This window comes from Spea bombifrons, chromosome 2 (assembly GCF_027358695.1).
Source record: "Spea bombifrons isolate aSpeBom1 chromosome 2, aSpeBom1.2.pri, whole genome shotgun sequence".
NCBI lineage: Eukaryota > Metazoa > Chordata > Amphibia > Anura > Pelobatidae > Spea > Spea bombifrons.
Genome location: NC_071088.1, coordinates 80277812 through 80539110, shown reverse-complemented (window position 1 = coordinate 80539110; position 261299 = coordinate 80277812). Strand labels below are relative to the sequence as shown.

Below are 261299 nucleotides of genomic sequence, written 5' to 3'. Positions count from 1 at the left end.
TACTGTGGAACCAGGGCTGCTGCTTCCTAGATCTACCTCTCTAGGGCTAAGGAAGCAATAACATAACATTGATTTACGAATCAAGAAATTCTTTTTTGGCCCTTATTTGTCTTGTCAGTGGGGTACAGTTGTTATCCCTTTTGGTACAGGATAGCACGTAGGTCCACGTCTGGACTCACCTTTACACTTGAGGTGGGCCACAAGAGATTGATTGCCAAAAAGTAAAATATAAAAACCAAATTTGAGACGTTCAGCCAAGAATTTACAGCCACTTCATACCCTGTCCTACGGTGTCCTGTCCCAGCTTGGGAGCTCTTTTGTGCCATTACAGAGGGAAAATCTCTATCATATCCGTCTAATCCTGCCCCATGGGCAGTGCAGAACCAAAATGTGAGGCAAACACTTGGTGTACTATGCCTTTGACATATTGGTCAGTTTAATGAGCGCTTGATACCTGCCAAACAAGTCAGATAATTAAATAATTTTAATCCCATATCTCTTTGTGGCCTTAGGGCTACAACATATTTGATGAAACCATTTGAAAGTCTGGCATAGAAATATTTTATATACTGTGGTTCATATTTAATGACTGCTTAAGCCTAGAGAATATTTAAATGTGTACATTATCAACTTTGTATCTGTTAAATGTGAGTGAAGTCTCAGCCTAGACCTTTAACAGTTCAATTAAAAAGCTTGAAATACTCTGGGGTTTGTTAGTTCCCTTGTTCAGGGGAAATTTGCCTCACATTTCAGTTCTGAACTGTCTTTGGGGCAGGATTAGACTGATGCATTGATTGAGATATTTCGTCTGTAATGGCACAAGAGAGGAAAAACTTGAGATCCTCCGAAGCCGCGACACACTGTAGGACAGGCTTAGTTGAGCATCTCAAATTTGTTTTGTATGATAGTTTACTCCAGTAGTCCTCAGCTTTCCCATCAGTTCAACTTGTAGGCCTCAACATTTTAAGAATCTAGTAGAAAGCGCCTATAGCCTAGACACGATTGCTTACAGTTTGTCTATTTTGGTAGCTGGGCTGCATTTTTCTTCCTTGACCAAAGACTCGCTGTGCTAGAGTAAAAGATAAATGTTTACACAGCTTGTTTGGCATGTCACATACAACGACAGATGTTTGTTAGCTATGCACTCTTGGGGCTCTGACATATTTTCTACTTTTCTATCTGTCTTTTCAATCCATATACCACCTATTAGTCTATTCTTCCACGTTTATGTAAAGGTTTAACACTACTTTGAGTATTTTGTATTTAAGCTATTTTTGTCATACAGTGCAAACCACAGTCATATGATTTTCTGTTTACTGTGCAACGAGTTTGTTGCACCTCAGAGAAATATGCTAAATAATATCCTCAAAGGCATGTTTGCTAGCTAGTGGCACTGGGTAGTGTATAAACGACCAAACAAAACAATATATCTTACCTTTTTCCCTAGTGTTTTTTTAGAATATATAATGAATGACAAACAATTGATAGAACCGACAGAATACATAATAAAATAAGGGCCCTGTCTCAAGTTTACATTCTAGAGTACAATCAACCTTCATTTGACTATTTCACATTGTCTTCTGTGCTACTTATGGCAAACAACTGATGAATCAATTGATTCCTTCCTTAGAACATTTGGGGATTGCTACTCCTTGGCTAGGAACAGTAATGCTGAATATGGATTAAAAAAAGAAACAAATGAACAGGCTACAATCCTTTATAGATTCAAATAATAAATCCAAGCGTAGCTGGGTGCTCCAACTCCAAAAGGACCCGGTCTAGGTTCCAAACTGCGACCGAAAACCAATAATTGTGCCAGCCGACACCAGCATCACACAAGGATATCCATGCATGTATATAATTAATTTAGTAAGCATCCGTGGACTATAAAATCAAAAGGAACAACAGAACGTAAACACGAACAAAAAAAGGCTAAACCGATTGACGCGTTTCGCACAAACTGTGCTAAGCATGGATATTCTTGTGTGATGCTGGTGTCGGCTGGCGCAATTATTGTTTTTTGTGTTGCAGAATATGAATTAGTCAATTTACTCCAAGTATGATATTCAAACTACAAATAAACCCTTTCTAAATAAATATGCCACATGTACAGTCATACAGAGGAAATAAAACTGTAATTCAGTTTCACATATCATTCTCCTGTAAGACCCCTTTACCTCTTGTTATGGCATACCTAAGTATATTAATCATATGATCTATAATCAATATAATCGTATGATTATTATATTTTTATTATTATTATGTTTTATTTATCAAGTGCCAACAAATTTAAATGGGACAGTTAACACATATAACAAATGAGATGAGAACCCTGCCCGTGAGCTTGCCATCTAGCCTTATGGTTCTTTGATTCCAGAACCAGGCAGGAATGGTGAGCTTTTGAGGGCCCTGCTCGAGATTTTACAATCTAAAGTATTGCGTATTACTTGTAGGTATATGCTAAAAAACACCAAAACAGAGGTCTGCGCTGGCTTATCTTATTTTTAATTTGCTTATTAATGATCTCCCATGTTGCATTGGGAGCTTTGTCTCAGTGTTTGCTAATGACTCAAAATCAGGTAGGGTAATATAGTGTAATCTTGATATTGCATTTCTGCAGGAGTGGGGGACTGGAAAGGCAAGTGGCAAATTAAGTTCAATACAGACAAATGTTTATGAATTGTGGGAAACATTATAACAGTTCAATATAGGGGAGGGGCGTCCAACGTGCGTAAGATTTCCCGGTGGGCTAGCCGGTCTGTGGGCTGGGACACACAGATGCTATTGCGGCTGCCTCCGGCCTGCCGCTTAATGATTTTAAAACACAGTGCCTTAATGAGGCTCTTTGTTCCGGTACTTTGAAGATGTGACGTCACGCTCAAGGAGATGGGCTCACACGGAAGAGTTCCTCGTAACGGGGAGAAGAGCATGTCAGAGGAGAGCAGTCTGCAGGGGAAGAAGCCAGCAAAAAAAGTAAGTATTTTAAAAAATACTTGGGCTGATAGGTAGAAGGGAACCCATATTCAAAGGGGGCTGCCTTGGGACAACAATTAAATACAAAAAGGGGGTTAAAAAGGTTATAAGCACACAACAGGGTGGTTGGGGCATCACATATAATATCAATACAAAAAGGGGTGGGTGGCTATTTATAATACACATGAGTATCGGGGGCATTGCATAAAAATCAATACATAAGGGTGTGGGGGCATAAATACACAAAGGTAGCTGGCAGGGGGCAGAAATGCACATGGGGGCAATACACAAGGGTGGGGGGTACATTAATACTAAAGGGGGAGCCAGTTAAAATCTAACTTGTACCCACAGTGTGCTCCAGCCTCGTGCAGTTTTATTTGGCTATTTTAAATGATTTGTGGACTGACTTTGTTTTACTGTTTAAGTAAATTAGTATTGATAGAATGACATATAAAAGTTAATCAAAAAACTTTGTCCACAGCTTTTTTCATTATCGCCAAATTAACCCTGTATTAATATGCATTATAAAGCTAAAAGGCCATATTTTCTCTTGGTGCACACATACATTTCTGATTAAGTGGCCCACTTCAGAAAACAACTTGGACACCCCTGTACTAAGGAAAAGGATTTAGGAGTTATCATAAACAACAGATGTAGCAACAGTGCACAATGCCAGTCAGCAGCTGCAAAAGCTGACAAGGTATTGACATGTATAAAACCAGATATTGATTCACAAGAGGAGAATGTCATATTGCCTCTTTACAAATCAATGACGAGATCTCCCCTTGGATATGTGGTCCAATTCAAGGCACTGTTTCTTACATTTTGAACTTAAAAAGGAGCAATGGAGAGATACAAAATTAATAAGGGAATTGGAAGATCTTCGTTATTAAGAGAGACTTAAAAGGTGTATATTATAACATTGTATAAAATACGTGCAGGGCCAATATAAAGTGCTCTCCAGTGACCTGTTCATTAACAGAAATGTACAAAGAACAAGAGGTAATCCTCTGAGACGGGAAGAGGAAGTGATTCTTTAAGGGCAATAAAGGTATGGAATTCATTGCCAAGAGAGGTGGTGCTATGAAATATAATGGATGTCTTTAAAAAATGTCTGGATATTTTTTTCATTTTAGAAAAGAAACACATTCGGTGATATAAATGATAAACAAGAATTGCAAAAGGATTTCCTTATGTTCTTCATCAGAAAAAAAACATGGAAAAGGAAAGAATAAACATGATTCTTGAATTACGGAGGCATTGTTATGAATCATTATTGAGAAGGACAAACACCTGTATCTGATTCCTGCTGCTATAGTTTTCTAAAGAACGTGGTTAGACCAGAACAGGTGACTCACTAGAAAATTACAGTAATAATGGCGGGACACAATATGATTTGTGTTATATTTATCTGTATTGCCACTGGGAAGAAAAACAAGCTTTAATTCATTATGTTTTGGCAATAGAATTTTAAATTTAAGCAGTAACTACGGCATGATACAATGTGCTTAGCCGTCATACCTGCCTGTTTTGTGTTTATGATAGTTTAACATGTGATTATGTTTAAAATAAGGTCAAGTTAGGCAGGTACAGTTTCCAAGAGCTGTATCATATCATTTATTGCCCTAGATCACCATTAATATCTTGTCCTATATGCATAACACAGTAAGATTTTACAGTGCAGTTTTATCAATACACCTAAAAGGGTGTCATAGCTTTAAGTGTAATGACGTTAATTTATTAAAGCAACCTATAGCATATAGTAAAGAGGGACAGTAACTTAACAATACGTCGCAATAACTGAATATGGAAGAATAATCCCACAGGTCCTGAGAACAAGACGTTAAGATAGCTGCTGTATTGGACTACACATTAGGTAGGTTTCAATATATTCAGATCCAGCCATCATATGCACTTTAATGCACATGATAGCCGTGTAGAACATTTTTCATGGTGTCTGAATTTGCAAATCCTGCACAATCCCCCCAGGTAAATGCTGCACAAGAGATGTGTTCGGCCATACATCTTCATGCACGTGATATACCTCCATTCAGCTCAGAACTGGCTAAGTGAACGCTGGGGCAAGGGATCTGCTCAGAACCTCATGTGCATGGGCGGCATTCGTCTCAAGGAGGGCCGTTGGTGCAGCAGTGCATCAGCTTCTAGGTAAGTGTTTCTTTTAGAAGAATGCATATTAAATGATTCACAGAGAACTTTCCTTAGAATGGGTGTCAGGTATATTAGACCATCCCTTTAAATTTGTAAACACCATCGCATAGCTTAATTTGTCTATTAAACTGCAAAAAGGAATATTTTGGAAAAGTGGCAGATCTCCTATGACACATTTCAAATGACTTACTAGACATCTTCAATGTGTATGTTGGTTTGGACTGGTTAACTTTAAACCATGATATGACCCCCTTGAAAGAACCAAACCAAAGGTAGGTACAGATAAAGCAATCTACAAATATCTACAAATGATTCTGTTAAATTGCTATTCTTCCAAATACTTACTAAAGGTTTGAACAAAGGCAGAAACAAATGACTGATGAGTGATAATTACAGGCTGCTTCAAATACTAAACTGTGTTTTTACAGCAATCATCTTTTGTACTTTAAACTCTATGGTCTTGCAGGAGTAAATTGTCTCAGTTCACCATCCCAGATTCCTTGTCTTTGTATCTAATAATATTTGTTTTCTTTGATTTGTGTAGGTTTTAAGCCACCATGTTAAAATGATTTTATTTTTAAATTTAATGTAATAAATTGGCTACTTTACATTACCTGTTATTATTTAAAGTGACAGTAACCGAGAAAGACAAATAGGGTCTGGTTTGGCTATGAGCAAGAGAGAGGCGCAGATTACATTTTTATTGTACATTACATTTTATAGAGCGCTAGCAAATTCTTGTAGGTCTATTACAAAAGGGGAGAGAGAAAATGAACAACATACAAAATTCTTAATATCCCCTATAACATGAATCTTTTCCACTGAACCATTTAGAATTTGTGCAGGAACATCTCCCAATCCATCACTGAATTCTCGATCCCATAATGAGGTACACATTCTATATATTAAAGGTTTCTCATTTTCATTCTCATTTTAGATGTAAGGGAGATATGTTCTGAGGACAGGAAACATAGTTTCACGACACACATTTCCCCCCAATGACCCTTCGCCATTGTTTTGTAATGCATATTGTAGATGTGGAAAAGATAATGTTTTGTTTAGAAGCACTCTCTGCTTTTGCATCTAAATCTCTTCTTAATTAATCTGTTTTTATTAGTTAATCTTTGTGCTAACATTGGTCATTTGAAGTGTGGTATTAAATAGTACTCCAAAATGTTTTCAAGGTGTTGACTACTACATTTACACAAAAAGCATGTGATTTTTACTGTCCTTCCAATGGGCACATGCCACTATTTTAATTAGGGTGGCGGGGGTTAATGCTGTAAATGGAAGCAGATAGAATAGTGAGGTTCCTAAGCCAGTGGGGAGTAATGACAAACTATTTGGAAGCTCTTGGCATCTGGATGCTTGGTCTATCCATCCTCCGTTCACCAAAGATAATTATTTTTGGCAATATACTGTACGTATCACAATAAAGGATCCAATCCTTGGATCCTAAATTTATGTGAAACTATGCTAAGGTGCTATACCACACCTGTCTTGAGGTATAATTTTCAACTTTCTACTAAAGATGTCTTATTAAGAGTATGTGGACATAAAGCCTTTTATTTTCATACATGGAGGTCATGTCCACCATTTTTGGGAGCAAGTTATATGTTTTGCTCGCCAGGTCCTGCAAATCTTTTCCTTGTACTTTCCTTCTGTCAAAGCCTGATGTTATCCACAACTAACATAAACAACCTACTGTTTATGTCTTTTATAGAAAGATATTTCTGTAAGATGGACTTTGGTCGTTGGCCAGTCCATCAAAGAATCATGATTATGTATAATTGGGTAGACATCATGCAATTCCAGTAACCTGGAAGACCTGGTGGCCTACCTACTATATGCAGTGTTGCTAGTTTAAATCCTTCTGGCTCCTGACAGTCTGGTGCTGCTGTTGTCTTCAGGTAGCTACTGGAGTGACAGCAAAAGTCTAACAGAGTACTTCTAAAGGCTTCATTTGACTGTATGACAAATAGGATTTATTACTATACTATATGCTAATGAGCTTGATGTAGCACCTATTCCATGAATGCAACACACGTTGCATTATAAATCAACAAAATCAGAACATAATCCCTAGATAATCAACAAATACACACAGAACACATCTCGGTCAGATACAGATTATTATGCATATGTCAACCTCCTTGGTTACTGCCCATGGTCCTTGGCCACGTGTGGGCCCTGCTAACAGTTCTAGCACCTACAATCGGCTTCTGAAATTTGTGGTGTGCCCAAATGTAGCAGGTAATCGCATACAAAAGAAACAGAAAACAACATATTTTAAGTGGAAGACCTTGTTTGTGAGTACGGGCCAGCAGGTTGAGGCAGCAGAATGTTCTTGGTTTAGGGCAACATAACAGAAATCACAATCGGGGCTGCCATCAGGGAGGTACAACAATTACAGTTGTAAGGGGTCCAGATGTTCTGAGGGGACCCGCTTGGAGAGACAAAGTCTCCACCCCTTCCTTTTTGGCTCAGTCCCTTCTTCACAAGGAGCTTAGGGTAAGCTGCAGCTCACACCAAGTAAAAAGCCCACTTTGTGTGTGTGTCTGGTAATGGACCACTTGTCTGTGCCATGTTTGACATGAAACAGCTTGTCAGTCACCCAAAATTTGTCTGTGCTTTCTGTGGCCCCAAACGTTATTCTTTGATCATTACTTGTTACAAAAGTGTAACCTTTTCAATGCAACATATTCTTAATTCCTAGCTATTAATAGTCGAACATGAACAATGTCACATACAATTTACAACTTGACGCCAATTTATTTCAAGATTATTAAATATGTTATAGCCTATGGCACTATAATCCAGTATTTGAGGAACTGAAACATTAAGCTTGTCTGTGCCATCTCTACAAACCGCTTGTATGTGCCATCTCTGTCCCCAAACAGCTTGCCCCTTGATTTTCTGTGCCATCTTTTAGCAACAAAGAACTTGTTAGTGCCTCCAAACAGCCTGTCTATTTTATATTTGCCCCAAACAACCTGCCTGAGTAAAAAAGAGAAATCTGGTGGCGTGGAGGGGGGTCATTTGGAGATGGGGCCCAGACTATTTGTTCTGTCCCAAAATGTACAATAATCATGTTTTTACTGTTTAATAATGTTTTGCATTACATGTTATAATGTTACAGAAGCAACATTAATTATAAAACAGCATTTGTTTACTGATGCTACAAGGATACATGTCATGACAGAGCTTATCTAGATGACAAGACCTTTTATACTAAGAGATGCCCACTAAGGGATTTTTTTCCTAACTACAAAATGTAGATATAATGTATTTGACATCTCAAGTAATACTAAGGCAACATTCAAAAGAGAAAAACATTTATATTTAACAAACTGACACAAAGTTTAATAATGCAGAGATTAGTTTACAACTTAAAGATTTCTTTAAAAATAGTTATGATGTCTGTTGATATATTGATATTGATGAAGAAAAATATTGTTTTATTAGTAACAGGCTTCTATCTACGATGAAATACAGGTCCGTTTTAGAAAACACTAAATGTTTTCATCATTGCTGTAATTCCTACTATTCCTAAAGCATATTCGTCTGATTTAATAAAGATGATAAAGCAGTGTCACCATCTGAGATATACTTGTTGTACTACTGTCAAAAGTACGGGGCCTCCCTCATAAATCTTCTGTAGTTATAGATGTATAAGTGACTTCAAAAGGTGCTTCTACTCAACAATCAAAAGTGCTTGAGTAATGTCTCTGTTGTTTGCTATTCAAATAAACAGACTTAACCAAACATTCCAGACAATAGAGGCATTTCTCAAATAATACAATAGAAGAAAAAGAAAACAAAAAACAAATGCAAAAGAAAATCCACAAAGAGCACACAAATTATCAAATGGGCTAAAGGAAGCTTTAGTCAATTCGACACCATAAACATTTGGATGAAAGTAAGAAGAGTATTTAAAAGCACGTCAGGTCATATAACACATTGCTAGTAGGCTTAGCTAATTGAAGAAAACACATTGTTATAGCTATATGCTATTGACCAACTGTCATTGAAGACCTTACAACATTTGATACCTGATTTACTTCCTATCCCCTCTCAGGTTCCATGTTTCCCTAGATGTAAAGTTAATTTCCATGGTATCAATACCTCATAGACCTATGTTGTTTCACAGCTTTGTCAGTTTCCTGACTAGACTAAAGAGGAAAGTATTTAACTGGAAAAGCAGGGCATCTTTAACTTTGTCACAAACAGTCAGCCCAATGAGGTATTTGAGCAGCCTCCGTGTCTGAAGATAATTGGAACAAAGTGAAATAAATGCTTTTTTTCTTCAATGCTATTGAATTTTTATATTTGGCACTGGACTTTATGCCCAAAGCAAAATATTGTTTTGCCAAGGTGAAACACCTCCAAAACAGTCACAAACAGGAGAAGGTAGAAGGTCAGAAGGCTAACTAATGCTAAGCTGCATGGTGCAGACTCTGCAACCTTTCCCTGTTTTGGACCACTCCATCATGTTTGACCTTGGCTAGTCTATTGTACAGTGATTCTGCCTAACACTACACAGCTGATTTTGATACTGGCCCCGCCAGCTCTGTACTTGATATTTGAGTCTGCTTTGGATTGCCTTATTACATATGACCTAGGCATGTCTAGACTACATCACTATGCCTGTCCTGTTTTTTTCTGCTAATCCTGTTTCCTGACCCATTCTGACCCATTCTGTTCCTGAGTGTACTCATGTTCTGCCTACAGCTACTAGGGAAGGGTTATATTCCTAGACCTCACCCTGGTGAGTAGGTTCAGGGCTTTGCTTTTTCATGCACACAATTCTAACTTCTTTGCGGCCTGGATCATTTATATTTAACGATACACATAAGCAGCAATGAAACCTGCAGGAATAATTAAAGTACCGTAATTTCCGCCTTGACTAAGCAGTTCAAGCAGGGTAACTTCCATTAAATCAAGAATTGCAGTGACTTCAGGACCTTCCCTTTTTCATCTACCATGCAAATCCCTCCAGACCACCTTCTTCCACTACAGAAGCAACAGCTTAATTTCCTGAGCCTCAAATCGTGTTACTTGAGAGATTCTGGTCAACATTTTCAGTATAGAGTATCCTTCCAAGTACTTTTTTCATTAAAACTTTGTACTTTGTGGAGGTCAACACAGTTATTTCATTGCTCTCTGATGAACCTCAGGTTTGGGACCATCATCTTTTACTTTATAACAGCCGAGTCCTCAATTAATGAGGATCCATCATTCTTGTTTATCGTTTTGTGCCTCTGGACCTGGCTCTGTGCCACTCCCACTGCTTGTGTGATTTGTGGCTTGTAAAGTTGTGTTTTGCTAGCGTGTGTATTCCCTACACCTGTGCCGTTGCTGGGAAAAACACCTAGCAAAACTACAAGGTCTTTGGACAGGTCAAGTAACCTTAAAAGTGCTTAATCCACACAAATTTATGTTTTTTTTCTCTTGGGTTAATGCTACTTTTTAATTTAACCTGGGCATGGCACCAGTCTAGGGATGGGCCTGGTAAGGAGTTTCATTTAAAATGGTTGAACAAAGCATCATGTTGCAGCTTAACATGTTAATAACTCTGGGTGGTTTTAAAATATTGGGAAATTTGGTACAAAACCATAAATGTTATGGACAGGACCAGACTGGAAATATAAATCAGTCCTGGGACTTTAAGACCAGAGATGGTCACACTCTACAAGTCTCCATCAGCCGATTTTACTAGACATAGAAGTGTAGCATGCTACAGCATGTATACTGTATATAATGTGTCTGATTCAGATTTTAATTGCAGTAAGAGCTTTTTTAAAATGGAAAGAAAGGTTAATTCCGTCTACATTATACTCAGTGCTGGTTTTTCTCACTCTTGTCCTTGTGGACACAAAAACAATAATTCGAACAGCTAATTTTTCGGATGTGCAATATCAGTTCTTTCATTACAAGACATTTTCTAAAATCATAAAACTCTTGGAGACTTATTAATAAAAAGGGGTTGGATATTCCTGCTTCAAATGTTGCTTTAGCCTGTTATTCCTACATTCATGTTTAAATGGGGGTCCTCAAATCACACACAGATCACAGACCTTGGATAGGTTATTAGACACTAACCCACCTTCAGTGACTAATGCAAGCAAATTCACACTGACTTCAAAAGGTACAATAGAGAAACCCTCCCATCAAGCGAAGAAAAAATGGGTGAACAATTACTTCTGACAGCAATTTAGATGATGTGAAAGAAACACAGAGACAAGGGGTCAGATTTTATTGCCACAGATAAAGTTATCCTGGTAATCAAATAACAATTTTCCCATATAATACAATAAACAAATTGAAATTTCTGGATTTGATAACTGCATGAGAATGTGTGGATGAGAAACAATAAGGACGAAGGGGCTGCTAATGAAACACAAACTTTTGACCATGGTTTGTGTCTACAGAAATTCATATCATTTTCTTTTATTGCAAATTAAGTATACATGAAGAGGCTGAAGTCGTTGTCATAATGTACACATTTACTTTTCCAGAGGGGAGTATTTGGCAAACTGGAACCTTGCATGTATGCTCTGATGCAGGGATATGCATCTCATATGAGTATGTATACATTGTGAAAAATAAAGATATAAATGTGTGTAACAATTATATATGGTCATGTAACATATATTCATTGGTGAGTACCATACTATAGTGAATGCACAGCTTCATGCTTATTCAGGTTGTGATGCACTTGACATATCAATATTGAAAAGAGGAACAAAGTACAAAAGAAAATAAAGATACATAAATAACGATATCACCGCATGATTGATGGTAAAATTTCTTGTACAGATGTAGTCCTGTGCATTAACAGACTAAGCAACATGACATTATACATGTGTATAGTCAATTTAATATCTCTCAGAAGGTTGTGTCGGACCTGCAGAAATTGATAGAGGTGTTCCAGAATTCTTCCATGATGTCAAAGACAGACCAGAGATTACAATTTCAAATAATTGGAGAGGGGATTCCCATGGTACCGTGTGTAGGAAGGATAAACTTGGTAAGATATCAGCACCCAGTGGTTTCAAGCACATAAAAGAGGTAACTCCCCATCAAGAGGGGTATGAATTTTTGTTTTTTGGGAATGGTTGGATCTTCATTAGTGTTGTAAGGTTTACAATGATTTACAATAGGTAGTAATCTCTGAGTTTAATCTTGGATCCTGAATTTGTCTATCTTTGATCACTAAAGATATTCACTGTGCTCTCCTGTTTCAATTGATTTGCTAACATGGTATCTGCTTTGTTGCTCTTAGAGTAATAAAGTTCACAAAGAAAAAAAGAGTTTTTGTTGTCTATTGTGTTCACCTCTGGTCTAACCTATTGGATCTGTGATTTATTTAGTAACTCTAATTAATAGAGTCAATTAATGGTCAATTTATGTAAGCCATATGAACTATAAATTAGACCAGTGTACTCTGACTTCTACAGAGATTTTAGAGTTTAGAAACTGCAATCATTCTGAGCTGCCATGTTTGCTTCACATTTAAGTCATGAGATCTCATTTTGTTTGGAAGAAAAGGGGGTTTGATTTCTTTAATCTCTCTAAGTATTCATACTCAGTGTATAGTGTGTGAATTGCTTAAGAGGGCTTTAGATGCATTATGATCCTTATGTCTTGCTTTTGGCAGAGCTATGCATATTCTTTTATTGGTATGCAGGCTCTGGGCTGGAGCCCAAGATAGTGTGTTGGGCTGTAAGTGACCATGACCACAGGTTTGGCCCAGGACCTTGGGTGAGGGTGATAGGAAAGTACTACAAAGTCCAAAGCAATCAACTCAAAATAAGCAGGGAAAATTATTTGGCCAGCTATACAAGTTTAGGTAGTTCAGGCATAAACAATAAATCAGTTCAATGTTCTGGTCACAAGCAATCAAAGTAGCAATGTTCTTGTAGTTAAGCCAGAGTATAGAATACTTTCATCAGGATTTTCCCTTCAAGCCAAGATTAGTGGGGTGATTAGTTAGGTGATCAATCACAGTATAAATGCCGAAAAGCAAGAACAAACCTAGAGTCTAAGCAGTTGGGTCAAATGCAGGTTTAAATACTCTGCGTATCAGCCATCTGGTGACGTGCATTGTGATAATGGGATGCAGGTGCAGGCACAATAGAATGTAGCCAGCAATGAAAATGGCAGAGTTAAAAATCACAAGTTCATCTCATCATACTAAACAGAGAACTTGGCCTGTAACATGAGGTCTACTGTTCAATGCAAATTACATGGCATTGATAAAACAAGAAGATATAAGATGGAACAAGGTTTTGTGTTTCCCATTTTACTAATATTAAATTGTTAACTACTGCTTACCTATTCTACTATTTCCTCCATCTGTGGTCAGGTCATAGATCATAACACTTGCTGATTTCAGGATTGTTTGTCATCAGTGCAGAATACCGTATGTTGTTCTGTGATTGGATCTCTCCTTATTTCATCTAGGTTGCCCCTGTTTGTTTTATTTTAAAGCTTAAGTTTTGACAAAGCTTAAGTTATGATATTGCTCCTTCTTTTATATTTTTCAGGCTGCTCCGTGCGTCTGATACTTTTCAAAAAAGTATTTTTTGTTATTGTATGTACTTTTGTACCTGTTTTGTGTCAGTTGTTGAAGATCCCAGAGTGGACACCTCTTGGTGTTTCTGAAGGAGAAATTTACAACTAGGTTGTAGTTACTAATGAATAAATAAAATGATTAGTATTTGGTTGGGTAAATCAATTACTTGATGAATGTGGTTGCAAATGGTCTGAGAAACAGTTTATAATTAGCCTGTTGGTGCTGCCTCCTAAGATACCTATTCCTTGACAAAGCTCACCCTGCTGGACAACGCATGTTCCTACAGGATCAGCACAGCATAAATCAAACCATAATTTATAGAAACTAATAGAGGGCTAATTAAATAATATTTAACTCATCCCACTCACAATTCACCATAATTTATGGGGACTGGGCATTAGGAAGCGAAAATCATAAATTAATACATTTGTCATTCCTTCCTAGCTTATTTGCATAGTTTAAAAAGAGGACCGCCGTGTGATAGTAGTTTTCATGTTACTGGTCAATTCTGATAGTGTTACTTCTTACTTAATTAAGCTCTGAATTCTGGTGGGTGATTATTACTGACTGGTAAGATTTTTATCATTCATGATCTTCTTTATTATAAAGTGCCGAGGTAAGAATTAAGTTGGTGTCATAGGTTTACTTAGGGCAGTAATAATCTTACTAGAGATGAATAAATTCATGTTGAATTGAGAAGCCAGTTTATTTTTAGCGGCCAAGTATGAATGATTGCAGACATCAATATAACAGCATAAAAGGTTAGGTGCCATCAATAAGTTTTTAGGAGAATCAGATATACAATCAAAACCTAAAATGACATGGATTTTTTTTAACATTATTCTAGAGTTTTGTTTAGAGCTATTGCTTTTTCTAGTCAATAAATTGATGGTAAGAAGTTAAAAGATCTGGCTGCAAACATTGGGCTCAATGACTAAAATAATTTTATTCTGACTTCTTAAAATAACCTTTGATGATGTTTTAACAACATTGACTCGTCCATATGTTCAAAGTATTAATCTAAAAATCCTTCTACATAGGTATCACATAGGATTGGAATCCGTCTGAAGTAGAAACAGAAGAATTCCTCTTCAATATCATCAACATTTTAATGGGCTTCTTGAACAAGACACTGGATTTGGCAAACCCCATATAGTGGATAAGTCTACTAGTATCCTGGATTTAGGTATTCCTAAAGGCATGGGCGTAGGAACTCCTAAAAATCTGGGGGAGGACAGCATTTTCCCCCATCAGATCCCCACTTTCTCCCTATCTCTTACACTATCTACCCCCTCCCCCTTCTCACACTATCTCCCCCCTCTCCCCCTCTCACACTTTCTTACTATCTTCCCTCTCCCTACCCCCTTCTCACTAGCTACCCTCTCCCTACCCCCCTTCTCACTAGCTACCCTCTCCCTACCGCCCCCTTCTCACTAGCTACCCTCTCCCTACCCCCCCTTCTCACCAGCTACCCTCTCCCTACCCCCTCTTCTCACTAGCTACCCTCTCCCTACCCCCTTCTCACTAGCTACCCTCTCCCTAACCCCCCTTTTCACTAGCTACCCTCTCTATACCCCCTTCTCACTAGCTACCCTCTCCCTACCCCCCCTTCTCACTGTCTACCCCAGGGGTGTCTAAGTTTTTTCTGCAGTGGGCCACTTCATCAGAATTGTATACGTGTGCGGGCCGCACTCATTTTTCACTGTGAGAAAATATGGCATTTAATAAAATATGCAGATTAAAATAAAGTAAATGACACAAAACCTTTACTTTTCCTCTCACTGATTTCTGGACCTAGAAAGTTTTGTGACTACAAATTCAGGACTCAGGATAATTAAAAATGAAATAGTTCTATTTATTCAATGGATGCACCAAAATGAAAATTCTGGACCAAAACATTCACGGTTCACTTAGCCAAACCGAAAATGACCCCCCACCTTTAAAAATAATAATAAAAACTCACATTTTTTATAATGCATGTACTGGCTGCCTATCATGCCAAGTCATATTGCTATTTTTTTGTCCAATTGTGGTGTGTTACACACCACAATTGGACAAAAAAATAGCAATATGACTTGGCATGATAGGAGTGTGATTGCTAACAGCAATCACACTCCTATCATACCCAGGCAGCCAGTACATGCTGGTACAGGGTGGCTGTAAGTGATGTGCAGACCCCATACTGCTGGCAGCATCAATAGACAAGGGGGGCAGCTAGCTAGGTTTCAGCATGTAGTGGCTGACTTGGCATGATAGGAGTGTGATTGCTAACAGCCTTGGTTCCAGCACTTACACATCCACGCTATCACACACACACACTCATTCATTCATATACTCATTCATTCACAGATTCATTCCCTCAATCACGCATACTGATTCAAAGACCATCCCCACCCCCTTACCTGCCATGCAGCTCCTCGATGCCGCTCACAGACTTCAGCAGGGGGCGCGGCTTCCCTCTGCGTTCTCTGGTACTGCACAGAGGAAGCAGGATGTGATGTCACTCTGCTGGGTTCCGCTTCCTCTGTGCAGTACAGAAGACCCTCCCACAGGTAAGTAGTAGGGCTCTTGTTGTAGCAGGGCTCGAGGTGCGGACCACATAAGATCGGTTGCCCTGGCTGCCGATCTTACGCGGGCCGCACCTCGAGGTCTCGCGGGCCGCATTTGCGGCGTTTCTATTGGGGGGGGTTTCCTATGGCCCTGGGGGGGGATTTCTTCATTATTGGTCCCCCCCGCATGAGTTACTGGGGGGGATCTGTCCCCCCCGTCCCTCCCGGTTCCTACGCCCATGCCTAAGGGTAAAAGCAGGATGCATTCACTATTGTACCTACTCATATTTACCCATGTTACCAGAACAGGGAATGTGGTTGTTGAGCTACTTGAGTCAGCTTAGTAAAGAGTTCAAACTGCAACTCTCCTACAAACTTTTACATTAATAAGTAGACCAATGATTGAACTAAGTTTGATATATAGTAACAAGTTTAAACAGGGCTCCCCTCACCTTTCATTTCCTAAGCCAAAATTGTTATGTGATGCACTACTTCTCGCTTATGTGTTTGCTCATTGTACAGAGCTGCAGAACAGAATGGCTTTGTAGCAATTAAAAAATAATAATTCTTTATTTTAACAAAAACATTTAATTCAGAGACAGGGAAAAAAACAGAGGTCTGACTTCAATTACAACAAATAACATCAGTCCTTCACTTTAGAATGTCTTTTATTACACATCTTTTTTTCAAACCAGGCACTAATCATTCACTGCAAACTGTATCTACCACAGAGTTAATTAAGGGAGAAGAATTTGCTGAATTTATGGCTTTTGCCAATAGTCAGCCTTTTTTTTTTGCAGAAGACTATATTTAACCTTAGATTTTTATTTCCACACACTTAATCTGGTTGTATGGTTGATTTTCAAGAGGTCACCTTTGTACTATGAGATATGTGTCTGTCCATTTGGCACTTCACTTCTTTGTGTTTTTCCATTCCATCGGTTTGGATGCAGAAAACTACATAATGGAGCAAGATAATTAGGACTCTGTTTTAAACCCTTTGTGTTCCATGTGGAATTAGAAAGTAAGAGGAAAGTTTGCAAAAGTCTTCGTTACGTTAAAGATTTCTTTAACCCCTTTGTGACAATGGCTGATTTTATTTTTTGTACCCTTCGTGACAATGGCTGTTTTAACATTTCTCCGGTGCTTGTGTTTAGCTGTAATTTTCTTCTTTCCCATTTACTGAACTCACACAAGTTATATATTGTTTTTTTCTTTACATGCCATTATTCTGATTGCATCATATCATTTTACTATAAAAAAGTATAAAATACGGTAAAAATTTTAGAAAAAAACAACTTTTTCTGACTTACTTGAAAAATCTTTTACTTAGCTATAAAAGCTAATGAAAAATCCTGCTAAATAGAGTCTACTGTTTGTCCTGAGTTTAGAAATACCCAATGTTTTTATGTTTTTTTGCTTTTTTCTGCACATTATGGGGCAATAAGTATAAGTAGCGTTTTGCGATTTCAAAACCATTTTTTCAAAATCTGGTAATTCTTCCCCCATGTGCTATTTCGGGTATGTTTGAAGCTGGCCAATGCAATTTACCCCATCAAACCATATATTTTTGAAGACTAGACACTCCAAGGTATTTCAAAAGCCAGTATTTTTTCTCTTTCCGTGCACTAATTCTACCACCAGTGTTTGTCAAATTTTGTGGTAGTCACTTTTTGCATTTTTTTCCCCACACACATTTTACTTCAGGTATGAATAAACAGGTCCGGGTATATTTCACTGTCACACAACACCACAATATGTGTTCAACAACATCTCCTGAGTACAGTGATACAACATGCATGGGTTTGTCGGGTTGCTTGGGGGCTAAAAGGCCACATTTGGGACGTGTGCATTTTTCAAATTGGACATGTGGCCATCCTTAATTGGGACATTGTTGAACCCGCCCCGTGGGCATTTAACATGCCAGTATTTTAACTCTTTCCATGTGAAAAAATAAGGTTCTCATTTTAGGACTTGCTCATAAAAATATTTAAATGTGTATATGTATGTGTTTATATGTATGTGTGTATATATATATATGTGTGTGTGTGTATATATATATATATATATATATATATATGTATGTATATATATATATATATATATACATAAGTGTGTGTATATATATATATATACATATATATATATATGTATGTATATATATATACATAAGTGTGTGTGTATATATATATATATACACCGTATTTGCTCGATTATAAGACGACCCTGATCATAAGACGACCCCCCAAATCTTAATATTAATTTAGGAAAAAAAGAAAAAGCCTGAATATAAGACGACCCTATAGGAAAAAAGTTTTACCAGTAAATGTTAATTCATTTAAACACTTTTTTTAATAAAAGCTATGCTTGAGAAAAATATTTTGGTTTTATTTCCTTCTATTTTCCAACCTGCCCCCCAGTTATGCACATCTGCCCCAGAAGTGCCTTATACCCCCTATATGCCACTGTGCCCCATGATATGCCTTTTAACCCTCTAAATGCCACAGTGCCCCATGATATGCCTTTTAACCCTATATGCCTTTTAACCCTATCTGGCACTTAGAGGGTTAAAAGGCATATTATGGGGAAGAGTGGCATATAGGGAGGTTTAAGGCATTTCAGGAGGCAGAGTGGCATTAAAGGGGTTAAAGGGCATTTCACAGAGCACTCTGCCTCCAGAAATGCCTTACACCCCCCATTTAACACTCCCCCTCCCTCCTCCAAACTTACCGGTGCTTCTGAGTTGGGGGGGGCGCATAACACAGGAGGGTCCAGGTCCCCTGCATCTGAACCCCAGGTGCTTAGTCCGGGCAGCATGTAGAACTCCACGCGAATCGCGTAGAGCTCTACACGCTGCCCGGACTAAGCACCGGGGACTCAGAAGCACCGGTAAGTTGGAGGGGGCATAACACAGGAGGATGCAGGTCCCCTGCATCCTCCTGTGTTATGCCCCCCTCCCCTCCAACTTACCGGTGCTTCTGAGTCCCCAGTGCTTAGTCCGGGCAGCGTGTAGAGCTCTACGCGATTGTATCGTGTAGCGCTCTACGCGATTATATCGCGTAGAGCTCTACACGCAGCCCGGACTAAGCACCGGGGACTCAGATGCACCTGTAAGTTGGGTCGGGGGTTAACACAGGAGGATCCAGGTGCCCTGCATCTGGGTCCCCAGTGCTTAGTCCGGGAAGCGTGTAGAGCTCTCCGCGATTGTATCGCGTAGAGCTCTACACGCAGCCTGGACTAAGCACCGGGGACTCAGAAGCACCGGTAAGTTGGGGGGGGGTTTAAAACAGGAGGATCCAGGTCCTCTGCATCTCTGCGGGGGATCTGGATCTAAGTCTCATAATCAGACCTATTTGAGGTCTGATTATAAGACGACCCTGATTATAAGACGAGTGGTATTTTTCAGAGCATTTGCTCTGGAAAAAACCTCGTCTTATAATCGAGCAAATACGGTATATCTGACCTGTGAAGATGGTAACGTGTAGATAATGTGATCTTCACAAAATGCTGCTTACAGAAGACCCTTTAAAGGCTAAATCACACTTCACCCCAATCATACCTCATTCCAATATCACACACAACTCCTATGACACCCAGCCATCAAATCTAATGCCCATTACACTTAGCTACCACACATCACACCTCACTCCTATTACACCTAGTCATCATATATTAGGCCCATAATACCAAGCTAAAGAAGCAGTTTTACTATTTAGAAGAAAAAATCAAAGACAATGAATATGAAAATAAAAAAATGTATTATATAGTCGAACTGTTTCTATTTCATGAACCTTAAAGCAGATCGGAGATAGGGCTACCTCTGTACTAACAAAGAGTCATTCTCCAACACTCAGGAGAGGAAAAACTTTTTGGATGAAACCTCTAAGGGAACCATGGCTGAAAGAATTGCCTTTCCCTCTGGCCTTTTATCGGGGGGAGGGCAAAATAAACTACGATCTAAAGGCTGGTGTTGGATACAAATTTAAAATTAAATGTAAATATATGATCATAAATGTCAATCTGCAGGTTACAATCTTCAGATCTCTGCCGGGAGCCTGACACTGCAAATCTCTTTGCCGGAGAGCCAACACTCCATTTCATGGTTTGGACGTATAAACCTTATTAATGGATACTTTCTCCCAAAAATATTATATCTTTTCCTCTGAGAGTACATCCATATATCCTAAAACAGTTCCAACAAATTATGACCAATTTATCTGGCGTAAAAAAAAACAAGAATAGCGCATAGCATATTAATAAAAAAATCTAATAGAGGGGGTATCTCTTATCCAAATATCAACAACCTCCATGAGGCAACAATGCTGACACATTATCTTGCATGGGACAATGGATCAAATAACCTTCCCAGATGGTTACAAATTGAGAGAGCAGATATCAGGAAATGTGAAGTATACTCCTTATTTTGGGTTGATATATCTCACCTAAATGATGTAATTAAACGGAATCCTATAATCTATGATACACTAAAGACGGTCCATAGACTTAAAAGGAGCGTGAAGATAAATAAATCCCTTTCACCTTCTACTCCTATAGAGGCTATTTATTTCTATATTAGAGAAATTGACTTAACTAAATGGCTCAATAGCGGTATTTTGTGCTTCGAAAACATCCTCAATCAAGGGACTCTGATGTCGCTATTGTGTAACAGCTTCTGAGTTCTTTTCTTACTTGAGGATTAACAATTATATCAATCGGGTAAAAATAGAAACAAATTCAGACATAGAACAATGGTTGGCCTTACATAAAACGCAAAAACAAATTTCAAGTACAAATTAATTATTACAAGGGCTCTATACCGATGAGGAAGACTTACCGATTGTAAAGTGGGAAAGTGATCTGAATATAGAGATAGGGCTAGAACAGTGGCGACAAGCCTTTGTACTGACGAAAAAAACATGTCCACTCGCTTAATCTGATAGAGCTTTATATTAAGATTGTATACCGCTGGTACCTAGTTCCAAGCACACTTAAGAAAATCAGCTGTAGAAATTCAGGTAGGTGCTGGCGATTTTCCACCCATATTGGAACCTTTGCTCACATATGGTGGGAGTGTCCCCAGCTACTTTATCTCAAAAATAATATTTAGCATTTATTCAGATCCTTTTTCCAATCTCAGTTTCAATTGGACTCTCAGACGTTCCTGTTTCATTTGGGTCTAGATAGATTTCAGTTAAAACAAAATATTCTAATTGCTCATGTCCTTCTTGTGGTAAGATATGTATGGCTAGGCAGTGGAGAAACGAAGACATAATTAGTTGGAAGAAAGTCATTAACCAAATTCAAAACCAATACACAATGGAAAGAGGTTACTTTTCCAAAATTAACAATATTGGTAAATTTGATAAAATTTGGGGACCATGGAAATTAGCCCTAGAGGCCAACCTAGAGGAAATTGATAACTAAAAGCGGTTCAAATTATAGGAATGTAAACCTTCCCTTTCCGATCTTGTATTTTTTTTCTTCCCTCCTCTATTCTCTCTTTTTTCTCCCTGGGCGAAATAAGAACATAACAAAGTAGACAGTTAACTTGCCCCCGATAGAAAACCTTAGGCTCCCCCCATGAGGACGATTAATGGATGTTTGGGATAGAATGACAGAGCAATGTTTGTATGTACCGTATATTCCGGCGTATAAGACGACTGGGCGTATAAGACGACCCTCAACTTTTACAGTTCAAATATAGAGTTTGGACTATACTCGCCGTATAAGACTACCCCTCTACCCAGCATACAACAACCAGCCAATCACGGCAAGCAATGTACCTTACCGGTGATTTGCTGGTTGATTTGCTGACATATACATACATGCACTGCCCTTACACACACACACATATATATAATATATATATATATGTGTGTATATATATATGTGTGTATATATATATATGTGTGTATATATATATTTATGTATATATCTACACATATGCCTGTCCATACATACACATTTATACACTGCCCTCACCACACACCCCTGCCTTTACACACACACACACACACACATGTATTTGTATATGTGTATATATATACATATATATATATATATACATATATATATATATATATATATATATATACACACACACACACACGTATGTATATATATATATATACTGCACTCACACCCCTTTCTCCCCATCTCTTACCTTATCTTCTGTCTTCTTTCTTCCATCCAGTTGTGGGAGCGCGAGGTCTGGCACTTCAGACCTCAGCTTCCCTGCTCCCTCATCACTACGCGCCGGCAATTGATGCTGAGCGCTGGGACATGACGTCATCCCTGCGCTCGGCATCAATAGCCGGTGCGTAGTGATTAGAGAGCAGGGAAGCCGAGGTCTGAAGTGCCAGACCTCGAGCTCCCTAATGTCGGGCTAGTTAGAGGGAGGTCGTGATCTCCCCAACCAGCCCTGCTGATCAGGGCTAGTTGGGGAGATCACGATCTTGCACCTACCTCGGCGCGGCCCTGAAGACCGGCCCAGGGGAGGCAGCTTCTCCACTCGCCCCTCCCCTAGAGATTGGTGGCTTCGTGGGAACCTCCGGCTTGATAAGTACCCGGTGGATGCATTTCTTAGGGGTTTCTAAGTTAGTACCTGGCGTATAAGACGACCCCCCACTTTTAAGAAGATTTTCTGGGGTTAAAAAGTCGTCTTATACGCCGGTATATACGGTATATATGTAATAATTTATTAGAAATAATTCATACTCTTTCAGGCCGGTAGAATAATAGCAATTGTTTTATTGCATAATTGTATTGAAACTGCCACTCTACCAAAAAAAGATGACGTATTTGCTCATCTTCTTCATTCCAAATAGGTCTTAATAAAGTTGGGGAGATTTCAATGTCCTCTCTTTCCCCAGTCCTCCAATTCATTTAATATGGGGCTAACCATCATGCCCAGAAAAACAAGAGCTTCCCTTTTTTATAATATGGGTTAGAAGGTACTCAGCCCTTATCCTTAAACATGCACTATGATCATTTTTATATAATACCCAAAGCTCTTGCTAAAAGAGAGTCCATATTCTCATTGGACAGTCTGAACTCCAGTGTATGTAGGGCCTAAAACTACAGCCTTATGTTTTATAGTGGTTAACACAGATTCCGTAGTTTACCTTTTTATAGTATCAACACCGTTTATTGACAAAGCAGATGATAAAATGACAGTGGACATATCAAGTATATCGGTACAAAGCAAGTCAAAGGCAACATGAGTACATAGTTTCAAAGGAGCATATAAGTACGGGTCACATAGCGCCAGAAAATACATCAAAAACTGCGATAGGCAGAGGTAAAATGACCGAGCCATCGTTACCTGTAACCACAGTACGACCCAACAGCAATGCAGCGAGCAGTAAAGTATCAAAATAAACATTATAGCAATACACGTTACAATGTCGTTATTCCAAAATAAACAGTGAGTGGAAAAGAACAAACAAAAGAACATAACCATGCTCCAAGGAAATAACACATCTGAAAACAAAATGTAGATTAGCGCAGACCCAAGGGCCCGAAAGCGGAAGACTAGGAGAGTCCCGAAAGTAGTATCGACCCGCCAGCCACACCGTGAGGCTGCCACAATTAGTGCGAAATATAAAGGTCCACTACACGAGGAGAGGAGACGAAAGTCGACCATGGGAGCCATTTGAGCCCATTGGCATATTTACGGCCCTGAGCAGAGGCCACCAGGTCCTCCATGTGAGACAGAAAGTTAACCCTCGCTACCCAAGCAGATAGTGGGGGGGGCGCGGGTTTTCCAGAATCGGGGGATAATGGCCTTCGCCGCTTGAATCAGGTGTATGGCCAATGATTTTTTATAGGAGGTGAAGGAGGAGTGTGTGTGGTGTAAGAGGAGACCCTGGCGAGAGGCCACACAGTCGGGATCTATAACATCCTGAATGACCTTCACAACAGCCTGCCAAAAGGGACGGATATCAGCGCAGTCCCACCATATGTGTCTTCGACCCCGCATCTCCAACAAAGGGGGGAAATCTGGGGGATAAAACGATGCAATTCAGCCGGAACTTTGTACCAGCGGGACAGGAGCTTCAGTAGTTTACCTTTTTACTTATGTATTATCTAAATAGAAATCCATAGTTTTCTTAGTATCCCGTATGGTTGCAGCATACTCCCTATACTAAAAGATTCACCTTGCATCTCTGTACAAAGCAGAATGGATTTCTGCCACAGGCTAAATTCTACCAACCTTCAGCTCCTTATCTTGTAGCAGGTTTGCCTTATCAGACACATTACAGGCAGGTACTGGTCTAAAGATCTATTCATTGTTCAGAGAGTTATAGTGTTCATTTACCACTTCAGCCTTGATCCACAATCATTTATTCTACAAAAAATGCAGTGTCAAATCAACGTGGTATATCAGTCATTTAAACAGTACATTCATTATATGCCCAAAGTCGGTACTACATTTATTATTCTGATAAATTCAGTGGCATAAATCATCTACTGGTTCCCAAGAAAACAGCTGAATATGGAAATGGAACAAATGCCAGTAAATGCTTACTTTTAGTTTATAATATGTACCGAAACAAGAAAAATATAAGTGAAACGCTGATAAAAATACAATGTCATTTCGAGGCCCCCTAACCCCTTATAAAAAAAAATCTAATTATTTAATAAGATAGGTAAATGTCATAATTACTACTAATACAGTACACAGCTTGGGCTACTCAGTCTCCCAAATTGGGTACTAATCAGGAAACATCATTTATTTCAGCATGTGAGACAAACCTACTGTATCATTTAACTTGTAAGGCCCCAACTAGACTACCTGTTCACTGTGTGAGATAATACTTTATTGACTTTCTATATTCGTGTTTACCTAGCCACCTAGGTAAATACCTGGCATCCTTTGCAAGGTTCTTGGTAATTCGCCTTGCCTGCTAGCTACAACTAGATATTTTAGCTGCTCCTTCCCCCTTATCTGCTAGATTTTCTGCTCTTGCTGACCAGAACCTAGTCACCCTGGCTTTCACAAGTAAATACTCCACAAAGAATCCATGTGTGGGGAGGTTATTACAGTTGGCTTGAAGGAACAGCGCTGTCATTACTGTTTAACAAGCTTTTCTTTATTAGAGTACACCCTACCAACATAGACCTTTATACAGTTTTTGTATTTTGCACGTTCCATCAGAGTTAAAGTTCTGAAAACCATGTTCAAGACGGTATCTCCTTTCCCTATAGGTTACCCCAGTAGTCTTTTTATATGCCATGCTGCTCAAAGTATCACACAGGACAGCTCCCATATGAGGTTCCATGAACAGCCGGGCCTGCATTTTCTCTGTGCTAAGCCCAATTGGCCCGTGGTTTAGCTAATCGTTGGCTGCAATGTCTCTGGCAATCTGGCAAAGGTTGTGCTTCAATACACTGCTAGATTACAGCTCATTCATGTTATGGGACAGGCTAGAAATAACCAGTTTTCAGGTCAGAAGGCTTAACAAAGTGCTTACATATAGATTATACTCTCTAGCTAGGGATGAACATTTGGCCCTACTTTATATGACAACCCTGCAATAAAGGTTCTCCAAATAATGTTCTAGGCCATAAGCCTTAGTTTTGTAAAAATATTCAGAAAACTTGTATGTCACTTTTTCTGACTGCTCTATCTCTGTCACAAGCCTTTCTAGGTATTTAGGGGACAGCCTTGAGCCTTTTGCATTTATCTTATCTAGAGCAGAGGTGTAATTATTTAAATAAAAGTCTTCCCACCTACTTAATCTGACAGGGGCCCTGTAAATCAGTAAATTTGCCTGCCTATAACCACCAGGAAACAAATATCACCAAGCCAATAACCATCAATTAGGAAAATACAATCCAGGCTCCCAAATAGACCACAGCTGTCAAACTTACTTGGCAAAAGATTATCCACTGTAAGCTCATAAAACCCCTACCCAACACATACTTCTCAGAATATAATTTTAGAGTGCTTAATTACACCTCATTGCCACCTACTCAGCTAGCCCCACCTGTTAAGCACAGGGGTGTTTTCAGTCATTGCTGTAGCATGGATTTGCTGCGGTCAAATCTGTTACCACTTCTTGAATTTACATTTTCTCTCCATTGATTAACCATTGCTACAACCGCTTACAAAACTAAATACATTTTTGTAAAACTGGCCTCTTAACATCTGCAAGTGTTTTATTTGTGTTCTATTTTCTTTGAAGACGCTGCTGTATTGCAACAGTATCATGATTGACTTTTGAAGAGCTGAAAATTAGAGGGTCCAGCAGCCATTCTAGATTGATTAATATGCCAGTGTGGGCCTCACCTAATGACTAAAATGTATCTGCAATTGCATTTCTTACACTAGCCAGCTGAAACTTGTTTTATTGATGATGGCATTATACAAATACAGTAAAACGAGAGCAATATTGTTTTTCTTTTAATAGTCACACAACATGTAAACCTCCTGTTTAAGGATATTTATTTATATTCAAAATCATAGGCAGCTTCCAATGACTATAAATATAGGTGTAGGGAATATGGGCGTATGTTATCCATGGGTCTGTTGGCTTCCTACTCCACTAGAAGTTACATTTACAAACGTAGCTTGAACTGCTCGTCTGTGTAGAAATGCATTCTTAAGATCAAGGGTTGCAGTTCTTACTGACTCAAAGCCAAAAACCAGACTAGTGTGTGACACCAGCCCAAGACAGGAGCACCTACTTCCATCATAAACCCATGATATTTAGCCATATGGCAGCATCCTTCTGAGAACAGTATGTTACTATATCCAGTACGAGACATTGTGTTTCTCTTGCAGCGAACATTTAGACAATCAAATACCTTTTGAGACTGTAGACCAACCAATGCTTTTTGTTGCCAGTGTATACATAACTATTTAAAAACAAAACCATGATTAAGGGCACTGCACGGTAGAAGCCCTGACTTGCAATGTAATAAATACACAGATCCTTAGGATACATAGTTTATTAAGTTTTATTTAGGGTAGCTGGAGATACAGGTTAAGGTAGCGTCTTCAGTATGAACCTGCAAGAAAACATTGACACATTAACAATCAAGCTAGCATACAACAGGAAGTCATGTCTCCTCTATAATAGACAATGGTACCCACAGAGTGCCCATTGTATCCTGTAGGGGATTTTGTTTTTGGGTCATAGCGTAAGAACAGCTGGTATTAGAGCCAGACATGCTCTCTTTGAAATGACCTCCAACAAAACAGGGAAGGAAAAGGAGGATGAACTACAGCTTCAGTTACATTTTCATTACAATCAATGCAAGAGCAGAGAAATGCCTTACATCTTATATGCTTTTCCAGGTTGGACTTCAACTTCTTTGCCTCCTTTACATCTGGGGGGAGGGCAGAGAAAATAAAAAATAAGTTAAATGGTCTATGCAGAGATCTGTTAACCATTCATTGTGTGATATTAATTCACCTGCTGATTCTTCCACATGAAGAAAGGCCCTATATACATTTTAGGTGTTACACAACTGTTAAGCAACTAATGCTTAGATGTGGTAATCTACTTTAACTGCACCATTAAAATGGAGCGTGCAAGCTATAATGCAAATTGAGAATCAGCTATTAGAAGTTTACTAAATAGTCTGAGGCCTGACAATAAGTCTAAAACCACATTTGTTTGCCAAAAAAAGCTTAGTTACGTGTTTCCACAGCAACAGGGAAGCCCATTTAGCAGATTACTTTTTGGTCATGTCCACAGCACACTACAAACTACAACTCATAGTAGCTTTGGTAATGACCATTGCAAGAATTTCATATATTTAACTGCTTTTGAGATTCACCTTTGATCTGCTTCTCTTTAACCAACAGTAGAAAGTGCCATCTTCAGATAAATGGTTATCCCTGATCCAAAAATCCACTAAAAGAAGAAAGGTGTTGGGTAAATATTGACTACACATACCTTTTTACTGTCTCAGCTCAAATACCAGGTTTACAAACACAAGAGGCCAGCAAACCAACGATGCCAGTTGCCGAGTTACTATTGCACTGTTTAATGAACACCACAACAGGATAAGGCCATTGAGTGCAGATACCATACAGTGCTTTTTTTTTTTGGGGGGGGGGAGAAACTCACCTACAGGAGATTCTAACACTTTCATCTGACCTCACTGTAGCAGCCATCCATCTAAAAAAATTAAGATAGTTTAGTCAAGACCACACTCAAGCACATTGTTTCATCAAAGCAAAAGTCTAGAGGGAAAGGTTTGCGATTCAGTACTCTACAAAGCCAAACATTAAAATCAGTTCCTGTCAGATTGTTTAAGTTTAGTTCATACTTCCGTCACTCAGCAGTTGAACAAAGAAATCATCACACGAACTGAATGAAACGCAGACACGAGGACTGAACATTCCAGCTTTGGATTGAGCAGATTTTTTCTAATATAAAAGTTAAGTTCAGCTGCCATAGGATCAAAAGCAGAAGCTGAGCAATTGTGTGGCATACACAGCTTCAATATTAAATGAGTGCCAGTAATGTGGGGCCAAATCCCAGAACACCAGCAAGAGGTTTTTAATATTGCAGGCTGCTTGTCTCAATATCTACCTGTGCAGGCAAAATAAAATAATTGCCTCAAAGGTCTCCCGACTTTCCCAATTAACCATTGCGATAATGAAGTGTCAAGTGCAGTGCAAGACTACTCACCAAAATCTGGATTAATTCCTCATTTCCTAGAATGAGAGAGTGCACACTGTAAGCTACATTATTTTTTTAATAATGTAAATGTTATGCAGTAATGTCTGCTATAAATGCATTTATAGCAGGTACCATTAATCTGCAAGCTTAATTTTTGAGGCGTTTCCAACGATATGGCCTTACATCAAAGACCCATCGGGATAGACCTCAATAGACAAGATAGTCACTCATATGCTTACCAGTAAATTACGCCAATATGTTGGATTCACTTTGCAGAAATAAGCATCCGCCTGCGCTTCCATTACATGCAAAAAAGTCACCTAAGAAAAGGTAAAGAGATGTAAACAATGTCTAGGCATATTATTCTACTACTGTTTCTGCATAAAAACCAGGTTTACAAACACGAAAGGCCTGCAAACCAACGATGCCAGTCGCAGAGTTAGTGTTGCACTGTTTAATGAACACCTCAACGGGAAAAGGCCACTGGGTGCAGATACCATACAGTGCATGACAAACACACTGTGTATGTTTAATTCAGCGAACAAATTACCTCAATGTCATTTCCTTGACTGTTTCCTGGAGAAGGGGAAAACAAATGCATAAAGTAAGACAATTACTACAAGAAAATAAGCAAAACAAATGCAAAAACTACTTAAAATGTTCAGAAAGGCTATTTTTCAATCACTTGTTTCAGAGCAGTTGAACATTGCCAATCATCAGAACACATACAGGGTAAGATTCCACAAACAATGCCATAGCTCGGTCTTACTAGAAAGGAAGAGGCACTACTGCAAACAAAATAAAATGTACTACAGTGGTAGTAATCACACCCAGACCCATAAACAGAGCTTTAAAACTACTATACCTTATGGCACGTGCCATATTCCAATGACTGTAACCTAGAAAAATAAAAAGGCTCTGGTTAATAATACTATATGTATTGTAGTAGATATGAAACAAGGTGGGAAGCAAAGTTGTCCCTTCCCGTAAGTAACACAACATATACAAATCAATTTGTTGTGGGTTGCAAGAGAAGGTTTCTATCTTAGCACTTATTTTATGTTTATACCTACACTAAAGTACAACAGCCGATAAGTGCTTTTGAGATCTACCTAGGGCCCTCCCCTCAACACCATAAGGAATAATTGCTTGTAGCTATAAAAGGTAACTCATCAGACTTGATCAGAGAAATAAGCACCCTTACCATCCATGGTGTACAGGTCCTAGCACACACGCTTAGCATTTTTTTCAAGGCCAGGTCTGTGGGGGAGAAATAAAAAAGTGAGTTCTAGTAGAGTCAACACAACTTGTTCCCTTACCGACTATTGTATAAAGCTAGCATGTAACAGGTCTCATTGTCATCATTGCCATAAAAGCACTTAACATGATGGAAGCAAAACCTGTGCAGTTATATTGCCTCGTCACATCAGACACGTTCATAGGAGACCGTGCCTACATATTAAGACAAGGCATTTCTGCTCGCAAACAGAAAGCCGATACCGATCTAATTTCAAATGGAAATGCAGCTGTCAACCAGACGGCTTTTATTAGCACAGAGGATAGCCATAAGGGGTTAAACTACATACAGTCTATCGCTAAACATTGGCATATTTAGCAACAAGATAAAGACACACACACACACACTTAAATCTAAAGATAAGGTTGGGAACATGTGCGCTGGGTAATGGCGGTTCAAGGCGCCTTTTCCATTAGCGTCTCTTCCATGCCCAAAATAAAGCGGCAGCACAGCAAAGGGAACTGGAGGCGCCGTTTGTCAGCTCTAGGAAGCGATTACTTAAATTAGTTAAGGAAATAAACACTCGTTTTACTTCCCGCACATGTAGGCCGCTAACCCCGCGCCCTGCCCAGCTCACTCACCGTCACTGCAGAGAAGCGAGGAACGAGGACCAGAAGACTGCGCGCTTCTCTTTTATACGTCCTTTTTGCAGGCCATGCGTGTCATGTTCTCGCGATGACTTCTGAAGTTATTGAGAGGAACCTTGTCCTTTAAACTACAATTCCCATGACCCACATCGTACCTAAAACGAGCCGGCTGTATGGTTGAGGATCACGGTACTTGTAGTTACGGAAGGCATTGGCAGCCTCCTTAACATGATAGTGATTGCGTTAGTGCCACGCTCGCTAATGCAAGTTTTAGAGCGTACACGAATCTGCTGTTATATAACACACTTCATGAAAGTCTGGTTTAATGCTACAAAACAGTATATCGGTGCAGTATAAATATATTTTGCGACTCCTAGCGTTTGACCTTGTCTTAGTGTGTGTGGATGTTCCCTATTGACTCTCCATTGAACCCAAATCCTTCCATTCCTCTTCCCTGGTCTGATGTCCCCCTTTTCTTGTAGGAATTGAGAATGCTTGCTGCGTATGGTTGTATTAACAGTATTCTGCAACATTGAATACAGGCAACAGACGAAAGTAAAGAAAATAAGCCATTTCTAATAAATGGCTTCTTTAGTGATATAAATAGCTACCCACATGGCGCCATCAGTAAACCAATCCATAGGAACACCTTGTGACCGCACCCGCTAAAACAAAAGTTTGGAAGGTTAGGATTTGTATAAATGGTTAGGTTCAGGGTTACCAGGGGGAAACTATCACGGTCACAAATACCTATCGCTATGGGCAGCCCATGCCCTATACGCTAGTTACAGGTTAATGGAGAATGAGCTCTAAGACTCTCTCCCTATACGCTGCATGATCCAGCATGCAGGAAGTGGCATCACATCCATTTCTTGGCCGTAGACAAGCTGTTTGGGGACGAAGTTGGCAATGAATACAAATGTCAAGAACACTCTCCAGGGGGTAGGTATAGCATTGTCAAAGTCACAAGCAAGAGAACACTACATGAAACCCAACACAGAGGGTTTGGCACAAGGTGCAAACCACTTGTAAGCCTCAAGAATAGGATGACCAGATTAGACTTAGCCAGTGTGAAGGCAACGACCTGTACCCCGACTGGGTACACCTGCCAGACATTGCTACCTTCTGCCCATAGTCACCAGGAATACAGAACTTCCATTGTCAGGTGGAAATAGCTTCAAAGACAACAGGAAACACAGCTCCTCAGGAACCTCGGTGGCACTGTAACATAGCAGTACAGTGCTTTACTGTCCTGACAGTACCGGACAGCACCAAGGCTTACCAAAATAACAGGACAGAACTCGTATTGATGTAAAACAGGAAATGACTTTGTATTCAGACATGTATACGGACGTGTATACAGACAACATAATTGTATCAGGAGTATAATCCCATCAACTACCAGACAGCCCGGCACCTTCATACAGTTCTATGGCCAGAAATGCCCACCCGATAAGAGGTCACTCAGGACCCTGAGCTACAGCGGCGGAAATGTCCGCACAGTAGCCGAGCCAGAGTTCCATAGCCACGGCTGGGTAAACCCCGGGCCAAAAGATGTGTAATAAAACCAGGGCTCCCAAATGAGCTCCCTCTCCGTAACCACCACTGAGTGCTCCCTACCACGAAGATAGCGTAACCCAAAAAGAGTGATGTGGCGGGACAACAGGTGTCCATAGCAACGCAGTTCCAATTCTCGGCAGGCATCTAAGCGGTTGCTGTGCAGGCGTATGGAGCATTTCCGGCCATGTAGAGCCCCCATAGTTGGCTAGTTCATGGGAGTCTGGTTAGGGCAGACCAGACAGGGTTTTCCGCTCACCCTGTGCCCCCCCCAATGAGCACAGGGTGACTTAGACATAAAAGGGGGCTGGGCGGGCGGGCGGACGGACAGGCAGGCAAGGAGTCTCCTCATGAATCCATCAGTGCCCCCTGATCAAAATCAATTCTATCCCCATACAGTATCTCACAAAAGTGTAAATTACACATTTTTGTAAATATTTTATTATACATTTTCATGTGACAACACTAAAGAAATGTCACTCTGCTACAATGTAACAGCCTGTATAAAAGTGTAAATTTGATGTCACACAACACAGCCATTAATGTGTAAACCTTGGCAACAAAAGTGAGTACACCCCTAAGTTGAAATGTCCTAATTGGGCCCAATTAGCTATTTTCCCTCCCCAGGGTCATGTGACTCGTTAGTGTTCCAAGTTCTCAGGTGTGAATGGGGAGCGGGTGTGTTAAATTTGGTGTTATCACTCTCACACTCTCTCATACTGGTCACTGGAAGTTCAACATGGCACCTCATGGCAAAGAACTCTCTGAGGATCTGAAAAAAAGAATTGTTGCTCTACATAAAGATGGCCTAGGCTATAAGAAGATTGCTCAGTTTAGGGTATTGGCAAAGAAATTGAGTGCACGTGCTCAGTGTCATATCCAGAGGTTGTCTTTGGGAAATAGACGTATGAGTGCTGCCAGCATTGCTGCAGAGGTTGAAGGGGTGGGGGGTCAGCCTGTCAGTGCTCAGACCATACGCCACGCACTGCATCAAATTGGTCTGCATGGCTGTCTTCTAAAGATGATGCACAAGAAAGCCTGCAAACAGTTTGCTGACGACAAGCAGATTAAGGACATGGATTTCTGGAACCATGTCCTGTGGTCCGATGAGACCAAGATAAATTTATTTGGTTCAGATTGCGTCAAGTGTGTGTGGCAGCAACCAGGAGTACAAAGACAAGTGTGTCTTACCTACAGTCAAGCAGGGTGGTGGGAGTGTCATGGTCTGGGCCTGCATGAGTGCTGCCGCCACTGGGGAGCTACGGTTCATTGAGGGAACCATGAATGCCAACATGTACGTTGACATACTGAAGCAGAGCATGATCCCCTCCCTTCGTAGACTGGGCCGCAGGGCAGTATTCCAACATGATAACGACCCCAAACACACCTCCAAGATGACCACTGCCTTGCTAAAGAAGCTGAGGGTAAAGGTGATGGACTGGCCAAACATGTCTCCAGACCTAAACCCTATTGAGCATCTGTGGGGCATCCTCAAACAGAATCCACCAGCTCCGGGATGTCATCATGGAGTGGTGGAAGAGGACTCCAGTGGCAACCTGTGAAGCTCTGGTTAACGCCATGCCCAAGAGGGTTAAGGCAGTGCTGGAAAATAATGGTGGCTACACAAAATATTGACATTTTGGGCCCAATTTGGTCATTTCCACTTAGAGGTGTACTCACTTTTTTTGCCAAGGTTTAGACATTAATGGCTGTGTTGTTATTTTGAGGGGGCAGGAAATGTACACTGTTTTACAGGTTGTACACTCACTACTTTTACATTGTAGCAGAGTGACATTTCTTCAGTGTTGTCACATGAAAAGATATAATAACATATTTACTAAAACGTGAGGGGTGTACTCACTTTTGTTTGACGGATTACTTTTAAAACCCTGAAAATTGTCATTTTTTTAAACCATTCCCCAATATGCATATAAATACCCTCAAATGAAAGCTGAAAGTCTGCACTTCAACCACACATTGATTACTTCATTTCAAATCTATTGTGGGGAGTACAGAGCCAAATTATGAGAATAATGTTCAACCTCCCTGACATTACTGTGCATTTCAAGGGCCAACCCCAGTGAGCCTTTGAGCTGGCCCTTTGTAAAGCAAACTAAATTAGGGGCCTTAAAAAACTCCCACATCACCTATGCATTTTACATGGTGAACACACACCTTTTGTGGGAAAAGCTCACTGGGGTTTTCATTTGAAAATGCATATCAATATCAGTGAGTTGTGATATCCAACTATCCTGCACAATCTTTACTGAAAAGATGCTACAACATAACACTTTTCAGATGATTCAATGCAAACATAAAAAGCTTCACGTAGGGAAAAATAAAAACACCCTTTGAATTTTTTCCGCTTGAAAAATACTTGCAGGTTCATAATTACTAATTCTTCAAAATAGCTGAATGATTTTTTCTCTACACTAACTTATTTGTTCCCTATTGTTAAGGAGATAATTGAGATTGACTGGTTTAGGCAGACAGATCTCCAAACAATAATAAAGAAAGAATAAGATAAGAGATTTAGTTCTGGTAGAAGTGATGATGGCGAAAGTTCCCTTTTAATTACCCAGAAGGACATTCAAAGAATTAAGGTTTATTGGGAAAAAAACTTGACTACCATATCAAAACTCTTTGGCATAAGCTTCACCTGCATTTCCTGTCTTCAAGATTGTATGGTTATGAAAAAGGGCATTTCTGGTCCCTACCTCACGTGTATGTGACCACACATAGCCAAGTACAGCTTTTACTGTGGTGATAATAAAGCACTATGGCCCATCTGTAAGGCTACATGCCATCTCAAAGTTTGGGCATAGTTAAATCCATTCATTAAGATGATCTTGTTTGTCGAATCACTAATTGTTTGGAGGCATTTTGGTTTAATAAACCATTTTTCCGTACATAACATATTTGTGGTAAAAGGTGGGAATGACCTGCTTTTACAAAAGGGTTGAAAATAATAATATCCAAACCCAGTGAGCAAGATGGTAAGGTGGCTGCTCCCATTAGAATATACAGTGTGTTGCTAAACAGTTTTAAGTCTGTAAATATCTATAGATTCATTTAAGACAGATAATAGGACACATCTACTTCAAGGATTTTTGTCAATGTTCACCTTAACATTAGCATTCCATTTAATATGCATGAACGCATGGCTCAAAAGCACATAGGCTTACTTTTTCAATCTAATAAAGTGCTGTAGCAGCATATGTAAAACTTTATGAAAATGACAGACAATAAGGATGCTCGTGTCTTGCAGGAATTTTAAGACTATTATCAAGTAGTAATTACAGGTGCAAATGTTAATGGTCATGATGCAACATGCTTTCTGGTGCTAGATGAAGTCTGTCCAAAAGGATATTGTTGCATGATGAAGCACCTTACATTCACACTTTTGAGGACTTCAACAACACAGGAAGAAAACCATATACAAAGTCTATTCATTGGAGATACTAAGCCCGGCAGAGCAAAAAAAGCTGGCTTTCAGATATCAGCTCTGCAGCGTCAGGCCTCTTCGCTTTCTTTTGTGATGCACCAGTCATTATCATTCGGGACCTTGGAGCTCAAAACGAAGCAGTTATTCTCCTAAAAACAGGAATACAGAAAAATATCACAAATAATGTACAACAAGGGATTGTGAAAAAAATACCGTATTTGCTTGATAAGACGCTCTGCAAAATCACAATAGTCTTATAAATCAAGGTCGTCTTCTAATCAGACCCCAAATAGAGGTCTGACTACAAGACTAAGATCCAGATCCCCCGCAGCGCTCCTCCTCTCCGGCAGCCGGTTAAGGTCTGTGCGATGCACGCAGACAACCTCCGCTGCTCCCGGCACTTCCGCCGGGGCTTCTATGACAGAGCCCCGGCATCACATGACCTTCTGGTGCTCATTCATAGAAGGCCCGGCGGAAGTGCCGGCTGCAGCAGCGGAGGTTGTCTGCGCACGTCGCACAGACCTTCACCGGCCGCCCCACTAGACACCAAAGAATCTGAAGCACGGGGAGAAGTCTAGGGAAGCACTGCTAAATCAGGGGAGGGAAAGAATGGCATATGGGGGGGGGGGGTATAAGGGATTTCTGGAGGAAGAGTGGCATATAGGGGGTTAAAAAGAATATCAGGGAAGCAGAGTGGCAAATAGGGGGTCAAGAGGCATATCAGGGAGGCAGAGTGGCATATAGGAGGGTATAAGGCATTTCTGGGGGGCCGATGTGCATAACTGGGGGTAGGTTGGCAAATTAAAGGAAATAAACAAAAAATGCATTTTTCTCAATAATAGTTTTTGTTTAAATATGAAAAAATAGTTTACATGAATTAATATTTACTATTAAAACTTTTTTTCTTATAGTGTAGTCTTATATTCAGGCTGTCTTTTTCCTAAATTAATATTAGAATTTTTTGGGGTCGTCTTATAATCGAAATATACACTGTATATTACAAATAAGCTTGATCACAGTTAAAATAACTTACTTGCTTGCTTGCTTTTTTCACCTCAAACATTACTAGCTACTTAAACGATTATAGTCCTCTCTGATATGCAAGCTAACTGTGAGCTTACCCACTTTTTTTAAGCCAGTGCTGTTTTTCTGTAATTTAATGTTCAAATTATTTCCTATGGGAACTCTTACATTTACAATGAAAGCAACCTATGATACTCAGCTTAGCTTTAAATGCAAATTTTTAAAAATGGTCTTATTACTGTAGCAGTCAAAGGAATGTTCATACCAACTGGACTATTCCATTGGAATCAGATATAAATGCATTGCCCTTGCTACTCTGCAATGAATTCTGTGTTTTCTCAGTGATTCTCACCTTTCTGATGGTGGAATTATGACCATTGAGTCAAGAGATGCCTGTACATACATGGATTTTGTTCAAGGGTTGTTTTGCGACTTACTGGATGTACTATTTTTGGCAAGATGGCCGCTCGTTCTGAACTTTCACTACTGTCCTAAGCGTTCTCTTTTTAGTTATTTTGGCACCCCGGTTGAGAGGGGTCGTTTAACAAATGACTGTGTAGTCCTGTGTAGTAATTTTCAGCAGCTCTTCAGGACCACCACCATGAACATGCCAACACGAGGATTTGGGACATCTTAAACCTTATAGCAAAAGCTCATGCTATTTATTTTGGTCAGGGCTGATAGCAAAATATTCCATATTTGATTATCTAGCACATCAAACAAAACAAGAACCAAAGAACCAAACCGCTGATTTGAATAAAGTCAATGTGAAAACTAAGCAGAAAATCAGACACGGGGGAAATACTTTTTTTGAGACAGCTGAAAATACAAAAGAGGTCTGGGGAAACAATACTCACCACAATTTGTGCATCATATTCTTCAGGCTCTTGATCACAGTTCACATTTTCCCTGTTTCATGGAAATATATTATATTTTTTTTTTACTGTCACCTTATTAATATATACATATAACCGATACTTAATTAGAGGGTGATGTATCAAGTTGCATGGTAAACAAATAATACGACTTGGATGACACAGAGCAAATGAAAAACAGTTTGAGAATAGATATGATTTCAGGGTAATGGTGAAACACATGCTTCCACAGCCACTTCTATGAAACAAACACATGTAAAATAATTTAGTACTATAATTAAGCGAGTAAAGCTCCATCTTACGCTGACTCGGAGATAGGGGAAATAGGCCCATCGTCATCTAGATACTTGTATCTCTGCATTTCAAAGGATTCATTTGATAAATGATCAGATGCATTCATTTTCTTCAGAGATTCTAGTAAATGATTTTCACTCTTGAGGATCTCCAGATAATGCAGAAATGCACCCACAACAAATTTCTTAAAAACAATAAGAAAAGAAATGAGGTTAGAATTTTGGCAGTAGATAACACATACTAAAGAAGGTGTAGATAGTTACTGTTCCACGGTAATTATCTTCTATAAAACTACACGGTGAGAGGCTACTTTTACAAGATTAGTTAAAACTTTGTAAGAGAAAATAGATGCAAACATCCATAACTTTAAAGAAACAGATTCATTTACGTTCACTCAATATTTTTATCCTCGAACATAAAATACTGTTCTGTATATAATAATGTAGGGTAAGCACTGCCAAATCCTGGTTTTATCTCATTTTTGTTCCAAGTCCTCTCTGAAGACATGGGTATTATTGTCAATCATATGATAATTTGAATGGGAAAAAATAATATTTTGGTCCTTTGGCTATGAAAAGTCCCAGGCCTGAAGGGAATACATATAACAAAGGCAGTTAACATAATTTTATTGAAGTGGCACCTTTAAATGTACTACCCGTCAGAAGTAATAAGTTCACTGTACTCAACGATTTCCTAGGCAAACACTCCACAACTGAGCTATAATTACGATGGACCAACATGAGACTCAGCCTATCACCCGTCACAATGAGAGTATATTCCATCTTTTGGCTCTTTTGCTTATATGCTAGTACAAGTAGTTTCAATGTGTTAGGTCAGATTATGTACATTTTGGGGATACACTTCACCATACAACTTTAGTAGATATAATTTAGAAAATAACATTTTTTCTAAACAAGGGTATATTACTCGGACCTGTAATGTAATGTGTTGTAATTTAGGGCTAAAACATTTTTTTTTTTTTTTTAAAGGAAACTTTGTTTTTTTTTTATTAAGATATGCATGATTATTCTTATCTATTGAAATATGCTGCACTTTATTTTTTACTCAGACTGATTAAGGCAACATCAGAAAATTGGGGTTAGAAGAAGGCTAATAATTTCTCAATGAGTGTACTGGTCTTAAATGTTATTTATACAAAGAAATTGGATGTCTACTTAATTACAAAGGTGTCCCTACATGGACAGCAGCAGCCTGCAGAGAAAGTGATAAAGCAAGCCTTAATATGTTTAATGATGCAGAGAATGCTACTGCTTCTAAGTGATTAACATAGAGTTCTGTTTACAAAGTATACTTTCTCAATGTTAAAGGAAAAAAAAACAAAAACAAACCCAAGTGGTTGAGCCTCTAACGTACCTCGTATGTATAATACATTTTAAAAGGCAAAAACTTGGGGTTTCTGAAAGGAAACTCAATCCCTTTATGCCGCAGTCTCCTTTTCCTCTCTTCCAAGGAAATCGGACGTTTTTTGTAAGGGTTCTTTTCTCTTGTTTTTATTGCAGGCTTCCTAGTTTGCTTTTTCTTCTTCTTCTTTCTTTTGCGTTTCTTCTTTTGAAAATAATTTTGCACAATCTCTCGAACAGTGAGTTTTTTGGGAATTGGCTCATAGTCACTTGAGTCGTCCGATGGGGTGAGAGGGCTATAGGACCTTGCTGCTCGTCTCTGGGTTCGCGTAGGTGTGCACGCAATCTGTGTTTCAAACAAGCTGTCACCAGACCCTGAACTATCACTGGTTAACACACTAAGAACAAAAAAAAAAAAACATGATACGACTTAATGTGCTATACATAGCAATATCAAATATATTATATATGCATAAGTCAAGATGCCTACCCATAGAAGCCCATCATATTTAATGAACTATATGGGCTGATATATTAGAAGAGAAACATTTGCTAGGAATCGCTTCCATTTAAGAACCATTACATGTGGGGCATTAAAATAAAAACCCTACAAGGTTTTTTTTTTAATGTGGCTGCATCAGATAACCATACTTTACACATGAACCACTAGTGTGACCACTACCACTGTAACACACTTTAGCAAGACTACCAAGACAGTAAGACAATAAGGTTTAATAATTAGACTTAAAAAAATATATATATTCAGTTCTTACTAAATTACAGACATTTTATCCCTGAAGCAAATCCTTATTGAGTACTATTGAGATTAAGCGGAACCATTTTTAATATAAAATGTTTATGATCCGGACAAGAGCCGATCGGGGTTAACATATAGAAAGCTTTATTCTTCGGTGTGAGCAATAAGCACTGTACCATGCCTTGAATCGTTAAGAAATTGCATGTTTATTAGCAGCCATTACAGAAGTACATACCTGTCCTGGTCTTTAGACAACGTCGCTACATTTTGAGTGCTGGAGGTTTCCCCTTGAAAACTATCATTTGGATCACTAAAGAGTTCTTGACTCTGAGGAAATTCAGGATCAGTATTTTCAGTGGTATTTTCAATCAGATCCATTTGGTGCGCTGAATTGCCAAGAATAATGGTTATTTATTATATATATTCATTATGATATATATACCGAATATATGATCATTTATACACCAGGGTACCATTGCCAGACATGAAAACCAGTTTATATAGAATATTACTACCTATTTCAAAGCGTAGTCTGTATACAATTACACACGCTAGCAGGCACTGGCACACATTATTGTAGCAATGTGAATTACCAACATCTAATTCTGGCATCAGTACTAGCCAACACTTGAGAACTTGACTACTTAGAACAAAGTCATTTCGCTAGCAACAACCCAGAAGGGAAAACAAAATACTTTGTAACGTGGAAAGTTTACTTCTATACTCCAATATAGCACCACTTTACTTCTGAGAGCGAAAGTGGCGACTGTAAAATGACGTCATCCCGTTCCCAAGATGCCATTCGGTGGTGTTTCTGCGCCGCTTGGTAGGCGCTTCCTGATGACGTTACGGTCTGATTCCTTAAGTTTGCGATCGATCAGCTGTTCCTGCAGACGAGAGAAATACTGTGCGGGTGAGCGGCTGGCTGTGTAACTTTAACGCTTAAGGACACATTAATGGTTGTTTTGTCTATGACATTGCGGAAATCTACCGTGACAACCCGGCCCGTGCGTCACCTTTCTTCTTTGTAAATACATTTTAAAGGTTTAATTATGAAGTTTGATGTGTAAGCTGTGGTCATTGCGAAATTTTTTGTAGTCACCCACTCACATTAGAATAGTAACCCGATCGGGTTTAGTAAATATGCATTTATAGCTATGAATTGTCTTCGCTCCTAATAAAGAAATGGGCAGCTTGTAACACGTAGGGTTAACGTGTTTACTTATCTCTGCACAGGTTGTGATCTTGTCATAAGACATCGGGAACATCTGAAACGAGACTCTCAGCTTATTTATTTACCAACTCGGTTTGCCATTACTAAAACAAGTATTTTCATTAATAAATCATTAATTGTATTAATGACATCACTGCCAAGGTTAAACAGGAAAAAAAAGATAACATATGGTGTATGGTGTAAAAAAAGCAAGAGGTGTTTAAGCTTACTTAAGTATCTTTGATAGCAATGATCCAGATGAAGGCAAACAAAAACCTGTTTAAAACTCATGCTACAAAGGCAAAAAAAAACAAACACTTAAATGCTGTCAGAGTATTCTTTGATCCACAGCTATTTACATTGAAAAACATTTTAAATGCCAGAAAGGATATATTGTCAACTTGATTTCCGTAAGTGCGGTACAGAATCTGCTGACGTTATATAAATAAAAATGTAATACATTAAATCAAGTAAGTGTCACGACTGCCGTGACTCCAGGAGCACGCACTACTGAAGTTTTCACCCTGATACACTTAGCATGGGGTTGAGCCTCAAGATGGACAGTGCCATTGATGATTCCATGGTACTGGGTAATAGAAGGCAAAGCACTAGTTGGAGGTGCTGGATACCTGGATAGGTAATGCCATCGGTAGATGCCCAGGATGCCAGGACGGGTAGGCTGGGTTGGGTACACAAAACGGGTAGTCAGACGAAGCCAAGGTCAGGACAGGCAGGTAGGGTACAAGGATAAGGACAGCAAGGTACAAACAATTGTAAGGCGAAGAGCAGCCAGGCAAGCCAGGAGTCAAAACAGAGCTTCCAGGAAGAGATTCAGCAGCAACATATAACAGGACCGGACTAGGAGGCTTCAGAATAACAGCTCTGGGTTTTTAAATCTGGCGCTGAGCTTGCCTGCCGCTTGTTGCGCGTCACCGGCACCCTCCCTCTCCTGTTGCTCTACAGTTTCTTCAGCAGCCCGATAGCTGCTGCTTGGACATGTCTCTACTTTGTGATGAGGTCACCCTTTTAAGGGTGTCATCTCTAGGCTGAATAAATTCAACGTAGCAGGATGCAGAAAATAGACGTCAATACCATATCTAAATTTATCCCATTCTTTATACGCTTTTCAAGTCAGTCACATTTTTGTTATGAATATGTGGCGAAAACTGAATCACATGTTGTAAAAGAATGCTTTGTACAGAGCAGAGGGGTTCCGGTCCAGAAGGGCTGCAACCAGGACACAATTTTCAGCTATTCTTGCTTGAGCTCAGGCACACCAATTAAACATTCATTAAACTGTATATCTTCAGGCAGGACTTCATATAATTCCTAGCTGTTTCCCCGCCCCAGAGGAATAGATAGCAATAGTATGCCCAAAGCCTATAGTATGCCTTATGTATTTTAATTTTACCTCCCCCCAATGCATTGAATGATTTTGTAGAATCCCCCCCATATGCCCTAGCATCTTTCACCATAGCCCATAAGCTAGCAGGAAACGTGTTCTGGTTCCATGTGCACTATACTCACTGCTGGCGAGCACCGGCTATGGCTTACACAAGAGTTCGGGGTACCTAATGAGATTCCCACGTGCATGAGCAGAAAATGATCCCATTGACAGTTGGAGTGGATCACTGCCATTGACTGACTGCTTCAAGTGATACGTAGATTGGGACCACAGAATTGGGGTATTTCACTGAAGCTTCTCCTTAATGTAAATACTTTTTTAAACTTAATAAGTACCCTTTCTGGTGGGGCTGTGTGGGACAATGGTGTGTTTTTTTTTAAATGGGTTATCTTAATTTAAGTAAAACAAATTGCAATAAAAACATACTTTGGACTGAATTTGTTAACATACACATCTCTAGGCATTTGCAAAAAACAAAAACTTGTCATTAGTCTTCTCAGCACCAACCACACCCAGGTTGGACCCAAGAAGTCAACATATATTCCATCTCATCCTCCCATTTCAATTTCTGAAAGCAATCACAAAAAAAATCTTTGCTAGACAGTTCTTGAGCAGATCGGCAGCCATTTCCTTAGCTCAATACAGAACTACTAAAAGCTTGTAAGAAACAAAGTAATGGAAGTAATTAAGGACACCTCATAATAAAACAAATGGCCTGAAAAGGAACAGGTTTAGGGTTAGTGGATAGAGAAGGTGTGGTTGAAGGGCGTTGCTACTTTACCACTTGGGACCATTTAATAGCTGTTTATGTGTGGCACTTCATAGAAGAATAAGCTGTTTGCTTGCAAAGCTTCATTGATACAATTTATGTGGTTTCTCTACGCATCATTGGGACTTTCAGGGCTGTGGATCATACCCAACAAACATTTTGAGCTCCTAGAAAAGGAGTCCCTCCAAAAGCGGGTTGCTTAGGTTTATTGTGGAGTTTGAGATTGATTTAACGAGAGTGAAAGGAACAGTAATATTTAGGTCCAAACTCACTAGACATAGGACAGCAGTCAGGTAGAGGTGAATATATAATGTCCAACACAGTGATGCACTACCTAAAACACAAAACATCAGGGGAACAAAGAAGGGCTGAAATATTTGGGACTCTATATAATAGTAAGATAATTGCCCTAAGAATGACTTTTGGCCTGTTGATAACAAGACCATATAACCATAAAAAAATAGTCCTGCTTGATACTGAATATATTTTTGTTGCATTTTCTTGTAATGCTAAAGCTTTAAAGCTTTTGTCAGTATTTGTTATTTTGTAACCATTATGTTATATTAACAGGGAGACATTTATTCTTTAATCATTAAAGAGTTGTGTTTACAGGTGCTTGGACACCACCTACTGCACTTTGGTCTTGGCAAGAACTTCTCTTAAATCAAGCTCTGGCTTGCATGTTGCTGACGGAAAATGGCTGAAACCGAATCCTGTGCTCTGCATGTGCCACCTCTGGAGGATATCTGTGAAAGTAAGGTCTCATAACTAACAGACTGTTAACTTACCATTATTTTTAATATAAAAACATGATACATATGCACTCTTAGCCGGAAAGCACTCATTTAACCGAGTGGCCCTTGAAATTGCAGTATGCTTGTAGCATCATAGATTGTCCTAATAAAGTGATTCAGTTATACAATGGTTCATAAGAGTACATGTGTTCTAAAATGTGCATTTGTCTTATAGGTTTTAAAAGAGGATTGGAAAAGAATTATGCAGAAGTCCATGTGACGGTTGTGGATTGCCCTGATCTGACACAGAAACCTTATTGTTTTCCTGTGAAAGGTAGCAGTGCTTAAAATGTGGAGTATTGGATAGTTTTAGCTTAGTTTTAGGCCGTTTTAGCTCTGTCTTAGATGATTGTTAAATTAATTTCATCCAGACAAAACCCAGACCCTACAAATGGGGCCATTTTGCACTTAAAAGTTTGGTGGTTATTAATCGTAAGATGGTTGCTAAGGTAGTTTTTACTATATTAAAAACATTAGGTTTCTACGCAGCAGGAAAAAATGTTGTTGCTGGGTGATGTAAAGCATCATACAGAGTTAAGTTTAGATATTCATGAAAGAAGAATATATGATTACTGTTAGTTTATTTTATCTCTACTTAGTGTCATGTGACTATTACATTAATAAAGAGTATTATTAACTTGGCACATTCTGGAAGTCATGGCACAGAAAATAACCAGACTTATGAAATTAGATAATAATAACTCAGCTGAAAAGTGGTTTAAATCCTTATGTGTTTACTTGAGGATTGTCTCTCCCCGATATTTCAGGGCTATGTGGAAAGTCTAGGATCGCAGATGTGGGTGGGGTGCCGTACTTGGTGCCATCTGCACGTCTTGATAAAGTAAGCTTTTTTACACATAGAACTCTATCAGGCTTGAAATGATTATAATTTATATTAAAATATTACTGGTTTGAGTATACAAATATCATATGAGTGGCTGGTTGCATTCACTCCTATTCTATTATTTTGTGACTGATTATTTATCTGACCATACTGTTATGGACCTATTTTACTATTACTATTGAAGGAAAGGCAGCAAAACAGTTAAATTACCACTGTTTTCTTTTTAACAGGTTTACAATATTAACACAGTTGCCAAGAAGATCAACCTTCCTGGAGCCTACATATTGGGGGCTGGTGCAACCTCTCACAAAAGCCTAGGAATGAATGCAGAGGTTGGTGATTATTGTATCTACCCGTAGTCATCAGGGCAAACAGTACCGAATTAAAGTGGCTCTCTTGTGGTTATGTAGGAGATAGGGACCAAAATTCTGAAATGAAACCGAAAATTCAGCATTCACTTGGCCGAAGCCTTAACCGAAAATGACCCTCCAGGTTCTAGCATGTACTGGTTGCCTGGGCATGATAGGAGTGTAATTGCTGTTAACAATCACATATATATTAATATTGTTATCAAATGTTTCTGTCCTATTTTGGTGTGTTACTTACTTTTAATAAAAGTGTGAGGGTTTTTCAATAACAATATTAATATATATATATATATATATATATGATTGTTAACAACACTCACACTTCCATCATGCCCAGGCAACCAGTACATGCTGGAACCTGGGCATGATAGGAGTGTGATTGCGGTTACACCCCCTTACCTGAGCTGCAGATCTCTCGCTCACAGACTTCCGCAGGGGCCCTGCTGCTTTCCTCTGTGTTGCTCGCACAACTTCTCTTGTCCCGCCCAGGGGAAGCAGGAACAGAGCAGGGTCATGTGATGTGAGATAAATTCACGTGACTCCGCTGGGTTCCTGCTTCCACTGGCCAGTACAAGAGACGCTGCTCGCACACTATGCGAGCAACACACAGGTAAGCAGCAGGGCCCCTGCGGACGATTATTTCCGGCCATTTTTTTTTCATTTCGGCATTTTGCAGATAATGCCCTTTTCAGCCGATATGTGAAACATATGTCTTAGTTAACCTTGGAATTTGAAGTAAGATTTAATTGAAGATGAAAGGAAATTCTGTTCTGTAAAGCACCTTCCAGCTGAACATTCACCTGCATAATGGTCCCACTACTGTATAAATGTAATTAATAAAATGTTGGCCAGATGTCTGTGTTTACATTGCATAATGTTTTTTTATTTTTTTATTTTATTTATCTAGATGATCTTCTCTGTGCAGGCTGAGAGTGCCACCACACCTTCTGTAAATGATAATTACGTTGCTAGTGTTAACCCAGCAGACAGCAGTTGCCTTTTAGAGAAATACCGGGATAAGAACAGTGATGATGAATTTGGGCTCCTATCCAATCTCTATGCCAGTGAGGGGAAACCAGGAAAGGTAAATCTAAAAAACCTGAAAAGACATTTTGTTTTCTGTATTTAGAAATGGGTTACCACCAATTTGTACATCCTTAAAACATGTTGATTGCCATAAAATACTGCGTTGTTGACCGTTTGTTTTGTATAAAGCTTGCCTCTGTTTTACAGTTGGCTGGATATTACATTAAATGTCTTGGTTTACTACATTGTGAGAAATGACAGTTCCCTTCTTACCACAGAAAGACAACTGGACTGATGATGGTCTATGAGAGAAACACACAGTAAATAGCATTTCTGTAAAACAATCGGTTATGTTTATTCAAACATCATAAATACCATGTCAATTAAATACAAAATGTACTGCAGTGCAGTGCAAATGCATCATCAGTACAATCTATTGATTTATCAATATCAGACATGCTATAAAATACTGCAACACATTTTACATTAAGCTCAGTCCTCCTTCTCTAGACTGTCCATAAGAGAATAATTTATCAGCAGGCTGTGGATGAGCCTGCAGCAGTCTTTGACTGAAACTTGCTTCTTCCTCAAAGACAGGCAGTTCGATAACATTTTCTTGTTAAAGTCCTTTTTACACAGCACATTAGGCGCCAGGTGTCTTCAAGATGCCCTCTGTGTGTGTGTTCCTGAGAAAAGTTTGTAAAATACAGAGGGGTAAGACAGGTACTTTCAATAGGGTTCTTTAGTTCGAGTGTCAGGGTTCTCAACAAAGACTATGCAAAAGGGCGCTGTCAGAACACGTGAAGTGATGTCTCCTACACAATGCTTTGTGGTTCTATATCCACACTGCTCCTCTAGCATGCATAAATGTCCTTAGGACGAGGCCTTCCTGAATGGCCACCAATGCAATATTCTTGTGCCGGTGGTCAGCCTGCTTTGATGCCACATTAGTCATTAATGTTGTATATTTAAGTTAGTAAAAACCTAATTGACCAAAAGTCCTTTGTTTCTTCTCTCTCTAAAAATCCTTGCTTCCAGGTCATTGAGGTCAAGGTGAAGAGAAGGACGGGACAGGACAATTTTGTTAGCTGCATGAGGAAATCTCTGAAAGAGCATTATGGCGATAACGCTGTGGGGATCGGAGGAACGTTTATTATACAAGAAGGAAAAGCAAAACTTCATGTTATGGTAAGTTACTGCACAGCCTTATGTCAGTTTTATGTTTCTGGTGTAGGAATATAGCGATAAAAAACCCAATTGGTTTGTGTCACATGCTTTGTCATCACCAACCAATAAGCTTTGCCTGGCTCAAGTTAGGCAGAACAAAGAAATAACAACCTCTTATTTTGGCATCATTTTAAAAAAAAATGTATCATAGCAACCAACTGTTGGCAAAGAAGGTTCCATTACTATTCCTAACTATCATCTTTCTATGACACATTAATAGCCTCGAGAATTCTCTGTCTGTCCTTTGAACACTGATGATGATGTTAATCGCTGGTTGAAGTTCTATGAAATGAAGGCTCCTCTGATTTGTCAGTCAGTATTTGTGTCTCATGATCCCGTAAGTAAATTGATTTTCAATAAAACGCTGTCTTATGTTTTTTTATTTATATAAGACGTATGTTATTTTCTTTCATTGAGTGTTATGTACTTTAGAGGAACGAAATCTAATCAGGTTGATAGCATCAATATTTATTTTATGGCTCTGTAGATGTGTCCATGTAAACTTTTTTCTTTTTCTTTTTTAAAAAAAAAATATTTCTCCAAATTTTTCTTTTATTAATTATTAAGATACTAAGCTACGGACCTTTTATTGCGCAGCAGGAAACGCTGAAGAAACAATCCAGATTTTGCTTAAACGTTTCAACTTGCCTCAGCTGACCCACTGTATAGTAATATCAGAAATATATATCTTGTAAAGTACTATTTAAAAGTTCTAGCTAGCCATTATTATTGTATGACTATTCTGATTAAAGTTATAGCCCATTAAAATTGCCAAAAATGTGTCATTTAACAACTGCAACTGGGCATTTCAGGGGTTCGACTTACGCCTGGAGCACACCCACTGCTTCAGTCATCATGGAGAAGGAGGGCATTACCACACTGACACAACTCCAGACACCGTGCAGTACCTTGGATACTTCCATCCTGCAGAATTCCTCTATCGCATTGACAGACCATCTGTCACTCATTTGGTTGGACGAGACTAGGCAGATCCAGCTTCAAGCAAATGTTATAATAAAAAATGCCATGTTTTACAGTTGTGTTTTGATGAATCGGATATATACAAAATACATTGTAGTGGTCATCATGTCGCATTCATTTGTTGATGATTAATACTGCTGCATCCCTAATCAACCAATGTAATTTGGGGCAATGTGATTAAATTTTCTAAAGAATGTATATTGAAAATAGCACGTCATAATTCTTAAGCATTTTCACATTTATAATGCTGTTTGCTATCACAGAAAATAGTGCTATGATAAAAGTGATAACAAATCCAAATGTATGTGACAAATATATATGAATATAAAATATATATCTATGTAATATCCCTTATCTCATCTGTGCATTTATGTATATATATATGTATTCCTCCACATTAACTTATCAATTCTAGAATAATGCAGCAAGGTAGGTTAGCAGAAGAACTATATGATGGTTAAAACCTTTGCTATGTTTAACATAAGGAAACAAAAATCCATGGTTAAGCAACTGTTAAGTACCGTATAAGACGACTCCCAAAATTTGAATATTAATTTAGGAAAAAAGAAAAAGCCTGAACTGGTTGATGCCAGAGGAGGAACCTGCAGGCGACCGATAGGCACGGCCTTTTTAACTCCTGACGGAGAACCTACAGATTTCCGCTCCCGTTAACCCCTGAGATGCTGCGTAGATAAGGGGAGCGGAAATCCGTAGATTCGCCGTCAGGGGTTAACTTGGTGCAACTTGGCCGGCAGAGACCACTGGTCTCCCTGCTCCAACAGTTAAAAGTCCGCACGAATTACCAATAAAGACCTTTAACTGGACCAGGATTGCTTGACCAGGATTTTAAAAGTCTGTACGAGCGACTCTATTGCTCAGGAATGGGTGAATATTCGCGGAATATGATTTTTTCCCCACAAAGACTAACGTGAAGAGTTGGCCGGCGCCCAAGTCTATTAAGAATTCATCATGCTTTCTTCTGTCACATCATCAATAAACACTAGTGACCCAGTGCCATTGGAAGCCATGCATGCCCATACCATCACACTGCCTCCACCATGTATTAAAGATGATGTGGTACACCAATCAGCCATAACATTATGACCACTGACAAGGGCATGTTCCTCCATTGTTTAATGAAAACTAGCTAATGTACTAGTATACGTTTAACACATTGTGTATATATATATGCAGTGTATTATATGCTGTACAGCGGTCCCTTCTGTCTTCCTTGTTGATGTCTCTGTACGGAGGTTTAAAGCGTAGTCTCATGGAAAAGAAAGGTGTAGGATCAGTGGTAATTTTGGATTAGATCTCCTAGGAATGTAAAGTAATGTGTAATGCCTTCTTTAATTATATTTATTGGAAGGGCTGAGCCAGTGTCTTTGATTTAATAGGAGAACCTAGTCGACATCATATCCCAGCACTCAGCATCAATTACCGGCGCATAGTGATAAGGAAGCACGGAAGCCAAGGTTTGAAGTCGCACACTGCCCAGTGTGCCCGTGCTTTGATGGCACTGTGAGCAAATCACATCAGGTGTGAAGGTGGAAGAGTTCAATGGGTCCTTAAAAATGTATAAGGGAGTCTGCCCTTCTACCAAGGATAATGTTGAAAAAGCAGAGGAAGAGTATTGTGAAGATCCTCACAGCATTCGTCATCCGCCAAACCTTTTTCATAGACTAGCCCCGTTTCCCTTATAAAGATTGTGATATATGTGTCAATATGTTTTAAAACAAAGAAAGAAAGAGAGAAACTGTGTCTAAATAAAGGGATTGCAAAAATAGTCTAAACAATAGAACACAGCCTCTATCCTTAAGGGAGTAGACAGGTTGGTTTTTGATGTGACCTATTTTCTAAATAGAAGAACACACCCTTATATGTAATTTGTATAGAGATCTTAATTTATATAGGTGCACCTTACATGGTATGTTTGTTAAAATTTAGTAGTTTTTTTCAGCTCCTTCGTGGGTGAATGATTTTACGTTTTTGTAATGAAAGTTCTGTTCATTTTTTGGTACATCAGACTGCTCACTGCCCATTCCATGGTATTTCCATATGTATTGTGAATGCTGTAGAAAAAGTTAGTTATTTGAGAATTTTGGCTCCGGGGACTACAATTTGTAGGAATATAGAACTGTATTCATCTTTCATTTAGAAATCTCAGTATCGAGGAACATAAGAATTTAACACCAAAACTGGACAATATAGAGCAATTAGACATCCAGTCATTTGATCACCTGAAAATAGAGGACTTTAGTCTTGTTTCATCCCATAGGGACTTTTTCAAAGATTGGCCCCAGTTTCCTAATAAATATTGTGTTATATGTATTAATATTATTTCAAAAGAAAGCCCTGCGCTAAAATAATGTGTATCATGTTTGGGAAACTAAATTACGAAAGAGAGAAACCATGTCTGAACAAGAACAAGAGACAGCAAAATTAAAGGAAATGTCTTTGTCCCTAAGTGTAAAAAATAGAACACAGCCTCCATCCTTAAGGAGTTAAAGGAAAAGACAGGTTGATTTTTATTGAATCATAAGTTAAGTGAAAGAACACACCCTTATCTGTAATTTACATAGCGATTCTAATTTATATAATTGCACCTTGCGTGTTATACTGGTATTTGTTTCTGTCTTTCCTTTGTATTACTTTGGTCTCAAGTTAGCAGTTTCCGGCCGGGCTTTTGTCCACCTTTCAATATCTGCACCTTCTTCGGTGAGTAATTTTGCTTTCTTTTACGGAAAGTTATGTTAACTTTTTTGCTACACCAGACTGCTCACTGCCCATTCTCTGGCATTCTCATATGTATTATAAATGCTGTAGAATTTGCCACCAACACTGAACAATATATTGTGTTGGGACATCTAATCAGTTGATGACCTCAATATAGGTACTGTAGGCACAGAGTTAGTGCTAATTTTCCAAGGTCAATCCAATTCAGGATCATATTATGATGGACCCATTGGGTCTGTTTAAGAGATTGGAAGATCCATCAGCCTTCCCTGTAGTTATTTTTTAATAACTTATTTACTGCTAGATTTCTTTTCAGGCAACAATGCACACCCAGCAAATATACACTGCAAATGCTATTTAAAAACATCTAACCTGCTTTTCAACTTAAGATAGATTTATGTTATTTAAAAATATAAAAATGATGTCACATTATATGCCCATATATTGCTTATGACTACATCAAAGTACCCTGATCTTGGTAGTTCTTATTAAATCCTAAAATGCAAGGCATCAGCACACACAGAGAATCCGGATTTTCCAAGGTTCAATAAAGCCCAATCACTCCATTGGCTCCCTTTACCCAGGGGCGGGCTGGGTTGGGGGGCAACTGCCCCCAGGCCGCCTTGAATCTAAATTAAACGGACGTGCGGCCGCCCAGTAAAGTGGCAGATTTGGCCGCGCCAAGGCCGTCTTTAAAGCGGGGCAAAAGCCCGCAGCACCCGTGGTGGGCAGACCAGTCCGTTGGCCGGCACACCGAGATGCCATTGCAGCTGATGCATCCAAAATAAAGAAGCAGAGGCTCAGCACTCAAATGGTAAGGTGAGTTTATTTCACACAGGCAACGTTTCGACACACAGGTCTTTCTCAAGCCTTAGACACATATGTGCACACGCTCAAATATTTATGCAAAACAAGTAATTAAGAGGTCGGACACACCCGAACCTACATAATTTAAAGGGACAGTGCAAAGATAGCCAGTCAATGTGTATATATAAATAAATATATTATCATTATATTAAAAATCTGAATAAATATGAAAGTGAAGGTATCAATTGTGAAAAATATACTACACATATATATCTGTGTTATCATACCAATAAAGTGTACTCAAGTTTAAAATCAACACTGTACTACAAATACAGACACTATATAATCTAGAAATATTACTATAATAAAATTGTAGCATAATAATATACAATATTAAAGATCGGTCTGATAACGCAGCTGCACCAGTCAAATATTTCTCAAAAAGCTACAAAGAAGCATTAAATAAACTCACCGTGCCAAAAGCCAAAATCATTAAGCGGCCCAGTGCCTCAGTGAGGCTCTTCGTCCCGCCCCATTGACGATGTGATGTGCCGCTCTAGGGAGCGGAGTCACACAGAACAGTTCCTCGTGACAGCTAGCAGAGCTCGTCAGAGGACAGCAGCAGGGAAGGAAGGCAGCAAAAAAGTAAGTATTAAAAAAAAGATTGTTGGGGTAATAGGTGGAAGGCGACCCATATTCAAAGGGGGGGCCCCCTTGGGACAACAATTAAATATAAAAAGTGGTGGCTAGGGGGTATAAGTACACAACAGGGTGGTTGGGGCACCACATAAATCAATACACAAAGGGAGTTGGGTAGCTGGGGGCAATACACATGGGTATCAATACACAAGGGAGGGGGCTGGCTGGGGACATCACATAAATCAATACACAAGGATGTTGGGGCATAATTCACAAAGGGGTCTGGCCGGGGGCACAAATCCACATGGGGCAATACACAAAGGTGTGGGGGGAATACAGTGTGGTAAGCATTTTTAATGCTTTGTTTAGATCAACCCTTACTGATGTGGGTGTCAGTGTGGCAGAGCCTGTCCTGGTGCGTGTGTGTTTCGATGTCGGTATGGCAGAGCCTGTCCTGGTGTGTGTCTGGGTGTCGGTGTGTCAGAGCCTGTCCTGACATCTGTGTGTTTGGGTGTTGGTGTGCCAGAGCCTATCCTGGTGTGTGTGTTTGGGTGTCAGTGTTGCAGAGCCTGTACTGGTGTCAGGGTTGTCTGTTTAAGGACATATTTGGCTCACGCTGGGCTGTTTGGGGACAAAGTTGGGGATAAGTTGTTATCTGGGTGCTGGTCAGGTTCTATGTGGGCAGTATGGACGCCAGGGCTGGCTTTGGGGTGTGCATCCTGTGATCTGTGCCTGTGTGATTTAGGGGCTTTTATCTATACCTTTAATGCAGAGTTGTTATGTGATTTCCAGTTGATCTATGCCTGCAAAGCCGGATTTGTGTGTTATTCTGTTGATCTGTATCTGCTATGCTATGTTTTCATACATTATTTATGTATAACTGCGAATACAGGGTTTGTATGTCTTATTCAGTTGACCTATACATGCACGTGCTGTTTCATGTGTTTTCTATTTGATCTATACCTGAACTACAGCGAAGAAGGAAAAGAGAGGTATAGCTTAGTGAATGAGCGGACAAAAGGACTCCGGGGATGATTACGGGGGAGAGGACCTCTCAATGTCACGGTAGGGTCAGAAGGAGGGAAAACTCCACTGACTCTCACAGTCTTCCCCTAATCTGCAGCCAGTGTGGCAAATATTTTTTTGGTGCAGGAGCGGAGGGAGCGATTGGGGAGAAAAAAGGTGGTATCTGATGGGGAAAAATGCTACCCCCCAGATTTTAGGGGTTCCTACGCCTATGCTGGTGTCTGTGTATTTAGTCATCTGTTTCCTGGCACTTTACATTCTGCAGGAATAAATTGAATTATGTAATTTGTACTTATCCCGAGAGTAAACGCCCTCCTGAATTTGTAGTCACTTCAGTGGACAAAATGTTCTAGGCCCTGAAATCAGTGAGAGGAAAAGTAAAGGTTTCATGTTATTTACTCTATTTGAAGCTGCATATTTTATTAAAAAGGATTAGTGGCACTAAATTGTGGCTTCAGGCAGCCCGTGTATGATGCCTTTTTTTTTATGTACTGAAGTATTCCCAATCCCATCACATTACATCACTATGCGTTAGAAAATCAGGAAAAGATGAGCATGGATGGTTGGCTGATTTGGTGGTGTAATGGGCCACTTGACTAGACTTGTCCCCCAGGCCTTAGTCTGCTAGCCCTCCCCTGCCTATACCCTCCTGAATACATCTCTTATACATCTACATGTCTGGAATTTAAATGAACTGAAACAGATGTAAAAGCTAGTCTAAGCCATCTTTTTTCTAAACTAAATAACCCTAATTCTGATAATCTTTCTGGGTACTGTAGTCCTTCCATTCCCCTTATTACTCTGGTTGCCCGTCTATGAACCCTCTCCAGATCCACTATATCTTTCTTGTACACTGGTGCCCAGTACTGTACACAGTATTCCATGTGTGGTCTGACTAGTGACTTGTACAATGGTAGAATTATTTCCTTGTCGTGGGCATCTATGCCCCTTTTGATGCACCCCATGATTTTATTTGCCTTAGCAGCAGCTGCCTGACACTGGTCGCTACAGGTAAATTTACTGTTAACTAAAACTCCTAAGTCCTTTTCCATGTCAGTCGTCCCCAGTGTTTTCCCATTTAATACATATTCCCAGCCTGGATTTTTCTTCCCCATGTGCATAACCTTACATTTATCTGTGTTGAACCTCATTTGCCACATCCCAGCCCAAGCCTCCAACCTATCCAGATCCATTTGTAACCGTGCACTGTCCTCTATCGTGTTAACCACGTTACAGAGCTTAGTATCGTCTGCAAAGATTGATACTTTCCTATACAATCCCTCTACAAGGTCATTAATAAATATATTAAAAAGAATAGGACCCAAAACTGACCCCTGTGGTACCCCACTAGTAACAGTCACCCACTCAGAGTATTTACCATTAATAACCACCCTCTGTTTCCTATCACTGAGCCAGTTACTTACCCACATACACACATTCTCCCCCAGCCCAAGCATTCTCATTTTATGTACCAGCCTTTTATGTGGCACCGTATCAAATGCTTTGGAAAAATCAAGATCCAGTCTTGAGCTCACCTCCTCATAAAAGCTGATCAGGTTAGTTTGACAGGACCGATCCCTTGTAAACCCATGCTGATATGGAGTCATACATTTATTTTCATTGAGATACTCCAAAATCTCTTAGGAAACCCTCAGTTTACATACAACAGAGGTTAAACTAACAGGCCTATAATTCTCCGGGTCACTTTTTGTTCCCTTTTTGAATATTGGCACAACATTTGCTATGCACCAGTCCTGGGGAACAGACCCTGTCACTATAGAGTCCTTGAATATTAGAAATAGGGGTCTGTCATTACATTACTTAACTCCCTTAGAACGCGGGGGCGAATGCCATCTGGAACTGGTGATTTGTCTATTTTGATTTTTATTAGGCGGCACTGCACTTCTTCCTGGGTTAGACAGGAGACCTGTACTGGGGCATTTATCTCATCCTGCTGTATATTACCTGGCATTTCATTTTCCTCTGTGAATACAGCAGAGAAGAATATATTTAATATATTAGTTTTTTCCTGATCCCCGTCTATAACTTCTCCCTCATTACTTTTTAAGGGGCCAATGCTTTCATTTTTAACCTTTTTACTATTTATATAGTTAAAGAACATTTTGGTGTTTGTTTTACTCTCTTTGGCAATGAGTCTTTCTGTCTCTACATGCCTTTTATTACTGTTCTCATAATGAATGTTTAAGCATTTTATAAACAAAGGAACTATCTTATCATCAAGAACAACATTCACCCAAACTTGCTTCAATAGATTCTATCTTGGTCTTCACCAGTTTTCTCTAAATTAAGTTCTTCTGCTTATATTCCACAGACAGAAAATGACAGAAACAGAACACAGATCACTACATGTTCCTTCTCTAGAGGAGATATGTGAGGGTAAGACTGGTAACATTCAAAAGTAACTGAATTAATGTACTAAAGAATGTAAAAAAATTGACACACTATTATTTTCTCACTAGGTCAGTGGTAGACTGTATGATGGATTCTGCAAAACATTAATTTATTTGTATAATGCCAGCAGATTCAGTAAAGAGGCAGTAAAATAAATAATTTAAAATAACACACACAAAAAGATACTGGTGCAAAAAGAGTAGAGGGCCCCCCCTTCTCACACTATCTACCCCCTCTCCCCCTTCTTAGGCTATCTACCCCTTCTCACTATCTACCCTCTCCCTACCCCCTTGTTCTTACTATCTACCCTTTCCCTACCCCCTTCTCACTATCTACCCTCTCCCTATCCCCCATTCTCACTATCTACCCTCTCCCTATCCCCCATTATCACTATCTACCCTCTCCCTACCCCTCCTTGTCACTATCTACCCTCTTCCTACCCCCTTCCCACTATTTACCACCTCCCTACCCCCTTCTCACTATTTACCCTCTCCCTACCCCCTTCTCACTATCTACCCTCTCCCTACCCCCTTCTCACTATCTAGCCTCTCCCTACCCCCTTCTCACTATCTACCCCTTCTCACTATCTACCCTCTCCCTATCCCCCTTCTCACTATCTACCCTCTCCCTACCCCCTTCTCATTATCTACCCTCTCCCTTCTCACTATCTACCCTCTCCCTTCTCACGATCTACCCTCTCCCTACCCCCTTCTCACTATCTACCCTCTCCCTACCCCCCTTCTCACTATCTACCCCCCTTCTCACTATCTACCCTCACCCTACCCCCCTTTGTAGATCACTCATCGTGCAGTCCTGTGGTGGGGGCGTGAGGCCTCTGTCTCGCTGCTCTGCCGCGGTGCGCACGTCTTCACTGCTGAGCGCCGGCATATGACGTCATATGCCGGCGCTCAGCGTGAAGTGCCGGCACCCGAGACAGACGCCTCACACTCCCACCACTGCAGGCGGGGCAGCGCTGAGGGAGACGGCGGCAGTGGCAAGGGCATGGAGCAGAGGAGACAAAAGGGTGCCGAGCAGTTAATTAAACTGACCGCTCGGCACCCCTTGGGCCCCCATGACTGGCAGAACTCCAGGGCCCGTGACCCTGGTAGTTCTGCCACTGGCAATAGGAGAGGATTGCTTGGATGGGGATGAGTAGCGTGTGCTAGAATGATCTGTAGAGACTTGATAATTCAGATGGCTTCATTAGGATAAGGGTTGAGAGTGTTATGAGCAAAGGCTGTATGCTGAAATTGGGACCACAGGATTGCGGTCTGAATCCCGCTGTCCCTCTGAGCTCTACCTCTGTCCCGCTTTTTGCTTTTGAATTATTTAATAATAAACTACTTGATGCAAGATAAGCTTCTAGAATACACTGATCGGGGAAATAATTCAGCTGAATTTCCTTTCTTCATTAACTCTTCTTCTTTTCTTCTCTTGGTTCCAGTCTTTAAAAGTGGATTACAGAAGAATTATGCAGAAGTCAGTGTCTCAGTTGTGGATTGTCCTGACCTTACACAGAGACCTTATTGCTTTCCAGTGAAAGGTAATACTGTTTTGTCTTTATCATAGCATAAAGCCTTCTGTGGGTTCTGCATAAATCAGCAGTTCAGATGTCAGCGACCCAGCTATGTTGTAAACAGAAATGTCTTAGTGCCATATCTTTTGACATGTCATTTGTAAGAGTTTAGCATACATGTATTACAAGAGAACTGGAGTCACCTTACCAACGAGACAAAAAAATTGTTCTTCCTAATGCATTATGATTTTGTTTGAATACACCATCAAACTACAGTTTTAGTGGAATTATCACAACATTAGTTTAAAATGCTTTATAAGGTTTATTACTCCTCTTTTCAATTTGTCCATGATGTATAACATTTTGGAGTTAATATACTGAGTTTAGTATGGAAAATAGCTGCTAAATGTCCTATGGCCCCTGTTTTATTTTATTAAGGCCAAACATAATCTCTTTTTTTTTCATAGGACTGAGAGGAAAGTCTAGAATAACAGATGTAGGAAGTGGACGAAATGTAAACAATAAACGTCTAGATAAGGTAAGGAAACCAAAACTAAGGGTGTTTTACTAAGCTCAATCAATGCAAATGTATAGCTGCTATCCAAGTATATGCAAGTATAAAACTTAGAAGTCCTCCCTGGCCACTTCAAGCCATTTATTTTGTATTAATTAATAAAAAGGTTTACAAATATGGACCATTTTGGTCCTCATAATAGGTATCATTCATGTACCGTGTTTAACAATACCTATAAAGAATGATGTTGAAAGATTTATAGCTGTTATTCATTTTTGCAGGTTTATAACATCAACACAGTGGCAAATGAGATCAATCTTCCTGGTGCTTACTTCTTAGGTGCTGGAGCAGCTTCACGCAAGAGTTTGGGAATGAATGCTGAGGTTAGCGAATGTTGTTTATAATATACCGGTAATACTGTAAAGTCACAGGTCCAGTTCTACTACAAACATACAATGGTGCAACAACAACATAGTACATCGTTAATAAAAAAATCAAAGCACTGGGAAGGATTACTGGCAAATTGGGGCATTCACTACCTAGGCTAGACTTTTTGCAGCAATAAAGCATCTTCAAGTGGGCTTCAGATCAAATGGATAGAGGTTCATCTCATTACCATGCAGCCTAATCATGTGAACTGTGTGAGATCATTTGTTGCCACAAGCTGCCATATTAACACTAGTTTGAATTGTATAAAAGCTGCTCTGCTTCATACCGTGATGATTTAAGTCACATTTGAGGGCTGTCAGAAGGGAGAAGAAATTTAGGATTGTGGGAAACAAGTGGTGGGCAAACTGGTGATGGGCTGACGAGGATGATGAGGGAGACTTGAGTTGAAAGTTTATTGCAAAGGATGAGAAGTGGGGAATATACAGTATTAGAAGATTTATGGCAGAGGATGGAAGGGAGTGTAAAATGTGCAGGGAGCCACTGGTGGCATAGATCTCTCTTCTTCTGCTGCTCCCTCCATACTCTGTGCTCATAGAGGCAACAACCCATCATCTGAGCACTAGATCTCTAGTGTGACTAGGCTCCATGAGACACAGACAGTAGGGGCATGCCAGCAGACAAGACATGGGGTAACTGCCAGTGAGACAAGAGGCAAAGTAGGGTTGTGGGGGTTAAAGTAGGAAAGGAAAGCAATTGAATAAACTGGGGGAGACAGGAAAAGTGGAGCGAAAATATTGGGGAGAACCAGAGAGGGGTAAAAGTGGAAATGCTCATGCATACGCAGAAACACAAGTGGAGTGGTGAAACTGGACAAGCATAATAGAGTACCTCATACATATGTAAACAACTGCAAAAATATATTACAAAATCCTTCTATGTTGAGACATTGTCATTGCAGATGATCTTCTCTGTGCAAGCCAAGACTGCCAACACACCATCTGTAAACAGAAGTTACATTGCTACGGTGAATCCATCAGATGGTAGCTGTGATATAGACAGATACAGGGACAAAAGCTGTGATGATGACTTCATGTTCCTCTCCAACCTGTATGCTTGTGAGGGAAAACCAGGAAAGGTAAATGTGTCTCAAATGGCTTCCAATCCTCTGTTGAGGTAACTAGTTCTAGGTTGGCTAAAATGTTTTAGATAATCATTTTTAGGAATCATTAAAGGAAGTCATTAAGGAAAAGGGCCAAGTATTAACTATTGCATATTTTTGTAATTTTAATAAAAATAATAAAAAGAATGGGCTTGGGGGGTTTATGAGTTTATCATAACATATCTATGCTAATTAACAGAACATACCACAATCCTGTGGTACTACACAAGCCCTGCTGGGGCTGAGGAAACCCCAAGACCTGGCTTATTAAGCCATGCACTATTTGAGCTGGACTCATCTGCCATGCATTTAATTTACTTTCCTATCCTTTTGCTGAGCTAGGCTTGTCCCAGTTATAATCCCTCAATATTTTTGTAAATAACTGTTTATCAGACATTACTAAATAAATGAGCTGTGTAAAAATCTAATTGACAGGTGAATAATATGGCAAATTAACTTAAATTTTAATTGTCAGCGGTTGAGACATTAGCTGGATTTAATGGTCCTGATAATGCCGGAGGAAGCAGAAGATACACTTTACAGAAAGTGGTGTGAACTATGTGATGGAAGAGATTCTCATAATTTGGGGATGACAACAAAAAACTAAATGCTTGGGATGGTGTGGGATTGAAGGGGACAGGGAATGGTGAAGCCAGGTTTAATGTGGTATGAAGTATAGGAGGAAAAATGTGTGTACAAAATGTGCAAAACGTACACAGGTGTATTGGTCCAAGAGAAGATGGGTTCCTGAGTTGTAGATGATACCTTTTATTAACTTTTAGAACTTCAAATGTCTATTGTTCAAACATAATTTTAAAAAATTCCCGAAAGCTTATGTAATGGTTTTCTTCGTTGGCCCAAAGAAAGATATCACCTATAAATAAAGTGGGGGATAAAGCTTATTTGGTCCATATGGACCAATCTGTGGAGCAACCATTTCAATTCTTGTTTTTAATTTTCAGGTTATTGAGGTTAATGTGAAGAGAAGAACAGGACAGGACAACTTTGTAAGCTGTATGAGAAAATCTCTGACAGACCATTATGGAGAAAAAGCTGTGGGGATAGGAGGGACATTTATCATACAGGAGGGAAAAGCAAAAATCCATCTCATGGTGAGTTAATGCAGTGTCATAACATATACCATTGAATCAGGACTGAGGACAAAGGTACTGGTTAAAGAATTTATTAAAAAATAATAATAGTGAAATAACAATAAGCCAAAACATGGGGCAAGCACGTGATCGTGGAACAAACCAAAGTCAGGAGCTGAAACAGGTGGTCACACAAGCCAAACTGAGGAGTCCAGAAATATGTGTAGCCCACAAGCAGGCAGGAATCAAAACCAGAATGGAATGGTGGAAGGCAGGAAGGAAGGCAGGCAAACCAACAATCAGCAACTGAACCAGCAAGGTAATTATAGGCATAGCCTGAAGGAAGGGGTTTATCTGGGCACAGAAGCTATAAGAGGAAGTGGGTGTGGCCTAACAAACAGAAAGTATCCCTGCATGCGATATAGTGACCTCCAGTCAGCACCAGCGCCTCAACGAATGCTGTGGCTGATGGTTCAATTTGACCAGCGTGTGCATGCTCAGCAATCACTCCCATTGATTTGCTTCAATCAACCAATCAATGGCAGGAAACTTCTGACAACAGAGAAAGGGAACTGCATAATATAGCTCACAGGGCCGGCCCTGCCATGGAGCAGAGTGGGGCAATTGCCCCAGGCGGCACTTTTGAAGAGGCGGCACTTTGCCGCCCCAAGCGTGTTTTTTTTTTTTTAAGCGGAGGAGAGAGAGAAGCGCCGAGTGGTTGTCAGTACCCGCTCGGCGCCTCTCTCTCCTCTGCGAGCCCTCTAGCTCGGTCTCGGTGCCAGCTTCTAATGCTGCGCGTCGGAATATGATGTAATTTCCGGCGCTCAGCAGTGAAGCAGCACGCACCGCAGCAGAGCAGGGAGACTCTTGCCACAGGACTGCTGGAAGGTAAGTGAAGTACAAAGGGGGGGGGATAGGGTAGATAATGAGCAGGGGGGCGGCATTTCAAACTTCGCCCCAGGCGGCACTATGTCTTGGGCCGGCCCTGGTAGCTCAGGTTCTGGCTTTGCACTGGATTAACCAGGTAATCTGCATACTTGCCATAGACCCAGCTCCACTCTCCTAGTGTCAGTGACAGTCCCTTCATCCAAAACTCACAGGTAGCACAGATTATGACAGCAGAGGAGTGGATTTTAGAATGCAACATCTATATCTCTGACATTGCATTGTCTTCATCCTTTTCATTAATTATAATAAGACTATGTTTTTATTTCATATTTTTGATATTAGGATTAAACAATTTCCCTGTGAACATAAATTGCTGCAGTTTATAACCGCCAAACTTAATTCAAATCAACAGCCCAGAGAATTCCCTACCTATCCAATAATCAGAAGTGATGACGCGGACCGCTGGCTGAAGTTCTATGAAATGAATGCACCTCTGATTTGCCAATCAGTATTTGTGTCTCATGATCCCGTAAGTCTGAAATGTTATTGATGAATCAAGAGAAAAAGAGCTATCACAGTGGAAGTCTACACAGTATAAAGTTAAACACAATATCTCTATACCGACTACCACAGATTAAGTAGAGGATTTCTACTAAATGGTTGCCTGATGTAAAAAATGTGCCACTTAAAAACACCTACAAAAATACAAATACCAAAATACGTAGTAGTCTCAACATAGGGAAAACTACATAAAACATACACTAGGCCAAACTGAGTGGAGACACATATGTCAGCTGAGAGGAACAACAAAATAAATGCCAAATGTAAATAAGGCAAAATAAGTAAATCAACAAATGGAAAACAGATAAAAATGATTTAAATAATTAAAATCATTAGAAACCACCTATATGCTCAGTATTATCAGTCCACCCTGATTATGTTGTACATCAGTGCATCAAATCTTAATAGATACAATAAATACTCTTATATTGTACTCTTGTAATCTTGGTTTAGTTTACATGTAAGCTTGCGGGCAGGGCTCTCTCCACCTAATGTATCGATATGCCTTAGTCTGTCAATCGTTATTTTGTCATACACCTTGGATTTATGTATTGTATAAAGCGCTGTGTAAACTGTTGGCGCTATATAAATAAAAGATAATAATAATAATAAAATGACTTAAAATATACCCCAGCCATTTTCAAAATACATTGTCACATTTATTTTCAGGGGCTTGACTTGCGCCTGGAGCACACCCACTGCTTCAGTTACCACCAGGAAGGAGGCCACTACTACACTGATACAACTCCAGAAACAGTACAGTACCTTGGATACTTCCATCCCGCAGAACTTCTCTATCGCATTGACAGACCACCTGTTGGTCCTGTGACTGGAGAACAATCATGAGAACCAACCATCTTGATATTACATAACAGACATCACAATCCTAAACTTCTGCTATTGTACTCAGAATTACAACATGCTTTGCTCTAAATTTATAATCCATAAACAGTGCTGTCCTGGCTAAAGAAGTCATTACGTTTGTGCGCTAGCATATTAGTCAAGGAAACGTACATATTTTCTTTTTATAAGGGGACAACATATTTCCCATAGCTCATTACAATTACCATCTATTCTAGTATAATCATTTTAAAATATGTTCTATTGTTATGAAGGATTATCTAATTGCACCCCTTTTTGTTAAAAAAGATACAATATTGCAATAAAGCTTTCAGCAGTATCTACAAAATAATTTGAAATTGTCTTTGCTTTGGGCACAGTATGTTTTGTAGTACGTATGTTTTTTGACAACATTGTATACATTTCTGTGTTACAAAGTTTATTTTACGTCGCTTCTACAACCACTCTCTTGTCTTCTGTAAACAGTACCATCCATTGCAATAAGGTCATCCTACAATTTTTAAAACTAAATCAAAACATAAAACAAAACCAAGGGACATTTTTAAACAAAATGTTATAAATAACACAATGATCAGCCATCGTTAACACAGCTTTGGTTTTAAAAACAATATAATATATATAATAATATTATAATAATATAATAATAGAATATTTTGGATTAAAAGTCTCAGAAAAATTGAGACATCTGTGGCAAAGGTATCATAGCAGATTTCTATACCTGTTCTCTAACCCTACTCTTTGCAAAGGCTGCCAGAACCACCAGGAGGTGGGGTAGGGGTGGTGGTGTAACTGCATGGGGAGGAATTATCATTGAAATCTGTATAATGGAAAGTTAAGGTGGATATTCCAGTGGTGAGCACATAAGGCAGGTTTCTAATATATATTGCTGGTTTCAACAGCACAGTGTTTATTTACTGCTGAACAGCAACATGCAGATTTGAGGAATGTGAAAGAAAGTCCATGACTTCCTTAACTTAGCCTTTCAGACTCCCCTGGTCAAAGAAAATGAGCAAGTTCTAAGGTCTGACATGGGTGTACCAATATATGGAGGATCTTTATAGGTCTTCACTTTTATTTTGGACAATTCCTTCATGACCATCGATATCGTGGGCCATTCTGTCTGCAATATCCAGTACAAGCTAGCGGACTCAGTAGGCTCACTAACGTTAATCTAAGATAAGGCAAAGAAAGAATGTAAATAGGTAGATCATTGACCCAGATCATCCTTAATAGCCTTATTAAAATCCATTAGTAGGGACACTCTTCTGGTAAAGCAGACATTTTACTACGTCTCCACTCTCAGAAAGCCCAGGCTATTAAAATCAGTGAGACTGCATCTTCCAGTGGGGAGTTGTGGTATCTGGCCTTTCCAACCCTCCATATTCTTTCTCAAGAATTATGACTATTGTGTTTGCCCACCTCTGTCTAAAAAGGATTTCCTGCATAATTTTTCTAGACGATCTCCTAGTTTCCAACCCCTCTAGGGGTGATTATTTCAGAGGATTTAAAGGTAGGTAGACAATCCAACAGAGCAGCAGGAAATGCTAGCAGAATGCTTGGTTGTATAGGGAGAGGTATTAGCAGTAGAAAGAGGGAAGTGCTCATGACGTTGTACAGAGCGCTGGTGAGACCACAATTGGAGTATTGTGTACATTACTGGAGATCTCCAGAAGGATATAGATATGTTGGAGAAAGTTCAGAGAAGGGCTACTAAAATGGTTCATGGATTACAGGATAAAACTTACCAGGAAATGTTAAAGGATATTAGCATATATAGCCTGGAAGAGAGACTATACTGCGGAGGCCTCCGGTTCTTCCTCAACAAATGCATAGGAAGAGGTCTTTCATGGAGCCATCTGGTTTCTCTAGACAGTTGGGCTATAAGGGATCTTGAGTTGTGGTCCAATATCTGATCAGAATCAGTTCTCCCCATCAATCACCTGGAACTGCAAGCAGCCTGTTATGCATTTCCAAGATCTGTAGCCTTCCTTATGGACAACAACACTGCCATTTTCGACATAAATCAAAATATCATGCTCCCAGCAGAGTATGTTTAGGGAGAACAAAACAAGATAGGAGGCAGATCCTCCCTTCCGACAATCTCACTATCCACAATTGCTTTCAGAAAGGATAAGTGTACCTGGTCTGGCCATCAAGTCTGGTATCTGATTTTCCAGAGGCTAATCAAAGGCCTAAAGGTTCCCCTAGGCTTCACCATGGAATGCTTCCTGGGTCCACGGGATCTTCTCCCTTCTCTCCCTTGGTCCATGTGGATTGCAGGCCAAACTAGGGCACTGAGAGTCTCTCCATCTCAGCCCTAAACCTCATCAACTCTTGCTTCAGACCTCATACTCACAGGCTGTATCTGGTTATTGTGCAAATTCACTACCTGGGCATATCTCTCTGGTGATTAAAATTGTACGCTACAGTCCTAGGCTTTTTAGCCCAGAAGTTTGATTCAGGTCTGGCTCCATCCATGTTGAGGACTTCTATCTCTTTATGCCCTAAAGGGCTAGAGTCAGGAATTTCATTGCATCATATTTTGAGAGGACTGCTAACCTCTGTCAGGAACCAGGTCAGCTCTTTATTACCTCTCGCCCCTTACCAGTCTGCTAAAACCAACACTGTAAGGGGCTGGTAACTCATGCCATGCTGGTTACTCAGCTTGTATCTATACATATTCTGCTTCCTTATAATGAGGGTGTCCAGGTGATCCTCAGCTTAAACCTTCATAAAACATTACTGAAGACCTTCCAATCTGGAAGTTTCTGATTTCAGAGGGTTGTAGCTTATTTCTTAACCCTACCCATTCATGTTCCTTAAATAAATTTGATTTGATGCATCAGCCTTTGTCCACAGCAATTTATTATTTATTATCATTTCTTTTCATCAGTTTATAATATATCCTCTTTGTTCTGGGTAAAATTTAGGATTGCTACCAGTCCTTCCAGGCTTCCAAAAATTCTGGAAGAAGCAGGTGTGTGCACATACTAGGCGTGAGCCATGCCACATGACTGTTACCCCTTCAGCCCATCAGGTTAGTACATTCTCACAAGCTCTTTGTATACCAGTTAGCTCTTACAACCCCCAGAAGACTGATACTCAGATATAGAACTTGAATGTTCTTGAAGATAACTATTAAGTTATAGGGTTTTTATTTGAAATGCAACTACAATTATTTAACGTTAACATTAGCATGTGCAAGTGTAAATACAAAATAAAGGATGTTCTAAGCAAGGACAGACAGTTATTTCATGCAGAGGTTGGAATCAACATGAATGTTCACTATATCAATGGCATTATTAATTTTATTGGACTCCAATCCAACTACGTCAATTCTATTTTGTTAAATATAGGAGATAAAAAATAAAATATAATAAGATATACCAGTATATAGACATACAGTACTTATAAACCCGTATAGATTTCTGATGTATTACTATTATTACCTTTTATTTATGGTGTCAGTTGATTTATCAACACTTCACAACATGAATTAAACATAATAATAACCCAAATGGTGCAATCACCATAGCAACTGATGGAAGCAATGTTCCTGTCTATTACAATCTTTAGTGATACCTACAGTACCATCAATGAGTAAAATGTATAATATACATTTCATTAATATATATATATAATATATATTATTTGCAGGATAATAGATCACAGACTACTATACAATTGCATACAACAAGTGGGGAAAACTCTGATCATGGTGGAGAAATGTATTATTAATATTATTATTATTATTTTCTTTTCACACATACTAATAAATTAGTAAATTAGTAATAAATTAGTAAAAAAAATATATGTTTAATAGAATTTATGGAAGGTTCCAAAGACAACTAGAACAGCAGAACAGTGCATTACTATACATTGGATTTATTGTATTTATTTATGGAAATGCAGGTGCTGATTATGTATAACCCACACAGTATATTATGTACTTTGTATAACCCACACAGTATATTATTTATTTTGTATAACCCACATAGTATATTATTTATTTTGTATAACCCACATAGTATATTATTTATTTTGTATAACCCACATAGTATATTATTTATTTTGTCTATTGCCTCATAATATTACATTGATCAGTATTGCAACTTGCAACAGCATTCATTGCTATTAAGTGTAATTGCTTCATCACCATATGTGAAGACAATAAAGTCAATAGATGAAACAAATGAATTCTGATCCCTATCTCCTGATCTGTTCTTTAACAGTAAAGGGTTTCTCAGTGATCAGCCCTGTCCCACCAGCCCTGCCCCTGTCCTCCTCCACCTCCACCTCCAGGCGTTGGTAGCCACATGCAGGTGCCAAGCAACCAGCAGACACAACACTACTACTGTTCATGTCAAGAAGCAGATCTGCCTCCCTGCTTGCCACAAGGAGACTCCTGCAAACTCAGGTAAGCAAATACACTGATACAGGCATCTTAAACAGTTAAGTAACTGAGTCCATAATGGCATGTTGGCAAGTAAAGGTTAAAGTTCTGTCCTCAGAAGGAGTTGTATCTCATAGCATTATCAGCATCAAGAGTTTACAGCACAGAAGCTCTTTTTAGCATACACTCTTGCTTCCTTTTGGCATAGTTTAGATTTTTTTTAACTTGTTATCTCTAAAGCACAGTCATCCATGCTTAATATATTTCGTACATTTTCTTTTGCAATACGAAAGGTGTGCATTGTACCAAATATGTGTTTTTAGTTGATCATTAATAATTATTTCCAAAATAAGTTTGAAAGTGTGCAAAGGAATTTGTGATACTTTTATAAATCTGTTTTAGAATTAATTAAAAAAAAATAATAGATATCATTTTCATGTTATGAGGGTTCTGTAGTGAAATAATAAATAAATAATACATAAAAAATATGGTATAATGTGCATGTTACATTTAAAACTAAATTTAAACTTGAAATTTGCACAACCTTTTGTGCATTATAGGCAAGGCACAATGTATGTTTTCTGTTATACCTTATATGAGCTTATATGTTGGTTTGAACCTTTAACTTTAAACTGATCTTTTTTATTTGCTGTTACATTGTATCATTTATTGTTTTTCTTATTTATACGGTGTTATGAGTGCTGGGTTGAACTATTGGTTTTAGGTTTACAATCATGTGCTTATGTAGCTGTACTAAAATGCACATTGTACAGTGGAGTTATGGAACATTAAACATTAATACAATTTTTGGGAAAAGTTGTGAATGAATGAATATGTCTAGTATTGCCAGTTGATTAATGTATAACTAAAACTATAAATAATGAAGTTATAAATAAAAAATACAGTAGGACAGTATTAAAAAACATAGTGAATATACACACCGTCGCCATAACCAATCACTTGCAAACAGCCCCAAGGTTAAATTGAGAAATAGGAACACTCACTATACCGTTTATCAGTAAAGGAATACTTGATTTGCATTTAGTGATACTATCTGCTCAGGTACTAAAAGCAAACATGAAATTAATGTTTTATTGGCTATGTGGAATAAACTACAGATTATTAGTTATCCAAATTATCCAGAATAAACTACAGATTATTAGTTATCCAAAATTTAACAAAGCCAATGCAGTTAAATGAACTACTTAAAATACAATTTTTATACATGGCTGCTTTTTGTAAGGCACCCCATTAATGTATGTACTACTAATAAAACATGGCATTTAAGAAGCTCCATCAGATCCTTACTGATATATGGTATCCAGCTTGAACAGGACTGTCTTATGCATCAACTTCTTTCCCATAGCTCCATCCAGCAGAGTGTGAGAGAGGTGGAGGTTTGTGTAATTTGTGGGCTCCTTAGATTAAAATTGGTCAATGTATGAAGCTTTTTATGTGTTTTACTATGAGTTTCACATATCACAGCTATAATGTTTACAGCAACAAGGACTTTTAGAAGAATTTACAATATAACTTGATCTTTTCTGTACTTGTTTTATGCATTCTTTTCTATAAATGGGTTCTGCACAGTGTACATTGAGGGTTACACAGTGCCCCCTTGGTATTTTTCCTGTTTTGTTGCATTTTGTTGGAATTAAAATGGATTTGTTGGGGGGGTTGTATCATTTGGTTTCAACAACATGCCTACCACTTTGAAGATGCAATATATTTGTTATTGTGAAAAAACAAGAAATAAGAAAAAAAAGAGCCACCTTTTGCAGCAATTACAGCTGCAAGCTTGGCACATCTGACCACTGGAATTTTCGCCCATTCTTCAGGGCTAAATTGCTCCATCTCCTTTAAGTTGCATGGGTTCCGCTTGGATTGAGGTCTGGGCTTTGACATTTAAATTTGACATTTAAATGTTTCCTCAGGTCATTGTCCTGCTTAAAGGTGAACCTTCGTCCCAGTCTCAAATCTCTGGATGACTGAAATAGGTTTCCCTCAAGAATTTCTCTGTATTTAGCATCATCATTCCTCAAATCCTGGCAAGTTTCCCAGTCCCTGCTGATGTAAAACATCCCCACAGCATGATGCTGCCACCACCATGCTTCACTTTGGGATGGTGTTCTCAGAATGATGAGAGGTGTTGGGTTTGCTCCAAATTTAGTCTGATCTGGCCAGCCTTCATCTTCCTTCATTGTGGAGGCAAGGCAGATTCAGGCCCAGTCTGTACCAGTATGCAACCATGTATCAGCAAGTCTTGTGTATGCATTTTGCTTGACATTTTAGTTTATTTGTTCAGTTTTGTGCTTTAAGTGCTGGTGAAAATGGTGACCATATCCACATAAGACATTTTAATGTAGGCCCATGAAGGATTGTTTACAGGTACTGGAAACTAAGGTGAAAGAAAAAAGAAAGACACTAAACAATTAAAACTTAACTTTGAATCTGAATCCCCTAAGAATTTTGACAAAATATTGTAATTGAAGATTGAACCTGGATAGTTCAATGCTCACTACAGAGTTAAACTACAGACCAAATAGCTATAACAAAATAACCTCTCGGCTGCTACTGCTATCCATGGCTCGATATTCAAAACAGTATTAGGGCAGAGGCGGTCTTGATTTAGTAATTATAAAGGTCTGAGCTGAAAAATCACCCCTATGAACCCAATGCGTGGGAATAAAAAGTGCATATGTCAGGAGGGGAGCTAGAAAACATTGATGACATCAATGTCTAAGAGGCTATTATGTTGCAGGATAGTCTGCACATGCCTGGACCTACAATTCTCTCTTTTTCTATGACAAAATGTATTCTTATACATAATTTTTATTTGTATAGTGAACCTTTTTAAAGTCGCTAACATTTGTTTAACTTATTTCTTGAATCAGATACCACAACAGAATCTTCTTACACCTGCTTCCTATTAAACTGGAAACAAAGAATGGAGGAACTACTGCATTGGTTGGAAATTAGAATCTCATCATCCCTTAGGCCACGGTCAGATGATATTAAAACTTTACTACAGGATTATACTTATAGGTAAGTAGGACTTTACGGAATGCTCACATGTTCCTAAGTAAACCTTTTAGCGATAAATTAACTCGGACTTTTAAACTTTAGAGCCAGTTCATATAATTTGAGTAATTTTGCTAATGTGGATTTTGAGCTAGAGTACCTAATATTTAGATAAGGTTTTATAGCTTGAGTCCCCTTATTCTCATCCCAAAACCTATTGGACCATATAATTTATTAAAGCCAGCTCATGTCAAAGCATAGCTAATTACTGGTTAGGAGTACAAGGCTTGTTGAAAAGATGAGCCTTGCTTTTATTTTGCTGGTACCGTATTCTTAGAATGTCCCTTAACTTTTTTATATATTGTTTTTTAGGAACGATCTGTTAGAGTTCCTGAAGAATGAGGATGTCCATGCTTTGTATATCTACTTCAAGCATACCAAGACTTCGTTGGCAGCCTCGCTCTCTCCCCCTGATAGCCTTCAAAACAAATGCATATGTTTTATTAAACTGGGAACTGCATGCAAACTTTCACTGGAAAACATAGGTAAAAACAGAAAAAACAAAACATCAAGAGCAAAGGACTGATAACACTGACACAGACTTTTGAGGCCACTTTTTATGTAACGTTCAAAAAATATATATGTATATATGACCATATATGACCATATGTACACTAAAGACTCACCCATGTTGCAATAAACACAATGCTCACATCTATTGATCTCTGGCAGCAAATGTGTTTAATTAGACTTAATCCAAACCCGACTGCCTATCATCTCTACAAGATGTTGCCCTGTTGAACTTCTTACATGAGACTGGTGTGCATTGCTATGAGTTGAAAAATGCTGAGGCTTATAGATATCAAAGGTCGTTCCTAGACAAAATGGCACCCAGGCAAGAATACTGTTTTGGTGCCACCCATTATTTTATTTTAGATTTATTCTGTTATGTTTTTACACAATTGTTGTGTATTTAAACAGTTTCATTTATTAATGTATAGTTTGCTTCGTGTTGGCGTTTTATTTAAACATTATTGTGACTTTTATGGCTCTACAACTCCATGATACACTCAACCCAGCAAACATTCTGAGCTGTTAGAAAGGAGAGACGTGAAGGGAGGGAAGAGGCAGCTACCCAAGATGCCTATTGCTAAAACTAACCCTGGAGATCACTTATGTTTAGAATTGGTCTGTATCAATATATGTGCCGCCTGTAACCCTTATTTTTTTCTCCTCAGCTAACAATGTGATATCGGTGGATTGTGCCAAATTCCCCTTGACGTACATTAATATGGTTCTTCACCAAGTTTACTTGCCACTTCTGTGCAATGACAGCGTAATGGCTGGAGCACAGTTCAGTGCTGACAAAATTATTGACATTTTGCATAAGTTTACTGGGAATCTGGAGATAATTGCAGGTCATGCTGAGGTAAGACCAGTCCTCGAAGAACCGTAATCCACCATCCACCAATTAGTCTTGCTAGTTCTAGTTTAGCCATAGCCTTTGAATGAAAATTGCTTTCTCTATATAATTAAAAGATATTATTAATAATTATGATAATAATAATAATAATAATAATGGTATATTTCAAGGTATGGTCATCTAAATAATAATAAAAACAAATAATATTAATAATAATAATATTAATAATAATAATAATAAAAGAAGGGTATGATTCAAGGTATGGCTTATCTAGTTCCCAGAGCTAGATGTTAAATCTGATAATTTAAGAATGCAAAATACTATAGAAGGTACTGTATCATGTAAAAGTCAGTGTTACATGATGGTCTTTCAGTACTAGTTAAATACGTACTGTCAATATAAAAACATGCTGATTTTCTATTAAGGGTTCAATTGTGCTGCCGGTCCCTTCCCTGGAGTTGCTGAAAAACACATCATTAGTCAGTAAACACGGAGCTGTGATCCATATTTTGGAAACAACAATTATTGGCTGGATAAAGCAAATCAAGGTGAGATGCTAGCAGCTGTACATTGGTCTACCATTAATCATAGAAGAACATTCAATACATCTAAGGGAGGCGGGTGGCGATGGCAGCTAATGAAGATTGTAGGGGCAGAAAACACAGGAGTAGTTAATAACTCTTACATATGAATTGTTTAAGGCAAGTATGCAAAAACTGTGTGTAATGTAGCCTCAGAACTCTCCCTGTACATAGACACACACAAAACCCCCATATTCTGGTTCTGGGCTATAACCCACAAGATGATATATAAGAAGACAGAAATATCATTATCATACACAAATAAATAATTATAAATAAGATTACAATTTTTATATTGTTAAACCAATGGAAGTATTTCCCTTATTTCACACATAGGTTGTCCTGAAACATGACCCTCTCACAGAAATTAAAACCAAGGGTCAAAAACCTGGGATTTATGAAGAACAGGACATGTGGAAAATGCATATCCAGACTCTTCAGTCTATAACAGAGCAATTAAGTTCCGTTGAGGCTACAGATATTGTCTCTCTGTTGGAAGAAGCGAAAAGCACATATGGACATTCAATCAAAGCTGTCTCACAGGACGTGAAGAAGGTGAGTCTACAAGTTTTCATAGGGTCAAAACACTGACCTTTAATGGGGTCAGTAGCTATCCCAGGATTACTTACTGAATAAAAACATTAGATAACCCAGGGGTTCTACACAAATCTGGGAACCAACTAAAGAACATCTTGGCAAAAAGTACTTTAAAAACAGGACTAGATAGGCATTACATTTTTTTGTTTCTTTAAGATGTATTTGCTGTGTGCAAGGGTTTCATAAACTTAGATATTGGGGGAGTTAAGAAACTTTGGTGGCCAAATGTGCAGGGGGGATAGCAAAGTTTGGCCAAAGTGTACTATGACTGAGGAATTGTAGTACCGGTTATTGGCTGGCAAGTGTTGTTGATGCTGTGTCAGAATAGCTGACTTGCATTGCTTCTTTTGTAATCTTTTGTAACAATGTTTTTTTATGAAGCTACAAAAATCTTTCATTTACAGGCACTTTGCCAGGCTAAAGAAAACCTGAGTTTTTTGAAAACACTACTTCAGTGGTATGATAAAATGAAATTGGCTTCATCTGAGAAAGAAAAGCAAACATTGTTTCTCCCAATGTTACATAGTTTATTTCTGGTTTGGAAACATTCAAGGTAATATAATGATCTTATTGTATTCCTGTTTATTACTCAATTTGTGCATTATGGAATTTGACAATGATGTTAATAAACAAGAAGACTAGATATTGGACTGTTCTGTTGGTAACTATATTAATAACCCCATTAATTAGTGGGCATATATGCATAAACCATTTTCCGATACACGTTCTCTGACTGGGTGATAAATGAGCAGTGTTCAAGAAGAAAATTACATATGTTTACTATTTGTTCTTACATTATGTATATTACCAGTAAACTAATCGTATTATTTGTACTACACAGCTACTATCATCAAACCAAAGTATTCTTAAATCTTCTCAAACTAATGTCCAATGAGGTGGTACAGATTGCCGGACACCTAATAGGAAGAGATATCTTAGATGCTCCTCAGGTAAGACAGTTAATTTCTCTCCATAAGCAGAATTGTAGGCTGAAGTATCCCAAATGATTTCTTAAACCACAAAAAAATGAAAAAAAACAACCTTTTTGTAGGAGTTGGTCCTAGACATTTCATTAAATTGGATTTGCTGCTCTTCTCAGAAATGACATTTTACGTTTTTACACACTGGATATACAAATGTAAAAGTGTTTAATTATTAAAATAAGCAATACGATATATTTGCAATTCAACCTCACGTGAATACAAATGGGAAAAGCAACGTATTTTTCTTGCCATTGGCCCGACTGTCTCTACCTATTAACTTAGCTCTTCTCTGTTGTTAAGGTTGGTTCCGTGTAGCCTTTTTAATGGTGGGATTAGGACAAGAGAGAGAAGTTCAGGGCAGGACATTAATAAATGCTACTGGCTCTGCCACAGGTTGCTACAGATCACAGGTTCCGTAAGGCAAGATTTTATACCAGTTATATACCACTTATATGCAGAAACATTAGAATTTGACGACAGATACGAACAATTTGGCCCATCTAGTCTGCCTATTAAACCCCTGACCTTCTAGTTTTGGACCATGGTATCTTTTTCTAACATTTCTCCTTCCATGAAATAAACGTCTTTCCTGTACTTTGTTAAAACCTTTTAAACATTTAATCACGTCACAAACTAAAACCACAAGGAATAGATAGCTTTAACGGGGAACTTACACCAAACGTTTTATTGCCAGTATCAGATTAAAATATATTCTTAAACATATGCGCTGTTTTCTTTGTTAAAACACTCTCGTTTTTGCTTAATAAAATGTTTTCTATACAGTTGCATGTTAGCCATTTGGATGTATTCTTTGTTTTATACATTAGCCAAATCTACTAGACAAACAATAGAATGGCTCACCCAGCCAGACTTCATTAGCATTGCCATAAAGAATCAGCTCAGTGTGGTGGTGGGCAGGGAAAATCATCCATAATATGGCATGACTGATAACAATGGCAGCCTCCAGGTCTGCAAATAAAGGAAGTTTATTGGAAAAAAAATTACATCAAACCAGGTTTTTGTCAATGCAAACCTACTTTATTGTATACTAGACTGTATTTTTTGCTCAAGGAGGATATTTTTCTATGGGGCTTTCTCTTTGATGAATGAATTTAGTTATATTAAAACTTGCGACAATGGCAGCTCGCCTTTAAATCTCTGAGATTATCTCAGCCGCAATTCACGCTTTAGGGGAAAAAAACACACATTTATGATACATATCATTGTATCAGCTGGTTCATTTCCTTTTGTACAGACAACATTGCTCTGCACAGATATGTCTGTTTTTATGTTATCTGATGATAATATACTTGTTGTTTATCTTTTCACAGGCATACACTTTATTAAAGGAAGCATTAAAACTGTGCGCAACATTTCGTGGGACTTATCTGGATATAAAAGTGAAGGCTGATGAATATAACACAAAGAACATGGAGGAAAATGATGCACAAATGTATGATCCCATAGTACACATTTCCTTGGTTTGTTTTAGATTGTAGTATGCGCTTGTCTACAGAAAACACCAGGAACATTTTAGACAATTTAGCCTTATCATTAAAATTCTTTTAAAATGAGATTTTTTTTTGTTCTTAACCTTTTTTTTGGGTAACTGCAAATGAATTGTACGCAATTATTGATGTACTCATATTTTTGGGCCACAGATTTAAGAAATCAACAGGAACTGTGGGGAATCTACGCATGTACGAACCCCCACAACCAAAGTTTAACAGAAAAGACTGGTTTGCAACGAATCAAAGGAATCTTAAAGATGACTCCCAGGATCGATGGGTAGATTCGCCGTGGCCACTACATAATGCCACCTGCTTCCAGAATATTAACATGTTTATGGAAAGGTGAGAAACAACAACTGTTACTAAGCATTAGCTGAGTATCTGAATGTCGATGGATTGAGTACTAGTAGTCAACAGACTAACCGCTGGTAATTGATGGTGAATGTCTTCATTACACTTGTCACAAATGTATTGATTGTTCTTTAGCAGGTAAAGGCATTTTTTTAAACAGCGGACTTCTCCTTGTTCACAGTAAAGCCAGAAGTAGTAATTCTTTCAGGTAGATCTAGAGAGCACGGCACACAATGAATAACGGTTTGAGAATATCATGATGATCAATAAAAAAATGTAGCCAGAAGCTTTTTTTTCCCTTGTTTCTCCCTGTGTCTCCTTCGAAGTTTGTCAGAACCAGTCAGGGATAGAAGGGAGCTGTAAAGTAGCCAAATGCTGTTTATTTTTGGAAGAATTGTCTCGATATCAGGATTTGGAAGAAATATTAAGCTAGTTAAAAAGTGTGTATTTTGTTTATGATATAGTCTTTTCTGTTTTACCTTTAAGGTGCAATGATGTGCTTGACTTAGTGGAGACAATGAAGCATTTCCAAATTCTGAAGAACGTGGCGGCTATAGGGGGTGCCGGCTCCTCCAGTTTGGATGCCATGGTGCAAGAAATTTGGGACATGTATTGTGTCGCGAAAAAGACTTTTGTTAACCAAATAGCAGATATTTTGACAACTGACAAAAACAGTCCTTTTGAGAGGGTATTTTTTGACTTCAGAACTACTATAAAGGTAAAATAAATAAAAAAAGATAACTTTATTACATTTTTACATTATTTTTGCAACATTTGATTCTTGACTTCTGTAGTCCGGTCATCCAACGTGCTGCCCCCCACACATATCAACAAAGTTATTCTTTTTTAGCTTGGCATGCAACACCATTAGGTCAGCTGGCTAAACTTTGGTACATATAATAAAGGGCCAAACCCCAGTGAGCTTCTTCTGCAGGAAGAGATTGGTTGGCTCTGTATAATGCATAGTTTGATAAGTCTATTCCACATAGGCTGGCTCTGTCATTCTTACAGAATAAGCTTACTTGTGCTGACCCACAGCTTTCCTGCTAACTCCCTCTTTGGTGAATAAACCCTAATAACATATGGCATTTAGTTTTTTGACCCTGGACCGTAATGATCTAGAGTAGGACAGTCATGATTCATTTTGCTAATTCACATGTAATGCTGTTTTTGGAAATGTAGTTTTTTTTTTTTTACTGTTTTAGTAAACTTTTAACATTTTTCATTATTCACTATGGCAAGTAATTTGCAGTCATGTTAGTCTAAACAATATATATGCATTTCTTCTTTATAAGAAGGAAATCCTGTGGATTGTCACCATCTGTTCAGTTGTTACAGTTGTATTAAAATCCAAAGTGTAGTGAAGAATGCATTTAGAATTACCTACACAGCATGTAAAGTGGATTCCATTTCACTCAGTGCTGCTCAGCTTAGAAACGTTGTCAATATTACTTTATTGCAGAGTCTAGAACACCAGCTTGGGGGTGTTCTGAAAACCAGTTTTCATCAATGTCCTACCATTGCTTCACAGCTGAGGCTTTTAGAAGTGTTTGAAGGAATCAGCAGACGAGATGTTGTGAAGGTAAAATTAATTCCAACACTTATGCGCTTATTGAGCTAAATCCTCATGCAGTTGCATACAGGACACAGAAATATTAAGGTTGTACTATGCCCTACCCTTTGTGATCAAGCTCGACCTAAGCATATCTCACACTTTCTTAGGTGAGAGGTCTTTTTGTCCTGGTTATAAATGCTGATTTTTTTTTGAACTGATTAAAATTATGGCATTTTCACATAGATATTACTTTGGATTGGATTACTTGTGTTATACCTTTAAAGTTGAGTCACTGCCCTGGATAGCCATTATACTAAGCAGAGTCGACAGTTTATCCATCACTATTGTAATAGCAGTTGCAGATAATTTATTTTTCTCTTTTCTCCTCAGGATCATTTGAAGGACAAAGATCAGCATCTTGTTTCTATGTTTATTGAAGAACTCACTCAGGTGAATGACTTGTACCTGGCAATGGCCAACAATCCTCCATTGCATATTAACATGACACCCGCCATGAGCAAGCTGTTGTGGATTAAAGGACTTCATGCACGGATTTCTGTAAGTTGCTGCCTGTTTTTTATTTGTACGTTAGATAAGGATGAAATAGTACATTTTAATGTGGAAGTGAGCTGGTCTTGTTATGCATTATAAAGCTTTCTTCAGCTTACACACATTTTGGCATTTTCTATTACTTTGTTAAGGAGCCCATGGCAAAGCTGAAATTGGTATCACCACTTACCCTTGAAGGAGACTGTGGCTGGAAATTAAGACACTTGTACAAAGAGACAGAAGAAGAACTAGAGAGGTATATATGGTATATATGTGTATTGTAACAAACCCTGTAGCATGAGGGCCATACATGTTACATTTAGGGGTCCTAAGCACAGTCCTCTACGGCAATCAGAGTCGGGAACACCAGCTTGTAACAAAACAGTGCTTTTAACTGCTCAAACCCCAAAACCAAATCATAAAAAGAAATCCTAGCTCCCAATTGGAGCCCTCTCTACCTAAACTATGCTGGTCCAGACTGACCAGCCTAATCACCCACTACCTCAACCTCCCAGCCAGACCCAGCTACGCCAGGCTCTGGAAAACCTCCCCCAGACAGCGCACAAAAGGTCCAGGCTTGGTCCTCACTTGGCTCAGGGATGGTGTTCTTCTTCAGGGCCTCTCCTTGCCCTGGGAGTGCAGGGAACTTCCTCTTCCAACAACAGTCTCTCTGAGTATCAGGCTTATGGGGTTTTTAATGTCCAGCACATGTGCCTGATGCCGGCCTCATAGGAATCTCGGACCGGATCCTGTAGACTTCTTGCCTCCTGGAAAAGTCGGCATGGATTTTTCACAGATTGGGGGGAACGGAGCATTGGCCCACCCTGCTCTCCAATTCCCATGGCACATCAATGGCTAATTCCTGCTGTGGCTGGAATGAAATAAAAAATGACATTGTAGCCAATATGGAGTACCCTTGGATTGTTATTAATCATGCAACACAAATCTAACAACCTATTGTAAAAATATAATTGGATTGCTTATTATGCATATTATTATAATCAGTTGTTTGCAAAGCTTCACGATACTTCTCAATGACATTCAATAAGATAGAGCATACATATATTTTTATTCCTTGTTCTCCAAATACAAGGTTTAGAGACCGTCACATGAAATCTTGGCTCGCAGCTGTGGATATGGAACTCAGTGATGCTTTAAAAGTCCCTCTGTTTGTAAGTATTTTATTTTTTTTTAATTTGGGTTAACTAGACTAGAATAATAATACTGACTTAGGTTAATTTGTAATTTAAAAAAAGGAACAAAATTACTCAAAGATATGTATAAAACCAAAACGAGCCACCTAACCTACAGTACAGTTATATTCTTACTGATTGTTTAAGTGTTTCACAGCCATTATACTTATTATTTGTTTGCCATTTAAAATAATAAGTGAGAATGGGAACTTTGTTTTCCACTAATATGGTGTCACCAGTATAAATAATATAATATAATAATAATCTCTACATTATTCAGCCCTCTCTTGTTAGCCTACTGGAGGTGTATTAGCTGGGCTTTTTATTATAGAGGAGCTATATGTGACCTGTACTTTGAATGTAGTCATTTGAAATCCAAACATTGACCTAGATTCTATTCCTGAATATATAAGCATTACTAAAATCAAGGCCTATGAAAATAATAGATTTTCACCAAATGAATGCATTGTATTTCAGAGATCATCTGGTTTAAAACATGATGACGATGATGAATATCTGGATAAAATTGAACTAAATCTCAATCCAGACCTTCTAGTCTATTTACGAGAAGCTGAATACTTTATGGGACCGCCATTTTGGGTGAAGGTAAAGAAAAGATTAATAAGATATATTATGTAATATTACAAAAATAATTTCCTTCTATGGCTTTGCAACAAATGGTACTCTATGTAGGTCGTTGAGGTTAGTTATGAGAATCCCAGTCTTTTATGAACACAGACAGGAAGGATTGAAGTTTGGGGAAGACCAAGGATTGGAAAGACAAACAGTCATCAACCAAATCACATCGGTGGATGGTTCAGGCTATTGAAATGGCCTTGGGCTGCTTAACCTTGTATTTTCAGTTATAAACACATTTAAAAGCGCTAATGCCTGTTTGATTTTATTCCTAAAATTACAATAAATTTGATAATATACAAAGTTTCTTTTTTTCTTTTTAAATGTTTTAAATATCTGAACATTATCTGTACTCTTGCAAGATAAATACTTGTTCTTACATAAACAACAACATTTCTACCGCTCTTTTCATGCTTTCTAGCTTCCGGAGTCTATTCAATCTTTAATGAAAAGCACGGATATTACTAAGTTCAAAGTGCTGGTGACACGTCTCGAAACGGTAGTATCAAAATACAACGAAGTGATGAAAATGATCACGGACCACCAGATGGCACTGTTCGAGAAGAAATTGTTGAAGTCCTCTGAGGTACAATTTAAAGTCAATATATATACAACGTTGTAGGCAAGGTGACTTTGTGTAATGGGCACAGGGGCTGGAACGGGCTGGATTCCAGATGCAGGGGTAGTGGGTGACTCAAAATCCTGCGCAGAATGAGCACGCTCCATCAGGTTGAGTAGCAGTAATAACAGAAGCGAAGTTGAGGTCTGTGATTGAAAATGGTCAGGAAACAAGTCGGGATAAAAGAACAGGAGAATAGCAGGATGGTCTGTAAACAAGCTGAATTCAGGAACACCACAAGGCAAATCCAAAAATACAAGGCAGCTGGAAAAATGTATCAGCACCGATAACTGGAAGAATGGGGTTTATAATAACCCAAGGGCCCATTAAGCAATAAGTTATAACCAGCACCCGAGCAGTTAAAGAGAGAGGGGAACAGGCAGAGAATTGAGTTCTGCCACAAAAGGCAATAAAAGCTGCAGGTGGCGTTTAGAACAGGAGCATGCGCCAACAAACCCAGATGTCAGGGTTCAAATTCCTGGGGATCATGACACTATGTAAACATAACCATGTATTTAGTTATTTCAGATGCTTGCCAATTACATTATAAAGGTTATCCAATACGATATAATATTATCCTTATGTAATCAAGTGGAAATCAAAGGCAAATTATGATTATTTTTTTAGATTTTATCAACATACACAGCCATTACACCATGAGATAAATACATTTTAGTTGAAAACTCCACCAGAAACAAAGTTGGCTTGATTGCATGCTCTGTGGTTCTCGTTCTTGTCCCAATATAGTATTGGAAATAATTCTGCCATGGTGGCTTGTCTGTTTGGCGTATTCATGGAATTTCTCAAACTCTCTTGTTTTTGTTATTACTTAAATGTGTACATTTTATGCAAACTTATGTAACAGGGAGAAAGTGATGAAATCAGTGATGTAAATTTGCCCACATTGGGCATATTGGTTTTGGTTATATTATGACAGCCGCTTTTTTCCTTTATAAAGTCATCATCAAGATGTTAATTTAGGCATGACCTTTTCCAGATGAAAACCTGTTATACCACTTCTATAAGCAGATCAATTTCACAGGTTTTTCTTTTTTCGAACAGATTCTGAAGGCTGGAATGACCTTTTTCACATGGAGCATGGATGAAAGTGCAGATTACATTGAGCTGGCCATGTCGCATATTTGCACAGACCTCTATACCAATTTCTTCATTGTTACAAACAATTACAAGGTTATTACCGACTTATCGGCTGCATGGTGCAAAGCAAACCTTGACATTTTCACCTGCCGGGATTTCAGCAGGGGCTATTCCATTACTGAATTATTAATAATGCAGAGGTACGTTTCATTGTGGTACATAATTCTGATCTGTCTTGAAATGAAGATTGCGACATAAAAACAAAGTGCACCGTTAAGAAAAAAGAGTTATAACGCAGGTACTGATTTACAATGTGAACAGCAACTATTTGTCAATTTACAACGTACCATTCTTCATACATAAAACATCAGCGTCATTCTGCATTAAGTAGATCATTCAAAGACTTGACAGTGATGCTATTTCAAACAAGGAGAAATGCTAGAAATCAGACAATAAGCAAGAATTAGACAGTCTGTTAATTATGGCAAACTGCTGAGGTCACGTGCAATTCACAGAGGCCCATGGCTAGCACTTGTAAGGGTGTAGGTAGAGGGCAAATGAAAAGGACTAGTGGCAGGAGATGACTTCTGTCATCAGGCACTGCCTCGTGATCACCAGTCTGGCCTTGGTCGAGGGTGCTTGAGGGAACTATTTGGAAAATACAAGATTTGTCTGCTTACCAGTTCATAAACAATATGGCCTGTGAAAGGCCTCCCTTCAACCCTTTTAACCTATATGTCTGATTAGGATGTAGAAAAATTATCTTCATTTAGCACGTTTAGTGTGTTCATTAAGGTCAAACTGACATATGCGGATCCATGATTCCACTACTTAGAACTCCAAAGAGACATTTATCCCAGGTGCAACTTTACTACTTGTCACTTTAATTTCAGAAACATGGAGCATGAGCTGGAAAACATGCTTGTTTCCGATGGCAAGAGAATCCACAATATTGTTGACGAATCCTTTGTTGCAAGCGGTATTAGCGAAGCATCTCCAGCTTGGCAAGACTATATCATAGGCATTGATGACCTGATCTTCCAAGGTCTGAAGAAAGTCACCATCTCTAGCTTGGCTGCACTTCTGAATACACTCTTGGATAGTGAGGTATGTCAATCAATTCCCAGCTGCATAAAAAAAAGGACTTAATAAAGCAAAATATTAGATTTGTAGAAATCAAAATAAAATATATTGACCATAATACCAGGGATGATCCTAGGGATGAGGTGTCCGTCATTAATGCGTGTTGGGCTACAGTGTAAACACCCACCCCATCCATCTCTGTTTCTTCTTGGCTATGATTTCAACATATTATTCTCAATCCATTACACACAATTGCCCAATTTGACAATGTTTTATTATTTGAATATGAAAGCTTGATTCACTACGGTGAGAGTACTGATGAGCTGGCTAAAAATGTAACTCACAAACTCACTAAAGCCGTCTCACATTAGCACTTGCATGAAACAAAAAAAAACTTGCATATACTCACATGCATGAGGTGCAAGCATATGTCAGTGTATATAAGTTGAAACAAAGCAGACAACTCTAATTATAAAATGATGTTTGTTAGAAGAAGTTTAAATTGTGTTTGTCTTTGATAGTTACTCCTGTAGACAGGCCAATATTTGATTATATTTTTTTCTTTGTCCTACAGCAAGTCCCTATCCTGTGCATTGAGGTTCAGCTGATTAATAATGAAGTTGGCTTTAACCCACCTCTGGACCAGAGTACATGTGATACAAGTGTGATGGAGAATGTGGAGGAATGGCTTAAAACATTTCTCATGAGAGGATCATGTATAAAAGCACTGTCCTCTGCTGTCAAGGTAAAGCAGCGTGACAGACGTGCACGGTATCTCTACTTGTGCAGTAAGGAACTGGCAGTCTATACCAGCACTGTTAAACTACAATCTGAAAAGGATGTAAAAAGATACTTGAAATATTTTTTTTTCTTTTTTTATGTGACTGCAGCTAAACAGGTGTGGCATTACCTGTAATCTATAGCGTTTGGTCATGACTAAATGATAAAAAAACATTTTACTTTTAGGTTGGCTACCAAGAGTATATGTCACAAGACGAGGAAGCATTACAGCTAATTGGTCATGTTCTGCAAGAGGTGCAAAAAGGTGTACTCGAGTGTCAGGTAGGCCTTGCTTCTAAGAAACAAAGCGCAATGTACCACATATCCTTCCAACCAAATACATTTCACCGGCTTCGTGCTCATGATGGCAGCAGTGCTCTATGAATGATATATCTTTTTCCCGATCAAAATAATACATTCACGTGGACAGAATGATAAGACAAGTGAATGATTTCTTTGTTATTGTAAAATCATTCCTAGACAATTTATGCAATTTTTATAAAGTGCTTTTTGGGGGAGGGTAATTCCTTGTGTCCTTAACACTGATGCAGGTTTATTTTAGGGGAAACAATTAATTGGGACTATACTGAGAGGAGAAAATAGCAAGAATGACAAAAAAAAGGACAGCCATATTTAAAACCTTATAACCTTCTTCCCCTGATTAGTCGCTAATGTGGAGAATGTATATACAGTTTCATGTACTAGAAATCATTAGTAACAGATGATGAGCTCATCTTCACAAATTCACGACTTCTAGCTACAAAACTAGGTATTTAAATCTTAGAAAAGAATTGGCTGTAACTCACACATACAGCTAGACAATCTATATTTGCAGAGTGTTCTTTTATGCAGAGCTGCAATAAGTTGTAATTGCTGTACTTGGTTGGAGCTTTGAATTCGGAGCTCCCTATATAAACTTGAAAGCCAATGAGGATTTTTTCCATTTTCAACAGTTACGTTTATTGAGTCTGATTTATTAATCGTGAGATTTTTAAGTGGCAGCTATCAGTGAATAGACGCAAGTTTAACCCATCAGAGCATGATAACCTAAGAGCATCATGACATATATAAAGTCAATTATGAAATTAATAGATGTATGCGTGATGTTTATAATTATACATTTTATATGCTTGACAGTGTGATATTTTTATTATTTAGGCTATGCTGGAGACATTCTGTACTTATGCTTACCTATGGAAACAAGATGTAAATGCAGAATTCCAAAATTTCCTTCAGGGTAAACAATCTGTTAAATCTCTAACAGCTGAACAAGACATGAATGATCAGGCAAATACTGTGAGCAAAAGGTAAGTATTAACAATATATTCAAATAAAATACCGGGAGTTAATGCATGACATTGCTACTGTACATAGATTTTAGGTTTATTCATTATTTCATTTACGTTTTATTCATCTGGAATTGAACATTTAGGCAAGACTACATAAGATAGATTTTGGGAAGACATCTCCAACAGTAGAACACATATAGTGACTGTCTTTATTCTGACGGAATTTTACTTTAAAGGTTACAGTCACTAAATTGTACTAATGCGGATATTTGCTGGTACTCAAAAAGTTTGTATCAAATAATGAAATAGCCTGTTTTTTTTAAGAATCTTCTTGTTAAACCCTATTAAATAGCTTGACAGGCAGCACAAAATTCTGTAAATCAATGCAATGTAAATTACTTTAGCTGTATTTCTTGTAAAACAATTCTAGGTTAACTATCTTTCTTTCATTGAATGAATGAAACCGTCATCATGCATCAATACGTGAGCACACATGTAACCATTACTTTCTCATTCACTATAAATGTTTAGCGAAAGCAATGGGAACAGAACTGGCATGAAGTCAAGCAGTGAGGCACTAAATGAAGCTGAAAGAACCTTCATTCTTCCTAAGGATTCAGCAGCCCCTAAATCATGCTGCCCTCTGCTGGAAGATTTTGATGTGGAGATCTCTTCATACAAGGTACTTATAGAATATAACCAAGTGCTTTTACAAACAAAAAAACCCCAAACACAATTAAAACACATGTATATTTGTACAAAAAGAGACTATTCAACCATTTCTTCGAATACGTTTCCTTAAATTCTTTTTCAGAACTGAGCTTGCTGTGATATTGTGTGATATCCATACTAAGATTAATATTACGTAGTCACATAAGAAACAAGACATTGATCCAGGAGAAGGCAAACCATCAAATAAGACTATTATCCAATAATGAAGTAAAACAAAAAACTTTTTGACCACAATGGCCATTAGATTCTTCCCTTGAAGTTCAACTGTTAAAACTGAATACCTGTTCGATTGTAAGCTTTTTCCTCTAACCTTAGAGGGAGTCCTTGTGTTGCCCATATAGTTCTATGAATAAAAAGATGCATATAGAGGTCTTTTAATCGTCCTTGAACATAGATGTAGATTTCACCAAAGTAAAGTAGCCCAGCTCCACAAAGCTCCTCTTAGTATCTGCGACAGTCTTTTTTAAATTGCCTGTGTAAGCTATTGCCTTACCAATTATATAAAGAGGTAACATTAGGTAAACAATTACTTGCTTGCTTTTGCAGCAACTGTCTGAGATTGTGCACAGCTCAAAACCTCATCATTAACAAGTACTCCTAAATACTTTTGAAAAGAGAATTTTCCCAATAAACAGCAATTCGATGTATAACTGGATATTTTTCTTCCACGAATGCATGTTTTTAACATTTTCTATGTTGAAACTCATCTAAGATGTAATTGCTCTGTGAAAGTGTATATTTTAAAGTAATTGAACCGCTTTGCTTCCCTCTAATCTTGCAAAACAATCATTAAACATTACAAATAAATGTCTATCAATTGATAAACTAAGCTCCCAAAGTACTTTGGAAAGAGTCTCATTCCATTAATTTTGAAAGAAAAGCAAATCTTGTCAATTAAAATAACATGAAATAGATCAGAAATACAATGCAGATGCTGTTAATGTTGTAAATGACTATTTAGCTGGAAATTGCTGAGTTTTAATCGAATATCCTCATAGATGTACAGAGAGCCTTTTATCAACAACCATCACACCTGTGTTTCAATGGCACGTTGTGTTCGCTAACCCAAGTTTGCAATTATTAGAAAACCCTTTTGCAATTATGTTGACAGAGCTAGTTGTTTTCATGGAAAACAAGGAAACTACTTTAAACAAACCATGAAGTACATTTGATTGTTGTTGAGTCATTTAGTTACTGTACATTGTCACATGGATAATGTTCTCCCCTTAGGCTGCGAGAGATGACATTCAAAGACTGCCAGATCTACAGAGGTGCAAATGGATTCAGGTGGACTTCCGGCCTATTAAGCAGGTTTTGAATGCCTATGCTCTCAAATGGATGTGGACCTTCACGAAATACCTCATTGATCAGGTGAATTACTATTGTAAGCTAGGATACAAAATCCAGGAATAGGTAATGTCAAATTCAGTGCTGGAGAACTTTATTTACTAATGTCTTGCAATTGCTCAAATATGAAGCATGTATTCTTAAAGTGGTGATAAACCTTGAGAAAATGCCCTTTTAGTCTAGAAGGAATTCATGCTTACAACATGCCTCCAGGATTTAGGAGCCCCTCTTCTTGTTCTCCGCTTTTTCTCCTTCCTGTTCCTCACTTCTTCATTCTTCTCCACTCTGCTTCTCCCAGGATCCATTGCATTACCCTGACCTCCTAGAGCCCTGTTGCGGAAGTGCTCCAGGAAGCCAGAATCTGTGGAGAAAGAGAACTGTTTCTGCACTTCTCTTTCTCTGAGGATCTGTCTGTAATATTCTAGCCTCCTGTAGCACTTCTGCATCGTGGCTAAGCTTCGGCATGCACCATGGGGGGCAACCTCTCCACTATTTCACTGGATGAAAGGTTCTCCCCATGGTGGGTGCCAAGGCTCCGACCTGATGCAGAAACGCTCCAGGAAGCCAGTCTAATGCAACAGATCACTGGGAGTAGAGGATCAGCAGAGAAGAATGAGGAATTCAATGAGGAAGAAGAACGATTAGAGAACAAAAAGAAGATAGGGAGACATTAAGAGAGAGTGTGAGAGCACGTGTTAGTTAGGGTGAGTGACAACGAATTTAATTTTCCGAATGGAAAAAGGCCTCCAAATTTTTTGGTCCATGTGCACAAGTCTAGTATATATTTAGATCTATATATTTAAATATATAACAGAGCACATATGTACTTGTCCTTAGGGATGTCTCTGGCATATAACAACACAATTGAGTAATGGGCACAGCTGTATTTGATGGAGCAAAGTCTGAAGGATTAGGAGGTCATAAACATTCCTGAGGGGCATTTATGGATTTTTAAGGAATTGGACCCTCATTTGTTGGGTGTCATCTATTGTCATGAAATATTTCTAATTTTTCATAGACTTAAGAAAAGAACATTGAGATTCAAGTGGGATACATCACAGTGATCACATGCAGCAACATCGCCCATAGTGATCTATTTTAGGGTACAAAGTAACCTTGGGCGCAAAAAGTTTATAAGATACATTAAAAGTTTTCCTTGTACACCAAATTGAGGAGCACTATTCACTTGTTTCATATTGCAATGTAATTAAGTAATAACGTAACATTGTATAAAGTAAACATTGTATAAAGACTGGATACTGTGGTTTAAATTTATTCAAACAGAACCAATTATGTTTGCCCTTAAAAAGTTAAATGTATATAAGATCTCCAGGTTTATCACTTAAATGTTATCAAGGTTACATTCATATTCATATACCTGTTTTTTTTTTTTAAACTGGTAATTTCATATAACCTAACATGACGACAACTTCATTTTAACATTCTGATGCATTATAATCACTTTTTTGTTTAGGCATCAGCTACTTTAAGAAGCTTAGATTTCTTCTTAAAAAGGGCCGAGCCGCAGATTGAAAGCATATCTGGAGATGAACGAGACACTGGATCTTTCATGAAAATGATGCGTCTTTTTAATGAGGTCTGGTAATACACTTTGTAGCCTTTTCTATAACTTCCTGCAATACATGTTTTTTATATAACATCTTAACATATTTTCATAAACATGTTGTCTGTTTATCGAATTTGTTCACTTACAATTCCATATGTTATAGCCTATATATATACAAAAGCTACACAGGATGGAGGCCACTGTAAGATTTTACCACTACTGGTGGTCAGGGTTTCATTGGTCATGGTGACCGCAACTTTTATTCTGCTCCAGGGCAGCATTATTTACATCTCAAATATTCTTAAACACTGATTCAATTTTATTGCATTGACTGACTTTATTGCAATTTCTGGTACATATGTGCCCAGTAAGCACATTAGAGGTAGGGCTGGTTGTGTATAGGTGTAGGGCTAGCTGAATTGTACATCCTTAACATCAGCATAGGAAAGAGGGGCACAAGGTTTTGGCCCAATAATGCGACCTACCAATAACAATGTTGGCCTGGGGTTGCCAGCATTCTGGACTAGTCTTCCTAAAAGCATATGCCACTTTCCAGTGCAATATTCAGGCGCCCCAGGCAATTGCCTATGATTATAGTGCTATAACCGGCCCTGGAAGTGGAGGAGAGTAGACGGGAGTGAGTGTGATCTAGCACCACTTCTCATCCAGGAGAAAAGAAGAAACTGATCTGGAGACCCAGGGAAGCAGAGCTTCACCCATAGACTCTGGGTCAAACGTGGATAGTTTCCAGTTATGCCAGTGAGGCAGTATTTTTGCTGTCTTCTATTCCTAACTTGAAATTATGCCTTCTTTTACTATATTTCATTGAACACAATGCAATCCCAATGTGTTTTAAAGTGACTGTCTCTCCTCTTAATACCAGTGTCTCACTTAACTGCCACCATTTTTTTAACTCCCAAGTTTGTTAATGTATCCTGCGTTTGGATTTTGTGTAACCGTGCCAAAACCCCAGTCAGTTAATTTTGACATGACATGTTTTGGTACTTTTAAGTGCATGTGTAATGAAAGAACCATTGACGACCAATCAATTGATAGTGGGGTGGTCCAACTGGATGCGCTCCTAGACATTGTTTAAAACTGATCTGTCCAAAAATGCATATTTAATAGTACCTTCTCCTAAAACTTGTAATGATGTTTACAGATTAAAAATGTTACTATATCCATTAGAAACCCACCTTATATGTATATATTGAGAGCAGGCACCGTAAGTTCTACGGCTCTACATGATTATTCCTCCTCATTATTTTTTACTTGTCTCCTTGTTGCTTGTTAATATTGATTTGTGCAAGCCTTTTTAAGAGCAAACTGAATGAAGATATTTTCAGGACAGGATATTGATCAGATAATGATAGTTCTTTCCAGAAATCACAGCTTCCTATGGACTAAATTAGTCCCTCACCTTTAAAACAAAGTTGTTTATATAGTGTTTAAAACAATTACACTAATTGAAAAAAGAAAGACAGGGGTTATAGTTAGTCAATGAATTTAGATTTACTAAAAGCTGAGAAGGTGACAGTCCCTCTAAGGGGCGATCTAGTGATGGATACGTTTTGTCACTTTACATTCTGCATTGCCCACTTCATTCTGGCTTTAACGATCGGTGCATTGAAAGAGTGCTTCCCCCGCCTGTCAGTTTAATGCATGTACACATCATTTCAAGGAAATATGTTGAGTTTTATTCCAATTAAATATGTGTGTTATCTGTATCGTTGGCAGCAGTTTTTCTTCCTTTGACCTATTTTGTTTTACTTTACTGATGTGATCTGTTTAACATAAGTGAATGTGACCACCTTTGTAATTGCCTTTTCCTTTTTTGCCATAACACATCAAGGCTTGGAGCATGAATTAATTAGTGGCTAAATTCATGTGCATGAATGAGCTTTCAGTATTTCATAACAGTTACAAAAACAAACATAGAAAATAGCCTCTTGCGGGCTAAGAAGACTGAGATTAAAGTACTTTGTAAGAATAATAAATGCATGGTGATGACTTGAACACTTGTGTCATGTCAAAGGTTCCGAAAAAAAATAATTTAAAATAGGAATTACATTTTCTATAGTGCAAAATGCATAATTACATGAATAGATTAGCACTCAAGTATAGTTTTGTATTGCAGTTAAACAACTCTTAAGTTTATCAAAAGCAAAACTAATTCTGATTACAATGTGTAACTTGGATCCTTATCCAACTTGGGTGCTGCTTATTGAATCTAGACAGACCAGGTTGACTCTGTGTTCTTTTTAAAAAGGTCTCTGCGAAACAAGTGGAAATGGAGGTACAGTTTACTGTGTTACAGAAGACTGTGGCACTGTTAGAGCAACATGAGATGGAACTTCCTAAGGACATTGACATCCTGTTCAGGACAATGCCGACACGGTGGAACAGCATGAAGACCAAAGTTTCACTTGCCAAACAGCGATTGGGTCCTAGAATCCAGCAGGAGGCTGACAGAGTGACACTGGTGAATACTTTTCAAAATAAGCAACATGTTCTGCAGCTCAACTGGCAAAATAAAAAATTATGAAACCTAAATGTAGTTACATAGGTGAAAAAACATTCATCAAGTTCAGCCCCAACATGTACCTATATCTGTTGGTCGAGAAGAAAATTTGTAACACATTTACCTCAGATGAGGCCTCCATTTTTTCGGTTTCGTGCTAAAGGGGAGGCCAGGTTATTTTGAGCATGCAGCAAGGGAACATATGCAATACTGGAACTAGTGAGCTATGTGTCCTGGTGCAAGATAGTTTATAGGTCCCAATTTTTTTTTAACACAATTATAAATAAATTAGAATACACAACAAGTAAACATGTAATTTATTTAAATAAAAACTAAGTTAGAACTTCAAGGGACATACAAGAGAATCTCAAAGTTGAGGCAAAAAGAGCAGAGTTGGAATAACAGCTAAATTGGAGATTTTCCCAACTCATCTATTTTTGACTCACTTCTGAAATTCTCCAACAATTGGAGTTACTCTTATCCCCATATGTATTTATTAACCCCCTCCTTGATATCTCCCCATATTTTTTTATTAACTCTCTCCTTTACTTCTTCTTCTTCATCTTTTTCTACTCAATCTGAATTTACTTTTCCTTTTTCTTATTAGTCTTCACTACTCTCTTTTGTCTTTTTATATTCCCCTCTTTATATCTCCCCCTATAATTTTTTAAGTTACCATACTCCTCTCTTTCGTCTTGGTTTAACAACAAATTACTTTTCACTCATGTTTTACACCTGTCATATTCCCACTTCAGGATATAATTTGCCCCAGCCTCTAGTTAGATCCATATGCCCCTGTTATATACCCAGCCCTCGTGCAATTTTCCCAGGCCCATCTCAGATGCCCTACCCCCTGTCCCATGCTTTTCCGTCACCAACATACTTACACACACATACACTAACATACTTACACACACATTTTCATACTTACACACACATTTTCATACTTACACACAGACACACTAACATACTTACAAACCCCCTACCTTTGCTGACTCCTGGTGCTGTCGTTGGGGCCTCGATTAGGCAAGGGGGGCCAGTGAAGGGAGATTCTATGATGTCCCTCACTGAGCGCATGCCCTGTTATGTATGAGAGTATTATGATATCGTATGTTGTTAGAATGAGAGCTATTGATTACTACAATGCAGTGGGTATTATGAGGAAAAGCCCCCAATCTGTATCTATACATCTGAATAAATGTATATGTAATACCATTCCATACTATATGTACGGTATATGTAAATAATTAACATAAACAGTTATTTGACATGCACATTGCCCTGCCTGTTTGGCTTTGCTGCCTTATTCCTCTTATTCATTTTGATTAAACTCAATAGTCATTTTAATATAATTGTTTCATTTATATTTCGTAATTAGCAGTTTTTCTTATGTATTATGCTATGCTTATATCAATGTTTGTATTTATTTTAACCAAATTACAATGATCTTGCTTTCCCCTGAAGGATCTTGAACGGTTTCAGCATAAACTTGATGTTCTGGGTCATGATATTGAAACGTCTAAAGTATACCAATACAGCTGCTCATCTCAAGAGGCTTTCAAGGTCATAGAACATTTAAGTATAGAGGTGCAAATTCTACAAAATGAGGCAAAAGACCTGAAGGAATTGCAGGAACTCCTGGAAACCACTGTTGTTGACTTCTCAATTTTAACCAAGTAAGTCACCATGTGGTAGAAAGTACCAGATATTAGATGTGAGCTTGCACAGAGGCTTGTTGAGGGACATATTTGTTTCACTATACATTAATCGCACGTGTAGTTTTTTAAAACATTTATATTGAATTTCCACACAATAAGTAACATGAGTCACAGTAGTACTACACAAATAAACATTGTTGTTCTATGTAATGCTTGCTGCACTGGGTGCAAAACCCTCAGATTTAGTCTTGGGTATGTTGTGGAGCATCCCATTTGTCCACTTAAATAGGGCTCATTGTGGCCTCACCTTTCAGCCAGAGCTTTGTTTTTAAACCATATTCGTCTATGTAATCCTTCACTTAGTATATAAAAATCTAAAAAGCAACATTTTTTGAAAACAAAATAAAACCCCAATGTCTTGAATACATGTCAAATGCCAAGGATTTTCATTTGTTTTGGCAGTTATAAGGTAAATATTAAGAAGTTTACATATTCTTTTCCAAATTGTAATATTTTCAAACTTCGTCTCTAACTTCAATAGTATTGGAGACTCCTGCTTTTGCCAGGCTAGCAACCAGGCTACCAATTGTTGCCTTTGGTATGTTGTTTAAAACTTGAAATTAGTCAATTTTTAATATAATTTTCATATTACAGCTGTGTGGATTTGCTGCAGAACCTCAACATTGTATGGCAACGTGTAGATTCAATCCTCAGTGAACAAAACACATGGAAAAAAGAAGTGTGGCAGAATATGGACACGGAGCAGCTGTGCCTGAGGACCAGTCAACACCTAAAACTTCTGCAGTCCCTTCCAGATGAGGTCCAAGAATGGGACGTTTACAAACAAACCCTGGAAGCTGTTAATATAATGCATGTACGTACAAATCTTTGAAGAAATAATGGATTTCAGCTCTATGTTAAATTAAGAATGACACAAAAATGATTAGGCAAATTAGTTTATACTGTGAGTACACTTGGGTCTTTCATGTGTTGCAGAGTGTTGGTTCTCTTTAGCGTGGTTGCAATGTTATTGACTATATTAACACATCATCATTTTACATAATCTCTTATGATCACTTTCACTTGCTTCAAAGTGCTTTTTACAAGTTATATAGTCTGTATTGGATGATTTTCTGTTTTTTTCCTACATCAGTTGACATTACCATTGATAGAAGATCTCAGTAACTCTGCGATGAGGACAAGACACTGGAACCAGCTGGTCCGACAGACAGGGGGAATGCTTAGGGTGACAGCCCAGAGTTTAAAGGCATTGACACTTGGAGATCTCCTTGCAATGGACCTAGAAAGTATGTTCTCAGAAATACAATTATTATATGGTGAATCCACATCTATCATAATCTAGTTAGTGAGGAATAACAAAGACTTTACTTAAGATGACATACTCATTAAGATGCTAATCTAAATCATGGGAAGAATATAAAACCATTTTTCTATGTTCTGTTTGTTTTCACACACCAAAAATGTTTCAAAATAAAATAAACTTTAGTGAGACATGTACAGGCGCATACATAAAATATGGTTTATTGTGAATAAGAGGTCCCTGCCCCTTCATAGGCCAACAGGTTTTGTTTTCTTAAAACCTAATCATTAACAGTGATAAAGAAGGTCTGGCATGTTTTAGTTTAAGTTAATGTGTACTATTTTATTTCTATTTAACTTTAAAAAGGCAAAACCTAAGTTGTTATCAATGCATTAATAATTAAATATTAATTGTAGGGAGCAGTGATGGGATAGATGTTTGTAATGCTATATTTAGTTACAAAAGTGTTAGGTACAACACTAACTTTAACCTGTTCCTTTGATATTTTCAACCCACTGCATTTACTGTATGCTCACCTGAGGTTAACACTGACCATCTTTGGTTTGATGAATAAATCTACAGAACACACTGCTGATGTTAAGACAACAGTGCAAAGAGCTGTACGAGACATGACTATTGAAAGCTCCTTGAAAAATTGTGAAGAAGTCTGGCTGAGCAGGGTATTTGACCTTCAGCCTCACAGCAGGGTCATATTGTCTAAGACTCACAATGAGGTACGTTACTGATAAATGTTATATTGGACCCTGCTTCAGTCGGTTGAATGTTGTCTTGAATAGATTTAAGGATTTTCTTGAATTAAGAATTTAAATCTGGTTTGTGAGAAAAGCCTTTGAAGGTAGCAGATTACCTGAAACCAGGGGGCGTAATTAGAAACCATGGAGCCCTGGTATGAAAAATTGCCCCGGGTCCCCCAACTTCAACAGCTGGTCTGTGCCATCATTGCCCCCACACAACTCTTAAATCCCAGGTACATTATATACTTTTGAAATAAAACTTCATTGTTTAAAGCTCGTTAATTGTGTTAACACTGATTTGGCAGAAATGGCCATATTCCCATTATTTCAAACAGTAATTGTCACAAACCTACATATGGTCTATGTGAACCCATTGTTATCTCGAGGAAATTAACACGCATGCATCAGTGTCATACATGAGGCCATAAACTCTGGAGGTATCTAGCCTAAAACACTTTAAAATACATTAAGCCAATTGAGCCAGGCCTAATTTGTTTGAAAGATTTGTATGGTGCATACCTAGTTTGATTATTAAGGTCCACTGTTTTCCAGGAGCTTGCAAGTTCTGTGTCTGGAAGTCACTACACTAAAGGAGACATCAGCAGAAATGCTACGGCCAGAGGTGGGAGCGTAAGGCTGAGCAGACAATCTGAAAAAGGCCTGCACTTGTCTAAAATGGGAGGCAGAGGAAGCACCCTGTCATTATATGAATCTCTAAAACATTTTGAGGTTAGAGTAACAACATTTTATTTTCATATGAAGTTACAATATGTAGGGCATAGTGACCCTTTGTCTTATAACACACAGGTTTCTGACCACACAGAACAATTTTTTTACTGGCATGCATGCTATTATATCTGGATTTTTCTCATAGTTGTTTTATTTGTTTGAATCTTGCACAGAGGCGTCTCCAGCAATCCTATTTAGGGGTAGCACATGGGGGACAGGGACAATAATAAAGGGGGGAATTATAAAATGCTATATATGTATTATATATATATATATATATATATATATATATATATATGTATTATATATATATATATATATATATATATATATATATTTGACAAGCAAATTGTAAAAAACGATAGACACATTTTTCGAATCGTTTTTGGCCCATTCATTTTCGGACAACAAATTTTGTTTCCTGCCCATTCTGTGAGGCCGAAAATCCGGGGGCATTTTAAATTGGGAAAGATTTATTTGTTTGGTGCCCACATTCACTATCATTCACTCTCACTCACTCTCTCTCTCACACTGTGACTCAATCTTTCTCATTCTCATTCACTCTCTCTCACACTCTCAAAATTTTTCCCTACCTTCAAAAACTTCTGCTGACCACTTATGTTTCTGCATCTTCTTCTGCATGTTCTTATTCTTCATCTTCTTTCTTTTGTCTTCTCCCTTGTCTTCTTGTTTCTTCATCCGCATTTCCTCACACATAACCCAGCAACATCCGCCAAAATGGTGGCGCTGCGGTGACGCCCTCCTGATCCTCCAAATGGGGAAGAGGAAGTCATCGAAATCGCCAACTGAGGGCAATATCGTGGGGCTTGGAGGGTTGGGAGAGGACGTCACTGCAAGCAACATAACTTGGCCCTCAGGTAAACTAAAGGTAAGAGGTCGTCAACACAAGGGTCATCATTTTGCCTTCACATGATGGGGGCTCTTGCATTGACGATCTTTCCTCGATTGGAGGATTGGAAGAGTATGTTGGCAAGCACAGCCATATTGCCCTCAGTAAGCACTTTTGGTGACGTCCTCTTCCCCGACTGGAGGATCAGGGATGCCATTTTGGCAGAAGTTGCCAGATTATGTCCGCGGAGATACGGACAAAGAAACAAGATACCAGATTAAAGTTTAAAGATCACACATATGTAGAATTAGCAATGCAAATAATTGTCTGCAGTTCTTTGTGTTTGAAAGTATTGAATTATTGTTATATGCTAGGGCTTGATATTGTTTATAATAAACACATTCTGATTGCACTATATATAAAATTGATACATTTCTGTTTGATTAGGAACCTGGCACAGTTGTGCTTCTGAAAAGCACAGATTCCTTGTTTGAGGAACTCGAGCATCATCAACTGGTGTTGACTAATATACATCCATATGCTGAGGCTGGATCATTCCTAGATGAAGTGACAAAATGGCAGAAGAAGTTACAGATCATTGAGACAACCGTTCAGCTGTGGCTTTCAGTCCAGGAAAAGTGGACTCAGCTTGAAGAGGTGATTGTTTTACTAATTTTGGGAAAGTGTAGCGTACTGGCATTATTGATTAGTTAAAGTACTTAAGTTGCAATGGGAGTGTGTATATGTATGAGTAAGTTTATAATGTTAGAATGAATGTGTGTGGATGTTAGTGTATGGTATTGGAAAGTGTGTGCATGTGTAAGTGGATGGTGTTATGGTGAGTGTTACTGTATGATGTTAAAGTGTTTCTTACTGTATGATGTTAGAGTGTGTATGTGTGTTAGTGTATGGTGTTAGCATATGTGTAAGTATATGGTGCTAATGTGTGTGAGCATATGGTGTTAGCATGTGTGTTTGTATGGTACTGTATGTCCAAGTTAGTGTTTGGGGTTACCATCAGTGTGTGTCTTAGTAGTTGATGTTAGCGTGCATTTGGGTGTTAGCATCAGTGTGTTTGTCAGCATATAGTGCTACAGTGTGTATGTATGTATGTATGTATGTATGTTAGTGTACGGTGTTGGCATGGGTGTGTGTTTGGTGTCAGCATGAGTTGTGTTAGCATATGATGTTAGAGTATCAAGGACGAGCCTAATGCTAGTGGTGAAAGGGAGGAGGGGAAGATAGTGAATGTGTATGGTGTTAAACTGAGTGGTTATTACAGCATGCTTGTGTTAGTATGTGCATGCCTGCTCAGGGGCCCCAAAGAAATACTTCACCCAGGCACAACTAACCATAGGCTTACCCAAGGACAGGTTAGCAGGAAAAAGTCTAATTTTCTCTAAACTCGAGTAGCAGATTTGCATGTAGTTAAATATGTGAGTAGAGTGTTCCTTAGTTGGTCTGGACACAACCATTATATTCCTGTCAGGTATGAAAAAGTTTATTAATCTACCCTCAATAACTTATACGTAGGCCTTTTCAACACTGGCCTTCCGTGTGGCCATGCCCAGAGAAGCGGCTCTTTTTGCAGATGTACACCACCACTTTTACCGCCTGATGAAATCTGTGGAAGAAAATCCAAATATTCTGCAAAACTGTATGAGGAGAGGTGAGTCAGTATTTGCATGCTGTATTAAATGCAAGTACTTGTTCGATTCCCTGGTACTAGTGTGATCACTTTAAGATTTACGCCAGGACAGGGGAGCAGGAAAAATGTTCTAATTCCAGTAGCAGATTTTCTTGCAGTAAAATGCTTTGCGGTTCTTGTATCTTAATGAAATATGTGAGTGGAATGGACACGCATTTTTTTCCTGTTGGGAATGACAAGGTTTATTAATTTAGCTTATATGTAGGCCTTTTCAACCTATATTCATTTTTAGTATGATATGCATTTCATGAGGTGAGATTAAACTTTCCATCTCATAGTAGCTCACCATCCAAAATGACTATTAATTAGACTCGAGCGTCGGCAGGAAGTTCGTGTTTGTTTTCGTGTTCATTTTCAGAGGGAAAATTCTCTTTGTATTCTATGAATTTCACCAGTCTCCGTCTTTGGTTCGGACGAAATTCCTCCAATCTTTTTAGTTTTTGTAAATCCCATTCGTTCGTCCAGTTGCCATGGAAACAAGAAATAAATACATAGAATAAGTTCAATAGGGAATTTGAGACCAATGGATGGAAGAAAGAGGGTCAAAATTAGCTTAGAGTTATAGAGTTAACTGGTTAAGTGACCTTAAATAAATTAATTAATTAGTGATCTTAATTAACCTTAAATAAATCAAAACTTAGAGTCTTAGACACTGCGAGAAATGGCAGGCTGAGAATCTGCAGGAACGTTTGTTGTTGCTATGACGTTAAGATCACTTTTCAATCTCATATATATGTATGGCTTGGAAGAAAAGTTTTATTTATTTTTTTATTTTTTCTCATAGCAAAAAACAAATCTTTAAAAGATGTATTTATTATTATTATTAACTTTTATTCATATAGCGCTAACAATTTATGCAGCGCTTAATACAATACATATATTCAAAGGGTATGACGAGACGCGAATTGACAGACTAAGACAAACCGATACATTAGGTGAAGAGAGTGCATTTTTTGTTAACATAATAACCAGGGTTTGTCATGTTTTATAAAATTACAATGACCATGTTTATCAGGAAATGTAAAATAAAGGAGGTTTTAATTAGCTGAGATGGGTCTTACCTGCCTTTTAGGTTTAGAATCTCTACTTGAAATGTTGAACTACAAACTGGAACGCTGCCAGCGAGCTGTCCGGCTTAACTTAGAGCAGAAACGACTGGCTTTTCCCAGGTTCTATTTCTTATCTTTGGAAGATACACTCAACATTGTCTGCTATGGTATGTATTCATTTCATACAATTTTTACTTCACCTTTTTTCCTTCTTCAACTCAAGAAGTTGGCTGAGGGGCCACAGCAAGCAGTATAGGGTTATGCATTTTGATGCGACTTAAGTGTAATGCTGCGGACCAATTGGTCCCTAAATTTGAAATTTAGCCTATGTTATTTAACTCTGATAATCATAACTTTATTGATGGGATACATTAACACAATGGCAATTTAGTACCCTAGTCAAATATAGGTAGTCTTATGCAAGAATAGCATGGACGGACTCTGGTTCTTGGCTTACAGCAGAACACACAGGCCCAACTAAACATATCCTCCCACTCCCGCTAACCGGTAACCCAAGCAATCACCTCTTAACAGGTAAAATCCAGAGAGATAGGCCAAAGCAGGTATATGCAGTGTTTGGCTCTCCAGCTACATTGGAACTTATGTGGAGTACAACCATGACGTCCAGCTGTCTGTCTTGTAAATCCATACAAAGATATTCCATTTTTATAGATCTTTAATGTAAAGAAAACAGTTGCATGGTATAGTTTTCTTAACTCAATATATCACTTTACAGTTCTTGTTGCAGCTCTAAGAGCTCATTGATCTAGTCAGAAGATCATTGCTCCTAGTTAGAAGACTTATTTATTGTTATTTTTTCAGTTCACTACCAACGTCCCTTTGGAATTGGAATTTAACTTTAATTCCAGATTTTTGCATTACTATTCTTCACAGAAGTAGGACCTTCACCACACTACAAATATTTGATTTCTCCTAGGCATCTCACCAGCATTTAATTATCTTGCTGTCCCGTTCAGTTATAAATAAAGCACGCAGGGCATCTCAGGTCACTCTACAGCTACATATGTTAATTTATAATTCAGGATATTTCTCTACTTCTGAAGGATATTCCCGCTAGTTTTTGTTGGTTGGATCTCAGCATCAAAAGTCTGCATATGCACAAACAACAGCTGATTGAGTCAGCAGGCAAACCAGAGACTTAAACACGTTCACAGCAGTGTTCTGTCACTAATGTTACTGCATCCTTCAATCTAACTTGATTATCAACAATGGGACATCTTGCAAAACCTAATTGATTACAGCGTGATTATACCAAGTGGTCCCTTTCTGTCTTAAACCTCTGCAGCTCTATAGGGTTAATACACCATCTCTGACAAGTTTAACTGTTAAAAAGGATAACATTGTTGTAGTTGAATTGACAAAAATATAGCACATAAGGAACGCAGAACACGGCTATTCCAACTGACATACATAAACACTCTGCCCTTGCCAAGTATTTATCACCCTGTATTTGGGGGTACCAGATGTTTACAGTAAATATGTAACAGTGAATGTGGCACCCTGTATGGTTCCTTCTACTAAGTTCTGTGAAGGCGTGATAACCATTCCATGTATTTGTGAGTCTTTCAAAACACTTTTTTTTCATACAGATGCAACTCTACTAGATTTGTAGCAAGACATAATAACACGATGCTTATGATTTAACAACAAACTTGATATCCCATGTTTGTAATGTGACATGTATTGGGTGTCATTCTGACTATTTTCTTACATCATATGTTTTTTTTTCCTCTGGGACAGGATATGATCTGGAAGTTTTAAGTGGACATTTATGGAAGCTTTTTCAGCATGTGCATAGTCTTTTTTATTGTACCAGCAACTCAGGCTCTGACAGTCACAAAGTACTGGGAGTAAGAAGTTATGTAGGGGAAGAATTTCATCTTATTGAGGTGAGTATTTCATGAGCATATAATTGCCATGTGACACAGATATCAGGTAAATAAATATTGTCTGAACAATGTCAGAACAATGCTGGCCTTTCTATTGTGAAGGTTTTCTGTGTGTGTGTGTGTGTGTGTGTGTGTGTGTGTGTGCGCGCTTTTCAGGCTGCTCTACAAAAAGATATCTAAACATTTTAAATTAAAGTTCTCTAACTAGCGACATTTTGACACTAAGCCTGCCTTTCTCCAACAGAGAACACAAAAGCCCCATCAATAATGAATGCTGAAGAATAAAAAATACATTTGAAATAAAAAAAAGGATCACTTCAAATTAAAATAGGGATTTCGCAGTTCAGAGCATTCAATGTATTTAGAGAGCACAAGTTGTTTTTAATTACTTTATTTAGCAAATCACTGTAAATATTGTTAGAATGTCCTTAGACCAAACAAACATAGAAAAAGAACACAGAAACATTTCAAAAGCTTTTTCAATTTTTATGGAAACAACCAAGAACAAATGTTAGTGACACTGAATTTGATATTATTAAAGAATTATTTCTAGGAAGGGTTTGGGCATTCAACGGTACTAGAATAAGTATTCAACTGTAAGAATAATCAAAATTTTAATAAAAAGGGTGACTTCTTTTACTGTGTATCACATCCCATTTTACATGCATTCAAAATTATTTTAAATATGCTTATGATTATGTTAGAGCTGCAAATAGAATAGCATGAATATTTTAGAGCTTCTTGATCCAAGGGGAAATCCGATTGCCTTTTGGAGTCAAGAAGTCAATGGCAGAATTTGAAGTAGCTTAATTAGGGTTTTTTTTGCCTTATTTTGGATCAAGAGTAAGAAGGTTAGGTAGAAGGGTTGAACTTGATGGACGTAGGTCTTCTTTCAACCCTATGTACTATGTAACTATGTTACAGTTGTCTAAGGAACATTTTTTTTGCCAAGACATCAATAACATATCTACTGTTTGCTGCTGATATATTATTAAAGATATTACTTGTATAATGTAATGCTACATTGATGAAAGCAGCACTACATAAAATCACAACAACAAGTAGGCTCGTACTGAGATGCTTAGAAAACCTCCTGGCCGGTGAATTGTTGATAACTCGCCTTTCATTTTAATGCAGCCGCTTGAATGCAGAGGTCCCGTGGAGAACTGGTTGCCACAGCTTGTAAACAGCATAAAGACATCTCTTCAGCATTACCTGCGGGCTGCTCTAGAACACAGAAAACGTGTTTTAACCGGCAGAAAAGAGATACACAGCGCTGGAGCCCGGCGGGTAGTGATAAGCAGACTAGTCTCCAAAGAGGAGCCTGCGTCAGACAGAAGTATGTAATTCTTCCTCTCACTCTTATGAGAAGTAATGGCAGCAACATGGCTTACCGAAGGAAAATATTTCTTTTATTTTCTAAAAATGTGTACAGACATTTTCATTTCTTTAAAAAATATACCCACAGCTATTCTTTTCAACATTTTACAGTCTTGTATTGATGAGCACCCTCCAAAAACCCACAAAAAAGCAACCAAACACACATTTCTATATGTGTTGAGTAAAATATTCCATATGTAGTATTAATGTGGTTACGAATAACCATACAAGTGTCCTTGTGAAGTAAGCAGGAGATACAGGTATTCATTCCTTTAAAAGAGGTTAAATGAGAAGTGAACCCCCAGCTGCAGGGGCACACTGTTTTATGAGATGATTTTTTCAGTATTTGGGCATTTGATGTGTGTTTTTTTTTTATAATACCTCTTTTTTATTTTAACCTATGAAACTGCAGTGTTATGCCAACAAAAACACATTTATTAATGTAAGTGAACGGCCTTGACTTTCCAGCTACCACACATTGTAACCATAAATACACTATATGACCAAAAACACCTATATGAGCTTGTTGGACATCTCATTCCAAAACCATGGGCATTAAAATGGAGTTCCCCCCTCCCCCTATACTCTGTAGTGAATGACGCTACAGAGGACATATCTGCTGCCCTGCTCTGTGTGAGTGGTCTATCGCCGTGGCTGAGCTGTTGTTACTCCAAGATGCTTCCACCTCACTATGATAAGACTTACAGTGGACTAGGGAAGAACTAGCAGAGCAGAAACTTCACAACCTGACTTGTGGCAAAGCTGTCATGCTATGACAGTGCCACATTTAAAGTCTCTGAGCTCTTCAGTACAATTCATTCTACTGCCAATGTTTGGTGTTTTATTACTTACAGGTGTAGGCATGGCATTTCCATAGACAATAATTCAATAATAAGTTCAATAATAAGGAAGAGTGTCCAAATACATTTGGTCATATAGTGTAACCTTAAAAAGGAAACACTGGGGAAGATGTTTGGAAAAGTTTGGAAAGATGTTTTCTCACCTGAGCAACCCAAGCAGTTGCCCCTAGCACAGTCTCACACCCATATACTTACCTGGTGCTTGTCTTGTGCCCAAACAGCCCTCTCCCTCCCGTGGTGTGACCTACCACTTTGCTACTGCAGGGTCAAGTAACATGACAGTAAGTGAGCCCACTGAGCCACCATCTCCCACAGTGGGCTGGTCTAAATCTAAATGACCTTGTTTGAAGGTGTTTAGGGAATTTCTCTGTGTTCCCCAGGTCAGCCCACCCCTAGAATGAATTGCCCCCACTGAGTGGACCATTTTGTGTATTGATATGTAAACTGACCTCAGTTGAGTTGCATGAATAACGTAACCTGCAAAAGGCTCCCTGTCTCTTCTGATGGTCTGCCTTCCTGCTTTCTGTTAATTGGGAAACAGGTTTTGTACTTTGCTCTAATTGTTGGGGAATTATAGATTGGAAGTGTTCTCATCACTCTATATCACAGTAACAAGCCTGAAATGAAATTATACCTTTCAACAAACTGCTCAAAGTGCTATATACCAGACAGCTTTTCATGATTTGTAGGCTCTTCATATTTTCCTCATCTCGAAAATCTGTCAAAAATCATGAGCTCACTTGCTTCATGAATGCTAGGGGCTTAAAGTAGAGCATTATGTTAAGATGCATTTCAATGATTATTTAAACAGGGCAAAACCACCGTCTTGTTTCTCGCCAATCAAAGTAGAAAATGACTGGTATAAAAACTACATGTTGATATATACCATTGCCACATATTTTATGTTAAAGCATTCAGAATCAGCGATTACTGTGGGATTCATCAAACTTCACTGATCTTTAGCATTCGCTACAACCTGACAACCATTGTTTCAGTCAGACAACAAATGGCTTTGCTGTTTAAAGAAAATTCTGTATTCACTCTTACCTTGAGCCTGTCTTGTACCATACTCTTCCTTGTCTGCTACAGTGGGCAAATTTGGACTAACCCTGTATGAAGAATCTGTACTGACCTAGGGGCAATGGCTGCCTTTTCCGCCATGCCAGTACACCCCTAAATAGTCAACTGGTTAATCATTTAAACATAACACACCCAGGTCAAGGTTAACTGAGAGAGTGTGATCTTCTGTGTTGCCCTGTATAAAACCATGTACTGTTCTGTATTAAATAGTATTTTTTTCTATTTTTTTTAGACAATAGCGTGACACCTTCTTTAGAGCAGGAGAGTTCCGCCATAGTATCTGGAGATGATGAAAGGCTTCAGCGTAGAGCAGAGTCCCGACATTGGGTCCTCGGTACACTGAGTGATATAGCCTACCTCTCCTCTCAAATTAAATTCAGCAGAACCTTCAAAGAAAGCTTCACTACAGCAAATGGATATGACACAGAAAAAATACAGGTAAGATGTTTGTATTCTCTGGGTTTTACTCACAAAAGATGGAGTTGGGAATTATAAAGAGCCAGATCAGCCCTTCATAATGAGTTATAAATTCCGTAAATTAAAACCACGATTCTCCTTCAAACTTTCCAGCCAACTGCCCAATCTACTTTCAATGGTGTGTGCGATTTTACAGCAGTGTCTCTAGAAGTTTAGATTCCCATCATTTTTGATACTGTAATACACTAAAATACGCACATTTATCATCAAGCCATACACCTACAGACACCTTCATTCACCTTTGGGTTCTTTCCATTAGTACACGTGCAGCAGCCTCCTTTCATTTTCTGTTATGCTTGGAATTACCCCTGCAGCGCAGCAGTTCTGGTAGAATGAAAATAATGCAAGGAAAAAGACACATGACAGACCCACTTCCCGTGACATGTTTTTTACGATCTTAAAAGCATTTCAGTAGAAAAAGTGATAGAAACCTGTCAAGGACTTAATTGATACTAAATTACTAAAATAGATGTTTGCCTACAATGCTAAATTACCAATTAAATATTACTGACAAGTCTAAAAGGAGTCATAAGCTTAAATCATGATCCAATAGTGGATTACTGGGATGAACACCTGTTTGACACTTATTGGGCTAAAAGTGGGCTAAAAAATGCAATAATAGAATTAATAACACTGATGAAGAAGAAAGCACATCTGTGTGTCTTTTAATGAGGCACGGAGCAGTCACATACGTCTCTAGCCCTTTATACAACACCTTGATCTTTTTTTTGACTTTCGGATTCATTTGTACTGTGTGTGCAAGCTGTTATCATCATTCTCCATTACATTTGAATTTGCCACTTGGCTATAATATACCCTTAGAAGACTTAAAAGTTGTATACAGTACCGTTAAAGTCCAGAATGGCCGTTAGAAGCCTACGGAGGCCTTTTATCAGCAACCATCACTCCTGTGTCACAATGGCACATTGTGTTCGCTAATCCAAGTTTAAGTTTAAAATGCTAATTGAACATTTAAAAATAAAACTTTTGCAATTGTGTTAGCACAGCTAGAAATGTCCTTGTTTTCCTTGAAAACCGCTAACTTTTGATTGATTGATAGGGACAGTGTGTACATTATAGAACATTGGAGAAGAACTGGCTTGGAATTAGCATTAATGAGACCCATGCATTTCTCAGACTAGAGTTTCTCAACATGCAATATGTAGTGCCTGCATTTCTGGTTTATTTCCAACATTAGCGCCCAACGGAAAGTAGTTGCTATTGGGGTACTTCCTGGATAAAAACAGGAATAGCTATAGGGCAGGGTCATCCAACATGCGGGCCTCCAGCTGCTGCGGGACTACATCTCCCATCCTCCTCAGCCAGACCCTTAGCTGAAAGAGCATTATGGGAGATGTAGTCCTGCAACAGCTGGAGGGCCGCAGGTTGGACACCCCTGCTATAGGGTATGTTCAATAAATCAGTGGTTTGCAGGTAAGTTTTCTGGAGAGTTGCAGACCCTACTTCTTAACATATTATGAAGGGTCATCCCAAGCAAAGTTATTTTGCAACAAGCTCAAGTTGAACCTGAATATCATGTGTTCTGTCAATGCTGTTTATACTGGAACTAATAAAACACTGGACCTTCTTTATGTTTGTTGTAAACATTGTTCGTCTGCAGTACGGTATATGCATAGGCTAGTTTCAGCTGCCAATGATTCAACCATAATAATAGTATTCATAATATACTAGTCTCAGTTAGAAACTCATTGAACAAAATCATTTTGCTGACTCTAGCAATAAAGCATTTTGCCTTTCATTTATAGGGCTGCCTTAAGGATCTGACAGAAGGAATTGAGTATGCTGCCAAGATATTAAATGAAATTCCCCAGGAAGACATTCAGCAGACTTCTAAAAGAGCCTCAGAAGCAGAACGAGGAAGAAATGGGCAAGGTAAGTCATACTTAATGATCTTGGTTGGCGTCCATTGATCCGCTCTGGGATCCTTTGAGAGTTGGCCATCTATAAAAGTCTTTTAAAAAAGTGGTTTTAATGTTCCATTTTAGCTTTAGAGCTTGTCGTCATAGTTTTGTACTTAAATATGTTTTGAGTTTTTCTAGATTTCCGGCCAAATACCAGAAAGTGTATTTCATATTAAAGAACAGTAATGTGATCTGAGCTGGTTGAAGAAATAGTCTGAACACAACACTAGAGTTTTAAATTAAAATATCCATTTAGTTTGGTTTTAGCAGCAAATAGAAACATATGTTTAAATAATATAGGACTGCCTTGATGTATAATAAAGTTACTAATTCACCAAACTACATACTGAGTCCTGTACAAAAACATTACATGGTTTTATAACGCCCATCTGAATTTTACACAGATTGAAAATGTTAATAAAGCCTTGGGTTTTTTTTAGAGAAAAAAAGAAATACTAGTAATTTTACAGAAACCTAGGAATTGTAGCCCCAATGATAGCCCTAACCTAGAAGTTATACCAGGACTGTTTTATGCAATGGAACTTGTGTTCCCGTTGATGAGGAGAGCATGTCTCAATATCGAGACAGGTTGCAGGTAGATTGCGTTTGATGCCACCTGGAGCTTCACAATCCAAACTGTGTATTTAATTTCATTTTTAATAGTTTATCATGTGCCTACAATTATTCAGAGTGTTTTTGTGGATGTTTGGATGTTCATACATCCAGCAGAACATTTGTGAGGTCAGGCGCTGATGATGGACGAGAAGGCCTGGCTTGCAATCTCCATTCCAGTTCATCCCAAGGGTGTTCGATAATGTTAATGGGTCAAATTAATGATGATATAGCCCACAATTGTATATGCATCCTTACAACTCCTTTTATTTTGGTTGTGCAAAATTTTAATTAAATCAGATTGGGCACATATGCATTCTTAAAACCATGCATTCATGATTCAATATGTGTATTGAGTGTATTTTTATAAAGCTGACAAGATTCTGTTAATGTTCATTTCACCCAGATGAAGTATTAAGCCTTGTATCAGCCTTGTCAGCCGGGGATGCTCTAAAACTCACTAATCACATCCTTCTTCTCTTATATCAGGTAAGCTACTCACTTACTTTTGTTGCTGTTTATTTCCCAATAGATAAACATTCATTTATATAATTCAAGCACATATCTGTATACCCTTGTATATACACTATATAGACAAAGGTATTGGGACACCTGACCATTACACCAACAGAGACTTCTATGACTTTGCATTCTAAATACATAGACATTAATAGGTAGTTGGTCCGCCCTTTGCAGCTATAACAACTTCCACTCTTCTGGGAAGGCTTTCCACAAGATTTTGGAGTGTTTTTGTGGATGTTTGGATGTTCATTCATCCAAAAGAACATTTGTGAGATCAGGCACTGATGATGGATGAGAAGGCCTGGCCTGCAATCTCCATTCCAGTTCACCCAAGGGTGTTCGATGGAGTAGAGGTTGGCTATGTGCAGGCCAGCAAATCTCTACCACACCAAACTAATCCAAACTGTTTGGACCTTCATGTTATGCATTGGGACACAGTCATGCTGGAATATAAAAAGGCCTTCCCCAAACTGTTCCCACAAAGTTGGACGCATAGCATTGTCCAAAATGTCTTGGTGTGCTGAAGGGGAAATACCAAGACAATGCTATGCTTCCAACTTTCTGGAAACAGTTTGGGGCACCAATAGCTGCAAAGGGGGGGGGCAAGTTCATATTAATATCTATCTATTTAGAATGAAATGTCATCACCCTGTTGGTGTAAAGATCAGGTTTCCCAATACTTTTGTCCATCTAGCGTATCAGGCAATAATAATGTTTCAATTGCAAGAAGAGCTGGTGGTAAGCAGCATGTACATGGTCAGTTGATTTTATAGCTATAGTTTTTCCCTAATATGTTCACTAGCTATAACCCACCCTTTCCAAAGCCTCTTCTAAATGTGCTGGTTCTCAACATCCGTTATAGTACTTGGTCATCTGGTGGATGAAACGCATAATGGCATTGAACGAGGATCAGCTGCTGTTAGCCCTCTGGGAATGTTTGGGCTCTGTCTGTGTAGCTGTCTCTTTCAGAGACCTTGCATTCTGTGATTACTTTGCTCGTTTCACCTTCATTTCACTGCCTCTCTCTGTAGATGCTCAACAAGGATCAACAATGGGACCTCTGTTTTTTCTGGATATAATCCATCTCTTGGCAGCTTAATCCATTCACATTTACGCAGTTGCCCAGTGGCCCCATTATAACAAGGTTCCACATAGCCCAAACGTGATATTGCAGCTCTTATGGGCACATGCTTTTCATGCAATGATCTTACACTACTTGAACCTTGTTTTTTCCTCACTGAAGTAATAACTGTAGATGCTATGTTGCATATATTAAATTATAAAATAGCACTGCTGCAATCTAATTTTTTTTCATTATCCAAATATGACAAACCATCCGGTTTAACCTCTTTTCCAAAGATTACATTTTTTACTGAATAAACCCAAGTAACCATGTTTGCATATTGGAATAAGCGACACATTCTGTATATGTATTAAAAAACAATGTTATTATACCATGGGGAAACATATGTTACTTTCTCAAGATATACATTATTATCTCTCCCATTGTCCTATCCCCAGTTTTTTTTTAAAAAAACATTGAAATAGGCATATTATTAATATGGAAATTAGGTAATGGTGGCTCAGGGAGGCACGGATCTTAGGTTAATATCTAAAATATCTCCAAAATAATGACGCCAAATTAATTTGGTTATGGTAAAAGCAGTAAGGCTTGTGATGAAGTTAATGTTTTGTGAATATGCGTTTGTGGAAAGAATGTTGATGGGGCTGCCCCAAGGACATCATGTCTATGTCCCACATGCGTCAAGGACTTCCACTAGCCTTCTAGGAAGGAACTTGTGTTTTAGTACTAAAAAATTGCCTGTTCTTGAGAAGGTGTGAATGGGATTGGATCACTTGCTAGACAAAAATGGACTTTTAGACATGTGTTTTTTTTGAATATTTAACTTCTTAAGGAGAATGGGTTGTCCTTAAACCCATTAAAAACAATGCATTGTGAGCCCATACATGTACGGGCTTTGTCATTAACGGTTCAATTTCATTTTCCCATTGATTTTGTTGATGCCCTGCCTTGTGATTATAGCGTGATGTCCTTGAAAAACTCCTTTCCGAGCCAGCACCAACATGGAAACTGAGTCAGCCATTGATCTATGATTATGATGACAATTCCATGGATATCCATGTGAGGGTAAGTGATTCTAATGATCTTGCATGTATTCCAAGTGAGAAACAGAGTAAAACCTTAAGTATAACACTGACAGTACATTTACTTCTGCCAGTCTGATTTTGTCTTTAGCATGTCAAACATTATCAGTGCACATAACCTAGTCTCTTACAATGTATGAGTACCTTATGGTTCCCACCAGCTGTGAGACATTGTTCCATCTCCATGACATTCTCCCTTTATCAAACCCACTAGAAGTTATGAGTGTTATACAGGGTGTTATTCTTCCTGCCTATTTATTAGAGATGTCAGAAGGTGGCATGATATATGAAGGGCTGTGCTATCCTACTGTTAGATGTAGTCAACATTTGGCCAAAAGACAGATGGATTCAGGTGTCTCCAAGTAATTTCTTTATTTGCCCAAATAACTCATCCCTGAGCAGTAGAAAATGTGCATCACAGCAACATGATGTCTGGCATCATGCAACGTTTTGCACACCAGGCTCCTAAAAATAAGCTCAGTTTAAACCCCTATGTAGTCAACACCTGTCCAAATGCACATAATCTAGTGGACTAGTGGTTTTCATCTTTATGTTTTCATTGCCACAAGCAGGCCAGGCAAGGAAATTAATAAGCATGTCTGCGATTAAGCTGGGATATCCAAGCTTGGAGTTGGAAACCACTGATCTAGACTCTAACATGCGTTCGTGTCATATATATATATTTAATTTCTAAAATATACCTGTATGTGTTTCCACAGGTGGGCGATTCTGAAATCCTGTACGGTTTCGAATACCAAGGATCTGCTCATCATGCCCTTATCACACCACTTACTGAAAGAGTCTTTGTCAATGTCATAGCTGCTTTCTCCACTGGAACCAACACATTGTGCATAGGCCCGCAGGTACTGTTATCTGGTAACACATGTACTGTAATGCATAATAGCTGGGTTATTGTATCCCCTTGTAAATGCATGGATTGATTAACCAGAAACCCCTTTATACGGATGTCTCTTTCCCTAACGTTCTCAGCCATGATCCTAATCAAGCCATCTGAACATAGCTTCATATCTTGCAGGAGATGTGTTTGAAAATATCTCCTGATTGCCTCTGCTGACATTCTTTATACTCACCACCAGCCAGCTCCAGGGTTGGCTCATGCAAGGCTAGGGGAATCTAACGCTTACACACACGTAGATATATATATATATATATATATATATATATATATATATATATATATATATATATATATATAGTATTCATTAGTGGGGTGTGAGAAATTAAACAGTCCCTTTAGTTTAGACAGTCCTTGTTTATATTTAATGCATAGGTGGTAGTTATAGCAATACAATAAATCAATTACTCTTTCTAATTATATTTATTTACATAGCCCAAAGTCTGTAGCTCTGTTACAAAAAGTGGAATAATGGAGTAGAGGGCCCAGCTCATGTGAGTTAACAATCTAGCCAATGGTTGAGGGGAAATTGAAACAGGAGGAGAGGACTACTTGGATGGGGATCAGTTGATAACGGCTAAATAATCTGTAGAGGTTGTTGATTGTTCAAATGGTTTGATTAGGATTATGGCTGAGAGCATTAGGAGGAAAGGTTGTAATCTTCTCAAAAAGGTGGGTTTTCAGAGAACAGACAGACAGCAAACAGGATTGTGATTTGGAGGGATGCAATGCCATCCCCTGAGAGTGGTTGGTGATGGGGAGGGTACGAGGAAAAGAGAGAATGGCATGTGAGCTAAGGTAGCTTGATGGGATGAAATATGTTTAAGGAGCAGGGGTTCATTGTATGGATTGGGACACAATATTAGGTGGGCTACCTGCTGATTTCACAGGGAGATGGCATTGCAGCTTCTTGTAGTTTCCCTTCAGTGTAACTCTTAACTGTCCAAATATAAAGACTTGGGATAAGGCCACTGAAGCTGCGTTTCCAAATCATGCCTAGAAATCGATAGGTGGTTAGATAAGGTGATTGCATATAGGATGCAGATGTTTCAAACCTTTAACAATTGCAGTTAAGCTAGAGAAGAGGGCACCAAAGTTAATCCTTTGAAAGCAGCCGGCTCTGGAGACAGGTAGGATAAGACACACCGGGTGAAAACACGGGGTTACAGCAGGAGATGAGGGGTTCAGGGGCGGATCAGATGCCCTGAAATAACCATACCATATATATATATGTTACGTTTCAATTGTAATTATCAGTAATATTGGTTAGGTTTACTGTGTATGGTAGATATTTGCAACAAGTATCAGAATAAATATAATGTGTTTTTAATGTTTTTGTAAACATTTTTTGTTTGTTTTTTACCAGAAAAGTTTTGTGGTTTCCAATGTGTCCAAGAGCAATGTTGCTAAATTGCTGCAACCAAAAGGTTTTGCAATGCCATAAATTATGTGATAACCAGATGGCCACCTTGGTGAGGTTAGAGCTCTCCAAATGGTGATCCCATAATTGCTTACTCCTGTTTATGAAATGAAATCAGTGGCAGCTGAAAAATAAACTGTATTTAGAATAAAAAACTAAAATGTCCTGTGAAAAGCAAGCGTTTTATGCTTCTTTCACACTAATTGATATAATCGTTCATATTGAGTTGTAGTTAAAAACCATCTGTGGCATTGGCAAATCATTTGATTTAAACAAAACTGAAAACATGATTAACTTTGCCTAAAATAAATTCTATGTACCATTTCTCTGTGTAAGAACACATATTTAACTGCATGCAGAATCAAAGACAATGTTATTTATTGTTGTTAGCCGTAGCTAGAGAGAGAGCAAATTTGGTAAGATGATACCTTTATGGGCTTACTAAAGTATACAGGATTGCAAGCTTTTGGGACTATCTACCTCTCTTCTTCGGGTATAATATATATAAAAAAGTAGAAAATGAAAAGAAACCCACAGAGTTTAGAAAGATTCTTATATATCCCATCAATACACGTGTACATCTTTACATTGTAAAATGTCTACCAACTTACATTGTAATCGTAAAAAAAAAAAGTGTTTTTAATTATAGTTTACCATAAATGTTCATGAATGAACTCCTGGACAAATTGTGGAGCAGATGTGTAGGAAAATTATGACGGTTGGCTCTTTAAACAGAACCTCCTGCCTCTTACCCACCTTGTTAAAAGAGAAAGATCAAATCACATTTGGCAATCATCTGTTGGCTTTTTTTATGTTCAATTCAGCATTTAAAATTCATGTTTCACTTAAGGTTTTCTTTTTTGATTTTATGCATCAGGGATCTGGAAAAAAAGTGATGGTACAAGAATTATGCCTTGCTCTTGGCAAGCCTCTTTTCTACTTTAACTGCACAAAAAACACAAATTACAATGTTCTGCAAGACATCTGCAAAGGATTGGCTGCTGCAGGTAAAATTATTCGAACTGTTTGCATTTCTACATCCCATAGAAATGCTTTTTGATACCACAACATATTTCTGTAACATGTAAGTATCTTTATTCTATTGCATAGTAGAATTATCTATAAATATACCATGGTTCATGACGTTAAGTCTTTGGAATTCTGAGATGTCCTCCTTTTGTTTCTGTACTTGTTCTCAGCAATGGTCAATACCCATGGGCTAATTTACTAAAACTACACCTATAGAGGTTGAGTTTTGAGGGTTATCCTGTACATAATGATCATATACTTCCAATAAGCTCCTTCAGAGTCTTCTTGAGAATTTGGCTACCTGGGTTTACCGGCAAGAGGTGCAGCGGGCAGTTGCCCCTGAAAAGATCCGACTTCAAAAGCCTTCTGATACCTTTATTTGAAACGCCACATGTATCCAACTGAGTGTATTAAGTAATCAAGACTTTAATCAGCATATCATCATATATCAACGTGGAATCTCACATACCCGATCAATATTTAGATTACAAGTACAGAAGATGTAGAGATTCAGAGAGGACTTACTGGCTGAAAATTCTATCAATACATGTTTGACCAAGGGCATTCCTTTCTTTGTATTTTCTTTGCTCTAGGAGCCTGGATCATGATCAATGGTCTGGAGCAGTTACCAGAATCTAGCCTTACTCTTCTAGCGCAGTTACTTCAACAAATTCAGACAGCAAAGCACTGTGGGAAAGAAACAGTCACTTTACAGTTGGAAGAAGTCCCTTTAAACACAGCAGGTGCTTGTATTGCACCCATTACAAGGTATGAGCATGTCATTTTGCCTGCTAATTGGGCTAATCTGTCTGCTTTCACTTGCTTTCCAGAAATCACAAAACTAGACATTTGGCAATTATTGTGTCTAGATCGCTATTGTAGTCGCAACAGCGGCTGTTATCTCGTACATAAGAATTAGTATCTGGTATGGGAACATGCTCAGAAAGATGACTTCATTGATATGACTACAGCAGACAATTAGAATTCACCCTAGGTGAAGAATTTTATTTTCAAGTGATCTCAAGAAAATACCTGTTTTAATAAATAACTATTTGATAGGAACCCAGTGTGAAAAATGGAGATATGTTTCTCCTTTTTTTAAATTTTTGTTTTAATAAAATGTACTACCGAAATTGTTGATTATGTATCTTAAGAAAAGCATACGCTTCTCTACAGAGGTTTTTGAGAGAATTGAACATGAATAATAATAAATAATTGCTCTTTGTATGTAATTGATCACCAACATTCTGTGTAATTGTGTGTATCTTTAAAAAACAGCATTGAAGAACAATTTAGACACTCTTCTATTTTTACAGATGTCAGATTTTAGGAACATTCCTTGTGCGTATTTATACTTTTTTCCAGCCTCCCTTAGGACCTCTTTATTTGAAAAATCAGCAGATGGCTGAGACATCCCTATGTTCAGTATATCATTTTTCCACAAGCACAGATAGTTATTAGAGCCTTACCTGACACCTCTTCTTCCCTCTCACTGGGACAATGCCATAGAGCACTCTCTCCTCGCCTTGCTGAGCCTTGGGCATCTCCTGGATCACATACATATATCAGTTACCCACGTCCGAGCTTCCACTCCGTGTTTTTTGTGACCGATGTCTTTTATGGTACTGCTGTAGATCGAACAGAATTTAACAATTTTTCATTTAGCAATTCTACTAACATTAAAAAAAAAATCTTATGATTCTGCCGTATCTGCAGAATGTACTATGTCATGTAAATTCATATTTTTGGGACAGGGCAGGCGGATGCCCCTAGGTACAAACACTGCTGGATCATTGCAGATAAAAGTATTTTCAAGCTGTCACTAAGCATTATCCAGCTTTGTGTGTCCTCCTTCTCTTTATTATGCTAAATCCAACCCTGGAGTGGTAAACAAATTTCAGGGTCTGATTTCCTTTTTTTATTGCCTATGCTTACATACCTATACACATTTACATAACTTAGTCCAATGGACAGATGGAATCTTTACGTTCACTTTGCTTTGATGTACGTACCTATTGTATTTTTTTTATCCCTTGTTAGCAGCCGTTTTGATCTGGAAATACTGATATTCCTTGCTTGTTTAGTCTTTACAAGTGCATTTTAGCCTCCCTTTTTATGAAATCATCACACTTTAGTGTTGTCTGGCTATGATCCTTGCTCAGCTGAGTTTATAGCTGGTTTTATGTAGCAAAAAAAATCAATGAAATAAAACAACATTACCATGCTGTCCAGGCTACTATCACTGGTTCACAAGGCAGACAAAATAAAGTAGTCAATAAAGATATGACTCAGAAGTAAAAGGTTAGCGGTACATCCAAGATTATACATAGACTTTTTCGGTGATTCATCACCGAACTCATTGTGTTCTCTCCTTTTTGTCTGCGCTGGCATTGAAAAACCATTTATTGAAGGGAATTATATAATCATAAATAATACTAGCGACATACTGTAGTTCTAAACACCAAATAAAACCAGTGCCCCTTTTCTTACAAGGTCCAAGTTGATGAGCCAATTCTGTTTATGGACAGGTGTCCTAGGATAACAGTTTAAGTACTTTCCATTAACAGTGTGACCAGCCTCAGAGTACGGGGAGCATCAATGGCGCCCACATGCTTTTGTGTACACAGAAAGTGGGCCATATAGGTCCCCAAAACACTGAATGACAGTCCAGGTTAAGGTGATATAGAACATTGGTTTTAGAATATTATTCATAAAAAAATCAAATTAGAAGATGAAACCAGACAAAAAACTTCTGAGCAAGTAGAAATGATGTCATGCAAAATCTTGATGATAAATATCCTCTCATATCTGGATTTATAAAGTAAGGATAGGAAATCATACATAAATTAGTGAAACTGAACCCTAAAAGCAGACAGTACGTATTTTTTCAGGAAACATCTGGGTATGTGTTTTTAAGGTATAGACTAGTTTCTTTATAAATGCAATAAGACAAGTCTGGTGAGATTAGGAAGGTAGGGGACCCGGTTTACAGTGTGTTTAAGGGAGGCTTTTAGAGGTCTTACAAGTGTTTTTCTAGCTATGTGTACAGTGATTGCATGTGCTCATAAATCACTAAAGATACGTACATATTTTCTCATATTATATGGTAGAAAGGTCATATTTGAAAAGTTATTATTTACAAAATATACATAAATGTGTCTTTGGAATTTAGGGGATTAAATGGGACCACGCACTTGGACAACCTTCCCCAGTCAAGTAAGCTGCCCAGCTCCCTTTTGAACTGCTTTCGAATCGTTGGAGTTGGTGGGGTTTCAACACGTTTTCTTCTGGAAGCCCAGCTACTATTGAAAGGTATGTCCTGCACTTTTCTGAAGTTGGATTTAACAGTACATTTATTCTTAGAGAACACAGATGTCAAACACACTTATTTAAGTAGCGTATAGACCAAAAAAAAGCCCCTAGATATATTTTACAAACATCCCCTATGGCATTTTTACTGCCAGTTTAGAAATTATTTCATTCATCACCAACTGGCATTGACTATGAATAATAAATATAATTTATTTTAATTGACTCTTGTAATGTACATTAGTGCACTGAAGTGTATTTATTTCAGCAACTTTATGATTTACTAGTTTAGAATTGGTAATACATACAAAAATAGGCCTGTCTCATCCCAAAGTTATCATAAAGAATAATAATAGACACTTATGTCTGGAGGAAAAAAAATGAAATATTTTTAATTGGTAGTCATCCTTGGCAATTAGGTGATAACATAAAAAAACACATTTGGCATGCTGTCGTATTAGGCAGGCATAAAGCCACCACAGCAGATGGATTGTAGGGTAGGAAGCCAGCTAAATGTGTAAATTCATCTAATATGTTTATTGAAGAGAGGACTCCAAGTCAGGAGAACAGAAAGTCTGTTCTGCCCAAGCTGCTACTGGTAATGGGATGATAGCAACTTCCAGCAGCAGCTCTGGTACATACAATTTATCACATGGATAAATACGCAGACAGGAAAAGCGTGCTGCATTTTCGGAAGAGAGTGTGCATCAAGAAACGCAATGTACTCATCCATCTAGCACTATAAATGCATCAATAAGTGTCATGTATAAATTATAGTAGTATGTGGCTTTACTACTGATGATTGGGGTGTCTGATAATATCTGATAAAATAAAGAAAAAAGGGAATTAATGTAAAACTGAAGTAGAATTGATTTAGAACCCAGAGAACCCAACTAACTATTATTGCTAATTAGCATTATACAAAATGTTTTCTTGCTGAGTGGCAGAGAGAGTTAAAAGTCAGTGAAAACTAGCTCTTCTAAACATGTAAAAATTGTACCCTCTAGCATATTAAATTATGTTAAATAAACATAACATAAAAAAATAAAATAAATTGCAATTACAGAATGGTTAAATAAACTATTCTTTACATGTAGTAATATTATATTATATTTACATTAAATTCTTATTTTAGGTTTATGTAAAACTATGCATTATTGTTACATTGAATAGTGTGAGGTTCACAGTGCTTCTCAGTAAATTATGGTATATTTTACAAGCCTTCTTCCATTTAAAATAGTGTAATGAAGCCAACGATTTTTCATTTCTACAGAAACTGTAGGAAAATGAGAGGGAAGGTGATACATACCAGGTATATTTGTGTATGGTTAAAGGAAAACTCCAGACATAATATGCACTTCCTTTAGGACCTACCTGGTCCTGGTGTTGGACAGATTAGGAATCTTTGCAGGTAGTTACTTACCAGTCGCTAATAGGAATAACAACTAGTGGTAGATGGAACGGGGAACAGTAAGCAGGTATACAGCAGTGCTGGCAGACTCCTGGATGCTTGTAGACAGCTGGGAGCAGGACGCCAAACTGTAGCAATCAAGGTGCAGATGGACAAACCAGAAAAAGCTCAGGAGACAAGCCAAGGTCAAGTCAGGAGATAGTATTGTACTGAAGGGCTAGATAGTGGAGAATAAGATCATTGTCGGTGCCGAATGGTCAGGCTGTAGGTCACAGGAACAGGAAAGAAGGCATAGGCTCGGAACAGGAACATGTACAGCCATGGGTACAGTACTGGGTTCAGGAGAATACAAACTCCAAGCAGCAGGAACAGTCAAACCACCACTGAGCACCTTGAGAAAGGCCCCAGATGTTTAAATAAAACAAGCCCAGCCTCCCAGGTAAAGTTAAAAGTAAAGGGAAGCAGTCTATTTAAGACCCTCTCATGCTCGCTAGTGGTCTCCAGCAGACCGGGAGGATGGAAGGATCTCCGTGCAGCAGGTGCACAGCCATCCACAGCCCAGGTAAGTTTATTGCCTGATAATTTATGAATATGAAAGGTGAGTGGTCTCTCAAAATTTACGTGGCGTCCCCCTTGGAAATTGGTGTCCCCTTTGGAAATGCAAAATCCCTCATTTGCATTTGTCCCTCAACCCACACACCACAGAAGATGTGTTCAACTAAACACATCTCCTGACAAGTGATACTACCAGTCAGCTCCAGCACTGGCTCTGTGAGCATCTCATGGGGGTCTAACGAGTATAAACACTCACATTGATTTCAGTGGGATACTTTCCTGCCACTGATTAGCTGCTACAGAAAAAAACAAAGCGTATAACATTTTGAAAATTTTTTTTTTGGTGGGGGGCTGAATAGTGTGCAATTAATGAAGTGGAATTCACAGTTTTTAAGAGAGTTTATTTATAGATTTAAAATAATAGATGCAATAATTGCCCACTACAGAGAAAAAATAACAAATTTCCTGTTTTTTTCAATTATCCCAGGTTTTTCCCACGTGGCCCCTCTGGCACAGAAGCTCTCCGTCATGTTTGATTCATTTGCAAAGTTATATAAACCGAATCTTGCAGGATCCAGGTCACTAGAAAACGGTTAGAATACTGCTGTTCTAAAAAAAAATACTCTCGATTTACCGTATATAGCGTCCTTTTTGGTTAAACTCTTGTTTCAATGACATTGATTTGTGTCACTAGGAGAATGGGCTTGTTTAGCAATCCCTGGAATCTCTCATCTGCTCAATGAAGCAAGCACAGTCCTTAAGTCTCTGCAAAAAAGTCATTTGGAGAAACAAGAAAGACCATGTAAGTTTCTTAACCAAATTTCTGTTAACAATATGTGTTTTTTTATGATAATCAGTATCACCTCCGTCCTAAATATGTTTATTAGGTAATCTTTACAATTGCAATTTGTTGATAAAGAAAAGCAAAAATGCTGATTCAAATGTACACTTTAAACCATCACAACTGTTTAAAAGGGGAATTCTTTTTTGCCTCCACTTTTACTTTCTTGTCTTGTCTGTCCATTAGACTTGGGCACCAGGGAGGTCTTCGTGTTCATCTTCGTGCTCGTCTTCGGCCCAAAAAAAAAAATCTTCGTATTTCGCGAATATTCGCCTGTTCCTGTCTTCTCTTCGGGCGAATATTCGGGACATTCTTCGTGTTTGTTTTTTCTTCGTTTTTTTCAGTTTTTTAATAAAGGGGTTAATACGGGGGTTAACGCATACCGCAGCAGCTCTGGTGCCAGGAGTTTAAATGTCCGTATGAGCAACTCTATTGGTCGCCAGCAGGGGGCTCGGAGATTAGTAGACATTTACGTCTTACCGCCGCTATCTTCTCTTCTTCATGTCTTTGGAACAAACACGAAAACGCACTCTTCGGGTTCATTTTCATGTTCGCCCCAAGACGAATGCACAAGTCTACTGTCCATACACAAATGGACAATCTCTGATAAATGTATGCATTGTAATAAAATTTCAGTCCTCCCTGACACCAAAAGAAAAAGTAAATACAAATGAAAAACCAGTGTGAATGTCGGCAAGAAATCTGACGACACCAGTTCAATGAGTTGAGTAAGCAAGAGCTTCTTTATTCAAGTGCGCACAGGGGAGAGTCCAGTTCGCAGACTTCTCTCCCCCTCCTTAATTTTCTAACAATATATAGGCAAAGAAGCGCAAACAGTTATTAGCATATTGTCTAGCCATCTGTTGGTATATTTACTTTGATTTGCTGACACACACGGTTTAAAGAGGTGAAGAAAAAAATAGCCCCCCCCAGACATGTGCTATCTTTACTTACAGAAGGTCAAGAAAGGGACAACTTGTCCTTTGTCGTGGCGGACTCTGATTCTTTTGCAACAAGGCACTTAGAGCAAAGAAAACATACGAAAACATACCATATGTACACATTCTTCCGAGACACAAACAAGACATAAGTAAACTAAGAAATGCGGTAGACAGGTGATTGTAGTGTTATCTTATCTGCTATCAGCAGAATAAGCAATGAGGTAAAGATCACTGTGCTGACATCCAGAATCAGCAAAATTCAACTTCCACACCAGCTATAAGGTCATTTCAATGTGATGTAATAAAAGTCTAAACCGGTGATGGTGAACCTATGCCACGCGTTCCACAATGCCTCGGTTGTGGCATGCGGCCAGGTTTCCGACTGCCTACCGTGCATAGGCACAGATGCTAAGGCACAGATTGCCAAGAATTTTATATGTAGCCCACTATATTATTTTTATGTGCAGGCCAAATTTATCAACTCTAAGGAATTTTCTCGGAGATTATGCATTTAATGTGGCCAGGCACAAGTGTCCTATTAAAGGACACCAAAGCTGTACTGACATAATATTGGTGTCTGAAGGCATGACTATAATGCTAACTTAAAGATCATTATTTTTACACTGATTTTTCAGAATATCTAATACAGATGCCTGAGCATCCTTATGGAGACAAATCATTTATCTATCTGTCTGTCTATCCATCGTTTGTGTAATTTGCTTCTAAATTCAAGTACAGGTGACAGGATAGATTACACCTTATGAGTAATAATGTAGAGCAGTTTGTCTCTAGTAGAGATACCATCAGAGTCTTTTTCTCTGTCTTTCAAATAATAGAGCCACTGGAAAAGAAAAGGCCATCTTTCTTCCATGAAGAACAATTATTAATCTCTTAGCGGTACATTTCCATATAATTTTGGACACTTATTTGCTTTCTGTGGTATTACAGAACCCTGCATTTGTGTCACTTTCAATGCTGTGCAACACACCAGAATCTGAAAAGGCCTAATTACTGCTATGGTCATTTGAATTGCTAACCAGCTGCTGACATTTTGAAATCTGACCAATTTCACTGTGATCCAGAAAATAGCCTGAGTGCTTGCGTGAGCGGAATTAACTTTCCATGTCACTAAGAAGAGATGTAAAGTCGCTACTTTAGAATGTTTTCTGTAAATTGTCAGAATTCTCAAAAGTCATAAACACCATAAGAAACAGCATTATAAGCGGCAGCTTAGACGCTGAATAAAAAGTATAATTTACTGTGAAAGAAACCGTGCAGATATTTAGAATTAAACAACTTACATAAAAGCTCAAGATGAGAGTTTGCCAGGAGGTGCATATTTCTGGAAATATGCATGTAAATATTTTTTTTATTTTTTATTTATATAGCATTAACAGATGTAATTACCGTAACACTTTACAGTTTGCAATGTTATAAAGGGGAAGTAAAATAAGTTCAACGATATAGGCATATAGTGATTAATTTATGGAGGTTGCTGACCCAGGGCAAGACCACTAGTCCCCCTGCCCGACCCACCACGCAAAGAGGGTTCACTAGTCTTTGTCTTTAAGCAGAGGGCCAGAATATGTCATATCCCACAGGTAAAGCAGAAAAAAAACTATGGAGGTCTGCAATGTACATGGGATGATTTCAAGGCAGATCTCTGATGTCCCTAAACAGCCCATTGAGTGCTTTACTAACACCCCTCTCTCGACAGGATGACCAGCCCTGATTGCAGCAGCTCAGGTACTTCTGCCTAACCTAGTAGGCCTATGCTGGATTATACCACTGAAAACAAGTACAGTTGTCATACAGACATTATGATCAGGGTACATCCTTAGATTAGCAAATTCTTGCCTTGCAACGGTTTATAGTCCTAAGGTACTACTAATTATACTTTATTACTGATTACCAGCATGGGGAAAAGATGTACCACTCCAGAGTAAAGAACAAAATTACTATGGAAACTGATCTATGGTTGGGGCATCCACAAGTCACAAGAAGCAGTGGAGGAAGCAGCTGGAGTCTGTAGGCATTAAGGACAGACTTTGTGAAAATGATTTCAGATATTTTTCAGTGTGCACCACTAATGATTGGTGCATGTTACGCATGCATGCAAATATGACTACTTCTGCTCCAGATTTGTTTGACTAACATAAAACTAATATGAAACATTGCTGTAAGCCATAAGGGAGACTACCATACCTGGGAACTCTCTGAGTTTGACCAGGAGTCTTCAGGTAAAGTCCCGCTTCCGTAGGTCGACTTCTTCTTCAACATCTTCTTCATCTTCTTTCTTCTCTCTTCTCTTCTCTATTTAGTCTGTTACCTACTATCTTCGTCTGCATCCCCGGGGACTTAACCCGGTGGGAACTTCCGCCAAAATGGCAGCATTTGCGGTGGCGTCCTCTACCCAATCCTCCAATTGAGGGAAAGGACTTGAACCGAAGGCAATATGGTGGCGCGTCCAGTGACATTCTCTCCCCGATCCTCCAATGGTCAGGGAAGAAAAATGAATGGGCCAAAAACAAACTGAAAAATCTGCATGAATCGTTTTTGTCTACAGTAGTTGTCATGTGCTGATTTGTTAGGTGTCAGGGTTGGACAATTGTCAGCATTGGCAATCACTTCCACCTCAATGGTCACACATAGTCCTTATATAAAAGAAAAACTATTTAGATCATTATTATATGATTATGTGAGAAATATAAATTACTATATACACAGATGAATTTTTCATTAAAAACTACATTAATCTGTTGCCTTGAAACCTGCTACCTGCTTATGGAGACTAATCTGCTCTTTTGGCCAGGTTAAATATATCTTCGATTTGTTTGCGCTTGTGTAGAAGTAGTATCAGAGGAAAGATTAATGATTCTACTTCACACCGCCAGAACCTATTCTGATGACAGATTAGGTTAATTTCATATCCTTGGTATATTGCTTATAGTTCTTTTAGGACAAACCAGTTAATTGACAACTAAATGTAAAACAGTCAAGATGGTATGCAATAAGGTAAACTATAAAACATTCATAGTTTTAATTAAATGTAATTAAGTATTTCTGTTTTTTTCAATAACACAAAATCACTTTTGCCAAAATAAATATAATGTTTTACTTGCTACAAACTTATTAAACCCATAGATGCCAATTTAAGCAATTGTTACACCACTAGCAATACATGTTACATTTACAAAATCTAAAACATAGGATTTAAATCACAGATGGCTACTGGAGTTATGTATTTGAATTATGACTTTATTGTGTTAAGGGCTGGCCCTTCCATATAGGCATAGAAGGCGACTGTCTAGGGCACTGTGCTGGTATGGGGCGTGAATGACAATGGAATCCTATTTATTAGGAAGAAAGTGCATGCAAGGGGAATAGTGATGGAAATATCATTTGAATTGGGCACTAGAAAACAGAAGGTGTGCCTGGAGGCTCTGCCCTTATGGGAAGTACATGAGGAGCAGAGGGGCGCCAGATTGGCACATTGGGGCCGTGCTGCACCTGGGCTGGCCAGTCCACAACAGACTGAGAAGCTGTTTGAGGACAATGATGGCACTGGGAAGCTGTTTTGTTGGACAAATGTGTCAAATATGTAACTGTTAAGCTGTTTGAGCACAAAGATTACACATTTAAGATGTTTAGAGACAAATATGGGACTGTAAAGCTGTTTAGAGGAACATATATGTCATGTTACTTTAGCATGTCCTTAACTAGCAGCTTGTCTCTTTACATCCATCACCTTGTTTATTTACTTTTTTATTTAACACCCTGCTTTTTTAGTGTCTATTCATCGTTTTGCTTTTCAAAAGCTACTCAACTCTGCATTTAACAGCTTGCTTTTATATCCTTTTTTTCAACTACTTATTACTTCAGCTAGCAGCCCAGCAGTTTTCTTTATATGTTGACAAGCTTGTCTTTACATTATTTTCACCCAACTGCTTGCTTCTGCACTCATACAATGTCTTTGCTCTGCTGCCTGCCACTGCATCTTTTTTATAAGCCCGACGGCTCCTGCACCTTGTCTATGGCAGTTGATGTAGTATTTTGTATCTGTTATTATCTGCCTTAGGTATAGCTAGATGATCTTACCTTGGCCCTATGCTCGACTTGGTCTTGCTTCTCAAGAGTGGAGGAATGCAATGGACATCGGCAAGCACTTTATTTACGTCTCCTTAAATTGTAGCCGAGTCTATCATCTATGTGATTCTGCTTCCCATATTTTTTTTTGTCAAAGACAGGCCTGACACTATTCATCTAAAAGCAAGCCTGCAACTACTAACTATTTAAATGGTCCATTAATGAAAAGGGCAAAAACATGGTTGGAATTCCATTAAACATTAATAGTATGATGGGACTGCTAGATATAAAAACAGTAAATGAAATATTAGAAGTCTTATCATATATATAGAAAAAATGATAATGGCAGAAGTAAAGAACCAATTGGCACATCATTCTCTCTCTGCAGTATGCCAAGCTTTCTTAGATTAATTTACTATGTTTGCATGTACTACCTCCATTGGAAGTCTATTCCAGGTATTATTCCCCCTATCCAGGGGCATATTGCCAATGGGGGACTGGCTCTGTGTCACTCTCTCTCTCTCTCTCTCTCTCTCTCTTCTGGAGGGGGCCTCTTTATATATATTTCCATAACACATCTGAGGTTATATTTACCTGACCTTTAGACCTGCTAATAACAGATTAGTTATTATGTCGAGATATGTAAAACAATAGAATTCAAAGAGGGTGTACTTCCTTTTTCATGTGACTGTATATACCTGCTTTACTCGTCTTTCTGCGTCTAAAATGATCCTGACTGGTGTGTTAATTGCTAAATTCCAGCACAAGAACTGTCCAGTAATGAAGATAATAGTCAGCTTGCTATGGAGGACAGAGCAGTGGTTACTGCCATCCATCAACACTGGCTACCACAGCTTTTACAAGAAGAGGCAGTCATTTTAAGATCACTGATGGCAGCTGAATGGCCTAATATAACTTATACCTCAGATGCTTTTACTAGAACAGGCAACGACAACAACATTGGTAAGTAGCCATCACAGATAATTACAGATGGTGGAGATTACTGGTATTATGGAATTATTATTATTACATTTGCTTGAATAATAATAATAATAATAATAATATATCTATAGTGAGAGCGAGTTATATTTATGTGATTCTGAAGGTCATGGCCACATACATAGTGATGTCTACTGTCGACTACCTCAAGTAATTAAAAGCTTTCAAAAGTAATGCGCTTACCCTTTCCTCAGGGCAGAAAATCATTGAAATATGGGACCAATATTTAACCATTTTCATTCAATCATTTTTGTTTCAGGAGAGTGTATTACTCCAGCCACCCATACAATTTATGTTGTGCAAATAATATTTATATTATAATGTAGAAAAATATGAATGAGGAACATTTTCATTTTTGGACACATTGTGTATTTAATCTTGTTTTGAACTATTACACTTAATATGCTTACGCTAGATGCATATGTTAAAGGAAACAAAGGCAACTTTCTGTAATTTTTTTCCCCCTGAGTTGGCATCGGTATCAACTATTTTCTACCATAAAATCTGTTATGTGTTTAGCTCCAGATGGTCTGATCCCTGCAGTCATTGCTGCAAAATATGGTTGTGGACAGCAGGCCCCCTCATCTGAATGTACAAAAGAAACCAGCATCCCGAGTGCCATAATAAAAGCCATAGAAAAATGTCATATTTTTCCCAGCAACACATTTGTATCCAAAGTTTCCCATCTGGTTCAGCTGGCACTAAAGTACCAAACAGTAAGTACAGATGTAGCTCATAATGACTAATTTAAATGCATCATCAAAGTTATTGGAATCATTGTTTTTGCTGCAGGCTAGAATCTCACTAACTACAGACGCTTGGCATAATACCCTGTACATTATCAGCAGATATTTCCCAGCTATTCCCCAACCAGCAAAGTATTAAGAAATTAGGTGAGCTTCCAGGCTGCCTTATCGAAAAGTATATACGAGAGTCGCGGTGTAATCGGAAGGGAATAAAAAACACAAACCAAAAATCTCAGAACTATTAAAACATTTATTAGAAACCAGAGAGAATACGCTGTGTGGTATGACTTAGCCAAAATTCCCTTTGTGTTGCTAATATAAAATTTACTGTCTAAAATTGATGCTTTTAATTAATTTCCTCATGAATTGGCAGGGCCAAATAATTATCACAAAGGAGATTTGTTATGGCCAAGATGTAATTATGATGTCCGCAATGTACTTCATACTGTTAAGTTTCCCAGAGTGTATTGAGCCTCAGCAGTTAGTGGGGTTTTGTTTTAATTTTATTTTTTTGTCTTGATAAGGTGGTGATTACAGGCCCTCCAGGATGCGGAAAGACTAAATGTATAAAAACATATTTGGAAACATTGAGAGAAGAGAAGAAGAAGGTTATCACTGACACTGTTTTCATCAATGCCCTCCAGCCAGGGCACCTGCTGGGGTTCATGGATGGAGCGTTTGGGTAAGAAGATAAAAAGAACCCCATTATCTTAGCTAATGTTGGACTAGAGGAGTTGCTTTTGGATCCGCTGCTTAGTATGAACAAAACCCACATGTCTCCTCGTGTTTCTGCATACGGAAAATTGCTCTTGTAGATATTTTCTATGCATCCTTACATTTGTGGGTAGCCTTCCCGAATTTGTCTCGAAACCTAAGGCCATGGCTATTCAGACTTAAAGTGCTTTTGTAAAACCTAATCTTCCTGAAAGACCAATAGGATAGTGTTCTGTATGTGAATACTGTATTCCTGTGATAATGAAGTATAAATGAAAGCTCAAACATGAGCATCAAGTGTTGGTAATACAAGGGAAGCAACACCTTTTTTTACTATTTTTTTTACGCTTTATATCACAATATTGTTAAATGAACCATGGTAAGCTGGGAAAAAGTATTAATTAGTCTGGAATTAAAATTGTCCTTAGGGTTTCTTTTAGAGACACAATTTAGGGCTTTTAACAATAACGGTAACTGAAGCTAAACAATTCATTTGTATTTCTGCCCGTGCGCTATAGCTATTTTATATAATTAATGGATGTTTGTTATTCCATTCTGATTAGTCATTTGTAGTTGTTTCAGGGATCCTGAGAGGTTTGCTGGAATGCATATGATTTTTAAAAATGTTTTTAAATGTGAAAAATGTAAAATACAGTTACCGTTATATGTATATGTATTAAGTTTTCAGGATTTATGAATAGTGACTTTATTGTAGTCTGAGTGTTGGTTGAATTAATGGTCGAATTCTCCTCATGCGCATAACCGAGACAAGGCACACAACACACAAAAGTCGAAGCGTTGTCTGATTACATGTTTGAATTACATGGTTTATATAACATCTTATCTACTTCTAATAGCATGCATCATTATGATTGGTTACTTTTCAAGCAGGTTACGCCTCTTTAAACTGCATAATTAAGAATGGCCTAGACTTGACCCTTTGCACATATATATAGAACAACATAGAATAGGTGTGTTGGCGGGAACTCGTGCATTTATCATAGACTAGACATTCCCTGCTTTCTTATGTCTTTGTCAGCAATAATATTTACGATAACATAAGCATTTTTCTAACACTGAGCCTGTACTATCTGATCTGATACCGTGATCTGATCTGTACTTTTCAAACGTCTACCTTTGTATTATACATTATGTCCAGAACATCCCCCTAGACCCATAAAGACATCATATTCTCTGTGAAATAAAGAGCAGTAGAACGGAAAATGGTAAATTCAATAAACTATAGAAAGAACTGAGCAAGAAGGGTACTAAGAAGCCCATGGCCATATACTACATAGGTATAGGTCTGATAAAGGTACAATGCGGTGCCATCCATCAGATTAAAAGTTCAAGAAGCTGCTGTAGATGCTGTCCATGGTCCTCGAGGCAGTATACTTGAAGGTGGTATTATAACCGAAACATGTTTTCTTTAGTTGACAGAACTGTCTGTTGTACATACTCAATTATGTTATGTATGTAAACCTAAATAGGTAGGATAAAAGTCCAAACTTTTTGAGAAGGTGATATATCTTAGATCAAGATAAGGAACCACTGGGATGGTGGGGTTTAGCAAGGTACCTTATGTCTTAGGCGTATAGCAGCTGTTCTTTTGTGGCCTGATAATATCATGTGATACGATGCAATACTAATAATATTTGACCTCCCAGTTTTTAATGTTACTGTAGCATATTTCAGATGCTCTTATTTTCGCATTATCACACTTAGAATTCCTACTCACTCCCATGTTCCTGAGTTTAATGAAAGATTGTTAATTGTATGACTGTAATTAAAACAAAGCGATATATATTTAGTGTTAAGGTGGAATGATATTTCAAATCCATAATGCCCCCCCATGAGTTATCATCACAATCTGGTAAGCAAATGAAACACCATTAGAGTGAAATACTTTGCATGTGGGGACAGTTTGAATCCCATGATCTGTTGTGAATCCCATGATCCTTTGTGTGAACCACAATGTAGTGGCAACATCACACTGCTATCAAATATTGCATGATGCTCACTTGAGAGACCGACAAATAACACAGCCGAGAAACAGAATAAAGAGTAAAACAGAGTTAAGAAACAGCACTTATGTCATTTCATTTTTTGGAGAGTAGTTATTGCTCTGACATCTTGTTCTGTAATTTAGATGGACTGACGGATTGTTGCCAAAATTGCTAAGAAAGTATTGTGGCTTGCGCCCAGTTGACAGCAATCAAGTGAATATCCTTCACCTGGATGGTGAGGTGAGCATCTCATCTTCTTACAAGTGTTCTTATGTTTAACCGAGATTCCATTAAATTCCATTATATTATTATCTTGGGTTAGCTTACTATATCCTAACTGTCAGACAACAGATCAAGGCAAAACACTCATATAAACATACAACAATAAATAGGGTTGCTGTAAAAGACTCAATTTCTTAATTGGACCTGAGAATATAATGTCATATTGGTTTTAAGGCAAGCCGCACACGTGCAGATCTGTTTTGATTTATAGCGCATAAATATTGTATAGATTTTTCCTTACCCAGAGGGGCCCTTCAAAATCAATTTCCTTAGTATAAATGAGACTTGGCTGCCAAGGACAGTCAGGACATATACATTGCACACAAACATATGCAAGGACTACCAGCTCTTGATTAAATCAATTCATTGACCATCCACAGCAAAGTCCTAACAGTACTTTTATTTTTTATTGCATGAAAATAGATTGATGACGATCAAATGGTGATTATGCAGAGCTTGTTCTGTGGTGAAGGTTAGTAAATCTTCAAAGTATTTTCTTTGTGTTAATGGGGGGCTTCTATAATAAAGATCTTGGGGGAAAATACCAGTAGGGGGTGTTGCAAAGCATTTAAAAGCTACTGCGTATTTATATGGTAGATATATTAAAGTTTAGGAGATAATATCTCTTACCTGTGCCTTTAGTATAATAGGTCGGCTCATAAATGATGAAGTTAATGGTGGAGAAACATTACTGTCCTCCAAACTGAATAACAGTTATATGGATTATCCATGACACTTTCTAAATAAAACTGGCGAAGGACTTTTGGACAACAGATGGATTATAACTGGTAATGTAGCTGTGCAGATAAAGAAAAATAAGGAAGAGTAAGAAAGATTTCCCTTAAATATAAGCAAATCGTTTAGAAGAAACAATGTGAATTAACCAACATGTTTGTATCCACAGAATGTTTCATTTTGGAAAATAACGAACGCATAAGGATCTCTGATTCTTTCCAACTACTCTGGGAGGTATTGGAAAACATTACAATATATATGTTATTTTTATTTATTGATGGATATAATGCCATCATATCCTGCAGTGCTTTTAGTGTGGGACACCTTATAGATGTTATCTCATTTGTTTTACAATTAATGTTTTACAATATGTACACTTACTGTACGTTAAACCCTGTTTAATTTTAAATATTTACAGTTAAAATAGAAAGTTCTGCTGAACTTCAGCATTTACTAAATATGTTGACAACCAAAAGTGAAGACATTTGAAAGCATTCTTGGAATAGTGTGTTTAATATATATATATATATATATATATATATATATATATATATATATAATCTATATATATAGGCTATTCTTTAAAGATAAATTAATTAGCACCATGCAAAACAGAAAGACTTTAGAACAAGACAAACAAATACAGACAGAATAATGAAAGTGAAATGACCCAATTATTACAAACCACTTTTTATAAGCACTTAAGTAAGAAAAATATATTAACTTGAAGTTCTGATATGGTTGACAACAGCCCAAAAGCACTTATTCTATTTGCCCCGTGTCAACATGAGCCTGGTTGGTGAGGACTATCAATATTTCCAAATCATTCTTACTCTTATTCTTAATATTGGATAACCAATTATATTTATAGTCAGCTAAATTTATAGTCTGTAATAGGTACTTTAAGCTCATTTAAAAAATATTGATCGTAAAATTTTAGTTTTAGAATCATCTATTATAAGCATAGTTTAGGACTTGTTATGTATGTACCTAACATTAGTACCATTGTAACTCTCTTTGAGTCATTTAATTGTGTGTCGACTACTGTGCTAAAAGCTTCTTATGTGTTTATAAAACATCTAATTAATGTCTTGGAAGCTTTTATATTTGATACTTAAAGAGAAATTGCTTTGCTGGATAATCGCTTGAGCTTTGCTCAAGTCAATTTTTCCCTTTATATTACAATGTACCATTTTTACAGAAAAACACTAAACATATCTATAAATTTGTTGGCGTTTCTAATCTGCTAGATAAATTTCATGTGTTTGCAATATATTTGATGGTGCTATGGATAGAAAAAGCTCATTGTGTATCTATCTATCTAGATACATTATCTCAAGTCTGAGAACCGTAATGGCCATATTCTAGTTAATTTAATTTTGACCAGTGGGTGGCGCTATGGTCACACACAAATGCAATAGAAGTGAAGTATAGGGAAAGATTCTTATTTTGAAATTTCATGGAACCGAGTCTGTATTTTTACCTTTGCAGCTTGAAACATTAGCCGATGTGAGCCCTTCGGTTTTGTGTTGCATGGGCATCCTGGCTATGCCAGATACTGATAATGAATGGAAGTTACCTATCAGAATATGGATCAAAACTCAAGCTGAAGAACGTCAGCAGCAGCTGCAGCAACTGGCTGACACATTTCTAGGTAATTTCATTGTTATAAATTCTAAATTACGTTAAAGTACAAACATATTCTTTAGCCGCGAGTAATAGGGTTTCAAAGTGATAATGCCCTAGCAATAAAAGGCACTTGAAATGAACGTATACAAAACAGCATCATAGTGCTGTGGAATAGTTTTTACATTTTGGTGTTACACATGTAACATGTATTGTGTTAGCAAGTGTCCAGAATTCAGCATGGATAGTCACACTAATGATCTGGAGTGCCCATTTATTGTCCAGCTTCCTAGGAACATCGCAGAGAATACATGGTTGATTTGCTGTTACTGAGTATACATTGCACAGTTAAACATAAGTGACCTGTACTTTTTATGTCAGCTCATCTGCATTTGCGAACGCTACTCCTTGAGCATACTTTTCTGGCCATATATCGGAAACATGATAATGTCAAACATTGTGCTTTTCAAATAAAACAAACTAGCATGTTCCAGTTTAGACTGTGCAATGTTCCATAACCATGCCAAGCCTATGCGTGTGGAATATTGTTGAACTCAGGACATGGTGCGGAATACAAATAGTGAGGTTTCTTTGTTTATACACAGAGAAGAAAACTGGTGAAATTGAAATTTTTGAGAATAAAGCAAATACCTAGTGCCTAGTTTTCAAAAATATAAATTAACATAAAATATGGAACCACCATACTGCCTCACATGTGACATGGGCCCAGTCAATCCATAAGTAAAAATTCCTGGTTTTAAAACATCTTGAAAACATCTACCTGTCTACAGCCAATCATCCTAATCTTCTCTCCCTTTCCCTATGATAATAAGGTTGGCTAGACAGCAAGCTAAGCACTTAAGGACACATATCAGTGCAGCGCTATAGGCACCTAGGTATACAGCCACTTTTCTCCACCTTAAATGTCGGTGTCTTGTGCAGTTGCCTCCTTTGCCCCCAAATTTTGTATTTACATCTTCTCTTTGTAGTAGTTTGTAGTAGTAGTACTAGCCATGGGTATTATTGTTCAACTGCCATAAAACAACTAGAAGGCTCATAATGGAGGAGAAGGAAGTGTAGGCAGGGTCATAATCTGCATCTACAAATTGTATTCCTTTTTTCTAAAGCTGACTCAATACTAGAAAACGACAATTATAAGATATGCATAATTTATGTAGCCTCATCAAATATGCCATACTTGATTTGATCAGAGACCTGTTTTTGTTTTATAGTCCTTTAACTGAGGTCTTTGTCATCTGACTGCCCCTGAGCCAGTTAAACCCATTAATTTACAGTATTTTTATATTATATTATAAACATCAGCAGAGTGGGGTATGCATTGAAAGGACTGCACTCTATATTGCAGTAATTAGTTTTTTATTAAAGGATATCCCTAAAATCCTTACGTACTTAAAATGTATTTAATATGTTAAAAGCCATGTATTAAAGTAAAATCATATTGAATTATGCCTATAATGTTTAATGAAATGTAAGGAGAGATACATAGAAGCATAGAATTTGACAGCATATTGGTAAGAACTTTGTGGTCCATCTAATCTGCACATTTTTCTTTCTGCTTTCTGCTTAGCCCATGCATGTTTAAATTCCCTCACTATATTAGCCCCTACCACTTCTTGCCAGAATAATGCACATAGATTCATGGAGAAAGAAAGGTGCAGAATTGCATCTCTTTCTCCCCAAATCTGTCTTCATTATTCTTGCCTCTTGGTGCATATCTGCACAAGGGCGAGGCCACAGGGATAGCCTCTTCCCCGTTCCTCAAACTGGGGGTAAATTTGTAGAAATTAACCAGGAGGCTAGGTTCACAGAGAAACGGACAAAGAAAGAAGACACAGGGAGAAGTGGCTGAAGAAAGAAGACAGAAGAAAGAAGAAGTTTACAAAGTGGCCTTTTGTGTTATACACATATTCATATATTCTAGTCCATTTTTTTAAAATCTTTACTTATTGCTGAGATGTAGATGTTAAAGACCGGTTAGCGTGTAATGAAAATTCAATGTACATAAAAATACAAGTGTGTATAAAAAATTATAGGGTATTATAAAGTGTTAATGTTTTTTTCAATACCTACATTTTTTTTCTTTCTGTCTTTCATTTTAATAGTACTTGCAGCTGTTTTGTTGAGTTTACATATTGTACTGCTTGGCAAATTACCAAGTCTAATTTTAATGAGCATTTTCTGTTTTCATTAATTTTTTAAATTGCCAGAAGGCACGTTTAGAGCTGACATGTTTATGCTTGTCCCTTGGGAATTAGTTGAATCCATGCATAGCACAATTCCAACTTGCTTTACGAATTCTGTGATGATGGATGCTGCGCGCATTTTCACATATCCTAAAACTATGTCTATAGAAATAGTTACTATCAAGGTGCTTAAATAAGGTAGCAGTTTAGGCATTTCATGCATTGGGCTATTAATATATTAATATTATTTTTTTTATTTTGTCCTGATAACTTTTGTCTAGACATGACAACTCAACAAGATTCAAGTAACAGAATCCATGACAGTGTTTCATTTTTAATTATTTTGGCTCGCTAATGGGTGGGGTTTAGTGGGGTTGGTAAATTCAAAATGGCCTCAAGAAAGCATATTGAATGGCGAACTATACACAAGCAGATGTTTTCCACTCTGTCATGCAAATGGTCAAAGAGAAAGTTTAGTGACCCTGACAGCACTAAGAAAAAGCATTCTTAACAAACTAAAAATTCTTAAGAAGCCAATTTGTGGCAGGAAGTCAATGTTAGCACTTTCAGCACATTCGCATGAGGGTCTGAGGAGATGCTTTTGACATCTCCAAGGTGGACACCATAAAAATTTTGAAGGGACCAAGCAGCTTTTTTGAACAGCTGACATTCAACCCCCCCCTTCCTTATTTTAATACTAATACTAGAAATAATAATAGTGGCAGTTAACTTAGTGTCCATTAGCATTAAATCTCACATGGAGTGGACAATATCCTCCAACAACTCACTGTATATCTAGATTTCATCCATTACATGTATATATACAGCCAATGCATACTTATTTACAATTCCTGTATTGCCTTCATGATAACATGGGACACTATAACATTATGTGTCAGGAGATGTGCTCAGCTGTATTGCAAGTAATCGTGATGTGGGGAAAACTGGCAAATGGATAAGGGACACACAACATGGGATTTTGTAGCCACCATATGCATTAAAGTACATATGATGGCTTATGTGTCCCTCTAACCCAAACACTCCACCATGCAATCATTATAAATCAGGGAGAAGCACTGGATAAAAAAAAATGTTAGACCAACTTTACATCTCTGTCACGGCATCCAGAACAGTAGATTTTAAAATATAGAGATTAATAGTTGAAATCCCAGAGTAATAGAAGCATTAGACCTCATGTGTGTTCCCCTGTCATATCGGAATGGCTTGTGTTCAATATGTGTTCTTAAGAGTGCCACTTCATATATCTGTATCTATATTTGTATTGTCAGTAAAGAACCATGAGCTTAATGCAGAAAACTGTATATTTGCACAGAGCCTTTCCCAGCTCTGTAACTAAAACATGATTTCCTTTTATTGGACAAAATTGGAATGATTGCCAGCTCAAACCTCTCTAAGGGTACATTACACTGGTGAACTGGAACTCTGCTAAAGGAGTTATGTACAGCAATGACAGAAATTGATTTCCAATTTTCCTTAGAATTACTCTATCATTGCTCATGACTCAGACAATTTAGCTTCTATTACAGTACTAGATGGGGGCTGTAGATCACACAGACAGCCTTCTCTTCACTCAAGATACTGATTTTGACATTGATATTATAAAATACATTTAAATGTGACTTTCATTTTTCAAATGTGGACTTGAATTTGTCATGTTATCACTCATCGTTAAATGGATAGTTTGTGTTGCATTGAGTCTGATAAAGTTTGAATTTAAGTATTTATTAAAATATTTGTAGATAACTACATAATTGTTTTTTAGATTTCGGCTCCAAAATCTGTCCTCATTAAACAAATTCCACAAGATGGGGGATGGGGGGGTAGCAACTTGGGTTATCTCTGCCATGGGTCATCTTAAAATAACTACAATCCAGTAGCCAAACTAGTGTTAGACACACTCACCCTCTGCTGAAAAAGTTTCCAGGAAGGCAGGGATCCCACTCCTGCTTTGATCCAATATTGACGAAAAAGCAGACTCCCAGATGGTTGTCATAAACAATCCAGAGAGGTGTAATAAAATAAATCACTTTGAGGCTAGACCACATTGCCACCAGTCCCTGAAATGCCCCCACCATCCGAAATATGGTCCTGGTTCCCTGGTGGTCTGGTGTGTCATTGAAGCCGCGGCAGGTCCCTCATGGCTGATGTGTGCTGCACTTTCATTGTGCGTGCAAGTGGGCCCTTGAAGGGAGATCATGATCTTGCTTGCTGGAACCCTTGGTGGGTGCAGGTCCCAGTGCATGTCCCCTTGCTGCTGCCACTATTGTTTCACCACCACTACCATCACAATCCTATCACCTTCAGCATATGGGATAGGGGAGACATTATCTCCCCTAGTCCTGGCAAACCCTGTTTATTTCAACTATGGTGTTGATTCGGGGATAACATTAATAGGTTTAACGTAACTGACAAGTGGACCGTTATTGAACAGATTGTAGACGTAGTCTAGAAAGCTTCCATGTATTTTCCCATTGACACTGTGCTTATTATTTTTTTACACCGTATCACCAGATAAAGGGACCTTGATGCACTCTCTATATTACTGTAAAGGTGTTAAATCTTATAGCACTTATATAACACACTTTCTTGTGGCAATGTCTTTGTAGAGCCCAGTTTGCAGTTCCTTCGAGACAGCCAGATACTACACCAGCCAGGCAATCCGAGCAACAGGACACTTAGAGCTATTATGATTTCTGAAACGAATGTGGCAGAGATGTTCTGCAGAATCTGCACGGTAAGATTTTCATGTTATGTTGCCTACGAACCGAAAACTCAGTATGAAAAAAGACATTATTTAATGAAATTTAATTAATCGGCATTTATTTATATTTCTGTCCAATTCAAGCTAATTTGGCAAATTCACCTTTTTTTGCCAACTTGCAAGAACATATATAGACCAAGTGAGTTAAATCTGCCATACAGTTTCACCTCAAAACTCCAGCTTAAGTGATTTTTTATGGACAAACCCCTGTGCGTGTCATAATACAGTGACACTGTTATATTTAATCTGCTATGTATCGTCATATATTCCTGCATTAAAAGTGTGCCTTTACTAAGCTGGTAACATCAACACTTCAAGTAAGCAATTCAGAAATGTGGTAAATTACAGCTTCTGGGAATTTTCAAGATCAATTGCTTTGTGTAAGGCATTACATGACAAATCCTTAAGCGGTAACATTATACGGTGGATTTCTTTTTTTGTATTAGCATACTGCCAAAGTCTTCTCTGTGCAGATGGTTCATTTATTTGCCAATTAATGTGTTACCTCTAAATGTAAAAAATGATTCCGTAAATGACATTTGGTTTCCTACTGCATCTTCTTTTCTTTCTATTTATAATGTAATTTCTTCTTGTAGTATTTGGCTCTTTAAAGTATTTGTGTGATGTTCCACATTGTTCCATGGGATAAAACTGTTAAAAATGGGGATGGCTCAAATGCAAGTGTTACACTAGTAGTTTAAATTACATTTTACAGTAATGACCCAACAAGGCCATTAGCCCCTTGTTACGAGCCAGAAGGGCTGCCACCCCCTGCAACTACCACCTTAGGCCTAGACCTAGTCACCCTGAACAATGAAATTAATTAAACAATTAATCGAATAATGTTAAAGTGGAGACTTTATTTGAGGAGAAGAGAATGCTTTAGATCGCTGACTGATCATGCTATTATTATTGAGTTATATGGTGCTGTTGCATTAGGCAGTGCTGTACAATAGTTAACAGGACACAACATATAGTGAATAACATAACAATTTAAAAACAAAAGGTTGGCTTACTCAAACAAGCTTATGACTTATTGTAAGATCGCCCACCTTGTGTGCTCGTAAAAAAAAGCCTGATCTTGATATCTTGCTATAACCAGGATAAAAAGTGCCCCTAGGGGGCCTGGTGCGACCCCTGCGACCCTTGTTTCTCTGTTGTCTCCTTATGGGGCAAAGGCACAAGCTGATTTCGGCAAAGGTTGTGTTTACAAACTGTTTAGGGCAAAGGTGGCACTGTGGGACATGTTGCTTGGTGACATTAGGGGGCCCCTGGGCAATTTTCATACAAGGGGGCCATGTGGTTTCTAGTTAGGCCTCTGAAAGTGCCTTGACACTTGGCATTCAAAGGACTAAATGTGATATTCAATGAAATAAAAATGGTGTGGGCTTTATATATTATCTTTTATGATGGTATATATATATTTTATGGCATTTAAAGAGATTCAAGTCTTCCAAGTACAGCACAGAAAAAATATTTACAAATATGTCTCTTATGTTCAATGTGTACAAAAACAGCTAACCAAATATGGTGTTGAAAATAAAGAGCACAATAAAATAGTATTTTTGCACATACGTAATGATATTGTTTTTAGTACAAGCAGATTTCAATATTTAAACAAATGTTTAAAACAGTAAAAAGCTGGTGGCGATTCCATATAGTAACTGTTACCTCCAGTATCTATGAACTATATGCGATTAGCCTACTGCTATTGTGGCTTATTGTGGCCCATTGCTTAAAAGTCAACTATACAGTTTACTAATCACTAGTCTGATAACACCCATATAATCCATTGGGTAGCACTGCCCTGAATTGTGCTGTTCATGCTATTCTATCCCTCTGTTTCATGTGCTCCTCTCTCGCTAACTTACTAGATGAGTTGGTTAAAATGTATTGGATGTCATTGTTGGTGAAAAAAAACTTAACCAAGAACTCACTACAGCCCTGGTTATCAATTGTGATCATAATTTGTGACCAAACCACGCATACTTTAATAAATGATTATTTTCTTTACTCATGGACATTGCTGGGAATGTACGTTATCTAAAATTGTGTTCAAGGAAATCTAAATTTCACAAAATGGCTCTGAGACACATTTCTTTGCAACTTTTTTATGTTTTGTCTGCTTTTACTTAGAATATATGTTTATACCTTTTCTATAAAACATTATATTACGGTAATAGCAATTTCCCCGTTTCACTCTCACAGGCCTTGATAGATCATGTTCCAGAGCTACTGCCTGAAGATATAAAGAAGTATTTCATATTTTCTTCTATATGGTCTTTTGGAGGATGGCTTGATGCTCATGAAAGGACTATTTTCAGCAAGTGGTGGCGCAGACATTTCAAAAACAATAACACATTTCCCATGGAAGGACAGGTAAAACGGTGCTGCACTCCTACCCTGTCAAGATTTACGTTATTAGAAGGGCATCCATGGCGTAAAATGAGTTCATACAATGACTGTTTGCTGCAGCACTGCAGATGTACTTCACAGAGCTGTTAATATGATTATTATTAGTTATTATTTTGGTGTTTTTATGGTAATTCTGTAACAAGAATTGCCCACAGTCTTGATGTAATCCCCAAATGTATTATCACTCCGCAAGCATGGCTTGAAATGTCTATGTTACTATTATTACATTTTGTTTGGCTTGGACACCATCTTTGTGTAGGCAACCCCATTTAGGTAGATTGCATTGCTGGGCAAAACATATATTCTCCTTATTGTTGTCAGATACTTTCCTTCGCTTTCTTTCTTTGAAAAGATTTCTGGCAAGATTTGATCATTTTGGAGTGATGTGCGTGTGAAAGAATGTCAAAATCTGTCATCACCACTCAAGAGCATGAATGTTTAATTCCAATCAAATGTTTGTGGCTGACAGTCAACGTTCATTTGTGCTGCAGGTCTGGGACTATCATGTTGACACTGATACAAGACAGTTTGTCAGATGGCATGACACACTTTCCTCCTATTTTGTTAGTCATGGTCAAAGCATGGCCTCCGAGTCATTTGTTCACACAGTACACAGTGAGGTAAGGTTGTCCATTTTTTGTACATTTCAGACATCTTTTATATGTGATGTAAATGAGAGAACTTGAGGCCCATATGGATGCATTAGACATTCCTCTATGCAAGAGTTATGTTCCGCAGTAAAGCAGGCAACAGTCTGTTGGTTCCATATAAAATCTATTTAAAAAATACATGGGCATACACTGGACTGCATAACTGTTCAATATATTTCAGTGTACCAAAGAAAATGGTTTAATTATTGGATTTTCTTTAAATAACCTGGAGAAATGTTGCCCTGGATGACTCAGTCATCGTAATCTAATGTCCTGTAAAGTGCACTAGACTAAGACAACAGCCAGTCATCCATGGCAGCATTTCCATAGGGTATAATAGTGCAGGTTTAAAGTGTCATTTTGTAAAGGTACGACATGGTTACATGAACATGTATTTTTTCGATGTTAGATACATAGAATTTGACAACTTATGGGTCATGTGGTATTTTTGCCTGGCGTGCATATCCATGATGCTCCGACTCGACAGGCGTCTAATTCTTAGACTAATGACAACACCCTGACGGCGCTACTTAAGTTTTCCTTTGTCTCTGTAGCATTGAAACCTGAAAATAATAGGTACATTGTGTCACATCTGTAACATCTGTGCGAGCAACCTTTGTGTGTAACACATATCTAACTTTTGTAGGCTTCAGTATATATCACAGAAAAGGACTACATTTGATACCAATATTATTTTATGATTTTTTTTAGCTTTTCTTTTTGTAAGTCGATGTATATCTTTATATAAAACAGTTCAGTGAAGATTTACACAGGCTTCCTTTTTGTTTGTGACCCCTGATATTTACCAAATACACAATACATGTAGGTTATTTCTTAGTATGAGTAAATGCATCTTACTTTACAGTATCACTCTTATTTTATCTTGCAGCCAATATTGTACCTTTCAAGCCTCTTGATAATGACAGGATGTCCAGTTCTGCTGGCAGGAGAAGCAGGTTGTGGTAAATCTATCCTCACCCAGGAGGTCCTACATTCTTTGTGTTCAGGGGAGGTGGCCGAAATGCTGGATCTTCGTATACCTATTAACAAGTATGTGTGCAGATCTCCTCCATTACTCATAATGTACTAAAATAAAACAACTAAAATCATACACAATACACTGGATGTGTATCTATACACATGTAATCACTGCCCATATAAGATGTGGAATCTTTGAGGGAGCTAAGCATTCTGCAATGAAAGATGGTGCCAGTCTGCCTCCCTTATGTTTCAAGATATAAAAGCAGCATAGCTAACGTTCACGGGTGAAGTGACAAGTCTGTAAGAAAGCAATTCCCCCGTCTAGCTTTCATTTTAAGTATATTACCATAAATTGATTGCTTGTTTTTTTTGTGTAATATACCTGCACATACATTTGTGCTGCATTTGTGCACATGAGTAGTTTAGCTATACTAAATCCCCAACATATAGAGGTTCCTCAGGTTGCTTCTCACTAGGCACTAGCTGGTGGTGCCTGTAGTCAATGTCTAGTTGACTAAACCAGGCAGGGAATATCTTTGTAACATCGTTATAATACAACAACCTACCTGGGAAGTTAAGCATAATCTCTCAACATCAGATGAACTAAAACTGGAATATTTTACAAAAACGCAGATGGCCAGGAAAGGTTTATTTTTGAAATCAAATAAACCCAGTGGATAACACAACCCGAGAAGTTAAGGCATTAAACATAACTGAGTAATAACAGGTTTTATACACTACGTACTAAAGAAGGGTTGGTTATAAATGTCTCTAAAAATATATTAGAAATTTCCCATTGGATAGAAATACTACACATTCGTTGCTACCATGGTTTTTATTAATACACTATCTCTTTTTTATTATCTTTTAGTTCTACAGATCCCAGGAGATTGTGGGGATGTTTAAAAGACCGTCTGGAGTGGCAACATGGCACATTACACAGACCAGCAGGAAACAAGAAATTGTTATGTTTGCTAGATGACCTCAACCTTGCTAAGGTGATTACTGTATACCCTGGAGATCAGGCTGAGGAGCCCATTATTGCAAATTAGTTTGGCAATACAAAAGTGTATAGTAAAATTGTTTTTTTTCTTGCAAGGTTAAGAGTTATACATAACAGAAGCATTAGTATAGAGTTTAGGAGAATTGCTTTGGAATGTTTTTATAGTGCAATTAGCTTGATTTTGTTTATTTTAAAGTTAATGCTACTACATGTTGTAAAATGTTCATGACGATGCGGACATATTGGCTTCAAAACAAATTGGAAATACATTGTAATAAATATACATTTTGTACTTTAGGTGGACAAGAATGGGAGACAACCTGCCTGTGAGTTTGTTCGTCAGCTGCTTGATCAAGAAAAAATATTCGACCCTTCCTCTTTAAAGTGGAGAACTATAAGTGATATAATTTACCTAGCCACCTGGAATACAACAACAGAAAGATTCTCAAAGCAGAGACTACGCCTGCTCAGGCATTTCTGTGTCTTATACTGCCACTATCCAAGGTTGGTCATTTCGCCTTTATGTAATGCCACTTTAATGCTCAAGTAATACTGATCCTGAAATAAGAATAATTATTTGTGTGTCATATATGCAGTTTTCCATTTAAGTGTTAATTAGCTCGGTGTTGATGGAATAGACATGACTTTAAAGACATTAACAACTAATTAAGTCATGGTATGTAGAACTAAATTCTATGAAATTAAAATTGCCTACTACACTGACCTTTAACATGGGGAATTAATGAGAAAAATCTTATGGTCTTATGCTGATATATTTTTAGATGGATAGGTTTTTTACCAACTTACTTAAAAATATAATTTTAATGAAGCTTGCTCAAGCACCAGTAAAATATAAGCCAAGTTAGTAACTGTGGGACTGCTTTGTTTGCTTAAGCCTAGCCAAATATGTTTTTATTTTTTTAGCTTTTCCTTAAATTTGCAAATATTAATTAGAACGGTAGCTACATATTTAACAGTTTATATAAGGAATGCAAAGTTCAGGTCTCCACTGGTCTCCTGCATTCTCTACCGAATCTCACTGACATCGAGCACAAAATGAGTTGATCCACAAATCATACATTGAACACAATAGCTTTTTACTGTGATTGTGTTTTTATCTTTTCAGTCAAGATGATCAATTTTCCATATTCAGTACCATTTTGAAAACTCACTTCCTACCTCCAGTCACAGAATGCAAGGTATTTTCCTATATTCTCTTTCACTTTGCATCTATTTTCTGCCCTTTCTATATTGTGACTGTTCTACATAACCCTTTGTTTGTTTGTTTTTTTTTTTTGCATTATCATATACTTCAGCATCAGTGGACCTTTTGCCTTGGGTATTCTGGAGTGTAAATCCATCCTATGTACTAACAACATTTAGTTAATAATCTATTCTTTTTGAAAACATCCATGAACCTTCGGGCCTATATATTAGGATACATGTGGATCAATTCTGAAATTACCGGTAGTTTAGCAGAACCATCTTCTCTTTACTGATTGCTCCAAAATGAGCACTGCTCCAGAACTGTTTCCCTTAATAAATATAGCCCTTTGGTACTTTATTGGTGAGCACCTCACCAAAACATCCAAAACAAAGTCTGAAAGGTGCAGAGGTTCATCTCAAGAATACAGAACAGGGAGAGGCCGACCTGCGACTGAGATGGCCGCATAAGCCTGTAGCTCCCGCTCCTCGTGCCTGTAATTTCGCTCCGGTTTCCAGCTCGGTCCCGCAACATGGGCAAACATTCGAGGCTTAACTCCCCGAAGCCTTCGGGGACAAAAGAAAAGTCAGCACTTACCTCCGTGCGCTCCTATTTCAACGCGTCGTCGGACCAAGATTCTCGCGGCTCCTCACACAGGCCGCCATCTTCTCCGCCGAGTCCTGCAAGCGAAGCAGATGTGGAGGATCAACATGCTGGACGGCCGCCTGGTGCTCCCTCGGCGGATCAAATGTGGCATGACAAGCTCGCCTCCCTGCCTTCGAAAGCCGACATCACGGCGATCATCGACCACGCTACGCAGGGCCTGCACGCGAGTCTCTCGGCAATACAGGCGGATATCCGCCATATAGGGGACCGCGTGGCCTCCCTGGAAGACACTCAGCCGAAGATCTGCCGTACGGTGGACTCCCTTACCTCCAGGCTGCGAGACCAGGCTGATACTCTGGTACAGCTCACGAGACGACTGGACGACCTGGACAACAGGGGCCGCCGAAACAACATAAGGGTACGTGGTTTGCCGGAATCGGTTGTTTACGACGATATTGCCCTGACCCTGCAACTCATATTCAATAAGATCCTTCACCGGCCGGCCGACACCGTCATTCACTTCGATCGAGCACACAGGGCCCTCCGGCAGAGACCCACGGGCACGGCGCCACCCCGAGACATCATCTGTTGTTTGCAAAGCTATCTCCTGAAAGAGGACATTATGCGTGCATACAGAAACAACGCGGCCTGTTCCTGGGAGTCTCACTCCATTGCCCTCTACCAGGATCTATCGCCCCTAACACTGCAAGCCCGACGGATGCTTCGGCCTGTCACGCAGGCTTTACGGGCGGCGAACATCCCCTATCAATGGGGATTCCCGTTTGCCCTGTTGGTTCGCCGGGGTAATGCGACGCATATTGTTCGCCATGTCACCGACGTCCCTTCATTCACCGAGGCCCTCGACCTTCCCGATTGTGAAGTCACCGACTGGGAACCGACCTTCTCTGCACCAGCGTCCCTTTTGGATCCGTCTCAGGACTGGTCTCCGAGACCACAACGAAGGAAGCGTCACAAGCCACAGGACACTTCATGAGCGAGGCTACACGTGCGATGGGTTCGTTCCTTCTCTGCCCTGCGGACATTGTACCGGTCCGCCGGTTTTGCTCGAACTCATGTTCCAGGTTATGGACGCTATGCCGCATCGTCTCACCCTTGGTGACCAGGGTATTTATTTTTATTGTGACCACTTACCTTCCTTTGCTCCTGGTTTTCATTTTTTCTTTCGCACCACATTCACACATACCTTCCTACCTGGCTCTTGCCAGCTTCGCCTGACATAGGCACTCTATGCCGGCGCACACACACTTCATTGCTTTCCCCTGTGGGGCGCACACCTCTTTGTCCCCATGAGTGTATGACCGCTCCCTTTAAGGCTCGATGGAGCGGGATGCGTTCTTCTTTGCCCTCTTTTTTTCTATACATTACCGATATTTCACTCTCCCCCCGAGCCTACTTGCCTGACCCCTCTTTCGGGTTCAGGTACCGGGTTTTGACCTTCTCTAAGGTCATCTGGCTCAATACTCGATGCTACGGCATCTCGCACTGTTATGTGCTATTTTTGTTGTTGATTTACGTTCTGTTTCGCATTTATCTTGTTTCATTTCATTATGGTTTTTTTTTTATAGCTCCAAGGGTGGCATTGTCTCCGCGGGGTTCCTGCAGATATCCTTCTTATGGCCCTTGATCTAATTAAATTTACCTCACTTAATGTTAGAGGTTTAAATAAGCCCCAACAGCGTTCAAAAGTCCTCTTCACTTTGCAACACCTGAAATCCCACGTTGCCTTCCTACAGGAAACACATTTTAGGTCTTCCAATGAGTTCCGACTAACGGATAAATACTTCCACCATGCCTTTTTGGCAAGTGCTCCTGATTCAAAGACGAAAGGGGTTGCCATTCTCATTCATAAATCCCTTCCATTTAAGCTTCTGGATATTTGGAGGGACCCCGAGGGAAGGGCCATATTTTTGAAATGTTATTTTGGTACTCATAAAGTTACATTGGGCAATGTCTATGCCCCTAATCGTAACCAGACCTCCTTCTTATGCAATATGCTGAATAGAATTTGGCTCCTTTCAGGAAGGCATCAATGTTTTTGGGGGTGACCTTAATATGATTTTAGACCCGCACAGGGACTCCTCCACTCACACCTCATCCATCCCTTACTCCAGCATTAAAAAGGTTAAACGGGCGCTGCACCTACACCAACTGATTGATACCTGGAGATCGCAGCACCCAACAACTAATGATTATACTTACTATTCACACGTCCACGACAGGTACACACGGATTGATAGTCTCTTCCTCTCGCACTTTCACCTCTTACATTTACATTCCTCTGAAATTGGCTTACAAACGCTTAGCGACCATGCTCCCACTCACTTCACGTTACGCCTCAGTACTCCCATGCCCCGACATTGGTGTTGGAGGCTCAACGACAATTTGATTGATAATCCCCACCACGTTTCAGAACTCACGACACACCTTCACAATTATTTTCAGGATAACATTACGGATGAGTTGCCTTTTCCCTTAATTTGGGAAGCCCACAAGCCAGTTATTCGTGGTCATTTGATTAAATTGGGCTCTACGATTAAACGATTAAAATTGGCTGCTATTCTGGATCTCACGCGTAAGCTTCACCACCTGGAACAATCCCACAAACTTACACTTGCCCCGGAGGTTTTGACTCAATTACACACGTTGCGGGATCAACTGGCCTCTCTCCTAGACGATACCACGAAGCGACATTTTCTCCTGACCAAAAAATTGTTCTATGAATTGGGAAACAAACCGGGCAAACTGCTGGCTAGGGCTTTACGTGTACAACGGGCCTCTTCTTATATTCCTAAAATTAGGTCTTCTGGTGGCTCTGTTTATTACGAATCTCACGGAATTGCTAAGTGCTTCCATTCTTATTACAACTCGCTTTACAATATTAGCCCCCCGTCAGCTGGTTCCCCTGCCCACCTACAAAGTATCGATGATTATTTGCAGAAATTCCTGCCTCGGAGGCTAGATGGGGACGCGCTCGCTTTCTTAAATTCCCCCGTGACTGGTGAAGAGGTCCTGACTGCCCTTAAATTAACCCCCCGTGGCAAATGTCCCGGCCCGGATGGTTTCACCACTGGGTATTATCGTAAATTTTTTCCTGTTTTGGGTCCACATTTGGTTACTTTGTTCAACACCCTGGCCACTGGGGCGCCCCTTGATCACCAGACCAACGTCGCGCACATTTCGGTCATACCTAAACCGGGTAAGGATCCTGAGTTGTGTGCTAGTTATCGGCCTATATCCTTGATAAATGCCGATATCAAACTATTGGCTAAGGTAATGGCACTACGCCTTCAACGTTATATCCCCTCCCTTATCCACCAGGATCAGGTCGGTTTCGTGCCTGGGAGAGAGGCCAGGGACAACTCCATTCGCGCACTTAATCTTATCGCATACGCTCACACACATAACATTCCATACGCCTTGGTTTCTATGGACGCCGAAAAGGCGTTTGATAGGGTGTCCTGGCCCTTTCTATTCCGGGTCCTGACTAAATTGGGTATTCACGGTCCTTTCCTCAACCAACTCACTGCTCTATACACCGATCCGTCTGCACGCATAAAAGTCAATGGCATCCTCTCGGATGCTTTGCTTCTCCGGAACGGCACGCGACAGGGTTGCCCCCTCTCCCCACTATTGTTTATTCTAGCTATGGAACCTCTGGCTCAGGCGATACGCGATAATGATTCGATCACAGGCTTAACCATTGCAAACACATCTCATAAAATTGCTATTTATGCAGATGACATGTTGTGCATGTTAACCAATCCTCATCACTCTCTGGCACAGGTTGTTTCGGAACTGACCCGGTTTACCGCCCTGTCCAATTACCAAATTAATCTGCAAAAATCCGAAATTTTAGGCATAAATATCCCTCCTGCCCTGCGGTCGGCTATGGCTCGCTCCTTCCCTTTCAAATGGCAAGACACGGCCTTTAAGTATTTAGGTCTCTGGCTTCCGGCTGACCTTTCCCAAATTGTTAAGCTCAATTTCACTGCCCTTTTGACTACGGTGATCCACGATCTGCGCAGATGGTCGGTACCCCACATTTCCTGGTTTGGGCGCATAGCTGTCCTTAAAATGAATATTCTTCCGAGATTTTTATATCTTTTTCAGTGCTTGCCTGTGTTTTTACCTAGGAGTTTCTTTCGAGCCTGCCAGAGGGTCTTTACGCGGTATGTATGGGGAGAGGGGACGCCTAGACTGTCCTTTACGCACCTGTCTCGCTCCAAATTGAGGGGAGGTATGGCCCTTCCCAATCTGGAATGGTATTGGCTAGCGTCCCACTTAAGGAGAGTGGTGGAGTGGTCTTTGGGGGTCCCCAAGCTTTGGGTCCACCTGGAAAATTCCTTCTTTACCTGTGATATCTCAGCGGCCCCTTGGCTCCCTGATGGTCCCAGGTGCCTTTCCCATACTTCCCACCCCACTATCCTGGCCACTTTGAAGGTTTTCAGGAGGGTGTCAAAGGGGGGTCTACTTACCACGGTGCCGGGTCCACTTCTCCCATTGTCACACAATCCAGATTTGCTCATACATATCACTGCTGACTTGGTGAGATCATTTACCTCTGTGCGCTCCGGTCCCCTGCGGCTGTGTCACGTACTACAGGCGGGCGCATTCCGGTCTCTTCGAGACCTTCTACACCCAGTTACGCCGTCCTTCCACATGACTTTTACATATCACGGGATCAAACATTATGTCTCTTCCTTGTTACCTAACACTCAACTCACCAGGCCGCTACTGGGGTTCGAACAGTTATGCTTCGCAGGTACTGAGCCTGCTCACTTATTATCCACACTCTATGCTATGCTTCAGGAGGCGTACGGGACTACTAAGCCCTTTTACTTTAGCCTATGGGAAAGGGACCTGCAGACTTCTCTGACCGACGCTGACTGGGACAAGATGCTTCTGCTCACCCACAGGGGGGCGATCTCTAGTTGGGTGCAGGAATGTAACTATAAATTATTGACCCGTTGGTATAGAGTCCCGGCCGACTTACATCGTTTTCTTCCCCAGGTCTCGCCCCTTTGTTGGAGGTGTGGGACTGAGGATGGCACCTATAGGCATATCTGGTGGGATTGCGCTCACATTCGCCCGTTCTGGCTTGCTGTGGTTAAAGTTATTCGTGACATTATTGACCCAGATTTTGAATTCTCGCCTCAGGGTTTATTACTACACCACACTCAGGCATCGTTCACCTCTTATAAGAAATCATTGGCCATTCACCTGATCCATGCAGCCAAAGCCATCATACCCCGTTTCTGGAAAGTACCGGGTCCTCCCCCGGTTTCAGCTTGGGTTGCCCGTGTCAATATTATCTCCCATATGGAAGATCTGGTGGCTTCTGCCCATGGTCGTGAATACACCAACGGTCTCAAGTGGCTACCGTGGGCCACTTTTGTCTCCTCTCCCCGACTGCTTGATTTGTATCTCCCGTGATGGTCACGTTCTGCACCTGTTCGGTTGGTGGGGAGACTTTGGTCGCCTTGGGGACCCTGATTACTCTACCTTCCAGCCCCTGTGCATCTCCGGTGGCTCATTTATCATGTGTAGTTCAATGCATTACCCTTGGAGCACATTTATGTTCATTTTTATGGTTTTATTTCGTATTTTTTTTTTTAATTGTTTATTGGCGATTCCATTGTCAGACACATCAGTCGCTTCATTACATGTACTGCTACTGTGAGACACACTATGATTTTGTCGGCTTACTACTGTATTTACACACATGTTCCTGGTGGACCCACTCGGTCCTCTCTATGATTGTTTTTGCCGTACCGGGTTTCTACTACATGTCCTTCCTCCTAGCAGTTTGATCGAGGTCAGAACAATACTTGATTGTTCTGACCTCGATATTGCCTTCTTGTATTATGCCTTGTCAATAAACGGTGTTGACCTTAATTAATCTAAAAAAAAAAAAAAAAAAAAAAAAAAAAAAGAATACAGAACAGCAATTTATAATTTTAGAGTCATTAGCTGCTGTGTTAAAACACATAGGTTTATTACACATTGTAATATTATTAACATTTATTTTTTATTATTAATCTATTTTTAATAAATTATTCAGGCTGGGGATTTAGCCACTCCATCTGCCCATCACTTCCCAGGATTGCTTTCAGCTTTTACTACGGTTACCATAGAGCTACAGGAGAGGCTGAGAAATGCGTTCCTGAGGACATCTCAACGTTGTCACTACATATTCACACTTCGAGACCTTGCAAAAATATTCAGGTAATGGAATTAGAAGAGTGTAAGATGTTGGCTTGAATTATTTGAAAGGCCTATTATTTTACTACCTGGAATGGTTATCTGAGTGTCAGCACTTTGGGTAACCTGCAAACAGAGTTAAAAAAACTACTCAAAGGTGACATGTCAGTGTAGTCTGTGGTATAGAAAGCTTGGCAATATCACTAGAATGTCCCTTGGCGGCTTCTGACAATTACTAGAAAAGTAATATTTTTTTCTTGTCTGTCCCATTCACCTGAATTTCAGCACAATGATCAATTACTAGAATTTTGACTTGAACTTGCATTTTCTAGACACATTAGTTGTCCAGAATGTCCTTGTCAAATGTCTTGTCAACCACTGAGCTTCTTTTTTACAGGACTGTATTTTTTGTTGTTGTTAAGTTAAAGATTTTGCTAGTGGCGTTACATTAAGTGAAGATTTTCCTAATTGCGTATTAATAACTCGGCTAGCCAAATCTTTGCATTTTATTATAGACAGGAGGCTTGTATTAAGTGTTAAGCTAAAGAGGCAAACATAAAAGCAAATTACCTTAATAAATAATAGAAGATGAAACATGAACAGCAAGTTTAAAGCAGCTACTCCCTTTCCCTCACAAATAATTTGATTTTAATGGGACTTGTCAACATATTCACACATTTTCCGAGATCTTTGATGTAAGAATAACCAAACAAACTCCCATGGGATGGGTTGCTGGATTTGTTGTAAACTATGTCTGACAATTAAGGACCTAATCTCGATAAGAAAGAATGCCTTCTCTCAATATATAATGCCAAATTGGCATTATCCAAAACACGATTTGCTCTTTGTATCCAGCCTCAAAAATAGAGGTATTGCCATTAATTCCAGCTTCCTCAGTAATATTAAACATTTTTACTAAGGGGCCAATATGATCAACGTGTCTACTCTGACACTCATGCAAGGACCTATCTATACCTTTTCCAATATTCCTACTAAATCTAAAGCTCTTGAAAGCTTTATGCAGCCCAGATAAAAATAGGAGTTCATCTTAATCATCCACCAAAACCCCAATCTTAGGTTCATGATTTCCAGAAACCTTCTGAACAGGTTCAACCTGATCCAGGTCTTATTCAGAATCGCCGTTATGATTAGATAAAGGTATAACGAACACCCCAGAGAGTCATTACTTTTAGTAGAATTAAATAAGTCAGGCTTTGGTCTGTTTGACTGTGTCTAAGAGACCAATGTTCCTCAGCATGTGAGGTTTGGTGGTGCATCTTAAATACCCTTTCTCTGCACTGCTAGCAGGGTCCTGGCCATGCATGCTTTTGGACTCTTTTCAGTTATGAGTTATGCCATTCTCAAAAGGACTGTTCTAATACTTGCTTTTCTTATAAGCTTTACCTGCCTTTTCCCTATTTTTAACATCATCGCCTTCAATGGGAGGAATAGGAGCATTTGGTGTAAGTAAAGGATTGTTCTATAAAATCCAGAAATTGTTTCTGGCATTCATTACTGAAGTTACGGATAATGGAGCGTATTACCCGAAGCCTCCATTGAGGCTTGTACATTTTTCAGTAAGTATAAAGGAATCTCCTATCTGGGGAATTTGTATTAGCATTCATGTAATTAGATGTTTATGTCTCTGCTGAGGTATTAAAACCGTTTTAAGACATTTACAAATATGACATAATAAATATAATAATTAACAATAAATAATCCTTAAATAATGAGCATGTAAAGTAAAGTACCTGATTAATATTAATAAAAAAATAAATGAAACAAATATTAAGTATAGATATAGAATGCCCAGGCAAAGGTATCGATTTTTAAAGAACTTCAAAATGAAATGAATTCTGCCTGTGTTTAAGCGCATATGATATATCTTAATGATATTAATACAGAGAGGTGGTAGATAAATGCATACCTATTAGCTATATAAAGTAATGAATGGGAGGGATCCCTGCACCACAGAAATTGTGGTGCACAAGTTAATATATAAAACACATGGTAGGTGGAATGTAACTTGTATTACATGCAGATTGGATAAATCCGTTGTTTGTTCAACTGTTCCTTTAAGATTTCTTAAATGACATTTCACAATAGATAACATGCAAATGTAAACCAAAAATGAAAAGAACATCCTGTACTCTATGGTTTAAAAAATAATAAATATTATCAGTATTTTCATAAAATTGAATTTTTGTTTAACGTCTCTGTCTCAAATTCTTATGGTAATTAATGAATAGAGGGGGGGGGGAAATAATTATAATAAATGGATATTGCCGTAAGTATATCTTCTGTTACATTCACAGAAATATCTGCCTTTCTCTGGATGGGACTAGCACGGCAGAGCAGCTCATGCATTTATGGAAACATGAATGTGACTGGGAGTATGGACATCGGATGTCTAGCTCTGTGGATCGCAGCAGATATCAACAAGAGTTTACCGTCGCATCAAAGAAAGTATTTAATGAGGAAGAGGTATTATAACTAACTATACAACAAACTGAAAGTTCATATTACATGGTACTTCTTAATAAACAATAAGCATTTATTTGAAGTTTTTAACTATGCTTTATTATATTGTTGAAAAAAACTCAAATAATTATCTTTTGTTTTCATCAACGCAATGATTTCATTCATCAAAATAACATACAATTTTAGGTGCTTTGGATCATGTAAATGTTCTGATTTGGGGGAGCCTAATTCAGCAAAAGGGACAATTTTTAGGAGGTAGCTAGTGCTGTCAGATATTTCAACAAGTTTGAAAAACTGATGAGACTTTTAGATTGAGAGGTTTATATTCAGTATTTTGGAGAATGAACACGACTGTTTGGATTTGGTCTCACGAATAACACGCGTAAAGGGCCAAAGATGTACTGTCTTACGATGTAACATAATTATTCTGTTGAGGGATAATAAGAACTGAAATGACAAACACATAATATTAATTTCTATGTATCTGTAAGATATAAAAACCCCTGATGTGTTATAGTTGCAGATCCTCCTCAGCCCTCATCAGCCCGTGTTTAGTAGCATTATGGAAGATGAAGGTGGTTTAATAACCACAGTAGCTAAGCAGCAGGACACAAATGTGTTCAGAAGAAACGAGAAGGCATGCAGCACCATTCGCATTTTAGATGGCTACCAGCAAACATTTAATTTGACCCACACGGAGGAATTATTGGCAGAGGCACTGCAAGAATACAACAAAGTCAACCCAAGAATGAGCATCACTTTTTATAAGGTTGGTTGTTGTGATTTGTTTATCTTGTCATTCATAGCCTGGTTCATACATTATTGAAGAAATAATTGAGTACTTGCTGAAATGAAGAACAACTAACATGAGCAACAGGCGTATTGATCTGTTTTACTTTATAAACATCCTTTGTGAAATTGGAGTGTATTCCAAAGAGAGTGATGCTGGCGAGCATCTCTAGATTGTAAACTGGTTTGAGCAGAGCTCTCCTCACCTGTTGTCTCTGTTAGTCAATTTGTTATATTACATACTACTTGTTATATCCTGTCTACCAATTGTACAGCGCTACGGAATTTGATGGCGCTATATAAAACAATAATAATAATAATAATAATCTATCAGTGTCAGTATTGCATAATAATGTGTTGATTTTAAAGAATTACTGATCTTCACAGGGAGAATTTTTGGATTTTAGTTCAAATATGAATAAAAGCATATAGTGATCTGTTTTGACAACACCTCATGATGATAGACATATGCAGCCCTTTGGAGCAGGATATAATTTTTCTAATATTATATATTGCTTTTCTCACCAATATTAATTTATCAATGAAGAATAAATAAGACGATATGATAGAATAAAATAAAATAAATTATTTAAAAAAATAACTTGTCCACAAATTAGATGTTTGGCTGGTAGGGTAAATGGGCAACTGTGTTAATCTGGAACAGAACAGAATTTAATAAATAACTTAAACACACTATGTGCCAGCACAGTCAAATGTCTATTTTTGTCACAAATATATATAAGGGTTTTGCCCTAAAATAAATTGGGAAATAATGTAAGTGGTATATATAAATTATATACATACACTACAGCTTATCCAGTCCAAACCAGTCAATTTCTGCACTGAAGTATTATTATTTATTACTTTATTAATTAACTTACAGTATTGCATCTGAGCAGTGAGCATTAATCTCAGCCTCTGCTAAACTATCACTGTCTCACACTCATCACTCTGTAATTGCCGCTACTAACAAGTTAAAATTGCATCAGCTTATATATATATATATATATATATATATATATATATATATATATATATATATATAATGCTTGTCCCTTCCCCTTGATTGGCCAGAGTGAAAAAGTAAGGGCAAACTCCCACAGGTTGTTGGACCCATCAATCACAGCCATAGCCATCAATTAAACCACCTCTCATTGAACCGGCATGACCCTGCTGAAATTCAGCCTTGACATATACAACATGTTTACATTAGTCTCATAAAAATAAGACTACTGCAATAAATAAAAATTATAATGTATTTGTGTCTCATTAAACTATATTTCTATATGCAAAACATATCAAGGGCAAAATGATTATGACAATTCTCTTTGGAAAGTGATTACCCTTTCTAAAATTATAAAACAGTACATTGTAGTACATGTTCTAGAACTACCCCACAATGTACAGTACGGTTCTGTCCCTCGAACCCATAATTAAATAGTAATAATAATTAAATACAATTTACAGTAAATACATTCAAAGGATATGATAAAACTAGAACTGATAGACTAATACAAACCAATACATTAAGTAAAGAGGGGGCTGCTCAAAAGCTTATAATACTACCATGTCGTAACTGTACAAAAATAACAGTGTTTGTGTCTGTGTTTTATATTGTCAAATAGACAACATCAGTGTGTTTAGAGGTAAAGTGATGTTAGTATATTTTTTGAGAAGATTGTGTATAGGCTTGTTAATACTTTGATATTACATTTTAGTACTACTTTCATTGTGCAGATAGGAATCAAAGTTGCCACATCTAGAAGAAAAAGTAAAAACCTAAAACATACAAATAACAAAGAATAATTAAAAACCACAAGTCATAGCTAAGTTCATTTTTCCATTCTTCAGTAATACTCAGGTAAATTGCAATCCAGTTATGTTGTGTATCCTGCAATAACACTAGATTATTCTCCTTAGTGTACTGTCGAACTATTATCTCGCTTGACTCGAAACCTGGGAAGCCCTAATGGTAGCGCGCATACAATGCTGTGTGGAGAAGGGTGTCTCCGTACCAGCAGCTCCGTAGCTCGACTTGCAGCGCATCTTTCTGGTTTCACGGTGGTCCAGATTGGATCACATAACAACGCGGACAAGAAAGACCAAGGAGCCAAATTCTTAAAATCGCAGCTGGTAGACTGTTATGTGAAAGCTGGACTGAAGGTGAGTTTCCTTAATTAACTCTAATTTCTCTAGGATTAACTTTCTTTGCTACTTTTAGGGTATTCTTATGGTTTGAGCCCGTATGCTCCAAGGTATCTATGCAGGAACATTTAGTTGTTTTTTTTATAGTGTGTCCAGTATTGACGATGATGACTTACTCATTTTCTAAGGTTACTTATACATTGGGGTTATATATAAAATGCGATTCTGGTGAAAAGTGATTATTTTACCACTTTTCAAGTGGCTTCTTGTACATTACCCTCGCTGTACATATAATTTGTCAGGGTTGACCAATGTTTTACATGTTAGTCCAGTTAGTTATACTGTTATATTCTTGTTTTAATGCAGTTTCTGAACATGTTGGTAGCTGTATGTATGTCCAAAACATCACCAACATCTTACTTTCCTTCTGTAAAAATGTCATTTACTTTATGTGCAATGATTAATTTTGGTTGATTACGCTTATTTCTTACTATGTAGAAATAAATGCAGGCCAGGGTAACAATAGCTTCAAGTATTTTCGTGGCATCATTTACCTGTGACTGAATTCTTTATGTGCTCCTTGTATATGCTTTCTCTGCAGTCGCTTTTGATACATGTGTACAAGACAGGTCTGGATTGTACCCAATGTCCGCCAAATGTTATTTTGAATACTAGGTCACTCTGTGGACTTGCTCTCCATGCTAAATGGTGCCAGCCCTCTACTGTGGCTTTCTGTCACTTACCTTCCAATTTTCTACAGGGCCAGAAGACTTTGCTTTTGCTCTCAGAAGAGGAGATCGATTCCACAGCGTTGGCTTATATGACTGAGTTTGTTGTTTTTGGATCAGTAGCTCACCTATTCACATCTGAGCAACAAGCCACCATAGCAAATGCTATGAGAAACGAGGTAATTCCTGTCATGTAAAAAAATTACGTTTTCTAAAAGACTCCTGTTTCATTGTAATTAATGAATCAGTGTAGTTAGCAACACAGCTATTTTCTAAGGGTATTCTAGAGCTTGTGTGCAAATATGTACAAATACCTCATAGGATGGCCGTGGTGCATTAGACTGGTTTGCTATTTTACATCAGAATATTAAACATATATTCCTCACAGCAAAAGGTCCACTAACAAAGACTCTAGCTGACATATCCACAGGGGTAGGCCTCTGCTGGCATCTTTCCAGAATAACATTTCCTACTCACTATAACATGTGAGAGTAACAATCCTCCACCATCAAGCGGCAGTACAATACACCATGAGTCTTGTAATCCAGATTACCTACCTCTTCTAAACCTGTGTATTGTTTACCATAGTACACCAGTCGAAAACCTTATCCAAAAATTTAATGTTAGGTTCTTTTTCAAATTTGTTAATATTTCTCAGGTGACCAATGCCGGGCTCACATACTCCAAAGAGAACGCCTGGAAGCTTTTCCTACAGACCGTGCAGCAAAACCTTCGCTGGCTTCTCATTCACAGCAGCACAGGTCCTTCGTTTCACAAGTGGTGCCTGGAATTTTCTTCACTTATTAATTCAATAAATGTTTACTTTTTGCCACAATGGTCACGGTAAGGAAAAGTTCAGAATTCATTAACCTCAACCGGATTTACCGAAATTTATAAAATATATAAAATGATCACTGACAAAACTAATATGCATTTTAAATCTGTGGGTCAATTATTTATACCACATGGGTTTTCCTCACATTTCCATCATTTTGTAATGCTAAACATTTGAATTAAAAATGTATTGAATTAAATAATTGGTTTCCTCTACTAGTAAATATACTTAACTTTGTCTATATCTGTTTTATTTTATTTAAGTGAAAATCTAGTTGAACATGCAAGCTATCATATTGGAGATCTAGAAATGCTGACCATGGAAGAAAGAGAAAATGTTTGTCATCTCCTGTCATCCATGCACATATCTATTGTGACAAGTGATAAATCAACACAAGGGAAATATGGAATCATCACAAATGCAACATTTGAAAACTTTGTCCAGTGTTTTAAATTCTTAATGAAAGAGCAGTATAATGATGTAATCAAGAAACATGAGATGGCAAAGGAAGCACTTGGCCACATTGCAGAAAAGCTGAGGTGTCATGAAAAGCTGACAGATGATCTTTTGCATCAGAAGACTGTCCTTGAAGAACACAAGGAAGGGACCGTGAAAATCTTACATCAGATTGCCCAAGACAAAGCTGTAGTGGAACAAAAGATCCAAATTGTCCACCAGCAGTTACAGAAAATTAAAAAATTAAAAACTCTCCTACCTGAATATCAACTAGCACATGAAAGAGCAAAGTATAAGTGTTCTGCTATCTTAGAAAATATCAAGGAGCTAGTACATCGCATTGATGTAAGGGCTCTAGGTGAGTGCATCTCTGGTGTCCTTTTTTTAATGATGTGATTACATGATTTTACATACATACACATCTAAACAGCAGGATACCTACAAATTATGCTCTGAATAGACCATGTTCTGTTCATGTATCTCTTTGTATTTCTGTCTATAATGTAAGAGCTGTTTGCCAAACTATTTCTCTTCTCCAAACAGCTGTTTTTTCTTAAATTCCTATAAAGTGTGTCCATGTTTCTACACTTAGGCAAGATATATTGGCTCCATTTAAACTTAAATCCTCTAGGAAATCTACAAAATAAGTAAATGTAACCAACTAGCCAACATATCCTGTGTATAAGGTAGGAATAATTCTTGCTTGGAAGACAGCAAAAATTTGTAAACAGAAGCACAAACATAATTGCAAATTTGCTAACTATGTCATGTATTCCAGTGCCAGTCTTAAAAGTTTTCAGTGTTTCTACTTTCTAAAAAAGTTCAGTGAACTTGGTAAAATACTTATCTTAAAATGAATAGCAAAATATCCAAAAGACTAAAACTAAGTAGGACTCTATTAATTTTACATATGCATAAGACTACACTGAACACATATTATCTGAATAAACAATCTATTTTTAATACTATCACAACCCAATTTGGCTAGCTAACAAGATTGGCACACCACATATCAACAGGCTTTACTAGTAGAATTACTTAACTTCTCTTCTCCCTTAAGTTCATACTTGAAACAATAGTTAAAGTAAGAGTATTTAGGAGGATTATAGGGAATGTGTGCACTCTTTGTACTAGCATGTGAGGGGAGAACCGTGTCCTCTTTCACTGTAGGACTGCCTTTACTCCTGACAGGACACAGCCCCAAATGCCAAACCATGAGCATGGGCTGTCAAAACCTCTACAGGCCCAGCCTTCCATGTTGTCTCTCTGTTTTGTCAAGATGAGTGGTTATCAATTTATGATGTGATCTAGCATTGGGCTGTAGTAGCATTAATTCCAATCATTCTACCATGTAGTTGAGATGGAAAGTCTTTCTCCAACTGCTAAGATGATCTTCTTCCCATTTTCTGACAAGGCCCTGCTGCGACATATAGTATATAGAAAATATCACCAAACATCTAAAATAAATAATTATTCAGGTTTAAAGAATAGAAACAATATCCGGATCAGAGACATTCCAAGTTACTTGGATTAGCCTACACACCCCATTTTTAGCAGTAGCCAATCATGCTCAAATAAGGTACTTCATTCCAAAGGCACTTTTGCAATATGTAATGTTAGGAAGAGTAACACATTAGATGTACTTTTTTTACATTCACTATAGGAGAACTACGTTCAATGCAAAAGCCTGATGTGGATATTGAAGAACTTATGGCATCTGTCATTATTTTACTGAAATCACCTAACACTGACCTCACCTGGGCAAAGGGAGCAAAGAGGCAGATGGCAAATATTGACCGCTTCCTGAATGAGCTAATAACCTTCAGCAGTGCTAAGGTAATAAATATTGTAACTCGGTGTAGTTTAGGAAAGTATGTACATCTGTCTGTTATGATGAAATGCTCTTCTTACTCTTACTATGTTAATTTCCATAGATGCCTCAGTCCACCTTAGAACTTCTAGAAGCTAACATGAAAAAAGCGCAGTTCACACCTGAGAACATGGAGAGGAAGTCTGGTGGGAACGTGGCAGCAGGTAGCCTTATGAGATGGCTTCAAGGTGCAGTACAGTACTACAGGATATTGGCATCCAAGGTACATTTTTCAATTACCTGTATGCATTATGATATATATATATATATTGTCCATATATGAAATACAGCCATTGATGTTGCAGGAGTACAGATGACAAGCGTGAAGTTAAATAGCTTTTAGATAACAGTTATGTAATTATTTGTTTATGCCATTTACAATGATTACAGCTATATTTCCTATACATAACCTAAAATGCGTTTATTTTATACAGATGTATTAGTGTACCGGAAAGTACATTCTTGAAAGTGTCATTTTTTTTCTCTACTTCTTAAGTAAAAATACTCCTTGGGCATTAAGCCTTAATGAATTTGCTCTTTACGTTAGCATACTTAAAAGTGATCATGTTCAAAAGGCTAATACACATATTACGGTATCACGTAAAAGAAAAACAAATTCCTGAACTACTTTTATATGTTCAAAGAAAACCAATTTAAACTAATTTTGCCAAGGCCAAATGTCAATCATAAGAAGAAATATGTGTGAAATTTTAATTGCAAGATGTTCAGTGCAAATTTAATGAGTTAAATAAGAGAGGTGAGAATTCCAGCATTAGCTGCTCATGCATAATGCTGACTTAAATTGGCTCTCTAGAGGTGCAGAGAATTGCATTTGTAGAATTTACACACTGATAGAGCAAACGCACGGGACCCTGTAGGTTAAGGTTATAAATCAGAATCATTTAACTTCCTTTGAGTGATTGCTATAAAGTATAATGGTTCAAAAAGCTGGCTTGAGCTACAAGTGATTATTCTGCCTAGATTATTGAAATGGTACTCAATATTCATAAATCAGTGATCATTAATCCCCCAACTAGTTCCTGTCAGCTCTCTAAATAAATTTCCTGCCAGGTAATTGAGATTGAAAGTGATTTGTGTTCACTGGCTCTGAATTAAAAACAAATGACAGTCTTTTTGACATAGGGTTAAAATGGGGGCCCTGCCAGCCATTGTAAATCTCTTTGACGACATGGGGGGGGCAACATGTAAAACATTCCAGTGGATACAAAGTTAATAACCTGATCCCATTACCAGCAGTGGTTTATTACATTTTGTTTTGTAGTGCTGGATGCAAGTCTAGAAAATGTATCACTAGCCTTAGACTATGCTATGGACATTTCAGAATAACTCTCTGAGAACGGACAGCAACTTAATAGCCTGTCCTACGGTGTGTCCCTCCTCAGCACCATCAACATTTCAGTCTGTTCCAGGTCCAAGGGCAGTCCAGAACAAGGGAAATTATTTCAAAAATAATAATAAAAAAAGATTATAAAACCCCCCACAAGCTATGCATAATCTTAGGTAATCGTAGATGATTACGGTATGTGACATACTATAATCATTTATTTACAACTTACGTGGCAATCTTGGGTAGTTAATGACATTGGCATCATGCCACTTTTTTCATATAGTACGCTGACTTAATACTGTCTGTGCCCTTTGGCTCAAACTATATGTTATTTGTAAATTACAGAGCAAATCATGGATTTATTTAGCCTTTGATCAGTTCTGGGTCTGAAAGGTTCAACCGTGCATTGGCAGATGCTCGTGTTAAAATGAGTAACAAATCATAATGCAGGTTATTTCCAAGATAATCTCATTTTGAAGATTTCCTGGTATAAGAAACAATTAGACATAGAATATGACAGCAGATAAAAACCATATGGCCCATTAAGACTCAAGCTTTAATCAGCCCTTGGTCTAGTCTTAGATTTAGGATAGCCATATGCATATTCTATTCATGTAAAAATTCTTCAGCCTCTACAACGTCTGCTGGGAGGCCGCTCGATATATCTGCCATCCTCTCGGCAAAGTAAGACTTTCTTACATTACATCTAAACTTCTGACCCTCTAGTTTTAGATTACGGCTTCTTGTTCTACTATTTCTCCTCCCTTGTAAAAAGCTACCACCTGTATTTTGTTAAATCCTTTTATTTATTTAAATATGTTTTACTTAAGCATTGTGTAGATAACTGTTTGATTTCCTGCATTATGCTTTGCACTTTAGTTCATTTGAATAATGGCTTGTATTTCACGCTTGTTAAGATGTCAATATATGCATTTGAATCTGGTGCTAAGGGAAGGTAATGCTATATAATTAACGGTGTGAAATTGCAAATGCTTGGTTTTCTTTGAAAATAAATTTAATAGCTTTAGTCCTGGTATGTACTTGACATTGACAATGGAAGCGAACATCTTTAGGACTTAAAATATTTATTTTTATGATATATATTTTTCACATTTGACTAGAAACATGCCCTTTGTATATCGTATAAAGAGGAGTTCATGCTCAAGTGGCCATCATAAATTGGTTGTTGACCTCTAAGAGCAATTTTGTGTATTGTGTATTGTAGGTAAAACCTTTACAAAGTAAAGTGGAAGAAATGACTATTGCTTTACAAGAAGCAGAACAGAAAATGACAACTTTACAGCAGAGAAAGCACGCACTTATTCTGAGGCTAAGTGACCTAGAGAGGGGATTTGAAGAAGCCACCGTTCATAAAAACAAGCAACAGCAAAGGACTATTGAAATCTCCCAGAAGCTGGAGCAAGCAGCAAATGTAGCACAGGTATGTACTTTAACAAAATAATAAACAAAATAGAGTATTTGTGCAGAGTGGGCAGTAATGTTCAACCTGATTTTATAATACAGGTTTGGATGGATCCTTGAGGATCCCCTGCAGTGCATATTTTAAGGATCTCATCAGATGGGTTTGAGGGGATCAGTGTTTCAGAAAGCCACCTATACTTATGTGATATAAGATAGTGAACCTGCCTTAATGATGGGCTTGAAGAACATCAATAAACATTTAGGAGGTATAGATGATTTTGGCTGAAGAACAAATGGTTCTGGTACATCACATCAAATTGATTATAAACCCTCAAAATTATAGTTTTTTTAAAGGCTACTAAAAAACACCTTTCTAAGATAACAAAATTGGAGATTTAGTCACGTCATATGTCCATATTATGTTTAACCTACCACTACGCCAAAGTACTTCAATGTAGGTGGATCCTAAAACTAAATTTTGTTGCTTATATGGAGCTAAATGATGAAAGGGTTAAACAATAAACACAACCTTCTTTGCTCATATTTACCAAGGGTGCCAATATTTGTGGAGGGCATTGTGCATGTGTATATTTATATATATATATATATATATATATATATATATATATATATATATATATAGAACACAAAACCCAGTCTTAAGAATCAAATCATTTATAATAGAAGCAAACATGTCTTAACATTACATTAATTAGTAGTCTTTGATCTTTTTGAAGCTTCTCGAAGAGGAGAAGAAGAAATATGCTTTGGTTGTGAGTTCCCTTCCAGAGAGACTCAGTGGTATCCCTGGCAGCACAGCAATGGCGGCAGGACTAGTATCCTACTTGGGTGCTTATGAGCACAACTTTAGACAATTTATGCTAACCATGGAGTGGCCCATGGCGTTGAAAGAAAAAGGACTCCCATTAATGATCGATTCGATTGATCCTGTCAAAGGTATTTTTATACATGCAGGTTTTTTTTTTTTATCTTAGTCATGGGCAATGAACATGTATGGTGTGGCATGATTAGAATATACATATGCATTATAACATTATTGTGTATAAGACTGATTATCACATTTCATGTCAAGTGTAATGCATGAATTCAGACAGAGGCGGATTAAGACCAAAAGGAACCACAAAGGGCTTGGGCCATTGGGCAGCTGCCCCATTTGCCCTGTCATTGATTCACACGCATAATGATAGGATGCAACTGAAGACTGTGACATTTTTTTCCCATAGATTAATTGTCTGTGGGATCCTATATAAGGCTATGTGAGATCTGGCCATGGTATTTATCTCAATGAGTCTGTGGGTTTGCATGTTTGATATGCATGTGTGAGTTGTTTGAGCCATAGACTTTATATGCTGATTTCTAATGATAATTTTCGTCCGATAAGTTAAACTTTCATCCAGACTGCCCAATATTTCTCTTGTATCATTAAATAAGAAATTACTTTGATTTAGTTATATATCTTAACATAACAATTTGACAACACACAACACTGTATTTATTATAGTGTGTCATCTAAATGAAATTCTAAATTCTGTGTTTCTATGTTTGCCTCCCTGCGGAATAGAATAATATTTTAGTAATTGTTTCACAGGACGCTTAGTTGAATTTTCTGTTATTTTCACCTCTGAGTCTCCTGTGGAAAATCAAAGGAATGATTTGAACTGCAAAACAGAACAAGAAGCAAGTCTTGGTATGTTTGCCTGTAACTATTGTTCTGACACTCTGATATTTTGTTTGTCTAATAGCCATAAATTCTTTTAAAAAGAATACAAGAAAAATAACCCTATTGGCTACTAGTAAAGATACTCTTTTATTTCGGTATTTGTTATCGCTTATTACAAAGTTTTGATTCATCAATATGTGTGCTTCCTTTTATTTATATACCGTTTTATTTATTGCATGAAAAGAAGAAAGGATTGAAGATGGTGACAACTCGTATCCTGACCATATTGAAACCAACCTAAATAGGCTGTTGATGCATACAAAGTTCTCACCAATAATTACTGAGGAGTTATATGTAGACTACATAAAGGCTCTGTTAAGAAGAATTGTGAAAGAATCTGATATCAAAAGATGGGCAGCAAAAGGTAGATTAATACATGTCTCTTGTATTAAACTTTCAAAAAGTAACAGAGCTACCAAGTATGTATGTATTTAAAAAATTGGACCATTCTCCATTGAAAGCAGGAATTTTAAAGAAAAGTCGTGTAGCTTTCTTATGATGTAGGTATGTAACGTAGCTTTTTGTACAAGATAGAAATTGGAAATGTAGAAATTGCTACATAATACAATGAAGTCTAGAATTCATGATTTAGGGAGTCAGTACAAAGAACAAGTTGTTGTCTTAGTGCAAACAAAGTTTGGTCATTCAAGGGAGGTTGGAGTTCATTCAAGGTCCCCAGTAATGTAACACTTTAAGAATGTTTGTTACTCAACAAATACTCCCCAAGCCCCACTCATTCATCTGGTTTTGAGCCCCCCACATTCACAGCGGAGTGGATTCCAACTGGTCTACTCGTCTTACAGGGAGAACAGAGGCACAGATGTATATGCCTTTACATTCTTGACTAGGCAATAGATATGCCACTGATTAGGAAGAATAATACACATTGCCACTCATAGTACACGATTATCATAAAAAGTAAAACTATTATAATCTGATGAAGCATTTCTTTAATTGGGGTTTTGAAAACGAGAGAAGACACATTATGGTCACGATTTACATTTTTTTTTGCCAGTGCTAATAAACTACATGTTCCTCTTTAGACTTAGTGTCTTGCTCAGTGTCTAACATGTCTAATATGCAGCTGCCTGAAAACTATATATTTTTGAAAACACATTTTAATCTGATAGTAATAAAACGTTGGGAGTTTCCCTCTCAGAATTTGAATTGGCTTCAAATCCTTTGAAACAATAGGTTTATGAATCTGTATGTCTCACAAGTGACTAATAGACTCAATTCAAAATACTGATAGCAGTGTGCTGACTCACATCAAGAGTTCAAGCTTATCTGACAAATCTCTTCTGATGCATTCACAGAAAGCGGTCCCGTTAGCTTCAAATGTTGTTTAAGGGATATAATATACCTTATAAATTCCTAAATAAATATTGAAATACAATGAATTGCATTCTGCCCTGATCCCTCTATATGGTATATATTAGGAGCGGCAACATTGTCTCTAAATTAGATGCAGAGTTTTTGGCTATTCGTCAAATGTACTTGTACTATAATCATACTAGTTTAGCAACCATTAACACATTTTCATTTGGGAACTGTCATTTTATTTCTAAGGATATAGTAATAACTTACGGCCATGAAAAAATCATAAAACAGGGACTTGGAAAATGCTGAATGTTTTCTTGAGAGACAAAATAAATGTATTCTCTGCCTCTTATAGAATTGATTAAATTAGCGGCATCGTGTGGTCCCCATTTCATTATTATGCTTGGCTCACCTTGTTATTAGACAGGTGGTGACCTTGATGTAGGCCCAGAGCATGGCTAACAGAACGGTAATTGAACGGCAGTTCGATATAAACCTGCTTTACCCTTTTACAGACTGGACACCTCAGCAGATGGAGAACGCAGCTATACTTTTGTGTTCTTGGCAGCGCCCTGTGTTGCTGATAGACTCGTGTTTTGAAGCAGAGAAATGGGTTCTAGAAATTCTGGAGACATCTTTGGGGAAGTCTTTGTCTTGCATAAACCTGCAGGCAAGGTCAGTTGAAATTATCTGTGTAATGGAAAATCAAATATATGCATTTATGTGTGTATATATATAAGAAACATGAATATCGCAGTATAAACCCAAGAGAAAATGGAAACTATTAATAAAGTGAATATTTTTTGTTTTAATGTTTTGCTATATTTTGTTTTAATGCAGCACATTTTTGATTTTCCCAGGATTTTTTAATTTACATTCTAAGGAATGTTTCCACTTTCTGCTTTCTCTGTTTATTGGGTTAATACTCCTCTTTTGCGTTACTTTGCGTGACCATAAAATCAGAAATAGAAATGTATACAAAGCTATATGAATAATAATGGGGACGATCCATCAAAAGGGCTGCTTTATAAAAATGCACTGCACAGAATATTAAAGAACTTACCTGTAGAAGATTAGTGTATGGCAGATGTTATAGATATTTGTTTTTATCAGGAAGGATAGCAGCGTCTTGGCACCAATTGAAAAAGCCATTATATCTGGGACTCCATTGATTCTAAACAACTACAGCAGCAAATGGGATGACTTATTGATACCTCTCATTGATCACTGTAGCGCTACTGTGGATAAAGACAATCATCAAGGTAAGTTTTTCATTTCATGCTCCTAATTATAATTTATGTACCTGAACATCCAGTTATTTACTTTTTCCCTACTACGTTTAGTTAGCTAAGACTACTATTATTTATGAATCATTAGCAAATTGTTTGCATCATGCTAGTATGTTTTTGATCCCCAGTGCATAAATATGTTTATCTCTGACATCTTTACCTTGTAAATAGTGTTTTTATTCTCCAGTAAATCACTAGTTCACAGGTGAGTTTGTATAATAATTGCATTATCAAGGATTTTAGATGTATTTTATTTTTGGGAATTATTACATATAATTGAAACATGGTTTATTTCCAGATTCATCTTCAATTGTTTCGTTCAATGGACATAGGCTTTTGTGCTCAAATCAGTTTCAACTCTTCTTGGCACCGGCTGAATTAGAGCCCTGTTTTAATAACGATATAAGTGCTGGAACAACTATAATTAATTACGATTCCTCTGAAGGAAGTCTATTGGAATTGTTACTAAGAAGAGCTTTTCAAAAACTCCAGCCAGATCACCATCGCCAATTAATGGTAAGTGCTCAATCATCCACCTTGAACAGTAAAATCAAACATACTAAATTATGCCAGGAAGCAATTATATAGGTTGGTTAATAAATTGATATACAGTATGTTGTGTAATAAAAACACATGTTCCTACCATATGCTTTTAGTTGAATATCCTAGAACTACTATACTGTAAAGGCACCTAGGCTTAACATTGGTAGAATAGGGTTAGACATGAGTGGAAATGGGCCAAGACCACCACTCAACCATGTCCACTTCTAATCTGCTACTAAATATATACATTTGTTGTTACTTTGATAGTAGTTACTACCTTTGGACCGGTTCCCTCAAAAAGTTTGTACATTCTATGTTTGGGGCAACTTTGAAGGAGTTGCCCCAAACATAGCTACCCGTGCCTAAATAATTAATAATAGTCATTCAAACTAAATTATGGCTAATTAATAGACTTTAGATATGAATATATTCCTATAACACATGTAGTGGCATATTTATAAAGCCGGGAAGCCATGGGAATAACAAAGACCTAGTTTTTCTTATACGCAGGAATGACATACTTATCTAAGTTTTGCAATTGGGTTTTAGAAAATATCAAACTTTATAATGGAACAGCAGCAGACTCTTGAAGAATTGGATATTAAAACAAGAGAATGTATTTCTTCATCTGCTTTAAACAATCTGGATGATACAGACAACCTAACTGCAATCTTTGAAAAGAAGCGGACAGTAAGTGATAACATGCAAAGATATACATTTACCTTTCTCTATCGTTCTGCCAGGGACCATTTAAACCAGCCAATGACCAAAAAAATTATATTATACAATAGCTGAGGTATGTGTGGAAATTGTTTTTTTTAATGAGATTCAGCTTTGAACAAGAGTTTCTCTTTAAGGCGAAGGTTGCACATAAAGCAACCACTCAAAAGGTTCTTTAAAAGGGTCTGCGTTCAAGATTATAAAAAAAACCATGCATAATAGGAAACATAAAGCTTTTGTTTATGGGTATACCATATGCTTCTGAAATGTAAGGGTGTAAAAAGTATGATATAACTGATTGGAATTGCTTCCGTTATTCATTCAATCCATTTTTTTCCCAAGGTGTTCAAAGTGCTTGAAGAGGCTAAATCAGATTTTGCCGGTCTGCTGGTATTAAGAGACAAGCTTTATCCTTTAGCCCACCAAGGAGCTCAGTTTTATGTAATCCTCAAGTCTCTTAGGTCTCTTGCTGCTGAATATTATTTTTCTATAGATTTTTTCCTGAAACTGTTTGACTTTGCAATTGGAAGAATGAATGATTCACATGAAGATAATATACAGGTACAGCTTTGATTATCGTGCTTGCTGTAACATGCTCAGGTATTTATTTGTTTCTAATTAAAATATATATGGTAAATACGTGGAAAAAGCTCTGGTGTTTGGGTTAAAACATACAATTGAGATAGTGTTGGTCTACTGTTCCTGCATTGGAGTACACACAACTATTCTGATGATGAGCAAGAGTAGCTGGCTACCCAGTTTCTCTGAAACATGCCCCCAAAATGGAACGTTTGGGAACCTTCACTGAAGTAATATTTTGGGCTTCAGACCAATTGAGCCAAAGGCAGGGACTCCTTTGTATAGGCAACTAGCATCACTTCACCTTAACAGATGAGAAGGTATGAGGTCCTTTCAAATTTAAACTATTGTAAACTGTAAATATGAAATACGTCGACCTCCAAACAATCTATTTCCTTAATGAAGCAAAACTTCCCTTTTAAGCAATGTGAGCCTCATATTATAGAGCTGAGGACTAATATGTGCACCAGCCTTAAGCAAGTTTGTGTAGAATCAGATCGCTCACATGGGATGGACTCTGCTCGCTGCATGCTACTCAATACTTCATCTATGGATTCCTAACTGCCTTTCATGAGATTACATGACACAAATCTGCCATCCCCTTTATCATACCAGCAGTAGTCTAAGATTTATCAGATGCAAGGGCCAGGAAACAATCTATAAGCTGCTTGTTAAGACGCCTAATCCTATTTTACTGGTGAAAGTAAGCATTTCTTTGTGGACTGAAAGACCAAAGTATGGAGAAATTCATACTTTGCATCAGAGATCAATTTCAGACTTGACCCCTGTGTTGATCTATTCAGTTGATCAGCACCTCTTTGTTACAGTGGTCTGACTTTTTTTGTTCTACAATTTTGTTTTTCTCACTACCTTCATCTTAGTTGTTTATAGCAAGACATATATATTTATACACTGTGTGCAACCTTTTTACTTTTTTTTTTTTTACTTAGGTGGCAAATCAGGATTTAGTGAATGAGTCTCTTGCTGCACCTTACCTTCAAGGAACGAACCCAGAGCTTCATGTTCCAGTAGACCTTCAACATCAAAAGCAAGAGGAATCAGAAGGTAACATACATCAAATTGGAAGGTCTGAAAATATAACAAGAGTTGTAGCAGCAGAACTGAAAACCAAAAAGTCTCCCCATGTGTTATGTGATTTAAGGTTTTGTTGGCTTAGTTTGCTCACTTCTTCCTTCATGTCATCTACACCACAAGGTCTGGCGCATACTAAGGAGCATATATGAATCCCTAGTTGTGTTGCAGGAAAAGACACCAATGTCCTTTTAAACACAGTGCTTCCTAAAAGGAAGTCTATGGCTTGTAAATATTACTTTATTTTGAGTGTTCTTAATAATTATGTATATGATAGAAAGTGCTGTTACTATACTGTCCTCAAGCTCAATTGTATGCAGCGGCTGAGCACTTCTTGATTGTGTGTAGCAATCCATTGTATCCACCCTGGTGACATACTGCACAGTGCTTAGAAATAAACCAGCTGAGAAAATACCAGGTCATTGACAGTACGACGACAAGCAACATGGGGATGTGCAGACATGTGTCTGTTGGATTTCTAGACCCAAAATAGCTCATGAACTGGGCACTGCTCCTTACTGGGAATGATTTCCGTGCAGACTGTGTATGTTAACTGCTTGTATGCTCCACATCTGTCACATGGCTGGACTTGATTTAGAAGGTGAAACTACGTGACAGCTCAGTAATGCTATTTCATCTGCCAGTTTTCTGCCAGGGTAGTCTGTAATGTATTGTAGTTATTATCTACAACGGGAGATTTAAGTAATTGCAATATGATACAGTGCCATATGATTGTAATAACCAAGCATACAGTTTTTATTATGGTTTTTTTTTAGCGAAATACAGAGTATGGCCATCATCCAATTGCTATTTATGTACCTTTTGGACATTATTATGGTTTTACTCCTATTCTGTGACTGTGAAAGTGCTATAACAGTGAATGCCAAGTGGTCTGAGTTCATAGGTTTTATATATATATATATATATATATATATATATATATATAATCAATTTGTTACTGATTCCAGTGCAGCATTACTGTAATAATGAAACCATTTTAGTTGGAATAAAATCTAATCATGCATTTTATATATGCAGGTGGGGAAATGTTATTTCTTCTTAATAGGAACTACAGACATCTGGGTCTTGTTTAAAAATACTTTACTTTTACTTGAGTGTCCTTTCACAATAATTTCGACTGTGTATTGGCTTGGTGGAAAAAAAAAAAGGCATAAAATTTAGGAAAAGAATCCCACATAGTATATTTTGGACCTCAAAGTGAAGTCTGCATATAGTTAGCAAATGTAATGTGCAGGCTCGGAAAGGATAAAGCATCAAATGGTAAAGGTGCTATGTGTGCAGATTAGATGGAAGTGTTTGAGGGAACGTACTGGGTTTGCATAATGAGCTGTGAGAAATCCCACCGGAGGTTGTTAAAACAGACAGACAGCCTGTGGTAAACAAGAAGGAAGGTAGACTTTGAAAGCAGATGGCTTTGAAATCCTGGCAAGTGACTGTTTCATACCTCAAAATCTGTAACTTCAGGACAAGGTTTATTTCCCCCCCTCCTCTCGTGTACATATTTTAAACCTGCGTTTTTTTTTTAAAGATAATAGCATTCTGTTTCTAATTGAACATTACTTGTACGGCTGACTGAAAACACATTGAAAGATGAGAGAAATTAGCACTTTAAATGGTCTCATCAATACGTAATTGACACGTAATGCCGCAAATGGAAGATATGTGTTATGGCGGGGGCGAGAGTATTTAACAAATGTATTTGTAATATGTGTGGTGGGGTTGCTGCAACTGTTTAGTTGGACCCAATTTAAGAAGCTATTAGGGACACTACCATTTAACCTTATTGGCGAATCACTGTGTTAGACAGCATTGTTTTTTTTATACATCTTACCTGTTATTAGAAATGTGTTTGTATGTTTTTTTTTATGTACAATAGAAAAAAGGAGTGTATAGAAGCGCAATATGTGGTGCAAAATAATACAATCCCGCTTAAATAATAATATAGTGAGTGCAGCTAAATCAGGAACAACTCCACAATTTATTCAAGTGATACATAGATAAATTAAAAAAAGAAACAGTTTAGCACACATAAAAAAAAGGAAAAGTCAGCAGTACTTCCCATATTGATATTCTAAAACATATGCTTGCAAATCTGTTAATATGTAGAAAAAAAAAGAAAACAAAAAGACAAGAGAGATTAGTATGGTCAAGCTCAAAAAGTGAATTTTTATGGTTAGTAGGAGAGACTCTTTATAGAGCAATTACTGCTCTAACTAGTAGATGTCAGATGCCTTAAAATCCTGAAGGTGTCCAAGGTATATCCATACCATACCTAGTAAAACCCAGAGACACCAGGACTAGCGTTGCTTCTCCAGTTCTCCAGGTCAACTCCTGAATCTGCCGTGTTGCGGGAGTGGGGTACTGATATGCCCCACTACCCGCCTATTCCCCTTTAAAAGGGGGATGTTTCCCGAGATGTCAGAGGGGGTATGGTCATATCCTTATGATGTATCCGAAATACAACTTTTAAATAGCCTCACAGACTAGAAACTCCCTAAAAAAAAAAATAACCAACAAGAAAAAGAAGTGAGAGCGAGATTAAAATACCGTAATATGTTTAATATTCAATACAATAAAATATATCTCTTATGTCTGGAAAAGTATGGTTTAGTGCATGTTAGTATATGCCTGTATGTATGCGCTGAAGAAAAACTGCACCCAGGCACCACTAACCCTAGGCTTTCTCTGTGTACCCATGTATACTACTCAACTGCCATAGTGTACTCATCTACTTACTAAGTGTGCAGAACATGAGACAACGTGAAATTCAATGTAAAAAAAGAGCTACTAAATGGTACATTTAATGGTACACAATTGAAAGTAAATTTGATTTACTTCCTAAACAGCAGATTGCCGTGAGCTGACACATTTCAATTTACTGCATTAACTATTTATTATACATAGCGAATCAGATTTTCTTACAAGAGAAACTCTTAAAATGGATGTAGAGCTGGGTGGTGAGAAGAGGTTCTCCCAAATCACCATTTAAGAGATATACCCCAAAACAGACTAAACTCCATTTTTCTCTTAAATGTGATATTATAATGGATTGTTATATTGTAAAACACTAGAGGGCAGTAGCACCCCACCTAGCCATTTAAGATCTAACAAAATCTACTAGATTAATGGGGACAGATTGTCTTCCATTAGGAAGATACCGCATTTGACATCGATTGACAAGACATCACATACAATATTAGAGGCTGACATGAATTAATAGGGCTGAACATATGTGGGGTTTCCTTTGCGAGTTTTTAACATATTGCTTTTACGGTTCCATATGTTATTAACACTTTAGCTTGATTTTAGTCTCACAGGCTTGTTGTGATTGCCACCCAGTAAGAGTGTAATGTAGTTTGGTAATCATAGCAATTGTTTCTGCCTCTCTGGAATACAATAGGGGATAATTTGATGTAGGCTTAAAATGTTGCTGCATGATTTAAGCTAAATTTGATTATTTGAACTTTTTTTGTTTAAAATCAAGTAAAACAATATAATTTTCATGCAAAGTGACTATTCTTTGCATAATAATTCACTGGTAGTTTAATTATTTTATGATAGCATTAATGGTTACAATTACGGAAAGCAAACACAATGAAGGAATGAAACAATAGGCTCAGTTCAGTGACCCCCTCTACACCTTAAAGGGCATCTCCCATTAATTTTTCATTAAAATACATTTTCAAAAGTATTAGGCTGTTTTATTTAAAAAGAGTTCTAGTTTTTGCATGATGAAATGTTTTCTGGTTGCTGCATCTTTGTTATTTCTATGTGTTTTTTCTGTGTTATATTAACTCAATGTACTATTATTAGTTAATTTATATACAGTAGCTCCATCATATTCTGCAGCTCTGTTCAATAAAACATACAAAATAGTACATCACCTAACTATTTCCACCTAAGAAACAAAAGGTATGGAAGCAGGGCCGGCCCTGCCATGGAGCAGAGTGGGGCAATTGGCCCAGGCGGCATTTTTGAAGAGGCGGCACTTTGCCGCCCCAAGCACCTTTTTCTTTTTTGAAGCGGAGGAGAGAGAGGGGCGCCGAGTGGTTTTCACTTATCAAGTTGTCAGTACCCGCTCGGCGCCCCTCTCTCTCCTCTGCGAGCCCTCTAGCTCGGTGCCGGCTTGTAACGTTGAGCACTGGAATATGACATCATTTCCAGCACTCAGCAGTAAAGCAGCGCGCACCGCGGCAGAGCAGGGAGACTCTCGTCGCAGGACTGCTGGAAGGTAAGTGAAGTACAAAGGGAGGGTAGGGTAGATAATAGGGAGGAGGGTAGATAATGAGAAGGTAGGGAGAGGAAGGGTAGATAATGAGCAGTGGCCTCGGCAGGGGGGGGGGTGTTTCAAACTTCGCCCCAGGCGGCACTATGTCTTGGGCCGGCCCTGTATGGAAGGAAAAAAGAAAGAGCAAGGTCAGAAAATGGACAATTAGGAAACAGTAGCAAGAAATGGCAAGGTGTAGTAGTAGTAGTAGTAGTAGTCTAGATTAAAGCAATTATTGGTGTCAGAGGGCCCCTTGAACATACATTCGTAATCCCTCAGAAGATAAACCTATGCTTCCTGTGGCAGAGAGATTACATCCTTATTGGTACTTTATTGTGTTATGATGTCATATCGGTCTGACTGAGGACCAGCAAAGTTGGTAAGCTTCAGGAAAGCAGTAGGAAAGTTGCCATTGCTGTTAAAGACACAGCTCTTTATGCTTCCTTCCACTAGAGCGACAGCACTGGGTACAGTGCTGCTAGGTCCATGATTTATTTTGCCACTGGATATTAAATATATATTTATATGCATTCATGAATGTTCTCTTTAGCCAGTTGTTGAATGATTCTGCCAAACTAATGTTCTGTGAGTCAAAGCGATATCTAGCTTTGGGCTGAATAGTGTGTAGGTAATCATCTTTTGTGTTTTGATACAAAAGGAAGGCACCTCTATTTGTCAAACGCGCCTGATCCCAGAAGAGGATTACATGTTGTTCAAACATCGGACGTTTTAATTTATTCATTTGTTTTAAACGTGAAGTATTTTTCCCCAGCAAGATAACAGCATACTGTACAATGATGATGAACTATATCATAGCATTGTTTATTCATCAAACAATAAGGCTATTTGTTTATGGATGGGCAAACACAATGCAGCCTAATGTTTCTTAGATTTTCATCATAAATGATTTATGGGCTCTCTGTATTTGCAGTTTTAATTACCATATGAATATAAAGCAACATTAGGTAATTAGCTGTACTATAATTGTGAGCTGAGAAAACATTCATCTAAATCGCTACATTGCTTTCAGTTGGGTGTCTGCAAAGACCCGGTGCAACACTAAATATGGTTAAAAAGCATAAAACTAAGTTTAAAATACAAAAATCTGTTTGCCCTATTGTGAAAAAAGAAGCGCCCCTATTATAATCTGCTCTCTCTGCTGAGTGCTGGTGTTGTATCCCGGAGCTCCACCACTTAATGGTGTGCAGTCCCAGGTACACAGCTAGCCACAGTTCTCTACATTGTAAAGGGGCTGGTTAAGGAGGGGCCTTCCTTATACAGAGCCCATTGAGCAATGATACACGGAGGAGCTTGATTCCCCAATAGTTTTGCATTAAACCTAGTTAGCATACCTGGGAACTTGTGGGCTCCGGCTACCCAGAGCACACCCTTGCGGGACACAGCCATGACTGCCCACTGACATCCGTGAAAGTTCCAGCTTGATGTTGTGGGAAACACCTCCGTTTAAAATGAAAATAGGCGTGGAGTGGGGCATTTGAGGACCCTGCTCCCGTGACCTGGAGGATCCGGGTTCCTAAGTATGCTAGTTAGGCCTTACTGTCTTTACCTTTATATTTTAATTTTCAGAAGCTTTACCTTCCTGTTACGAGAAATGTTCATCTCCGAGATCCGCTCCCATTTAAGGAAATGCTTAACAAGATAATTCAACATTTACACTAATAGAGTCAGATACATTGTGACCAATCAAATTGCACCAACAAGGACAATATGGCCAATCTTGAAGAAGGTGGGGAACTCCCTCCTTTTTTTTATGTGGCGTATATATGTATTGTTAGTAGAGTATGTTAAGTACGTTTTTGTTTCTTGAAACAGAAAAAAGGAATCCATACATAACATTTTGCATGGGTGTCCCTTAGTTTCTGTTTTGCTAGCGTGACTTGCATGCAGTAAATGCATGGTTTGCTACAGTTTACACCCATAAAAGTAGCACCAAAACAATTCAGGTGTGGGAGGGGGGTATTCTGCCTCAAGCCTTTGTTACTCTAAACACGATATTATGTGAAACTTAAAGTTAGACACATAAGAGGGAAACATGCAAGTGGTGGGAGGAAAAAACATTTTTAATCAGTAAAGCCATTGGACTGCCCCCCACTGGTAGTCCTCCTCCATTTTTTTAAATATCACATAAGTAAATGAAGCACGTATCTTACTGGAGGGGAAAAAACATCCCTTCACGGATAAGCAATTGCAAGGATTGAAATGCTGAGTGATTTTTTTCCATTTTTATTGTTCCTGGGAGGCAGTGAATTAAGATGAAGGTAAAAGAAATTTGAAGATAATTGTGTAATCATGGGGAACTTTGTAAAGCAAAGCCTCTAGCAAACTTGAGGTAGTAACAAAAACTGCTAATGAGTTGCACAGGGAGATAGAGAGCAAGTTACAGTGATCTTGGAGAGATGACATGATCACAACATATTAATAGCTGGTTGAATAAGACATTTACTCAACCTATAGGATTTTATTCTGGTTTTAGTAGCAAGTGCATATCTTGGAATTTGAAACTGTGGTCGGGGATATTCACAAGTATGCAGATGCATTATGCCAGGTCAGCTTAGCCCTTCTTGCAGGAGATGCTCACTGCAGTTGACCATTCGTAATGCATAGTGAAGTCGGGGCTTTGAAGTGTTCAGCTACTTTGAAAACCTCTGGTGTGTAACAGTTTAAAATGCCCAGGGAAATACCCATATTTGAGATCACTCACTTTTTGATATTGTGTTTTATGGTTTTGGGGATGAAGAGAAGCTTGACCAGACAAACTTACATGTAAATGGTCTCCAGAATTTCAAATTGTAAGATCTTTGAAATCTTTTGTTACCAATATCAGTGTGTAGTACAGGACTGTGATTGTAGTCAAGATTATACTTTACCTTTCCAAGCAGAAAAAATGGCAGGCCATATAATCCATGGCTTGATTAAACTAATCCTGCTTTTCACCATACTGTACTCCCCACAGATACCGTACCTGATACAGGACCTGATAGAGTGGAGTCCTGCCGCACTGCTGGAGTTTACGGCTTCAGCCTATCTTTCAATCAGATTAGGAAGCTGATGGATCAATTAACTCAGGCAGTGTACCAAAGCCTGATTCAGTAAGTTGTTTCATTTACAGATAATGTATACTAATGTTCTTTGGAAATGGAAAAAAAAGAATACTATAAAATGTCACTCAACTGAAGGAAAATACAAAGCCTAACTGGTAACTGAAAGTCAGATGTATCGTGGAATTCACACATCATATGTTGTGATATAGGGAGAAATACACTCGCAAGATGTAATGAATGTAGGACAAGCCATTCATTAAATCATTAAAACGCAAGTGTTCTTTTTGGGCGCATGCCTCAAGATTGTAAGCTTGCGAGCAGGGCTCTCTCCACCTAATGTATCGGTTTGTCTTAGTCTGTCAATTCTCGTCTCGTCATACCCCTTGAATATATGTATTGTATTAAGTGCTGCGTAAACCGTTGGCTCTATAGAAATAAAACAAAATAATAATAATAAAAATGCAATACATAATGAGATGCAATCAGTGATGCTATGAGCTAAACTTGATTATTCAATGTAAGTTGTTGCAGAAAAAGATGTGGCCATATAAATAAACATTAATTTGACATTTGAATCTTGATAAAACCGCTGCAACATCGTTCAGTCAATAGTGGAGACCATAGTGAGTAGTACATTAACACTTCCCAACATTCAAGTGGTAGGTTAAAATAACTTTGTGTGCCAAAAAGATGTTAATGTTTTATTTTTTAAGCATTTTAGGTTAACAGGAATATAAATAAACCTTCATAATTTGATTCAGTGAAACAAAACAGCCTTACCTTATAGTCATGATCCAATTTCTTGAAATGTATTTACGTTGTACATTATACAGTATTTATGGCGTACAGGAGGATATATTATAGCTCACTTTTAATTAGACTTGGGCACCAGGGGGCTCTTCGTGTTCGTCTTCGTGCTCGTCTTCGGGGAAAAAAAAATCTTCGTATTCCGCGAATATTCGCCCGTTCCTGTCTTCTCTTCGGGCGAATATTCGCGGACATTCTTCGTGCTCGTTTAATCTTCGTTTTCCTCCTGGTTGCCTAGCAGGGGTTAATACGGGGTTAATAACACATCACAGCAGCAGCAGCTGCCGTGAAGGTACGTGTGTGCAGCTCTATTGGTCGTTTCGGCAGGGGGCTGGTCTGGCATCAACGAGTGAATTGCAGAACTGCAGAATGCACTTCATTCGTTGATGGCAGGCGAGCCCCCTGCCGAAACGACCAATAGAGTTGCACACACATACCGAGGTGTACTGTCCATAGATGTTTAATAAAAGAATAGGGAATATTTTACATTTTTAAATTGATTTTGGACCACTTTACATGCCTAACATTTGCTACCTATTTACAATGGCATACTTTGCAACAACCCAACTTACTTATTGGACAGGACTGGAAAATAGCAGGACTGTCCACCAAAATCTTGGGTGTGTTGGCAGGTATGCTGATGGAAAAATGTTGGACAAGAACTAAAAAATAGCTTAGGGTTAATGTACGGTTATGTTTAAGATTAGTAGCAGTGCACTGGTTTGGTTAAAGATGGATTATGTCTAAATAATAATAATTTAATTTTAATGTTTTTTTTTAAAAAAAAAAATAGGGGTTTATTTAAATGTATTTTAAAGTTAGATTTATTATTTAGTACTTGATTATATTTATTAAATGTTTATAGTAGCGTTACCTACCAAGCTATAACTACCTATGTGTATTTGCATTTTGCATACCTAGTTTAGCTAAATTAGATGGGACAGGACTGGAAAAAAGCAGGACTGTCCCTGAAAAAGTTGGGTCTGTTGGCAGGTATGTGGATGGAAAAATGTTATAGGGTGAAGTGTGAGTTATAGTGTTAATGTAATGCTATTAGTGAGTGAAGGCCAGGGCAAATAACAAGGAAAACGTCCTTGTGTTTTGTGCATTGTAAGTGTGTGTGTATGTGTGTTATGTGTGATGTCACTGTGTGTTATATGTGTTATATGTGTTATTGTGTGTGTTATGTTTGGTTGGTTGTGTATCAGAAGGAAAATAATGAAATGGAAAAGGAAATGGGAAAGGCAAATGAGTGGGCAATTGGCGACCCGCTCACCTGTTTCACCCCAGGGCAAAGCACCCAAACACTGTCAGTCTTAGACGTTTGGCAGCAGACTTCCAGAGCTCAGACACAAGGCCCTAGCGTAAGCTGGCCACTCCGGCGGAGGTAGCAGGCGTTGCCACACCGCAAACAGAGGCAGCCAGGGGGGAGAAACTGCCCTTACCATTAGGGACATTTTGGGCATGACTCTAGCCAGGAAGCGAACTGGCAGAGAAGAGATGCTGGCACCACCACCAGCAGCAGCATTGAAAAGGCGAATGAGTGGGCAATTGGCGACCCACTCACCTGTTTCACCCCAGGGCAAAGCACCCAAACACTGTCAGTCTTAGACGTTTGGCAGCAGACTTCCAGAGCTCAGACACAAGGCCCTAGCGTAAGCTGGCCACTCCGGCGGAGGTAGCAGGCGTTGCCACACCGCGGACAGAGGCAGCCAGGGGGGAGAAACTGCCCTTACAATTAGGGACATTTTGGGCATGACTCTAGCCAGGAAGCGAACTGGCAGAGAAGAGATGCTGGCACCACCACCACCACCACCACCACCAGCAGCATTGAAAAATTGGAAAGGCGAATGAGAGGGCAATTGGCGACCCGCTCACCTGTTTCACCCCAGGGCAAAGCACCCAAACACTGTCAGTCTTAAACGTTTGGCAGCAGACTTCCAGAGCTCAGACACAAGGCCCTAGCGTAAGCTGGCCACTCCGGCGGAGGTAGCAGGCGTTGCCACACCGCAGACAGAGGCAGCCAGGGGGGAGAAACTGCCCTTACCATTAGGGACATTTGATTCATGACACTAGCCAGGAAGCGAACTGGCATCGAAGAGACACTGGCACCACCAGCAGCAGCAGCAGCAGCAGAATTGGGAAAGGCGAATGAGTGGGCAATTGGCGACCCACTCACCTGTTTCACCCCAGGGCAAAGCACCCAAACACTGTCAGTCTTAAACGTTTGGCAGCAGACTTCCAGAGCTCAGACACAAGGCCCTAGCGTAAGCTGGCCACTCCGGCGGAGGTAGCAGGCGTTGCCACACCGCAGACAGAGGCAGCCAGGGGGGAGAAACTGCCCTTACCATTAGGGACATTTGATTCATGACACTAGCCAGGAAGCGAACTGGCATCGAAGAGACACTGGCACCACCAGCAGCAGCAGCAGCAGCAGAATTGGGAAAGGCGAATGAGTGGGCAATTGGCGACCCACTCACCTGTTTCACCCCAGGGCAAAGCACCCAAACACTGTCAGTCTTAAACGTTTGGCAGCAGACTTCCAGAGCTCAGACACAAGGCCCTAGCGTAAGCTGGCCACTCCGGCGGAGGTAGCAGGCGTTGCCACACCGCAGACAGAGGCAGCCAGGGGGGAGAAACTGCCCTTACCATTAGGGACATTTGATTCATGACACTAGCCAGGAAGCGAACTGGCAGAGAAGAGACACTGGCACCACCACCAGCAGCAGCAGCAGAATTGGGAAAGGCGAATGAGTGGGCAATTGGCGACCCACTCACCTGTTTCACCCCAGGGCAAAGCATCCAAAGACTGTCAGTCCTAGGCGTTTGGGAGCGGACTTACAGAGCTCAGACACTAGGCCCTAGCGTAAATTGGCTACACCAGCGGAGGTAGCAGGCATTGCCACACCGCAGCAAGTGCAACCAGGGGGAGAAACTACCTTAAACATTAGAGAGAAAAAATTTAACTTTCCAAGCTAAGAGCTGGGTAACCCAATTTGGGCAGATTGAATTTAAGAAAGGCAATCTGCTCCATCAGATGAGGTGCCATGCGTGAGCGCTGTGGACTCAGTATGTTTCCAGTCATAGAAAACACGCGCTCACTTTGAACAGTGGTTGGCGGACATGATAGAAGCTGCTGCGCAACCCATGAGAGTGCAGGCCACACACTCTTCTTTTCATCCCAGTAGCTAAGAGGATCAACATTAGGAGCAGAAGGAACTTCACAGAGGTAAAGTTTGACCATTTCAGCAGCACTACTCTCCTTTCTGCTGCTAGCTCTGTCAGATGGTCCAACTATACTGCCAAGTGCCTCTTCCCAAAACGCAGCTGCTCCACTCAGCTGTGTTGTGCTGCTTGTGGCACTGCTGCTGATGCTGCTGCTAGGGGTAGCAGACCACATCATCTCTTCCTCCTCCTGCACCTCACCCTCCTCGGACAGCATTCCCATTTTACGCTGCCAGTCACGCACCTTGTTGACCAATTGCTCCCGGTAGCTACTGAGAACATTGAATTTCAAAGCTAGCTTTCCCTTAATTCTTGGATCACAAAGGCACGCTAGCATCATTTCGGGACTCTCTTCCATTCGCTTGCGAAGGTGTACTTTTAGCAGATCCTTCAGCTTCCTGACTATGGCTGCTACGTCAGGATGTAGAGTGCCACCTTGAACAGCCTCACGGTTTCCAAGGAACACATCCATCTTGCTGCCTAGATGGGAGAACACTGGGATTACCTGGGCCAGACTGGCAGTGTTTGAGCTTAAATTTTCTGTGGCATCCCTGAATGGTTTAAGGACTGCCACTAGCTGGGCGATCACTGTCCAATCCTCCCTATTCAATGGAGAGGTAATCCCTATATTGTGCTCTGAGGCAAGATTATGGATTGCCCTCTGCTGCTCCAAAATCCTCTCTAGCATGTCTAACGTGGAGTTCCACCGTGTACTGACATCCTGACGTAGGCAGTGTACGGGAAGACCTGACCTCTCTTGCTCTTCCCTCAAAAGTTGGCTAGCCTTAACACTATGGTGAAAGTGCCCAGCGATCTTTCTGCAGCGGGACAGAACTACTGCTGCCACATTAGTTCCTTCTGACATTGCTGCCTTCACTACAAGATGGATGATGTGGGCTGCACAGCGCACACCAACAATATGACCATCTCGCAGCGCTTTCACCATATTGGCACCTCCGTCAGTTACCACAAAACCAACTTCAACATTGGTGCCCGCCTCTGCTCCCACCCAAAGGCTAAACATTTTCCTAATCGCATGCAGAATATTTTGGGAAGTGTGCTTTTCATCCATCACTTCTGCATGGAGAAGGAATGATCGGTAGCCTGCTGCAGCAACTTCCTTAGACACACCGGGCTGCCACCAGTGTGCTGTCAAAGAAAGAAAGGCATGCTGGGCGCTAGGTGCACTCCACAAATCTGTAGTGAAATGAACACACTGACCAGCAGCCTTGGAAAGCTCCTCTTTCACTGCTGCAACACAGGACCGATACAGCGAGGGGACAATGTTCCTGCTGAAAGTGGAACGTGACGGAACTGTGTATTGTGGAGCCACAGCCGCCATCAATTGTTTGAAAGGCTCCCCTTCAATCATGGAGAAGGATGCCCCTCCAACAGCAATGAACTGACCAATAAGTCGCGTTACTTTATTGGCCTGCTGTTTGGGCATCGTTCTCTTGGAGTGGAATGCCCCAAATTCTTCCAGGGTGGGCTGGGCATGCAGTGCTCCAACCTGCCTTGGTCTCTGGCTGCCAGCACTAGTTGCTGCTGCTGCTGCTGCTGCTGCTATTGGCTCAGAAGAAGAAGCTGTTGGGGTTTTTCCACGGCCACCAGCTATGCTGCCTGCACTAAGTTTTACCTCTGCATCTTTCCCCAATAGCACAGCGTTGTGTTGAGTGCTGAGGTGATGCTTCATGCTAGCACTGGTAAAATGGCCAGACACTTTCCCTCTGCTTATTAGCTTCCCACAATGTTTGCACTTTCCATAGCGCCCTTCTTCAACATTTTCAAAGTGCTCCCAAATTGGGGCGCGCATAGCCTTGGAGTGTGCCTTGGGTGCTGCTCTTACTGCTCGGGGTGGATGAACAGAGGCAGAACTAGTGGTGGTGGGACTGGTGGTAACAGTACTGGCCATAGTGGGACTGCTAATTGCTTTAGATTTGCTAGGTTTTGCTGCTGCTGCTGGTGGTGGTGATGGTGATGATCGTAGCGGAGAAGGTGGAGGCTCAGGGGAAAATTGTGCACTAGTCATTTGGACACTGCTCCCTGAGGAATCTGATTCCTGACCACTCATCTCCTCTACTTCCTCTGGCTCATAGTCTAGCTCTTCATTAGCCAGATCGAATGGAATTCCTGCTAGGCTGGAGCTAAGACTGATATCGTCGTGAGACTCGTGACTAGTAGTAGTGCGAGCAGGAAGAATAGACTCTGCACTTGGCCTCTCAGTCTCAGGCTCCTCTGCTACCTCGCTAGGTGGAGTTCCACTATGTGTAGCCCTCTCTCTAACTGTCTTTACAAAAATTTTGTAAGGACTTGGTGGCTTGCTAGAGGTACTAGGAGGACATGGCGTGGCGGTACCAGTGGGAACAGTAGGCGCAGCACTAGTGGTGGTAGAGGCGGTAGAGGTGGGGGTGGTGGTGGTGGTTTTCCCTACAAAGGAATGAGATCGCTTTGGTTTGGGACCCCTCTGAGTCTTGCTGCTAATTTGGCTCTGCTTGGTACCTTGCATGCTGCTGGTGGATGGGGAAGATGCTGCTTGGGGCAAAAGGCACTTCTTTTTAGTCACTGGGCTGGTACTACTTGTGCTACCCTTTAACTTTGAACGTGCTTCTGGTGCTTTAGGCTTTCCGTAAAAAACCATAGAGCTTGTGGGCCTAGCCGCACTACTACTGCCTGCTTTTGGTGCCTTTCCTTTACTTGATGATCCTTCAAGCAATGCTTCCCCAAATGATAAGCGAGAGCTTGGCCTACTTGGCCGACTAGACTGACGCAAAGGCTGCATCTTAGAACTGGTGGTGGTGCTGGTGGTGGTGCTGGTGGTGGTGGTGGTAGATGGAGCTTGTCCCTCCTTAGTCCCAAAAGGAGGATCCATTTCAAATTTTGTGTTGTGTGTGTAGTGTAGTGTAGTGTAGTGTAGTGTAGTGTAGTGTTTAAAAAACTATAAAAAAAAAAAAAAAAAAATAAAAATAAAAAAAAGGAAAAACGAATTAAAGACAAAAAAATTAGAGGAAGTTCTCTTCAGTGCTACTGCTTAAAAAGTAAAACTATGCACTACTGCACTGTGCTGTGTGCAATCTGCCAAAATCCTAAAGTTATTTAAATTATTAACTCAAGATTAACTATTTAATAACTAGCAGTATTTTATTTTTAATTTGAATTTACACGGGCCTAAGAGCTTAGCCTACTACTATGCTAGCCTAAAGCTATATTTCCTTACTATAAGTCTACCTCTAGGCAGACGCTCTCAAACCCACTAAGCTAAAGTAAGGTTAAATCAGATTCAGTATATGATTTATTAATTAATATTAAGTTATATAATATTAATAGATTAGAACTAATTTACTTATATATTATGTATTATAGATAGAAGAATATAGATTATGAATTAGAATTTAGAATTAGAATTACTTATATTATAGATTATGAATTAGAATATTATTATTTATAATATATTATAGATTAAGATTAAAGAAGATTAGAATTATTTTAGTACTACAGCTAGTAGCTTGAAGCTTTGCTTAGTACAGCTCGTCACAGTCAATTTTTCTTGAAAAGAATTAGAAATAAAATAAAATGTCACAGCAAAACAGTTATCTTCACTGCTTGCTGCACTCACTAGCCCAACAAGTTCACTTCACTGATGGACTGAGGTGAGCAAAACACTAAGGGTACTTTTAATAAAATTGAAATAAAATGTAAAATAAATGAGAAAATCTTTGCAAAACAGTTAACGTCACTGCTTGCTGATCAAAAAAAAACACAGCACTTATGCGGCTGCACTCACTAGCCCAACAAGTTCACTTCACTGATGGACTGAGGTGAGCAAAACAAATGAAATAAAATGAAAGATTAATTAAGAAAAATTGACTTGGTCTCTTACTGTTGCTAAAACAAAGCACAAACTATAGAGCTGCAGCACCAGTACTAATAAGATTAGCTGAACTATACGCTAGTAGTAATTAATTAATATTATTACTTTTATTTATAGCTAATTTAATTAACTATTAAGATAAGAAAGAATTAGAGAATTATTGATATTACTGATTTTAGATTAGACACTAGTAGATGTTCTGAATGTCTACAGTACACTCTACACTAGTATACTATTACTAACTATAACTGACAAATATATATATTTTATAATGAATTCAATTATTAATTATATTAATTAATATTACTGATTTTAAATTAGACACTAGTAGATGAATGTCTACAGTACACTCTACACTAGTATACTATAGTATATATATATATATGACTGACAAATATATATATATATATAATATTATAATGAACTATTAAATTATAGATTCTATTAAATTGTAATTTATAAATTCTATTTAATTTATTTAAGCAGGACAGGCAATAGGCACTAGTGCCAGCCCAGGGCAAGGGCACCCCAGTGCCACTGAGGCACTGGGTGCACTGTCAACTCAACAGCACTTACACTAAAGTTGATGACAAATTAATTTTAAAAAAATTAAATTAATCAAATTATTATTATTAAATATATTAATTAAGTAGCACTGAAGTGAGGATGAAGTACACAGTGAGAAATGGCAGGCTAAGGCTTACCAGTCTCACACAGAACAGAACAATCTCTCTCTGTAACGCTCGGATGCAGCACAGCAGTGTTGCCAAAGCAGTCACAGCGAAAAATGAATGGATCTCTCAGGCAAGCTCTGGTCTTATAAAGGCGCCTTCAGAATTCAAAAAACAGCAGCACAGGCATTGGACGAGACCCTTAGCGTTACGTCACAAGAGTGAGCTGATTGGACAGACGAGGATCAGCTCACTCCTGTTTGAAATTTTGGCGGTTGCGCGGCAAAAACGAAGACGATCACGAAGAATCTTCGATTCTTCGTGATTGTGAGTCTTCGTCTTCGCCTACGGTTTGCCGGCACTGTATTCTGTTCTACGTTCCTTCGGAACGAACAAAAAAACGGCCTCTTCGTGCTCGTTTTCATGTTCGCCCGAAGACGAATGCACAAGTCTACTTTTAATATACATTACAAATGTTTTTCACGAGGATATTTAGCATATAAAATCTGCAATATGTTTCCATCTGCAAAACTTAAGTCAGAACCTTCATGAAACGCTACGACAATTTATAATTTAGATCTACCAATAAAACTAATATTTAGCGGTAACAAAATCCCACTGTAATAGATCAGCAGTTATTGATCCTTTCCTTAGATGTCCACTGGGTATGTTTTGTTGAGACAGAATAATCTCTGGAAATAAATAATATCTAATAGTTTTGTGCGATGTAGACGCTGTAAGTATATTGTCAGACAATGCACTTATTTTTTTATTCAAAATGCATAAAGTCTTATATGTACTTGTTCTTCCGCTTCGTATGAAACATATATCTTCTGTCATTGCCAGAAGATCTATAATAATCACAGCCAGTTCATATGTTGAATAAGACTCACATTCTAGCCATTCAGGGGTTTTTTAATGCGTACAATCACTTTCCATTACCCGTAAAATATGACAGCACACGAAATGGAAAATTACTTATCTGAGTAATTTCAAGCATGAAAATACATAATGTCGCTTCATAAAATTATAATTTATTGAGTGGTTTTCATACTAACAGTGTACCTGAAACTTTTATAAAGGGATTTCTTGTGTTACTAAGAAAAGGTGGTTATTACATTGTTCAGTTCAAGAGGTTTTTGTAGTTATAGAAAACCATGGTTTTGAGCATTGCTTAAGAAAATCTACAATTATGGCTTGAAAACTGAGTTTCCTTTCTCTGCTCGCATGAACTATACTAGGAGACTTACCGGGAAGCTGATAAAGTCATTTCTACATAATGGGGATGTTGTAAGCACTTTTTGTCAATTAACCTTGTGTTAAACAATAAACTGTGAAAAAAAAAAGAGATGAAAGCAGGCATTGCTTTCAAAAAGATGAAAGCGGGGGATAGCATAGTTATTTAATGATGTAGGGTTCTAAAGTAGAATTTTGGGTTATTGTAAAAGAATGAATAATTCCTCATGCTTGTTAATTTTGGTTTACACACTACTAACCTAATTATATTGTACAGCCCATATAAGGCTTATTAGAAGAGAAGCTGAAATATAAAACTCCAGCAAAAATTTGTAATATGGGACTGATCGGTAACATAGAAATTATATTAGATCTGTTATGCAAGGTTAAAAAAAGACTAAGTCAAGCCTAACGTAAACACAATCAAATTCCTAAATCTTTACTAATTTGAATTCTATAGAAGTTTACTGCCAGAACATAGTACCCAGGCCTGTGCTCTTCTGTTCCTGTGCAAACAGCAGCTGGAAGATGGAAATGCCTTCACGGAAGAGGAGCTTGCATTTTTTGTTCAAGGTATCATGCACATATATAATAACATTTACATATAGTGGCTCCAGGGGCACAGGCATTCCATTATTTTGTTGACTAGTATGTTATGCCTCGGTATTTGTTGTTTTAGTACAGCAACAGTAATTATGTTAAGCCTCATCATGTGCTTAATTGTCTTTTTCTTCACACAGCAAATAAATATGCATCTTTCAGGTTATGATATCACATGTAAGGTAGAAATGACATTACCAGTTTATATGGGCTACCACGATTAGTTGCTGTAGTCATAAAATGTGACATAATCAATGTCTCTTGTAAGGAGAGTAACAAAGCACTGATACTGTTAAGAAATGTTTTGTTGTTAAAGATCTTTTATTCCTATATGGATAGCACAGGAACTCAATGCAACCCTGCCATGTGTATTTTTCGATGGAAATCCAGTGTAATTGTTTCCATTCTGTGCTTTTCACCTAAGAGAGAGAATACAAGGCATATTTCATTATTTCTCGGTTTCACCTCTGGATGTGTTAAATAAAATCACAAATATCTACTTTGCTTCATACTGTGTTATATGCAGCAGCGTAACTAGAAACCTCAACTTCAACAGCTAGTTTGTGCCTTCTTTGCCCCTTGCCCTCCTCCTTCCAACATAAAACATATGTAAACACACAAATTGCACACAGTCACTCATACTCAGTAACACACACTCCATCTCACCCAACTTATTCATCCATGCTCACACATACACACAATTGCACCTCCATGCTCACACACACACACTAACACAATTACACATCCATACTCACACACACACTAACAATTACACACCCATGCTCACACACTAACACAAGTGCACATCCATGCTCACAAACACACACGCATGCACATCCATGCTCACACACACACATGTGCACATCCATGCTCACACACACAAGTACACATCCATGCTCTCACACACACTAACACAATTACACATCCATGCTCACACACACACAAGTGCACACCCATGCTCTCTCTCACACACACACGTACACATCAATGCTCACACACACACAAGTACACTTCCATGCTCTCACACACACACAAAGTACACATACATGCTTACATGCACACACCCTTGGAAATAAAGCTATTGAAATACTTTATTGTGTTTAAAAAAAAACTTTACTGTAAAGTTTGGTACAAATTAGCAATAAAATGGTTGAATAGAATGTGCTTAAATGACACTAGTAAAATACTTTGGTTTGTCAGTTATCTATACTTTATATATATGGTTTCAAGATAAAGGCCTACTTGTCCTGAAAAAAACTCTTCAATCCTCAAGTGTAAAAAGAAAAATCACACTGATTGATGGTCACTGCAGCCCAAACACTTTCCTATGGTGACATACATAATAAAGTCTACATTAATAACTATTAAATCTAGCATAGTCTCTATCTTTTTGGCTGCCTGTTGAATTTAGGATTTCTATACTCCTGGCTGACACAGCTGTTTGGGTTTTCCAGTCTACATAAGGGAGATTAAGGTCTCCCATAGTGATAATAATATGGAGAAGTTGGTTTCCAGTTACATACTTGTTGAAACAACTTGTTGAGTGAACTTTAAAAATGTTTAACAATTATGGATTGTAATGTTGTGTCAGGTAATTGTTTAATATACGTTTAACATTTGGTTTCATTGCTATATACATTATCCGTCTATCTGATCTTACAGGAAGCTGTACATTTGATAAAACAAAGTGTGAGAAACTTCATTCTAACTTGAATCCACCATCATGGCTGCCTTCAGAAAAATGGGAAAATGTAACGGTGTTATCAACAATTTCAGCACCCCTGGGATCATTATATGCACAGGTAAAAACAAAGTCGAATCTTGTGTGTACCCATTTACAGACTTGAAACACAATTTATTGTGCCATCATTAGGGCATATACCAAAAAATATCAATAGGTAATGAGGATCTCTGTAGAGTCACTGATCTCCCCTATCAGCACATTTACATTATGGAGGACTGTGCTAAGTTGGAGGTGATTCAAGTGGACTATTTGTTTTAGTTCTTTTAATTTTATGTTTAATGATTGCAGGTTTCAGAAAATTCTTCAATTTGGGAAAGCTGGTACAACTCAGACTGTTGGCAAGCTGAAAGTGCAGGTAAAACTATTTTCTCATATGAACTCAAAATGTAGTGTAATATATTTTTTAAATAATGTGCTACCTCTGTGCATTACATTACACTATAAAATACATTATGGCAGGTTTGTTTCTATAGTAATAATAATACTCGATTGTAGTCTTTTTTTAAATAATACATTTCTAGTTTTACAATGCAAATTAGCTTTATTTGACTAAACGTCTAACAGACCCATTTGAGGTTACCTTGATCAAACAGAAGCAAAAACAAGTAATGCAAAGTATTGTGTTGTCTTTGTAAACAGCTTGCTTTTTGCACATTTGTTTTATCCGCTGTATTTGATATTGCATGACAAGAAGTAACAAGTGTACCTGTAAACTAAAATGTATGCAAAAATAGTATTTCCTCCAGCTATAGTAGCTCCTCACATATCTTTTATGACTCGGTTTCACATTAACGCACAGGATTTGCCCCAGGTCACAGATGACTGTATCTCTCTTCCAGTCCACTTTGCTGCCCTAATGGATTCATTTGTCATGCGTCCCTAGAGCTGTTTAAGTGGCATTTGTTAGGATGGAAGTGCAGGAGGGACTGGGTCAAACCTATTTGAAGGTCCTTGTGGCTTTTCAGGTGTGATTGCACATTGGGTTAGCTAATCTTTTGTTAACTCCTCCACTTCTAAAGTTATCAGCAAAGCAACCTCAGATCAACCTCCAATCATGACAAATGTCGTGATGTTTTTTGTATAGATTTTGTTCATGAAAAAATACTTCATGAGACTATTTCTTAAATAGCAGGATGTTACGTACAATTATGTTTTGGCTGATTCATACTATAAGTTGTGTTTGGTATATCACATGTAAGGGGCAGCAGATCTTTTATGGGAATTATGAGTCGCATTGGATAGGAGTTAAGTAGACATTGTCTCCTCAAGAAGATACAATTCACTCAATCAAGTTATTCAGACAGGCTGGGGCCCACAAAATACTGGAGAGCTGTGCCCATTGTGTGTGCCACCAATCGGACAACATTTTATAGCATTTTATACAATCTTATGACACAAAATGTAAGCAATGAGTTTGTGTACAAAGTGGACAGTTTACCTCTGATGCCTACCAGTGCCTGGTAATTCCCTAAACATTATCCTAAACAAGCAGGTAGACCTCTGAGACCACGGTTTCATGGTTTGTTTCTGTTTATAGAGACCGGTGAAGCCGCGTGTAAGTGACAGTAACATTAGAATTCTTGTTAGAAGAGTGTGTCACATTTCCAACCTGTCAGTTTGCCATCCATCTATTACAATTTGCTTCCCATTCATTTTAACATTAATCATGGTGAGGTACATCAACCCAAAGCAACTGCACTGTTCAGTTGTCTTGCACTATGAAGGCTAAATGAATTTAATACTTTGTTTTAGCTCCCGCTGTACATTCTAGTGATTTACTGACATAATAGTTCATGACTCAGCAGTGTTAAAATAGCAAGTGTCTACTTTTGTCATCCTTATTTTGAAAAAAATTGCAGCTGGGAACTGCATAAGTGCATATAAGGATTTTTTTTAAAACATTTGCACTAAACGTATTTTCATTCATCATATTTTCAATGATTTTAGTAACAGACACACCTATGAATTTACAGGGCTTGATCCCGAGTCCCCTGGTAGATGTATGTATTATTTAATTAAAAAAATTGCCTTTTTCTGTTTTGCACTAATGTGGGAACATGGCGTCTAGTAGCGGGGGCTTTTGTTACTGCAATTCCTAGTTAGGCCTTAAACATTAATGGGTTTTATCAAACATGCGCACTACATTAGGTATTGATTGTTGGACATTATTAGACTCAACAACGATCATGACTAGTGGAATTCACTAGTCATGCTGATTGATATATTAAAGTAATTGCCAATTAGATACCACATAAAGAATGATTTGCAAAACAATGTATGCAGTTACTGACTACCTGTTCCTAAAGGATCAGTTGATTTTGATGTTTCTCAAGAATGTCAGTAGTGGTATATTTATGATCTTATATGTAAAGTTGTTTTTCATGCAACTTTGATTGTGATATAGATGTTAATGATGAAGCATCAATGGATAGTAAAAGATTGGAGGCACTATAAGGTGAAAAGAACATACTCAGAGTTAAAACTGTGGGTTGCATTCAATCCCATATAAGCCCTACCTAGCCTAACTAAAAAGTGTTAGCCATAATTGTGGTTACACTGTTGTAGAGCATTGCATACAGTGCCAACAATTATCCCAAACAGTGAGGCATCATTTCCTAAACAGAGTAAACCGCCTCATTCTGTAATAAGTACAGAGAAAAGAATACCTGATGTGGGTTTTGCTAGCAAGACGCCAGCTTCGTCAGGGGAAATGAGGCACGGAAAGTTTAAAAAGCCCACCATATACATCGATTGGTTAAATACGGCAAAGCCTCCTTGTTATGCATAGCAACAGTGTACGTTTCTCTTCTTTCCTATTGGTTTGTGCAAAGTACGCCTCTCTATCATTACACCATTAGGAAAGCAACAGTGTATCACATACACGATACACTGTTGCCAGTATTATGATGCATAATGTCTGAATAAGCAGCAAAGGAGAAGAAGAAGAAATTACTAACACTGTTAAAAACCCATTGAGAACATGTTCATTGTAATTTTTGGATACAATTTGTGTATTTGTATATCTGTGGATATTATTAACCTTTCATTATACACCATTCAATTAAAATATATCCTAAATATGGTTGATACCAATCCCCTGCTGCTATAATCCTTGAGAAGGTTATAAATGTAATAACACTAATCACATTACCTTGTGGCGCTATACCTTTTAGAAATGTGTACTTTTTGAGTTTTGATTCACCTTTTTTCTCCTTTAAGATTGCACAAGTGGTAAAGAAACAGCTGTAGACACAGTTGTTCAACTTCCTGACTGTGGCAATGCTGGATCTCTGCTCAGTGACTTTCACCAACTGCTTGTTCTACAAGCTCTTCGGCCAGAACACACTCCTGAAGCTTTAGCTCGCTATGTTGCCAAGTCATCAAGCGAGCTTGCTTTTGAGGACTTCTTACCCGGTGTAGAGGAAATTTCAAGTAAGTAGGAAAAAATCTTTGGAGGAGTGGATGGGATGTCCACAGGAAATGTCTACATGTTATAATTCATTTTGATAATAGATATAAAGACAAAGAAGAGCATTAATACCTTTTTTATAGCACTAACTTTAGGATGAGCTTTCTACCTTTCTTATCAAGTCAGAAGCAGATATGTAGTGTTTACAGTATCTACCCGATCAATATATTTTCTAAATAACCAGTGCCATGATGGCTGTTAATACGTATCAGTAAATAATTAAATTCTAACATTTTATCTTTAATATGAATATTTTCTTTAAATCTGTATTTGTAGGACTGGAAGAAAATATGCTTGGTATCCTGGTGTTACTGCCTTCTACAAAGAGCTGTAGTTTATCGTATAGTGGCGCGATTATGAGCCATAAACCCAAAATCGCCATTTCCAATGCAGCCAAGGTAATACTTTAAACTAATTGCAAAAGAGCATAGTGCATATCCCTCACCATTTGCTTATCATACAGAGCAGGGTATCAGGTAATTTTCGATGAAGAATGCTTCCACAATGCCTGTCGCTATGACTGTTTTTTCACATCTTATGAAAACCAAAATGTTAAATCTGCTTGCTTGCTTGCTCTCCGACAACGCATTTTACATCTTGCAAGCTTCACCAAAGATGACTGGAAGGACTCGGAGGCAGGGATCTGGCTGCCCCTTTGTTTAAAATTGTGAGATATTTTTATGTGCTTTTTCAAGTAATAAATCTTCATTGCTCTATTCGAAAATGAAGACTAGTGGAATGTGACATCTCATATTTGACACAGAAACCTGAGAGGTCTGATCAAAAGCACCGGATATAGAGAACAGTTTACCGCAATACTTATTTTATTAAAGTATGTCTATTTCTTAATACTGCACTAGGCACTTTATTCTATTTTTCTCCTTGTGAGGATCGGATCCTTTGTGAAGGAGAATTGATCCTGCTACTCAAGCTGAGATAAGTTTGGGGTTTCTACTTTAGGTTTTGTTGGTAATTATTTTTTTAGAGCACATCTCTATTTCGTATATTTTTCTTCTAATTGTGAGGCACTAGGGGACTTTGTGTTTCTCATATACAGGTGCACAGCGTTTACAGCTCAGTTATACCGTATTGGTTATTCATAAAGCAGCAATTCTGACAAAGTTTGAAAAGTGGTCTTATCACCATAGCAACCAATGGAGTGCTCCTTCTCCGTTGGATACTATTCTACAACTTTGTACCGGAATTGCTGTCTATAAATAGCCCGCTATAAATCCATTACTGTAGACAAAACAAGCAAGTGTGTTTTTTTTTTATTATTGCATTATGAGCATCGCGTTGTTACTCTTGATGTTCAAAAACGGTGAACTCTCTTTTTTTCATGAATCATTCTAGAAGCAAAGGATTAAATAATAAATGTCTGCCGGGACGCAGAACGATCTGTTTATCTATGAAGTCTTGCACTATTTAGTCTCTGCATTAGATTTTATGCCAGTGTCTTCACACAATGCATGCTTGATTGAGATAAAAGCATCATACAGAGCAGCCTGTGTCAACGCCAGCACTTGTCAATTCTTTCTGAAAAGCTTCGCCAAACAAACAGCTCTTATGTAGAGTGTTATTTGTCTCAAATAGAGTGCCAGGAGTAAAGCTGAAACACTACTGCAATCTGGGATTTATTGTGTAATACAGTTCAAATACAAAAAAGAGGCAGTTTAGTGCAAAAGAGCATTAAACTATGTATGCATGTGTTTATGTATATATATGTAGTATAATAAATGTTTAACATTTTCCCTTTTTATAGAAGAAAAACATCCCCCTTTTTATAGTAAGTATGAGAAATGACAACGAGGGGGAGGTGAAATCAACATTAACTGATGCCATGAGTCAAAATGGATGGCTTATGATCGAAAATCTTCATCTGGCATCAAAGAACGATTTCAAAAACCTTTATAGGAGCCTAACTTATGCCACGAAAATGCAAGGTAAAACAGTGTGTCAAAATGAAGTACTGAATATGGTGGATATCTAATCTTTGGGCAGATCGGGTTGACAGAATAGTCGTTTTCGGGGTAAAACTACAAAGGCAATAGACTAGGATGATGTGTTGGTTCATGGTTTGTTTATGAATGCTAAATCATTACAATAACTATGTAGTGACAGTTCATAGGGCTTAGTTGTAATGTCAGCTGTTGATTCTGTTTTAAAACAAGCATGGCTGTCTGCACATCTGTAAGATAATTATCTTAGGTTGTAGTACATCAGTTATGATTAGTACGGTATATATATATATATATATATATATATATATATATATATATATATATATATATATATATATATTTTAAACATTATTACAAATTCTAATTTTCAGTCATCACTTTTGCACTAAGGGATGTATAAGTGGGCAGTCATAGAGTTTTTGCATTACATCACCGGCTCCAGAAGCATGACGATACTCCTTATGTTACGAATATGTGGTTGTGCTTATAATAAAAAGGATTTGGGATTTTTTTTTTGCACATTTTTGTAGAAAAAGGTTTTGCAGAAAATGCAGATGTGATTCACCATAGATAATTTTTTACGTCACTGTAATATTGTATCTGTTGACAACAAACAAAAACAACTGTGCTCTGTGTATGTCTCCTCTGTACCAATGCTCTAATTTACATTTGCTGAGACATAATGGACTTTGGCTGTTAAGACTTATACCTAGAAAATAAATTCAACGAGAAGAAGAAGTGATTGATGTACAATTGTCATGGTGACATTTTCTTTCTTGACTGTGTAGTTTCACAGAAGGAAGACAGACGGTTTTGCGTCTGGCTGATGTATGAGTGCGGTGCATCCATCCCTCAGACTCTCCTAGCACGACTTAAGAAAGTAAGTGACCCCAGAAATGCACTCCCTGCTGCAAAGTAATAATGATAATAAATGTAGTTATACTAATAAACATAATAATGTGTTTATAATTTGGTTGTGTTGGTACATTCATTCTGTGTTGTTTAAAAAACAGAATATAAAGGTCTGCCACAAAATAAAAGAATAGGCAGTTGCTTATCAATTGAAGAAAGGAAAAATGTCCCGGAAGTCAACAAAAAAATGTTACCTCTTAGGAAATTAAATTAGATTTTTAAAATTTTCTTCTTCTATTGACTTGACCAACATTTGTACTTGGGAGGGTGAACCTAGATTAATTGGAGGACAGAAGCTGAATTCAGAGAGAATAATCACAAAGCATTTTTTATTCAAAAGTCTTTAATGACTGAGATCACAAACTTACCCAGAAATAGAAGTTTTCTAAGGTTTTCAGTAAACTGTTATGGCATGTGTGTTTTTTTGTGTGTTCTCACCCCAAACAGTGAGAGAATACATTTAATACTTCGTTCACTATAATCGAAATAAGATACTTCCATTAAAGTCAATTGAGGGTGTAATGCAATCTCTTGCCACTTATTGTTTTGACACTTATTAGAAAAGGATAACCAAAGTAAAACATATTTGCTTAAGAGTGAGTTGGAGTGACTTGGACTACTCCTAGAACTTTTTTTTTTTTTTTTTTTAATTGAAAAATATAATATAATACAGATATCAAAAAATATATTATAATATGGTAACTCCTAGAACTTTTTGAAGAAGATACTTGCTAGGGTTGGAACAATACGGCAAGGTAGAATTGTTCATCATCCGTCAATAAACTCTATAGTCTTTTATACCAACCTAAAAAAAGACCTTTCATATTGCATTAGATGTTATAAAAATGTCTTCCTTTTATTATACTAAAGCACCCGAGCTTAGAAATGTAAATTGACAGCATGCAATATATTCTAAATATCAAGAGAATACATCAAATGATAGTGCCGGGGTTTTTTAGTCAGGCTTGCTAATTACAATTTATACCTACTCAACAAGAAGCATTGATGTTAATCCTTCATTCAACTTGTAACTGGGGACTAATACACACAGTATCATCTGCTAATAACAACAAAAAAAAAACCATCATACATTGAAACAACATGCTTAAATGGCTTTGCATGTTAGGAATCATTTATACTATCTGATAATCTTTGGATTTACTTGTAGTTAATTAAACATGAGAACCACCGGCAGTGGGGGGGGGGGGAAGCTTAATTGTTGTTTATTACATTTTAATGATCTCTGCCATAAAGAGCATTCAGATTTCAATTAAGTGTGGTGTTGCCACAAGGCTAAATGATTAATGCAGGAACGATGACAATAGTCATCACGCACAGAGGGTTTTTATATCATAAATAATGTAAAGTGCGACTGACCTCAATGACACAATGGGATGCGGGTTTAATAGGTGTCATTTGATTTTTCAAACATCCTGCACAGTTCTGAGAAATATCCAGAGCAAAGTGCAATAAAATGAAGCATCATCGTTTCCCATAATTGAAAATTCCCATGTTATTATGGTGATATCCTCCTTCTCCGTGGTACTGCTTTTGTGTTTACTGAACTACATGTGTGTGTGTATACGTGTATATAACAAATATATATATATATATATATATATATATATATATATATGTGTTTGTGTTCCCTGTATTGCAGGTATCCTGGCACATCTTCTTGCTGAATCAGATAAGCAATAATATATGGCAGAGGGATATCGCTTTTATTGATTCTCTACCACGACTGCTATCTTTAGGTAATTTCATACGTTTTCATATAAAGAAATGTTGTAATGTTACTTTCTAACAGACTCTTGTTGCTCTCTGAGATAGAAGCATAAATCTCTAGTAAGTAATTACTTTATCTTGATGTGCTGCACCTTCCCTGACTTATCTATATTGAAATGTGCAGCAGTAATTAATCTAGCATGTCATGTCAGTGTTGGTACCATATTTTCAATGAATATTGTTGCCTCCTCGTGCCAGACTAAGGCCAGTACTCTGGACTGCAATGATGGTAAGGTCCAGAGTAAAGAAGGCAAAGAGAAGTAGGCGAGATTGAAAGTTAGACATTGGGGTGGATGGTAGAGAAATGGTGTAGGAGCAGTGGCACATAGAAGACATATGAAAGGATTTTTGGAGGACAAATATATTTTAAATACAAAGTCATCATTTTTACTGGACTGTTCATTTAGCTGAATCAGTCCAACCTAGCTGTCTTTACGCCTTTTGATTTGATGACCCTTTTTGATTGTTTAGCAAACTAGCTTTGCTACTGGATGGAAGCCAGGAGGGTTCAGTTCTGAACCCGTCTGCTGGCAGATAAAGCTGAACCTGACAGTAACTTCACATAAGGTATGCAACATCCTGCTGGACAACAAGTGACCCAACATGCAAGTTAAGCTAGAATTAAAGTTAATATGAAGTTACACTTTGGTACCATAAAAAGTTGGATTTATTTAGCTATCATTAAAGTCAAGGGGGCTCAGTTTAATGGCAGCTGACTTCAATGGAACCTCAACTATCAAGGTAGACCTCATGCACCATTGATAAAAGCCAGAAAGCAAAAGAGGAGGAAAATGCAATTTTTTTTCTAAAACCTGTAAAACAACATGCATGCTGGTTTTCATGCTTTTTAATGCACCAAAGTTGGTATAAAATTGACACTGACACTTGCACTGAAATCTACCTTTAACAAAACTAAAGTTCTTTTATCCTAAGCCTTGAAACAAATGAGTGGTCAATACAAAAACTGCTGAGTGAAAGTGCATTAATGTTTCAATTACCGAATGATCCATCTCTATTCACATAATAAAAAATGTTTTTAGATCTTAACCTTCTCCCATGACAAAACACTTACAAAATACACAGTAATGCTGATCCATACGTTTGGCAAAAACATTATATAAAGTTTGTTATAAGGACAAGGAGCACTGTACTGCTACAAAAGTAAGAAAAGTAAAAAACAAGTAATATATATATGTGTAATAAACCTGTGAGGAAAAATAGAAATCACAACAAAATGTATACTTGGAAACGATAAGAATTGTGACAAAACACAGCTTTGAAAACTGTTAACAAAAAGTTAACAAAAAGTGTCACAGTGGTATTTTTCCTGTGGTATCCATTCTTTTTCTTGGGTAATCTATAGAATGTGCCCTTCTTGTTCAATGCTTTGAATTAAAGATAGCTGTCCGAGATGTTAATTTAGTTAATTTCTTTTTATTATTTGTGTCTGATCATGCTAATTAATTCTTCCTTGTGTACTGTTTTGTACACTTTTTTATCATTTAATTCAAGCAGTTTCCATATGCTGTCTACCCTGTGTGCAAGATATATCTTTATATGCTCTGTTTTGCCTGGTCCATAGCTACCCTGAATAAATGTGTGTATAACTTTTTCTTTTAGACCCCTGCTGCCATATGCAGAACTATAAGTTGTCAGTAACATGATGTAGTTATTTTACAATGTCTTATAAGATGGAATGCCAAGCCACAGTAGATTGACTAGTGGAGTAGGTACTGGTCTATTGATCTATCACAAGTGATTTGAGCCTTGGAGTTTCCTTTGTCCAAATCTGACATGTATGAATGATGGTAACAAGAGGTGGTGGAAATAGCACTATTACTGTGTATAATGCTGTGATGTAGGGATGTTAAAAGGACTGAAGGTCACCATTTAAAATTAAACTTTAAGATGGGAACATTGTTTGTGTGGCACTTGCTAGTATTCTCCTACTATGATCTGCACATCATTTGGTATCAAATACATTTTATTTTTGTCTTTAGCAATTATGTCAGCGCTAGATCATTTTGAAGAACTGATGACTGAAAACATGAATGAAAGCCCTCCTTTGGGTTTGAAACTCTGTTTTGGAGTATGCATAATACATGGAATTATTCAAACACAGAAGCTGTACCCCAGGACAGGACTTAATAACGTAATGGACATTGGCTCCGTACAGCTAAATCAGGTAGACAGAAACTGTTGATCACATGTCTTCTCCATTAAACTTTGTTTAGGTTACTTTAAACGTAATTGTACTCTCTACCTGATTCAATTACCTCTTTTTAGCAATATGTGATGACCCTCCTACAAATTATATAATGTTTATATAAAAACCATTGGATGGGACATAAAGTGAGATAGGGACCAGACCGGTGGCGTATTCTGGCTTACGCCAACTATGGCTAGAGTGACAGATCATTTTGGGCATTCAGGCTGGCTGCTGTGCCACTGCTCAATGGGCTCAATGCCAGAATATGACATCAGTGCTCCTCCAAACATCTTGGTGTGAAGAGAGCTGCTGGTGATGGCTGGGTTATGCCTAGGGGTCCATCAAATATTAATACACCAAAGAGGGCAGACATTGAAGGAAACACTATCTTAACACTATTTTAATTAACAATGGAATTCAAGAGTCTAGGGTGTGCAAGAAGGTGATTCTGGAGTCTGTGTGTCTCCTAAGCAAGTTACAGAGTCCCCAGCACTCCATGTACTGCTCACTAGAAATCATAATCTAATAGCCAAATAGAATACCAGATGTTCTTATTCCACACTATTTTTGCCTGTTACATAACAAAATACTAGAAACAGCTAGAAAACAAAGACATTTATAATCATTGTATTGTATGTTTTCTATGTTATTGTGGTACCTGCTGAAGCCACAAAGATAGCAACCATTGATTACTGGTTTCCTGAAGTATAACTATTTTTTGCTGTCTCCCAGAATTTGAACTGAAAGCTGTAACAGTAGTGGGTTTCCAACCAACTTGTTAAACACGTGGTCTGTATTGGTCAGACTGGGTGACCTGTGTTTATGTCAGGTTATGAGGTATATCAGAACGAGTGCACCGATCTACTAATATTATTTTCTTTCTAAAATCAAAGATGTAAGTAGTAGTGTTTCCGCCAAATTATAACAGTAGATATTTCAATGTTGTATTTCTTTAGGCCCTGACTGTAGTCTTATCTGCCTGTAAAGAAAATAAAATGCCTGATGAAGTGGCTGGAGCAGTGAAAGATGGTGTGACTTCTATATATGCCAATCATACCTGGAGACCAGAAGACACAGATTACGTTGAAGCACTCGTGCAAGAAGTCGTGTCTAGTATTCTTAACCAAGAGGGTGAGTTTTTCTTTAAAGTGTTGGTGAGCGTTCTAGTTCCAAATTACATTTCCCTAATTTAATTTATAAGTGCTTAATCTAGTTTGATTTTAATAGACACTAAACTTGATAAAAAGTGAAGTACTCATGTTTCCCTAAGTACAACTACTGCAGAAGCGCAGAGTGCACACCATGCAAAATACATATGTCCACTTCATAACAGGGTAGAGAGGTGTTTCAAAAATAAGAGAAACCTAATAGCCAAAACAATACAATAGCTACTAAGTAAGAAGGATGAAAATAAGTATAAATCACAGGTTTGTGCTGGTGGTATATGCAGCAGGTCCTCCTACTGAATTTAAGTTATAAAGCATTTGCATGTAAAATACTGATTTCTCCAACTTCAGAAACTTTAGAAATATATTCCACAGACTAACAAAAGAACTGAATACACGCCATCCATCTGTCTCAGACAGAGTTTAATGAAGATGTTATACTTTGAGAGCAACCTCCATGTCACGTCATACCCTGCCTGCATACTAGTGTATGTTACACTTTGCCCCATAACATACATATAAAAGGTGTGGAAATGGTATGACTTGACATAGTTCTACCCACACTGGGCATGCATATTGGCTATTTTAAAGCAAAACGGGCATTATGTCATTATGGGTGGCCAGAAAGCCAGAAGAAGCAGCAGATCAGTCCTGATGGCAAATATGGAATTCTAGAACCCTTTCACATTATGTATCTAGGACAAGAGACTTATACAATATGGATTGCTTCTATTTTAATTGCATAGCTTTACCTAATAGTGAGATTTTTTTGTATTCAACAATAAAACCATTCTCCCAATCTGCATGCAAAACAAATTGCTCTATACCTCTCCATGCAAATTTGGTCAGGAAATACAGTTCAATTCTGTAAACAATGGTTTCCTCTAGACAGTTTGGCATTGAAACATGTAGATATATCAGTCTATTTTTTATTAGGCTTCTGCTTAAAAATAACTTTATATTTTCTTTTTTTTCATGTCTAAAACAATCACTTTACAGTAATAAAGAAAAAGTGTGACTGAAAGGGTATTTTTTTTTCATCTCCTCACGATTAACAGTTTATACATCACGGCAAACTGTATGCCATTGTTATTCTGGTAACATGGATATATTTCAAAATGAATACATTCTTAACAAAATGACAGATTTATTGGTCCTGTATGATTCTGTCAGTCAGCGTTTCTGTGCACTTACTGAGAAATCAATTCTGAAATCAGTTTTCTCAAATGGAAGCTGCCTGGAATTATACATTACTATCCTTTCAGCCTTCAATTTTAGCTGGCTTTTAAGGAATAAATAACAAATTACCCTTGCAAAGATTATCATTATTTTTTTTTCTTACAGCCATAAAATAAAGCACCTACTGTACTTGAAATATGATTTAAACTTGCGTTGCTTCAGCATCTAAATGACGTGGCAATATATAAAGTGTTACTGTGTGGATTTCTGTTTAAATGATCAACCACAATCAAAAAAAAAAATCTACCTTCATATCAATGTGTTTTACTATTTGGAGCTGAACTAGCCCTGTTTATTTCTCTAAAATAAGTAAATTCGGAGAAGAACAATGTATATCTATATGTAATATATGTTCCTACTTGGATCTGATATGGATTTGAAAAATAAGTCTAATCACTTACTCACTCACTTGGTATCAAGATATAAAGTGAATGGTGAATGGTACACTTTCATATTTCATAGGTTTAACCACATTACGTGTATGAATAGTATCAACATTATTTAATTTAACGGCCAGTTCTTTATAATTCTTCTTTGAAGCAAGCAAACAAAAAGTTGGCCTCCTTTTGTAAATGCAAATCATCTATCCTTACCTTATATACTGCATATTGAATAGCTAGTGTGTATGTTTTACCCAAATGCACAACCTTACATTTGCCTATGTTACAAGTACAATACCAACTTATTTTAGTTAAAATTGTTCCTTAGGTATTTCAGTAATGGTATTTTATAGTTTATGGAGGAGACCGTATGGGAAATCAGCCAAGAGCAAATACAGCTTCTTTCTTCAAATTTAAATGTCAATATTTCTATGCAGTGCTAGAAGGACGCACATATCCCATCTGTTATGTATTCACGAGGTACTGAGTCCCCTGCCGGTTAAAAAAATGCTGTCACACCCAGTGTTAACCCTATGACAAGTAGTTAACCCTGTTACAGTGACATAACCACATCTGCAATATTCTTAGTTTCAATGATAGGAAAAATACACACATATGTATGTATTTATAAATGTTGTGATTCAGAGCACATACATGAGCAGCGCTGTCATCTAATATTGTCTTATTTTATCCTTTAAAGTGCCATGTTATATGAAAATTGGAGTCAATTTTGAATGCATAGCAGGGCAGGTATTCTTAAGAACATGTATTAATTTGCATGCCGTAGGATGAACTGAACTGATTTCAACACACATTAAAATATTTAAATAATATACTATTTATTTGAAAACAATGCCCTTTATTTTATTCTGTAATTTTGCAGACCTGATTGTTATTGACAACCTTACAATCCCTATACCCCCTGCGGATGTGAAGCCTTCACAATATTCCAGCTGGCTGGCTGACCGCATGCCATCAAATTGTTCGATGAAAGAACAACTTTTACCAAGGAGTGCTGATAAATCTGTTAAGGAGAAATTGTAAGTACTGTCTTGTGCACTTCTCTGTGTGTTCATTAAGCACTAACCATTCATTCATGTGTGATATGCATGTGTAATTTAACTTAAGATGTAATTATTAATTGTCACTCTTTCCTATTGTAATTGGGATCTGCTGCTATGTTATACATAAAAGGACCCTGCATTTATGTGTGTGTGTGTGTGTGTGTGTGTATGTGTATATATATATATATATATATATATATATATATATATATATATATGAAAAATGCATATTTTTCAGACCAAGAGAAAATGAAAACTGTTAATAAAGTGAATATTCATACATTTACAATCTACTATCATTATAACTCCATAGACTTACAAGGTACACCAATGCATGTAGCCTATGTGCAGTTGGTGAGACTTTAGAAGACTGCTATTATTATTTTTCCTAATAATTGCTCTTTAAAGCAAAATTGTGGTGCAGATTCATCGGTTTCAATCCCACTGTTTTTGTTGAACCTATGCTGTGCCATTTAGTCAATCAATCAGGCACGCAAAATGTTAACACTGTTAACAAGCTGCCTGTATTTCATAGATCATGTTCTCACCAAGTGTACATGCTATGGATTATCCCAGACAATGACATTTCCAGGTTCACCGTGTAGCTCTTTGGCTTTAATGAGAAGTAACATGTTGATTTCTAATCCAATACATCTTAAGGTGTAAAACAAGTTGAATTTACAGGATTTACTCCAGCCAGGTAGCGGCTGCAATTCCAGTGATACAGATTTCTAGAGCACATTGTATCAGGTCCTGTTTAGTATTTCTCATGAGAAATAAACTCATTTGTACTGATTCAGTCTGAGTGATCCATGGCTGGATAAGCATCACATTGGTTTCAAGACATAGTAATATAAACACCAGACATAGGCAGCATGCTTAATTTAAATTGTGTCGGGAAGACAAACAACAAATGTGTAGCACTTACTAGCATTATAAATAAGAATATGGGACTCTTGAGCGTAATACATTTTTCAAATTTACCTAGACAAAAATCTCTTTTTGTCATTAAAAGGAGATCAAAAGAGACATATTCATTTCAAGTTTCCTAATGTTCATAGGGCCTATCCATTCAGGTTTTTAAAGAGTTTATTTAGTTTCTTTTGACTGAAAACCTGTATTCAAGTCAGTTGGAGTTTTTTTCATTCAATAACGAAACAGCTGTTTCTGGTTTTATTAAATAACCACCAGTATCAAAGCTTATTACATGTATTTTGCTCAGTGTGAGCTGTGGCGGGAAGCGATAGGAACAGATATACTGAAAGGAATGATATACTCAAAATATTTGTTACAACCTGGCACCTCTAAAGTTATGGGGCCTTTCCTGCCAACTCAGGGATGGCTAAGCTTTGACAACTACGTTTCATCTAATGCTCAGCATGTTCCACCACAGCTGAAGTGCCAGAGGTATAAAGATATAACATTTTTTTTATTTTCTCAACTCCCTTCCCTCAGCTTCCATCTAATCATACTGAAATCACCGATGGGTACAGTATCTGGGAGAAATACAGTATTAGTGTGAAAATAATAGACTCCCTTTAGTTATATAGAATTGTCCCTCTTTTCACCCCAAACAACAGCAAGGGTATTAAATTGTCTGTTATTTCCATAATTCATAATTATCTCTGTTCTTCAGAATGTAGATGTATATTTAAAGCATGATTCAATCTGATTTGATTGCCACAGCATTGTGTTCAAAATAATTACCATTCATTTGGCTTTTGAGGCTGTTGAATGAATTTTCCACATGAGATGCCTTAATTTGTATGTGTTTTATTGCTGTAAAGTAGGTATTGGCATGCTGCCTGAAACTGTAGCAAAAATCATTGTAATTCGTGTTGCTATGTGATAAAACAATAGAACAGAGTGGCTTAAAATGGAATTATTAAAATTGGATTTGTTGGCTGTCAGATTTTCAATTTCATAGAAATAAATGTAGTGCTCATTCCACTTAAAGGGACACTTCAGTGTCCCAGGCAGCTCTTTAATAATTAAGGTACTTTGTAAGTACTTTAAAATGCATTCTTTAAACCTGGAAAAAATACTCAGTAGAAGTTGTACCCCCAGAGCTTATTATCATTAGTGAATACTCATAATCAACATATTTGTCTTGGGACAACTCGTTCTTAGCAGATCCCAAAAACTCATAAATCATATATATGTTCACTACGCTTTGCATAATCTTAGCTAGTCAGCAGATAAAACTGGGCAAGGTCACTAATTGATGAGTTCTAAGAGTTCTAAGAGTACTATCAACCTCTGAGGAATCAAGAATCCTCACTAACTAGGCCTATATAGGAATCTGTACAGTAGCTGGGTTCCATCTGGGTTCAGCTGGATCCTGCTGTCCTCTGCATGATGTAATATGGAATTCTGTAGAGACTGCGTCGCTAAGTAATCGCCAAAGGTCTAGTAGGGTTGCTTTTCAATGAACCCAAGTCAATTTCTAACTATATAATTATTGTATTTACTCAGTGATGGCTAAGATTCTACAGATAAAGTGTAAAGGTGCTCAGGACTCCAGTGTGAACTCCTGTTGAGACACTCTCTTGCAGCAGCGTCAGTACAGGAAAAACATAAAGAGTCCCCAGAGGGTTTGTCCAGACCTTTATTGGAATCTCCGGCTAATTGCTGGCTGATCACTGGTACTGCAATCAGCAGTGCAAGGTTATAGAGTGTTGTAGTGTGGATCAAAGCGAGGAAATGAAGTAACATAGTTTCTTCTAATTTAAAAATAATATATTAAATAATAGCAACAAAAGATATAAAATTTAACGTAAATGAATGCACTTTAGTATTACTAGTCGCTATGACATTATAAGGGATACTTTCTGGATATAGGAGGGATCCCTGTGGTTTATAAAGACCCCAAAAGGATCTCTAGTGAAAAAAAATACACCTCATACCACTCCTGCTAGAACTATAAAATACAAATATCTTCCCTTCCTCCTCATCAAAAAGTACTAAAATAACAGGAAAAGCTAGTGTGTCATGTAAGATAACTCCTTCACAAAACTTATGCATGCTTGATATTACGCTACTAAAGTGAAGATTTTTTCATCAGTGGCACCTGACAAATCCTAAGCAAAATTATATTTTTTTATATTCTCTCTATTTTTTCCATATTACTCATACTATATATGTAAAATGAAATCAAAGCCCTGTATGTCATTGAGAAAACCAATATATAACTTGTTTGAGTACACTAACAAACATTATAAAACAAATATATGGTCATAATGGTGAAAAACTCTGGAGCGTAAAATGGATTAGTTACAGTTCTCACTTCCATTCAGCTCTTTAGGATTCATGCAGAGCCTGGCCACAGTGTATGATGCCATGAAGATATCATTGCCTCTGTATAAACCAGGAGATATGTGTTCCAGAAAAGACATGGCTCTTCTGCATACATCTTTGGAAAGAATCTCGGAACAGCTTCCTCCTTTAATTCAGGTCAGCTGATGTGATTAAGAAACAGAAATAAAACTGATGCATGATGGTATTTTTATGTAGCATGTACCATAAAGAAATGTAAAGTTAACATAACATAAAGTAATAAAGTAATAATAAGTTCAAATCTTAATCAATCGGTAAGTGATCATGTTTTGCATGTCGTTTTTGAAATATGGTATGATGATGCACGCTATATGAGCATAAAAGCGGCGTCCGCGTGTATCCAAATGTTTGTGGGCTAAAAGTGACTAATCTAACCTAAAGAATCCATATAATCTATATTACACCTAATTATGGTGAAAATGATATACTCTTTATTATATGACGATGTACGGAAGAAGGCAGTTGTTACTAACATCATCAGTGAGATTTGTTTGTGCATGCAACCTGCTTTTACATGATTTACATAGTCCTCTCATTCCAGGTTGATGAATCAGATCCACCTTCCAACAATTTTCTGAATAATCGTGTTGCTGAAGGAGAACTACAAGTCAGTAAATGCATACTTTTACAGGTAAGGGTCCTAGTCTTATGTACGGTATGTTCTATTTCTATCTCCTCCTAGCATTTCAACTCAGCAAGCAAATTCAGACGGATTTCATGTTATATACAGTATGTATGTGTAAAGATATACTGTGTGTGTGTGTGTATATATATATATATATATATATATATATATATATATATATATTAGGGCTCTGTTCTTCAAACTTGGGGTTAGGAACCAGTACTAGGTTGTGCCACATTGTCTTCACTGCTCTGAACCCTGCACTGTACAATAGCATTTCAATTATGGTTAGAAAAGTGCTTAATGTGTATGAATCAGATATTCTAAGCACTGGTCTTCACTGTAAACTAAACATTTGCTAGACTGTACAAATAGCAATTATTATGTAGACCCGTGATAAGAAAAAAAAAAATCTAGATAACCGAATAATTCCCCTTTTTTTATTCTGCCTCATGACATTGGAATGCCCTGTGTTCGTTTAGAAGGGCAAAGGAAAACATCAATTTCATCCTGGGCCATATTTTACCATCAGAATATAACAGTTATAGCTGACACCGCTGAATTAGTTTGTAGCAGTCAAGATAATATAAAGCCTTACGCACCTGCTTCTCTTGGCTCTTTTCTTTGTGGACACTTCTCACTTATGGGCTATTAATCACTACGAAAAGGTGGAAGTTGCAGACTGATGCACTTTGGATCAGAGACTTAAGGCGAGTCACGCCATTATACTGCTTAATGCTACACATGTATGGAACAAAAACCTAATTACCACAAAGAACCTGACATTTCTAAGAGATGCTTTAATCTTAAAGTATTAAAATGTATTAAAATGTTAATATTTGGTTGTCCTGCTGAGTATCTTGGAACTAAGATGCAATCTTCAATAGTCTATGTAGACTCTCTGCCACGAAAATAATATACAGTGTATATAACTGGCTGAATATCTGCCTGTTTATTGACATGTATGTAGCATGCCGGGAACCATAATACACTTGCAATGCTTACTGACATACATACATCAACAAGGAAATCAAATCTCACAAACTGTGACCGTCTTCCTCTTAAGCTTATTTTATGTTCTGCTTCTCCCAAGAAAAAGCAGCATAGTTTAGAGAGCTGGGACGAAAAATAGATAATCATTATTATTTATGAGATTTTTTGTGCAATGGCAGGGGAATAATATTACAATGAACCATTACTATACTGGGTAAGCTTTAATCATTACTGTCCACTCCTTGCAGCTCGATACAGGAAAATCTCTGGACCTGGCATGTCCTTGCTTCATATGCACAGTTTATAAACATATACATGTTATCCTGATTTTGTGCTAAACATTTTATGTTTTGGCTTAAATTTATATAAATATATGTATAACATGGACCAAGTCACTCTATATCTCTATCTGTTGAATTGTTAAGCCATGGTTCTTCAAACTTGAGGTTAGGAACCACTACTAGGTTGTTTTGCATTGCCACTTTACAGAGGTCTGCATTGTACAGTAGCATTTAACAGTGCAAATGTGGTTAGAAAGAATTCACATGCTAATGAGAAATAAATAAGTGTAACATTAATCTGGTTACTGTCTTCCAAGTGTCTCTGTATAAGGGGGCTAATTTGCTTGGGCATGCCTTGTGGGCCAAAAGCTACACGCTCTTCCCAGTAGGGTCTTTAGTGTATGTGATATTACAATTCTGAGTCATGGGGTAAAAGTGAGAAGAACACTGTGATTCAGTAATGCGTCTTTATTAAGATACTAATTATTCAATCTATTTGAAGGAATGCCGACAAATGAACGCATATCTGAGACACATCAAACTGAGTATTTCAGAGTTATCAAGCTGCCTGATGACGGGTTTAATTGCAACACATACTCAAAACCAAAAGATTGCAGAGGCTTTACTGAAAGGAGAAGTACCACAGCCATGGTTTTATTCACATGGTGGCTATTCGGAATCTCAAACTATCACCAGCTGGCTGCAAGGTAAGTCAGAGAACTTAAATTAAATTGGGTTAAAACAGACTTATTAAAATATTTTTAAATTGTGCAATAAATAAAGTAATAAAGTTCCTTGATGTGGATGCTGGTCCTGTAAAAGAAGCATTGATTCTTTTTTGGGCTTCTGTAGTGCACAGTTACAACTGTTTGACATCCACAAGGTTACTAACACGAAATAGCAGTGTTTGTAAACTCAGCATATTTTGAAAGATAATTAATCTAGTCTCACATAAGAACAGCAAAACTGTAAATCTTAATCAGGTCCTATTATTAATTCATTATATATAAACTTAGAGTCGCCTCTTTTTGTCTAGTATTTATTTAGTACAATATATCATAATTAGAACTTATGGAATTTCTAAAAATATTAGACACAACCACTGCGTTTGCGTTTCAATATTTTAGTTTTTAGAAGTCTAGGAAACAACATTAAGGCATGGTTAGCCCTTTAAAAATTACATATATATATACATATATACGTTTTATGTAAACTCTTTGTCATGACCTTTTGCCCAATGGCCAGTCCAAAGCACTTAATTGCGACTTGTGATATCCCACCCTTTAGTGTATCACCCCCAGTGGGAGATGAGCTGCAAGAGTACAAGCATGCACCAATAATGAAACTATACCGCTTGCAAAACAGAAAAAGATTGTAAGAAAAAAATGAGTTACATTTTTGATACTTAAAAAAAAATTGAACAACCACAAAAAAAACATAAAAGGCAGATACTACAAAAGTCTCATGTTAGCACAATAAGTGGCAAACAATAAGGGAAAAATAGAATTTATCATACTTTTTATGTATAAAAAGTCATATATCCTTTGCTAGGGTAGCACTAAAGTCTTAAATGACAATCCCTATTTGCATAGAGTTTGCCTTGTGGAGTTTTTACTATCTTCAAGGACTGTTCTCTGTATATCTTTTGTATACACAACCTCTAGTGGGTTGTTAAAAAAAAATAAATACTACGCACAGTGTTTAACAAATAAAGTATAGTGACAATATTTTAAAGTCCTATGTGTTTCTGGTAGGAGACAAAATAGGGTGTTTTCTTAGGAATTCCTATCTTTGTAGTGTCCCATGCACACAATACATTTTACAATAGTGTTAGCAGTTGGATTAAATGTTACCGGTTAAACAATTTAAACAGGTGGGTCATCTACATGCCAAAACTTTCTGTTGGCCAGGAAAATATTACCTTAGTTGACATGGCCTGTTTCATACCATTAAGCTAACAATAATCCAGTTTGTTCTCTATTCAGGTCTGAATATGTGAAAAGACCTAAAAAAAAGTGCAAATAAGGGGCCTAGAGAACACTTGAGTTGTTTAACATGTCTTGGCTGCTCTTGAAAGCGTAATGCAACTATAAATCTCAATATCACGCTGCAGCTGGAACGTATAAAATATGATATTCTGGCTATTGCCTTGTATAGAGTGACTGACAATTTTACAATGTGTATATATCTAGATCTGCACAAGAAGCACACACAGCTAAAGCAATGGATGAAGAAAGGATTGATGCCTTTTGCCAAGGGTGAAAAGGGGGCCCTGACCTCTGTAAGGCTCGGGGGACTATTTGACCCAGAGGCATTGATCCTGGCTCTGAGAGTGGAGTTTGCAGCTCATCACAGATATCCATTACACGAGGTATGCCTATGTGGTTATTAGAATTGGCAATCAGTTAAAGTAGTATATATAAGACAGTCTTCAATTATGAAGAGATTGTGGGATACATTGAGATTAGCATTTACATGTGCTGTCTTCTTTTGAGGTTTGAGATCCACCACACAAATATATTTCTGCTTTTAGAGTAACTGTTCATGTTCTGGCCTTCACTATTATACTCGTCAGTCCCTCTACAATAGTCTAGATAGAGGGTGACAGCTGGGTTAATTAACAGTCTATGTTTATCACGGGGCATTAGCTAAATGAAGAAGAATGTGCCAAGGAATAATTGCAGAAAATGTGCACTTTTTTTAAACACAATCCAGAAACATCTGTTGGAGTTTGGACTTCCACCAAGCTCAAAACAAAGGATTTAGTTGATGTTATATAATGGCCAGAAAGTCAGAAATCATCCATTTCTTTGAAAGGCTAACTATCATATGTACTTATAATTAAGTTTAGAAATAACTCTTATAAAAACTGATATCACTCCAAATAACTTGCATGTTAAGCTAATTCAGACATTTGCTAGTTGTATTTGGTATATTCATTTTAGCATACCTCAAAAAACAAAACAGAAAATGCAAGTTGGGTATGTGCCTCAGCTTTCCTCTTGGTCCCACCAAAAGTGGTTGGTTCAAATGTCTTGCAAACCCATCCTCTCTTTTGGGGTTTATTCACTAAAGGGAGGTTTGGTAGGAGAGTTTACAGGAGAGTTGTGGCTTTAGCTTCCTCGATTCATTATTTGTTATGAATGGCCATTTCTAGCAAATGTATTCGGCAAGAAGGGCTGAGCTCGCCCTGCATAATGCATAAATCAAAGGGACTATGTTGAAATCTCACTTAACTTCACATTATACTGGGCCAACCCAGCTATTCATGCAGCAGAAACGTACCGTATTTGCTCGATTATAAGACAAGGTTTTTTTCAGTGCAAACTTTTCAGGCAACTTCCGCTGCAGCCGGAAAGAAGGTACCGTTAGCAGCGGAGGCTGTCTGTTCCATCGCGCAGACCTTCCCCGGCTGTCAGAGAGGAGAGTTCCCTGCACTGCTGTGGGAAATTCTCTCTTACAGCCGGAGGGTGTAACGTGTGATGGACGCAGACAACCTCCGCTGCTAACGGCACTTCCTTCCGGCTGCAGCAGAAGTTGCCTACGCGAATCGCGTAGACATCTACCCGCTGCCCCGACTACACACCAGGGAGTCAGAAGTACCGATAAGTTTGGGGGGGGTTAAATGGGGGGCATAAGGCATTTCTGTAGGCAGAGTGCTCTATGATATGCCTTTTAACCCCCTATACGCCATTCTGCATCCTGAAATGCCTTATACCTTCTTATATGCCACTGTGCCCCATGACATGCCTTTTAACCCCCTAAATGCCAGAGTGGCATATAGGGGTATAAGGCATTTCTGGAGGCAGAGTGGCACATAGGGGGTCAAAAGGCATATCATGGGGCACAGTGGCATATAGAGGGTTATAAGGCATATCATGGGGCACAGTGGCATTTTGAGGGTTAAAAGGCATATCATGGGGCACAGTGGCATATAGGGGGTATAAGGTATTTCTGGGGCAGAGTCGCAAGCCTGGGGGCAGATGTGCATAACAGGAAAATAAAAGGAAATAAAAACAAAAAAAATATTTCTCAATCATAGCTTTTATTTAAAAAAAAAATAGTTTACATAGTTTACATGAATTAACATTTACTGGTAAAACTATAGGGTCTTCTTATATTCAGGCTTTTTCTTTTTTTTCCTAAATTAATATTCAGATTTTGGGGGGTTGTCTTATAATCAAGCAAATACGGTATTTGATTTGGTCCTTCATAATGTAAAGGTAAGTTAAGGAGCTGAAACATAAATCTCCTGGCAATTTTTTATTACATAACTGATGTACTTATTAGAGACATGTTATGTCCCTGATACGTTGGATTCAAAATCGGTGGCCTAAACTTGTCATTGATCAATTTCACCAACCATCCCTTAAGCCCGGCTCTTGAGAATTACCTTTATTACCTTATAAATGCTAATGAAACTTGGTCTAACAGATTGACACACTTTGCAAACACTATTTTGTGATTATCTGAATATTGATACCTCTATTGTTGATCACATTAAGATTTCTATACGTTGCATGAACTTCATTTGTTTGCAAATTACAGGGGGTTAAATACATTTTAATTGATTCATTTTGGTGTTATGATTAGGCACTTGTTGGGTATTGAACTGCTATGTATGTGTTGGATTTATTTTACCTGCAGGTGGTACTCCAATGTCGGATAGCTGAATACCCTGATTACAAGCCTGACACGGAAGGATATCCCCTCTACATTGAGAATCCTGTCTTATACGGTGCCACGTGGGATTATAAAAATAACCATTTAATTGAGTCAAGGTACTTTCCAAGAACATTACTAGTCACAATGTATTAAATATATTTTTTAAATACAAAAAGTATTTGGCACACCTTTAAGGTGACACAATAAAGAATAGTTTCATTCTCTTATTTAACTCAATATCTCTGGTTAATATTTTGTAAATTTTAAGCATTTATAAACTGTAGAAATTATTTTTCCCACAATCTTTTTTGGAATGCTGTTCCATTTGTTTTTGTGTTTCCTTTTTTTTCCATTTAATATAACAAACTGTACACGTTTTAAGGACACACATTCTTTATTGTTTCTATATTTGAAAACATGACTAATTTAGTTTAAAAAAAACTATAAAAAAGATGAAAGATTAATGTGTTTTTTTACCACGATCAGTCTAATCATCTAGCCAGTTTCTAGAAACATTTGTGCTAATGATTTTTTTGTTATGTAATATGTAATGTTGGGAAGAAACAAATTTAAATACATTCCAAAAGCACACTAGCCCATACACATAGCTGCCTTTTTGAGAATTATGTATCCTGAAGCAAGTGATTATTTTATGTGCCACAAATGATATTCTGGTTTTTAGAAACGAGTACGATTTATGTAATGGGAATCCAGTTAAAATGAATATTTTAAATTGTGTACATTGACTAGGGTTTTTTTTTTTAATAAAATGTGCCAATTCTAATGACATCGTCTTGGATTTCCCCTTACCCCTTTGAATTAAAAAGTTATCAGGATCTTATATTTTGTATAGGTTTCTTATATCGTCTTTACTTTTTCTGATATTGAGGGTTGTTCCAAGAAAGGCAAGTAATATGATGGTGCTACATAGGATTGTACATTTGAGTCATAAATATTGTGTTCAATACCTAAAAATTGCAATTGTAATGGTTCAGGAAGATGTGTTGTATTTTCTTAAATAGTATGTTTTCTTTTTTTAAATAATGATGTTTTAATGGGCAATCTTTTCTTACAGGGATGCCAGCCAGCTCTTACCATTTGTCATCATAACTCCAGTTCATGGAAAACATAAAGATCATGGTCAAGAGATATATGAATGTCCTGTGTACATGGACAGCACTATGCAGGTTAGTGTCTTCTATCAGACAGTACTGTTGTAAATGAACCCAGGTTACCTTTTGGCCTGGGGGCACATGTACAGCCATGTGCCCCCCCACCACCACCAATCTATAATAATCCTCCCATCTAATTTTAGTTTACATACACTATGTGTGCATTTTGATTCATGTGATTTTCACTTTTAATGAAATTTCCCAATCTCATCAATTTCGTACAAATCTCTGAAAACGAGGAGGGACCCCAACAAAACAAATGGAAAGCAAATTGTCATTTGAATTTTGTTGTTTTTTTTCCACTCGCTCGTACTCACGCCCGTTAAGTATCTCTCACTTCTCCAGCCTTTTCCTCTCTTGCCCTTATTGCATTTATTGTTCCAGTGTATACATATATATTCAGCCAAGAGTCTAAGTGGCATTTCTATGATGGCAGACATGACACCAAAACAATACAATTTAGTTCTTCTTAAAGCAACGTGAATAATTATATTAACAGCCTGGTTAATGGCTGTCCTAGGAACATGATCAAACAATGAGTACAGAAAGGATAAATTAAGGAAACCCTTAAAAGACTGAACATCTGGTAGGCAAGTAATAAGCAGCACAAGTCATTGGCAAAAGTGGCACTTAAATTGCAAAACAGTGAACCAGTGTAATATTTATTATGAAATATAAATTAACAGTAATCTAATTAGAAATGTTTAAGTTAGCAACTTAATTAAGATTCTTTCCCAAATGAGGCCCTGTAGCAAACCATGCATATTTTAATACCGCCTTATATCTGTCTCAATAACAAGCCCTGATATTGTTAAGCAAGTGCAGTTATAGAATCATGAACAAGAAACCGCACAAGGCTTGTGGAATTCTCCAAGGAGCTGTAATTGCCTTGCAGGCAGTGATTATATACTCTGTGCTTTATAATCATTGGAACAAAATAAATTTTTACAACGTATGAACTACATAATAGGTCTTTGAGGATGAGTGTACAATATATAAAAAAAACTCATATAAGGAAAATGGATATAGCTACATTAGCTACAGAGCCAAGACAATCGTTTTCCGTGTTGGTCCAATTAAAGCTATCAACGTCATCTTAAGTAACATTCTTTAGTTTTCTCTGTGACTTTTTTGTGATTGAAGTGCTTATGTCATGATTAGCTATATTACTTACTGACTCAATCAATCACAAAGGAAAGTTTGAGTGGGGATTTGTAGTTCACCGCATAGTGTTTTACTGTGTTAGCTGTAGGAAGAGAGAGAGAGCTAATTTGGTAAAGATTATACCTTTATCGGCTAACTGAAGTGTAATGAATTGCAAGCTTTGGGTATAATATGCCTGAAGAAGAGATACTCTCAAAAACTTGCAACCCATTATACTTTTTCCACCGAAGTTATCATCTTTACCGAATTTGCCTTCTATTTTAATGCCTAATTTCTTGGAAGGAGTTTTTTTTTATTTGGAGCAATCTCAGTAAATGTATTCAATCCATCGTTTAAAATATACATTATTGAAATGAACCTTCTAGTCAGTTGAATCACTATAGAAGCTTACTATGGATGGAGTGAAAGGTATAAACTGGGCCTTTCAGAATCACGTAGCTGTTAATCATTACAAGTTATTATATATGCATGATGTCCCCACCCTCCCATACTACAGTAATCTTCATCTATATAGGATCTTTGAAGTTTGTTTATTAAATTTCCAAACTGCCAGTAAGATAGTAAAACAGCACATATTTGTCTGCACATTTGAGGTTAAATTTGTTTTCATTGCAAAACTCAAAACTGAATTTCATTAAAATATTTTTGATTCTGTAGATTCTTAAGATGAAGCTTTACAAATTGTACTAAGGTCTGTTGACATGAAATATGAGTGAGCCCCCTTTAAACAGGCAACATCTATATTTTAAGGGCAGACCTCATTGATGCCTTTCTTTCACTGAAACAAGTGTTGCTTCATGCAACCATAGCTTGTTTACTGTACTATGTCATTTTCTCCTGTAAGGAATGGGTTCGGTATTAAAACCCTGCTGGCAACTGTCTGTGGTAAACAGTCAAGCCTACGGAACAGTCTTAATGCCATAAGGCTGGAAAAGGGCAGCGCAAAGTAGAATGGCGATGCAAGGATACGGGCAGTTAGAACTCCATTAAAGTTATTAAAGTTGAAAATTAAAGCATGAAAATATTGAGTTAATTTAACAGTTTGCACCCAAACTGCACAAATGTTTCCTTTAATCAAAGGATACTAAGGTTGTTAAACCTCATCTTTTAGACAGACTCCCCATAACAACAGATCAGGGGGCAAATGCCGACCTCTGGCTGTCATGCATCTCCTATACATTTCTGCCAGCCACACAGATTGCAAGTGACATTTGGAAGTTTCTAAATCATGGTTTTTACTAATAGCTCCAAGATCGCATATCAATAATCTTGCCAAACTTGTATTACTGCTTGCCATGTTCTCCTGCTTTCTTTTACTTTTGGACTCTCGGTCTGCTCTTTTTGAGTATTTTCAAATTATGCAACAAAATAACTAGGATCGAAAAGCTGTAATCTTTTCCAGATCACTCAGTGTTCATCTAAAATACCCATCTGTTAACTTCCCTATGAGCAAACCAGCAGAAGTAGCAAATGCATTATGAAAGATAATGCTCCTGTTTGTATACATTTATACTAAGTAATTAGGCGTCTGGGGAAAAATATGGAAAAGAGCGGTATTTCATGTGTAAATAAAGCGCTCACTTTTAAATAAGGTTTCAAAATTACGCCTCGGCTATTACTTCAAACAAGGCAATTTACAGTGCTTTTTAACGGTGAGAAGTTATTTTCTGCAAAGCAAACAGATTGACTTAATAAAAAACAATTTACCTTTTTACTAAACCATCCATATTTTGATTCCAAATGTCTTGGTGGGAGAAATTAGAAAACTGATGTATTTGATGTGGGGAGACTGCTGGCAAAATGATTTATAGAAAGAAAATAAAGGGCTAAAGAATTTGGAATCAATATTTCAAAACTATAGATTGAATACATTTTGTATTTGCCGTGTTTTCTAGTTTATGTTAGTACATACACGTCTAGAGAGTTCATCATATTCTTATTTTTAAAACATAGCAATTCAGAAGTTAGTGATGAATTTCATAAAAGACCTACTATTCAGTTGCTTAGAGACCCATATTCGTACACCCAGGACAGTTCAGCTTTTTAGGCACTGTCCTAGGTGGATGCCTAAATGTCTCTTGCTGGCAGTTAGTTAAAATATTGCCTGTTTCTATGATGGAATAAGTTCTTGAGAACAAACTATCTATAAGTGTGCTGAACTTGTTGTATCTTCCTGATATTAAAATGTGTAATGCTAGGACCCTAGTGTCACCAGCAACTGCATTTCCATCAACCTACAAAAGCAGGAGTAAATATAAAGCTTGCTACACAATTTGTTTGAACATGTGGGCCTCTTATCTCAAATTGACAATAATCTATTGGGAATACTGTATTTCATTTTTATCACATAAAAAATGAGACTCTAACGTAATTCTTTTAATGAAAACATATGACACAGGGCAAAGGAAAACGAAGGTAGGCAAATTTAAACTCTCTTTATCTCCAGGTGTGACAGTTGATTACCGGGCCTTTGGGCAGCGAGAGCTGTCATTATCCCTTCTGGTTCTTATCCCTTCCTGTCCAATTATTATGCGTATTGCTAGCACTACCTTCCACATCGTTTGCCATATGGCTTGTCTGCTGTACTCTATCTCACCTTCATCGCGGAAAAGGAGGGGGGAAATACACCTGTGGAGTTCCAAATGCATTGCATAGAATCACATTTTTTGCTGCCTTCCAGGATGTTTTAAATATGTATTCAAACTTATGTTCATTTTTAACACACTTAAGGAGCTTAAAGAAAAGTGAAAATGTATAACTAATGAAAATAATTCTGCAATGCTTTCCTGGCTCACATGCAGCGAAACAAGGCACAAATTCTTAGTTTGAATGCAAGGCAATCACAACCTTCCAGATAGATTATGCTCAGTGCTGTAAAGGGATAATGTTCAATCAAGCAACAACTGCCTTTAGGCCTTTAGTGCCCCAAGCAGCACAAACACATAACCATCTGGGAATACTGTAGAAAAGGGAAAAATGAACAGTTTTGCAGAATAAGAGGCTGTTGAACTGAGCATATAATTTACCCTTACTGTGTTAATTGGACCATGAATACAAAACAGTTCTCACAATATTTTGGAGGCTTTTCATTACTTAAAGATTTCATTTAAAATACATTAAATTAATGTAGATTGGATAATCCTAAAAATCAAAATTTCGTGTCTGCACACACAGTACAGATTAGGCTGTGTGTACCTTTTTTATTTCACTATCGCTTGCCTCAAGAAAATAGCACAAAAGTGGTATAATATATCTTTATAATCAGAAGTAATAAGAATATTAACAAAATGTATTAGATGTGAATCATTGGTGGACAAGTAAAAACAAAATATGCATACTCAAGCATAATATTTTAATGTTTGTAGATATATTTATAATGGTTATTGTATCATTGCAAGCATTTGCAGTTTCCTCTGCCAATAGGTGGCCTCCTAGTGGCAGTATGGCTGCATGTTACCTTAGTTAATTAAATCTGTTTTTTGTTAATACTAAGAAACAGTTCCAAGAGCTGGACATCTCCATGACTGGATCTTATAAGCGTACACATTTTTTTTTTAATATATCGTCACATTCCAAAATGAAGCAGAAGTGCAACAGGTAGGTTAACCTAACGAACCCCAAATAAAACATGCACATGTTATTAAAAATAAAAACTATTTTGACCGAGTTGGGTTCAATTCACATGGAGAAATGCAACAAAGTATAAGCTTTGTTATCTAAATAATATACATTTTATTCACTTACCATGCTAAACTGTCATTTGATTTTCTTCCTGTCAACAGAACTGTGTGATGAGGCTCCCTCTTACATGCACAAAACCTGTGAGACAATGGAATCTCCGAAGAGTAGCTATTATCCTAAATCCAGGCATTGATACTACTGAATCTAGGACTGCACCATATGTAAATGTGCTGGCAAACGTTCCAGTGATTAAGTAAGTGCACTTGGATAAACAGGGCCCTCATTTTTGACTTATGTAAGTCAAAAGTATTATGTGATGTACCACTTGTAATATATATATCTAGATACTGTACCCACAGCAGTGCTAAAAGAAAAAAAACATAACACCCGCCCGGCCCCAAGAACTGCATGTCCCGGGCGTCGGGCGATACGAATTTGCGCATCCCTGCGCTAAACCCCAATTATAGGCCGCACCTCCACTTTAAAGACTTAAAGTGGGAGGGAAAGTGCGGCCTATATATGCCAAGTGCGGCCAAATACGGTGTATATATATACATATATATATATATATATTATTTTTTTTCATGTGTGTGTTAACAAATGGGGCCCCGTTTGTACTGTTCATTTAAACATATACTTTGGGTTATATGTTATAAAAAGAGAATATACTGTACAGTACAGTGGTTATGGGAGAATATTACATTCTCTGTAGCACTTATTTGAACATTTACCACAGCTGACATTGTGTCATATTGATTAAAATATTGTGTAGAGTTCTGGACACCACATACTGTATTTATAATAGACATGCCCAATTTGTAAGAAGCATTCTTCCAAGGTCAGCAATTGAGTGCTTTACTTATTAGGTTGGTGGTAGTGCTGTGTTACATTTTGTCCAGACAAAAAAATGATTGTACTAGAAGACCACATAAATACAGATAAACATACTAAAAGCACTAGGTTGCAGCAAAACTGTTTTTTAAACCACTCATCTGTCACGAACAAGCCCCAGAGAAACCAGGAGACACAGCCAGTGTATAAATGTGTCAATTCTGTGCACAGTTCTGTAACCACTTGTCTGTTCTCACAGAAAGACGTTTGTGTGAGTGCAGCGGTCCCCTGAGTAACTGTTAGTTTCTGTTTTCCAGCACACGGACCAAAATGTATAAATCATCACACTCAAACATTTTCAGCAGAGCAAGCAAGGGCAAAGCTCCTGTCAGTACACAAACACAACAACCAAATACACCAGGCAGCAATGGTAAATATGCTTCTACAATCTTTATATTTATTGTTGGACATGTATAATGGAAAAAACAAACATGGTGGCTATGTTTAACCCCTTAAGGACCAAGATACTTTTTATTTGTTGTACCCCTTGTGACCAAGGCTGTTTTAACATTTCTGCGGTGCTTGGATTTAGATGTAATTTTCTTCTCTTTCTTTTAATGTACCCACACAAGCTGTATATTGTTTATTTTCAGAACAAGAAGGGCTTTCTGCTAATACCATTTTTTATTATATCAAAATAATAAAACATGGTGACAAATTTAAAAACTGCACTTTTTCTCACTTTTAATTGAAAAACCTATAAAATATTATTTTAATTTTCCAAATATGGTAATCCTGTCTCCATGTCCTATTTGGGACATATTTGAAGCCAGCCAATTCAATTTACCCCCATCAAACCATATATTTTGGAAAACTAGACACCCAGGGTATTTAAAATTCTGGTATTTTAGTATTTTCCATGCTTCAATTCTATCACCAGCCTTTTCCAAATTTTGTGATATAATTTTTTTCTTTCACACAGATTGTGCTTTGTGTCAAACACCCAAATATGTGCTCAGCAACATCTCCCTAGTACAGTAATACCACTCATGCATGGGTTTGTCGGGTTGTTTGGGAGGTAAAATGGCACATTTGAGAGGTGTGGATTTTTCGATTTGGTCCTTTGGCCCACATGTCCTATTTGGGACATGTTTGAAGCTGTCTAATTCAATTTACTCATCAAACCATACTTTTTTTTAAACTAGACACCCCAGGGTATTTTAAATGGTGGTATTTTAGCCAATTATACCACAAACATTTGTCAATATTTGTGGCAGTCATTATTTGTGTGTATTTTTTTCCACATATGTACTTTAAGTATGATTTTACAGCCTTTGGTATATGTCACTAAGTACAGGCTATCGAGGCATTTCAGTGACACCGTTTAAAAAGAGCTTAGGAGGCTCCTAAACAATCAGTTGTCCGTTGTCATATTTAATATGGTGGACGTGGATGCCCCAGGAAGGGGCCACACAGGGTCCCTGCTTTACTTGTCAGTGTTGCTGAATGCCTCGACATCAAAGCATTACAGCAACACAGTTGCATTAACTGAATTGATCATTAAGGGGTTAAAAAGGAATGATGATGCTTGAAATTTGATCCCTAATGCAAATTACAAAAATATTCAGTTAGCTGATAAGATAAATACTTTGGAATGCTTCATGTTTGACCCATAATCTCTAGGTGAAGTGCTGGTTCCTCAGGTCTCCGGGTCACTTTCCTTTTTCTCCGGGCAGGTGAGCCATGCCATGCCCACTTCACCTCTACTTCCCACCCACTTAATGTGTAGAGCCCACTTAGTGCTCGTCCCACTCCTATGTAGGATAACCCTAACTCATGGTCAGCAAGCCCCATACCTCATGAAGCTGTTTCCCCCAGAAGAGGGAGAGCTCTGGGTACCCTATACTAGAAGGTTATGAGTTATTACCGTATTTGCTTGATTATAAGACGAGGCTTTTTCCAGAGCAAATGCTCTGAAAAATACCCTCGTCTTATAATTGGGGTAGTCTTATAATCAGACCTCAACTAGGTCTGACTATGAGACTAAGATCCAGATCCCCCGCAGCGATGCAGGGGACCTGGATCCTCCTGTCTACCCCACTTACCGGTACTTCTGAGTCCCCGGTGCTTAGCACTAAGCACCGGGCAGCGTGTAGAGCTCTACGCGATTCGCGTACACAACTTCTGCTGCAGCTGGGAGGAGGTGCGGTTAGCAGCGGGGTTGAAATGCCTTATACCTCCCTATATGCCACTCTGCCCCATAATACGCCTTTTAACCCCCTAAATGCAAGAGTGGCATATAGGGGTATAAGGCAATTCTTGAGGCAGAGTGGCACATAGGGGGTCAAAAGGCATATCATGGGGCACAGTGGCATTTAGAGGGTTAAAAGGCATATCATGGGGCACAGTGGCATATAGGGGTTATAAGGCATTTCTGGGGCAGAGTGGCAAGCCAGGGGGCAGATGTGCAGGTTGAAAAAAAAGGAAATAAAAACTAAATATTTTTCTCAATCATAGCTTTTATCCAAAAAAAGTTGTTCACATAGTTTACATGAATTAACATTTACTGGTAAACCTGTTTTACTATAGGGTCGTCTTATATTCAGGCTTTTTCTTTTTTTCATAAATTAATATTCAGATTTTGGGGGGTCGTCTTATAATCGAGCAAATACGGTAATATGATGAGCCTGTTTTTTGTACCAGGATGAAATTTTATACATAACTCCCCATAATTAAGTTTATACAAAAAGTTAAGAGCAGTGATAAGTGGTAACAGTGGTTCAATCACCATAGCAACTAATGTAATGTTCCTGTAGATATACTTTACTTTTATTATAGTGCACCAGAACTCTTTTTTTCCTGCAGTTAGCTCATTCATTCTGTATCAGGGGAAGTTTGATCATTGTTGGTTTTACTTTTAGTCCTAGGGAATAATTATTTACAAAGATTACTCAAGTGGTGATTATTCAGAGTAATATGTTTGCCTATTTTGTTATGTGTTTTTTGGAAAAAAATTATGGTATTGATGTACTATACTGTAAAAAGTGATTGTTACCTTTGGATAAGCAAATATAATATTTAAAGGACATTTAACATCTTTATAGCCGTAAGCAAACTACTTAAGTTGATACATTCTCAGTAGAAAAGGAAACAATCGACATACAAGAGGGAAAGAACAAATTCATGTTTTCATCCTCATTATTCCTTCATGTTGAACTTTGCTCAAAATTGTATTTCTCTCTTCTGCAATGGCTTTATGTGTATAGCAAGGTCATTTGGAGAAGAGAGGCAATATTAGTGTTTCTTTGACACCTTTGACAGCAATACAAGTTGCTTATTACATTGTGAGGGCATGAGGCACCATACCATAATAGAAAAGAGCTTTACTGCTTAACAATAAATCCACAGTGCTTTAGAAAACACACTATGAATTATCAGATGGAGTGTGTGCATTAAGGACTGGTTGGCAAACGTGGGTATGTGTTGGCTAGCAAAATTTTGTGTTGTGTGCTAGCAGCTAATCATTTATTGATGATTATTAATTTTTGACAAATGTTAAAAACAGATGCAACATGTTATTGCTGTGATGCTGTAGCTATGTATTAAAAGATTTAAGTGGCCACAACATCTTGTAGATGACCTACTTTTCAACTCATTTTGCAATGGCTGATGCCACTTTTGTTTTAAGGGCTTTGGATAGAGGTGTGGCTAGGGTTAAGGATCATCTGACTCTTTAGCTCCTGTTAGATTCTATTCCCAAGACGTTCATCTTGAAATGCCATGTAAATGTTATGAAAAGTCTTATTCAAAACCATTAACCGTTACATTGAAAGAGCAGGAAGCTTCCAGATCCAAGGATTAATCTGATGGCCCATGAAGTCATGAAGGAACACCCCACCAAAACCATATGTGAGCTAAAATGGCATTTCATTTTTTCTGTTTGAGTTGGATCATGAAATTAGGGATAGGCTGACCTCAATTGACTTAACTATGTAATACATCTGCTATGTTCTGCATACATATGCTTCACATAAGCAATCAATCACTCCCTTTTTAAATAGCTGGCAGATTTCAGCCTATCACCAATCTTGATTTTTACAAATCATTTCTTTATGTACTTATCATTGTTTTTTCTCTTCACTTAAAAATGAATGTTTAGGGTTCGAGGCATGTGATGTCTGCTAAAACAATGTACACAGACAAAGAATGTAAGGTGTTTAGTGCTGGATTCAATTATAGTTTTATCTTGAATATGACAGTTCCTCTATAATCAATGTATACCTCTGTTTGATACCGCAATTACTTTTATATTTATTTTAATTGCGCATTTAAGTAATAATATTTTAATAAAATGGATTAAACACAGTTTTGGTAATTACGGCAAAAATATTTATTTCATGATAAATAGTTGAGGCTCAGCGGGGTTTGGCATAGTGGGCTAAGCGAATGGATGCATAATGAAGGAGCTCTGCCATAAAATCAGATTAAAGCAGCTGAAATCCAGCGACTCAAAGAGAAGATGCTGAGACATGGCAACGTGCAACCACAAAGCTAAAAGAATGCTATGGACCATGAGCCATAACTACTACATACAAGGGAACAAATTAGGGAAGATGATAACCAACAAACTAAGGAAAAGATCATCATTGTAAACCTCAATGATGGCCCAGGCACACCCCAGCCATCATTGCACAACATAAGCTAATTCCCATTCAAAAACAACTTATTAACCATTCACAGAAGAAGAAACCAGCAAAGTCATAAGACCACTTAAACCAGCAAAATCACCAGGCCCTGATGGCTTTTACAACATATTCCACAAAGACTTTGAAAAGAGTCTCACCCCTGGGCTAACAACAGTGTTAATTGAAATTAAGGAATCTTGAACAATTCCAAACGAAATGCTAAGGGCACACATTGTCACCCTTTCAAAGCCGTGTAGAAAACACCCACTATCAGGAAATTTTAGGCCAATTTGCTTCTAAACAAAGATGTTAAACTGTAGGCAAAGCTCCTGGCAAACAGGATAAGTGTGATCCTCTAGTTTTGAACTATGCCAATTATAATCAAACATGAAATACTACAAGAATATCAAAAGGGTCAAGCACCTTTACACAAAGCACCTGCAGAAGAGGCAGGGAGGTTTAGGTATGCCAAGCCTTATGTCAGGATTCCATCCTTCTACCCTGTACTTTGTGATGCATGTCATGTTTCCTTGCAACCTGTACAGGCCACTCTCCGGTATGTGGAACCTGGGAATCATATCATCTGACCAACTGCACCTGCTTACCTGATATTTTACCTTAAATAGCTGCTCAGCACCTCAGTTACTGCCCTTACATTGCAGTGGCTCTGTATCCTGGTCTTATATTTCTCCTAGCAGTTTCCTACTGATCATCTGATTCTGTTTCAGCTTGTTTGTGACCATTCTCCTGGATACCTGATTTGGCTTGTCGACTGTGACCTTCTGTTAATGACGTGGCTTATTTTTGACCACGTATTTCTGCCTGAGGGCTTCCTGCTGTGTGCCCTGTGTGAGGGCTTTCACTCCCCCTGCTAGTCCAGTTCACATTTTACAGTTCAAACTTGCTGACTTGGGTGCTCCGTGAGGATGCAAGCATGTTCCTACACATTGACTAGCCTGATGTGAACCCAGAAATGGACCAACAAATCCAAACATCTTGGATGCTTTGGCACTTTCTAGTGGTGTGTGGGACTCAAAGGCAAATATTTGGATTAAGACTGCATACAAGATAATAGCCACTCTACTGAGCTCACTGACTCTCCACACAGACAATATGGACCTTTTGGCTTGAAGCGCCTGGGTATAGTGTATTGCAGCCAACTTTTGGAAACTAATAAAGTACTTGGCTTCCAAGCTCTACAATGAGCCTCCGACCTCCCAGACTGTATTCATTTTTTTAATTGCATGCATCTAAAACATATTATCCGAAGTGAAATAAAAGGAAAGGAGGCCCGAATTGAGGGTTCAGCTCTTTATCCATGTCAAGCAAGCCAGAACAGAAAGCTATGTCTATATTCTACAGGTCTATTTTGAGAACTTCAAGACACAGCAAGTTAACATATATGAAATGGGGAAGATGGAACGGGGCCCAGTCTATTCAAGAGAGAAATGGCACCAAGCAAATACAGATTTTCTGCGTTAATCAGAGAGCTACCCATTGGGAAACAAACATAAACATCCTTTTTAGAACATGTGAACATGCTTTGAATTAAGACAGGTTACAGGACACCAACTATGTGTGTTTCTGGAAAATGGACAGATTCCAAGACACATAAACAATATTTGAACACACATAACCAACACCACCTACTTATGTTACCTACTTATAGCCAGGAGATGGAGGAAATACCTGACATTACAGACCTGGTGGCTACTAGAGCTCATGAATACTATGCCCATAGAACATCAAATAGTGCTACTGAATTTCCTTCTCTTATTCTTTTCCCTTCCTGTTTTCTCCCCTTTCCTTTCATACTCATTGTGGAGGAAGTCAACAAATGTTGTGTCATAATGCCAGAGGGACGATGGTTAAAAAAATGGAAAAATGCATGTAAAAATCGTATAAAACCTTGTATTTAGTAAACTCTTGGAAAACTGAAAAATAAAATATATAAAAAAGGAGGCTCAGTTGCTAAGAAACATTTTTTCAAGAGGTTACTTTGTGAAGAATGATTATTGCTGGATAGATTTTCTATTTATGCGAATGTAATAAGGCTCTGTGCACAGCTAAGTGTATTCTTCAAATTGTGTTGATAAAGATTTTCTTGAATTATTATTACAGAGCCATATTTTAGGACAAAATGCCAGCAGTGTGATTGTGAGTGTGACTTTGATTTAAAACAAACAGCTTTAGCAAGTATGCTTATTTTCCCTAATTTCTGTTATTACAAATGTGTTATTTTTCATTCTTATTTGCTATCATGACTGCAGTGAATACATATATATGAGAGTATTCTGACACCTAAACATTGTTTACAGGCATATAGATTAGTGATGGGCAAAGCATCACCATCCACCTGAACAAAACAGCAAAACTATATTTTGCCCATCACTATTATACAGTATATCGACAATAGAAACATTTTAAATGTGGTTTCACTACCCTCTTGATGACACCACATGCAACTGAACTATTATTTTGTACAGCAGTTAATTTGCATTTATGGTAACATATGGGGCTGTCAGGAAATGCATTCTGTTACCACAATATATAATGTGTAAGCATAATATAACTTGATTATTTATGAGCCAGATGGTTAAAATCAACTTTTATCACCTTGACAAAAATATTGCCTTCACTGTGGTTTCTGTATTTCATGTAATGTCAGTCAACGGAACAAATAGGTACTACATTTTACATGCTAAACCTTGTACCTTTGAAGCATCAGTAGCATTCATCCTTGTTTATGCCAAACAATGAGTATAAGGGCAGCCAGATGATATTGGTATACATACAGTGGGGCAAAAAAGTATTTAGTCAGCCACCAATTGTGCAAGTTCTCCCACTTAAAAAGATGAGAGAGGCGTGTAATTTGCACCATAGGTAAGTCTGAACCCACTGGCAGTGGATATTAAGTGGCCACTAGTTTCACAGGAGCGTATATACAAGTAAATTCAATTATTTTTAAGCATTAGAATTTTTTTGATGCTCCTCAAGAGTTTTTAAATTATACCTACAATTGGTACAGAGGAATGTCCCAATATCCCAATGCTACATCAGAATGTAATTTATGTGAGCATACAGTAGCCACTGAGGACAGAAACAAATTATACATACACTTCATGAGATCAAAATGACTTTTGCGTTAAGTAATAACAGAAAGACATGTAGGTCTGGCATTAAAAAAACCCCATAAATAATCATGTTTCTCTAAAATACAATAAAATAGAAAATAAATATAATAAAAAAAATAATAAATATAGATAATTCTGTGGGATAGCCTAAAAACACGGTTATATGCCCGATGGTTCATGATTTGTTATGGTGTCAGTATTATGCCAAAAATGCATATTTTTTTATATTTTAAAATATTAAAATAAGTCCATGTAACTACAACGCATCCTTCTGGAGGAGAAAAATAGGAGAAATAGGAGTCTACCACTGTATGAGCAATAACATACAAACCTTGACAGTTTGATCCGTTATTCCCATACTACTTTAAACGTCTGTTTTAAATGTTGCTATTACAATTCAAGTTCCAAATCTGCCTCTTGAAGTTCTGTTCCTTGAAATCATAATGGAATATATTCTCATTATGTATAGGAAGAATAATATAGAAATAGTATGTATATGAATGTATACAAATAATAATTAAGCACAATTCAGTTTCCCTGGCTTCTTTTATTGTCTGTCTCAAGTTGTCTGTGGAGACTTGACTGGCTACAAAATAGCTCCCAAGGAAAATTAATAGACTTTGAGCACTGGCTACCATAAACCTGTAGATGAAGATTCTTGAAATACTGAAGCTATAAAGAGATAAATAGGGCATTTTGCAAACAGATATCTCTATTAGCATTCACCATACACAATATAAATATATGTGCATAAAAATTCGCTCACTGGGGTTTTGTGCAACATCAAACAGGATTGATTTTGTTTTTCCTATTTGGTGTTTGACAATTCCCTGCGTCCAAATGAACAAAGATGAAATAAAACTCTGTTTTTTTATTTGATTGTGTTCAGATAAATGTGGTTTCACTGTACTTAATCTGCTGTTATTTGAACCAAAATTAAATAGCTGACAATGTACTAAATCATTTTATGTTTGTGCCTGCAGGCATTCTTGCCCCCACTTCTGCATATTTTTTCAGTCCTCTGATCACTTTGTTTTTCAAGCTGGGCAGCGCAGGCAATCACAGTTGTAAACGTTTGTAGATGGTTCACTCAGTGGGAATTTCTCCTTTATCGAAGATTATGATTTATGAAAAACATCCAACAGCTTATTTTTCCTTTATTTCGCTTTTTCAACATTCCATTGGGTTTTACATTATATCATATATTTATTTAAAAGTGAATATTAATGATTATTTTCAGTTATTAGTTATGCTACTGCTGTGGACACAGCGCTTCAGTTCCCAAAAGATTATTGGCTTAATTAGGACTTCTTTAGATATACAGTTAGAAGACAAACTGTTGGAAGACAAACTGCATAACATAACACCGAAACACAGAATTTAACAGCAGAACCATTTGGCTCATCTAAATCTCTGACCGTCTAATTTTATATTATATATAATACATATTATATATGATATAAACCTCTCCCTTGTACTTAATTCCCTTAAAGTATTTAAATGTTTCTTTCAAATCTTTTCTTTACTCCAAGCTATACAAACCGAGCCCCCTTAGGCTTTCATGATACTTTTTATCCTGCAAACTATCCACCATTTTGGTAATCCCCTTCTGAACTCCCTCTAAAATGTCTATACATCAACTGTACACAATACTATAGTGAAAGTCTAACCAGAGATCTGTAATGTGGCATAACCACTGCCTCCTTCCTGCTACTAATGTTTCTAGCTATACAACCCGGGACATTGCCTGCTTGTTGGCAATGCTTTATTGTATCACACTCTTAACTTTAAGTCCTCAGAAATATTTATTCCCAAGTGTCTCTGCTCTCTTATCACTGGCAGAACAGTGCCCACAATCTGCCTTGGTATATCCCAAGTGTATTATTTTACATTGATCAACATTAAATTGCAGCTGTCACACTCTTGACCATTCTTCTAATTTACTTGAATCATTTGCCATGTGGTTTGTTCCACCTAAAATTTTTACCTCATTGCAGTCCTTTGTATTATCTAGGAAAATGCATATCCTACTGTTAAGACCTTTTGTAGTATTTCTAATAAAAATAATAGAGGTACCCCACTAGTGACATGACCTTATGCTGAATGTACACATATATACATTAACTACAACCTTCTGTTTCCTATTACTCGATTGCCATTCAAATATTTTAACACCAGACTCTGAAAACTGTTCTAAAATGTGTGTATGTTGCATGTATGTATTAAATGTATGCTGTATCATTAAAAATAACCTTCACTGGGACTTAGGGGCCTAGCCGAAACCCTGAAAAATACACCCAGACCATCATCCCTTCTCTACCAAACTTTACAGTAAGCACTATACATTCCGATAGATAATTTTCTCCTGGCATCTGCCTAAACCAGATTCATCCATTAGACATCCAGATAGTGAAGTGTGATTCATGACTGCACACATTTCCACTACTTTAGGGGGCTTGTGTGCCCCTGCTCAGCCAAGGAAACCCATTTTATTACGCTCCTGATGCACAGTGCTTGTGAATATGTACACATTTTGTAGATAACCTTGTGAAAAATTACAGTCTATGAGAAAAATTACAGTCTAAAAGAGAATGCTCATTTCCTTGTGTCACTCACTCAGCTTTCTTGTTATCTTATTGCAGATGCATTTGTAATTAATAATACTGTGGTATCAGACAAAGACCACTCCAATGCACTTCTGGAAGATGTTGCAAATGTGATGACTAGTGAAACTAAACTTTCTGTCATGTCACCGTTATTCACTAATGAGACATTGTCAGATCAACAAGATGAGGAATCTTTCAGAGAGGATACCCCTGCACACCAAAAAGTCACCATATCTGATAATGAGGCCGGGAAATGGCAGAAAGGCAGAGATATAGAAAGAAAAGGAATTGTGGTATCTGAAGGATGTGCAAACAAAGCAGAAGAAGCGATCATTGACAACGATTCAATGGTACATACAAGAATTTCTGCTTATGAGCCGTCTTATAATGAGCATGGTCATGGACATAACAATGGCAACTTTGATGAGGCTGAAAATAAAAGCTACAAAGAAGCTTTTGATAAAGAGAGAGGAGACAGCTTCCAAGAAAGTCTACCTAGTGGTGATGATTTTGAAACAAGTGAAAACCAAGCCAGCTATAATTATGGATCGAACAATGAAGATAATAAGGAGCATATATTTGATTATAACGTTGACAGCAGATGGAATGCCAATGACAACACAGGTGCCTTGAAGGATCACAGTATAAAGATCGAGGCTGATGACATCAGAGAAAATATACAATAGGTACAGATTAATGGAAAGGCGATACTCATAGTGAAAATGTCAACGTTACTAGGGCCAAATATATTGGATGCAGGACAGTGTGAATTGTCATGACTATTAACGATGAAACTTCAATAAAACAGATACAAAATAATCTATTATCTGAATGATTTAAAGTGTACAAGACAGGGAAGTCGTGGAGAAAATGCAGTAAAGTTTATATAAAAGAAAAAAACTGTTATGTACAATAAATATGGTGGATGAATGTTCTTCTGTGAGTTTATTTTTTTTCCTTCAATTTATTTGAATATTTTCAATCCATGCCTATGCTAAATCAACTTTCTGAAGATAAAGAGTAAATGACTGCATGTCTCTCAATGACAACAGATGTGATATTGCTAAAACACAGCCAATTATTGACTACAATTGGAACATAAAGAGCTGTGTTAGGATCAGGGGCTAATTTGTTGTTGACCCCTTTTTTATATCTATTAATAGAAATTAAATTAACTGATGACCTGTAAATGTATATTGCCATATTGTGCATTTTATGGATATGATTCTAAACATAAAATGCAGTTGCTTCTTTATCTAATGATATTGAATACTATCAATAATAGTTTCTAAATACAGAAAGCAACGTTGTTTCAGGGATCATTACATTATTGTGTAATTTAAACTGTATTGCCTGATATTTTTCACCATTTCACCGGTTGTCTTTCATTTTCTTAAAGCACCATATATTGCCTTCAGCTTTAAATATTTATGTTTTGTAAGTCTTAGAACTCTGGTACATTCAATATGTTAAGATGGGTCTACCTTATTTAGAACCGATATGGCAATATCCAATTTTGTGTACTTTTGATGGTGATCATTGTTTTTTTGTTACAGATTTGTGTGCATTAGCATAATGTATACATTATACTAATTGATACTAATATACTATATTAAAAATAATTATTGTTTCATAATCATGAATCATGACCATGTCAAAAGATTGTAGACCTCAAATCAAGCATTATTCACATGTATAATATACCTGCTCTAGTTATACAGTATACAGACACTGTGAAACTGTGTTTTAAGATTATTCCAAAGTGATTGATATAATTAGTGTATACTAATGTGGCCTTAAGAGGAAGGCCTACTTGTCAAAAACATGATTTTTGTGGGTGCCCTAAATTACAAATGGTAAAACCAGGGCGTACCTAGAGTATTTGGCACCTGGGGCGGATCCTTTATGTGGCACCCCGCCACACACACTTTAAAACTGCATAGCTTCTTTCGTTATATACTGGTGCAGACATTGACGGTGGTACAGCATAACACCTATCACTATATACTGAGGCAGACATTGACGGTGGTACAGCATAACACCTATCACTATATACTGAGGCAGACATTGACGGTGGTACAGCATAACACCTATCACTATATACTGAAGCAGACATTGACGGTGGTACAGCATAACACCTATTGCTATATACCGAGGCAGACAATGACTGTGGTACAGCATAACACCTATCACTATATACTGAGGCAGACATTGATAGTGGTACAGCAAAACACCTACCACTATATACTGAGGCAGACATGGACAGTGGTACAGCATAACTGTTATAAATATATACTAAGGCAGACATTGACGGGGTACAGCATAACACCTATCACTATATACCGAGGCAGACATTGATGGGGTACAGCATAACACCTATCACTATATACCGAGGCAGACAATGACGGTGGTACAGCATAACACCTATCGCTATATACCGAGGCAGACAATGACGGTGGTACAACATTACACCTATCACTATATACTGAGGCAGACATTGACGGGGTACAGCATAACACCTATCACTATATACTGAGGCAGGCATTGACAGTGATACAGCATAATCCCTTTTACTATACATTGAGCCAGACATTGACAATAGTGCAGCATAACCCCTATAGCTATATACTAAGCCAAACATTGATGTGGTGTAGGCCTACCACTTCAGTGTCTGGCTTAGGGATGCACCAAAATGAAAATTCTGGACCGAAACCAAAAATTCAGCATTTACTTGGCCGAAACCAAAAATTCAGCATTTACTTGGCCGAAACTGAAAATGACCCCCTCACCATAAAAAAAAATCTCACACTTTTATTTAAAGTAAGTTAAACACCAAAATTGGACAAAAAAACAATATATATATTGTTGTATATATGTATCCCCCTCTTCCTCCCATGTCACTATCTACCCCCTCTCTCCCTTCTCACCATCTACCCACTCTCCCTCCCTTCTCATTATATACCCCCTCTCCCGTCTCACTATCTACCCCCTCTCCCTCCCTTCTCACTATCTATTCACCTCTCCTTCCCTTCTCACTATCTATCCTCCTCTCCCTCCCTTCTCACTATGTACCACCCATCTCCCTTGCTTCTCACTATCTGCTCCCTCTCCCTCATTTCTCACTATCTACTCTCTCTCCCCCTTTGTAGTTGAAGGCAAACAGGTTTTGGACTTACCATCCAGAAGTCTTGCTGTGGGAGCGTGGCGCCTCAGTCTTCTTGCTCTGCTGCGGTGCCTGCTGCTTCACTGCTGAGCGCCAGAATATGACATCATATTCCGGCGCTCAGCATGACATGCCGGCATCGCAACGGAGTTAGAAGCCTTGCGAAGGAGACTAAAGGTTGCCTAGTGGTTGCTAGGCACCCCTCTCCTCCACTTCAAAAAAAAGTGACAAGGCTGCCTAGGACATGTGGTGAGAAGGGGCAGAGGGGGTAGATAGTGAGAAGGGGGAGAGGGGATAGATAGTGAGAAAGGGGGTAATAAGAATATTGAAATAAAGAGTGAGAATGAGTGAGAGAATGAAATAATGTGTGGATGCATTGTGTGAATGACTGAGAAAATGAAATAATTAATATGTGGATGAATTTTCTAAATGAGTGAGAGTATGAATTAATCAGTTTGTGAGAATGCATTAATGAATAGTGAGAGAATAAATTATTTTGTGAATGAATTATGTGAATGAAAGTATGAATTAGTGAGTGACTGTAAACGTGTTTGTGTGTATCATAGATGTATAAATGATTTGTAGAAAGGCAAAAATGTCACAAGCAGAGTTTTTGAGCCTTGGGGACCAAGATGGCACCGGCAGGGTGTTTATGGGACAAAGATGGCACAGGCCGGACTGTTTGGAGACAAAGTTGACTCATGCTGGCTGTTTTTGGGGACAAAGATGGCAAGTCCTATGCATGTAATTTGGGTGCTATTCAGGATCTATGTGGGCAATGTGGACGCAAGGCTGGCTTTGGGGTATGCGAGCTGTGATCTATGTCTATAATTTAGGGGGTTTTATCTATACCTTTAATGCTGAGTTTTTAATACCGTATTTGCTCGATTATAAGATGACCCTGATTATAAGACGACCCCCCATATCTGAATATTAATTTAGGAAAAAAAGAAAAAGCCTGAATATAAGACGACCCTATAGGAAAAAAGTTTTACCAGTAAATGTTAATTCATCTAAACTATTTTTTTTAACAAAAGCTATGATTGAGAAAAATATTTTGGTTTTATTTCCTTCTATTTTCCAACCTGCCCCCCAGTTATGCACATCTGCCCCAAAAATGCCTTATACCCCCTATATGCCACTGTGCCCCATGATATGCCTTTTAACCCTCTAAATGCCACTGTGCCCCATGATATGCCTTTTAACCCTATATGCCACTGTGCCCCATGATATGCCTTTTGACCCCCTATGTGCCACTCTGCCTCCAGAAATGCCTTATACCCCTATATGCCACTCTGGAATTTAGAGGGTTAAAAGGCATATTATGGAGAAGAGTGGCATATAGGGAGGTTTAAGGCATTCAGGAGGGTTAAAAAGGCATTTCTGGAGGCAGAGTGGCATTAAGGGGGTTAAAAGGCATTTCACAGAGCACTCTGCCTCCAGAAATGCCTTATGGCCCCCATTTAACACTCCCCCGCCCCCCCCCCCCGCAAACTTACCGGTGCTTCTGACTTTCCTGTCATGTAGCCGGGGCAGCGTGTAGATCCCACGCACTTACGCTGCAGCCGGAAGGAGGCGTGGCTAGCAGCGGGGGTTGTCTGCGTCCATCGCGCAGACCTTCCCCGACTGTCAGAGATCAGAGTTCCCCGCACCGGTCCGGCGGGAGAAAGATGTTAGCAGAATGATGGGTAAAGAGGATAAAGCGTTCAGAAGCATTTATGGAGGATTGTAAGGGACAAGACAGGTATGAGGAAGACCAGTTAAAACAGAGTTGCAGTACTCAAGACAAGTACAAGGATGTAGGAGGTAGTTCTTGAAAACATACAAGGTGATGGGTAAATAAGAGGTCAGTTGTAGATCACAATCCTCCACACTCATTGGTGCCCATTTTGTGTCAAGACAGCATAGTTCCAGCAAGGCAAAAGAGAGCTCTATGCTATTAGCTTTTGGAATCTTAATGTTAAATCCCATTTAAATACTAAATTACATTTCTGAAACTGATATTATTGGAGTACTGAAAATATGTACTCCAATAAAATCAGTTTATTCCCTTTAGTATTTTAGTCCTACTAGTGATCATTAAGTAGCTTTTCAAGAGCTTGGATTTATAAAACTACATATTATCCCCTAGCAAGTTCTGACAGGCTGCTCATGCAGACCTTACAGGGCCTTTTCTGCTTTGGACCTGTTATTCTAGGAGTACTGTGCCCGGATTATAGAGTTGGGTCATGTTACCCTGTCTCATGTCATGTATCTGCCATGATGCAGTTAAAGCAATTAGGGAAGTTGCTGTTAAGCAAAACAAAGATTAGTGCTCACTATTTAACCAGAAACAAGGAAATTATTAGTAGATCAGAAGCTGAAAGATGGGTACAGGACCAAGTGAATACGAATCTTTCAGGCTCTAGCACTTATAGTCCTCATATGATTTAACTAAATACAAGTAAGTTTTACTTGCTAATTATTCATATTCTTATTACAACTCAATTAAAAATAATAATTAAAAAGCAAGTTTAATCTAAACATAGCCTGTAGGCAGATAACAAGTAGCTTCACCACTTTGACCTTCATATGTTACACTGTTTTTGCCACATATGCATATAACTAATTAGCAATATTGTGCACATATGCAAACATAAAATGGTACATTGTTCATGTGAAATTTGAAAAATGTCCTAAAAAAATATTTTAGATAAAATTGTATAATTTATGGCATAACAAGAATAATCTTTGAAATAAATGCACGGTTAGGTCCGGAAATATTTGGACACTGAAACTGACAAGTTGTTATTTCAGCTGTTTACCAAAATAAATTCAAATTACAGTTAAATGATGAATATGAGCTTAAAGTGCAATCTCTCAGCTTCAATTTGAGGGCATTCACATCCAAATTAGAGCAAGGGTTTAGAAATGACAGGCCATTAATATGTTGCCTCCAATGCCTCCAATGGCACTGGGTCACTAGTGTTTATTGATGATGTGACAAAAGACAGAAGCAGCCGGATGAATTCTGAAGTGTATAGGCATATATTGTCTGCTCAGACTTAGCCTAATTCAGCAAAGTTGATTGGACGGCGCTTCACTTTACAGATGGATAATGACCCAAAACATACTTTGAAAGCACCCAGGGGTTTTTAAGGCAAATAAGTGGAATATTCTGTAATGGCTTAGCATTTCACTTGCTGAACACAAAAGATGAGGCAGAAAGACCCACAAACAAACAACTGAAGACAGCTGCCGTAAAGGCCTGACAAAGCATCACAAAGGAGGAAACCCAGCGTTTGGTGAGGTCCATGTGTTCCAGAATGTGTCCAATTAGATTTGAGCCTCTGAATTAAGGGGACTGTGTTTGACAATGGTTGCATTGTTTCATACAATATTTTTGTTCAACCCCTTGAATTAAAGCTGAAGGTCAGCACTTCAGTTACATCTCGGTTGTTTCACTTCAAATCCATTGTGGTGGCGTACAGAGCCAAAATCATGAAAATTGTGTCCGTGTTCTAATATTTCCGGACCTAATTGCATCTCTTAAACAATACCTAACCTGTGAGCTAAAACATAATAGTAATGCAATTATGTGAAATATCAATTCATTTGTACTGCTACATAGAAATGTAAACAACAGTATTTCTATTTTAAAATTGTGGTATGCATAAAAAATATTTGACAGAAATAATTTAACATCCTCATGTTGAGATATTGCCAAGCAAAGCCTATTTAATTGTCTAAAGAGGCCACTGCTTGTCCTCGGAGCCTGAGAGAATATATTAATTCTTTTCATTCGCATGAGATTTAAGATCTTTAAAAACATGCCAGAATTGCTAACTAAGTGCTGATTTACAGTAATACTTTCCATTTCGTTTCTAATTGAACATTTCCCACCGGATCAAACCTGTCAGCGTGATCTGGGGCATACAATTGCAAAACGTGAAGTAAGGCAAATCACATAAGTTACACACAAAGATAGAGCCATTTTGGGAGGCAATTGAAAATGGATGCTTGATATCCCTTTGCGCTGTACTTTTGTAAGTGAAATATGTTCAAATGCACTAGGAGCCAGCAAATTTGGCACGAATACAGAGTACAATTACAGTCCTTGGATTAACTGCTATTTTATGAATATTAATGTCAGAAAAGATTAGGAAGAAGTGCTAAATTGTAATGTTGTCAAAGACAAGATTACTGCAGTGCTCAACTTCCAAGCACTCATATTCTTTAAACGGTATAAAATAAAATATAGAATTTCTGCCAGTATTTTCAAACAGCCATTAAACATTTATCTCAACTTAACTCCGCTAAAAAAGAAAAAAAAAACATCACAATATTGAACAAATATTAATAGCATAGTTTCATGTTTAAAGTGTATGATCTTTAAATTGAGACCAGGATTACATGTCTAGTGCTTCTAGGCTCGTGTCTTGATTCAGTAATTCCGGTCTAGGGCAGTTGGGTTTACGGTTAAGGTGCATTTAAAGGAGAATACTAGCATAATTTAGAGAAAATGTTCTTATTGATGCTTATTTGACAGCAAGTCAACTTGTATTAACTCGACTGCTGCACAAAAAGCTGTTACAAGTTGAAAAACAACAGCAACTCTGGAGTTTGTCACCTCGAATTGCAGGTGAGTTGAAATGAAGTGGGTGACAAATCTTACCTAATAGATAAGGTAAAACTAAACTTTTCTCAATACACACAAGAGGGTTGATAACCCTTTGGGTGCTATATTGGCCTCGCATGCCCTCATTCTTCTCCTTTTCTCAAAAGCTGGGCGAAAAAATCTAGAAATTAGTACTTCCTGTGAGAAATGTGTGGCTCTGGCCAAAGTTACCTACATAATCTACACACATGTGACACCCCTTTTTCATTCCAGGCATGCAGTAAAGTAAGGATTGATAACAGAGATGCAATGGAGACAAGACGAGAAGACATAGAGCTCAAGTTATGGTCATATTTCACAACAAAATATCCCAATGTCTCCCACTTCGTAATCTTGCTTGCTGTTTGCAGTTTTCTTTTCTTCTATGGTTGACCTGCTTGTTCATCCTAGCTGTGTATTTTTCATGTATGTGCTTTGTTGTATAAAAAACGTTTTTTTTCATTTATTGAAGGCTGTGAAATAAAACTATTCTAGTAAAAAAAAGGATTGTAATACTTAAAAGAATTTGATAAAACCTACTGTATTTACAGCTATTGAACCGATAAGGCTGCAGGCATTGTTGTTCATCATCGTCATCATCAATCATCATACTTGTTTTGTCTCTTCCTCATCCTCAAGTGACCACTTACAATTAAGTAAATCCATCCAGCAAGCTTAGACAGACATACTAATCTGTATAGCACAGTGGCATTAACAATGTAACGCACAGAAAGAACAGGAAGTGTGGGGAGTTGAAAGAAAAATCACAAACCCCATGTTTGAAAGTTTTTACAGCTGTTAGTTCATTAGTCAAATGATTATGTTTTAACAAAATATTGTTATTCAGTTGTGCTACCTTATCAGTTTCCATGGCCTTTTCTATATTTCTATGATTAACAAATTGACCCCAAGCATGGCAACCTGTTTTGTACCTAAATCAATCACCTAATGCGTTTAACTTAATATATGTTGAGCCGACCCTTATAACAAAATGTGGAGTATTTGGCCTTACACACTTCCTCCCTGTGTTTTTTTCCTACCTAGCTACACCACACCTTCCTATTCACAAGAGTCCCTAGCACAATACATTAAACGAAATATATATTTGGCAAAGAATATGCAATGTACCTCAAAATCATAAGAGGTGTCCAAAATCCACCGGTGTACATTAGTAATTTGTAGACTTGTGCATGACAACTAAAAATAATTGAAAAAATATATACACATCTCTGTTCACAACCAATTTGTTGTCCAATTGTTGTATTATATTTAGCATAGCATATATTTAGATCACATCATATGTCAATAACTTTAATAGCTATTTGTTACCTCCTCCGTTGTCCCGCGGGTAGGGGAGCTGAGATCCTGACGGGGCGCGCGCCTCGATGTCAGGAGCACCGTTCGCGCATGCGCGAACGGCTAACTCTTAAATATTCATGTCGCTTCTTAAAGCGACATTTATCTTTTTTCCTCCTCCCCCTAATTAGGTGGGTAGGAGGATCCTGTGATTGAGAGGGATATTTAAACCCTCAGTATGCACTTCACCTTTGCCTGTGATAGTGCCTAATAGCCTTCACTAGCGTTCCTGAATTGCTTATTTATTTATTGGTTCTGACTCCGGCTAGTTTTTGACCTTGCTGTTTGCTGCCTGCCCTGACCTCTGCTTGTGACCCCGACTACTCTTCTGCCTGACCCCTGAATTTATTATTTTTCATTTATTATTTTCGTTCCTGAATATTTGTACTTCGCTACGCTCCTGTGTCCGTTATTCACTTTGGTGTTTCGTTGCTGGGCCCTCCATCTCCGCCAGGAGGCGCCTTCCCAATTTCTGCAGCGAGGATCCTCTGCTGTATTGCAGACGTGACACTATTAGATCCCTCACGTTATAACTGATATATAGGTACAGATCCCTAATTTGCTTGCAAGTTGAAAATGCAAGGTGGAACAGTGCTAGCAGGTAGAAAGTAGTTCCATCACAACATCCCTACAAAACCACCATAAATGAACTTAGCTTTCTTTATAAAATGCATAGTACCTTCAATGCAAAGCTGCTTGATGTGGCAAACTGCAATTTTCTGATAATGTATAAGTGAATAACAGTGGTTAAATATAGTTTAATAAGGTTAGTCAAATGATTTTAATACCATTTGGAAAATGGGTCAGACTATGATGATTTAAAAAAAAATATCATAAAAACCTTAGTTTGTAGAGCTAAGTTGCCGAGACCGTTCTGTGGAGACAATGTATATATATATACTAATTTAAAATATGATAATCAGGAATTAGCTTATCACCACTGGCTGTAAGTAATTTGCACTTGGGAAAAATACTGCTGTTGAACAAAGCAGTAAAAGTGAGAGAATATACAACTTTTGTTTTCTAAAAGTCCTAAATGGGCTTACTCATGGGAGTTTGCAGGAGTGTGTCTTGTATATCCAATAGTTTAAATAATGTAAATCATGTTTATTCCTGAATTTGGGCTTTTAAATATTGGTACATCTTACCAATAACATAACAATATGGTAGGGGCCCAACATTGTGGGGGTTTGTTTGGAGGACAGATGACCCAGGTCAACTGTAGGAACCTTGGTTTAGGACATCTTTGACTTCTGCCTGTGTACATTGCCACATGTCTCTCTTTCCTTGGTCTCTGTCCAGGTTTTATTATGTCACTGTGATGTCATTACTAGGTATGATATCCTGGTCCAATGGTTTTAATATGCAGGCTGACAGGAAGTAGTAAAAGGGACAAGAAGTAGAAAGGTTTTGATCGGCATATGAGGGAGTTGGGGGCATTGCTGTAGGACATTTTTGTATATGCTATAACCACATAGTTACAGCATATACAGTCCTTATGGAAACCATTGCAAATTAGGAGATCAATCATATAGCCACGAGAAAAGCATTTAGGATGCTCATATTACATTTAGTTGGAGCAGTAGTAGTTTGCTACACACCAAGCAACCCTATGAATCTGTCCTTTTTTCCATGCCTGGTGTGAAATCCCAGAGACAGGGTGGAGACTTTAAAGTTTACATGTATGTTTGCATGTATGATAGAATCAATCCTGTCTGTGCATATGGGCAGTCTATAATAATACAAACTCTAGGGTTGACTGATGCATGTAAAACTATTGTAGTAGTGAACTCTGTAGTGGACAGCATACAAGAACGATCATGATTGTAATACAAATGTTAATTCCTATTAGCTATAATAATCAAGTACAAATAATATTCTTTACAAAAATGAATTGTGACTGCTCACAGATTGCTTAAATGGACAACAGATTGTGCAATTTCTAGTAGGATTCAGACTATGAAATTAATTAAAATTAGCATATCTGTTACTTAAGCTGCGAGCAGACTTTCATATGTTAGATCTGTGTTATATTTTCATACATTAACAAGGTCTCCAATTGCAGTAGAGCTGCCACAATTTCAACGGACAGATACAATTAAAGTAATGACGCTTTCCAATAAAGACCCAGCTGCTTTGTTGTGACTGATACGAAATCAGGTGGCTGTAAATCAAATGAATAATGCAGGCTTTTAGTGTTTCAATTTTTGCTTTATATTCCTTTTATACAGTGTTTCATAGCAAAACAGCTGCTTGGGACACTAAAGAAGTGACAGCTTTATGCATTTCACAACTTCAAGTGCAGGAACACCTGAGATCTTTATGAAAATTTCATGCTTTGCCTTCAGTTTTTCCCCCATGATTCAATACAGTGACATTATAACAAATGGAGAATTGTATTTCTGATACAAATAATAGTGCAGATGTGCCGCTACTGCATGAAATTATCTGGGCTTGTGCCAGTTTTTGTTTAGGTACTGTAGGCATACCTCAGTGACATTAAAACATTTAATATCAAACACTAACATTTCAAACTTAGCAACATATAGTGAGATAACACACTTATTAAATGGCCTAATGGTAGATCCTTAACAGTGCCAGAATTACGCTCTAGGAACACTTACACATGCTCACAAAACAACTTTCCTTAATTCTCAAGCGCATGGTTCTGGTCTTGCTTCCGTGTATGTGACCAACATTACGCAACCACTCTGAGTACCCAACTTTCAGACTCAGTAGGCGCTATAGCTATTCAGGCTTATCCTTTAGACATTCAAAATCTTCTAGGGCCTGGGGGTTGGCAAGGGACAGGTCCCCAATGGATAATTCAGCAAGTCTAGTTGTTGGGGAACTACATCTCCCAAAATAATCATAACTAGAGCACAATCTTCATTAGAACAGAGAAAAAACTTCCACTCATGCAACTGTTCCTATTCTGAAGAGATCAAAAGTGTTTTATAGGTGAATGAGTGAGCCCATAAAACCATGGATAATGAATGAAAAACAGACTTACCTGAATCAGCATTCCAATTCAACCCAAAGGTGTACAGTGGGGTTTAGGTCACTCGAGTTCCTCCACATCAAGCTCATCAAACCATGTTTTTATGGACATTGCTTTGTGCACAGGGGCACACTCATGCTAAAACAAGAAAGAGCCTCCCTCAAACTGGTGCTACAAAGCTGGAAGCCTACAATTCTCTAAAATTTCCTTGCATGCAGTAGCATTAACATTACCTTTACTGGAGATAAGGAACATGGCCCAAACCCTGAAAAACAGTCCTAGATCATTATCCCTCCTTCACCAAGCTTTACAGTTAACACTATGTGTTCTAGTAGGTAGCACTCTCCTAGCATCTGCCAAACCTTAGACTTCACGATAAAGAACCATGATTCATCATTCCAGAGTCCATTTTTTGGTTGGATTTTGGGTTGGATGATGTGTATTTTTTAGAAAGTTTACATCCACGTATTATTGTCACAAAGGGGCAGATCCCTTTTTTTAGTGATTTAGTGTCCCTGGTTTGGGGAAATCTACTCCATGAGTACAATTTGTTATTTTGTTATTGTATTTATTTTACCTTCTATACTTTTTCTTGTTTTACACAAGCACCCTACATTTTTGGTTTTAGATTGGCAGTCAGATATTGTCTGTAGAGTCTTTTGTGCGTTGCAGCTGTGTTATTGTTGAGAAGTAATACTAATGATTGGTATATTCATACAAATATAATATAATATAATCTTTTTTTCACTTATTTACATTTTTTATTGGATATACTGTTCTAACACTGATGTGATGCATAGACCATGAGTGGAACACAGAAAGAGCGAGAGGAATACCAACTAGTTTGCAGGTTAATAAAAAAAAAGCCTACATGCAAGTATACGATTACAACCCACATGTGTTACAAACTAAGAACAGCTACACTGTTTACTTCAGACACTATGGATTCTTTACTCAGTTCAGGCAAAAAAAAACAGATGCAACAAGTAAAAAAAAGGTGGCAGACTTCTTGGTGCATTAATACTTATAACACCAAGGTTAATGCTCCTGAGGAAAAAAAACACAAATCAAACAAATTTCAAGAGCATGTCAATTTCTCATATTGGAAAAAATGTATTGTACTTTAAAGCAAATATTATAGCAAACCATATGGAAGAAGTGACATTCCTGCTATTCAGAATAAGGGACATGTTTGACAGGGAAGAGTTTGGAACACCTTTTGATTGACATTTCAAGGGCATAATCTGTTGTAGTCATTCTTCCAGAGAGTGCTCTAGACACTGTGTATTTAGATTAGTTGACGGATGCTTTCATTAAGAACATGCTCTAGGCCATATTCCCTCCTCCTTCATTATCCTCATCAATCCCATCCTGCTGCAGCTGCATGAACTCCCCAAGGTAGCTTTCTATTCCAGAAGCATTATCACTAGATTTTAAAATGGCTGTGCTATTGAGTACATTGTAGTACTTTATTAGGGACATTTATATGAATCATATTTCTGTGGTTTTTTTCTCTAGAAAAGAAAAATTGCAATATGTGTTATCTTTTATGCACTGCCATACCACAGAAGTTGCAAACAAAATAGCTATGTAGGGCACTGTGAAGTCCATATACCCTGATGCTTTTGCAAGGCATAAAGCTTACATGTTTTGATTTAAGACCATTGCTGACTGCTTTATTGCCAGCCTTAGAACTTAGCTAATCAGAACAAGGTTGTTTCAGACCATCTCTTTAGCCAATGCATGATATGATTTTGTAAAGGAAAAACATTATGTGTCTAGCTATGTTAGTGTGTGTGTTTGTGTATGTTAGTATTGTGTGTCTGGGTATGTTATTGTGGACATGTGTTTGTGTGGTTATGTTAGAATGGGGTATGTTAGTGTTTGTGTGTGTGTTCAGCGGTTAGGTTGTGGACCCACCCCTCTCTGCAACATCGTCAGGTCAAGCGCCTCAGATGGTGCTCTCAATTTCCTGTAGTAATTAGATTTGTGCATTCATATTCGGGCGAATATGAAAACAAACACGAAGGGTGCGTTTTTGTTGTTCAACCCCAATACCGAACATACGAACACGGCGGGGCAAAACGTATACGAAGACGAAGACACACAACATGAAGAATCTTCGCGTTCGTCTTTGTCTACTAATCTCCCTGGTCCCTTCCCGATCTAGTCTACCTTATCTATGCAGCATCGCAGAGGTTAACGTGAGCGGAAATCCGAAGGGGGCTCGTCTGCCATCAACCAATGAAGTACAGGTGCACTTCATTGGTTCATGGCAGAGGAGGTCCCTACCGGCGACCAATAGAGTTCCTTGTACAGACAAGTCCTGGCACCAAAGCTGCTGCGTACTGCATACCACGTTAACCCCGTAAAAACGAAGGAAAAAAACAAACAAGGCGAATGTACACGATTATTCCCCCGAACACAGGAACAGGCAAATATTTGTGGAATATGAAGATTTTATCCCCCGCAAAGACAAACACGAAGAGTTGGCTGGCGTCCAGTGTAACATGACCTTCTGGTGCTCCACCATAGAAGCCCCAGCGGAAGTACTGGCCATCAGCAGCAGAGGTTGTCTACGTGCATCGTGCAGACCTCCACCGGCTGCCCACACTAGACACCAGGGAGTCTGGGGATGCATTGATGCGGGCGAGAGAGGGCAGAGTGGCACCTCAGGGGAGCATATCTGGGGGGCATAAAACATATCAGGGGAGCAGAGTGGCACTTCAGGGGAGAAGAGTGGCATATCAGTTGTCTTGGGGGCATAAAGCATTTATATATCCTATGCTGACTAACAGCATAATAGATACCAAAAAAATTAAAAATACATGTATTCCTGTTCATTAGATAAAATACTGTTTTGCCATTCCACTAACGTGTATTTTTTCTAAATAATTTTAATAAATTAGAGCACCAAACTTTAAGGGTGCGGCCTATAATCGAACCAATACAGTATATATCATTTGTTAACATGGCTGGTCCTAGACAAAGTGGCACCTCAGGCAAGAATATTCTCTTGCGCCCCCTCCCATTGTTTTACATACATAGCATATGTTTGAGGCCTTTCCTATTTCTCTCCTGCTATATATCTCTCCTCAATATCTCTCCTCTCCTTTTCTGTCTTCTTAAGGTCTTTTGTGAGAGTGTGAGGTCTGTTCCCACAGACCTCCATTACAGTGCTCCCTTGCAGCGCTCGCTGGTTCAGTGCCGAGCACTGGGATATGACGTCCGTTGCCGGCAGTATCGCAGAGGTGTGTAGGAACAGACCTTACAACCCCTTCATTTTGGGCCGACTAGAGGGAGATCCATGACCTCCCCAACTGGCCCTGCTCCAACAGCCTTGGGCAGTTGAGCCCACCTCTGGAGAGAGCTGGCAGGGTGGCAGAAACTAAGAACAACCCTGCCTGGGTGCTGCAGCGGCTATCTATTCCGGGATGTAAAACTAGTTACCCTGCTGGCCTGTATCTTATCAGTGTGCTGCATCCCATTTTTCTGTATGTACTGGTTATGACTCTATAGCTTACAATGAATTATCTTGTCTGACAAAAACAGAAGGGATGGGACATCACACAAGAGAGTGTTATATCCATGCCTACCAATAGGGGCAGCAAGGAAATGCTGCACCCATGCATCATTGACCCTAGGCTCACCCCTGCAGTGTTCTACATTGCTTCATAGCTAAGGTATGCCACATTTCAATTGACTTGTCAAATGATTACTCTTGCAACTATGTGGGTAGCTGACTTCTAGCTCAACCCCTGTGCAAGAAGTCTACTGGGGGAAATTCCAGTATCGAGGTAGGCTGGTCCAGCATTAAACTGCAAAAATGTTCCAGCCTTTACGCTGTGTAAAATAGCATTAAAAGGGTTAACCACGTGCCCCCAGAATCAGAGTGGTCTTTTTAAGTCAAGTAGTACTGTTAATATCCAGTATTTTCAACATTTTGTTTCTAACAACTAACTAAAAGACCCATAACTCCATAGGGTATAATTACTGCAAAAAGGGAAACTCTGGTTTACTCTATCAATACAAATAGTTTAAATGCATTGTGACAAAGCTTTTCTTTAAGAGAATATTAAACTAAAACGTGGTTCTCAAATGTCTGTCAGAGATTTATAGGCATGCTGCAACAATTTCTTCCTCAATTCTTTGCATTGTGACTTCTCAGATGTGCTGTCACAGCATCTAAGAAGCTCATATTTCACTGTCAGAAAACCTGACTTTTTATATTGATATGATGCTTAAACCAATAATTGTAATTTTTTGTACACTTGAAACTCGATGTTAAAAATTCATAATAAAAAGCGTGACAAAATACCTGAATTAATGGAAGAAATAAACAATCACAATCATAGAGGATTTTAATTGCTTTATAACTCACACCAGCAAGTTTTCACATTGATACTGAGCTAGTTTTGGAGTTAAGATACAGAGTAAAAGATCTACACACCTAATTCAGTATAGCTGCCCTTCCTAAAAAAGCTTGGAAAGATGCCGTCAGAAGACTTTAATTTTACACCTGAATTTATAACTGAATTAGAAGAAAATAAATCTGAATAATTCATTTACCGAAGAAAAACTTCTTTAAAAAATGGTTCTTTATTAAAAGACGGTGTGAATACACAATGCAAAACATAGCATGGATCCTTAACACTTCAGACAAATATTTTCAATACTAAAAAACTAATTAGAAGGCTGTAATTACCTGTGGGAGCAAGGGATTGTAGTGCCCCATGTTTCATTAAAACAGTTTGTTGCTCTGGTGACACATTTGCACCCAGATTTAAAGAAAAGTAATGAAGCTTATTCACATGTACATGTAACATGATAAATAAAGTAGGGTCCAAAGGGAAGTGCATTTTGTTGAAGAACAGCAGTGATACTTTGGAAATATTTACCTCTATTGAGAAGATCCTCTACAAAACATCTTCTTTATATACATGTTTTATCATTTATCTGCACTAAACCACCAGATACCTAGAAGCTAATACTTAGACCTCTTAAAAGCAATTAGTAATGTGGGACAATTTTAATTGTCTGTATGCTGGCATTGCTAAGTGTTCAAATTGGGAATATTGAGAACAGGCGGATCTTCGTCACCATTGGTACATATGTCTCTTGCCTGTTCCTTGTCAGTCTACGTGTATAGGAGCCTAAAAGCTCTTAACTATGTCTTTGTTGGTGCATTAGGTTGGGGACCCCTGGTTGCCTCCCTCCCTTGCCAGCTACCTTCTGCCGTGTAATGTATGCACTTGTCTGCACTGTATAGCAGAAAAACAGTGGGCCTAATGTGAATTTGTTCAGCTTATGAAAGTCAACACAAAACAGGATCTCCCCTTTTGGTTTTGGCACAAGAATAATTTGATTATTTCACACACTCTTTGACCATTTAATTTCTCCTAGATCAAGCATCTTCCTACATCTGCACTTATTGCCTCTTTCCTAGCTTCTGGTATCCTATAATACTTCAAATGAACCTTTTTTCCCTGTTTCAGTTAATATGTTGTGTTCAATTATATGGGTCCTCCCATGTAAGACAGAGAATACATACCTATTTTGGCTTGCAAATTCCCTGACTATAGTTGAAACTTCCGCCAAAATGACAGGACTTTCAGCGACGTTCTTTCCCTCGATTGGAGGATCGAGGAGATGACTCCCCGCAAGTGCTGCCATATCGCCCTCATTTCACATGAGGCCAAAATGATGGCACTTGTGGTGACGTCCTCTACCCCAATTGGAAGATCTGGGAGAAGATGTCACCACAAGCGTGGCCATATTGCGCTCAGATCACAAGATCGCAAATTAAGGAGAGAAGAGAACCAAGAAGATGAAGAAGATGTAGAGAAAGATGCAGAAGCGAATGTGGTCGGCTGGAGTCGTAAGGAAACATTTAGAGAGCGTGAGAGAGAGAGTAAATGAATGTGTGACAGAGTGACAGTGTGAGAGTGACTGAAACAAACAAATTTAATTCCTGAGTCAAAAATGCCCCCAAATTATTTGTTTGTTTTCTTCCTTTTTTCTATAAATTTTCTGCTGTACTCCCATGCTTGCCATAACTCCTATATAATCCATATAATTTTCCTCAGTGTTGTGTAATCTGCTTTCATCTTGTTTTACACTGCACTTTATCTATTTATTTATCTTTTTTTGTACCCATACATTTAATTTTCTTTTAAATCTTCCATCATAGTAACATAGTTTATTAAGGTTAAAAAAATGTCCTAAGCCCACAAAGTTTCAGAACTATAACAAATTGTACTGATGAAGACACAATCCTTTTAAGCATGTACATTTTGTTCAGAACAAAGTAAGAATATTAATTACTTAATTGTTAAAATGGAATACAGGCTATCTTAGTTTGTGTTGTGCCTGTGCCGCCTATGCTTAAGTTTTTGACTTAATTATGGATGTCGCATGCATACAAAGACCTCAAGAGACCTAAGGAAACGTTAGGTGGAAGAGGTTACATGACTCTGCTCTGGAGGAAAGTGGTCTCTTGGGCTTACCTAACAGCATGACATTGTCGATCACCCTCCCTGGACTCTGGTTAGAGATGGAGGCATTATTGGGGATTTTAGGTGACAGAGGGGCCCCTGAGGAAAAAATCATGCTTGACTAGCGTGTTCTGGAGAAGGGCAAGCTGGTTGTTAGAGGTGATAGATGTTAGGGTCATGCCTGGAAAAGCAGGGGGCATGTAATAGTAGGGGGAAAACTGTTGACCAGACCACTGTGCTAATTGAGAAAATCACTGGTGTTATGCAGTGGGGAGGCACTGCTATCGCATAGCAAAAGAGTAAAAGTTAGTGTGTTAGTCAGGAACAGTCAAAATGCCAGGTTAGAGACATTATGTTACGTGGAGGTTGTTTTTTTACATTGTTGTGCTTATGCACTCAATTTGTTAACTCTTTGGTGACCGAAGTGACTGAAGCATTTTTTAAATTTTTACCATATCTTTGTTCAACCATGATTCCCCTTTTCGATGTTTAGAGTACTCACGCAAATTATATATAAATATTTAAGAACAGATAGTGGTTTCTCCTTATACCAAATGCTCCCTTACATGCTACATTATTTTTACTTATTTTTGAATGTTGGATTGTTGGTAAAAAAAAAGGGGTTACTTTTGATGTATATTTCTAGTGGGTGGTGTTAGAGGTGTCTGAGCACTTGTTTTTTTTTTTGTTGGTTTTAAATTCCATTTTAAATTATTTTTATTTATTTACAGTGCAGTATTATTGGCACCTTGATTGGCAAATATGAGCAAAGAAAGCTGTGAAAAATTGTCTTAAGTGTTTTCTTCATAAAATACTTAAAATACCCTGCTCTCATGCAAATCTAACAATTGCATACATAGAAATAGATGAGGAGTCACATAAGCTTTTGGAACCTCAAAGGGCTTTTTGTTCGATGAAAAGTTACATAGTAGGGTTAAAAGAATAGACACATGTGGCTATTTCCAGTCCATTTTCTCTCCCCCTCTCTCCACTAAAGGTATGTGTGATGTATAAAGGACAGTAAAAGAATACAACCATTTATTGTTATAGAATTAATCCCATTGGCCTTGGAAGGAATACCTTTTACTGTATTGGTGACCCATAATCGTCATAAAACAGGCCTGACTAGTATCAGAGGTGTGACAAAATGGATGAAAACAGACAGTATAACTGGGCAAGCTGGATCTATCTGACTTTATTATGTTGTAAGAGAGGCTGACTCAAGTCACACACTGCTTGTTATTCAAGACAGAGGTCTGCATCGGCTGGTACCACGTAACCCACCTCTACATAAATAGTGGAAGCAAAAGTGGGAACTGATGTCCAATTCCACGTTAGTCCACAGGAGATTGAAAGCTGATGGTGCCTACAATTATTAGTCCCAAAATATTCTGTAGTGCTGTTCCAATAGAGGACAGTGAAGGTAGAGAAGGAATGGCAAGATTAAATGTTAGGCGGTTTGCTAAGAGTAGGCTAAGTGAGGGAATTGGTGGCAAATAATCACAACCATTATCCCCATGGCATTGTCCAATACTCAATATCCTGCAAAAGGCTTTCTTCATTTTGTAATCAAGGCTTACTCAAAATACCTGACTGTTCTTCCCCCAGACAAATTGCAGGATAGAACTGTAATAATACGGTTTTCTAATCTTGTAACATTAGTGAGCAGACAGTGCTCGCAATGAAAGCAGCTGTACGCAGCAGGAAGACAACGCTAATTATCAAGATTACAACAAAACATCAGAACTGTAGCACCCGGTTTATGTGTGACATTTATTCTGTGAATATAAACACAATCACAAAAAACAGCATTTGTGTACTTTAAATCTGGGGCATTTTAAATGCTGCACATTTTACTGAATAAGAAGTATATTTCTTTTCAATGCTGCCTTTTAACAAAAAAATATAGTAATGCAACCTTTTCTTGTTATTTTTTATGAAACCACAAAGCTGCATTAAAAATAATCATACCGCACACTGCGGACTGAATGTAACTTCTCTGAAATCATATAACAGAGTCATAGAAATGTTAACAATGTATCACACACATATATGTCGGTATTATTTATTATATTGTGAAGAGCGGCACATTGTCTGGTTCCGGTAACAATTTTCCTTGTACTTACTATCATAAAAGCGGCACACGGTTATGGCAGTACAACTGAATTTGTATTGACTAAAACATTCAGTCTGCCTTTATGTCAGTCATTTTACCTACCATGACTTACACATAATATATTTTTGATGCATTGCTGGCCACAACAGAAGCAAGAGGCTCTGCAAAATAGACCAGCTATTGTAATCGACAATGACATCCCTCTGGCGGTATCTATCAGTATAGGAAGGGCCATTCATCATCGTGCTTTATTGCAGATTATTTTCCGCCGTTTCTGAAGGCCTTTGTAAAGGGCATTTGGGCAAGATGTCTTCAGGCTGATATCAAGAAAAGAAAAATTGGCCTGCCAACCTACTTACTTATTCCAAATATATGAGATGATCGGGTACAATGTAATTAACAGAACTTGTGGCTTATATACCGCTACACATGACATTACTATAAATGTTGTGTCCTTTTCTATCTGTACTGTAATTATCTACAAAGGACAGATATAAATTTACACATAACCCATATGACATGGGGAAGATTGGTACTTTTTTGAAATCACGTAAGAAGCAAAAATGACTTTTGCAGAAGATAGCTGTGCTATGAATATCATACAGCTTTACCAAGTTGTCCTTCGCATGTTACATTTACCTTTTAAAGAGGAGAACAACAATTTTACCATATATATAAACAAAAAAGAGATAAAAATAGCATATCATATTCTTCTATTTTTATTTTATGATTCCTTCATGGTGTACAGCTCTCTCATTTCTATATATGTAACAATATAAAATTATGACAATTTTAGAAACAAATAAACATTCAACAGAGATTAAAATGGTTTATCAATTCATCAGCTGATGAAACAGTAATGGAAAAATAAAAGTGTCAAATATATCAGGTATAGATATCACAACATTTACTAGACTTTGCCAGGACATACCATCAATTATCTAAAAAGCACCGTGTTTCACAAATAAAATGTAACTAACAAACATATAACAATAAAAAAGAACTAGGTGTTAATTTACCGTATTACCGGGTGAGTGCATGCAAGTTTATAGCATCTAATTCAACTTACAACTTCCATCAGGTATCCCCAGTTGGTTTGAATTGAAATCACTTACCCATGATCCTGTGTTATTTGAGAAACTTGTTCTCATAACCTGGAAGCCTCATTGAGATCAGAAATTGGCACTTTATGGCATTACATGCGATGCAGTGTGTGACATAATCATGGATAACAACATACTTAGTGTACTTTGCTAAGTACCCTATTAACAATGTAAAATGTAGCGGTTTCTCTTTTAAGATTAATTAAAAAAGGATATTTCTAAAAAATAATTTTGATTTCAAATTCTAATTTAAAATGTATATTATATATATGTACTTAATATATGATAAGTATTGTGAGAAACAATCTCCAATGGTAATTACTGTTAACACACACACATTTTTGTCTTCTTTATGCAGCCTATTCACAAAGGTTCAGGTTTTGTCAAATTACCAATCAAATTAAGTTGCTCATGCAGAATTTACTGAAATCTAGCAATTTGAATATTTGTTTAAGTAAACATTACCACAGTCCAAGCGAAGATGAGTGGCAACCTTCAGTGGGTTGCTATGCAGTGACGTAACACAAAATGCCAGGGGCCCCCTGCGAGACTTACAGTGGGGCCCCCCAGGTTCTTCCTACACATAGTAGGATACTTACACAAACTAACAAACTAACATGCTTACATGGATATTGTAAGATCCTAACACATAGTGGCATACTAACAAATACAGTAACATAATTACACATACTAAAGCACAGTATCATACTTACACACAGTAGCAACAAGTTACTTGCACACACACTAACATGCTAACACACCTGCACACACAGTAATAGTTTTACACATATGCTAACATACTTACTTTAGCACACCCTAACATATTAACACACATAGTAACATATTCACACATGTACACACACACAATAACACGCATACTAACATGCTTAAATCCACAGATATACATAATACCTATTTAAGCAAACAAAGCCCCAACCCACCCCCTTCCTACATTTGTTGTCCACTGGCCAGTGAGAGCTTTTATACTCACTTTGCAGTCCTCACAAGTTGCCAATGAGTGCTGGAAAATGACATCATATCCCGGTGCTCACACTGATGGAATGTGTTATAAACAGGTGGGGAGGGGCTTAGCGTGGTTGCACAGGCATTGGGGACCCCCTGGACAGGGCAGTCGGGGCCTCTGTTATGTCGTGTCATAAAAAAATCTAAAAACCTTGGAGAAAATTAACCAGAGCTGAGTGGATCCAGCTCAAAAAAAGGACTTTGATTCCCTAGACGAGTCTGTAGAAGGTAAGCTGCCCCAGAACACCTTTAAACTTGATATGAATGGCCAACCGCCAATACAAAATGGGGGCTTGCATGACAGACAGTCAACAGCAATGAAGATCAACTTGAGAAGTTTTGAGTGCTACTCCAATTACTCTATTTGATAGGAGACTTACAATGTCCAACTGCTCAGCATTTGACTTAACAGTAACTTGGCATTTTTGAAAATAGATGCAGTTTAACCTGTTCAAGTTCAGCTGAGTTCAATGATTAGTATATCTCAGAGTTTAGTGAATAGACCTGTGCTAACTTGATCACAGAAAAAGAAGAAAGGGTTTTTACGCTAAGGTAGAATAGCTTTTAGTATGATATTCTTAATTAACAGTTTTGTATTTAAATTAATTGAAATAATAAATCTAGGTTTAGTTTCTTGCACAGTGTTAAAATAATTAGTTTTAGATTGCCAGTGCATGTTGTGCTTAATTACAACATACTGAATTTATTTTAGTAAAGTATGTCTGTTCTTCTACACATGATTTACTGTCCTTGAATGTTTTATACCACATTCCCATAGACCTTGTAAATTTGTGCAAGCGACAAATTATTTGATCACACAGCATGAACATTTTCTCAACCTAATTTGAAAATATGAAGCTGCTGTATAGTAGAACAACAGACATATAATATCATGGATAGGTTATCTCAGATTGTGTATTTTGAATTAAGCCTCTGTGTGTATCTTACTTGGAATTATGATGCCTCTTCTTAACTTATAATAAATGCAAAAGTGCTTAGAACACTTGAAACTACTGAAATGGTATTTAATTGAACACTATTTTTACACTCCCTTTTTTATTTTCTTAGATGTAACACTTTAGTTTTATTCAATTACACTTTCAACACCTTTTATGCATTAGGTACATCTCACAATTAATGGCAAATAATATTCCAGATAGGTTGAAAGGAAAGGTTTATTTACTGTGCTGTATGCATTGATACCTCTTGTATATACACTATATGGACAAAAGTATTGGGACACACCTTTTGACCCCTTAACAAATGATGACGTGTTAGGCATATCAAGGAAAAAAGGTCAGTTAACAAGCAATGATGTGCCTGGCATGTCATGTGATTAAATAAGCTTAGACAATACCCTCCTCAGAACCTTACAGGTACTTCATTCACCCATGGAAGTCAATGGAGCCCAGCTTTCTTATCACAATGTGATTAGTGCAAAATAAAAACAAATATTAAAAAAAGAAAGAAAAACATAAAAATTAGTTAAAATTTAAAAATAATTATGCAGTGATGTCACCGTCAGGGTGACTATCCAGTTCAAATAAAATTAAAAAAAAACTAAAACAATTTAAAAAAATTTATTTTTATGAGCAAGTGCTAAAATTAGCGCTGTATCCTGCATCCTGGCATGGAAAGAGTTAAAATACTAGAACTTCAACTACCAAAGGCGCAGACTGACCAGACGTCAACATTTTTAAAAGTGCACCTGCCAAATGTGGCCTTTTATCCCCCAAAGAACAAACAAACCCATGCATTGGTGGTGTACTTAGGAGATATTGCTGAACACATATTTGACAGTTACATATACCAAGGGGTGTAAATTCATACCTAAAGTATAATGTGTGTGAAAAAACACAAAAATGACTACCACTAACTTTGACTAAGGCTGGTGATAGAATTAGTGCATGGAAAAGGGTTAAAATACTAGCATTTAAAATACCTTGGGGTGTCGAGTTTTCACAAAAATGGTTTGATTGGGATAAATTGAATAAGCCAGCTTCGAAGATGTCCCTAATAGGACATGGGGGCAGAAGGACCAGATGTCAAAGTTCCAAGTTGAAAAATGGGCACTTCGCAAATGTGGTGTTTTACCTCCCAAACAACCCGACAAACCCATGCATGGGTGATAGCACTGTATTCGGGAGATATTGCTGAACACATTTTGTGATTAAACAATGCACAGCAAATTTCAAAACATTTGATAAAGTGCCCTCGATGTTAAATCTAATAAAAATCAACCTAATGTATACAAATGTTTCTGGTTCAGTCAATCTTGAGGCAAATGTCTTAAAAAAACCACAACCAATACACAACCAATAGTGCAATCATGTTGCATCCACAAAGCTGCACGATTAGCTTTAAAAGACACAAACATATATTTCATTTTATACTAATTAGCAAAAGTATTAATTAAATCCATACTTACATAGGAAAACCTTACCAGTTGCTTCCCTTTTTAAATCTGCACTTGGTACTCTGTAAACCTTGGAAGAGTTCTTCTCTCTTTCCTGTGGTCTGATTTTCTTATAGCTGGTTTCACATTTGCAACTCTGGTCACTGTTAGATTCTTTTCAACAAGTAACTTAGTGAATTGAACACTTCAAACAAACACCTTCTAGAAAAACATCCCCTTTTTTGAAGTGTGAAAATTAAACAAAAATAAAACTTGCTACACTAGATGGCTCGCTAATTTGTTAGATGTTTGTTTTGTCAGAATATCTAAATGTCTCTGTAATTGCTTAGACAAAAGTAGCATACGTAGAGCATTAATTGATGACAGATGGAAGTAGCAACAGGATAGAGCTTGAGTGCTATAGGCACTAGGTTCTTGAAAAGATGGAGGTGAAAGAGACCTTGCCCTTCTAAACATAATTTCAGATACCAAATGTATTGTGTATGTAAATTGTTTTGAAATATGACACTGCCCAGTGGTACAGTACAGCACCCCCTCAACTCCCTCCCCAGAATAAGCTAAGGATCTGACTTACACCTGCACATTCTACCAATGACAAGGAACAGAAGTAAGTGGCTAATGAGATACTTCTCTAGAAGCTTGTGCAAGTAGATGAGTAACATTCATTATGTGCATGCAGTGTTCAACACTAGGGAATGTAAAAAATACTTGTGCCAGCTTTAGAAAAGTCCCAACAGCCTTGGTGTTGGCAGAAAACATTTGGCATGTGTTTGCTAACAAAGTTTACAATATGCCTGACTAGTCTAAAATCTGAAGGCAGTTTAATGACATAAACGTCTGGCCAGCTAGCTGTTATTTTATATGGAGAGCAAATGCTTAATCCCATAAAACACTTTACATCTATTTTAATATGTTTGGGTTGGTGTGAGCTTGGAGGTGTTTTGGCTTTTTTAACATGTTTTCATTGGTTAGCTACTCCTTACATAAAAAAAAAACATAAGAGGGCAGTGTAATATGACTAGCGCTCTCCTTAAGGTCTTTCCATATAAACAAGATCCCTCTTGTAACAAGATGGACAACACTGGGGTCTCATAAAATATTTAGTATTTTCTTAATCAATTTCAATTTCATAAATGTTGTTAAGAGACAGAGAAACTCTATGACTCCACAGACTCTAGCAAAATATATCAATGTTCTATGCTGGACCACCATGGACTGTGTATAGCAAGCAATGTATTTTGTTGGACAAGGGAAGCAGATCTGGAGGGGACGGTAGAGCTTTGGGTGATCAGACTCCTCAGTTTGTCACTACTTCATGGGCTAGTTGGGGAAGAAAATCTGTCCATTGGCACTAGTGCTTGACTCATACCTTGGTCCCCCTCACAATGCTTTCTTAAGTGGGGGAATGCCAGGACATGTTAGGGGATAATATTTGTTTTAACTGTACCAGTGTGTCTGCGCAGAGCCAGTTCGACAGGAAGGGAAGTTACTAATTTCCGCTTCTCTATATCCAGATCAACAATCGCAAATTAAATACTATTCAGTTTGGTCAGAATGTGATTTACCATAAATTCACATAGTAAAGAAGTAAAGAAGATGCCTGTGTATAAAATATATACAAATATGTTCAATTCAATGAAATTACATCTGTTTGACAAATCTAACAGGAGTGTCTACATTTGATATTCTTCCAGGCTATTTAAATGTTGGTTACTAAATTGGCTTATGATAAATGTGGTAAAATGTAGAATAATCCAGGAAAGCATTTTATGAATCTTGTCTTTGCTGAAATATGATGAGGCAATGAGAGGAGATGCAACACATGCATTAAAGTGTTTTTATATTCTCTTGCCTTAATTCCAATAAATTGAAACAGATGTCATATTAATATTGAATTAGGGGAAAAAAACAGATTATAGCAGAGATGGAAAAGTAGACATTTTAAGAAAGAAAAAGCTTATGTGTGGATAATGTTCTAATATGGCAAGATTTTTCAGAAAATCATTTGGGATTTGTATAATTTTCAGCATGGCTTAGAGAGCCAACATGGACCTGGCTCATCAAAATGTTGGTATGAATGTGTATTGAAAAGACATCCTGTAGTGGCCAGAGAAGTTCAACTAGGCTTGTGTGGCTTGGAGTCCTGAGTATAGCATCTTGCCCAGCACCTAGTAATCTTGAGTTCTGACTAAACTGGCATGCACACCAATTTTTCTAAACTAATCACTGTAGATTATTTTAGGACAGTTACCAAATTATGAAAAATGGTCCATCTGCATAATTCCTAAAAAAGAGAACTATATGAAAGTAAGCAGTAAGAAGAGTTTCATCAAGGGGCATGTTGTATACATATACAAAACAGACATAGTGGCTCCACATGCCAGGTCTTGATATCCAGTGAACATTAATGAGGCAGAGTCAGTAATATTAACTAGAACTGGATTTACACTAAAGCTCCACATTAGTCTTTGTATGAGGACTATAGGATAAAAGGACTATAAGGAATGGGGGAAAGGAAAAGAGGTAGGTAGAGAGATTGTTCTTAGTTTAAACAGGAGTAGGATTTTTACCAAAACAAAGCCCTTTATACAAATAAATAGCCTGTTGCTAATGATAAATCTACCCATGTTTTAACACTTGTTTATCAGTGGAAAATGTTAAACAGAGAATATGTTTCTTAGATTAAAACTACAAGGAAGGACAAACAAAAATAACCCTGATGTCAGATATTAATGCAACTGCTGGGGAAAAAGGACAGAAGATAAGGTGAAGACATGTAGGTGTATTTACTTAACAAAGCGTGCATATCAAGACTTTGGGGCCACTACACAAAGAAACACAAAAAGCTGCACAGATGATGTAGGGGGAAAAATTACCTTCAGGTCATAGATCTCATCTATAACCAATCGCCCCTGCACAAAGCTACACATTCTGCATACCTCCAACCATAAACTATAATACTATTCATCATTAAAATGTAGAGCTTAATTGTAATCCACAGCCAGCAGTCATTTTCACATGTAAAATGGTGTTAGTATGATATAAAAGATTAAGCAATATGTTAAACTCTATGTACTTATGTATTAAGTTTTTTGGGGGCAATGGGTTATCAATGGGCTATAGATCTATGGCCATGAGGGAATTCACTCCCCCCTCACCTCCCATTTATTGGCTTTTTTGTTTGAGTTGTAGACCGGGACATGCCGACTTAACTCATATTAGTGAACTTGCAAGTGGGTTTGCAAGTGTTTGCATGCAGCTGAAGTTAACTCTTAATATGACTCATCACTCAAGTTTGTGAATAGATCCAAGAGAGCATTCACTAAGAATGACATCATAAAAGCTTGCTCATGAATAAAGAAAGATAAAGTAGAAAAAAGACATAGGGACACAAGGGATAAGATTGAGTAGAAGACAGAAAGGACCAAAATGAGGCATTGGGGACAAGGGCATGAAAGGCCATGTGACTGGTTTCATAAACAATGAATTATGTCAAGACAGTACAAAATGTATGATAGAAACAAGTTAATACTTAACTCTCTATGCCCAGATATTACATCTTGTAAACAAAGTAACACTCTCATTCTGTGTGGTGACATCCTCTTCCTTGATTGGAGGATAGAGGAGGACCTCACCCCAGCACAGCCATTTTGGTGGAAGTTGCCACTGACTCATGTCTGCGAAGATCCGAAGAAAGAAAATAGCAGATTAATGAGTGAAGATAGAATAAAGAAGAGAGAGAAGAAAGGGGAATATAGAAGATGAAGCAGAAGTGGTGGTCAGAAGTGGTCGGCAGAGAAGGTAGGGAAACACTTCAAGAGCGTGAGAGAGAGAGAGTGAACGAGAGTGTAAAAAAGTGTGAGTTAATGTGGACAAATGAATTTCTGATGTAAATTTTGATCTTTTTGCTTTGTTTTTGTCAATTCGTGGGGGTCTGGCCTAGATTTCGGGGCTTCGTACGAATCACCAAATTTACCTAAATTCGGCACATTCGCAATTCATACGAATCAGAACGCACACGTCTGATTATTACTGATATTGAATTCTTAATGTCTAACTGAATGTCTTTTCATCAGTTATTATGTATTAGAGTAAGTGGCTTTAACTGCTAGCACATTTACCAGCCTACAACATATGTTTCCTTTTTTAATTAGATATTTCTTCATAAAACTTTATTTAATTTCCAAGAATTTTCTGTCACTTAACTTACTTATGTGTAAACCTCTTGAATCTTTGTATGGATTTAGAAACTGCTTTTTTATTATACCCAGCGGGTTTCTTTGAGCCAAGATTTCATTCTGTAGCTAAACCACAAATCCTCTTTAACTCTCTAAAAAGATGCAGCTTAGTATAAATTGCTTGTTAGGACATAATTATTAGTCCCTTGTATAAGAGATGTCTCCAGCAGTTTGTGTTTTATTTCTGTTTTCAGCTCTCATTTACAATTACTTTCTTTCAGTTGATACATTATGGGTTCATATTCTTTACATAACAAACTAGAAGTGCTCACCAATATATTTAAATTTTAACAATTTTAACAATGTGAGAAACACACTAAACATATATTTACTGTATTTGCTTGATTATAAGACCTCCCCAAGTTTGAATTTTAATTTATAGAAAAAAAGGCATGAATATAAGACTACCCTATAGGAAAAAAAAGTTTTACAAGTAAATATGAATTAATGTAAACTATCTTTTCATATTAATGCCTTATACCCCCTTATATGCCACTCTGCAGAGAGTCATATAGGGGGTTAAAAGGCATTTCGGGGGGGGGGCAGAGTGGCATTGTTGGGGCTAAAAGGCATATCATTGAGGCAGGGTGGCATATAGGCATGTATAAGGCATATCTGAGGGCAGAGTGGCATATAAGGGGTTAAAAGGCATTTCTGGGGCGGCAGAGTGGCATTATGGGGGTTACAAGGCATATCATGGAGGCAGAGTGGCAAATAGGGGTATATAAGGCATATCTGGGGGGCAGAGTAGCAAGCCGTGGGGCAGATGTGCATAACTAGGGGGCAGGTTGGCAAATAAAAGGAAATAAAAACAAAAAAAATCATTTTTCTCAATCATAGTTTTTTATTAAATATGAAAAATAGTTTACATGTGAATTAATATTTACTAGTAAAACATTTTTCCTATAGGGTCATCTTATATTCAGACTTTTTCTCTTTTTCCTAAATTAATATTCAAATTTTGGGGGATCGTCTTATAATCAGGGTCATCTTATAATTGACCAAATACGGTAAGTTCTAAGTAAAGACGAGGAAAATGTGAAGGCAAGTACTTAACTAAATGATAAAGTGGAAATAGGTTTAAACATTACATTACATTTAAAGTAGCAAAATATTTATCACTTTAAAAAAATGTTTCTTACATAATCATATTAAGAAAAAGCGACACAGCTTTGAGAGTGCATTTAGTGTAAGGCAACTGACATACATATTAGACATTTTTCATATACTAACAATCAACTGTGTCTCTATTTCTCAGTCCACAGAACATACATGTAAGGTGCACTCACAGACAAAATTGCTTATAGTACTTGATAATATTTACTGGAAACACATTGGTAACCAGTTGTCAGATGTCAGTAGAAATTAGCCCTTGAAACTATGCTTCCTGAGTGCTAAACAAGCTTTCAAATGAGAGGCTGGTTGTTGTATAGGTTTTTTAATGAAGTAGTGTATTGCAAAAAACAATAGAATAAACATGATGTGTTTAGAACTGGTCCCTAGGTGTTTCAAAAGAACAAAGACATGTAATAGATTTTTCCCATCTCTTCTATAGCCATAAAAGCATAATTTATTAAAAATTCCCCCTTTTTTTTTAAATATTCCCAGTTATGTTTGCTTTTTTTTGAAGTGCATGAGATTAAAGATATGTTTGATGTGGTTTATTTTGATTAGGAGTTGCTTTCATGA

The 261299-nt window shown here is 37.9% G+C and overlaps 4 protein-coding genes, 2 long non-coding RNA genes and 6 other non-coding genes across 13 annotated transcripts; 3 read left to right on the top strand and 9 right to left on the bottom strand.

The window, feature by feature from the left end:
• Positions 1 to 27125: 27125 nt before the first annotated feature.
• On the bottom strand, positions 27126 to 29437 carry LOC128472943 (uncharacterized). 2 transcript variants are annotated; one of them, XR_008346226.1, is made up of 6 exons: positions 29150 to 29437; positions 28920 to 28945; positions 28353 to 28403; positions 28060 to 28136; positions 27556 to 27606; positions 27126 to 27285 (listed from the first exon to the last, which is right to left on the bottom strand). It is a non-coding gene; the product is annotated as an uncharacterized LOC128472943 (long non-coding RNA). The 2 variants fall into 2 exon arrangements; XR_008346225.1 differs by having other exon boundaries at positions 28920 to 29437.
• Positions 28184 to 28322, bottom strand: LOC128476040 (small nucleolar RNA SNORA8). Its single transcript, XR_008347068.1, has one exon. It is a non-coding gene; the product is annotated as a small nucleolar RNA SNORA8 (small nucleolar RNA).
• LOC128476081 (small nucleolar RNA SNORD5) lies at positions 28524 to 28596 on the bottom strand. The gene has a single exon (XR_008347105.1). It is a non-coding gene; the product is annotated as a small nucleolar RNA SNORD5 (small nucleolar RNA).
• Positions 28996 to 29122, bottom strand: LOC128476050 (small nucleolar RNA SNORA18). Its single transcript, XR_008347077.1, has one exon. It is a non-coding gene; the product is annotated as a small nucleolar RNA SNORA18 (small nucleolar RNA).
• On the bottom strand, positions 29280 to 29418 carry LOC128476038 (small nucleolar RNA SNORA8). The gene has a single exon (XR_008347066.1). It is a non-coding gene; the product is annotated as a small nucleolar RNA SNORA8 (small nucleolar RNA).
• A 45-nt stretch (positions 29438 to 29482) lies between the features above and the next one.
• On the bottom strand, positions 29483 to 30171 carry LOC128472945 (uncharacterized). Its single transcript, XR_008346228.1, has 2 exons — positions 30115 to 30171; positions 29483 to 29809 (listed from the first exon to the last, which is right to left on the bottom strand). It is a non-coding gene; the product is annotated as an uncharacterized LOC128472945 (long non-coding RNA).
• On the bottom strand, positions 29566 to 29637 carry LOC128476037 (small nucleolar RNA Z40). The gene has a single exon (XR_008347065.1). It is a non-coding gene; the product is annotated as a small nucleolar RNA Z40 (small nucleolar RNA).
• LOC128476056 (small nucleolar RNA SNORA40) lies at positions 29884 to 30010 on the bottom strand. The gene has a single exon (XR_008347083.1). It is a non-coding gene; the product is annotated as a small nucleolar RNA SNORA40 (small nucleolar RNA).
• A 5372-nt stretch (positions 30172 to 35543) lies between the features above and the next one.
• Positions 35544 to 40869, bottom strand: TAF1D (TATA-box binding protein associated factor, RNA polymerase I subunit D). Its single transcript, XM_053454928.1, has 6 exons — positions 40852 to 40869; positions 40342 to 40492; positions 39363 to 39747; positions 37997 to 38172; positions 37677 to 37728; positions 35544 to 35945 (listed from the first exon to the last, which is right to left on the bottom strand). Exons 2-6 carry the CDS (start codon positions 40482 to 40484, stop codon positions 35865 to 35867), a joined length of 837 nt encoding a protein of 278 aa, XP_053310903.1. The 5' UTR covers positions 40485 to 40492; positions 40852 to 40869; the 3' UTR covers positions 35544 to 35864.
• A 33-nt stretch (positions 40870 to 40902) lies between these two features.
• Positions 40903 to 48846, top strand: LOC128472940 (ester hydrolase C11orf54 homolog). Its single transcript, XM_053454927.1, has 9 exons — positions 40903 to 41019; positions 44106 to 44247; positions 44463 to 44561; positions 45055 to 45128; positions 45362 to 45463; positions 46407 to 46583; positions 47564 to 47713; positions 47973 to 48089; positions 48565 to 48846. The coding sequence occupies exons 2-9, from the start codon at positions 44190 to 44192 to the stop codon at positions 48736 to 48738; spliced, it is 951 nt and encodes a 316-aa protein (XP_053310902.1). The 5' UTR covers positions 40903 to 41019; positions 44106 to 44189; the 3' UTR covers positions 48739 to 48846.
• Positions 48847 to 56280: 7434 nt separating this feature from the next.
• LOC128473718 (ester hydrolase C11orf54 homolog) lies at positions 56281 to 63318 on the top strand. The gene is made up of 8 exons (XM_053455970.1): positions 56281 to 56338; positions 57798 to 57896; positions 58337 to 58407; positions 58665 to 58766; positions 59732 to 59908; positions 60895 to 61044; positions 62324 to 62440; positions 63142 to 63318. The coding sequence occupies exons 1-8, from the start codon at positions 56281 to 56283 to the stop codon at positions 63316 to 63318; spliced, it is 951 nt and encodes a 316-aa protein (XP_053311945.1).
• Positions 63319 to 70673: 7355 nt separating this feature from the next.
• Positions 70674 to 230998, top strand: LOC128473717 (dynein axonemal heavy chain 9-like). The gene is made up of 99 exons (XM_053455969.1): positions 70674 to 70771; positions 71120 to 71292; positions 71986 to 72176; positions 72596 to 72718; positions 73088 to 73306; positions 73753 to 73901; positions 74190 to 74298; positions 75663 to 75784; positions 75993 to 76184; positions 76680 to 76911; positions 77656 to 77775; positions 78139 to 78306; positions 78450 to 78553; positions 79391 to 79469; positions 79968 to 80096; positions 80548 to 80712; positions 81808 to 82043; positions 82737 to 82950; positions 83501 to 83671; positions 83893 to 83988; positions 84865 to 85002; positions 85570 to 85677; positions 86958 to 87098; positions 88549 to 88671; positions 90911 to 91123; positions 92627 to 92838; positions 93475 to 93694; positions 93974 to 94127; positions 94724 to 94875; positions 95449 to 95625; positions 96923 to 97132; positions 98009 to 98144; positions 99256 to 99399; positions 100994 to 101142; positions 102280 to 102481; positions 104695 to 104900; positions 106706 to 106832; positions 107880 to 107962; positions 110040 to 110144; positions 110881 to 111024; positions 113375 to 113504; positions 114120 to 114294; positions 116699 to 116838; positions 119289 to 119393; positions 119496 to 119603; positions 125432 to 125632; positions 126194 to 126384; positions 126939 to 127090; positions 129278 to 129374; positions 129840 to 129888; positions 130321 to 130385; positions 131643 to 131805; positions 136609 to 136736; positions 138972 to 139142; positions 139670 to 139798; positions 140718 to 140878; positions 141681 to 141807; positions 142111 to 142316; positions 142939 to 143011; positions 149705 to 149868; positions 152160 to 152328; positions 152843 to 153094; positions 155035 to 155277; positions 156020 to 156166; positions 156646 to 156830; positions 157086 to 157636; positions 158942 to 159114; positions 159213 to 159371; positions 161722 to 161937; positions 162656 to 162875; positions 163528 to 163620; positions 163847 to 164023; positions 165495 to 165654; positions 166093 to 166241; positions 166567 to 166784; positions 167361 to 167501; positions 167874 to 168092; positions 169061 to 169175; positions 176465 to 176600; positions 186820 to 186932; positions 188622 to 188761; positions 188992 to 189058; positions 191923 to 192135; positions 192449 to 192570; positions 193935 to 194115; positions 194922 to 195013; positions 196706 to 196802; positions 198834 to 199018; positions 199999 to 200173; positions 202711 to 202867; positions 206188 to 206344; positions 206769 to 206858; positions 208629 to 208833; positions 210319 to 210497; positions 212774 to 212907; positions 213867 to 213978; positions 218910 to 219061; positions 219957 to 220069; positions 230101 to 230998. The coding sequence occupies exons 1-99, from the start codon at positions 70674 to 70676 to the stop codon at positions 230748 to 230750; spliced, it is 16026 nt and encodes a 5341-aa protein (XP_053311944.1). The 3' UTR covers positions 230751 to 230998.
• The last annotated feature ends 30301 nt before the right edge of the window (positions 230999 to 261299 follow it).

What these genes read in the sequence shown, in the direction of transcription:
- LOC128473717 (XM_053455969.1), top strand. Translation starts at nt 70,674, where the DNA reads ATGGAGGAACTACTGCATTGGTTGGAAATTAGAATCTCATCATCCCTT. An exon ending in CTTTAAAAGTCCCTCTGTTT is followed by an intron (nt 79,470 to 79,967) that starts GTAAGTATTTTA and finishes ATTGTATTTCAG; the next exon opens with AGATCATCTGGTTTAAAACA. An exon ending in TAACCTTCAGCAGTGCTAAG is followed by an intron (nt 159,115 to 159,212) that starts GTAATAAATATT and finishes TAATTTCCATAG; the next exon opens with ATGCCTCAGTCCACCTTAGA.
- TAF1D (XM_053454928.1), bottom strand. Translation starts at nt 40,484, where the DNA reads ATGGATCTGATTGAAAATACCACTGAAAATACTGATCCTGAATTTCCT. An exon ending in TTGTCTAAAGACCAGGACAG is followed by an intron (nt 39,748 to 40,341) that starts GTATGTACTTCT and finishes TTTTGTTCTTAG; the next exon opens with TGTGTTAACCAGTGATAGTT. An exon ending in AAATGTATTATACATACGAG is followed by an intron (nt 38,173 to 39,362) that starts GTACGTTAGAGG and finishes ATTGTTTTTAAG; the next exon opens with AAATTTGTTGTGGGTGCATT.
- LOC128472940 (XM_053454927.1), top strand. Translation starts at nt 44,190, where the DNA reads ATGGCTGAAACCGAATCCTGTGCTCTGCATGTGCCACCTCTGGAGGAT. An exon ending in TCTGGAGGATATCTGTGAAA is followed by an intron (nt 44,248 to 44,462) that starts GTAAGGTCTCAT and finishes TTTGTCTTATAG; the next exon opens with GTTTTAAAAGAGGATTGGAA. An exon ending in TATTTGTGTCTCATGATCCC is followed by an intron (nt 48,090 to 48,564) that starts GTAAGTAAATTG and finishes TGGGCATTTCAG; the next exon opens with GGGTTCGACTTACGCCTGGA.
- LOC128473718 (XM_053455970.1), top strand. Translation starts at nt 56,281, where the DNA reads ATGACAGAAACAGAACACAGATCACTACATGTTCCTTCTCTAGAGGAG. An exon ending in ACAATAAACGTCTAGATAAG is followed by an intron (nt 58,408 to 58,664) that starts GTAAGGAAACCA and finishes TCATTTTTGCAG; the next exon opens with GTTTATAACATCAACACAGT. An exon ending in GTTTGGGAATGAATGCTGAG is followed by an intron (nt 58,767 to 59,731) that starts GTTAGCGAATGT and finishes TTGTCATTGCAG; the next exon opens with ATGATCTTCTCTGTGCAAGC.